The following is a 288,358-nucleotide window of genomic DNA, read 5'->3' as shown; positions in this document are numbered from 1 at the left end:
CAGATGCCAAAAAGTGGTGAGGATTTTTGAACAAAAAACCTAACCTAAAATGAATGTACCTATTCACTTAACCTGTACTTAAACATACGGTCACATTATCTCTCCATAATTTGTAAGATCGTGCCTCTCCATGGCGACTAGACCAATTAAAATAATATTACAAAAGCCCGTGAGTGCGCCCCTTTGTTCTGCAAACGCATTAAACCATTACTCACACATTCCAAAGTCAACTTTATCACTATGAGTTAAGGTGCACATGCCTGCATACCGTGCCCCATTCGTACCAGAATCGTCATGAATTTGTGGTTTTGCTAATGCGATGTTCAGAGAGATTCATTGGATCCTTGTTACCAACGTGAGCATGGTAATTATAATCAAGTTCGACTCAATTCGCATTAGTACACATGTAGCACATAAAGCTAAATACTGTGGCACCTTATCTTACTGAAATAAGTGTGATTTTGCAACAAATGTTTATACAGAGTGGAATTTTGTAATGCCACCTGGAGAGAAAGTACTCTTAATACTGTAGATAGAAAATTTTACTGAAAGAAAACATTCCTTTATTTTTGAAAAGAAAGAGAACTGCATACAAAGATTTTCGAAGATTTTTCGAAAATTCACTACCATACCATAAAATTTTCTGTACATAATTAAAATAAGATATAATGATTCAAGAACAAAGTTTATGATTATCATTTTATTATTACCACTAATATGTATTTTATAAAATACAATATCACACTTTATAATTAAAAGTACGAGTACTTTTATTACCAAATCCATTTTTTAAATCACAAAACACCTAAAACTTTGGTACCTTTATAGTACTATTTCTACAACTTGAAAATAAAAATCTCAATTAAAAAACGTAAGGCCTCAGCCTCGAACTTAGCGGGCAGCGGGGCGGGAGCGGCGGCGGCGCTGGAGCGGGGCGGGCAACGCAGACCCGTTTGGACCCGTTCTCGAAACAAGCGGGCAGCTCGCGCGGCGCTTTAGCGGCGAAGTGTTGTGTTCGGGGTTGTGTTGTCGAGATATTTGTTTTTATTCGCAAACGAAATGTCTGAACAACGGCGACAATTTTATTTCGATTCAAATTTATTCCTAACGCTCGATTTATTGTGGGCAAAAGATGGAGTGCGCTGCCCGCTCGTTGCCCGCTCCCTCGCCGCTGCCCGCTCGTTGCCCGCTCCGGCGCCGCTGCCGCGCCGCTGTTTTCGAGAACCGGTCTATTTGATTTTACGCATAAGATCCTGCCGCTCCCGCCCCGCCGCCGCTCCCGCGCCGCTGCCCGCTAAGTTCGAGGCTGAGGCCTAAGTGTATTTGTAAAATATTTTTTCCATTTAAAAACGTAAGTGTATTTGTATTTCTTAATTAAATGCTAACAAGCCATTTACAGCCAGCGAAGCAAAAGAATTACTTAGTTTTACGTTCAGACATTCTTAGTAATTTCCTCTCAAATTATTAAGGTGAATCTTTTAGAGCGTTTATTAGAAATAAAGTACAAAGTAAATTAGAGCTTTCACGATGAAGTTTTAATAATAAAGATCAAATTAGTGTAATATCTGTTGTTATATTGTCTAGGACGTGACCTCTTAATTTCTGAGGGGATAACGTTAAGGAGCTTACTCTCTGGTTTTAAAACGCAATTAGAAAAAAGGTATCAATATCGAGTGTTGTTGGTGTTTATTCTAATTCTATCATTAGATCATTTTTATGGGAATTGCACGTAAATAATAGTAAAATATTATCCAAATATTCAGCTATTATTTAACATAACAGTTTGATAAATTTCCAAGACTGCAACACCTGCAAAATTTAGTGCAGCAGACACTTTATTAATAAACGCTGTAAAATATGTTATCGTTAATTAAAATACTTTTACTTAAACTTTTTAGACTATAGAGTAACAAAGTAGAGGGAGACCTTATATTCAGCAGTGGATGCCTTTTGCTGAAATTATGATAATAATGAAACTAGCATATGCCCTCTAATAGATCAGACATTGCTGAGTCTTGTGTCCGAGTATTGTGTGAGTGAGTATTAACTGAGTAGTAATACTCACCCACTACACATTGCTAAAACAACCCATCAAACGTGTTTTGTGCTTCTCACAAGTTTTCAACAAGATTCAATTTCAAAATTCAAGATTTCAACAGGCAGCTCATTCGACTTTACGGTCCGTTCTTGAGATAAACTAAGCTACACCGATGTGAAATAAACCACAGATTTTACTCAAACTCCAGCGAGTGTTGGAAGAAATGTGAAATGCAAGAAACTGATGCGAGTACGATACGATATCGACGACATTCAAATGTTTGAGAGTACATCAGTGAAACGTATTTGGCATCTGAAATAACGAAACGAGAACGCAGCTATTTTGGTTTTATATTTGTGAAACTTTCAGGACTTGAGTACCTGATTCGATACTTGATAGGTATGTTTTATATTATGCTCATTTCCCAAATGTACCATTGATCAATTTCTTACTGACACCAGCACGGAAATATACAATTTCCTTGTTTTAATCTCACGACAAACGATGCTTGCTTCAGTAAAGCAGTAATTCGAACGTACAACGTTGAATAGAGATCTGTGATTGGTTCGTGTCACCCTGTGTGGCCACGCGCACTGTGAGACCTCATAGTAATGTTTGTGAATACGGGTGTTAGATAGTAAACCGCTAACAATGATCCTAAGTACGAGTAGGTACACTCCTTATGGTGAATTAACAATCATGCAATTACGCTTCTTTGATCCTCCTTGCTTATACCTACACAACTCTGCATATCTAGTTAGTTCCCTCTATAGAACAGCTAAGATAAAATTCAAAACGTACAGAGTTTTAACTTTAATACATTTTCGATATTTTTAGAAGTTAAGGCATTACTTGCCAAATGTTGGATTGAGTTCGAAAGTTCAGAGTGCAATGTAGACGTCTACCAATTTAGTAAAATAAGTTTTTTGCATCGAATATGTCGGACTCAAACTAAAAATCTTTAAGAAACTTATAGACAAACTTATTGAGAGTAAAACTTTATCTACTCGTAGATGTGCTCGTAGTATGAAATCGTGTGAGTTATGACAACTAAAGTCACCACAACCAGAATTTTAGATTTAATGAATCGCCATGGGTTTCTGAATTGGCTCAATCTGACGGATGACTGTCCTGAAATGAAAATATTTCTTTTCGGATAATCAGTTTGATTCAAGCCCGCAAAACACTCACCAAACTAAAAAAACCGGCCAAGTGCGAGTCGGACTCGCGCACCGAGGGTTCCGTACAAACCTGCAAGGTTTACAAAGTTCGTTCATTACGACAATCGAGTCATAACTATGTTTTTTTTTTTCACGGGTTAAAGGCAATTAGATCTAAGTATTTGATATGAATTTCAACTTGATAGCTCTACGCGTTCATGAGGAAAAAAGTAATAAGTTTATATTTATTAAAAAAAATATATTTTGTAATGTAACTAAAAATTTAAGGTTTTCGGAATTTTTCCTTTATGTGTGCTATAAAACGTTGCTTCATGCCAAATTTCAAGATTCTAGGTCGACTGGAAGTACCCTTTAGGTTTTGATTCCCTTGCGAGTACTTGCGAGTTTCAAAATATGCAGCTTAAATTGCTGTTTCTTTTGATTGCGTTGACATAGAAGTTTGATTTTGTTACAGCTTAAAGGTATTATAGACTTGAGTATTTGGTATGAATTTCAATTTACTACCTCTACGCGTTTATGAGGAAATGGGTAGTAAGTTGAAAATTATTTAAAAAATATATATTATGTGATGTAACTAAAAATTTATGGTTTTCGTAATTTTTCCTTTATCTATGCTATAAGACGTTGCTTCGTACCAAATTTCAAGATTCTGAGTTCACGGGAAGCACCCTGTAGGTTTTGATTCCCTTGCAAGTGTCGAAAATTTGCGGCATAAACGGCTATATCTTTTGATTGAGTTGGCTTAGAAGTTTGATTTTTTCACAGCTTCAAGGGACAGTAGACCTAGTCAGATTTCGGGAGCGGGGTGGAAGCTTTTTAAAAAGGATTATATTTAATTAAACTAAGTGATCACGTCCTCGCCGAGTTGGAGGCGATTTAATAATGATTTAATATTGTGGCCGATCGCAGTCGTCCAGTACGGTGTTTACAATTTAGTTCTGCTGACACATCTCTTATGTGAATAACAATTCTACGAATGCTTACACTGTAGAGCGGAAAGTGATGACTTATCTTGTTTAGTCTAGAGCAGAGGGAGCTGACGGATGCATAACTCCTCCCTCCCTAAGTGAGAAATTATCGGAAGTTTCATTTTTATGAGTATTCCGATAATTTCGTTTACATAAAATTTCTACATGTTTGCGGAAGGCAATTAACATAATTAACATAAAAAGAATCAAAACTAATACAAATGTAAAGTATGTAAAATAAGAAGTGTCTGTTTCATTTTCACTAGCACTGATTGCTGCACTGTGTTTCAGGGCGTACGACATGTATTTGATTTCATCCAAATTGATTCCATGCATATTGAGTGCGCGTGCACCGGATAGCGTTGCGTTTACAGGTAGCTCGGGTAGGTGAATCACCGGTACGTGTTCTACGGCGTCTGATGAAATGTAGAGTCGATGGTGGATCTGCAGGCCATGGATTTCCAGGTCACAGGGCTCATCGATGGTGATGATGTACGTGCCGAAGACTGACTGCTTACTGACTTCGCTGTCGCAATGTTTGGTCAGCGTGCCTTTCAGTCTGCTGTACAGAATCCAGTTGTTCGCGTTGAGCTGCTGGAGTTTTACTTCTTCCAGCTGGATCTGGTGCTGCTTGCAGGAGGTAAGGTCCTTACTGAACCTCATCAGCTGTTCCACGCAGGTAGGCTCGTTATGTAGAGCCTGGTTGTCCGTAGAGCACAGGAAGCGATCGCCGGCGGCAAGCGGGCGACACGGTGTTACGATCGGTAAGTATTTCAAACCCTTCGCCAAAAGGTAAGGAAATTTGGGGAAAATGGAAAGCGTAACGTTTTGGGATTCTTGGAATATAGGAAGTGAGTATATCTTATAATAATTGTAAGTATAATTATCTATCAATGGTATTTCTAAAATAAATGTTATCTGATCCTGTTTCATATAAGATTTTACACAAATAGTTTCTTCTAAATTTAACAAATTACTTTCCGTAGGCTGGTAAACTAAATTGGCAGAGTTTGAAATTAACTTTAAATGATACAATAATTCTGTAGAGTTTACAATTGCTTGGTGTAAAATGGATACTCTACTTAATGCTAATGCTGTTTCTATTTCACTTAATCATATAAATATTGTACGGAAACTACTTATGAATATGTTATACACTCCTAGTATGTATGTAGAAAAAGTCCAATCGTTTTGTGTGGACGTTATGTTTTGCAATAGGCTTTCAACTCGTTTCAAGCGTTCATCAATAATAATAGAGTTGTTATTTATTTGCTCTGAAATATTTATGAAACTGTCGAACATTTTTGAGACCAGGGTAATTTTCTTAGATATTATAACTTGATTATTACTCAATTGAGAAGTCAACTTATCATATTTAAGTGCATCATCGTGGTCAAGGTTTCCTGTAATTAACTTTATAAGAGATCCTAATGGATTAATAAGGCCTCGCTTATAGCGTTGCTGTGGTACTAATTGCCTGTATTTTTCTAATGTTATGTCGCGGATGAAATCAGTGTGATATTTATTATTGATAAATTCATGATAATATGGATTGTTATAATCGATTAAAGTGTCTAATTGCCTGTAACTATTGGTTAAACTAACAAGATCGGAGTAAATTCCTTTTAAGTTGATTACTTTAATAATTGTCCAAAAATCTGTTTGCAAAAATGCTTGTCCTTGTTTTACCGGTAGAATGCCTGGATTATCTTTAATCGGTTGCAGTTGAAGGGCCAGCGCCTGCGTCCCTATCATCAGCAGAAGGCACCACCTGCGGAGGGCGTTTTATGTTTTTAATAGGCACTTTGGTAGTCCTATCACCTACTTTAATTGGTAAGATGTTTCGCTTAGCTTTGCCTACAACCTTTGCTTTTACATAACGTGGTTTGTCTTTGCTTTTACGCTTATTTACGTCTTTTGCAAATATTATGTTTCCTTCGGAAAACTCTATATCTGTTTCACCACCTTTCCTTTCCCTAATGGTTTCCTTTTTGGCTGTCGTTTTCTGAGCTATGTGTTTATATAAGTGCTTTGTACGTTTCGCATGATCTTGAACTAATTGCTGATAATATTGCTTTTCGAAATTGATTCTAAATGGACTGTCTGAATCTGTATGACCAAAAACTGTGTTAACTCAGTTACAGAGTGGATGGTGTGATTATATGCCATTACTGAATATGTCATAACTGATGCGGCATCTGTACATCGTCTTTCGTATTTAGCCAATCTATAGATCTCTATAATTGTCGAGTGAAAGCGTTCGATAAGTCCCATAGAATTAGGGTTATTTGGGGTTCCGATGTGAAGTTCAACTTTATGTAAATTTAGAAATTCTTTCATGAGTTCGTTATTAAATTCGGTTCCTGGATCTGAGCTTATACGTTTTGGAATTCCGTAGAATGAGAAATATTTCATAAGTGCTCTAGTAACGTCTGATGTTGATTTGCTAGGTATCTCTATTGCTTGTCCTAATTTGCTGAAGGCGTCAATTAGGGTTAAATATGTGATTCCTTCAATACTGAAGAGATCAATGAAAATTTCCTGAAATGGGGAATCTTGAGTTTTAGTTAATTGTAAAAATGGTTTTATGGGTTTCCTATCGTATTTCATTTTACGGCAGGCTTCGCAAGCGTTAATGATTGCGGAAACTGTTTGTTGCATGTTAGGCCAAAAATGATTTCTACGAATTCTAATCAATGTTTCCTTAATACCACGGTGGCATGTTTTTCCTTCATGGTATTGGATAACTATTGCTTTTTGTTCACCCTCGTCTTCTATGTAATTTACCCGTTCTGTACACTCGTAAAACTGAACTACATCTTTCTTAAAAAGTTTAATAATTACGTCTGTGAAAATTCGTCTAAGTTGATCTGATTCAAAATAAATGAAATACTTTGTTTTAGGTTTGATATATTCTTTTAAAAACTGTTTTACTAATTCTGCATTATTATCAGGTAAATGTACTTCAAGAACCTTTTGTTTATCGCGCGAAAGGTTTTTGACTGAAAGTTCATTATCGAATCGTTCAAAGACTAATATTTGATTAGGTTTGTTATCGATTGCTTCGTTTAAGATTGGGATGCCTTGTGATTCGGTATCTTTTGCGGAATGAATAGTTTGTGAGTTATTTGATTGTTCATCGACACAGTCTGAATTATTTGACGACGGAATCGGATATTCTGAACCTAATTGTCTACTTCCTTCTGAGGATGTAGAGTCGGAAATTACTATTGTACTTCCTGATGATAATTTTTCTATTTTCTTTACAACTTTATCAACATGTTTTTGAATACGTTTTTCCTTTTTGCTAACATTTACTTTCATGGATTGGTTATCTGAATCGAGAGCATTTACTTTTATGCGGGATAACGCGTCTACGTTTGCGTTTTGTTTATTGATTGATTCATTACGGTAATTAGCGGTTGCACTAGGCATTCTAACGTTGTCTGTGAATTTTTGGTAATTTAAAATGATTGGAATACATGCAGTTTTAGTTCTGAGGACTCTATTTTTAATGTCGATTAATGCTTCCAATTGTTGTAATAAATCTTGTCCAATTACACCATCGTACCATTTGTGTACGTCATATAAATAAAATTTGTGATATTTTCTGCATTTAAAAGTTGGCAAAAGAGGGATTTCTATGGTTTTGTTGTGCGTACTTGACGCGTGTGTACTCACAACTTGGAATGGTTCATTTTTTATGAATTTACTGAAATACTGATAGCCAATACGCGGACTGAAGAACGAACGCATGCTGCCAGTGTCGATCATCATGCGAGCATCCAGTTCCGGTAGGTAAATATATGGTAATGTTAATTCCGGATCGCAATTAATGTTTATCTGTTCGGTTCTTTGATGGAGGCTGTTTCGTGAAAATCCTGTTGGAATTCAGTTTCCTGGGTTTCCTCGGGAGTTTCCTCGAAATCAGGGTAATACTGTTCGCTATACATGTTATTATATTCGTCTATAGGGTATTCACAATAATATTGATCGTAATACGACTGTTCTGCTTCGTCGTAGTTCAGATCATTTAAGTTTGTTTCATTTACGTTGTTTGGTTTTGTAGCCGTACGCATAGACACGTCGGTCAGCTGCATACGTGGCGGCTGGACTTGTTGGGCTTGCTGAGCACCGAACTGTGGCTTATAGCCGAATTGAGGCGGTTTGTAACCGAATTGCTGAGGAGGATGTCTATAGCCAAACTGCTGGGGCGGTCTATATCCGAACTGCTGTGGAGGCCTGTAGCCGAACTGCTGCGGCGGCCTGAAACCTGGTTGATGCGGAGGCTTGAAATAGCCGAATTGTTGTAAAGGTTTATTTCCATATTGCTGGAAGGGTTTGTAGCCTTGATTAGGCGGAAGGCCAAATTTAAATTGTGGAGGAATTATCGGTTTGAAAGCATTAGAGCTGACAAAATGAGGCTGATTGCCTGAAAATTTCTGTTGAGTTGGCGTAAACGAATTGTTAGGTTTGGGTTGCGAATGCATTTTGCTTCGCATGTTATATTGGTCCATAAAGTTTACTTCCTCGAGCACAATCGAGAGGGCGGCTTCCAAAGTGGACGGTGCCTTTAGTCTCACAATGCGCACAAGGTTTTCTGGTAAATTATAGAGAAACACGTTTAACGCGGTGTTGTTGTATATGGTGATTTTGGCGTGACGGATTGACTCGTCTGCTATGGTGTTTACTTTGGATATAAGCATTGACCTGGTTGATTGCACGCGGTTGCAAAAGTCTGTGTACGATTCATTCGATCTGATTTTTAATGATTCTAATTCAATATTAATGCATGCCTCACTACGCGGGTCTCCAAAATGTTGTGTCAGAATTTCCTTAAGTTCCGACCAGTTTGTTAAATTTTCTTGTTCTGATAACAGTGCTGCTGCATTTTCTGTAAGGCGGCTAGTGATAGCGTGGTACACGTATAAATCTTGCTCAACCCCACCTCTATATCTCGATATAACATACTCACATTTTTTAAGGAACAAATTAAGATGTTTTTTGTCACCATTAAAAAATGGAATTAATCTGAGCATCTCGTTGGGTATTGGCGTGATTTGTACGGATTCGATTTGTGGTGAAGCCATTTTAACTGAATTTAAATTTATTTAATTGATATGCGCCAGTCAGAATTTGTAACAGTACTTTACACAATATTCACAATTAAAATACACGTAGTGATTACCGTGTAAAACACACAATAAAATACACAATAAAAATACACAGTAAAAATAAGAGTGGTTCTTAATTTAATTGTTCAATTTCGAGAGACAATTAACTTAAAAACTTTAATAATTTTTACTTTACACAATAAACTTATTTAATTTAATTCAATATTCAATTTATTTACTTTATTTCACTTTATTTACTTTATTTCAATTTATTTACTTTATTTCAATTTATTTACTTTATTTCAATTTATTTTCTTTACTTTGTTTCAATATTTAATTCACTTAAATCTAAACGAAAAGTGTTAACGATAAAGTTTTATGACGAAAACACAAAATGCGATACCCTGGGAGAAGTTCTATCCCGGAGTAGCAATATTTCCCTACGATTTAAAAAGCATGAAAAATACACAGAGGATAAGGAGTGGAAGGATTGGCGAAAAGTTCTACTCACCAACCGACCGTTCTCTGCATACTCGTTCCACCCGTACTTCGATGACAAATTTATTTGGTTCGGCGGATTTATTAGTTTCCCGTAGTATCACGAATTTAAACGGCGGATTTTGACACCAATCGCGTAAACTTTAGGAAAACTTGCAGCAATAAATCCGAACGGCTGCGCCAGTCAGATTTCGGGAGCGGGGTGGAAGCTTTTTAAAAAGGATTATATTTAATTAAACTAAGTGATCACGTCCTCGCCGAGTTGGAGGCGATTTAATAATGATTTAATATTGTGGCCGATCGCAGTCGTCCAGTACGGTGTTTACAATTTAGTTCTGCTGACACATCTCTTATGTGAATAACAATTCTACGAATGCTTACACTGTAGAGCGGAAAGTGATGACTTATCTTGTTTAGTCTAGAGCAGAGGGAGCTGACGGATGCATAACTACCTGAGTAATTGATATAAATTTCAGCTTCATACCTCCACGCGTTCCTGAGAAAAAGGGTCTTGACAGACGGACGGACGGACGGACAGACGGACAACAAAGTGATCCTATAAGGGTTCCGTTTTTTCCTTTTGAGGTACGGAACCCTAAAAAGAGCTGTATACACAGTTACTAGGAGTGACATCCAGTACATGTGAGTCGAAAGTTTTTTATGCAGAACAAGGCAGATATTTGACCGCAATCGCAACTGATTTCAAGTGAGATGCAATCTAGGATGGTACATAATATCTACCCTGTAAGTAAGATATTTCTCTTACCAGTGAACTGGTATGAAATAACACGGCTATTATAGAAGGTCCCTAACGATAATCTGTGTACTTTAAGAAACGCGACTTTGTTCTTCCGAGCGGCATTATACGAGTACGAGTATGTGCGATATATTACTACTGCTCTTGAACCCGCCGTTATAGAACCAGACTCCTTTGTGTGGAACGCAATTACATCCATAATATAGGTTTAAAGCAGCAATTAGATTATGGGAACGGGGAAAATTGCGACACTTTGATTTATACAGACAATCTAACATTATGGTTTTAGTATTGAAACTTTTTAAAACTGTAAAGTTTTAAAAAGTTTAGTTTAAGACTGAACAAAGAATCTATGTTTTTTTTAGATATGCAGTTACAAGAAACGTCAAGAATGTTTTTTCGCTTAGTTGCACGGTTGCACCACCTTGTTTTAACCTTGACTTTATAGTCAAGGTTATAGTCAATGGTTATCCATTACCGGTGTTTTTGTTTGGAGTTTGACAGACTTTTGACGTTTGTTAAAGTTAAAGTAAGATGGTGCAACCCAGCCTTAATGTTTCAATAGTGTTCGTTAATATTTTCAATACTGTTATACAAACTTTCCAAATATACTTAGTTAAAAGTATTTTCAAGTATAATATAAATCAGCATTACGGTTTTTTGTCCTATAAAGGTATGCGCTGATATAAAAGCTATACGATGCTTTTATCTATTGGGATATATTTTCGCAAGGAAACCCAATTTAAATTCCTTTTTAACACGCCTTTGTTGACACGTCTGAGGTCATTCTACCCCAATGAATTATGCCAGTGGCTTGACCCATACATACACCACGTGCCTCACACCAGAAAGTTGATTACTCAAAATTGGAGATTTTTATTAATGTTGAAACGTAACATACCTTTAGGTTGCTGGTGTTTTTCAAATAGTCCTTAGTTTGTAACTATTTAATAGTCATTAGTTAATGAATCATCAAATATTATATTCAGTAAATTAAAACTCAAATAACTGTCAAACGTGGGAAGGAAATGTATCCACAGCAATCCGTTCAATCCATACATCTTGGCACTATGTTATACGCCTTAAGCCTATTAAATATGAAAAATAAGACTAGCCCTTTGGCTTTGACAACCCAAATTCAGTGCCACCATTGTTAAAACAATTATAATTTCTTGGGATCAATTGTTCCTGAGCGGACAAAAGGCCTTTTATTAAGCCATTCAATTCCAGTTGAATTGGGTGTCCATAATCATTACTTAACCCTTTCATCATAACACTGTCTGAACTGTCAACCGTTACTTGAATTTTAGTGAGGGATAATGGTTTATGGTGCTAAAGACGTCTTGTCACTGTAAATAAATCGATTTGACTGTAACTTCTAAACCAGCGGTTCCCAAACTTATTTTGTCTACTGCCCACTTTGAGAATAAATTCTTTTTTAGCGCCCCCATTTTTGTAGTCAAGAGTCGAGTGCTCAGTCGGTGTCTAAGAGTCCTCCTAGTAGATCGCCTCCCAAGCCTCTACACAATGCCCCGATTTTTTCCGGGGTCTCTTACCGCCCCCCTTCAAGCCCGCAGCGCCCACAAGGGGGCGTTATCGCCCACTTTGGGAAATACTGTTCTAAACTATCTAGTTTGGATTGTTATTTTATTTTTTGTGAGGTGATTATATGGAAAGGGCTAGGGTAAAGAAGAAGAAGAGGTGCCTGTACTCTACGTTTTTCAAATTTCAGTTGAAAACTGGAGCAACATGAGCATAAAGCTTGCGAAATCACTCCAACCATACTTCAAGATTTCAAATTCTAGCATCGTACTAGACATTTTATTTTGGTAATAATATTATTAAAGAATGGTTGATAGCCACTGCAATACAGGCAGTCCAGCAGCAGCTCGTAGAATCCAATAAACGGGTGCATGTGACAGCCGGGAAATACTGGACACTTGTGCAGCGCGAACCAGCACTGCGCACTTAAAACACAGTCCAGATAGAACGGCAAGACCATTTGAAACAATCGTGACGTTAAGATTTGGATGAAGACAGTGCCGCGTCGCGATTCTAGAGGCAAAGGTAAATTAGTTTTTACTATGTTGTAAATACTATGCACTAACAGTCAATGTACTATTTATTTATTTTATTTAAAGACTTTATTGCACACACAACAATGTTCCGTACAAAAAGGCGAGCTTAATGCCATAAGTCATTCTCTACCAGCTGACCTTGAGCAAAACAGAGATATTGAGTAGGCGGTGCTAAAAAGCTACTATCTAGTTCACGCACTTTTGTTTTATTAATGTTTCATTTGTAAATAGTTAATAGACGGGCCATATTTTATTTGTTTGGTGTTGTCGTGTGAACAAAGACCAATTTCGATAACATAAATCTTAAAGTAGATTTAAATTGAAAAAATACTTCTTAACCTTAAGTAGATTTTGTCAGTTACAGAAATATTTGAATTGTGCTTAGTTCATGAATAAGAAACGAACGAATGAACACTTTCATAACTACCATTTATTATCGTAGCGAGAGAGCTACGAGCTTTGTTTGCTACGGAAAACTGTAGCTACGAATTCTCGTAGTCGACGCGTTATACAGCGAGCATAATCGTCCTTCTCTGTAGTAATAATATTGAATGATATGTCTGCTTTCTTCAGGCTATGTTGACGTGCAATGTCTTGCGCTTGAGAACAACAAAACATTCGTGTTCGTTGAGCGAGAACACTCGAGGAGTGCAGACATATTGGCCGATGCCACATTGGATTTTAGTGGTGCGAGTGCAACCAAGGAACAAAGGAGGCCGGGTATTTGATTTAAAGCGTACTTTTTAAATGTCTAAAGTTTTATTTTTATGTTTTATAGATCAACAAAATACCTACATTATCAATTGTTTTCACACATTAAACTTCTCCTCCATGCTTCTTAGTTGAAATTTCTATGACACTTTTCTCCCACTGTTTACTCGTATATTGCATTGTGTGGTCGTTTATGATCTAAAAAAAACTTATTTTATCAAATTACCAGGAAGTTCAGAGACTGTCATTTGAAAATCGTAAATCTCAGTAGAAAACTTACCAAGAAATTTTTGCCGTGTAAATTCAATTTAGCTAAAAAGAAACTTATGCCTCAGGGGGCACATAATCAACTGTACGAGTATAAGACCAACTATGGATACAATGTCTGGTAATCCATTATCTCAAAGTTTGTTTTGACCAGATACAGATACTTATAGTGACTTGGTAAGTAATGAAAAGAAAACAAAGAAGGAACCCTTAAGGACTAAGGGGAACTATGCGCTCAAGTTTCAACTGGCAGGGGATTGATATTTAGTATCAAGGTAATAAAGTCTATTCTTCTTAGTTCAGCTTCTTAGTAATGAAACTCCGTAATGAAGAAGTATTTAATTATGGAGTGTGATTGAATGCATGATATTATATTACAAGGTGCATGGGATAAGTTAGAGTCAGTTAACTAAAATTGTAACTAACTGTTCTTTTGAATAAAATATCAGCAGAATTAGTTAAAACCCCTGTCACAACACAACACACTTTGTCATGAGACATACTCGTATCATTTAGTTATTAAAAATGAATTAAAAATGAGACTTTTCCCAAAAAAAGGAACGAAAGATTCTAGTTCACGACAGTAACCAGAGTTCACTGTTTGAAGTCAATAATATCACAGTATATATATGAGCTAAAGCAGTACGGAAACTTACCCCTATCGGCGAGTTAAATACCTACACTTCAACTGAGTGTTAGGGTTGGCACTCTTAATCTTTATAAAATTAATAAGGTTCTTACTTACTTATTTATTAAAACGTTTATTTAGGTTTTTTAATTATCAAATACTTAATGGAATAAATTAATTGACTAAGTAGTTAACAAAAAAATATAACGTTAATTAGGTTCTATAATGATCGAATACATAATCGAATAAATTGATTAAGTACTATTAAAGGCCGGTAGAAGATCTATTCTCATAAATAAAATACCGGATACTTACTTTCACATAACTATTGCCTCATTTTAAATACAGTTCATCACTTAGTACAAAAGCGCGCGGAGCAAATTACTCTATCAAATAGAACACAATAAATTGTTAAAAAGCGTAATTATGTAATTTAAAAAGAACTATTACAAAATCAAATGTAAGCACTTTATTAAAAAAGTAAATAGGTATTTAATCATTTTTACAATTCAGAATTATTACGAAGTTTAAAAAATGAAAGTTTTGGTTTTGAAGATGCCGAGTTCAAGCAGCCGTATACTACGCAATACACTCGACAGCGCATGCAATTAAATTATTATTAAAAACACAACGCGCGCGACACTCGCGACGGATGGACTGCGAGGTTCGCTTAGAGCTCGTGTAAAGCGTGCGTCTGTGTGCGTGAGTCTGATTTCGAGCGTTTGTATGAAGCTTCCGTACTGTTTGATTTATCTACTGTGATAATATACAATGTCATTCACCCTTTACAGGTGTAAATACCTATAATAGGTAGGTACCTATGAATGTATTTGTAGGCATAGGTACAATGAACAGAAACTTTAACCTCTTTTGAACCTAGTCATTTACAACAAATAATGTTATTTTGAGAGGTTTCAAAATTACCTATTGTAATAAATAAATTTGTTCCTTCATAGTATCTTTATTATCTTTTGTCGTGGGTGCGTAGACACATTTCTTTTCTTTCTTTTTTCAGCCAAATGACGTCCACTGCTGGACAAAGGCCTCCCCCAAGGTTTTCCACAATGAACGGTCCTGCGCTGCCCGCATCCAGGCTCTAACCGCGACCTTTACCAGATCGTCGGTCCACCTAGTAGGAGGCCTGCCCACGCTACGTCTTCCAGCGTGTAGATGTAGACACATACAAAGATTTATTTTAGATATTCCCATCAATATTTGAGTCTTTGATCTAAGCCCTTAGACAATATTATTATTCGCAAAGACAACATGATATGGGCTAGGAAAAGAAGCGCCAACTTATTTCTGAAGTAAGATATTTGTTCCGTCAGACTTGAAGTACCAAGACGTAATGCAATAAGTATGATGATTAGCAAGCTGAAGTGGCAACAGGCAGGGCACATAGTATACAGAAGTGACGGCCGATGGGGCAGCAAGGTTCTGGGGTGGAGGTCACGTACCGGAAAACGTAGCACGGGACGTTCACCCACAACGTGAACCAACCGCAATATGAAATCATTGGGGGAGGCCTATGTTCAGTAGTGGACGTCCGGTGACTGAAATGATGATGATATGACGTATAAGGCGTGTCATCAATGCAAACTAACATAACCCACAACACTTCTAGTTCCAAAAAAAATCTTAATTAGCATCTCATTATGTAGAGCATGGTGATCGTGGAGCAGCTGCAAAAATGTAATCGGCTAATGTCATGTAGCTAACTGCTAACTGCATTGTAGAAACCATTAGGCTGAGTTGCACCACCTAACTTTGACCGTAACTATAACGATAACCGAAGTTTTTGTATGGAGTTTGACAGATTATTGACGTTTGTCAAAGTTAAAGTAAGATGGTGGACCCAGCCTTAATGTGCCTTAGTTGTGGTAACTTTTAGTAGTAGTAAAAACAGTATATTACATAGAAATGCTCGAGAAAATGATCTAGTTTATATTAACCCTAAGGAGACCGGCAGTTTCAACTTTTGTATATTATTTAGGTACTAGCTTTGCGCCCGCGGCTTCGCCCGCGTGGAATTTTGTCTGTCACAGTAAAACTTTAACACGCGCGTTCCTATTTCAAAAACCGGGATAAAAACTATCCTATGTCCTTCCCCGGGACTCAAACTATCTTTATGCCAAATATCAAAATCGGTTCAGTGGTTTAGGCGTGAAAGAGAGACAGACAGACAGACAAAGTTACTTTCGCATTTATAATATTAGTAATAGATAGTGATGGTTGTTGCAATTCACGAAGGCGAGTGAGCTTTACATGCGTGGTGGTTCGCTACTGATCGGTTTTCAAGTTTTGACAGACATTACACTTTTCGTTGTGTGCATGTTCACGTACACACACGAGTAAAGCTCACTCGCCTTCGTGAGTTGCATGAACTATAGGTAAAAAAAATAGATGTTTGTATACAAACGGTTCTCCTACATCTTTCTAATTTGTGACATGAAAGTAAGTTCGAAGAGGTTACACACTCCAGAAAACAGATTCTGGGTAATTTCCCGAGTCCTCGGTGAGCACATATTGCAAAAGTTTACAAATGGTTGGCAGGTTATTGGCATTCATTTGACGATCATTCATCTTTTATATCACAATTTCATTGTTAATATAAAATCATCTTCAAAGGAATATACCGATTACTTCTAGACAGGTAAAGGTTAATAAACTGTAGGAAAAATACAATGATTCATGTACAAAATTCTCAAAAACTAAAATACGAGTGATAAAAACTGCTTTTGGCGTTGTTATGTTCAACAATATCGAGTAGGTATTATTCATCATCATCATCATCATTTCAGCCACAGGACGTCCACTGCTGAACATAGGCCTCCCCCAATGATTTCCACAATGGTCGGTTGGTGGCGGCCTGCATCCAACGCCTTCCCGCTACCTTTATGAGGTCGTCAGTCCATCTTGTGGGTGGACGTCCTACGCTACTTTATTCAGACAAAATTAATGAAAATCTATAAAACAGGCTTTACTCTCATTTAAACAACATAATATAAAGATTAAGAAAACACCTCCAGCCTTTCCTTAAACGCGTTAAAGTGTGATCCCCTTAATTAAACACCCTTCTCCTTAATGCCGTCAATTTATCGAAAGAAATCAAATTAAATCGTGCAGATACGAAAGGATCTGTCTTGTTAATATTTAATGGAGTGTCTTAGAAACGAAATTCGGGTTCAATTTGTTAGTCATGGACTACATAGTTTAGATCCAACTGTTATTTACTGCGAAATAAACGAATTTAATCAGTAACATTTTAAGTGGAATGCGACATGATTACTAATAAACTCTTTACTTCAATGTATTTTAAAGATATGAGTTTTCTTATGGAACTGGACAAGGACAAAGCTACTTATTTTCTCTGAACTTCTTTATTATTTACTGGTTATTAAAGTTACCTGTATTTTTCTCATCTTCACTTTGCATAGAGATTTCCAATAACATTAATTTTCATCATTCAGTTTATTTTCATTTTCTTTTAGCAGTGCCAGTGCTTAATTATCTGATAAAAAGTACCTTCTTCTTTTTATTCGTTACGCTCTTGGCAGAGCGGTCGTACTTACCTAGAATGATCTTTAATGCAAAAATCTGTAGTATTTTTAGGCGGTGTCACTGAAAAAACCACCACTTCTCTATTAACTGAACTGAATTTTGTTTAAAAGTCAAACTCCAGTCTTTTTAGACACGGTTTTGTGACGGATTAAACAGTGGCTTAACCAGTATTTTTTGATATACTATACCTATTAACACTAAACCCAGCTTGATTGGCAACAATAAATAACGCGGTGGTGTTTTGAAACTCAGTCACAGGCTGCGGACTGTACAATAAACTGGGGGCTTAGTGTGTTTACATCAAACGTCGTCGCTAGCGAGCGCGTCAAAATCTATTTTTTTTATTTAAAGACTTTATTGCACACACAACAATGTTCTGTACAAAAAGGCGAGCTTAATGCCATACGTCATTCTCTACCAGCTGACCTTGAGCAAAACAGAGATATTTAGTAGGCGGTGCTAAAAAGCTACAAAAATGTAGGTACACAATATAATAGGTACATAAAATATTATAATATATATTTATACAAAATATATACATAAATACATACATATAATTTATATAAAATGGATGACGAGAGGTAAGGGAGGATAGGAGAGGATAAGGGAGAAAAGGAGAGAATAAGGGAGATCAAGACGACATGATGCGTTCAAGAAAATGTTTGCGCACAGAGTGTTTGAAAACAAACTTACTAGGAGTCTGCCTGATGTTCTCGGGAAGAGCGTTCCAAAGGAACTATGAAGGTTTTAGTTCTTGAAAGTATCCACTAGGGACACTGTACATCTGTCATACATTTAATTTTAATGTCATTTTTTTACGCAGTCGCTAGCGAACACGTTTGATATAAACTTACACTAAGCCCCTTGTATTCAGTTTTGAGTCGCATAAAAATTCTAACACAGATATTTAGTATAGTGAGGGCGAAATAATTTTAGCCTGGCAAAGGGCACCATCAATCATAACTACATACGGTAGCCCTTTCCTACATCAATATTAGCCCACTTTTATTATGTAACGCGACATTTTCGAACCATATTTGTTTAGTGCTTTTAGGTGTTGTATGTGTAAATATTCCTTACAACTCCTCCTAGAGAGGAAGCGGTTAGTACTTTTGTCACTTTTGTGTCCTCTTTCTATTTTCTTCTATTGATTACTTTACTAGTTATCTGGCAGTTCAACTTTCGCTCGCAGATTTTAATAGCTGAAACTTAATTGGTACTATTTTAAGCTATTGAACCTGGCTAACTAAAAACAAAAAGTGAGGAAAGACCAAATATTATTATGTTCTGCGTCCGAAAAATTATTTCATGCAAATACCCACACAGAAATAATTTACGCCCGTATTCACAGACGATGCTTGCCTAAGTGAAGCTGAAAGTGAAAAGTAAAGCATAGGGCTCTGTGATTGGTTCGTGTGTCACCCTGTGCGTCCACGCGCACTGTGAGACATAGTAATGTTTGTGAATACGGGCGTTAGTATCTTTCACCTTGATCTCTAATCTATGGTCAGATTACAAACCCTGGTCTTTATTCGTAAATCTTTTTAAACCACCTCTCTCAAATTTTGAAGAAACAAAATAAAACAGGCTCATCATTTAGACCTTGTAACATTAGCTCACCTCCACATAATTTCCCTAATTTACAAGGAAAGAAATAATATAAACATTACGTAGGTTCATTAATATTAAGCAGGGTTCATTACTTCTTAATTAGACCTCTACTGCATACGGCATACATAATATTGAAGTATTTGAATAAATTTGCTGAAATCCCTTGGAATCTGGCTTTTTGCTTAGACCATTGATGCGGTTTTCATAAAGCACATTTTGTACGTTGTTTTTGGGAGAATAACGTTATTCACATCTGCATATACAGATGAACTCGGTGAGTATGTAAATAAAAAGGTTTTTAATTCATGGGCTATGTTTCTCCCTATAAATAAATTAAGTTTTTGGGAGCGTACATAGTTATGTATGTTCTACAAATAAGGCAGATTTTTGGCACCTACAGACTCATCAACTCGGAAAGGTATCAACACCGTATCACCTTTTGCGAGCTGTCATCGCCTTTCGAGCGCTGTCAACCGTCATACTAAGAATACTGACTGCCTCGAGTTGATACGGCTATGATCCCTTTCCGGGTTGATAAGTGTGTTACATCCTTTATTGCGTAATCACCTCATTTGGAGGAAAATTGTTAACATTACCTTTAAAACTACTTTACAACTTTTTTTTTATTAACATTAATTAATTACGTTACGTTTTAGGACGGCCTCAAAAATAAATTACACGCGTATGCAGATACAGAAACAGTTTTTAAATACAGACCTCTTTTCCATTTTGTGTTCTGCTCCAAAACTGTAAGGGTAATCATGCCAGCACAAAAACAGACTCGCACAAGCAAAAATAGGCTTTGATAAAATCTCTGCTGAATGACATAGGTATGACGATGGGCCCCATTCATCCTGGCGGAATCCAAAGCCTTGATTCGCTTGCAAGAAAGAATGTTGATTACAGTGAACCTATCTCGCTAGTCGACTGAAACAAAACTGGACTAGAATTGGAGAGGAATAAATCTTTTTGAAACATCCAGTTGTGTTGTGACGTAGCGTAGTTAACCTGAAAGTGGATCTTTGTTTGTAAATTATTTAAAAAAAGCGATAAGATTACTTAAATAAATAAATGAAAAATGTATTTATTGCTTTTGAAATTTATATTACTATAGACATAGGAAATAGAAGAAGCTTACAAAATACACCGAAGGCAATTGGACGTGGCTCAAGTATCTTTCCTTACAACACTGATTTTCAGTCATTTCAACCAATTCACTTAAAATGCTTAATATTATTAACTAAGATTAAATATTCCACTTTTTAACAATAACTAATATCTGCATAAGAAAGCATATTCCAAGAGAATTCATAAGCTATTTTTGTATTATGCAAATATTATGAAAGGGGTAGTGCAGGAGCTCAGATCGCATGAATATTCAGCGGGCATCATTACAAAAGTTATATTTTTATAGAGCGCACCTATTGTGTAACTTGTATTTATAGCAATTACTTTACATCTAAAGGTAGGTAGATAAATAACACCTTACAGGCACAAGACAAGTATTATGTAAGAATTATCATCATCAATAACTAAGTAGATCTCCAATGACTGATAAAACCATAATGCTATTATTGTTGGAACCTTGTATGTACCTTTTTCTTTGGTGTCCATTCTTTAGGATACTTTTAAATGACATTATACTACTTCCATATAAAGAGAGTTAATAAAATACAGTTGAACAACTACTAAAAAAATTAATGTTTGGAAAATCAACGCCTTCAATTTCTATCACAAACATAATCGCTATCATTTTCAAAGCGATTAGATAGATACAGAGATAGCCAGTGTGGATGACATCCCGGTCGGATCGAGTCCACGACAATAATTAGTGGTTGTTGCTTTAAAAAGTACTATTTTTGCTTTGTTAAAGAACTTTTTCAAAATTTCATAATGACGTTTAACTTACTCGTTGTAATGTAGATGCACTCAAAACAATACTTTTTTTTAATGTTTCCTAGTATTTGAGACTTCAGTGGTAATACCTATCGTATTATAGGTATTATTTATTTAAACTCTGAAATATAAACGGCGAAAATTTGTTTCATAGTAATGCTTTTCCACTCTCTAACTTCTATAATTTGATCCAAACTTGGAATATTGAATTTCAGCAAAATTGTAGTACATTATTTTGAAATAAAATGATATTACTTTCACAAGAATTTTTAAACTATAGTGACTGAGAATACTCGTGCGATAAGCACTACAGTTAGCACTTACATTTTTGATCCCAGTGGGTTTCGAACCCGCTACTGACATGCAGCCCGGTATGTGCACCTAGTCAACACTAGAAAGACCAAGGCAGTCAAATTGGCGGCAAAGCAATTTCATTGATAAATATTTCACAAACTATGTTTTTGTTTCTTTTCATATTTTATGACTTTTCCTAATTTGCTATTGTTAAGCTAAATCTATATGAAAAAGAAAATAACAATATGTTGTATATGAGTTTCGATGACAAATACCTACTAAGACCGCGCACCGTCAATGTGGCGGCATACATATAAAGGCGGCGATAAGATTAGTAAACAACGATTTCTTCAAACTAATGTGGGTACTTTTGTTTTTATTTATGTTGAATTGAATTCTGAGTAAGTTGTTACTGCCTAGCTTGTTTACATTTTACAGTAGACGTTGGTTTCGTTCGGTGAGCAGTCGTGGTTATGTGGTTTCGAAACTAGTACAACCCTATTTCCAAAAGGCCGAAACGTAACCACTGACAACTTTTTCACGTCTCTAAATTTGGCTAAAAATCTAATGGTCGAAAAGGCTAGCATTGTTGGAACAATGCGGCGTGCAAGAAGAGAAGTACCACCGATTTGTAGATGTATTCTTACTATAAGATATGAAACTTTCATAATGAAAACCGAGACCGATACAACCCTTACTACTTATCAAGAAAAACCAGTAAAAATTGTTATTATTTTGAGTATATTCTACACCCCAACGTAAGCATAGGTACTGATCAAAAAAAGCTGCCTGAAACAGTTGAATTTTATAATGCTACAAAATTTGGTGTAGACGTCATCGATCAAATGGCACGCAAATACACCGTAAGAGCTGGAAGTCGGAGATGGCCTGTTCACTTTTTTTTACAACATACTTGATTTAGCAGCTATAAACTCGTGGTTCTATATCAAAAAGTCACAGGAATAAAAATTTCTCGTCATGATTTTATCCTTTAACTAGTGAGCGAACTACGTGAAGAGTATGTGTGAAAAAAATCCACTTCAACTGCGACTCAGAGACAATAAACTAATTCTGAAACAAGTGAACCATGTACTACAAACAATAAGAGGCGGCAATGTCAAATCAATAGTAATTGTAAAAAAAATGAAACATGTGAAAACTGCACTATCTGTAAAAAAGCTGTTTGTGGAAAATGTACAAAAGAGTCTAAAAAAACCATTACTTGTTACAAATGTTACTAACTTTAATGCTAAATTGTTTACTACTATTAAAAAATAAATTTGTATTATTTTTATTTAATTTATTTATTAAAAATCGGCAATAATTTCATAAGTATTCTCACTTAATCTGTAGTACCGTCAAATTGACCGCTGCGGTCTTTGAAGGTATAGCATGCAGCCTGGCCCTTCTAGTGTTAAGTTGAGTTGCACCATCTTAGTTTAACTCAAACGTCAAATATCTGTCAAACTCCATACAAAAAACACCGTTTATTGTTAAAGTAAGTTGGTACAACCCAGCCTTAGCACAGGCCTTTGCGTAAATTTCGAAATGGTTGACCCAAATATCAGTCCAATTCTCAATATTCGATCAAGATCGAATCTAAACTTAAACGAAAATTTTCTAATCACATACCACGATCAGCGAAAAACTTTTACACTTTACGTTTGTTGCACTCTAAAAAGAAAAACTTAGAATGAAGTGCAAAATTCAATGGGCAAAGTTTCCAGTGAAAATGTATTTGCTGCGACGAAAAATGATATCTTGCCTTGACTGGGGGTCCAATTCTCGTGTCAAGTTTTATCAGATGATAAGTTATATGAGAAAGTTTTAATACAACTTTCTAGTTTGCGGAGGCATGTTTTTCAGAATCATAAAATTGTACATAATTTTGGCACCAACTTAGTAGGTATCATACTTTTTACAGCCAATTATCGTTAAAATAGTTTTTTTTTACTTCAATATTTTTAAATAGTTTTTTTTTCAGTGGCAACCAAACCTTTGATGCCAATGTCGATTTAAGAATTGATAAAGTTGTAACAATAGAACATGGGTATCATTTCTTCTACGAAAAATAGTGAGTGTTAATGAGATTCAAGAACAAATGTGAGTTTCGAGTGAGTTAGTGAACAGTGGTACTAATGTCGAAAGTAAAAAGACTTAGAGGGTAGACCGATCCGTTTGCCAATAAACGCCCTCCCGCATTTAGTCGGTCAAACTTCTGTTTATCTGTGATCATGTGAATGCAACTTTGTCGATATATCGGAGTGTCAACACAAAAAGGTAAGCAACAATATACTAACTCGTAAATGCATTGTGCAATCTTATGCCGTTGTAAATAGAGTGAATTTGCCACAAAAATGTAAATATTGTATTAAGTATGTGCTGTCGTGTGTTTATTTCAACTGGACTATTATGCATCTCCATTTAATGCTTTAGTAGGTACATACGGGAACTGCATTAAAGATTTGTCTCTCGTGCTTTCATTATTCATGCAAAAAGAATTAAAATAAACCATAGTATCTATTCCATCGCCCAAAGTTTTCCACGATCCGCACTCAATACTCTGAAAAAGTAAAAGGCAAAAAATTTATCGTACTTTTATTATACTTTAATGTTGGTAGGAGTAGGAGGCATGAGCTTATGTAAAGTCTACGGAACATCAAACTATTCATTTTCAAAATAGCCTGTTATACAGGGAGTAGTCGCACACATAGTTAGCTTACTGTGCTGTCATCCGTACGCTGCACAATATGTCATACATTTAGGCTGAGTTGTACCACCTAACTTTAACGGTAACTAAGTATCTATCACAATTTTTGTATGGAGTTTGACAGATTTTTGACGTTTTTCAAAGTTAAAGTAAGACGGTGCAACCCAGTCATTTTTTTACGCAGTTGCTAGCGAGCACACCTAACATAAACTCATGGTAGGCACTGTTCTGTTAACCACGACGTGTGTATCTGTCTCCAGCTAGACAATTAAAAGTTCTTTTGAAATTGTCTTCACAATTCGCGAACTATAAAGAAAACACTCCGGAGATTTCTCCAGCGCCAAAATTGAAGTCTTAATGTTTCCTGAACGATAGAACCTCTCTCGTTTTATTAGAATTGTTGTCACCCGGTGGAAATAGAAACCTTGTTACTACAAATTTCTAAGGAATTTTCATTACGTGTGTTGCTATTGGTGCCAGGTCGCAATAGTTACCTACACGTGTATCTTATATGTGGAGTAATGTTTTATGATATTTAACTTATTTCCTAAATAACTGCATTCCTGTGAACGTGTTTCGGATCTAAAAGTTTAAACTCTGCTACTTCTATATTTGCAATGGCTAGTAGACTGATTTTCAGACCTGAGTCCGTAACACTCTTTTTATGTGTATAAGTAGCACCGAATAGTGTACCTAACTGGTTTACATTTTTCAGTAAGGGATGACTAAGGCTGAGTTGCACCACCTAACTTTAACGGTAACTATGACGATAACCGGTGCTTTTTGTATGAAGTTTGACAGATTTTTGACGTTTGTCAAAGTTAAAAATAAGATAGTGCAACCCAGCCTAACTGTATTTTATGACTTCCAGCAGACCTAAGTCGAATCAAAGACAGGTACTCGCATCTCATTGTTTGATGACTTTAATGAAATATTTTACGGTACTCTTTATTTCCATGTCATCCTGCTTTGACGTTGAACACTGATTAAAGTGTTAATGCCCATAATAATATTCGTTTCCAAAAGTTGCTCCGAAAACACATTGGTAATGTTATTTCTTTGTCCATAATTTAGGAAAGATTTTTGTAGGCACTTTGTATCAAAAACTTAAACTGTTTTTCAAACATTTTCGTAATAGCATGATATCTTCTTTTGCCGGATAAATATCAAAGAGAGGTAGGTATATCGTCTTTGTGCTGGTTCTTTTTAATTTGAATTCAAAGCGTGGCCGCGGAAAAACGTTTATAGGAAAAATCTCAGGATATAATAAGCGAATGAAGATCTAAAGAAATATTATAAATGGTACAGTTGAAACGTCTCCTGCAGCTTTGTAAGAGGAACACACAGAAATACATTTTCTCAGTCTTCGCGTATAATGTCGAATTCTTTTAGAAAAAATTTAATGTAGTAAGATATTTTTATAGTGTGTTTAGGTACAATTCTAATTGGTAATTATTAAGCATTAGGCTTTAGCAATCATAGTTTTAAATGAAAAGCTGAAACAGTATTGAAGTGTGTTCAGAATAATATTTGGAACGTATTTTTTTTTACAAAAAAGGAAGTCTATTTTGTCTATTGAATCTAATCTTGAAAAAAACGAACTGCTTAAGGTGGGAATCGAACCCACGACCTTTCGCTTGCCGGGCGACTGCTCTTCCATCTGAGCTACTTAGATATTGGATCTATCTCTATTATTCTGGGCCCTTTTTCCTTATGTAAAGTAATTATTTAACTTTCAGAATGGCAATTCGAATTTTCTAAACCAAATTCCGCATATATCAGAAGCAACAAAACTTGCAAAACCAACCTTAATTTGAACCGAAAATATTTATCCATTCCAATTACCTGAACCGCTGGACCGAACGCTATTCCGTTGATAACCGAATTTAAAAAGTAGACGTTGTTTGAAATGTCCGCAAGTTGGATTAAGGCCCGCTTTCCAAGGCGGAGCGATGCGGAGACGAGAGAAGATGTGCGGCGAAGCTGGCAAGCTATTTCCACCGATGCCGCGATGTGGAGCGGAGAAGAGTGAAGTGGTTCAGAGACGAGAGTAGATGTGTGAGCTGTGCGTACTGTCAGCTGTCAGTCTATTGCTATATAAAGATGACCTAAAATGAACTGTCCCACCAAACTCATTGACAGGAGGGCGCCATCATCGTTCAACTGTATAGTTTCCAGCATGGCAAAAATCGGAACTAGCGATCTAGCTGGTATTAATTGACGGTCGCGCCGCACTGTCAATGTCACGGGTGGGACAGTTCAGTGTATTGGGTCTAACCGTGTGAAACTCCGCACCGCTCCCCAAATCTCCGCACTCCACTGTCAAATTCTATAGAAAAACAAGTGCGCCCGACACTTCTCCGCTCTTCTCCGCTCGATCCATTTCCGCCAAAGCGGAGCAGAGTGGACACGTGCAAATAATGGAATCTGATTTTTGTTTATATTTTTATTTTGTTTAGAGTTAAGTTTGCCTTAGTTTTAAAAAAAATTCTGTTTATCTACACTAATATTATAAAGAGGAAAACTTTGTTTGTTTGTTTGGTTGTAATGAATAGGCTCAAAAACTACTGGACAGTTTTTAAAAATTCTTTCACCATTCGAAAGCTACATTATCCACGAGTAACATAGGCTAAATTTTATTTTGAAAAAAAGTAGGGTTCCATAAAATATGTAGATAATATAGTCCACGCGCGCGAAGCCGCGGGCGGAAAGCTAGTTGTTAATAAGACGGTTATTTGAAAAACTCCGCTCCGTCTTAGTGGAAACCGGTCCTAAGGGCCCTCGCTCACGGCGACTATTTCACGTCGCGCGTTTCGACGAAACGCGCGACAGCATCGCTACTAACGCGCGTTAGTCACATTTGCAACGCACTACAGAAGTGATGCCAACGCGCTACTAACGCGCTACAGAAGCGCGATTGCATCGCTATAAAAAGTCGGCGTGGGTGAGGGCCCTAAAACACCACACTTCTCCGCACCGCTCCGCTCTTCCGCCGCCGCCGCTGTCAAATTCTATAGAAAAACAAGTGCACCCGAAACTTCTCCGCTCTTCTCCGCTCGATCCATTTCCGCCAAAGCGGAGCAGAGTGGAGATGTGCAAATAATGGAATCTGATTGGTTATTCAAAAAACTTCTCTGCTCCGCTCCGCACCGCTCCACCTTAGTGGTAACCGGGCCTAAGAAGCGCTCTACGAGCGGACTAGAGTATTTTTTAGTGCCGTAAGCCTCTCGTACTAAAATATGCTTGTGTCATGCTTGTGAGCTCACCACAATAGTCGAGCGGCGGCGGGAACCGAACCCGCGTGTGCAGATGTGCAAATAATGGAATCTGATTGGTTATTCAAAAAACTTCTATGCTCCGCTCCGCACTGCTCCGCCTTAGTGGCAACCGGGTCTAAGACGCGCTCTACACAGAGCGGACTAGAGTAATTGGTAAACCAGCCTCTCAAGCGAAGTGAATTGAGAGTTGAGATGCATTTCATTGTTGTTTCGAAATCGACAGGAGTTGGCAGTCTTTGTGAGTAGAAAGTAGGTGCCCTTTGCAAGTTTAGCTGGCGAGAGTTTGAAAGGAAAAGTGTACTTTAATACTGTTTGTGTAAGATTAGGCAAGCAACCTTTGAATAGTTAGGTGTTAGATACGTCAGCTTCGAAAACGCGTTAAGAGCTTGAGGCGTAACGTTATTATTAACTAGCTGTGCCCGCGACTTCGTAGTTCGTACGCGTGAAAATTGTTTGAATAATATTTCCAGTTTTTGCAACCTTTTCTTTACTGCTTCGGCTCTATTGGCTGTAGGGTAATGTTTTGAAGCCTAAAGCCTGCCTCGATAAATGGGCTATTTATCAAAAATATTCTTTCAAATCGGACCTTTAGTTTCTGAGATTACTGCATTCAAGCAAACTCTTCAGCTTTATAATGCTTCAAAACGTGCGTAAATTACCTTCCAATCAGTGCTGTCGTTCGTTTAACAAGGTTACAATCTGTAACACAAGTGTAACTGCAGCTCAACAGTACCCGTACAAGTGAATTAAGCTTAACAAGCTGGGTAATTAGTTAATTACGTGCAAACGGGACTACTGTTACTGCACCGACAATTTCTCGGGCTGTAGGGTAGTTAACTATACTCAAGACTACCACTAAGATGAAGGTAAGTGGGTAGGTACCTTCATTTCAAGTTAAGTAACCCATGTCCTGGCTTCTGTCACTCACTCAACAACAATTTCTTAACACTCGGGATTTCCTTAATCTAATAGATATTCCAAAATCTTCCAAACCTTAGGTAATATCTATACCTAGTCATAATGTGTAAGTAAAATGATGTAGCCAATAGTCATATGAATGGACACCACCAGTAAATAATTAGAAACTATATAATATTGTAAGATTCACACTACGTTCTATCAGTTTATCAAGTTCTACATATTTTAACATTCTAAAAAAAATTTAATAACAAGATACAACTTTGTAACTCAGTAAAAAAGTTCCATAGACATTATTTAAAGAAACTTTTGTGATACATTGCAAGCATTTCGACTTTGTCCTTTCAAGATATTTATAAATCTGATGCTATCACCATCAAATGTTTCATAATAAACTGGAACAATATTAAGCTTTACTTCCCAAATTCTATGAAACTTTCAAACAATAAGAAACATTATAAATACCAACAACGTCTTCAATGCTTCATTTTGATATCCATGAATTTGTTTGTAGGGTTGGCAATTGTAGGGATGACGGCAATTCACGGTAAACACTAGCACCTTGTGTAATTGCAATACGAGCGATTTTTCAATAAAAGTTAATCTGACGTGCTGTTGACTGTATACATAATATTGTTAAAGATTGTTGATGCACAGGGAAAGTTAGATCATTCCAATTAGTGGTCATTATGTTGTTTTTCACTGTTTGCAATATCAAATACGAAGTTGTTATATGTAAATGAACATACCTATTTAGGTACATAAATATTAAGGCTGGGTTGCACCATCTTACTTTAACTTTGTCAAACATCAAAAATCTGTTAAACTCGATACAAAAAGCACCGGTTAACGTTATTAGTTACCGTTTACGTTAGGTGGTGTAACTCAGCCTTAGTATGTAAACTGAGAGAAGTCCTTAAGGCCCTAAAGGTAACCTATCCTTTTATCTGGAAAATTAAATTATCTTTTCTTTTCGTTTAAATCTGGAAATCTGTCTCTAAATAGTCGTAATTGAACAAAATATTCTGTGCCTCTAAATTCTCATTTTCCTTTGCGGGAAAAATTCAGGTTTACTAGGATTTATAAGTAACTCTGCAAAGTTATAAAGGTTCTAAAAAGGTTACATTGTACTCCTTAATCCAGCGTAGTTTCTAATAGAAACAAAATAATATACCTACCCCCATGTTTGTCTTGTCAGAAGCACAATACGCCTGTCTATTTCACGCATGAACAAGATTCCAGAGTTCTTTCAGAAGTTTCGTCTTCTTACTAAACTGAGATAGTTGTAGGTCAGGGGTTCCCAACCTGTTCTACGGACCACCGGTGGTCCGCAGGAGTTAAAATATGGTCCGCCAACGATATTTAAACACGACAACATACAACAAATAGAACGCACAATGTTTAGAGCTCTGTGATTGGATCGTGTGTCACCTTGTGCGTCCACGCGCACTGTGAGACCTCATAGTAATGTTTGTGAATACGGCTGTTAATTTCATTTTCAATATCTTGAGAGGGTTATGTAATAAGTAATTGCCGAACTTATACAGAAGAATGCGCACTCAAAAATAAAATTAATTGTAGTCAATTGACTTGGTATCGTACCTACTTGATTTTCTAAATCAAGATGTCTGCCTTTTAAATAATTATGTATTTTAGATAGAGTTTTTGGTTTCAGTTTATTAACGATTTTTTGAATGGTTTCTGCGAATAATAAAGAAATAAAGTGGTGATTTCTTTATTGGTCCCTGGTCCAGAAAAGGTTGGAAACCCCAGTTTTAGGTAAAGTGTTTGTTCCTGACGTTCGTCTTGCCGAAAACTTTAGTCTGAATTAAGGTGGAAAGAAAGTTTGGGATAATAATAATATATTCCCTAATAGACTCGAATTGCTTTCTTTAACTTCATGTAATAGACAATATTAACTATTATAAAAGATTATAAGGGTTAAATCTAACACATTTCGCTAAACGTGTTTTAGCGACAAGTGGTGTTAGTGTTACTAAATGAAACTAGGTGACACTGTAAATATTGTTATTATTTATTATTATAAGTAAATAATCTTATTTAACCCTTAACTGGTATCGTAAATTGGACATACGTAACTGGAATCGTGGGGGCCGCGCGGCCCCCATACTATGTTCGCTTCTAGCAAGCATGTTTTACCTATATACTTGAATAAATGCTCATAAATGATATATATCAGGCTTTTTCTATTTAATCATTTAGATTTTATTGTATTGAATCTAATTACATTAATACTTCAAGACATTACATAATAGTAACAACTTTTTACGTAATATTTTTTTAACGTTACAAATATCTATGAAACCTACGTTTAGAAAGTTATAACCAAAAATATTATTATTTTAATTAATCCATAATAATGTGAACTTAATAATAAATAACGTTTTAATGTAATGTTACATAAAAATAATAAGCATTTTATAAAAATAAAAACATAAATATTATGTTGACAAACATTAGCAGGAACTGGTGGATTTTCAGACCACTTGTATTTATTTTTTCATAGTAGCTGGATTGACTAGGTCCTACAACATCTTCATTTTCACTCTCTGAAGAAAAAACTTGAAAATCAGAATCAATATCCTCATTATCGACCGAATATTGGTGATTGGGTCTTCACAATGACCTATAATTTTATTATCACTATATCCTTCTTCTGACATGCTACTAATCACTAATTTGGAATCAAAAACTTTGTTCTAGGTATATTCTATCGTTTTATCACTTATAAACCACCAATACTGCAAAAAAATAAAAATTGCCATGAAAAAAAAACTAACGTAACTGGTATCGTGGGGGCCGCGCGGACCCCAACACGTACATATCTTCGTCCTGGTGAATGATGCAGTGCTGAAACGCCTGCATCAGACGCGAGTAGCGCCGATATGAGAATACAAAAAATTTTGGCTGCCCACGATGCGTAGCTTCTTAGAAATCAAAGAAAACGTCATGCGTGGGGGCCGCGCGGCCCCCACGATACCAGTTAAGGGTTAAATTAATTGTCGGCCGTTTGGTGTAGTGGTTCAGAACGGACTACTATGCCGAGAGGTCCCGGGTTCGATTCCCGGCCGGGCAGAAATTGAAATGATGAATTTTAATTTCTGTGACGGGTCTGGGTGTGACTATGTATAATATTTATGTATTTAAAAAAAAAAGTATATAAGTAGTATATCCGTTAAGCTAGCACCCATAACACAAGCATTAAGTTGCTTACTTTGGGGCTAGCTGGCGCTGTGTGAAATTGTCCAAAGATTTATTTATTTATTTATTTATAATCTTAGTTTACAAAACATCGAATTTTCATCACAAAAAAATAATGTAATTTATAACGTTAATTTGTAAAAGTAAATACAAATAGCGGTTTCAGTGACTGAAATTGCCATCTGTTTATTTTAAAAATATTCCACATTTATAATTTAAAGTAAATAACTTAATTCAATTGAAAACATAAACATTCTGTGAAAATAAAACATCAATGATACTTTTAGGTGCAATATTTATTTAGTAACTAAAAATGTTACACTAAAGTTGCCAAAATCCACTTTGCATCGTTAGGGTAGTACAACAATATTTTTGCATGTTAATATTACTAAAACTTGCGGTCTACTTTTGTTATTTATTGTTTCATTAGTACATGCTTAGTAAATTACGAGCCCATTTTCTACCTTATAACTGTACCTAACGATAGCCTGGTGTACAACGCCAGTTTGGGACGAAAATTAGTGTTATAAGTGCTTCATAAAGTCTGGAGTGAAATTAGAAATTGTTCAATTTATCATGTGTAGTAGCTGTTGTATAGAAGTAAAAAGGTCATTTAAGTAAGCAGAAAATAAGTAGACATTCATCATCATCATCATCATTTCCTCAACTCCATCATTATTCATCAACATAGGCCTCCCCCAATGTTTTCCGTATTGGCCGGTTGGTAGCGGCCTGTATTCTATTCAATGCTGTCCTGCTACCTTTATGGGGTCGCCGGTCCACCTTAACCTTAATAAATGTAGCAACCGTATATATCGCACACCGCACACTTAAAAACTTTTCGGCAACTTTTGGGAAGCTGGATGCAGCAACAGCAGTCGCAAAGCGAGCGATTCCGATACTATATCCAAATGCATCGATAGGATAGGTACAGTCTCCAAATCGCTGATCGCATAATTTAAGTACCATATCTGCTGTGGCTCTTACAATTACAAAGTGGGGCAATTGATCTCAAGGTCTAGTCTCAAAGTTGTTCCAGATTAACGTTTTAGCGCGTTTAATAATCTTACACGCGCGCTACATTTGGCGCTTCAATAAGCGCGTTCCGGAGCGAGTTTTGTAAAACACGCTTTGCGCGTATTGGAGCTTATTAACGCGTATACGTGTATAACCGCGAAAAAACATTAACTTATTTTTAAAAACCATAACCGGGCCAGACACTGCCAGTAATAATGAAATCAATATTACAGTCATTGTTTCCATTGGTAATGAATGACATTCGAAATCTTCAACTTACAAATAATTAGACTGAGTTGCACCATCTAAATTTAACAGTAACAATAACGATAACCGGTGTTTTTTGTATGGAGATTGACAGATTTTTGACGTTTGTTAAAGTTAAAGTAAGATGGTGCAACTCAGCCTTAGCCATGTCACACTTTAACCATCATTCCTTCATTCCAACCTTTTTTTTTTTTTTTTGAAGGGACGCGCGCTGGTAGCTTGAGGAGCTTTTCCAGCTTCACCGGGCAGAGTGGCGAGTACAGAAGGTACTCTAGCCGTTTGGCGATCGTCGGTGCGCGTGCCGACGAGGCCGAGTGTGGGCTTCGCGTAGCGAAGCCCAGGCTCGTCCGCGTCGGTCGCAGACCGACGTTCGCGATCGGGCCGTATCGAGCGCATAAGGCGCCCGATCAGTGGCGAACCCAACTAGAGGGTTGCCCACCGCGGTGTTGGACCAAAGTCCAGCCTACGGCGGGCTCACTCTAGTGGGCCCGATCGAGGGGACTACGGACGCGGCCTGAGGGCGCCACGGTAGGCTCGGACCTCGGCTCAGGCCGTGTCCGGGGGACGGATAGGGGAGAACCGGCCCGGTACATGTCTGTACCGTCCGAAATGGAAAGCAGGGCCTCGTACTCGCCGGCGAGTACGGTGTAACGAGCTACTGTGTTGTGGAGTAGTTGGCGTGCTTAAGGCAGTGATGTCTGTGTTCAGAAATTCGGTAATAGGATCGTCCGGGTCGTCTAGGACATGCCTAGGTCGTCGGTATTGGGCAGCGACATCTTTTTGGGGTGTATACGTGGCGGCGCTAACGATAAGAGGGTTCTTGTGGTTGATCGCTTTATCAAAGTAGCGGCGAGAGGCTTCTTTCATAAAGTGATCAATCGATGGGATCTCGAAATCTCTATGGAGATTCGTATTACGCACGAACCACGGGGCATCCGCGGCTCGGCGTAAGAATTTGTTTTGGAGGGTCTGGAATTTCTTAAGGTCTGTGCAGGAAGTGTGAGCAAACACCGGACTGGCGTAAGTCAACACTGGACGGATGCAGGTTTTGTAAATTGTCAACTTATTTCTAAGTGACAATTTACTTTTCCTTCCAACTAGGTGGTAGAGTCGGTGGATGTAGTGGTTTGCACGGCTCAAGACGCGTCTGAGGTGCGGAGCGAACGTTAATCTCTGGTCGAGGGTGACACCTAAGTATTTGGCCTCACTTTTCCAAGGAATAGTTTGGTCAAATAAGGTGAGATGGGTAGGGACATTAGGACGAGTGCGAACCGGAGGACGTTTCGCAGACAAAGCCCTAGAAAAGTACACTGCTGCACTTTTTTCGGGATTTACCTCGATGCGCCACTTCCTGAACCATTCGCCTAATTGTGTGACTGCGCGTTGGAGCGCCAAGATGACGTAATTCCGATTACGTCCGGACTTGTAGAGTGCGGTGTCGTCCGCAAAGAGGGCTAAATCCGTATTCGGATATTTGGGGATGTCATTGACGTACAATGAAAAGAGGATGGGCGAGAGCACGGAGCCCTGGGGGACTCCGGCTCTTATGGGGCGGGGGGAGGAGAGGGAGCCATCTACTCGGTAACGAAAGGTGCGATTCGATAAAAAGTCACGTAAGATGTGCACGAGACTGTCCGGCACACCGAGTTCGTAAAGCTTGTAAATCAAGCCATTGTGCCAGACTTTATCGAATGCCTTCGCTACGTCGAAGAATAGCACTCCTGTCCCTACGGGTGGCTTAGCAGTGAGGCCGCTAAGTATGTGCTCCGTTAAGCGGTGCACCTGTTGTACGCAGGAATGTGAGGCGCGGAAGCCAAACTGTTCGTTTATTAAGAGATTATTAGAAAAAACATAATCTCTTAATCGAGAGACAATTATACGTTCGTATAACTTACCCATGGTCTTTAAGAGACTGATGGGTCTGTAGCTTGTGGGGTCAGCCAGTTTCTTACCGGGCTTCGGGATGCCAATGACTTCTGCCTCTTTCCACGCGTCGGGAAAGATGCAGTGAGACATGGCCGCGTTGAAAATGGCAACCAAGAGGTATACTAGGGGGGCGGGCAGGGCGCGTAAGACTCTATTAGAGATACGGTCCGGGCCGGGGGCTTTGTTGGGACGGAAACCTTTGATTATCGTTCGCACCTCGTCGACGTTGGTCGGGTCTAGGGTTGTGGTCGGATGGAGGGCGGCTCTACGTTCGACTTCGCTGTCCACCATGCGGAGGTGGGCAGAGTCTACTGGGAGGGTACTGGGGGAGCACTGTGCTTCTAGACTGTCGGCTAGACATTCGGCTTTGGCGTCGTCGTCAAACGCAAGCGTTTGATCGGGACGTAAAAGCGGTGGCGTGGACGCTACGGTGTCAGACTTAAAGGCTCTCGTCAACTTCCAATAGGCTTGGTGAGATGGCGAGATTTCTTTAAGTAGATCATCCCACTGATTGTTACGGAGTTCCGCGATACGAGCCTTGACAGCGCGCTGTAAGGAACGTAGGCGGACTCTGTTTTCCTCGGTTGGATAAGCGTCATAATCGCGAGTGGCTGCGTTCTTTGCCCTCAATAGTTCTCGCGCATCGTCCGGCAACCTGAGACGGTGGTTAGCCATCGCAGGCACTTGCCTAGACGAGTCGCCGATGGCGACCGAGATGTGACTAGTGAGGGCATCGATCGCGTGAATAGTTTCGTGAGGCGAAACTATATCGTCGGGGATTGAGGACAGTTGTGGGCTCTGACAGTTCCCAAGTTTTACCTTGAGTTTGTCCCAGTCCACAATTGTCTTCATAGTGGGTGTAGACTCAGGAGAGCCTAGTTGTAGTACGACCGGGCGATGGTCAGAAGTGAGAGCGTGCATGGTTTCTATAGAGTGTAGGCGGAGGCCTATATTCTTTAGAATTGCCATGTCCAGAATGTCGGGCCGATGCTCGACATTGTAAGGATAGTGAGTGGGCGTCATAGGGACTAAGATGTCAAAGATGAGTTCCTCAGAGAGTTCGCTTAACATGTTGCCATTGGCAGTGGATGTTACGCAACCCCAATGAGTGTGTTTGCTATTAAAGTCGCCGCCAAGAATGACTGCACTATTCATAGCAAAGAGGGCCTGAAAGTCGCTCCTTAAGGGAGTCTTGTTCGGGGAGAGGTAAACCGAGCCGATGAGGATGGGCTCGTGTCCAGTCATGGCTAGCCGACAGAGTGAGACTTCTAGGTTAGAGAGAGAAGGGGGATCGACTAAAGCACAGTGCAGAGAACGCTTATAATAAATAAGCGTGCCGCCGCCATGTGTGGGCCTATCGTGTCTAATGATATTGTAGTTCGCTATCCTAGGATTGCGAATAGAGGGTGTTAGGAGGGTCTCTTGAACCAGAAAGATGTCGACCTGGTGGTCGGTAAGGAACTGAGTAACCTCGTCCTTCTGCTGTCTAAGACCGTTAGCGTTGAAAAATGCTAAGGTGATTGACCGGGGTTTGATCCTAGCGGTGGGATTAGCCATTACGGAGCGTGGAAAGAGGAGATAGCGTAGCAAAAGTCTACGTGTTCGGCGAGGATAGATAACCTATCCATGATGTTGCCTTCGCCATTAGTCACGCGCAGTTTTGCGGCGATCACAAACATCTCGCTGACATTAATTTGGCCAAAGAAGTCTCTGACCAACTTAATGTCAGCCGCAGGTGAATGTGAAGGCTGGGGCATGGCCTGAGGGGCCGGGACTTTGTGGGCTGGTGCCTTAGGGGCAGGGGGACTTGGGTTAGGCGCCTGTTGGGTAGGTGCCTTTGGCGTAGCCTTAGGGGCTGGGTGGGGTTGAGGAGCCTGCTGGAGCGCGAGTGGGGCCACAGCTGTTTGGGTGGGTGTGGGAGTAAGGCTGGCAGCCTGGGTGTAGGCCAGAGGCCTAGCCCAAGCATTGGGCCTGTTGGGGCGGAGGCTAGGAGCCTCACTTGCTACCGCAAAGTTGCGAGTAGCATTGATCTGCCTGGGGGCAGAGGGGATGGGGGCACGCGGCTGAGTGCGTGGAGCCCGGGGACAACCGCGATAATTCGCAGGATGACCCTGGCTACCACACAGTATGCAGCTCGGTGGTTCGGTGGCTGTGGCCTTGTCACGGACACAGTCGGCTGTGCCGTGATCGCCTAGGCACTTGACGCACCTAGGACGGGCGTGACAATTACGGGCAGCGTGCCCGTAATGTTGACAGCGGTGGCACTGGCCGGGAGCGCCGCGCTTTCGGGGTGGCTCAACTTTGAGCCCGGAGATGAAGCAAACCGTTTTCAAATTGAAAATCGATTTCGCTTCGTTGGAATAGTCCAAGACTACTTGGACAAGGTCAAATGGTTCACGTGTACGAGTCCTGTACAGACGGTGAACCTGTTTGACGGAAAAGTTTTGTGCCTTGAGGTCGGCCAAGATGGAGGCGGAGTCTAGCTCCTTGGGAAGGCCACGGATAACAACCCGCAGCTCCCTTTCCTCCTCGCGGGGGAAGGTATGATAACCGATACGGTTTTCATCAAGGAAGCGAGTTAGGGCTCGGTGCTCGTCCGAGGTGGACAAGGACACCTTAATGCCTACATTGCACGACTTAGCGTGCGAGAAATTGATGTGGCGCTCCTTGAGCGCGCCGGAAATTTTGTTCCAGGACGCCTTGTCCTGGACAAAGACTGGGGGGACTCTGGCAGTCCGCCCGGTGCTCGACTGCGAGCCGGAGGGCTGGGAAGATTGCGAGGGCTGAGAGAGGCCCGAGTTGGCCTTCAGCGCCTTCGCAGGGGGGGAAGGAGGGGGAGAGGCCGCGGATTTGCGGGTCCTCTTCGGACGACTGACGGTGGTGAAGCCACCGTCATCGGCGTCTGAGACAGAGTCACATTCCATGTCCCTACTGGGGGCATGGGATTGGTGATCTATCACAATAGAGTGCTCGTTCGTGAGCGGGATTGGTAGAGGGGCCGAGTTCGGATCGCACATGGCGTCCTCGGGACATGAAGGGGAAGCAGGCTCCTCATACACAGAGCTTGCGAGGGTCTTTGCCCGTATGTGGGCTTTAAACCCGGAGAGAACCTCCGGGTGAGTGGCCCGGAGGAACTTTAAGAGTTCCTCCGTATCCATGGCATGGAGTTGAGTTTCGCGACGCGTGAATCTACGCCGGTTCGCAAGTCGCAACCACCGAGAAGAGCCGGCAAGAAACTCGGTGGTTATAGCGGTGTGTAAGTCCCGCACAGTCGGTGTAAACCGTGCGGGGTGAGTGGGAAAAGTGTGCCCTAACCAATGTAACTACGCCGCAACGTAGCAACGCCGCGACGTAGGGTGAGTACCTACTCCTAGCAGTCCTTCAGGAGGGCCCCGGTCGCAAAAACAACCAGGGATACGCTCCTTCAGGGATGGAAAGTAGGGAGGGGTAGGGGGGGTCACGCCCGGCAGTGAAAAGACTGTGAAACCGAGTGTCTCAAGGGCGAGGAGGAACGCCTCACCCTCTCAAACGTGCCTTCCAGGAGGCCAAGGTTCACAGCCTAATATACCGGCGGCGGCAGGAAATTTCAGCGCCTTGAAAAAGGCACTGTCGGTCGCTCCCAATCGAACCGAACCGCCTTTAGAAAGGCGTTTAACTACGCTTGTTCGTTATCACCGTTAGGTATCCCAAGCGCAGCCGCGGGCAAGCCACGTAATTGTGACAAAACACCACAGAAACAAGACTCGCAGAGCGAGGGCGATAAGCTCGAGGAACTCGGAGCGCAGCGCATGCGAGCGGGCGGGCGAGGCGGAGCGCACGTCCGTACCGTGCGAGCGATGCGAAGCGAATCATTCCAACCACCACACAATCGATTTAATAATATGTAATAGTTAGTGTTAGTAGTGACTGGTGCGCTTTAAATCCAACTTTTCATCGAGAGCCTGTTGTATCTCCATGCTTTGTATTAAGCTACCATTCCTATAATAATTTGTGTGTGGCAAGAATATTCTACGCTGATTCAATGAAGCGTGAATTGGATAAGGGTAAGAACTCACAATGTGGTTTTCACTGGCATGCAGCCATGGATTTCGATTTAAATATTTTAATCCTATGGGTTACTTATTGTCAATTTGAGTTCAAAACTTGATTTCTTAATCATAATTAATTACTTAGATTAGATCGACCTGCTTTTGGATCCATCTCTCTTGCTCATATTGGAGTTTTTGATGAGTTTTCAAAATATTTTTAAAGATAAGTAGTCCCATAATATGAAACCATTACTTATCTATCAACCACGTCCACTCTAACAAGAATGCCCGACTAAGAAGAAGAAGAAATTACCAACACCTAAAAGGTTTCTAGAAATCAATAGTAGTCACAATAAAAGCTACTGATTTCGTATTTTAAAATAACACATCAGTACCCACCCTTTATTGTAGCGTTGTTGTATCGTGCAATAAGAGTCCTCGTTGCCGATCCAATGAAGTGTGAACTGGATAGCGCTGCCTCCACCCGCTAACAATGGCAGCACACACGGTAAGGCTAGCGCACATAGACGGTAAAGATGGGAGTACATGATATGGCACGTCTCATTTCCATGGATAAAAGTTATAATTACACACAATATACAATAAAACGGGCATAGTACATAAGTGTATGCATGCGTTTTTGTAATCCAAGTTCCAACTATGGCAGATTTTGCGTAAGCTTAGCGAACAGCTAGGAACTGGAATTCGCTGCTCGCTGTTGTCTTTCCTGAACACTGTAATCCGGGCCCTTTCAAGGTGAGAGATATTAATAAAAAATAGTAAGTAGGGTATTAAGCAATTAATTTAAAAGACTAATTAAAGTTAAAATAGTAATAACCTCTATACCCTTTCATCACCACATTCTGGTTTAACATTTCTACAATAATACTAATAATACATTAAACAAACAAGGATCTTTATTACAGTACAGTTATTTCGAGACCATGAAAATTACAACATTCGCATCGGAATAGATGAGGTACAAACATTTATTACAAACTTAATCAATCTCAAATTTCAATGATTAATCAAACAACAAAATTACATTACAAATTGCCTATTGTTTAGTTAACTAATTCCACGCCAGTAGGTACATTATTCTAAAACTGAATTGCACAAATGAAGTATCATCACTTTCCAATCAGCACGGTCTAAAAGCAATTTGTTGTGAACAAACACCCCTAGATTAATACGGATTTTACCGACACTATACTAAATGGATGAATGCAGAATACATTTAGGCGAGGCGACCAGAGCACGCATTTGGCACTTTGGTTGTCAATAATTCATCCAATTTCTGTGACGAATATTCTAACAGTTATTTTTTTGTGGTCTCTGTACCATACCATGTAGAACAAAGGTTTCGAAAGGGCTATCAATGAAACTGCTTTCCTTATTTATATTTCAAAAGTTCTGCGGGCTGTGTATTTTTTCTATTTTAGCTAGAAGTACAACTTATTAGGAGAGGAATGATCTGGCAAAATTGTTGGTAACTATCTATCACAGTAGAATTATGTGCCCGATAACAGTTTAAATTCTTCAAACTTGCTTCATTAAATCATATTAACTAGGTAACATCTTTGAAAATAAATAAATAAATAATAAAAAAACTATATAAATTAAAACATCCAAAAACAATCAATAAATTATATCTAAAATCAAAATCGACATTATTTTATTTTATTTATTAAGGTATACCGAACAACATTACATACAAATCTATTATTTTAAATAATATAATTTTCTCCATATTAAACAAAGTAAAATTCAGCTCATCGAACCCAAAAATAATAAACTGTAACAAGCATTACACTTTTCAAAGCTGAATATTAACTTACTTACATACTTTGCTAACTCGTTTAACAAAATGAACGTTATTAAAGAAGGAATAACTTTTCGGGTCGCCGGCCGTCCGGTCTAACAGTTAACGCGTTTAACAGAACGTTAATGTAGATCCAATTTACGGGCCGTATAAAAGCTCGATTCGTTATGAAACAAATGAGTCTATTGACAAACTGATAGCTATCAGCTTTTATCCAAAATTGTTTGTTACAAACATGGACGTATAAAAAGAAGGAATGAAGTGGAAGGTGACGTTCAGACTGTGCCCAGCCTATAAATTAATAATGGCTGTAAAAACAGCCATTATTTATACAATGCATGATGATAAAACATGATTATTACTCAGAACAAGAATTAGAATAGGACTGGTTCTTCGACTCTTTTACTTCCTTTTCCTGGATGTGGTAATAGGCGACTAAGGGACATATTTATTTATACGAACAATAGCTTCCCTTTGCGTGGAAAGTAAGTATGCCAAATCTCTATTCAGCTCTATAGAGGGTATGCTCCTGCCGTGGAGAGACTTAATAACATGATGACTATGATGATGTTCGTTCGTTCGTTTCAGCCGAATGACATCCACTGCTGGACAAAGGCTTCCCCCAAGGATTTCCACAAAGATCGGTCCTGCGCCGACCTTCACCAGATCGTCGGTCCACCTAGTGGGAGGCCTGCCCACATTACGTCTTTCGGCTCGTAGTCTCCTCCACTCGAGAACTTGATGATGATGATATGTATTTACAAAGAAAGCGGCAAGCTTATTTCTTACTCCGTGGCTTGGAAGTCCTTCATTATTCATACGTCCATGTTAACAAAACACTGTCGTAGGTTAAAGCTTCAATCGATACTCTCAATAAAATTAATCTGACCTAAAACGCAGAACGTACTCAATAGAACTGAGGATTAGTAAAGTAATTATTCTAGACATTTTAATAATGGCTATCCATTTCACTCCAACAATATCGTAAATTAACAAGCAATGTCTAAACTAAAGTCGCGTTGAAGTAATAATAAATGTACAGCCATCAAAAATTTACGAGTAACAATTTCTTACATTTAAATCTGTTCTTTCAAGTTACCTAGTCTTAGTCAAGGTAAATTATAACGAAACTCGGTAGACTAATGCTCTTTAATATATCCTAATTTTATGTCTGAAAGTCTAGAAGGGCTTTTCTTCTAAGTAAACGTTATTTAGCTTGACAAGGTTAAACGTGCCCGAAGATAAACGACTGTTGTTGTACTGATATCAATTTAGCTAGAAAAAAATAGCTAGTAGAGACGGCAACTTGAATATGAAACCGGTTTTTTGTAAGGATCTTTCACCATTTTTGTGGAAGCTCACAGTTTGGTTAACATCGTACGTGCCAAATATGATGACTACAGTTATTGTACCTACGTATGCTTTTCTGATTGTCAATATGTAATGTACTATCGGCAACAGTGTTAACTGCCCATTGCCAGTCATGTCATCTCGTTCTATCGAAAAGAATCACCATTTGATTAAAGCGAGAGCAAAAATGGAAATAGATAGTTAACAGTGTGGCCGTGTGTACATTTGGCAAGCTAGAGTTATAAAATTGACACATTATTTTTAAGTAACTAACTGCACCGTTATTAATTGTGCAAGCTAAGTATAAAAAATAGAACATGAAACCACTTTAATTTTACTTTTTCACAGGCTCCATTTTACCATTGGCTTTTCAGATAAGCTCTCGAGTGGCGACTACGGGCTGGAAGACGCAGTATGGCAGGCCCCCCACTAGGTGGACCGACGATCTGGAGAAGGTCGCGGGATGCGGGCAGCGCAGGACCGGTCGTTATGGAAATCCCGTTTTCCTTCCAACATTAATATCTGTAACGGGAATTTTTTAATAATGCTAATCAGATTACTGATATTGGAGCAATATTTTTATGCCGGGGATTAGTATAATGGGCCGAACAAATCGTCTCAATTGCTGGATCATCCTCATTTACCTAATCTACAACAATGTTTTTGTAAACAACTTAAGACGTATTAACATAACTTTCATCTATAAGATATCATAAAGCAAAAAGGATATTATGAAACTTAAGTTACTCAAATAGGCATAAAATAAATTATAATATAGCTAAGTACCTACCTAGGTATTCAAAATAAGGCGTAGTAAGGCATAGGGCTTTCAGCGTAGGTAAAGGTCAAAATGATAATTTATTTATGTACTTAAAAAATCTAGTTAGGCTTCGTTGCTTTACAAAGAAACTTCAGAATAAACTCTTTTGAAAATACTGAGAAATATAATAAAATGGGGCTTAAATTGTGATGGAATCAAGTTTCTTTTGCGGTTAATAAAGCGAAAATTAAATCTCGTAACGATGTTTCATGCCAGCTACAATGCCCTACTAAAACTAAGAAACGCAATTTACTTTTCGTAAAAAGTTCCGACAATGATCTTAATTTTGTCTACGCTGGCAAAGAAAAAAAACGTAGAGACATGACTTTACGCTGAACTGTAGCTTCTTATGTGGTTGTAAATAGGGCTTACTTTGCGATAAAAATGTACCATCTTAATGCTGTCGGCTGTACAAAAACGTCTTAGAGTAAGGAAGCGATCGCCTAAAGTTTAGTTGCGAAGTTTCGTGGAGCCTCCATGGGCACGTACGGTTAGCAAACTTGAGTATGTTTGCCTACGACTTCGGCGTACTCAGTTGGTCTTGTTGACTTTACTACAGGCTTAAGCGGTGTGACTTTCTCACTGTAATGGTACGCTAAGACTTGCTGTTTTTGGTCAGTGATACCAAAGTGACTTCTATCTAATGATATTCAATTTCCAAAACTTTTTAAAGGTCAAATTTTAACCAACTTCATGTTAGCCAGTCTAATCCAAGTTAAGGTGATTCGAAATCTCAATTCAACTCAGTTTTCGTCCATTTTGCTTTGACAAAGTTTGGCAAAACCTAATAGAGTAGATGGGTCTGGAATTCATTTAGTTCCGACTATACTCTTCTCTTATTTACCAAAGAACCATATTAATATCATCATGAAACATTTTCAGTCACTGCTTTTATTGAATTATTGTGACATGTACCTATCTTTTATTTTTGTAACTTTATGTTCACGATTTCGTTCGACTGATCCATGTCAACCTTTACTTTGATGACCTCTGGAATGTCCTTTGATATATGAGTTTGTACAAAATAGACCCTTAATCCCAATGGCGATACACATTCAGGCCTCATTGTAAAAAACGGTTTGTCAGTGAATAAAAATTAACGATGTATCCAAAGTTCCAGGAAATCACCCTAATAAATATTTATTATTATTTGGGGCTTGTTTTCGTTATTTATGGAGAGTACTTCATTACGTAATATTGCTGCAATAAACGATAGAATTGAGGTGGTATCTGCGATGTTGTATTTTGTGCGTCAAATTAAGTAACTTTTGTAGGAATAATTTCACATTGATTTCTTCAAAATCGAGTTAAGTCTAGCCTATGAACTAATTTTAGTTATTACAGATTCAAGGCAAACACGATGCAGGAAAAAGGCAGAAAAATTTCAGTGATCAGAATCTTGAAATGAAATATTAAGCTGCGGTGGTTTCAGATAGACCGACGAATATAAAAGTCCACAAATAAAATAATTCAGCCACTGGAAATGCTAATGTGTTTGAATAAAATATCAACCATCCACTATTCTAGGTAAAGTCGTACTTGTCAGTTTTAATATAGTTGCGGTTCGAGTTCTGCGAAAGTATGTGGTATCTGACAACACGTTGGGTACCTACCTACATTGTGACAAGGTTAATTAATATCACTTTTAATTTAATAAATTATGCAAATGCGAGTTGTCGACACCTGTCTGCGTTTCCCAGAAGACTTTTCGTTGTGTTTAAAGCTAGTATAAAAGTTTAAAAATTTGATAGACCAAGTTTAGTGACCTCTAGAAATAACTTGTACCTACTTCTTATAGTCAATGTTTAGAGGCAGAGATACGACATCGCGAATCTCTGCATTACTCAATTGCGATAGGTTGAAGTTTTGTGGACTCATTTTTCTTTTGCAAATTAGCAGTAACACATTATGCGCTTTGACTGCTTGTTAGAGACAAAAAAATACTCAAAATATGATATCTGATAAGTCCCCTGCGCTGGACAAAAACCGGGATTTAAAAAATGCTGACACTTCCCTCGAAGGGGCAACCAAGGGATACAAGCCCGAAGGGAAAGAAACGTGCTCATGAATGCTATGATATATCTTTTGTCAGCGTTCGATTTTACAGAACATACATAAATAAACAAAGCAGAATCGATATAAATAAATACCTTCCACGGTAATTAATTGAGTGAACAATTAACTCCCAGCACGATCTACTGACTCTTAATCAAATCATATTTTTAAATCAAAACACCCTGACACGGTTATTATGAGCCTGCTTCAAATTAATCTATATTGATTGAGGATTTGATCATTTGATACATTTATAGGTTCTAGCATCTACCTAATTAATTTGGTATTCATTATACCTCAAGGAGTACTTTGCTTTCGAAAAGTTTAAACTAGGTACTAATTTTACTTAGGTATTTAGGTAGGTAATACCTACATATTTTTCGGTGACTTCACTATTTAAACAACATTTTTGGAATGAAAACGTTATAATTATATCCCAAGCGGAAATAACTTAGTGTCTACATAAATGCCTGGATAATTTAAAAAGTCCCAGAATAAGGCTATCAAAGCAATACATTTCGCAAGTGACACTTAATTTGGTTGCGGATTAAACGGGATATAAATACTTCCAAATGAATCCCCAATACGTAATTTCATGCGTCAACTTGCTAACTTTTTAGGGTTCCTTACCTCAAAAGAAAAAATAGAACCTTACCTCAAAAGAAAAATCTTGGTCACTTAGTTATCCGTCTATCAATTTGTTAACACACTTTTTCTCAGGAACGCGTGTAGGTGTGTAGTTAAAATAATAGCAATAAAATTACTCATGTCTGTGGTCACTTGAAGCTTTAATCAAGCTTTTTGTCAACCTGATTCAAAGATACGGCCATTTATATGACCAAGGGATACGAACCTATAGCATAGAGTTACTTGCCGTAAACTTAGAATCATAAAATTTGGCAAAAATGAGGGTTTTACAGCACAAATAAAGAAAAAAATCCGAAAATTGTTAACTTGTTGTTTTAGATTTATTTATTTATTAATTTAAAACAAGTTACATAGCATTTCCAAATATTAATGATAACTATTGACGATTAGATAAAAATGTTTTTCTTTGCAATCCAAAACTTTTTTCAATTACAAAGTATGTCAATGTAAGGAGACAATGTTTACTTACATACATGCATTACAGAACCCTTGGTGAGCAAATTCGTTTCGCATTAGACCGGATTTTTTATAATTTGCAAAGAAATTGAACGCTCGCGAAATGGGGAATAATTTTAATGCGGACGAAACGTTCGCGTTTAATGGCCTGTCAATCAAAGCGTCTAATTTCCGCTGAGAATTCGATACAGGACCAAGAACCAAGGATTTCTTTGAAGCTGACGGTAGAAATGAAACTACGAGATCTGTATTCTGAGAACAATAATGAAGCTGGTGCTATTTGGAATTCATATTATAAGCAAGTTGTACCTAATTTTTACGATCAACATGATGACTGAAGAAAAAGACACAATTTTCAATAGAAAATGCAAAAAATGTTTTTCCATCATAGGTAGGTTAGTTCTTCGTAGAACCAATACAAGAGATATAGAGTGTTTTCAAGCGTGTATGCGTAAACGAACTTCTAAGAATTATATTGAAAAAGAATTTAACAATAAAGTAGTCATGAACTTAAAAATATGTCTTCTTAAATTCATGGAAAAACTAGACTCCATTTATCATTTACACTTATATCAACAATATTAAGATTTCTGCTTAAAAACCAAACATTCGTAAGTTATTTTAATCCCACAAAGAGAAATATTTAAAGTAGGTAACTGCGATACAATAGAAGTATTCATTTCTAAAGAATACGGACGCGTATTACCTGTTTGCAAGAATAATTTCACAAAACGTGCAAATTCCAATTACCTACTTACTACGTTTATGCATGCAGAATAAGTACGATGACATTTTCATAAACTGCAAATATTAAAGGAAACCTGTACATCATCGGTAATGATATGGAGAATAGTTTACGGTCCTCAGATTTGAACGAACATTCCTAGTTTCAATTATTTAATGCTGCTACATTGTATTTTACAGTTGGGACACGTACACTCGCTTATCATAGATATTTTTTGTTTGAAACTAGACTTTATTTGTCAAGTGATAAGGCTGCCCTGATGGGAGTAGAAGGAGAATGCAATCCATTTTTGTCGACCCTGGAGGGCATGCGATATGCATACACGGGATGATGTACAGTCGAGGGAATTGTCGTTGGAAAATAGCATCTATTAGGCCTCAGCCTCGAACTTAGCGGGCAGCGGGGCGGCGGCGGCGGCGGCGCGGGAGCGGCAGGATCTTATGCGTAAAAAAATCAAATAGACCGGTTCTCGAAAACAGCGGCGCGGGAGCGGCGCCGGAGCGGGCAACGAGCGGGCAGCGGCGAGGGAGCAGGCAACGAGCGGGCAGCGCACTCCTTCTTTTGCCCACAATAAATCGAGCGTTAGGAATAAATTTGAATCGAAATAAAATTGTCGCCGTTGTTCAGACATTTCGTTTGCGAATAAAAACAAATATCTCGACAACATAACCCCGAACACAACATTTCGCCGCTAAAGCGCCGCGCGAGCTGCCCGCTTGTTTCGAGAACGGGTCTGCGTTGCCCGCCCCGCTCCCGCGCCGCCGCCGCTCCCGCCCCGCTGCCCGCTAAGTTCGAGGCTGAGGCCTTATATTTACGTTAGATGCTTCAGCGTCAAAATTGATGTGCTGTCAGTACGTATGTTTATTTGTTCTCAATTCTGCATGCAGTCCGCAAATACTGACTGTAAAGCCCGTGAATCGTTAGGCAATAAGCGATCGGAATCACCGAATCGAATGCATTGGGCATTGGCCAGTAAATGTTTGCTGGCATTCGTTTATTTGCTGTAAATCCGTTTTAGCAGGTTCCACTCTCGGTTTGTGTTGTACACGTTTTATGATGCCAATAACCGTACCTGCTACTTCGTATGCGTGTAAATCGTTGTTTAAAGAGGGAAAGTGTGACCACAAGAGATTTAGTTAAGCTAGTCGTTCTTAGGGTCTAATAACTTACTCGTATACCCAAATTGTAACTTTTTGAGTTTTAACAAAAATAATATACACAAAATATCACAATTTGAGACTTCACTGAAAACTTTGAATCAGAAATACTCGAGACTTGCATGTTACGAAGAATTAATGTTGGAGAGACTAATCGATAACACTCTGTTCGCTTATTAAAATGAGTCGAAGCGCATTTTTAATTGATATTAATCCTTAAAAAGAGAATCCCTCCTATAACGTCGCGTAACTGCGTAACTAAAACTAATTACAACTCTTAATTAAAACTTCATTTATTCCAAATATAGGTGCTTCATTTTACTGAATCGCCAACTTTAAATAATCCCTTTAAATCCCCCAAACTAATTAGCGAAAATTAAGCTGATGCATATTCTCCGAATTAAGATCTGTCTGACTTCAATTAACGGTGAACACGATTTATATTCATCCAGTGGATAATTCAAGTTGTCCTTGTATTTGCATATTTATCTGGGTAACTTTATTTCGCGTTGGTTCGCGGAATACACAAGAGCTTGGTGTCGGATTACGGCCCTCGTTAGCGGCGCTTCTGACGGGATGCTGCGTAAACAGACCCTAAAGATCTTGGCCAAGGACGCGCCAAGTCACCAAGAAAAACAGTCGGCTCTATGCAAGAAAGTTTGGGGCGCTCTCTCATTGAAACATTTTTGAGCCTTACAACTGTGAAATATATTGTGTTAATACGGATGACGACGAAACCCTACACTGCATGGCACGACACGCACTTAGCAAATTTTTGACCCTTACAACTGCGGCTCTATGAAAGGAATTCCAGATGGCTCTCTCATCGCTACATTTTTGAGCCTTACAACTGTTACGTCTTGCATGGTTAGGTACATATTAGCAATAAGAAAGACAATGCTGGCTCTATGCAAGAAACTTTAGTTCACTCTCTTATTCGAGCATTAGCGTTACAATTAGCGTTACTATTGTTTTGGATCCATAAATGTTGCGATAATCCATAAATGGACTACTTAGTTAAAAATATAATATCATTTCACACATTACGTTCTTACAATTACATAATTAGAGGTAGGTACTAGGTATTTCTAAGAGATACAGATTATTGTTGCTTACGATGCAATCTAGACCGAAAAAACATTTAAAAAAATGAGTAATATAAATAAGACTCTAGCAAACTGCGGTTTCGAGTACTAATCCCATTAGGGGCAAATGTAAATGTAGGGATTACAAGCACTTAAATAAGTAATATTGTGCTATTAACCTATTTAGATACATAAAATTTTTAGAATTACATTTTTGTAATTCTAAAAATTACACACTTTTTATTAAAAATATTTATTATCCAATCATTCGTATTTTAGTAAAGCTCCATGTTAGGTTTGCATTAATAACTTAATCTATGTTAATTAACTTGTAACATCAAAAATTACGCGAAACTGGGTGTTATCAAAAAGGCATAAATTATGAGAGCGTGTTTTACTAAGCATAATAGTTGTTAAAATCCCAGTCAAAGCTAATTTACGATTTAGCCGCGCATAATTTACCAGAGTACAGTCGAGCACACAAGTTTAACGAACTAAATATACGGTAAGTAGATTGAGTATACTCACTCCAATAAATGCTCACTCAATAGCTTATGCTCTCGCGTTCACTTGAGTTTTCTTCTATACCATTATGTAAGAAATAACTCATAGAGTCAAAGTCAAAGTTTTTTATTCAGTAGGTACTTAGGCCCTTCCCAGGGCGCTTATACACGTCTCAAATAGCTCACCCTACCTAAAAAAATTAGTTTTTATCGTAGAAGTTTTTAGTACTATTTTATACTAATACTACTAGCTGTATAAGATTTTAAACTTTCGAGTTCCATTTCAATTTAAATAGTAAGACACGGGTCTTAACGCGACGTTTATTAATGAGTTACATTTGTGTTAATAAACGTCGCGTTAAGACCCGTGTCTTACTATTTTAATACTAGCTGTGTCCGCGACTTCGTACGCGTGATAATTGTTTGAATAATACATATTTCACGTTTTTGCAATATTTTTTTCTACTGCTCCACCTCTATTGGCCGCTGCTCTACCTCTGCCCAAAGTTGGTAACAGTCTAAAGTAGGAAGTAAGCTTTTCAATCTTCCTCTATTATATTAGTCTTGTCTAGAAATACATAGACGAATGCGTGTCGGTAATAGCGTTTAGATATCCCTGGAGATGGCCGGTGAAACATTGTTATTGGGAAGCAAAGTTATGTACCAACTATTAATAGAGTAGATACTATAAACATTATAATTTTAATACTCAATTTTAACCATATTCCGAGAGGTCTAGGTAAACCGTAGAATCTCAGTGGATGGTACTCGATTAATTATTCTGCAGGAGCAAAAAATTACTAGCTCTAATTACCTACATGGCGGTAATTCAGGGTCATCTTGTAATAAGTAAGCCTCTAAATTTTCCTTTAGGACGACACTACTCCGGCCTGTATAATATTATTACGTCCCTGCATATTTTTAAGCTACCGCAACACCCAACTAAAATAATATGCAAATGAAGAAAAGTTGCTTTTGACCCCGACTGTCCGATGGCACCCGCAACATTTTGTACGAGTTCATAATCTGCCCCAGTCGGACGGAGGACGTTAATTCGTCCCATACATGCCTCATACATGTTTAAGCTGTCCTTCAGTGGACTTCATATATACCGCACTGCGGATTACATATATTATACATCTACACCTAGTATTGTCCCAGTTATGTCAATAAAGGCACTCAATTATTCACCACACCGAACGAAACGGTGTGAACGCGATGTGGGTTAGATATAACGTGTAATTTCACACGATTATAACACGGTTAACAGGGAATTAAATATAATTACAGGATAGAATAGATACGTTTAATAGTCGAGGTTAATAATAGCTGAGAAAGATGAAAAGTATACCAATATTTCAATTTCAAAATATAACTAATGCGTAGTGGTGACTGAATTACGGTGACAAAGCAATTTAAGTATCTTCTCTCCTTTAATCATCAGTTCATTTTGTCTTTGCTGCAGGAGGACAATAATCCTCTCCAATTAACAGACAAATTAAATAGTTTATTTTATCACGTTTTAATGTCAACACCTCGGTTCAAAACAGTTTGTCATGCCTAAATCGACTATAGTTTGTCTTCCTTTTTACGAGCAATTTTGTCCAATCATGAAAAAGATTTTATTTTTCAGTAATAACAATTTTTCGTCTATCTCTTTAAATTATTCATATCGTTTGCAAATCTTTGACAGGGTCTCCCTTGAGGACCCTTCGAAATGTGGAAGGACGTTGACAGCCAGGAATAAATGATAAACGTGGCCCGATACGTAATACCTATCGAATAAGCGGTTTTCAAACGAATGGTATTCAAATTATAGGTAAGTCGAACAAAACGTACTCGAGTAGGGTATTCAATAGTACACGTGACATCAATAATTAAACCTCTAGTAAATGGTACTTAGATCAATATCTCACAGTAAAACCCTTTGGTACCTATCTACCGAGAGTGCGCACATTACACCATTTGGTGTCGGATGATTCTTCACGCAAATTAGAATTGGGGCCAACTATCGGCCAACTAAAAGTCTGTGGTCTGCGCCTAGGCAACTCTTTAGTATCTAGTCATATCTGATCTATTCTAATTGGAATACTCAATTCCAAAATTACTTCAATCGTATTTTTTATACTTACAATCCCCATGGTTTCGCATTCGTTTAGGGAGTTTCAATCAAAGCCGCCGTCCAATCAGCTTTTATTGTGACGTCCAACAAACGTTTGGAGCCGGAGCTAATAAAACTGCATCTATTGTTCGGTAGCTTTGAAAATACTGCACTCTTTGTCAAACTGTGTAATCGCATGTGCATTGATAGACGAATAACAAAACGCTCCATTGTTGCTCAGCAGTCGTTATTTTTCAGCAACCTTAAAAGAACATAAATATACGTTTGTCTTTGTATTTCTAAAATTGTAAAAAATCATTAGGTTATTTGCAAGTATAAGATTTTAAACTTTCGCGTTATTCAACCAAAATAAATCTGCTTTTGACCATGGCTGCAGCATAGCACTCAGCCAAAACGTTGTGGTCGCGTTGAGGCCGTGTTTCCATTTTTTCAGTTTCAATTTGCATGTATTTTTGAGGAAAAATACCTTACGGCGTTGGATGCTTAGGTAAGTACTATAATTTAGTTTTTAGGTAGGCTATAATTAGATACTTGCTAATGTTTTATTGCGTTTACATCATCTGATTAAGTATTATGCTTTTATTTTCTTTTCCAAATCAAAGAGACTGACCCCTGACATATTCATTTGCGATTTCGTTTCCGACTAGGGTTGTCAGGACATGTTTGACTTTTTGGGGACGTCTCCGCTGATATTAATTCGTCTGGCTTGTCCGTCTTTATTTTACGCTTTTTGATGTGGCTGCCTCATCAGTTGAAAGTTCTTGATTTTACACCAATAAAACCACAACGTTACTGCCCCATTCATTATTAACAGTTTAAAAAAACTATGATTAGCTTTTAAAAAGGTATGTGGCACTTTTAGGGCAAAATGTCCGGCCAAATGAAGCACCAAGCCCGGCTTTTGTGTTTTTGGAACCTGTCAACCCTATTCCCGACCCATATTCCTTCATGACCTGTTCAAACAAATTCATAATTAGCCATCTACAATATTCGCTAACTTTAAAAAAAGTCCTATAAGAACAAACTCGATTTTAATATTTCTTTAAATCTACTCATTTGTAGAATCATCTAATTTTAGAAAATGTATGCTGTATGTACCTATAGCTAGAATCTAATAGAATCGGATTTAATTTATGAATCGATCTTAGTTCTAAGAATAACCATCGAATCTATTATGAAGTTCCAATTAATTCCGAATTTCGTCAAGTTCAAGCTTTTAGCACTCAAAACTTTAAAATATTCATGTTAAAATTTAAATCCATCAGCGTAAGCCGCATTTCGTAAATATTTTTATTTATTAAAACTTCACCCGAAAACTATACTTATTATGCTTGCATAAGTACAGCATTGAATAGAGCACAGCGTTGAATAGAGCTCTGTGATTGATTCGTGTGTCCCCCTGTGCGTCCACGCGCAATGTGAGACGTAGGTATCACAATAAATCTTATTTTGTAACAAAAATCCCATTAATAAAATTATATGTAAAACGGATACAACGAGCGCCAGACGAATTTAATTGGAATAAACTAAATTGTGTTTAACTTAGTTTAATAAACCGGTTCTTTGACAAAGTTAACTTTGGAAATGTGAAACGAGCTTGGTCTTAATTAACTTCGAAAGGCTTTATCAGTTTAGTCTAAGCGAAATGGGTTACGTGAGCTATTTTTATACAATTTAGCGTATGTTTTGCTACAAATTGCTTTTGTTAGTCAAGATTACCTACTCTTACTTACTCGTACTTTAAATATAAGATGGAGGTAACAATAAGTTAAAATTAAATGCTAGGTATAACATCGCTAGTTAAAAATAGTTCGATTTTGCTACAAAATTGTATGTTAATAAGAAGTATAGAAATAGTCTCACGTACATTGGACAAAATCGTACTATTCATTCAAACAGTTACAACAAAAGTTGTTACCCATCTCCATTAATGAAATCTAGTTAAAAATATACATTTCTGTCTATTTTCAGACAAAAGACTTATATTGAGACTCATAGGTAACAGAATATTATACACTTATGGGTGTAATATGACTCCTGAAAACTTTAAAGAGGGTAGCATGCATTGTGAAGAGGAAAAAGCATCGTTCAATTAACAGCCCGACTCAATCAAGGCTGCTAGGTGGGTAGGTCAATAACGCTGACCAACACGAAGACGTTAATTTTGTGGTCCAAGTGACAAGAAATACTACGTTTATTATCCTTTTCGCAATAAGGAGATTCTACATGACACCAATCAGATTTTTCAAAATCAGATTGTAGATGAATAAGTTACAAGGATTCAACTTAGCACACTCCTATCAACACTATCCCCCTTACGCCTCTAGAAGACAGAAGAAAATGAGGTAGAGGTACAACTTCTTCTGTCTTTCCGCCACATTGGACTAACCAGCAACAATGTTTTACTGGGTACCTGAGTCCGCCAGTAGACAGAATTTTAGGCTGATGATAATGATTTGAGCACTTAGTTCTATGGCAATCTAGGGCTAGAGCAATCTAGGGGACTATGGCTGTTTCCAACGTAATATGATCTGAAATCATCTCGCCAACGCTTTTCAGGTTTCTAGTCATATTCTTATAGATTTTATTTTGTCATTTGCTTCTCACCGTTTTGCCACTCCTTCTAAATTCAAATTTATTCCTTTTTTCAACCAGTTCATCTTTTATTTTTTTTTTTTATTTTTTTTTTTATGCTAGACAAGGCAGGTATTTGACCGCAATCGCACCTGGTGTTAAGTGAGATGCAGTCTAGGATGGTACATATCTGCCCTGTAAGTGCCTATTCACTCTCGCCTTGAAAACGCCCGGATTATAGTGTTCAGGAAATACAGCAGCAGGCAGCGAATTCCAGTCCCTAGCTTATCCTTTTCCCTAGCTTATCCTAGCTTTTATGCCTTGTACCACACGCCACTACCACTGTATCGCCCCCAGCGCTACAGTGAGTACGTGACCTCCTCTGCGTTCCCGTCGGGCACGTATCAGGTCTTCGCGGGTTTTTGTACCACACCGGTAATAAACGAGTCTTCAAGATATCGACCTATACGAGCTGAATCGCATACTCGTATCTGCAAGATTTTCAAAGAAAACACGATTTGCTTTGAGTATCCGTTCGCTTAAGTGGACTTTTTTTTCAAAGGAGTTATTATGAGTATCCGTTCCCTGGTGGTATGAGCTGATAGTACTTGTTACTGCTCTACATTTAGAAACATTTACTCTTGTGGCGGAGTTTTGGGCTGCCACTGTGTAGGTTTGTTTTCGACACGACAAAAAGAAGAATTTAGAGACATCAGTGAAATTTTCTACTTGATAATTCAGGCGATAATAAACATAAAAATTCTCATTCTGCATAGTTTTATAGACGATAGTAGGTAAAATACAGGAGAGCTAGCAGGTATTTAGTGAAACAATATTTAACCCTTCGGTACTCATTCTAAGTGCTGGACAATACACCACAGGCAAATACAATATAATCGATTCAAAGTCACTGCAACTCAAAGCTACTGTTTCTACATTTCAAGCTCGATCTGCATTAGAGAATCGAATCACCAAAAACACAAAGGTCTGGTAGCCAGAGCCACTCAATCAGTCCAAGTTCACGCGTCACATCCACGTCGAATCGCGCAATTAATTTAGAAGGCCGCCCGTCTATGTTTGCTTTGACAACCTCGGTAATCGAGTTTGGAGCGGGAACAGTGCTGTAAATCATTAAATTTAATTCCGGAACGTTTGCTCGGCCGGCCTTAGTTTGTAGTAGACCGCAGTGAGAATTGGCGATGGCGAATGTGATTTTAGAAGCCGTTAGGGTTTAGAAACGTAGGTTAGACTTTTTTTGATTTGTTGCAAAGGTACTGAGAGCTTTGTGACAAGTTTTAAGGTTATTTCAAGTTTTGTGTAAAGTTTTTAAGTTTGCAAATTGGTTTGGAATAGTCTCTGGAACTATTAAACCGAATTTGCTGAACTAGTAGTTTCCTGAGTGACATGGGCTAATTATCTTTCTGTGTCAGACTTAAATTCACGTGGATGAAACTGAGGTCATATGTCAGTATACTTATTAACGTACTTGTGTGATAGTGGTGGATTTATGACATCTAATAAGCAGTAGAATTCTACAAACTACACCGGTTCACGCATTACATCCACGTCGAATCGCGCAATTAATTTAGAAGGCTGCCCGTCTATGTTTGCTTTGACAACCTCGGTAATCGAGTTTGGAGCGGGAACAGTGCTGTAAATCATTAAATTTAATTCCGGAACGTTTGCTCGGCCGGCCTTAGTTTGTAGTAGACCGCAGTGAGAATTGGCGATGGCGAATGTGATTTTAGAAGCCGTTAGGGTTTAGAAACGTAGGTTAGACTTTTTTTGATTTGTTGCAAAGGTACTGAGAGCTTTGTGACAAGTTTTAAGGTTATTTCAAGTTTTGTGTAAAGTTTTTAAGTTTGCAAATTGGTTTGGAATAGTCTCTGGAACTCTTAAACCGAATTTGCTGAACCAGTAGTTTCCTGAGTGACATGGGCTAATTATCTTTCTGTGTCAGACTAAAATTCACGCGGATGAAACTGAGGTCAAATTAATGTCAGTATACTTATTAACCTACTTGTGTGATAATGGTGGATTTATGACATCTAAACCAATAGAATTCTGCGATTCACACCAGTTCACGCATCACATCCACGTCGAATCGCGCAATTAATTTAGAAGGCCGCCCGTCTAGGTTTGCTTTGACAACCTCGGTAATCGAGTTTGGAGCGGGAACAGTGCTGTAAATGATTAAATTTAATTCCTGAACGTTTACTCGGCCGGCCTTAGTTTGTAGTAGACCGCAGTGAGAATTGGCGATGGCGAATGTGATTCTAAATGCCGTTAGGGTTTAGGAACGTAGGTTTAGACCTTTTTTGCTTGTGTTGCAAAGGTATAGAAGAGCCTTATGAGGTTGATTTCATTTTATCTACGAGTATATCTATAGTTGAATGAGTCTGAAACGTCAAGTGGCAAAAATGAAACTAGCAACCCAGTATTGATAGTACTTAGCGCCCTCAAATGTAAAGGTCATAATTTTATGATTGTCCAACGTGGCAAAAATCGAAACTAATAATAATCCAGTATTAATGGTAGCGCCCTCGATTCCTGTTGGACATCGAAAGAGGTTTTGTAAGTTTGTTTGGAGTAATCCCTGGAACCATTAAACCGATTTTGTAAATTCTTTCAAAAAAGATACAATATTCCTGAGTGTTATACGAAGCGAAAGCTTTATTGATACGCTCTCAGAATCAAAAAATATCTTGCGTCATCACTAATGTGTCAGCACCATAAGTTTTTGAAAATCTTCAAAGCAGGATAACGGCAATATTACAAAATATCTTATTGATATTATGAAATATCTTATTATTATTTGTAAAATGATTCGATAATATGTTGCTAAGAGCAAAACTCGTAAACATTTTTTTTATTCGCTGAAGTCTGAGAAAGTTCTCATAAAGAAAAATTGGAACGGCTTCCCGGAAACGTTTCAAAACCAGGGAAAACTGAACCTCCCTTTTTCTTTGGGATATTATTATGGGTTTCTATGGAGAAGATATCCTCAATATTGGGACAGAAATATCACCAAATGTAGGTAGTTGGGTCATACAGTATTAAATTAATTTAAAACCAGTCAGTCTTTGAAAATCCAATCCAATCAAGATAAATTGTCATTGAAAGAGCATTGCGCATACTTGCTACCCCTTTAGGGTTCTTTGCCGTTTATTTATTTCAAACAGAGTTAAAATTACATTACGTTATTTGACGCTGACTGTACAGAAAAAAATATTACCAGATTTCTAACCAAAAATCTCTCCAACAGGCAATTTCGAGAACTATTACATACTACCCATCGACCCATCCGTAGGCGTCGAAATCACGACCAGCTAGGAGCCAGAAAACTACATCGTGGAGGAATACCAGCACTTAGTTCTTGAGGAACAACCTCGAAAGCGAACCAAGGAGATTCCGAAATCTAGTAAGAAGAAGGAGAAACGATTCTCCGTTGTCCGAGAGCAAGTAAAACAAGTAAAACATCAGGTGCGATTGTGGTCAAATAACTGCCTTGGTATGCATAAAAAAAAACTTTACCGTGTTTTGTAGGATTTGTTTTTTGCAGGATCCTGTTTAGTAGTAGTTAGTATACATGTTTTAACATTAACATTCACATGAACATTCCGTTTGCAGCTTCCCACAAAAAACCGATCCAGTGGAATTCAATTGGGAATCCGAATTTCAAACACTCTTGTCATGGTAATACCATACTAATTACCGTGCTCTTGTGTTTTCACACGAAAGTTCAGTTTTCCGTAATCCTGCATTACGGCATCCCGCAAAACTGGACTGCCATGGGAAAGGGCCCATAAACAAACATACCGGCAGTAATTGCAATGTGAATTGCATAGACATATATCTGTCTGGTAAATTGCTATGGTAGTTTATGTGGTCGTGCGCAAGTATGTCCTACCTAGTACAGATAACGGCACGTCAAGCTTCACCCTGTGGCTTCTTATGTAGGTTGTAATAAGGGTGAGTTTACCTCAAAAATATATAGTCTGACACGCTGTCGTCTGTCCGCAAACATAAGTGCCAGAACATACACCGTTCATCATGATGAAATATTGCTTTGCGATAACAATACCTGCTAACCCAAACCCGATCAGTCACGATGGTCTATACTAGACTAATATACTATCTTCTATAGCGCATTAAACTAAGCACTGTCATATCTTTATGTAATTTGTTACAGGTGTGCCGTCGACTGTGAACATTTGGCTAAAATAAAGGATTGATTTAGGATTTGAAGGTCCGAAAATGAAGCTTTCAGTTTTTTTACTGTTACCTGGGCAAAGGTAAGGATGAGAAAGGAGATATAAGAAGAATACTTCCTCAAGGATTTCAACAACGATCGGTCAAAAGTAATAAGTGAAGTTTCAAAATTTAAACTGTTTTAAAAACTTTTAATATGTCACTTTAGGTACTATTTTTTTTAAATGGATCCCCTGATTGGTTAGACTGACTGGATTTTCACGTGTGCCCAACTACTAATGTTCTTATTAAACAACCATTAATTTCTTTGCAATGATTTGCGAAGCCCTAAAGTTGTAAATAAAGTAGATACGTTCCATCGTTAAAGTTGTATCATTGTTTAGTAACATCAACTAACTTAAATATTACAAACACCATTGAATTACTACAAACTTTGTTGCACAATAACAATCTACAAGTCTTTGACCTCAAATTGTAGTGTGGAACTGTACAGTACAATAGTTTTATACAGAGTTGGACAACAGCTAGTTTTAAAATACAATAAAACATTTCAGTTGAAACAAACAAATTACCATATAAACTGTGTAGTATCTAGGTACCTACTTATATACCTTTAAATATGTTAGAAAAACTACTAAATTGAGAAAGATAATAATTTTCTCAATTCATGCAAATATTTTAAAATACAAGATCCAAATGTCATAAGTAGAGACACTAATCTACACTATTTAATACGAGTATTTTGAGGCTATCAGCGCAAAAGTGGTGTAACCCACAGTTTTTTTTAGTACGGTTTTGGTGTAAAGTACATTCGTTACAACATAATCTTTCAATGCAATAGTGACGTAAGCCACCTTTAAAAACTGTGGGTTACACCACTTTTGCGCTGATAGCCTCTTATGAAAGATTTGATAGTTTGTTTGTATTTAATAGGCTCCGAAAAACTATGGGACGATTTGAAGAATAATTATTCTACCATTACAATCCTACGTTATTTCTGTTGAACATAGGCTGTACGAAGTTCACTGGGCCGGCTAGTGATTTGATATGTTCGTTTTCAGTAATGAATTATGTATTAGGGTGTCATTTATTTTTACTTAGGACACGTTAGGCACTATTGAGCTGTAATATGAGCTTTTTATGTCGTAGAGACTTTAGGTCTACTCAGTTTCACAAAGAAAACATTTTTGCCAATAATCGCATTTAACAGAGACGAAGCGATAGCGAAGAGTCCTTCGCCCACGGCTTGGCGCTCATATGCCAAGGCCAGTGGGAGGCCCACTTGAGCTGTCCGAAAACTAATCCCTTTGAAATTACGTCACTGAACAAATGAACAGTTAAAACACTTTAAGGAACAATATGAGTCATCTTTGAGTTGTATTTTAGAGTGATTAATATCGAAAAATCTAATTAACAATGTAGTTTACAGAAAAAAAATACATTATTCTAACCTACTTGGTTCATCTTAGACTCTTTCTAGCAAAAAATATCAATGGCTTTGCGAATGATCTTACAACTTTTTTGCAAGCAAGTCACAATATTTAGTGACTTAACTTTATTGGAAGCAGTCACAGGAGTACATAACTAAACATGTCAGCGTGTGTTTGATTAAGTACAGCGCCATCTATTATAAGTACTTTTGACTTACAAAGCATTTGAAGATAACCAATACAACTCTACGATCATGTTGCTTCAGTACAAAGGTAATATTGTGTGCTCATTAACCGTGTAAAAGACTCAAAACATGTTGTTTCACGTCTCCAGAAGCTGCGAGCGTCCAGGCATGAAATTAAACAGCTTGCACTAACTTGTTAATCGCCTGGACTTTTGCCAGCGCCCAATTTGTAGGAATCGCTGACGACTCCGCGAACTTTCCGTCGGATCCACTAATTGAATTGCCTTTACAACTACAAAGATTTTTTTTAGAGAAGAGACAATAATATCCTATTTTTTGCATAACGACACTTTTGATTAAAGTTACAAAGGTTCGGTTTCTTTGAGACGTTTATTTAATTTCGTTAAGTTTATTTTATGATACAAAACATTAATAAACACGAAGGCTGAATTGCACCACCAAGCTTTGACCGTAACTATAACGATAACCGGTGGTTTTTGTACGGAGTTTGGCAGATTTTTGACGTTTGTTATACAGTCAAAGTAAGATGGTGTAACCCAGCCTAACCTGGTTAAATGCCTTTCTATGATAAATGGAAAAGCAAACTACTTAACTCGATCTTTCCAAAAGAGTTTTCACGAAGAAAAATATTCATTTTAAAAATGAAAATCCGATAGAACTAGTAAGTTTCCGAAATTAACTCGAACCAAACTGAAATTAACAGAACATAAACTTATGGTTCAACGCGCTTGGAAACTTTCATTCATATTAATATGTTTCAAAAAGTCACACGTTTCGGGGTTTACGTATCGTATAATTTTCATGAATTTAACTTTCTACAAAAGCCTACTAACTATAATCGGGACCTATATCACAAAGAGCGTCAGACGTGGCATAAAAATATTTCATCCGGCTAGCTCCTTTATTTTGTATACGTGATATTTATCATAAAAAAAACTGGCCAAGTGCTAGTCGGACTCGCGCACCGAGGGTTCCGTACAAACCTGTAAGTTTTATTTTGCTACAGCTTAAAGGTATTATAGACCTGAGTATTTGATATGAATTTCAATTTAATACCACTACTTACGTGTCCATGAGGAAAGGAGTAGGTAGTAAAAAAAAATCAACTTACTAGATCTTGATTAAACCAATTTTCAATTGAAGTTTGCATGGTAATGTACTTACTTACATCATATATTTTTTTTAGTTTTATAAGTAATTCCCTTATTTTAGAAGTTAGAGGGACACAAATTTTAGCACATACAGACGAACAGACAGACCTATAAGGGTTCCGTTTTTTGCCATTTGGCTACGGGACCCTAAAATTACGCCAGTTCTCACTACACGGGTGAATTCGAAAGGGTTGGGCTACGGAGGTATACCGTTATGTAAATTCTTTAGGGTTTGACGTGATATCCACTCGAGAGTCGAGTGGAAATAAACGAATTGAGTTTTCCGGGCCTGGTTTTTTAACATAAATTGATTTACAGCCGGGAAATTGAGTATTTATGATACAGGTACCTGTACCCAGGTAAAGTTGACCACAAAGGGCTGAGTTGCAAAATCACACTTAATACGGTCATGTAAGGTGCCGCATTGTTCAGCTCTTATTGCCGTCATCCGTACGTTTTTACACGTGTTGATAATTTGTTTTTGTATCTTTTTCTCATCTTTAAAACTGAGTGTCGACCCACATGCCACTTCTAAGTAATTTCAATACGAGCAGGTCATAACATTCTTCTATTTATTTTTAGAGATGAATGTTATCTGAAAAATTAACACCTAGGTAGGTACTTGTAAGAAATCGTTTTCTTGCTAAATATCAGCTTATTTATTTAACAATCTTCCATTATCATCTTACCGACCAAGGCAGTTCTTGTTTCACCACGGCACAATAAACCACAAAATTAATTTAATTAAAGCTTCAAATTAACGAAACAATAACAAAATAATTGGTTCAGTCTGTTTATAATTACCTACACGTGCCTTCAAATGAGATTAGAAGGAATTCGAGTAACTTATCTATTATAAATTTTTACCATATTTTGCTGGTTGGAGTGAAAATGTAAACTTTCCTTAGATATCGACTTTTAAGGTAAATCTAAATATTATAAAGCTGAAGAGTTTGTTTGTCTAATCTCAGGAACTACTCGTCCGATTTTAAAAATCTTTTTGTGTTCGATAGCCCATTTATTAAGGAAGGTTTTAGGCTATTAACGTCACCCTGCAGCCAATAGAGGCGGAGAAGTAAAGAAAAAGGTTGCAAAAACGGGAAATATTATTCAAACTATTTTCACGCGTACGAAGTCGCGGGCACAGCTAGTATTAGTATAAGCCAAGACTTTTGGTCAACCGAACATTGTGATTTTTCTACGCTTTTCTTATATGATAAAAGGAAAATTCTTCGCCAGTATTCAGGTCATGTATGATATTGAATAAGTAATATAATATTGACGTGAATGATATTCTCAGTTGGATTTAGGTACGATGGTTGACCCACCAAGGGACCTGGATCTTATTTTTATTCCAGCGAAGAAAGGTAGCATTGTGAAGTGTCCGAATATCTTCGGGATAAGGTTATGAAGTCCTAGAAAAATATTACAATGAAGATTCATATTAGGGTACTTCTCATTTACACTAAAATTTGATGGTCACACAATAATAGTTCATAAACGGTATAAGTTAGAACAATAACTTTGAAATCAGATGATAAAATATCTATTTAGCTACATACAAAATAAATTTTATCGTAATAGAAGCAAAAATAATACGAAAAAATCACATGAAACGATAAAAAACGGGGTCATTTTTCGCGTTCTCATCGTGTCACACCTTCGGTTGCAATGAAACATTTGGTTACTACTGCATTCACAATTTTCATTCAATTTGTGTGTAGCATATACTAAAATCATCGTAATTAAATATACTTTCCACACAATAATCAAAAAAATATCTTCTTATAATTATTTTGAATTGAGAAAGCGAAATACGTTGGTCACACGATTTTAGGTACCTAAAATTTTGAGTAATAATACAAGATTGCTGTTAAACCGAACACCAGCAACCAATCACAGCGTTCTATTCCGTTAACGTCAGTCGCGCTTCGACCATTGGGGAGGTGAGATAGGTCGATCGTCGCTTCGCGAAAAAAGTACGTAACTTTTTGTGATTATCTATAGACATACCGTCGCTTGCTTGAACAATATTTTCTACCTCTAAAATTTAAACAATTTAATTGAAACTTTGCCATTGAAAACTTAACATGTTAGACTTATTTGTGTAGTATTCGACTTGAACCGTTAAATTCAAATTTAAGGATAATTCATAAAAAACTAAAATTTTCGTCACCTTCGTGGCATCACCTTCGTGGTATTTTATACACGAAGGTGATTTTAGGCCACGAAAGTGATTTCTTGCTTTGGTTTATTTTAAAATATAGAGACTGGTGTTTATGTTTTTACAATATTTTAATAACTAATAAATTATACGTGGTAAGTAGAGTTTAGTACATCAATATTTTTCCCAATATTAATAGGCCTCTTATTTTTGTTGTCTGTCTGTATATGTGACTGTGTATCTGTTTGTAAGATAAATTTAATCTGAAGTTAGAGTTAAAAATTGTAAACAAAAATACGAGGCCCTCTGGCCTAAATAAAAAAATATTTTTGTTGAGAATCCGTTTTTTACTTCGTTAGCATTTCAGAATGCCACCAATGTCATCCTTAAAACCAATTGCGTAGAATCTTGTAACTTAGTAGGTGACGTAATCGGTAAAATTTTATCTTGTAATTAAGTAGGTAGGTACCTATTTATATTATGTTATTGCTATTTATCTATGAAAATAAGACAAAATATATGTTTTATAAATACTTAAGAGTCATTTACAGTAGTAAAGTTTGAAAAAATTATTGCTGTGAAGTACAGAATCACTTTCGTGGCATCAAAAAATTCAAAACGTTAAAGCTTCCAAACGAGACACACTATTTGACTGATTTACTGAGAATACAATCTTCACATCAAGCGCTACAATTTTTGTTTAAAAAAAGTTGAAATAAGTTAGAAATGAAATTCGCCACGAAGGTGACGATGAGAACCGTGGCGATGAGAAATACCCATTAGCTGGTCTTTTTAGCGAACTAACTTGACTATGGGAAAAATAAGTACATTCAATACATTACAACAACTTTTCGAAGCAATCAAACGATTTAGGAAACAGGCAATACACAGTTGACAATTCAACATGGCCACGTTGTTAACGGTTAATTGGAAGTGAAAGGCATTTGATCGGATTACACCCGGACAGTTCTCTTTTGATTGACATTCATCTGCCGCTGTGCAATTTGGCACATGCAAGTTGAGGTTGCCCAATTAGCAGGATGCAATAATCTAGGGATTAGATTATTAGTAGGTACCGTAGCAGCACATTAGACTATACATTCTCGTTGTATTATAGCCTGTATTACAACGAGATAAGGTCACTGGTTCAGCTTGTTGTGCTGTCGTCCGTACAAACAGCAGCATCAATAGCCAAAAAGTAGAGAGGATACATCTCTACGCAGCGCCAAGGGGTCAAGCCGATCCGAAATGTCCTGGCAGTCAACCATTCGAGCTGTTCTCCGTTCAGTGCAATCCAGAGGGAGAAGCTGGTACTGGGGCGCACCTGCCCAAAGATGAGAACAGTATTCCATATGAGGCCGAACCTGTGCCGGACGATGGGCCGGGGTGAAATACCGTCTCGATCTATTGAGCACACCAAGCTTCTTCGAGGCTAATTTAGCCTTACCCTCTAAGTGACCACGGAACTGGACTTCGCTCGATATGTCGACACCAAGGATTCCGATATTGGCTGAGGCAGTTAGGGGAGTGTGACTGTACATACATACTCGTAGTTATCTACATATTTGCGTTCACTTTGACCTGTCTACAGACCCCATCCAGTGTGGCAAATCCTTAAAACTAAATACCTATCTACCTACTTGATGCTTCTGTAATGTGCAGTTATTCGTAAAATAAAGTGTATTTACCCTCTTAACTTATCTTATTATAGAGAAAAATGTAAAACGTTATTGTAATTAAAATGCCTTAAACTTTATCTAGGTACTGACTTTTGAGCGACTCCCTTCTTTGTTTTCATTATTAAGACGTAACCTATTAATATAAAAAAAACTAAAAGTTACTTTCAGTTGAATAAAGTGGGAAAGTAACAATGTAATTCCATTATCCAAGTTCCGGGAAATACATTATTCAGATAAGAAAACTCCAGAAACTATTCCCAGTACTAGCACTTTGTTTTTAAGAAACCACTATTTTGCCTTAATTAATTTGAAAACTTTTAGCCAAATTAAATTGAAAGGTTTTGTGAACGGTAATTATAATAAAAGTAACCATATTTAACATTTAGAAAATTTTTACCATTTAACAGTTTACCTCCTAAAATATTTTCAGATTTCAGTACGAATTTGAGCTACTAAAACAATCCATAGTCTTAAGTGATTATTACTGATTGTCTAAATAAAACAACACTTCTAGATAATGACTATCGCCCGTATTCACAAACATTAGGTACTATGAGTCTAGCTTAGTGCAGAGACCGCCAGAATAAATTGTACATGTGACATCTTTGAGAAATAAATACTTTTTTACTTTTTACTTTACTTACTTTAGGTATCACAGTGCCCACAGGGTGTCACACGAACCATCAACCAATCACAGAGCTCTATTAAATGCTGTGCGGTCGATTTGCTGCTTCACTTAAGCAAGCATCGCGGCATCGTTTGTGAATACGGGTGTAAAACTCTTGTTGCTTACAGACTTCAGTAGGTACTTATTTCAGATACTAAAACAATACATAGTCATGTGATTGTTATTGATTACCTATCTAAAAGAAACAACACTTCTAGTTTAAGACTAATTTTATTAGATTTATTGTGGCCCAATTCTTCTATCCATTTCTTCGCATGATGTAGAGAAGAAATGGATACATTGTAGAGAATGTCTTTACTTACGAGAATGAAGACCGTATGCGTAACTTATTAAGATCTTAAATTGATACTCGCATAATTTGTCTAAAGAACTCCTCGTGGAGCTGAGCACAAAGGTGGAACTTCCCAGCACTTGTTACAGACGGATCCAAAAGTTAGGGCGAGCATCTGCAATTGTTTTAACCGTACGTGTTGTGAGTTCTAAACGACAACTCGCTCTTTACTAATTTAGCTAAAATAACTAGCGACAATTTTGAGCTGGGTTTTGACTAATCGTGACGTACCTACTATATTAAGTAGAGGCTTTTAAGATAAATGGTTGTTCTTGACGGTTTATAGTTGTAATAGTTTCTAAAGGCAAGAAAAACCATGTAAGAACAAAAACATGTAAACTCTACATTATAAATGCACAATAATTTTTAAAATTCAGTTATTATAATTCACACATTACTTTTGTGCTCTCTTATATTTGCAATTAGGTTAGTATTTCGAACGTAAGTTGATTGATTTAGGACGCATTTTTCAGTTAAGTACTTACTCGTAGTTTTGAGAATAAACATTGTGAAGCTTGAGCTGAAAACAAAACTAGAAATCTAAATATTCAGTTATAATCAGACATGCATTTGTCCTGAGCACATGTCATAAAGATGGGAAGCTCATTTTAATATGGAAAATATATTTTTAAAGTACATCCATAATACATACTCAAAACGTTTTAATCGTATTAAAATGCTTACAATGAAAGAACATACCGCTTTCATTTCGTTACAATGCAGTTTTGTCGTTAACGGCAGTAATGCACTTATCTAGATGAGCACTATCATGGGCCTTAAATAAAATGTAAAAGCAGTAGCAGTAATAAAAAAGTAATTCAGTTCTGCATGTGTTTCATAACTGCAATTTTATTGTTTTAATCCATACTTACGTTAAGTAGGTACTAGATACTACACACTTTACTTACACACTTGCCTAATTGCCTATAACAAAATATCAACTAACCACATCATCAACATCAATCATCAATGACCTCATAAAGTTAGCAGGAAGGTGCTGGATGCAGGCCGCTACCAACCGGGCGATGTGGAAATCATTGGGGGAGGCCTATGCTATGTTCAGTAGTGGACGTCCTGTAGCTGAAATGATGATGAACTAGGCTCAAGGTAAAATAACAAGTTAATAAGACAAACTTTGGGTGATCTTATCACTAAAAGCTGGAAAAAATCTTCCAGGGCAATCCATGCAGTAGATAAACAGTTGTTTATAACAAAAATTAATGCCAGGGACTTTTGAAAAATATGAAATGCAGAATAAAGGCCGATTCACACATATCAGTGAAGTCACACTTGAGGCTCAGTACCGGCACAGTGCGAAATATTCTTTCATACATTTTCTATGAACGCACCCCCACTTGTCAGTGTCAGTGACGACACAGTGCTCTCAGTGTCAGTGCCGACACCGGCAATCACGTACGTATTCGTTGACGACCACATTCGTGCGAAGGAAAATTGTGCGAAACTACTACTAACCCGATATTTTTGTAAATAAAAACAAAATAACTTACTTCATAGTTTCTGAACAAGAATATTGAAACAGCTCCCTGACATTTTATAATATTCAACATATTTCACTGACGCAACACTATAGCACTGATACTGAACTGAGCGGACACTGTAACGGAACTGTGGCTTCACTGATACGTGTGAATCGAGCTTAAGTCTTATGTCCATTAAGTGCTATTAGCATCAATTATTGTGGCACATTTATTGTAAAAGCGCTAGTACTAGTTGTTAATAACCTTTTATTTTGTAAAATAATACATTTTTTGCATTTAAAGGGTAAAATACCCAGTAATCAGCCTTTTAGTGAGAACTCACATTTGAATAAACTCTAAAAACAATAAATATTCTCATATAGATTTTTCATAAAAATAAAATCCCGCAGGTGCAGTTATAACAACTCAGAAGAAAAAATACTAATTTCTAGTTCACAACATCGTAAAGTAAAAACCTTTCGTTTTCTTTAAAACTCAAATACATCCTAGAATAGCAATTCCATGCAACCTTTTCCCAACTCTGCGCAAAGAAAGAATAATTACAACGGACGATACCATTTATTTAATCCGGGCGAGCTTTTAAAGAAACACTCGATGCAGAATTAGACACGCCTTCTGCATTAAGTGCTATCAGGCTCGGTTATTGTGGCAACACTGGCAACATAAAACGAACTCTATAGCCTGGCTAATTGCGAAGGCGACGTGCTAAGAATAACGTATTCTTCTAGAGAAATTGCTTCCGTTGTTTCTTAGGATGAAGCGTGTTTGATATTTCAACGCTGCGATTTTAGTGGGGAGTAACGGTATTATACCGTTATTAGTATGCGATCGGCGTGCGACGGCGATTCATTAAGCATTTTGCAGGGTTTTCGGATATCGGGTAATGTATCCAGATTGTAGATCGGAGGACGTTTTGAGGAGTAGTAATGATTCTTACCTATCCTGTCGATTAGCGGCTATTGAAAATAAATTTGAACCTATAAGTCACGCATAAAGTCACGTTATGGTATAGGTACCTACTAATGCACGTTGTCGTTGTTACTTAAGTATTATAAAGTAAGTTAAATTCCAAACTTTAATAAAATTTAAGCATTCGAACCTAAGATTAATTGAATTGCAATATTTAAACCAATCATTATGTAGGTAATCCTTCGAAAATGGATGGGTATACACCGTGGTACACAGAGAGTATTTTTTTAGAGAGAATTAGAGGGAAGCCAGTTTAACAAAATGTAGCCTAAATTATGTTCTAAATCAGCCTTTATTTTATACTTTTGGACTTGGCAACCACCCGTTAACCAACTTTGATAAAAACACCCTATGAATACAACTACAGGGCAAAATTTCCAAGTCACTGATTTCATTTCAGTCTAGATAAACCACAAATTCTTTGATGTTGAACCTGAAAAAATATCCAGGTTAAAAAACAGTTTTCTTCTCAAGAACAAAGCCTTTTCCCCTAAGATTGTGTTGTCTTAAACCTCGGGTCTTATTCTGCAGAATAAACACGATTCTTTACGGCGGATAACTAGGTAAATACAAATAATGCGCCGCTGAGGATTCTCGATACGAAAACTGCTTTGCTATCCAAGTTGCTGAACTTCTTACCTAAAATACTTATTTCATAAACAGGTGACATTTATGTTTAAGAAAATAGGACGATCTTCATAGTCGTGTCTTAAAATTACAAAGGAGAGGTAAGTGTCATGGTTTTAAGACGGACCAAATGCATAGTGGAATAAAACACCAAATACATAAAGTATCATTGCATTCACATTAAGTAGTCACATTAAGTAAGTCAACTCTTAGGCCTGTATTGAGAAAAGACTCGGTTTCCTATTTAGGCAATCATAAGTAAAATTTTACAGAGGTTCTTATCTAAAATGTAAAATATTTGTGATATTTAAGTTCATTTTGTCACGCTTGCTTATTTCGATTTACAGAGAACCATAAAGCCATTCTGAAATTAAATGTTACGGAATTTATAAAGCTGTTACAAATTATACAAGTATTCAGTTATGCATACGATGTACCCAATTAAGCCCATTTAATTATCAAAAGCGCGATATAAGTGCTATAAACGTTATTTACCAAGTGTCACATGTGGGACGGGAGGTCGCGATACAACGGAGTTAAGGGACGCAACTTATTACTTTACCCTAATTAAAATGTGATTTTTGCATGTTTTTGAGAATTATGTTACGTTTTGTTAAAGTTGTTAATTTTTTTTTTAGGGAAAATTACAATGATGCGAAAACCAGTTACCTAACAAAGATCATAAGAGTTATTAATGGATAGGAAAGTGCTACCTACTACAGTATTACACGTAGCTAGGATACAGAAAATGATGATGACAATCTAGTTAAATCACTTTAATCACTGATTTAGAAAGTTGCTGGCAAAGTGCACATTCTCTCTAACTAAGTAATCCGTGAAGCCATTACCTACTCGTACCTACCTAACGCTAGATTTTCCATTCTCCGTACTATCGAGTATTCTTGTCGATGCCACTCCAGGCACCAGCCAACATTTTGCTGTGAACTTGTGAGTGAAAGGATGAATAGACACAGAGTGACCCTACTATGGTCAGTATCACACAAATTTTGTTCCCTAGAGAATACCTACAGTGCTTAATTTAAAACATCAACATTCTAAAAGGTATGGCTCTCTTCTCTAGCAAGGGTATTCCCTAGTATTGTTTTTCCTGTGAAAATAAATAGAATTTTCGAATTTTATCGTGATAATACCGATTATTTGCTGGTAGGTAGCTTGTCTCTAGAGATTACTTACATTCTAGAAAAATCCCTTACTTTAGCTACTAACTAACCAGCTAACAAACTTAACCTTTGCTGAACTGAAGGCTATGAACTTCGGAAATTTATACTCTTTCAGAACTTTGCGCAAGTAACACAGATGTGCGGTAGGTCATTCTCTTATGAAATGAAACGCCAAGACCTGCACGTAAAAATAAAATAAATTTCAGAACGAGTAGAAATTCCATTTCTAATATAAAACTCCTCTAGTGAGAAAAATTGAATCATTGTTTTTTTACTTAAAATATGGCGGTCAGTAGAAATCAGTGGAATATTGTTTTTGACTAGGCTATTCCTTTTATTTAAATCCGAAAAGTAAGACCATTGAAATTATTTTTGTTTATTTTTGTGTGACAGTTAAATGTTCAGTTTTATTGGCAATAACTTTTTCCCGCGGCATCGATCGTTCTATCACTCAAGGTAACATTAATTTTCATACTTCTAGAAGCGCAACAGACGCACGTCTTTTCCACGATGTCACTTTAGTGGGCGCTGCAGCTGCGCTTCTAGAAAATACAAGACAGTGCTCTGAGTGCTCCCTTACGCCTCCAATCTGTAGTCGCCCTAAAGCACGCATGTGCCTTTTACATCTATAATATGTAACTTACATATTTTGCACACTTATGCTTTGGACCGAGGACCTCATAAAGGTAGCGGAAAGGCGCTAGATGCAGGCCGCCACCAACATGCCATAGTGGAAATCATTCGGGGAGGCCTATGTTCAGCAGTGGACGTCCTATGGCTGAAATGATGATGATGATGACTATGATGATGCTTTGGAAAAGTAAGCATCTAGAATTCTAGATCTGCTGCACCTCTCTGCATTGTACAACTTATTTGCCACTAACAACCAACTCCTAAGTTAAATCACCAACATTAATGCCACCGATGAATATGCATGCCACAAGAAAAGAGTTGCACAACTTTGTAAGTTCAAGTAATGATGCTCCAGTCTTTGTCTACGTTATGACTGGTCTACATAGCTAGTTAAACCATGGTCTAGTTTAAATCCTAGATGGGACTAGAAAATTGTGGTCTAGTGATAAGAGTTTGCAAGCCTCTTTCTACGGGTTGTTGGGACTTTTTCAGGCTTGAATCAATCTGTATTTCTATTCTATGTGTATTAAAATTTATGTTCCGAAGAGAATAATATTATGTTAAGTGACGGATAGGAATAAGTCAGGCCTAGGTATCTGTGTCACTGTGCTCATCGTCATACTCAAAATTTATTATTGCAACATTTGTTACAGAAAGCAGCTCAAAGGCAGACATTTCAAGTTTTATTATTTTAACAACTTACGTTTATTTTATACCTTCTTATCATAATTATTTCGTTTACCTGAGAAAACATTATATTTTTGCAAGAAAATCTTTGAGCAATGAAAAACATGACAGTGAATGATAGGTACCTGCGTACTTGGAAGTCGGTGGTATTATTTACGTTCCAAGTTAGGGAAGAACTTTTAATGTAACACCAAAATTCTGAACGAAGAAAACTCGACAGTGATTTTATTTGCCTAGGCACACCGGCGGCATTTCAAGGTAACACTGTATTACCAAAGTTACTCTTATTGCTCTGAAAATAAGGGATATTCTTACGTTGTTCGTCGAGAACGAAGCAATTTTCAATACCACATAGAGAAGTGAATTCATGCAGTAATTTTGACAGCGCACTTGCAAATAGCTACGCAAGAAAGGAAAATTTTCAAGCAAAATGAATAGAACAATCTTGTTTTCAAGTAGAAACTAAAAAGCACTCAACATAGAGAAATAGTTAACTAGAGTTTCCAAGTCTGAAAGGTTTTTCTCTTTACCTACTAGGGAACGCAAATCCCGATTCCTGACACTAAATCGGTAGCAGTAAAAATTTTATAAAATATTTTTCGCTGTTCGAAAGATCACAATGAAATATCCGTGAAAACACATTGAAAAGGATTTTATTTTGCTTTTATTTACCATGGATCATGTTTGTGTTCTGCATTGGAGTTGCACTGAAAGAAAGGTCAGCTTTTAAAAAAGTTTAAAATAAAATAGGTGTAAAAGAATAATACCGAAGTCCCGGGAATTAGGGGACTAATCCCAAGGTGTTGAGAAGGCATACAGATGAAATTCATAATATTGGAGTTTAGGGATGTTTTTTCTGTGAAAGTTACCGGGATATTCAATGCGAGTCAGGTTGAGGCAATCAGCTTTGCGCTCAGTAGGTGAACTTAGTCTTCCGCTACGATGAACTTAAGCTGAAAGCTGATTTGAGACAAAGTTTGCATTCCGAGAAGAACGCTCTACACAAATAATACATAATGTAATATCGTATGAAAAATACTGTGTGTATTATTTCTGTTGTTTATTAATACAGTAATAATTAGATACTACACTCGACATCAAATAAATCGCACCTCCCGCGACAAGCATTTTCAAACGTATGCTTCCCCACTTCCCACCAATATTGGCACCATTTGAAAGCCTAGTTCTAACCTTCATTTCATTAAAGGAAAGGTTTTTACCCCAAAAATGTATCTTTAGAAGGATCCAGAGTCACTTCTTAAAAAAATAGGTAGTTACGCTAGAGCCAACTTTTATGGCTATAAAACTGTTAAGTTGGGATTAATCGCTATCCATCTGTTAAAGAGGACACGTGAGATCATTATTTGGTTTTATAACCATAAAAATTGGTCTAATTGATCCCATAGGTGGGCCCAAAGTGAGGTATTTTTTCAAGTCACATTTATGGTATATGTTAATCATTTATTAAGAAATTAAATGTGTTTTTCTTTAAGGATATTTATTGGGCTTTCAAATAACACCAATATTGTTGGGGCACCATGATTGTGTCAGAAGAAAATCGTTAAAGTTCGCGTCGCGGAAGGTGCGGTTTATTTGATGTTGAGTATATTTAGTTTAGCTCCGTACCCCTCTCGCTCATACCTAGGTATTATTTATTCCAACCTTCATAAATGCTTCAACGGCGTAAGTAAATTATATTTCATGTATTTTTTAGCAAGAATAAAAATGATCTATCCTCTTCGATTGTCATATTTATCTAACGCAGACATTTGTCTGTTACCCCTTACCTCTATCAAAAAGAATTCAAAAGCTCTATTCAGATGCTTCAATAAAATCGACTTAGGTACCGCGATTAAACATGAATGAGCGTCTTACTTTTTCAAGAATGGATTGAATTAAATCATTTTAAACGGCTAAGAAAGTTAACTGCAGAACAGGCGCGGGCCATGCAAGTTGCAGTACTTAATGGTTCGCTATCTGTCTTTTTAAACGGCATTACGGCACTCGAGCGCTGTCAAGTTGTTAGCATTAAATACGACGAATTCATTTTAAGTGCGCTATTTATTATGCATGGAGGAAAATTTCCTTGACGGATAAAGAGAAACTTGCTAGCAAATAAATATACTTGAAGCGTTGCTCTCAAACGATTTAGTTACATATTTTTTTGAAAGGTAGGTATATTCGTTACGAGTCGTAGACTGACTCGTAGTGCACTAGCAATTTCGCAGAACAATTAAATAATAGTGTCTTGGACTTTGTTTCGAGAATCAATTATAAATATAAATTCGAGTATAAATAAAACAGCAAAAAAAATCATGAATACTTGTATAAGAAAGTTATTAATTTTTTTTAGTTTAAAATAACGGTATTATTTAGTAACGTTATTTTATATTGTTTGAACATTTCTGAACGAAAACGTCACGAACGTCAGTGTCAACCGCGACATTGTCTGTCATTGTCAATGTTGTCAAAATTATCGCAACTTTACTCGTGTTGTGAAACAAATTTCACAATTTTAACACACTTATTCGCAATATTGATGATTCAAAATTTGAGGAGAGTGTCTCGTAATCGTGTTTAACAATTGGCAGTGACTTGTATTAAAATTTTCCAACATGCGGCTGGTAGATTCATCAAAACTTTTGGAACTGCAAAACAAGCAGTCTAATATTCGAAATATTTGCATTGTGGCCCACGTGGACCATGGCAAAACAACATTGGCGGATTCCTTGATATCTAGTAATGGTATCATATCGCAGAGGATGTCGGGAAAGCTGCGTTATATGGACAGCAGACCTGATGAACAGGAGAGAGGTATCACCATGAAAAGTAGCAGTATTGCGCTCTACCACGCTGTGAACCAGGAAGAATACCTGGTGAACCTCATAGATTCACCTGGGCATATTGATTTCTCAAGTGAGGTGTCCACGGCCGTGAGATTGTGCGATGGAGCTATTGTGGTGGTAAGTTGTTTTTGTTTTATACTTCAGACACAAGGTTCTAATAAGAACAAGTCATATGATTTTAATTAGCACCTAGAAGCATGTATTTATGGCATAAATAGATTCTAGTAAAAGTGACCAGTAAGATTACCTATAATGCAAATATTATTATGTTGACTATTATTGTGCAACATGCTGAGCAAGTTTAAATAAGATATAAGTTAAAGTAAGTAATAATAACTTTGTCAACTAACATCCTTACAGTCTGCTCTGATCCTTCTTAGTAAAAAAAAGTCTTTTTTAATACATCAGAGAAACTATGTTATTAAAAGTTGCGTTAAATATCTGTAAAAATGCTTAAGATACTAATGTGAGCTAAATTATTTTCCAGGTGGACGTAGTAGAAGGAGTTTGCCCTCAAACAAGGCTAGCTCTCAAGCAAGCGTACGCTGAAAACATCCGTGCTGTACTCGTCCTGAACAAGATTGATCGGCTCATCCTGGAAATGCAGTTTACACCTCTCGACGCATACATACATCTGACCCAAGTTCTGGAGCAAGTCAACGCTGTGATGGGGGAATTGTTTGCCACCGAAGTGTTTGAAAACGAAGAGAATACTATTGACAAACAGGTAAAGTGTGATTTTGCCTTTTGAGCTCTACTCTTGTACAATATTGTCTTAAAGCAACACATTCATAGTATTACAACTGTATCACTTTTCTTTATAAAGCCTGGTCCGTGAGCACGTAGAATCCCGTCCAATGACCCCAAGCTGCCCATCCTTGTCGCTCGCACGTAATTATGTTGCTGTCGCGCTCGCACACTCACTGCGGGCGCGCGTCGCACAGTCGCGACAGCAATATAATTACGCGCGAGCGATAAGGATGGGTAGCTTGGGGTCATTAGACGGGATTCTACGTGCTCACGGACCAGGCTTTAGTTAATATTACAACATACACTAACATTATATCTTTGTTACAAATCTCAATTATTACAACTATACAAGACACCACCTTATTTAACTACATGTGCTGTAGTCTAAAATATAATTTACTAAGCTAATTTTTTTACCTTTTTTATTCTGCTACTTGTTGCGGTAATCTGTTTTCATGAGAAAATAATCCAATCATCTGTCTGATTCCAATCCGGTTCTTCAGGCGTTCTTCTTTTACTGCGTATCTTTTCGCTAGGTTATGGTAATTATTAAATGAAATCCTATTATTTACTATTGCGATTATTCATAATTTTCACATTTGTCGCTTTGACCGTAACATATATATCCTGCCACTAGCGCTCACACACACACACGCACACACACACACACGCGCACACACACACACACACACACACGCACACACACACACACACAACACATCACACATACAAAGTTATTTAATTTTCTAACGATAAGAGTCGCATCTCAAACTTATTTGAAAATTATAAATATTTGTGGGTTCAATTCCTGCCTTAGGCAGTTCGATTTTTTTTTTCAAGTTAGTTAAAATTTTCAAAATATATACAAAGTCATGCACGCACTTTATCTCGAAACTTCAACGGGAAGACTGGTCTCCACGACACAGGGAATCCTAGTGTGGAGTCCAGTGATGCTGTTAGTACATACTTACTGTATAAATTGTAATCCGTTTTTATTCTGAATGTAACAGTAACCAGATCATGTACTGTAATATTTTTGGACTAAATAAATATCATTTTCATTTTCATTTTCATTTTTTTACAGCAACAAAAGCAGCAACCGAAAGAGGACAACAACTTTTACGACTGGACTTCTGCTCTAGAAGATGCCGACGATTCTCATCTTTACTTCTCACCTGAACAAGGGAATGTGGTGTTCGCTAGTGCTATTGATGGATGGGGTTTCACTACTCATACTTTCGCCAAATTATTCTCTGATAAACTTGGTAAGTTATTACTTTAATATTAATAATATCAGTCATTGTTTGTAGGAAATTAGATCGAAAGAGATATAGTGCCTCTCAGTTCTAGTGAAATATAGATGGTAGCGCCATGTCTAGATGGTCTGTGTTCTGTTTCACATACTCAAAAATTTGCTTCTTCAATCATATTATGAGTTTTTCTTTTCTACAAATATTGATAGCAATATAAATTAATTTTCAGGTGTCAAGGATGAGATACTGAAAAAAGTGTTATGGGGTGACTTCTATCTAAACACCAAGACCAAACGCTTCATGAAAGGAGCACAAGAGAAAGCAAAGAAGCCCTTATTCGTGCAAGTCATCCTAGACAATCTGTGGAACATCTACGAAACGATTGTCCTTAGAAATGAGAAGGAGAAAGTCCCTGTCATATGTGAGAAACTTGGAATAAAACTGACTACACGAGACCTTAGGCATACCGACACCAGAATTCAACTTCAATCTCTAATGATGCAATGGCTTCCATTATCCCAGACAGTCCTCAACATGGTCTGCTCAAAACTACCTTCCCCTAAAGAGATCTTACCCGAAAAGGTAGAAAAACTAATGTGTTCAAGAATCAGAGACTTCGATTCATACAATGCGGAGACGCAGAAACTTAAAAATGACTTCTTAGCCTGTGATAGTAGTGGTGATAAGCCTATAATTATATTTATATCGAAGATGTTCGGGGTGGATAAGAGTATACTTCCAGAGAATAAGCCTAAAGCGTTGACACCCGAAGAAATGGCGCGTAGGAGAGAGTTGGCGCGAAAAATGCGGGAGGAGATGAAACAAAACGCTGCGGAACCAGTTCCAGAAATAAAGGCTGAATCGGAAAGTTCAGAAAAAAGCGAAGAAAATGAGAAAGAAACTAAAGAAGAAGAAAAAGAGGAGACAGCATTTATAGCATTTGCTAGAGTATTTAGCGGTAAAGTTAAGAAAGGTGATAAAGTATATGTTTTAGGTCCTAAACATGACCCGTCCAAGATACTTAGTCTTAAAGACTTCAAGATAGATCCTAATAAGAAATTGAAGGATTTGCATAGTGATGAACATATCACTTGTACAGAGTAAGTATCTATTTTGTAGTGATTAAATCTCTATTATTACTGAATCTTGTCTAACGATTATTTTTGTTTCAGAATTAAGTCGTTATACATTCTAATGGGAAGAGAATTGGAAGAAATTGAAGAGGCTGTTGCAGGAAATATAATCGGTAATTGAAATCTCTATACAATCGAAATCAAATTAAAAATTGTCTTACCCATACCTAAGACTGATTCAGTCAAGCACCATACCTTTAAGTAACACATTTTTAATCATAACTCAATTCAATGTTCAAAAGTAATTGTTACCTGACTGCGCAACGCAAACGTCTGTTAATGTGTTTAAAAACACATAAAACCTAAATATTATCTTCCATATTTCAGGTATCGGCGGCCTAGAAGACTACGTTCTAAAGACTGCTACTCTTAGCAGTACTGTCGCCTGTCCAGCGTTCAGCGAGATACAGTACGCTGCTGTGCCCATTCTAAGGGTCGCTTTGGAGCCTACGTATCCTTCTCAACTGCCGCAGTTGGTGAAAGGTAAGTCTTGGAGCGTTATTAGATAGATAGATACTAAATATTATCCTGATTGCATAGAACTGATAATACCGCCTAAATGTGCTGTGTTTATTTTTCATCTAATTTTTTTGTATTTTTTTTTATTTTTCTGTTTGTATGGTGTGCAATGAAGAGTATCTAATCATGCCTTGGTCAGTCGCCGGCACATTGTTGCAAACTCCCCTATTTAAATTAATAAGATGTAAAAAATGTAATAAGATGTCCAACTTGGTGCCAAACTTAAATAGACACGTACCTACTTGATGCAGTAGAAAATAAAATTGATATGGCCATAAGTGGTGCGAATAGAAATAACTTCCTTTGTATTCTTTAAGCCAGTCTTTCCCAAAGTGGGCGATAACGCCCCCTTGTGGGCGCTGCAGGATTAAAGGGGGGCGGTAAGAGACCCAGAAAAAATATCGATACGTTGAGTAGAGGCTTGGGAGGCGTCATTTACTAGGAGGACTCTTAGACACCGACTGAGCACTCGACACTCGACTACAAATGGGGGCGCTAAAAAGAATTTATTCTCAAAGTGGGCAGTAGACAAAATAAGTTTGGGAACCGCTGCTTTAAGCCATGTTTAACGGTGTTACTTATTGGTACTGTATAAACAGTTGTATAATTTTACAAAATCATACACCCATCAAACCCTAAGCGGTCGAATGAGACCGTGGTAACAAGAAGGGATTGAGTAAAAAGTTATCTTAGATTTAATTTTAAACTATTATTTTTAATTTCCAGGTCTCAAACTTCTGAACCAATCGGATTCCTGCGTGCAAGTGCTGTTGCAAGAAACGGGCGAACACGTCATAGTGACCGCTGGAGAGGTGCACTTGGAAAGGTGTTTGGAAGACTTGCAGTAAGTTAATTAGAACCTCCAATATAGTGATAAGTTAACGATAGAAACAGTTCTATAAAACTATCAGATACCTCACAGAATTTTGAACTTTATGTCCTTAGAGTAAGGTGCAAAATCAATTGAATCATTCTAAGCTAGCGCATGTAGGAGAGACCGAGGAGAGTTGTGACAGAGGAGAGGGAAGCAATTAATAAAAACACTAATACCTACAGATAAATTAAATAACCTCATAATAAAGTATACTATAAATGTATAAGTGCTAGTTCTGATTGTGAAAATAAAAATTGTCCTTACTAGTATTAGAACTCGCAACAGCAACCAAAGATTTCCGGTGCTTAATTGCTATTCGAAATGATAAAATATTTATTCAGAAATGTTTATACTTTTCATAAATCATCTTCCCATATTTTCCAGAAACCACTACGCAAAAATACCGATCACGGTATCAGAGCCGATAGTTCCATTCAGAGAAACAATCGTCGAACCTCCCAAAATCGATATGGCCAACGAAGAAATCGACGCCCAAAATATCGATAAAGGGAACGATAAAGAAGAAGACCCCGTAATAACGATATACACTAACAACAAGCAAAGCAGAATCAAAATCAGAGCTAGACCTGTTCCAACAGAAATAACTAATTTACTAGATAGATCTAGTGACTTACTAAAAGTAATTTCCCAGCATATAAAAACATTACAAGGCTTAGCTAAAAACGACAATTTAGAACAAAAATTAGACGAGTTATACATCAACGGCACAAAGCACAAGCTATCAGACAGAATGTTGAAATTGGTACAAAATTTCAAAGATGAACTGCAAAATATCTGCTCAAAATTGGGACCGGAATGGAAGGACGTTGTCAATCAAATTTGGTCTGTAGGGCCCAGGAATTGCGGTCCGAATTTGCTGTTGAATCACACGAAGGATTATGTTACTAAATATTTGCATCATGATAAGGATATTAAAGAGGATCCGAGGTTTGAGTATGAGAGCAGTTTTGTGAATGGATTCCAATTGGCCACTTTGGCTGGGCCTTTGTGTGAGGAACCGATGATGGGTGTGGCATTTTGTGTAGAGGAATGGACGCTGGAAAAGAACGAGACAGACGATGGAAGTCACACTTTTGGACCACACTCAGGTATACATTGCATCATTTTATTTTGACAAGATTAGATTCATAGTCCTTAATTCTGATCCATATAATGATGATTTCTAAAGCAGTATATTTATTGCGATATGGTTGGAAAAATTAGTACCATTAGAAACCGTTAGCGCCACTGGCCAGTAACAAAAGACGTTACAATACATCGTCCTTTTTTGATGACCTTATAAGATGAAGGGCTTTTTCAATACTTGCTCGTACAGCCTGTTAGGAAATAGGATCTTATCTGTTATAAACGTCGAACGCTTTTAGGTCACATATCTGAAACTTTCACAGTAAAACAAACCCTAAAAATTATTCCAGTAATCAGTATCATTTTTAACATTATTCACAATAACATAAGATTCATTGTTCTTCAGGTCAAATCGTGTCCGCGGTGAAAGATGGTTGCAGAAGGGCCTTCCAAATCCAACCGCAGCGGTTGATGGCAGCCATGTACTCCTGTGACATAATCGTCGACCAGAAAGTATTAGGTAAGTCTTTTTTATTACTGATTTCTTTTCACCTGAAGGAGCCTTATTTATGGAGCTTTGAAATTCAAATTCGCACACTACTGTGCTCAATTGTGTAGGAATTTGTGTATGATTTTCCCGACTTTGGTATGCAAATAAACTTCTACAGATTAGCAAATGACATAATACATTTGCGCGTACGCAAGCAATAATGTGTAGGGATGGAACACGCATATAAAAAGTTGTTGAAACTTTGTTGTGTCTATGGATGTATAAAGTGATGGGTAAGTCGAAATAAACAAATGAAACAATACATAAATATTCCGTTAGCTTTAATTTTTCGTAATTACAAATATTGTAATTAACACTACTATTTACATCGTAATCGTCTAAGTATAAATATGGTTTACTTAAATAAATACTGTATCAACTATAAATTAATTCTTAAATAGCTATAAATGCATCGAAAAATTACACAAATTCCACTGAATCACTTATCACATTGTCTCGTGTACATTCTTACATTATTAATAATAGTTCATTCAAGACCTTGTTACGGTCATTTTTGTAGAGTCAACGATGGCACTTATGACAAACTGCAATAGTGTTAAGACATTTAATTGTGAATAGCAAAAAAAAAACGAAAAAAAGTGTCGCGTGTTATCAAATATTAAAAGATGGTTCAATTTGAACTAAATCGTTATCTGGCAAAATGAAGGAAGAGCGAGCCACTGTCATGTTTAGGAAACAAAATATTTGCCAATACATAGTCATATTGCTGTCAATATTTACAGTGTAAGTACATGTGTAAATGTCAAAAGTCCCACCGTAGATCGACTCTACATTCAATATCGTTGAAATAAAAACAATCATCATGCCTTGGTGGGGACACATTTGTTCGATTTTTGTTCGCGTAATGTTTTCGAATCAAACCTTAATACTATAGTCATGGTTACGTCTAAATGTCTGGCAAATAATATTCCTAAAATAGAAGTTAATTGATATGTGAGTATAAATATGAAGGTCTATACTGCAAAACGGTTTAATTATGTTTTATACGTCTCACACGCTCGTTTTAGCCTCTATGGTGCGCAGTGGTATGAAATTTAACTCACGTTCTGGGTTCGATTCCCGGTTGTAGGCTGCACTATGTGTGTAAAAAATAACTTTTTTTACAAGTTGGTTAGAAGATTTTACAGGATGGTGTTCAGTTGTTACGACCCACAAGATAAAAGAAGAAAAATCTAGACTCATACCAGCATTCCCAAATGAGTGAGCGAGACAGAGTCGAATATCGAAACCGGTTTGCAGTGTAGACAATGACAACAATGATTAAGGTACTAAATTCGAATCTCGAGTTCTATTCGTGACATAGCACTTCCCGGCGTCTCGATTTTGAAAATACACGGGTATGAATAAACTTTGAACCTATCTGAATATTCACAACACCTCACTCGTTCATGTACATTTACGCTTTCACTCTTCAAATACAGATTGACCTCAAATAACAATCGTATTAAGTTTTATATGAATGATTATATCTATAAATGCAGCTGTAATGAGTATTCCATAGGCGTAAAAGAACTTTCGACATTCTAAACCTATGTTTAGAATGGGAAGATTTAATAAGGAAGCATTCGATTTTATCTTATCTAGTTACGGATACGTAAAGCGAAAGCGTTTCGATATGTTAGTTCAAGTTTGCGTTGAATTCAGAGAGGCATATTATATCCCTGTTCAATTCAGTTCCGTTTCAGAACCAGATTATTCGATTCGGAACTGAAGCTGGTGCGAAAGAAGCGATCACTGCAGTCTGGCCTTTTTGAACCCAACATACTTTTCTAATGCTACATCAGGTTTTGTTCTAGTCGATCCAATGTAATGACCGAGCTAATTCTTTTACTTTGTACCATGGGAAAGGGGGGTATTCTGACGTCGCTCGTCTCGAACGCGAGAGTCTGCTTCGCCTGTTGTAGTACGACGGCTCCGAGTAGCTATGGGAATGGTAGCGGTTGTAGACTGGCTTCTCCGGGAACGGGTGCGGTTGAGAATAGTCCACTTTGTAAGTACTCGTAGTACTTTGTACGCCCCCATTTGAAAATCTGTTCGTGTTGTACCCTGAAAAAATAACTTGATTTTACTTATAAGAATACGTTAATCTTATAAAGACGGATACTATTTCGTGATCATAAATAGCGTGTTGAGTTAATGTACGTTTTTCTAATGAAACTAATTTCCAATTAAGAAATAATTCTATTAGACCGCGTTTTTAACGATCATTAGCTTTGTTTGAGTGATGGCTCTTTTAGTCAGCCTCGTCATTATCTGATGGGGTTGGTAAAAACAATTAATCAAGCAGTTTGCGTTAGCTTTTCTATTGTATATGTTATAGTCAAACCTCGAAGCTCAGGCGCTCCTAGGTTTGACTAGTCAATCCTCAGGTCTGACTAGAAGTCTTAGTCAAAGTCCAAACATTTCGGCCTTTGACTAAAGAATGTTAGTCAAACCTAGGAGAGACTAATTTGGTCAGTCAAACGTCGAAACTGAATTTAATGATATCGGGGTTTGACTAGTCAAACCTCAATTAAGACTTTTAACTAAACTACACTTCATTTTGATATTGAACTTATTACATAAACTTTACGGTCGGTTATCTCTTTAGGTGAAGGTATGAGTACGAGTAACTAAACTTGTTTACTGCGGTTGTTTATCAGTTTTTCTAAACCGATCTTGTAATTACTATTTTTAGGGTTCTGTACCTTAAAGGGTTAAGGGTAAAAACGGTACCCTATTACTATGACTTCGCTGTTTGTATGTCACCTGCCTTTCCCAAAATATTTATTTTTATAGTCACTTTAAAAATCATCTCCATACGCCAATAAAAGAGTCGTACGGAACCCTTCGTACGTGAATCCGATTCGAACTTGGTCGGTTTTCTATAATTGCTGGCTTCTGTAACGCTGCGTCTAATTTTGACTGAGTCCGTCAGTCGCTTCTAGGATTGACTAGGCAAAGCCCGAACCAAATTATTTTAATTTCGACGTTTGACTGAACAGTTAGGAACTCTTAGGTTTGACTTAGTCAAAGGCCGAAATTGGAATTTATTTCGGGGTTGGCCCGAAAGCCTTGGTCAAACCTAGGATAGACCAGTCATTCCGCGAAGAGACTGCATATCGACCTTTGACTATGACATATACAAATAAATCACTTTGGTATTCGATGTTTTCCTCCGCTGAACACGGAGTCTGTTTAAAGAGGTTACGTAGCGGCGGAAAAACTGTTAGCTTTAACGCATTCGTTTTTTTCTTCTTCATGATGTATGAATATTTATTTAGATATTTCTTATGATAATTCTCTGTCTAAATAGTGAAACATTCGTTAGCGACTATGTTTAATTTTATGGATGTGATGATATATTACATTTCAATTGTCTGGACAAGTGAAAATTTCGTCCCTCCAAAATATTGTTATTCAATCTTCATCAACCTTACTGAGGTGCTATTAGCACAATTAGGCCTGGTTTCCACCAAAGCTGAGAGGAGTAAAGAAGTGTGTTAAATAACCAATCAGATTTCATTATTTACACTTCTCGCCTCCGCTCCGCACAGAGCTCGACACTTCTCAGCTCCGCTCCGCTTTGGTGGAAACCAAGCCTTGTTCTCACAGAGATAACATTTAAAAATCAAACAGGAATAGGGGTTTCCTAGGTACAAAAGCAAGAGTTTGAATAATAATTAGTCCGTCGTTCAATTTATCAAAAAAATACTCGACACGTATTTTTCACTTTTTTTTATGAAAATTGAAAGAGGTAAAGCGCGCCGAAGTTCAAAACGAAGAGGCCCGTGACGTCAAGGCGTGAATAAAAGTGTAGCACTTTGTAACCTCACGCGGAACTTCAACGCATCATAACTTCGTAATTACTTGAATGATTGACAAATAAAAATATACGTGTTCAATATTTTTTGATAATGTAATTAACGGACCAAAAGTTATTTTTAGGAAACTAGCCTAATAAGATAGAATTCGACCTTAACTTACCTGAATGGTAATTGGGACTGGGTCGCACGCACATCATTCCATACACTCTGATGCCGGGCACTGATGCGTACGTCGGCTGGTCGTGTGACATTGGGCCTTCTGGAAAACGAAATAACAAAACATATTTTAATTTAAGAGTATTTTGAACTATTTATCCCATTACAAAGTTAGATTTGCCGTTGGAAAGTACAGGGGAACATGTGTTTCAACTGCAAAGTTAAGTTTGAATCATAGATCCTTATTCTTCCGAAATAGCGAAGACAGAGATCAAAGGAGAGGAAGGACGGCGAACCTTTCATTTGATTATAGCATTTCGGTACAAAGTTATGAAGATAAAACATTAAAACATTTGTGTGCATTGAAAAAACAATGGTCAGACATAAAAACATAAGTAACATAATCGAAATAACCGTATTATTCTTAAAACATGTGTGAAACGTAATAGAACTAGGTACCGTAAAGTTATTTGACTGTAAAAATGAATAATTTTACAAAACATTGTGTAACTGTTTATTGTATAAATTACTTTAGTTAACGTATTGTTGTAAGATATTATGAGAACTGCGTGCAATGGGAACATAAATTAATTAAATGTGCGTTAGTGTCATTTAACTGAAGCAAAATAGTGTTATATCATGAAGGCAATGACTTTTACTAGATGATGCTACTACAGTTTTATTTTTAACTAGCTTTCCGCCCGCGGCTTCGCCCGCGTGGAATTTTGTCTGTCACAGAAAAACTTTATCGCGCGCGTCCCTGTTTCAAAAACCGGGTTAAAAACTATCCTATGTTCTTTCCCGGGACTCAAACTATCTCTATGCCAAATTTCATCAAATTCGGTTGCGAGGTTTAAGCGGGAAAGCGTAACAGACAGACAGACAGACAGAGTTACTTTCGCATTTATAATATTAGTTGGGATTGGCTATTACGGAAAGTGACTGATCTCGTTCGAACCAGTAATTTTTTCATGTCGCCTATCCATTTTCTAGTACACTTTAGATATAATAACATACTTATACTTAGGCTATAAATTATAAAGAAGATAAAATATAGTTTGTTGTTTTTAAGAGAATGAATTTTGGCATTTCCGTCGCAATAAAACTTGATAGATGTTTGTAGCTCTAAACATTTTCTCTTGTTAGGTAGAGAAAAGTGTTTTTATGTTACGCACATGGCAGGTATTTGGTCGCAATCGCGCCTGGTATTAAGTGAGATGCAGTTTAGGATGGTAGATATCTGCCCTGTAAGTGCCTATTCACTCTCGCCTTGAAAGGGCCGGATTAAAGTAGGTATTCAGAAAAGGAAAGACAGCAGCAGGCAGCGAATTCCAGTCCCTAGCTGTTCGCATTATAAAAGAGTTATCGAAAGTCATCTGGCGATTATTTATTAACCCTACCATTGCAGGATTAATGTTGACAAAGTTAAGGATTATTAAAAGTGCTCTATAAGTAGTTGCTATACTCAGCTATGAATGACTAGTGTCTGCGGCATGGTGGGGTGATATGTGCAGTAACAGAGTTGTCACGGAACCACATCTGCCAGGTAGGCTAGGATGCACATCACTATAAACGGTTATCAAGCCATTTTATCGATTTTGCCCATACATTTTGACGTCGATAAGTGTATATCACGGCGCGCTTCTTAGCCCGGCAGGCTAGGCTAGGATGCGCGCCATGATATAATCTTATCGATGATTTGAAAATATCGCCCGTATTCACAAATGATACTTGCTTAAGTGAAGCTGCAAATCGAACGCACAGCGTTAAATATAGCTCTAAAATTATCACTTCACGGGATTTATTGCATTAATAAAATAGATATTACCTAGTATGTGGTTCTCTGGACACCGGCATATGACCAGGTAGTGCGACTTGCCGGTCCTGATGTTTTGCAGCGCTAGCAGCGACCAGTCTCGGGGTGCTCTACACTCTCATATCTCCGACACTGCTTCGCATGTCTGTCTTCTGTTACTATCTATTTTGTGCTCTTAGAATAAATGAAGGTTTATTACCTAGTATGTGGTTCTCTGGACACCGGCATATGACCAGGTTGTGCGACTTGCCGGTCCTGATGTTTTGCAGCGCGAGCAGTGACCAGTCTCTGGGTGCTCTGCACTCTCGCATCTCTGACACTGCTTCGCATGTCTGTCTTCTGTTACTATCTATTTTATGCTCTTAGAATAAATGAAGGTTTATTACCTAGTATGTGGTTCTCTGGACACCGGCATATGACCAGGTAGTGCGACTTGCCGGTCCTGATGTTTTGCAGCGCGAGCAGCGACCAGTCTCGGGGTGATCTACACTCGCGCATCTTCGACACTGCTTCGCATGTCTGTCTTCTGTTACTATCTATTTTGTGCTCTTAGAATAATTGAAGGTTTATTACCTAGTATGTGGTTCTCTGGACACCGGCATATGACCAGGTAGTGCGACTTGCCGGTCCTGATGTTTTGCAGCGCGAGTAGTGACCAGTCTCTGGGTGCTCTGCACTCGCGCATCTTCGACACTGCTTCGCATGTCTGTCTTCTGTTACTATCTATTTTATGCTCTTAGAATAAATGAAGGTTTATTACCTAGTATGTGGTTCTCTGGACACCGGCATATGACCAGGTAGTGCGACTTGCCGGTCCTGATGTTTTGCAGCGCGAGTATTGACCAGTCTCTGGGTGCTCTGCACTCTCGCATCTCTGACACTGCTTCGCATGTCTGTCTTCTGTTACTATCTATTTTATGCTCTTATAATAAATGGAGTTTATTACCTAGTATGTGGTTCTCTGGACACCGGCATATGACCAGGTAGTGCGACTTGCCGGTCCTGATGTTTTGCAGCGCGAGCAGCGACCAGTCTCAGGGTGCTCTACACTCGCGCATCTTCGACACTGTTTCGCAGGTCTGTCTTTTGTTACTATCTATTTTGTGCTCTTAGAATAAATGAAGGTTTATTACCTAGTATGTGGTTCTCTGGACACCGGCATATGACCAGGTAGTGCGACTTGCCGGTCCTGATGTTTTGCAGCGCTAGCAGCGACCAGTCTCTGGGTGCTCTGCACTCTCGCATCTCTGACACTGCTTCGCATGTCTTCACCAGTGTGACTGCTTTGTACGCGTACTGGAAATTGTGGAGAGAAAAATAATTACAGTTTTGTCGCAGGAAGAGGAAAGCTTGAGATTTTACTGCAAAATAATGTAGAGTCCACTGTGTGTTATTATTAGATCTAAGGAATATAACTAAATACGGATTAATCTAAAATCTAATCTAAATTATTAAATATATAACCTCTCAGACCGTTATCTATGTACTTTTCAAATTCAAGTAAGTAATTAATTAGTGACAGTTAAATAAATTTAAAATACTAAAAGTAAATCATGCTTATTGAATTGCCCTCAAAACTTCAAATATTAGACCATTATTTAAAACATTTTTTTATCCACAACGAGGAAGCTCTTGGCCTGTATCTCACCTGATGGGTAAGTGATGATTAGGCCGAAGGTAGAAGCGAGCTTCACCCGGAATCCTCAACTACGGAGGTTACATTAAGCTTTTTACAAACTAAATTTTTTAAAACAAGCTTGTAGCAAAAGTCAATTAACTCAGTGCTAAAAACACTCAAGTTGTCCACACCAATGGTTGATGTAAACTATTAGAAACCGCATCAAAACATGCCCTTGTCGCTAATTAATTCCCCCACAACACTTATTAAAAGCAGTTAAGCCATTCCAGGTAAACAGCACTTTCATGGCATCCGCTGTGAGTGCAAAAATGCCAGTTGAAATGAGACTAACAACTTTCGTTATCTACTAGTAAGCGCGTTCCGCCCAAATAAAGACACATTTTATGGTTTTAAAAGTGAATCGATACTGATTTACTCGTAGTAATGGATGAAATAACAAACTAGAATGGCGTCGGTGTAAAACGGTTTACGGGAAAATGCTGCCGCGAAATTTTACCGCAGAAAATACAATTAGTTTGACAAAACCGCGTTTTTTGCCATTTGACAAGTTTATTAATCTCTGAAGTCGACTGTTTTATAAGCCACCAAATAGTTTTTCTATTGTCCGTTTTTGCGGCACGTGAGAGGTTAAAGAATGAGAAATTTCTGAAACTGCGAATTCCCAATAAAATACCTTGAAAAGCTTAATTGCCGGGCTGCGGTGTAAGGAAATCTCAATGGGCATTCTAGCATTATTCTATGGGCAACCACATATGGGGCGCAAGTGGTTTTATATTGTTCTGTCATGGCGAAAGAATGCCAGTTGGCAACAATGGTGGATGTTGACCATTAATGCGCTTGAATGTAAATCGCGCCCTGGATTGTTCTGTCTTGGCTTCTGGTGTTGTATAAGTTAGTGAGCCGTCATTTAAGCATAGCGTTAAATGGTTATTAAGGATTTGATTTATCTTTTCTATATTTTAACTTTCCATTGCTTATTCCTTAAGATGCATAAATAATAGCTTGAAAATGAAATAAGTTTTGTTTGATGACTTCATACAAACTAGCGTATTGTTATAATGAATACTTCAGAAGTAACATTAATGACGGTTTTAATTCCGCAATGACTTTTCTCCGTGATTTCGAAATTAAAACGGCTTTTTATTTTGTAGTAAAAGCCATAAATGATAAAATGGTCCTTCGAGCCGGATTTTAATAAAAAATATAAATACCACTACCTTCTTTTTGGAATCCGTGGTGAGACGCGTAGTATGCAGGTCGTCGGCGTTCAAGCTAGCAGAACACGGGTCCCGGTACCTTGCCGGGCACGCACACAGAGGCTGCGTGTAGTTGAGTCGCACATACACTGCGTTACACACCTGCAAACACAGTATTTAAATCATTCATTCATGGAACAATAAAAGAAAGGATGGACAGCGACTTTAGTAACTAGAATATAGGGCGAATACTGAATCGTTCAAAAGTTAGTTACATTTCACTTGTCATTTGTTTTTGCTCTGTTACTTAACACAATAACATCTTCCAATCGAAATAATTTTACCTCGATGATAATCGTTACGACAAAACGTAAGCTAAAAATGTTATTCGCTAAGTTATTTAGCTTTAACGACAAAATGATCACTGATACCTACATTTAATTTCCTGTTTCGCACACGCGTTAAGACCTGCAGCAGTTTTATAATATGCAGAATATATTTCCTTAGCTAAATCATCGTTTTGACGGAATCTTAACCAAGGAGATGTAATATGTAGTTAAAAAAAGTTAATCATGATTTCCTATCAAAGGATTACCTAGTAAAATTATTTGTAGGAGTTGAGTGAGACCCATTTTTATAAAATTATATTCAGGATAAGTACTAAACTTTTAGCTGCTGTTACTTATTGGTATTCCAAAACTTTCTACACAACTAATAGCTTTACTTTTGTCTGTGTAGTTGGTTTGCCAAAAATGAACTCGTAAATTGAACACTAGTATTTAGGACTTACTAATTTTTGGCAAAGCATTTACTGGGTGAGCTTAGCAATTCAGACATTAACGAAACGAAGTCAATCGTGAATTTCACATTGTCTCAACTAACTGCGCTGCAACAAAGCCTTTTTATATTTTATGAATTATAAACATTATCTAACTGTAAAATAGAGTGGTTTAGTATTGGTCCAAAACGTCGGACCTACCTGAATTTGTTACAGTAATCGACGGTCATTGTGGTGACGACAGTCATGTTCACGATCGACACATTTTTAGAATAACAATCTCAGTATCGGAAGCAAAAGATTTACCTCCAAAAAAATTCTATTAAATTATCTAGAAATTGTCTCTAGTTTCGCTGATGCAGTTATGCTTCATCTGCCGTAATAATAAATTTTTCAAGAATGTCTGTTGTCATGTTAAAATTTATTATTTGTTCGTAACTTATGTTTTTCCTTATTATTTTATGAGATCAATGTTCTTGTAAAAAAGGTGACTTATATTCCATGGACTCTAAACGTTTTTGTTTGTGATTCGCTTCGTTGAACTGACGCCATAGTCTGGATTTACCACTACATTTTACTAATAAGTACTTTTTACTTAGTGCTTTTACGTGAGCAGGAAAGGCTTCTAGTACATATTTTGCACTTTTGACACCTAATATGTTTTTGAGTTGAACTTTCGGAAAAGTTCGTGGTTCAAAAAGCATTTAGTCATATTTGTTTCTGAACGTGAAATTAACAATAATAATACAAAGCTTACATGCTATAGATGACCCACGCTGAACTGTCCCACCAAACTTAATGACAGGGGGGCGCTATTATCGTTCAACTATATGGTTTCCAACATGGCAAAAATCGGAACCAGCGATCCGGTATTGACGGTGGCGCCCTACTGTCAATGTCATGCATAGGACAGTTCAGTATTTTGGAACTATATGTATTTTTGACCCCCTTAGACTAGATGTTGACGAGGGTCATAAAGGTGTCAAGTAGTTGGGATGTGGCCACGATTTCTTGTATTTTAGAAGGGTCAATCCGTAAGGTATTTAAGTAGTATTTTACCTGTTGTATTGCGCATTCTGGCAATAAATAGATGTGTTGATTGTGTGGGTAATAGTGATATTTGGTCGGCTTGGCCAGTACTGACGTCGACCCAGCTGGTAGCGGCACAGTCTGAAATAAACAGAAAAATACATGTTAATACAATATGCGTGTATACAAAGTAATTATGCTTGCAATAAATATTGCTCGCTTCCACCTTCGGCCAGATCGTCACTTACCATCAGGTGAGATACAGGCCAAGAGCTTCCTCGTTGTGGATATAAAAAAAAAAAAAAAAAAAAATACTTTCGATGCGCTCTATTTATTGTAATATCAGACGTAAAGTATATAAATATTGAAAAACGTATGCTTAATGAAGCATAAAAGTGAAAATTGCGAGTTATCAAAGATACCACGGATCTATTACTCTTGTAAAACAGAATCATTTATTTCTCTTAACACTTGCCTAGCGAATAATTTCTTGTAGGCTCTAGCATCTGTTGGTTTTCATGCAATTAACATGAATAATTTGAATGATAGTGTATGTATAAGTAGTAAGTAAGTAGTAACAGTTCATGGCGATGAAAGCGTCAATTATCCAACTCGTCATTAGTAATTGTCACAATGATGGGAAATGTCACGAAGTCGGCCCCGACCCGCAATGCTACAATCTTATTCATTCGCGCTCACACTTTTCTGAAAGTTTCTATGTCAACTGCCTGTACGTGTGCGCTTATTGAATTTTTATTTGAAACAACCGCAGACTCTCTTGATGATAGCCTTTTGATTATTGCAAATGGAAGTTCTTAGGCATTTATCGAGATACCGGCTGTTTTCATCTTATTTTTTGCGGGGTCCGGACATGATACTGTTTTGGCGTCCGCTGACATATCCGTAGAGTCATTCGTGCGCGATGATTCCTTACTCGACGAAATAATTCTTCACGGTCATGCACCTGACGATTTTATACGATTACGTCGTCACGTTGCCAGTTCAGGTTAATAAACTGGTTAACGACGATTATCTGTTGCATTTTTTAAATTTCATTCGTATTTTATTCTTTGCTCGTTTACAAATTCAATTTTGAGGTTTAAAAAAACTTTATAACAAGTGAGAATATTGGTGATGCTGTGATTTTTTGCCGTCATTCCACAGCTAGAATAATTATTGTAGCGTGGCGTTGTTATTTGTAATCAACTTACAGTTGGAAGCAAATACGCAGCGTAACTTTTTCGTTGCGAGTAATAGAAACAATTTCAATTAGTATAAAGTTTTCTCATCTCGCGCAACACTTTTATTGCTGCTTATCACGAAAGTGGAAATGCTAGTGTTGGGAGGCCGTTATTCTTCAATAGGTTTTACTTCGTCAACAATTACAATGTTCGCCCGCTGTGAAGTTTAATTTTGATAAATATCAGTCTTTCGCCGATCTTCCCTCTCATCTGATCTAGTAACCCATATTGGTATCAGATAAATGAATCATGATCATAACAACAGGCTTTACGATTTCGTCGCCATTGCCTTTAGGGTTCTGTACTAGTATCGCCCTGTAAAGACTTCAAGAGAATTCAAGCCTACCTTAAAGATAGTAAAAAAATTAAATATAACAGAGTAAAGATAACAGTAAAGTAACTTTTTCTATCGCAAACTTATGTTTATACCACCTATACTATGATAGTCAACTGCCAATTTAAGTATATTTTTAAACCATATAATTTTGTCGATTGGTGAATGTCCAATAGACTCCGAAATGGAAGATGATGCGATGTTTTCTAAACAACGTAGACGAGGAAGAGTAACTGGTAAGAGACATAAATAGATAAGCATTCATCTCGAACGAGGTTACGGAACCCTAGTACGCGAATCCAAGTCACACTTTGCCGTTTTGTTATTTATTTTACTATTACTCTTAGTGAAGATTTGATCAGTTTGTTTGCCATCATAATATCCGTGCTCATATTTCTAACCGCAAATAACATATTTTATGTTAACGACCCATAAATTATAAGTACCTACTTAAATAGTTAATTGTTAAGTAGCCGTGTATATTAACGCTTAATGAAACTACCATAGAACTGGCAGATAAATTCCATTATATCCTATTTTCTCTCGAAAGTGTCTGCCATAACTTGTCTGTAACTATCTAGACTCCTTAATAAGCCGTACGCGTTACGTGCAGAATTGCCTTTTACTGACTGGTGCCGTGATTTGTATGATATTTTTCGCACGTGCTCAAGGCGCCCTCTTAACCTCCACAACTATGAGTGTATTTATTTTTTCCACTGCACCTGAAACCAGATACTTTTCTTTATTATTTATTGCTGTCACTTTCACTGTTTTCTATGAAACCACTGACGCTCTTATTAACACTTTTTCGTTTTAATTCGATTGTTTCTCATGAAGAAATTAATTGTTCGCTTTGGTAGGATCACGGCTCTGCTCCGTTGATTGCTTTCACCTTGTCTCTCGTTGGTACTTATCTTCATCATTAGCAATGGATTAGACTTTAATTGGACTTGAGTTATATGAAATGGTAATATTATAAAATAGTTATGATGAACTTGAGTTTATGGTAAGAATTTACGGTTCTTTCGAGCGGTACCGTACTGATTCTGGCGTTGATAAGACTTTACGTCTGTAGAGACAAGTCAGGAGAAGGCACGGCATTCAGAATAGGTCCTCGACTAAATGTTTTTGTAAAAAGAACTAGCCGGACGTCACGTGCCAGTGAAATTGTGGAATTATAGCGGCAGCGGTTTTGGTTGACGCCTTGTCGCTATTATCATACGTTTGATTGCGGCCGGTTCCTTTTTCCACGCGTAATTGTTATTATCACTTGCTTTTTCTGTTAATGCTATTCTTAATTGCTACATTACCTACTTTTTCTTGTAGTAATTACTCTATAAATTCATTTCTTTAGATAGTTTATTTGTAATTACAGTGATTTAAGTTTCGTTTGTTATAACCTAAAATGTAAGACGAATTTACGAATTTGTTCTGCTGTCAAACAAAAAAGACCAATTACTTTTAAAAATCAGGTTCTTGCGAATTCAACGAGCATACTTTTATACAAAGGTGTTTAGTCAAAATAAAAATCTGTATCATATAGAGAAATTTAATGGTATCAATCACTATGATGGATGCTATCACCATCGAATCTCACTCGAAGCGTGAACACCAACCAATTAGAAATTAAAGATCGCGGTCGCTAGAGCGCTGAAGTGTTTACATTCCGAACAAGGAAAATGCCGATGGTGTTAGATAGATTATCATCATATTCTATCATGCGTGACGTCGTCCACGCAGATTAATAGGTGTACATACTGTGTAACAACACACACGGTATTCATTGTTAATCGCTTTTAAACGACTTGATTCGTCTCCTTTAGCGAAGTGAAAGTGTAGGTGTTAAAGTAAATGTTAAATACATTTCAGATGATAATGTGGCTTAACATCTAGAGATTACTATACAAAATACTTTTGTATCAGGGCTTTAGGTAAAACAAATGACACATTTACAGTATTTGAATTTGAAAAACAAACAGAAAGCGTTTAAACGAATAGCGGTACGAATCCAACGATCCGAAATATGGTATCTCCGTGTTAACCAGGCCAAAGTTAAGGCAGTTCACACGACGTTTTCCCTAACAACGGATCTGCGGATCGCGATCAAGTCTGAGGCCAAACATCGTGACATAACCCGAGATTCAGATAAGTAGGGATCGGTGAATAATGGACTGACTGTCACGTCGTGTTACCTGTCCGTTTGTAAAAAAATAGAGGTAAAATATGTTTGTTTACGAAATCTCCTTAGTCTGAAGCACGAATAGAATGATTTACGGTATCCAGAGCTAGCCTTTGCCCGCTGTTCTGCCCACGGGTTTTATGGCTTGGTATGGACAGATTAGCGCATAGTTAAATACTAGTATAATACGAGGATACGACTCTTGAGGACTTGGCATTGTTAGAAATATCCATGTCAGTACAAAAGATAAGATTTAGCATATCGTGAGCTACACAATAGTCTTCAGAGTTTGTTATTTCCTACAATTTAATGAGCTGAGTACGTTGATCTGCAAAAAGTGTATAAGTATCTGCAGTTTTCTTTTTTGTCATTTCCTTCTGCATGTTTACCTGAACGTATGCTTACAGTCATCAATGTGTGTATCTTGAATCGGAGCAAATTAGCAAGCGTTTGAGTTCTGCAATTGTAACTATGGGAAAACTTTTTCATAATTTTTACCATCGTAATGCAATTAGCATGTTATGTAGATACTTATATGCCGTACTTTTGATACGTCTAGTGCAGTTTCAATTATTCTCGCAGTGTAATGAGTAAACGCTAACGAGTTTGTCGCGCTATAGATGCTTGAGTGTACAGCGATCGGCGCGTCTTGATACTTGAAGCGTTTGTGCAAGCTTTTCTTTTACAAATAAGTCGCAGTGTCTAGTTAAATCAAATCATACGATGTTTTAAATTATCACATTTAGAAGGTTAATTTGAGATCAAGATAATTTCGGGTAAGTAATAGTAGAAGACTATAAATAGTAGGTACCTATTATTTATAGTCTTCTTGCATCTCTTTGCCCATTTTTACATTCGCTAATCTAATGAAAATGTTTTCTATCTCTCTATCTATAATTTATTGAATGCAAACTTATTCATCAGTCCTCGCTATGCATTTGTTGTCAATCATCAATCTGGTTGTGACTAGATCAAATGGCAATTGTCAACCGAGTATCCGTCTCCCGATAGCTTCCGGCGCAAGTCAATTTATAGCGGTTGATGTTCGCAACAGCTTACATTGTCTGCCTTATGAATAAATTATTAATAAAATGAAGCAGCTGATACAAATTCAGCAAGTATCAATGCCGATAATTCCGCATCGCAATAGCAACGTGGTTTGCGTTCGTTGGCCGCGACCGTAGCCAGAATAGATGAAACAACCCACTTTGTTATTTGAACTTCTGAACTCCCCTGTTAGAATAATGGGTAGATAGTAAACATAAAAAAAATTAGTTATAGTAATAAATGACGTTTTTTTTAATGCCAATGCATTCCTTTGTATTTTTCTGCTTATAATAATATGAGAAAAGTTTCATTATAACTAATTAAATTAACATTTTTTTACCAATTTTAAATTATTAATCAAAGATATAATATAATTACATTAGACAGATTCTTAATTGCTACCGCTTCCTAATCACCACGTGTCATGCCCTAGTTTAGTATAGTTGGTAAAATTATTGTAATAAAAAATTTATTATATTGTTAAGTAATAAAGCGTTTATTTCCACCCGGTTAAATTACTAATGACAAGCATAATTTAATTAAAACCGTCTGTTCATAATTTCCAGCTTTCTACTCACCTAGTCATGCCATATCAATAAAGGATAGTTGATAAAAATATTATAATAAGTAATCATTAATTAAAAAAATATCAGAATCAGAGATCAGAGCAGTCGCCCGACTAGAAGAATTGTGGCTTCGGTTCCCGCTTTAGCGACCTATACGATCATAGATTTTTTAAGTTATTTAGTTAAGATAAAAAAGTTCGTGTGTGAGTTTTCATCTCCCGAGATTGTCTGCTCTCATTTATCTGTGGACCAAGCAACCCCACACAAGTTCAGGGTTGTCAATCGAGTAACTGTTCCACTTCCGACACGACCCGATTTATTCGATTACGAGATGCGCACGCGTCGCTTGTCGAGATCTCGTTAATTAATACGACTTGGAAGGAACTGATTGCATTTATATGCGTTTTCCTGAAGCAGTAATATTAAAAAATAATTTGTCTCTATATTTCTCTTAAGATTTAAATATTTTATAATTCAAATTAGGGCGATGACGGTACAACAAGCTAAAACGCTGTTTGTTGCGTGCTACGTCATCAACGCAGGGTTTTCGTAATTGAAAACTTCTCTTGGAATCTTTTTTTATCAAAATTAATCTAACTAACCTAATTAATCGTTTCCAGCTGAATTTGTTCCTTTTTACAGACATGAAAATATGTAAGTACTTATGTATGTAATCAACTTTTTTTAAACTTCAGTGCCAAGCAATTAACATTAGGTACACATTAATGCTTAAAGTAATGAGCAAAAATATATTGTACAGTTTTTTCATTAAACTGAAACTAACCTGCCTTACATAATAGTTTATGTGGGTGCATTTTTGTGCTCATGATTGTAAATGATCTCATGAAAGTGCATTTGCAAGTTAGTGTTCCTCTCATTAAACCATGGCGCCTCCAATCAAAGTTGTGTTGAAGAAAAACAAGTGCCTACACGTACCGTGAACGGCACATAAGGTTATTAATTTTTGTGAAAAAATAGCCTCTATTTCAAGTGCATAAGAAGCCACAGTGTTTAGCTTGTCGTTCTATCGTCTCTACCCATCTCAAATTCGCGATTAAAAGAATACATAACTGATATAGCGTATACACATCACACCCCATAAGTTACAGTGCAACTTAATACATTTATGCATTTATTTATTTATTCTCCTCCCAACACTTTTTTACACTTATTGAAGACTATCTTCTGGATTTACATTTTTAATTAATATTGTAAATGTTAGTAACTCTTGTTTTATAATTTTTTACGCCTAGCCCCTCGAACAATGTTGTTATGTGTCGATTTCAAAATTAAGAAATCTTTAAAGAGGTAAATGTATGAGATGATGAGTTGTAGGTTTTACATAGTGCAACCAAGCATTTCTTAGTAACGGACCTAAATGAACGATTTCTATATTAATTATTCTTCTCACTTTATTTCAAGTCTACCACAGATTTTACTCAGTCGTATAGAGAAAAATAAAATTTCGATGAAAGAAAAAAATAAGCAACTCGAAATAATTACTGTACACAGACAATGCCGCGGGCACAGCTAGTGCTATAAATCAATTCGATAAGCATTACCTCGAGTCGATAACGTATACAAGAAAACGCTTTACGTATAGATCCTGCAAAATAACCAGTAAGTAGATGGACGAGATAATTATTTCGCTAATGACACACGCTTACATAATACGCGGGTAGTATAAAGTATAAACAGCTGCGAGTATGTCGTGTGTTAGAATAAAACTTCTCGTGCATATGTTTATGGTAATAAGGATCAGAATGAACTTGAACTGCCTGAACGTTCTAGCAATTAGTTAAGGTCGGCTAAACGGTTGGTATTGCGGTTAACTCCCCAAGAATCCAGGATTCGCGCGTACCGTTCAATCAATACTGTGCTCACAATTTGTTGTGCATTGATTCCAGTAGCTATTGGAGGCATTTTAATCGGCTTGTTTGCTAATTGGGCTGAGGTGGTGCAAAAAGTATGAAGGCACAGACAGGCAACTCGTATAAGACTCTCGGTCAATGGCTGGCGGCCGGGCTAGATACAAAGTCTGACAGACGCGAAAGGTGATGTAGTTATGTCAATTTGTTTCATATTTACGAATGCGGATGCGGTCTTTAACTAACAACTAAGCACATTTCCATATAGTTAATTGGTAATTGGTCTTTCCTGTGAGAAGATTCTTCTTTAACAATTCTAGAGCATAACAATCATGAGTGTGAACTCTGCAAAAACTTTTGCTTGTTATGAGTATAAACGCATTCAAACACAATTTACGGCACACTGAAATTAACGATTGATAGTCCTACAATATGCAGTCAGTCATGCTGTTTTTATATCTTCTTGTTACTTGTTATTTATTGGGCCTTCATTCATAAACTAGGCATAAGTTCATTTATCTATAGGTGGTAGATATGCCAGTCTCGTAGACGTACTACTATCTGCTTACACTATGGCTATTGTCGGTAGGATCTTGCTAGATGGCTTGTTTTTGCAACCATTACGATTTACGACGTCTTGTGTATTTAACAGTATTTGTAAAATTACGCATAAAAGAAGTTGCTAATAGTATGGCAGTTCATTTAAATGAGTAAAACACCTTTCGGATAATTACAAAATTGTCCCAATGTATCACAATTTACATGCAATGGCACCTAAATAATACCCTTGTTGAAGCCGTATGTCAATGTGTGTAATTATAAGTACTGTCGTTTTATGAATCGTCCCGTATTATCCTGTTAACACTACAGAAATAATAAAAAACAGTTAAATGCAAGTGTTGCTCGAGGGTTTTATGGAAGGGTTCCGTGCGAGTGTATTCTGTTATAGATCGATATATTAGGTATATTTACTAAAGTACCAACTGTGTCCCATTGACAGACAGGCAGAGGAGACATAATCAGGGTCCCATTGACACCCTTGGGCACAGAATCCTAAGTAGCAATTTTTTTAGCAGCAAAGATATCGTGTAACTGTGTTTTACGATTAAGTATTCTCACAAAATACATAACTAGATATTGTCTCTAGAGCTACTAGACTGATCTGGAATTCAGATATTTTGCTCCTTTCGTGTTATAACAAACATTCTACTTACTTTCGTTATTCGCGAAGATTAGTTCATTGATATCAAACAAATATTTCCATGTGCAATGCTTACTCGTGCCGTGAGTCATTGCCCACTCATTCCACTACAATAACTAAGATCTATTGTGATCTTATTCTTCACATTTTCTTTGTAAACAACCATCCATTGTTAATGCCACGAAAAAGATTAAAAAAACCGATATATCTAGACTCGACTTTGCAAAATAGAGAAATCGAGCGTCGTGAGTCTGTTTTAAAACCTCAATAGAAAGCGTCTGGAATCTAAAGTTCTAAACTATACGTTTCATTATGAAAACGATTATAAAATCGGTACAGAGTAACCTGAACGTAAACTTGAAAGTGAAACCGCTAATGCATTTGGAAACTGTACCGTATTTGCAAGAATATTTATTAATTCACATACATAAATGATTAGTTCTGCTTTTATGCGGCTCGTGCTAAACGTGGTCGTGACGTTTACATTTGTTCATTCAACTGTTTGTATTATTGTTGTTTACTAGCACTCCATTCATGCGTCCGTTGTAAAGTGCGTTGAGATGCTGGTATAAATCATCATAAGTAACAATGACATCTACAACATCATCATGATAAATTTATCATCGTCATCGCTATTGTAAACCGTTTTTTTTCTAATCGAGTCAGGTGTGTATTACAGAACGATCTAATTAGCAACAAGAATAGATTAAGGCTTTTAATTAGTAATTTCACAGGACAAAATCTTTGGCTGAAATTGACTCGAGTTTTGAGCTAGGTTTTTGTAATATGGACATACAACTGTTGGTCTTCGTTTCTTCATGTAAATCAATAAATTGCGAAAAGGGATTTGTAGAGTTTTAATGCGTTTAGAATCTGAATTACGCCCTTCCTGGTATTTAGTTACGACTCTCTGATTTAACAACACAACGTATAAACCAATCCACATCCTGGGACTATTTCTCACAAACATTTCTATACTTAACCCATAAATTTAATGACTGCCGTTAAAACTTAGTTATTTGCAGTCCTAGAGGACAATAATTATACTGTCTCCAGACTTACAAGTAAATTAATCCACAGCCTAGAGATGAGTTTGTCGTCATTAATGACTCTACTTCGTTTTCCTTAATAGTTTTAACTACTTATAGTAATTTAACAGACGTTTGCTTCTGCGGAGTACTTTATCTATGAACGTTTATGCTTATAAATAGGTACTATATGAGTAAGTATGTGGGCTTTAAATGCACATACGGCATTTTCCAGCATAAGTAGGATCTTTATCAACTCACGACTGCCTTCCAAGCAAAATGTCCCATTAATTTAGAAAGTTCCAGAGAATATTTGATATAAAATTCAGCTTTACGTTTCTAATGCCCGGCCGATTACATGCCGCAAGATTTGTTTGTTTGTTTATTGAATTGAAAAGTATACAATTTCTCTTCGGATGTCAGTCAATATGTTTTGACTGAAGAATTTAATTAAAACCTACAGCCCGACTAAGTCTTAGTTAAAATGTATAGTTAGGAAAATCAGCGTAATTTACGCCCGTAGGTATTCAGAAACATTACTATGAGGTCTCACAGTACGCGTGGACGCACAGGGTCACATACGAATCAATCACAGAGCTCTATTCAACGCTGTGCGTTCGATTTGCTGCTTCACTTAAGCAAGCATCGTTTGTGAATACGGGCGTAAGATAGTGTGCTTGAAGGGACCTTTCTACATAACTGAAGTTCTAAGCTCCAGCAGTTTATAAATCTCACTGATTACCGCATTCAATGTCCACTCCAGATGTCAGTTGAGTAATTTAATGAATGACCACTCGTATCTGTTTCCTAGTCAAAGAAAAACCAAGTTAATGAGAGGAAATACGGTATCGATGAGAAGATTACACGTAACAGTATCTGAGACCAATTTGTTGATCTGAGTAATTTGATTGAATCTAGATTTGATGCTAATATTCTGCGATGGCCTAGTAATGTATGTTATAAGCTGACCTTGAAATAAAGCACAAACGTGAAACATATTGGCCGTATGATAGAGTCAAACGTAGACTAACGCCCGTATTTACAAACATTACTATGAGGTCTCACAGTGAGTATGAACGCACAGGGTGACATAAAAACCAATCACAGAGCTCTATTCAAGGCTGTGCGTTCGATTTGCTGCTTCACTTAAGCAAGAATCGTTTGTGAATACGGGTGTAAGTATATTTATCGAAATTATATCGATCTATTATTTAAATCTTAAACTAAAGACAAAACATTGATGAAATGTAAACTGTCGAATACATTTTGTGTTACATTGATCTTCCCAAACCCAAATAATACAAAACGATTAAAGTTACTTATAAAACTAATAGACCGGTCAATGCATAATATTCATAATGCTAGGCTTCTGTAATACAAGAAAATCTTTAATTATATGAACAGTTGCAGCCGTCCCTTCATTTCAAATTTTTGCCGCTTGATTGCACTGTATCGAATCATCGTAGAATTAACAGCAGTAATGATGATTATGTTTAATTATTGTCTTTATTGTCCCTTCATAAAGCAACCTACGGTGAAAAGATCTTCTGATCCGTATTATTACTATTCAGGTAACGGTCAATACTAATAATAAACTAATGGTCTTACAAGTGCATTGTTCTAAAATACTGTGAAGATATCAAAAGAGATTTCATTTGATTTACTCATGCAAAAAATGGCCAAGAAAAAAGTAACGCAAACAACTATTTTGCGTAATTTAAGCGAAGTCGAACCGTGAAAATTGATAATCCTAAGCAAAGAAATTCTGCTACCGTCTTCAGGCACTTAGGAAGCGCCTTTTTATCGAGATTCGCATAAAGATAAATCTTGTATAATTTTGCCAAACAAAATCGTTAATAACCATAACATTTGTAACTACTTACAAGGACCTCTAAGTCTGAGTTGCACCAGTTTATTTTAACCGTAACTATAACAATGACCGGCATTTTTGTATGGAATTTGACAGATTTTTGCCGTTTGTTAAAGTAAAGGTAAGATGGTGCAACTCAGCCTAAATGTTGTAGTCTCACAATAGGAAAATCTAGACTTCATTCTATTCAGTATTGCTTGTCATATGAACATTAGTTACCGTGTAGATATTTCCATTAGAGAAATAGTTGTTTTGAAATAAATGAGAATGATGTTAATTGACAGTTAATAACGGCATGACATATCACATTTATTTCAGTGTTTGAATTAACCGATTAAGTCTAAAATTTACCAGTCAGTGATTATAAGTGACGATAAAGCCTAAAATGAAACGAAGCGCTGAATCAAAACTAATAAAGAGGTCTATTCCGAGAATAAAGATACAAAATACGAATTGTCTCGGACACTCGAAATATTGTTGAAATAACAAACAAAAGCCTTAAAGGATGACTGTGGCGAAAAGCTAAGCTATTAAATTTAGCGGTGTCCCCAATAAAAACGTTCCGCAGTGACGCTCACGCACGCTTATCTACGACCCACAGATCGGGTTTCAGATTGTCGTGTACTTGTCACACGGGATTTGCTGCGACCGCCACTTCAGATGGCTTTAACAAGCTCCTACTTGGATGGGTTAAGTGACAAGACTCGATTGTGGTCACTGAAGGAATCATTGACTACAGGAGCTACCGGTATTGAGAAAATATAAAAAAAATACCTTATGACCGGTAAAAAGAGTAAAAGTTTTTTTTACGAAATACCTACCTAAATGGTTGAAGAAAATTTATGACTCATGAATCTAAAATTCAAATTCTCTATTGCGAACTAATTGACTTGTTACGATTATCATGAAGGGATGTGGTTTAAAAAATAAAGCTACTAACTTTGCTGTTGCTCTTTGAGATAACTAGATAGCTAATCTTATTCTACACCATACAAAATAAGCAATTACATTAAACAGTTTAATTTTATCAATAGTGATACACCGTAAGGGCCGATTTTTCAATCGTCAGATAACTTTTAACTGAAGAATAAACTTGTCATTTTGACATATTTTCTATACTGAAACTGTCAATGTGCCAAACTTATTCTGCAGTTAAAAGTATATCCGACAATTGAAAAATCAGCCCTAAATTTAATTCTAATTCGTACTTTATTGCTCGTAATGCCTAGACCGCGATCGCGAACAGAATAATCTTAGTCTAGCAAATTATATTTCTTGCACAATATTACAGTTAAAGTGTAATCCTAAAAATTGTACCGCTTGGTTATGTATAAGTTAAGTTTGTCACGATTTGTCAGAACACAAAAAGTAGCTTGAAATTTTCAAAAAAAGCTCAGTCTAAAAGTAGCGAAGACCCACCAAAATACTGTTATGTGGTTACATTTTTTAAATACACAAATAGAATGTAAATTAGTTCATTGAATTCCGTGATAAAATAAATATTTTATTTTTAGTTCAAATTTTGCCCAGTTAGCTGTTTGTATAACGCTTCTATTACCGTTGTACTTGCTTCATACATACACCAATTTAAATACCAAACTAATCGGGTTGCATACAATGCCACCGATTCTGACCACAACCAACAAATCTAACTGTGGGACCTGAATTAGACTATTAAAAGAGAAAATTAAATCCATTCAGATAAAATCGCCAGCACGTAAGCAATAGACATTGGTAATTGGATGTATGTTGAAACACCGATTGCGCGGCCAACTAGTGAGGAACTGTTACCGTGCGACAGTTCCGTTGATGGTGCATCTAGTGGTTTTGTTGCGATCACCGTCTAATGACATTTAAAGCTGCACTTCAAAATACCGCTTCTTAACGGGGACCAAATGAATTTAGATTAAAGCCTTTCAACCATCAGACTCTCCTCTTTGCATCTAAATGCAAACTATTTGCTCCTAATTTATCCTCAATGTAACGCGTAGGACGCCAGATAAGTATATCTATACGATTTCTCGATAACTTACGGGAACAACCCCTCTGCCCACACCGGCCGGCGACAACGCGCCGCGAACTCTGATAACCAACCTCTTAAAAGATATATTGAATTTATCGCGTATTAAATCTACTAGTACTTCACGGTCGGTGCGTGGTCCACTCTTATTATACTCTTGAAATACGATCGCTGTAAATGAAAATACACGTTCCATCGTTAAATTATCCATATGAGAACCCCTATGGAAAATATTACAGATACAAAATAAATTTATGTTGGAAATAATCATCGTCTTCCTTATAGAACTTTCTCGAAAGTAGACGTCGAAATTCGCTGGAATTGTGACGTTAAATAGAACAATGCGAAGCTTTGAAAACGAGTGGGTAAAGATTTACATCTGATCGAGAGGCAGTGATCTTTATTGTGTACGCCTGGCAAGAGGCTCCTAGGTCGGGGAACACAATATTCTATTCGGTATCGACTATCGGCGGGGTTTCATCTATGTATGCGGAGGCACGTGCGGTGTACCGAGTCGATATCCCGATAAGGTGGGTCTGATCGTACGTTACTCTTATCCAGGCCTGGGAGCGTCTGTCGTCCCAACATTTACTCGGCAACCCCGTGTAATGAATACCCTGCCGACGCGTAATTGGCTAGCGCGACGATGGCGAATGCCGGTAATCGCCTCTATTTGCCTATGCGGTAATTCTGCTGCTAGTGCTGCCACTATTGTGTCTATAACAGCACTTAACACAATGGTCATGTCTGAAATACTTTAAGGCAATTCAAAGTGGAAGTATACGTACGAGGAAGTGGATTAGAAGTTATTAACGATCAATGAAGCAGCATGCCCGGTGGTATTTCAAAGTATCCGATATGGAGGTGCATTTTCACATAAAACAATATTGAGTTTAGCAAGAAATTCATTCGTGGAATAAGGTATGCTCGGCACAATCTCCGTTTTTGCAAAGTTAAGCTGTCCATCCCATGTTGCAAGTAGGGAAGTGGTCACAGAGCGGTCCCGTTCGATGTTGCGGTAATCCGATAGTGGTAATGATGCAAGATTAGTCTTTTTCACCGTGTGCTATTGTCTTCCCCGTTCAACGATTCTTCGACGAGACGATTCGTTTTAACGGTGAACGTTATGCAACTCGTGTGACAGCATCCAAACAAGTTTTTGCAGCGCGATCGATCAATCATAATTGCATTTTCGTGTTGGATCTGCACCGTCGTTTGTTTTGTTTAAAGCGTAACGGACAAAGAATTTTATCATCAACGATTTGTTGCACTTTTTTACAAGCTCCCCCTTATTGCTCGCGCGCTTATTTATTATTAATACCATCAAACCATTATAAAAGATATAAATAGATAGAAATTATAATCTTTATAGACGCTGAATAAGGTTGTGTATAATTGGTCCGTTAATTATAAAGGGACATTCGAGTTGAGTGCGATTCCAGTTTCCAGGTTGCAGGTTATCTAGTTAAACGCCCACGTTCAAGTGGTCCGATTCTGACGTGTTCTAATGTCATGACGTTACTGAATATATCCTACGACAATGTTGTACTGTGAAGCAGGAACCGCTACATTATCGGAAATTAATGGTACACAATTTAATTGTCAGTCGCATGATGAGGTTTTTTTAATAAAACGCTCGTTTATTTAAAAAGTAATGCAAGGATGAATTATAAATATACTTTTGGAAGTACATTTATATTTACACAATACTGAAATAAACGAACTTTTCGCTTACAGCAAACATACCATCAGGTGAGATACAGGCCAAAAGCTTCCTCGTGGTGGATAAAAAAAAATGTTTTGCATTGTTATTGGCTGAAACGAACGAATGAACGATACTATAGAACAGTAGGTTAGGGTTATTATACGTCTTAAATGACTAGTGCTGTTTTTGTTGGGTTTAGCGAAACCGTCGTCACGACCATCAATAACTTAGCTAGAACTTAATATACGACCGCGGCCCGTACATTGTTGAGCGCGCAATCTTCCCTCGTAACTTTACGGAAGAATCGCCGCTGTCAGATGTTCCCATCTCCGAACAACAGTCATTAGCCGCCCCTAAGCGCGTATGTGCGAGGCACGCTCTAAGTCCTGTGCGTATAGCGCTGCCAGACGTCCGGATAAAGCCGGACATGGGCTTTTATGTGTCCGGGAAAAATGTATATAAAAATATAATTTCCTGTCTTGGATTTATGCATTTTACCAGTCACATTCTTATAAATAAAAAGTAAAGTTTTCGTCTTAGGTTACGCTACTAAATAAAAAGAACTGGCTTACAAAAAACATAATCACAAATTTAATTAAAGGTATATAGTTAAAGGGTGGGTCCACAAGGTGTACCAACGACCTCGTAAAGGTAGCAGAAAGGCGCTGGATGCAGGCATGCACTATCAGCCGGTGATTAGAAATCATTAGGCGATGCCTACGAGTATGTTCAGGAGCAGGCCTATAACCAGCCTATGCCTATGGCTGAAATGATGATGATAACTTAAAGGGTGTCCGAAATTTTCACGTTAGTATCCGGCTAAGCTAGCCGATCTGTCCGGCTTCCTGGTGTGAGAACTTGGCAGCACTATGTAAGTGCGTAATGGCCAATCGTGCGCATCAAAGCACCTAGGGGTGTGCTGTACTGTTCGGACAAAACGACTGTACTTCACTGCTTCAAAATGATTGTATTTTAAGTCCTATAAAAGGCGCTTAGGATCTCCCAAACGTCTAATCTTCGAAAGGCAATTGCTAATAATGCTTGATAGATAATATTGAAATTTACACACTTGCAATTTACGAGTATTAGCGAAACCACACACGTAAGAAAATTAGAATTTTGAAAAATTTACCTAACTGAGAAATACATTGTCTTGCACGTAAGTTGGAAATACAGACGAATATTTTTGTTGCAATATCGCCCTTATTACAACTACAGACCCCACAGTGCTTAGCTTAATGTATGTACTTACTGTCGTCAGTACTTACAAAAGTTACAACCTATTTTGTTACGGGACAACTGAGCTTTGTTTTCCCGCTACCATGTTGCTTTTAAACGAGAGATTTTATAACCCATGTTTTAGATATTTCAATGCTGTTGCCTCATTACAAAGAATTATGTGCCAGTCGTTAACCTTACGTTAGCAAATCTTTGTGTACTTATATTCTTGCAAGTTTGTAAGTCCGTTAAATGCCCGCAATTGGTGCCGGGAAGGAACCCTACCGTTTCAAGCCACTTAAATCATACACTGATAGTTTGAACTCACATAGCTGTATGTTCCTGCTTCTAAGAGTAACAATGAAATTTCATGCTTGGCTGACCTTTGCAAATACGTTAAGCAAATTTATTAGCTTTAAGACATTACCTTTCGTAATTCGCATGCAGGGGTCACTGAATTTGCTTTATGCATCAATCTTGACCCTGAGATGCATCTAGCTTATTATCTGTAATGTTCTGAACGAATATCTTTGGTTGTTTTCTTCTAGTCATTAGTTCTAGTGAGTTATGGTAATAGTTTCGTGAGCTTAGTATTAATATCTCAAAATAATGAAGACTATTTAGATAAATTCACTTTCACTTCCTTTTTCTTCAGAAGCAATATTTATTAAATTAAAAAGGGAATCGTATATTTATTATAAGAAATATGATTTTTCCAAGTCGTTTTCGTTTTAAATTTGGGTCATCCTAATTACGCACAAGTTTCTTAGGACATTATGTAAGGATTTTTCTAGAAGTGTATTTTCCATTTATGTGTTTAGTGGCAAGCGCTACAGGTGGGTAATTATGGAGTACCTTTACAGCATCATCATCAGGAAATTTAGTCTCCACTGCAGTTGCATAAACTTCTCTAATTGTGCCATTAATGGAAACTACCAGATGTATTTGCTTTCCTCTGGCTACCTCTAAACCAAATGCCGGTCACTGATTTTCAGACAATCTGCTATTGTTCTCTAATATAGGGTGGGAACGAGACCCATCTTAACAGAGGTCAGTGCTTGGTCAATAGATCCGACTGCAGCCAACAGCCCTCTATACATCAAATTGAAGTGTTCACGGATCACGACTGGACCGAGGCCCTTTCGTGCAACGCCGAGGTACGATTTCCGTCGTGACGCCCACACCATTGTATTGTTATTAATTGATCACATCGGTCTGTTAGAATAAATACTCGTATATTTAACTGAATCACTTAACGGATACCAATAAGCTTCAAGCAGTAGTATTTCAAGTTCATGGATCAGCTACTTAATTGCTTGCCAACACAATGGTTCTAGCTTGAATTAGTGGTCTAGGTCATGAAATAAGTTTTTAGTTGGTTTATGTATAGAGCGATAGAGCCGTATTGTCTATGACGGATCTTAAAGTGTGACATAAAGTAGTAGTAAGATTAGCATGATGATTTTCATCAATCAAGCGAGATAAGATTATGGTAATAACAGAAGTGGATACAAATGAGATTAGAATGTATTCTCATTCTTACTTCACAACCTCTTTAACATCTATTTGTTAACTTTCCTTGCAATTTAAACTAAGCAACTAGTAAACCAGCAATTTGAGTAAATAACCATATCTCTTTCAACAAACTGTATTGAGCTTAAACTAACCGCTAATGTTCACTCTCATTTCGCAAAACGCCTCACGATCTGCATTATTCAAGCATTATAGAAGCAACTCATCTGCACAATGTAATGCTTTCTATGTATCTCTTGCCTGAAGTCAAATCGTGGCTTTAATGTTAACATCAAGTAGCAAAGGATTACTGCTTAGTATATTAATATCAGCACTGTTTTGCATGCCATCGGTTGATCAGGAAACAGAATTCCACGTTTATGCATTATTAAATTGATATTACTGTATTCCATTTCATCCAATATTGAAATACCGCTCCATATATCTAGCATTTCGATTCGTTTAACATTAAATGGATTTAGATATCGAAAAACAAAAAAAAATTCGCTAACACGTTTTGTTTTCACGTCAATTTGTTCAAACACGATGTCAATAAAAGTGACAGTGAATATGTTTTTCTAAACTATTATCATGTAACAATCATTGAGTTGATTTTTCAATTCAATTAAACGCCCCGAGCAGCCGACAGACAATTAAATATAGTCTTTTACAATTCTGATCATAAAATTTTCTAGCAATTGACTCCTATAAAGCAGAATAAACTCGAGTTATCTACTTGGGAAATTTACTATTACTTAGAATTACACTGTAGCGCGCTACCAATTGTATTTTACGATCGTGGAAAGAGAGAAATTCATGTACGTAGGTACGTAATTGGTTTCTTTGATTATTATTTTTAGTTTGTTTGGCGTTTCTCTTTCAATGTTTGGATAGTGTATAGATTGTTTTTGATCAACTGTATTTTCTTACGCTTCTTAGTTCTTACACAACTATTAAGTTCAAGTTAATATTTATGAATGCGCGGATTAAGTACTTATAATATCGTTTGAATACTTAATCGTTATTATAATGTGCGTACTTAAGTAAGAGACGCCATATAATCAGTGATTGCTCTCATAAAGACAGGATCTGAGAATTTTTTTAACCATAGTAATAGGGAAATTAAATGGCGCATGATTTTACTTATTGATGCTAAATAGTGAGCGGAAAAATCATACTCGTAAAATTGAGTCCTCGTTTTTTTTTTCGTTCATGAAACATCTAGGCGCAGACCACCGATTTTTGTCGGCCAATAGTTTAGTCAGGCAGTTAATCAGTATGGGCATGTATGGAAGTGCGCACATTACACCGATTGATTCTTCTCGTTTCAGCCAAATGACGTCCACTGCTGGACAAAGGCCTCCCCCAAGGTTTTCCACAATGAACGGTCCTGCGCTGCCCGCTTCTTCATGCAAATTAAAATCGGGCCCAACTATCGGCCAACTAAAAATCGGTGGTCTGCGGCTAGGCTTACACCGATACTCAACATCTATCTAAATCTAAATAACTCAAAGGTGACTGACTGACATACTGACATAGAAGAAGGGATTTTACGAAACTCCACCCCTAAGTAATACGGGATCCACGCGTACGAAGTCGCGGGCGGCCGCTAGTCTATCTATATAACATGTTGAGTATCTATCGCTGATAGCCTTTCGAGTTATACCTTGCCCTTAGGGCTTTGTAGTACAGGAACACAGTTAACGCTATCGTCAGAAATATTAATGGTTATGATGCTTTCAAGTTTACGAGGAATATTTCAAAGGATTTGATTTTATTTCGCCTGCCTCAAATATGATTCCTGCTTTGTCTGAGATTGTTTCGTTTCTTGTATCATACTCCAAGTAGGTAATGTATTTTATACTGACGTATGATGAGATAATGGAAATTAGACATAATAACGTCTAAGATGCGTTTAACAATGACGAGATTACAATGAATGAAAAGAGTATAAATTGGTTGTCATTCTGGTACAGTCAGCGTCAAATAGTTCATGTCATGACACCCAAAGTGACCATAAGCTAATATTGACACGACCTTATTCAAACTGCAACAAAGACGTGTTGCGAACTTTTTGGCTACTTCGGGTGTCACGAACTAATTGACGCTGACTGTCTTCATCTTGACAGTATGTTTTCTAAATCGCATTTTTTTACTAAACCAATAAATTACTGTTGAGACCCGTGAAATAATCACATCAAAAGACGTCCGCCGTCTGCCAGCGCCAGCGCACGAATGACAAATGAGCTGGTCACAATACAGAAGTGCTACTTCATTAATCAAACTTGACTTCAGTACCCCAAGCATGAATAACTCGTTATCGTACAGCAATCGTAACTGTAATTGTCATGACAACGGATTATGACGAACCACTAGCTCAGCTACAAACTTGTCCAATTATTAATTAATTTAATTTATCGTCTATTTAAGCGAATTATTTTATTTTGTGTCAGCACTATATCTCCACGTTTGCTACCCTATGAGGAGAGTTGTTCGTGCTTGGGGTACGGGCCAGTTCTTTTTGTATGCGAAGCGCGAATCGGTGTGTCCATTTGAAACACATTAAGAGTAGCATGATTTGGTAAAATAAAGTTGTTAATTTCTTTTTTGAAGACTCATGAATAGCTGGTGACGGCTACTTTCATATTTGTTGTCATCTATTAGTACATGTTTGTGTTTATAATATGATGGATCTAGCCGATTTCGAATTGTTGCGTTATTAGAATTAGAAACATCTATTAAGAAGTTTAAACTTTTTCTTGTTAGGAATATTGCAAATGCATGAGCTATGTTTATGTTTAATTTATTTTTTATATTTGCATTTTCAGTATTGAACTGGATAAAGCAAAGCTTCTGTATAAAAAGACAGATGAAAATCGCGCACTGGCTCATTGCGTTCTACGATAGAAGAATACGCGTCTTTTGTGCCTACCCCTCATTGCTGTACCATGAAATTTGCTTGTAAATCAATCCTCCCACGTTTCGAGCTGGTACCTTGGACGCACAATAAATTCCGACGCATGGCTATCATTACGTTGATTTATTTCGTCGTTCCTTCCGACCGCGGCTCGGAACCTCTGCTTGAGATCACAGAGCGTAGCAGGGATGGCGAACCATTGGCACGGCCAGTGATGGCACGCGACAAGATATTTTGGGCACGGCACCAATCACAAAATTCACTGTAAAATAAAATAGTTAAATACGTATTTTGAATAAGGGCTATCGTATTTGCCCTCATCAGTTACTGCTACTGTAGAGTCACTCCTGTCACTCGCCAGTGGTGCCACTTGTAGCCCCTCATTGGGTGTTATTTCATGGCACGTCTATGACTACTTTAATCATTTTGTATGTTCATACATAAAAGGTTCACCATCCCTGGTCTATAGCTTTACTAAACAACGGGCAAGAACGGTATGCTCGTTGCAAATAAATTAGCAACGTTCTTAGTTAGATGGTAGTTTAGAGCTAAGATATGTCGATGCTTTAATGTGCTTATAACTTTGACCTTTGATGCGAGTTGAACTTAGTGGCCTGTGACTGTTGACAGTGAGAATAGGTTTTGATTTTATAAAATCTCTTATAATTTATAATCTACTATTCGTCTCGTATTCATTAAAGGACCTAGCAAAGACCTTTAAATAGAAAATCTAAAGTGTGAAACGTGACATTGTCTGTAGACACTGGTCTTCACTCCATGAATGACAATCTGGATTAATATGAACTCTTACAATTTTTTGTTTACTTTTGCCATCTTTAAAATTCGGTTCTGGAAAATTAAGTTCAAGAACTGTAGTACTAAAACAACCAACAACTTCAATAACCACATGCCATATGGCACATAACGTTAGAATCATCATCAACGTCATCATTTCAGCCATAGGACGTCCACTGCTGAGCATGGCCTCCCCCAATGACTTCCACATCGCACGGTTGGTAGCGGCCTGCATCCAGCGCCTTCCTGCTACCTTACGTTAACGTGAGAATATAAATTTTTAATTATAATCAATAGTCAAATCTTTTATTACAAAAAAATAAAAAAACTTATAAAATATCTATTTTTGCGTGTTTACGTTCGTTGCTGTAGCTATTATTATTTAATAATAGCCGAAGCCATTTACGAAACTCAAATGAAATCTATTTCATCGAAAATACTATCTATTACGCTTTTATTAACTTGAAAATTGTTTGATATAATATAAATTTTGATTAAAATTAATTGTGTTTTGTTTTGACATTATTTTATATTATATCGTAGTTGTGCGACTTGTACCGGGTATAAATATTGCAGTATAAAAACAACTATTTTATAAGAACATGTCCATATTTGCACGCTGGTTAGACAGAGAGTTTAGCGATCTATAAATTAAATAAGGTTTCAAACCAAATTTTTACCACTACAGAGAAGCTGTTAGTTTGTATCCACCTGATGAAAAGTGTAGTCCCGAACTAGTGGTGGGGCAAACTACATTATATTGTGTAGGTTCTTATACAAATGTGCCTTAAGAAGGGCCTATATTACTGACTAGCAACCGCCCGCGATTTCGTACGCGTGGATCCCGTTTTACCCCCTTAGGAGTTGATTTTTACAAAATCCCGTCTTAGTGAGTACCTACGTTCTAAAAGGAATCCCCATGCAAAATTTGGGACTCCTAGCATTTGTAGTTTCTGAGATTTCGTGATGAGTCAGTGACCTTTCGCTTTTGTAGATATAGATAGATGATAAAGCTTGAATTAGATACAAACTCGAAAGGCTTTATTCGTCTATCAGACGTTATGTTAGGTTCAACAAAGCATCAGGAGCAAGCCGATCTCCCCGGCCTACGCTTACTTAGAAATTGCCCTTTCCCTGCAATGATTGCACCAGCTAATGCAACGCCCGCCGCAATAACACGGCAGAGCTTCCGCGTGGCTAAGGATATATTTATTTTGAGCAAATTGATAGTTTTAAACCATTCCCACAGCCGTCATTAACGAGCTACGGGGTTTCCACTAACATTGTCTGAGCCACCGCACCGCTCGGATGTCGTGAGCTAGCGTTGTTTGCAGACCAAAATTACTTACGGTAGGGCTTCGCAAACTTTATTTGTGTGACGCCCTTAGAAATTTGCCTTTTTCTTGCGACGCCCAAGAATATTTAAAAGATATTATTTTATGATGTTGAAACGCTACTAATGCGAAGACTAATGTTGATCGAATGTATGAGGATCTATTCAGTGTAGTGAGTGATGAGTTCAAAACCACATTCCCACAGAAAAAGATCCGAATAAATTCGATAAAATGTAAATTTGACGACTGGGCTACAACCGGCATTCACAAGAGTAGAAATAAAATGTATGAATTATATAGACTTAAAGCTGATACGCAAGATCCGAATGTTATAGAATACGTTAAAAATTACTCGAAAATATTTAAAAAGGTTTGTGTGGCTGCTAAATCGAATCATCTTCGAGACATGATTTTAAATTCTAATAATAAAGCTAAGGCTACGTGGAACATAATAAATAAACAAACATGTAAAAATAAATCGAAGGATAACACCTTCTCACTGAAAGTCGGGAATGAAGTTATAAATTCAGATACAGATGTTGCAACCACATTTGAGACATTCTTCTCAAACATTGCGTCCGAAACAACTAAAGCATTAAATTCATCGCCAATTCTTGCAGAGTCTCTCTTAAAATCTAATGTCACCGAGTGCCAGAGTCTACTCCAGTTCAGGCATATAGATTGTAATACAGTAATTAAAACCTTCAGAGAATTGAATATGAAAAAAACCGAGGACCTTTGGGGAATCTCTGTCAGTATTATTGGGACAATTATTGACACCATAGCTCCTCACCTTGCATTCATTTTTAACACATGCATTGATCAAGGTTGCTTTCCTAGTTTAATGAAATTAAGTAAAATAATCCCATTGTTTAAGGCTGGTGATAAATGTGACCCCTCTAATTTTCGGCCGATTTCTATTTTACCAGTACTTAGCAAAATTTTTGAGAAAATTATATTTCATCAACTTCTTTCTCATTTTATTTTCAACAAATTACTTCACAATAAACAATTTGGTTTTACCAAAGGTAGAAGTACTACTGACGCTGGAGTAGCACTACTGAAACACGTCTTTGATGCTTGGGAGAGTAAAAAAGACGCTGTTGGTATTTTTTGTGACCTTTCAAAAGCGTTTGATTGTGTAGACCACCAAACCTTACTAAAAAAATTGCGACATTATGGTGTTTCGGATGAGGCACTTGATCTGTTGAACTCGTATCTCACAGGCAGAAAGCAAAAAGTTTGTATTAATGGAACTGAGTCTTCTGGAGCACCTCTTACCATGGGTGTGCCGCAGGGATCGATATTGGGACCTTTGCTATTTCTTATTTATATTAATGACCTTCCCTACTTTGTAAAAGATCTATGTGATATTGTGTTATTTGCTGATGACACATCTCTCATTTTCAAAGTTGATAGAAGTAAAGTAAACCTTGATGATATAAATGACACACTCTCACAGGTTTTGCATTGGTTTACTGTTAACAACTTATTGTTAAATACAAACAAAACTAAGTGCATTAAATTTACCTTACCTAATGTGAGGCAGGTTCCCACACAATTGATGGTGAAGAATGAACCATTAAATAGCATAAGTTCCACAACATTCTTGGGAATCACTTTAGACTCTAAACTTCAGTGGGGTCCTCATATTGAAACCTTGTCAGCAAGGCTCAGTTCAGCTGCTTTTGCAGTGAGAAAGATAAGGCAATTAACTGACATTGAAACGGCAAGGCTAGTTTATTTTAGCTATTTTCATAGTATAATGTCATACGGCATATTGTTGTGGGGCTCAGCTGCGGACATTGAAACTGTGTTCGTTCTGCAGAAGAGAGCAGTGCGGGCCATTTATAACCTTGGACCCCGATTTTCCTTGAGAGAATTCTTTGAGGAGATTAATATACTGACAGTAGCTTCACAGTTCATTTATGAAAACCTTTTATATGTTCGCAAAAATATAGAGCAATTTACTAGAAAGAGTGATTTACACAAGTTCAATACAAGAAACAAAAATAAACTTGCCGTTCCAAATTTCAGACTGCACAAGATTGGTAATTCATTTATGGGGAAATGTATTAAACTTTTCAATAAATTACCACAAACTGTTGTAGAATTGCCCATTCATAAATTTAAAGCACATATCAAAAGCACCTTAATGAAAAAGGGCTACTATAAAGTTGATGATTATATAAAGGATAAAAATGTTTGGAATGTTTAACTGCCTAGCTCGCATTAATACTTATGACTATAATTTGTATATTTTAAAGACTGTAAAACCTTGAAAAGGAGGCTGACAATAGTGACTGAGTTTCTTGCGCTGCTTCTTCTCAGCACTGGCCCATTTATTGTCCCGAAGCAGTGGTAGGGTTAATATTGGGACGTGTAAAAGCGCTTTTTTAAAGCCTATTTGCAAAAATAAATGAATTTTATGAATTTTTAATTTTTTTACTGTGCTTGCTCTTCTGAGCATAGCTTCTCAAAACAGGGCTATAGTTTGGAAATTGCCATTCTCATCTCTTTCTCTACATTTCTTTTCGATCGCCTCACTGTGCCCTTAGGATTTTGTCGAACAGTTTGGGCAGCCCTGGTCTACGCTATTCCGTATAATGTTTTATTTAGCTATTTACCCGACGTTGGTAAATCTTTTTTAATAATTTTTAAAAGTGCCCTAAAATCGACTAGGGGTTACCTAAGCCTACAGCTTAATAAATTACTCTACTATGTAGGTGTGTCTTGACAGACTAATAAATTACTCTGTTAGTCTAACATCTATTTACATCTATATTTATAATAGCTTTCCGCCCGCGGCTTCGCCCGCGTGGAATTTTGTCTGTCACAGAAAAACTTTATCGCGCGCGTCCCTGTTTCAAAAACCGGGATAAAAACTATCCTATGTTCTTTCCCGGGACTCAAACTATCTCTATGCCAAATTTCATCAAAATCGGTTGCGAGGTTTAAGCGGGAAAGCGTAACAGACAGACAGACAGACAGAGTTACTTTCGCATTTATAATATTAGTTGGGATAGTTGGGATAATATAATACAATACTCTAAGGAACCCTAACATCGTCTAGACGATACAGAAGTTTGTTGCTCGCGTGTTCGCGTGCGTTCAGATCGGGACCCGACGATAATATAAACAATTCTATGCTCTATTCAGCGTCTAATTATACGTTTTTGCATTTTATAACGCTTCTCGTATAATTGTTAACACGCCCTAGTTTTAATTGAGATTTTGTAACATGTACCAGCCTACTTCAGCTTAACAGGGCTGTCCATTTTAACAGGCCTAGCCAATTATGACTCTTCAAGTACGCTTCGGATAAGATTAAATAATTAAGTTTGATGTAATCCTTACGATTGAAGCCTGAAGTAGACAAGAGGTACCTGTATCTATGTTAGTAAGTTCTTTTATATTATTTTTTACCCTTATTCAAAATATGTATTTCTTGTTTCAGCGTTCAGTCGTAACAAATAAACCGAGTTACATTAGCATTTGTAATGTTAGTATTATTATCTACTAGCGGCCGCCCGCGACTTCGTATGCGTGGATCCCGTTTTACCCCCTTCATCTATCTTACGCGGTTTAGATTTGTTCATACAAATGTTTTTTCTCGCTAACTCCCGTTCCCGTGGAAATTTTGCAATATCCTGTTGTAACTAAGCTTTAAGTTTACTAAGGTACCTACATGCCAAATTTCAAGCGTCTAACTTAAGCGGTTTAGATTTTTCATACAAAAGGATTTTCCCGCTAATTCCAGTTCCCGTGGGAGGAATTTCGGGAATTCCTTGTTATCTATAGATATGAAAATGTAAGCTTGAACAAAAGCCATTATTATAACTTTTTGCTGAACTTTGTGCACCCACCTAGTAATTGAAACTACCTCCAAAAGGGTCTGTTTACTTTCCCTTCTAGAGAAACTCACGTACACTGGACGCATTCGGGTCCATCAGATTCAGTCACAAACTCAGTGGCTGTTAACCCACTTTCCTTAGTCGCCGTGATGCATCGGAATTCGTACTAGATTTGAATAATCGGCCTTCGGAGCCTCCTTGGCAAGAAGCCGTAGAAAAACTAACAATTCAGACAAAAGCGGTGACAAAAATGGAAGCGCTTTCGGTCAACGTGTACCGTGTTGTGGTCATTCGTACATTTGTAATTAAATAATTTTAAATGTATGCTTCAGTGTTTTAATACAAGGATAGGAAAATGTAGAAGGATGCTTACAGTTTGATCATAACATTATAAATGAACAATGTTGGTCAGATTTTTTTACTTTTGTTTCGACTGCCACACCAATTACCAAAACCTATGTAAATGCAGTAAATCAAGTACTCGTAGAAGTAAGGACATGCTTCACAATAATAGTACTGATAAAAAGTCCTATAATAGGTAGGATTATACATAACATTTGATTTATAATTGAAAATCAAACTTCTGTAGAGTTCAGTAGGTTAATAAAATATACGTAAACTAAACGGTGTGGCATCTTATGAAGTAAAAGGTAATAAGTCCGATTTTGCAATAAAATTATAAAGTCAAAAGTGCTGTCGACTGAATTATAAAAGTTCGTTAGTGATTTTAAATACCCCCATTAACAATTACTATTGCCTCCAGCGGGATACGAAGCCGCAACCGCATCTGGCATTAGTCCGGTAAACGAACCATTTAACCATTAAATAACGTAAATAATAATAAATTGCTTTACAAATGTTCAAAGCTACTCCGATAATTAGTTTATGTTTTAACTGATTTTTTATTTAAATTGCCCTTCAAATAACACATATCGCCTGAGGTATATTTGTTAATTTAATAGTTGTTAACATCACAAACATGGTAAATATTTATATTATTAACTTGATGATTTATTAGCGCAATAAAAATGTAGATTAAAAAAAAGTAAATATGAGACTGCTAGCATTAATGATTCATGAAGAATAAAGGTTTGGATATAGGATTTTAGATGTTATTTTACAGTTATAAAGTTATAACGAACCTAAGTAGGTAAGTAAAAGGAGCTTTCATTTTGTATTCAAATGCGCATAAATAATACATGGAACCTGTACTTAATGTCTCAGTATGCTATAAGTACTATACCCTGATATACAATTGAACAGTCGACCGCAAATCAGAGTTAATTCTGTTGTAATTCCGTCTCTATTAAAACTGTATAAGGTGCCAAAGTGAACACCTTGATGTGCCATAGTCTGTACAGTCAGCGTCAAATAGTTCGTGACTCAAAGTAGCCAAAAGTTCGCAACACGTCTTTGTTACAATTGGAATAAGGTTGTGTTGTCATCTATTTGGCCACTTTAGGTGTCACGAACGTATGTATTTGCCACTGACTGTACATAGAATTCTACAAGTACTTATCACAAGCTACTCTTTCTTAACCTCTTGTCTTCGAAAGTCCATCGGGTAGATAGCCTTCCCTATTGTCTTTCTTTCTATTGTTTCTTCGAAGCATTTTTATTGGTTTATCTGAAAAATTTCGTTTACTAATGAGAATTTTATACAAGCCTGTTAACAAGCTCTACACTGTAGAGCACTGTGTAGTTTTGTAATAACTGTAGAGTCTAGAGTTGATTGAAACATAAAGATGAAAAAAGCTATTTTTATTTTAAATGAGTCTTTTATGTAGGAATACAAAAAAATAAAGCCAGTGCAATTAATGACACGTCTGACTGATGTATTCGTAAAGGTATTCATACGTAAGAAACGTTTTTAATATCTTAATAAAGCTAGTGTATTACTTATTCTGTAAAATATGCATTTTTATCACTAAAGGATAACGCTAAAGACCTTTTCCGTACGCAGCTAATCGTTTCTTTTTTCTAATTGCCCGCAACCTAAGAGGCAAAAAGAGTTAACATTGCTCTGAAAATAAAAATAAAAGTTAATTACCATGTTAGTAATCCTTCAAATGTGCTATATTTACATGGACTGCGTGACAACAAAGCCAAGCCAGTGTGCCGACATCGAAAGTGAAAGAACTAGATCACGTGCTTCTATCTTACGATCTGTCACTTGCTCAAAACATAAAACAAGAAGTCGGCGAGTTTCATGAGAATAAAAAAGTAAATAAACGATGATGCGATTGGTTAAACGATGCTATCATTGGTTTTGTGTTCCGCGGAGCGAGCTTCAAGTCTGTTGAATAGAAATGGCAATTACTGGAGTCATTTAATGTGAAAAAGTGTTAGCAATAATTTAATATGTTCGATATTGATTACAATAACATTTTGCTACTGAGAGCAACAAAACAAGAGCAAAAGCACGACCTTGCCTAATCCAATGGAGGGTTTGGTGTACAAATGCTAGTACCTAAGTACCATGCTAGCTAGACAGAGCAAGTACTTAATGAAAGATAGCTGAATATGTTTAAAAACTCGGTTGCGAACTCCAAACTTGCTAGGGGCAAATGTTAATTTGACTGTGATACATTACTTACCCGAGTCATAAAAATCTAATATGTATGATGTATCCTTCGATCCATGCGATATAAAAATGATAAATATTAAGTGGTGACGAACACTTGGAACTTCATAATTTTACGGAATATATACGATAAAAAAAACGCCTTTGATCTTCAATGGTGATAATAATACAAATTAATATTCAACGCGGTTGGAACAGTTTTCTTCCGCAAGTTACCTGTTCCAGTGTACACAGGTGTAGTGGCATTTTAGCTCCTCTCTGTACCCTGCAGCTGTAATTATTTATGATGTTAATTGAGATCGTATCCTTTCTATTGCACCATTTGAATTTATGCTTTGCAATTCTCCGCCCTATGGCTGTCTTACTCTTCATTCTCCCCGCTTCAGCTTTTAATAAGGACTGTATTTTTAACATCCTTCATACGAAACCAATAGTGGGATATAATAAAACACAGAAAATAGATAAACATCACATTTTAACTACTAATTGAATCTGAATGCCAATTAAACTGATAAGACACGCTATAAACATCGTATCATATAAAATATAAAACCGCAATAGCACGTAGTAGTTTTGCAATTAAATAATAATTCGTTCGGGTTATAAACATCAATGGAATGTTCAATAAACTTTTATCTCACACCAAATTACGCACCAGAACAAATAGTAAAAGTTACATCGGATTTTGGTCAAGAAATATCAAAAGAAAACACAATTAATACGAAAATAAACGACCTTGGTGCCAATGAAAACGCAAAACAAGAATAGAAAGCCCACAGAGAAAGGGCCTTTGTACATCTTTTTGTAACACTACAATACATTACAGACGCGTACGCATCGCCATTTATACGATTTCACCTATAATTTAAGCACAAATTATAGGGTTTCAATCGATCATAGTAATAAGCCCGATGTAAAACCACATAGAGCCACTAATGCAGTAACATTGTACAATGCATGTCAAGTAGATGCGCAATCATTACACGGTACCGGCAACAGATGAAAATATAAATATCATTGTAATTTCGTTATAGATTCGTATGGTAGTCGTGAGAAAATTATTCACTTTCATTTCTACTGCAATTTTGTATTGGTCGATTTAGGGTTAAGTATTGGCCTCCATATTCTAGCATTAAGTACTTTGTAGGCAATTTCCACAATCCTTTCGAAGTATTTCTACAGTTAGATGGTCAGACGGTTAGACTCTCTCAGCTCAAAGATTTGATGTTTGCCCCCAGATCTTACATAGTGTATTTATTGTAGTGTATTTAGTGCACCCTACACATTGTAGAATTCAATCAAATGAATTGTATAAATAGCAAAATGATTCTATTTCACTTATTGAACTATGGACAGAAGCGGCTTATAAAATTTGACACCCGTGACCTCGGTTACAAGTCACTCTACTCAAAAATATGGTAAGAATTTTTTGAAAATTATATGAATAAAAAGTTCGTCTCAAATCTCTTTTTTCATATCACCTTATCAACAAACAACCAGTGTTAAAGTTTTACAATAATAACGGTCTTTGTTTCGTCGTGAGCGAAGCCTTTGAAGTCTGACTCCTCGAGTTATTTCAATTTCACACACAATTCATTAATCAAAAGTGGTGATTGTCCGCCCGCTCTTTTTGTACCCTGCGCACGCGACGGACTTTCTTCCAAGCGCACTCAAAAAGCTGACAAATCGCTTTATAATGATCCCTAATTGATCGTTTGCTTTGATCCAAGTTTGAACTACTATTTCACGGTTCGTAATATAATGTTTATGATTCACATGATATATTTAACGGATATGTTTTGACAGCAGATAGCGTACATTAAACGCGGAGCCAGTTTCGCCATGATAGGGCAATTTAAAAGTTTCTTCTTGTATTAATTTTCCTAATGCATAAATATCGAAACTTTCATAGTAAATGGGTCATTTAGCCAGTTCTTCTATAACATACATAATGCCTCCAGAATGATTAATATTGGGAGTATTCTCTGTGAATTCTCCATGAATATTTATGCGGATTTATCTTTTTGCAATGATTAAATTTAATATTACTTGTAAACTGGCTTGTCTACTTATTGGGAGCGATTTTTTTACGCCAAGATTGATGTTTAGATTAGATTGTTACAGCGACGCGTGTGGTTAAACAAAAAAGTGTGAAAATGAATTACGTGTAAATTTATGTCCAGTAATTGGTAATTGGTTCTTGCTAAGGGAAACCGCAAAGTCTTGTAGAAGAGTTTTTGTATGTGTAAAACCAAAAAACTCACCATATGGTGCGTTAAAAAATGATAAGTTAGAAAGCGACGTCTTCAGTCAGAGATTGCGTGTAGATAATCCATGGTACGTGTCATTCAAATGATTCTGATGCTTCCGGGGCTAAATCAAATACGTTAAAAGCCAACATGTACTCAAAATAATCGATACTAATAACATTTATTACCTCCAGCATCGGTTCCATTCTATCAATTAGATCTAGTTATGCGAAATTGAAATTATACCTTATAAACACTTAGCACTGCCACACTGTGATTGTATTTGTCATGTCGTGTTACATTGCGTATCAAATTACGTCAATCAGTTTTAATGGCGAAAAGTATCGGCGGAGTGGTAGAAAGTGTACTTGTAAACTCTTGCTCCTTCGTGACATTTTCGGTAGTTTTCTAGCATTACGCTAAATAACTTCTTAACAGTACCGCTATGTAAACGGTCAAATTGATTTGGCTTTCGATTTCGGTTCTGAGTGAAATTTCATAGTCATAATGACGGTTAAAATGTGTTAGGAAAAAAATGAGATTGAACAGTCGTGTAAACTGAATGCTCACACTGATCATAGCCTCCAGTCAGATTTCTCAGGTCATTAGTATTTACATACATGCATACCTCGGTAGTGATTGCTCATTGTGAGGGTTATTACCAACACAGGAGTTCGTGGGAACCCTCGGGAAGGTATCCGTCTCGAACAGTGAACCTTTGCACCCGTTTTTCCCCATCACCGCCTCGCATGACTGCTTTTTGCCAGCACATATTAATTTTACTTTGACAGTGTTCTCTCGCAGAACACAAATTACTGAGAACAGTTCAGGAACGCCCTTTGATTTGTTCCTTATTATTATAATCTTCCCGTTCATATTTAGTGTTTGTTGTTGCTTATTTTTCACCGTTATATTTACCAGTACTTAATGATCTAACTTTACGTTTCCCGTGTTAAAGTTAATGGGGTTTACATTAATGGTTGATTGTGGGTTTTGTTTGTATGTTAATAAACGATTAATATTCTATAAAACACTGAATACTGTGTAATCGTTAAAGAGATAACTGTACTTGTTTATAAAGTCTGTATATCTGTATCCCTGATCTTGTTACAGATATGCATCTGCCTAACAATTGAACTTGTTGATCATTGACCTGCCATAACCGTAACCCTCATGCGATCGGAAGCAAAACAGAATATCAGTATCTTCATATTTCAAAGATAAAATCAAAGTGAAAGGAGTCAAGAGCTAACCTTAGGGTCTTAGAGCGCTTGTACCTAATCTGAATACGAGCTTGAAAACTACTAGTCATATTGAAATTTTAAGTTTCACAGCCTTTAAGTAGGTCTTCGCCCTTGTCATGCCACCACTTCGGGGCAACATCTTGGCTAAGCACTGAGAAAATTGACGAAGTAATTAAGTTACATTAACTTTCAGTTTATTATAGGGATATACCTAACAAGTTATGTAATTAATGCGAACTAGATAAAGTCTTGTAATAAAGTAACTTTGTATGATTTGAGGCAGAGTATTTTTATATGAATCTTCAATAACTTGAACTCTAAGAACTTGTGTATAACTTAGCTGTTATTTTTGCATGACATTGCGACTTCGCATAAATTCCGTTCCTGATTTCAAGAACAAGATTATGCTTCAAAGAATTTACTTCTAATGACGCTAACAGTTATTTTTCCTAGAAGCTGAGTATTTACCAGTAACTTAGTATCTCTGTTTTCGTTCGCCTTGATTTATAGTGTCCAGTTACACTATCTCAAGGGATTATTCTGAACTGGATCCATTTATTTTCCCAGTGAAAATCTGTGAACAACTTTATTTATCAAACCTTCATCTTAGATAAGATATTGATATTGAAATTAATTCCTTCTGTTTTTTGCTTTCTAGTTTACTTGAATATTGAATTAAAGTTTTATAGTCCCTGAAATCATAAAAACATTTAAATATTTGCTTTTAAAAACACTTTTAAACATTCTGCTACAATTAACGTCGCCGCTGCTTTGGGACATAATATGGGTCAGTATTAAAAAATAGAATTTCATTAGCATTAATTTTGTCGGGATATTTATATATATCTGACCAATTATTGAGTGTCGGATATTATCTACACTTACCGATATCACCGATTATGATATAAGTGCCGATATAATTAATTTTATGATAATATTAAATTGATGCCATTAGAAATAAAGGAAGTGAATCATTCTGCGGTAAAAGCATTATACGAGTAAGTTCACATTTTATGATTTGAAGTTTTAAAGTATTTACAATTCAAATTGTTTCAATGTGGTCCATGTACATAATTTCTATGGCATTTTCAAATGCTTTACCATTAAACTGTTTATCCTCGTAGATAATTATCTGGCTGTCTTCAACGTCTCCGGGCTTGACAGGTGCTTATCAGACAGGGTCGGCAAATAACCATTGATTGGCCTTATCGATTTAGTTTTGCACAAACAATGAACTCGCTGTCGGGGCATCACGATCCGTAATCGATGTCCGTTACTATTGGGACCGTTGCATTTATTATGCTTATATCTGGATTGTTATTTATTTGAAAAACCCATTGCCTCTGCTGGGAGTCGAACTCATGACCTTTCACTTGCCCGGTGATCCGGATAACCTCTAAATTAACTGTTTTCAGAGATTCGATTGTTTAATTTTGTTGCAAATATTTGTATGAGTAGAAGAACCACACACTGGAAATGGTATCGACGCGTTGTATCGACTGTTTGTGTTATGGTGGTTTCAACAGTTGCTAATACCAGTAATGTATGTGGATCGATATTCTGAACAACTCCCAATTAATTCTGATGAATTGTTTTTCTTCTATTTTCATTATTCTGTATCTTTTTTCTATGTTGTTCAGTAATCGTACACACAATTTAGCATCAAACATAGATCGTTGATCATGCACTCGCATATTTCCTAAATTTACATTTACACTGGTTGGGTTTGTAAAATCTTCTTCAAATCGTCAATTATTGTAATCATTGGTTGATTAAAAAATTTGTGTTTCCGTTCTCCAGACGACGTTTACAAGCTCTTCTTAGATTGTAACTGTATAATTGGTGTGATTGATTAAAGAATTTATTGATTAATTATTATATTGTTGCAGGCATTGCTCCGACTTTAATTGGCGGAAAATATTGTCTTCTGTATTTTGATTTTACGAAAATATGACGTTCTGTGGATTATAAGTTTCTAAATATTATCAACAGATCACAAAAAGAAATTCAGTTATGTTTCAATTTGTCGATTAATTTAGTTTCAAAATTAATCTGCTGGTAATACGAAGTTAATTAAATGAGACCAGCTCTACACACTCATTGTGCTGGCTCCATTCATGTGTTGAGCAGCTGGTGGGAAAGTAACTAAACTAATTCGTGGTCGTTACACTCCACCGCGTCATTGCTTGTACACGCCAAGAGATCCAAAACTGCGTGATTTTATTGCCATTTTTTATCATCCAGCTTCATTGGTATAAGTTTTATTTAACGCCTTTTTGTTCGCGTATTATCGTAATAGTTAAGTACATAGTTTTTGTTCCAAGCCAAAGTTTTGGAAGCTTAATTGAATCAACCTGAATGTCGGAAAATGAATATGATTTTGTACTTAGGAGGGCAAGCTCTTAGTTCAGATGAGATGCTAGATTTCGCTTCAACCGATATTACGTTGAATTTATTATTTATTTATTACTAGCTGACCCGGCGAACTTTGTTCCGCCTTAGTGGCAATAAATAAGCAGACTTTTTTTTTTAATTTCGAACGGGATAAAAAGTATCCTATGTCCTTCTCCTGGCTCTAAACTACCTCCCTGACAATTTTCAGCTAAATCGGTTCAGCCGTTCTTGAGTTATAAGTGGAGTAACTAACACGACTTTCTTTTATATATATAGATTTACACTTTTGCACATACAATTGTACAGTGGCGGACTTAATGCCAGGTGCCAAACTTAATACATTTATTCGTTAAGAAGTAATTATAATTACTTGATTTTGCAGATTCTTTGAAAAAATATTTAAACTTTCTTGATTTTGATGACGCTGCGATGGTTCAGAGATACTTCTAACAACCAACCTCATTACGAGTAAATGTATCTTTTACATGATACAACACTACATTGGCACAAATACGAAATTTTCTATTGAATTTGTCCAGTTAGTTCAGTCATCGTTTTAAATCTTTGCGTCTCATATCCGGCGAAAAAAACTTCATACAGAATCAGCACTCTTACCAATTTGCCGGTGCATTAGCGTCGGTTACCAGCTATCTGGTGATTACCATTGAGTTACCGTTCCTTTGGTACGATTTCAATCGGCCATCACTTTTACCTTTTGATTGTATAAAGTAATTGGTAGGCAATTGACCACTCAGCATTCAAAAGAAATCGACCTACCATTTTCAGGTCTTCCTATCCAGTGACACTATTCTGTCAAGTTTCTTATATTTTAAAGTCAAAGTCAAAGTCAAAATTTCTTTATTTGTTTAGACTAATAAATAGTTCTTACAAATCGTCATATGCTCTTAAGGAGCCTCTACATGTCTCATAATCTTTTTACCCTACCAGCGCTTCGAGACCAACATTTGGCAAGTGCTGAGAAGAAGCGCCGCAACAAACTCACTCTCTCAAACTCAAGTTTACTTTAAGTTTCTTATCTATACAAAACCAATCATTTCAATTCTTACTTACACTACATTCATAACTATTGTACAGATTGTTAAATTCTTAAGCAGAGTGAGCGTAAAAGTTAATCTATACCTAAAGCAGTTAAGTTAACCTAAGACGATGCAATAAACCATCATCATAAATCATTTCTCTGGCATTAACAGCAAAATTACCCCACATTCTGCCAATATATTCTGTTCTGTTTCTTGTAAATTCAATATTAAACCAGTAGTCGTTCAAATAAAGCAACACACACTCATCAGGGTAACTGTTAGGTAACATAATGATACGTGCATGATATAAAATGTATACTTTTTGATGCTTTACTCAATTTTATCGATATAATGACCACAATCTCCACCGTGTATTGTGTTCATTTAAAAGCTTTCATTGCAAAATCAATCATTAAAGTAGGTAATGCCTTTTAACTCAAAATCTTCAAAGATTTCTTTTTGTTTGGTTTGATTAATAGCAATTACTGTCTATTTAACTTTCATTAAACTATGAAAATGTTTTATTTATTCAATACAACTAATTAGGTATACTTTATTGCAGTAAAACTCAGGATAATTGATTGATCTCGCAAGATTTTTCCAATTCATGTTACAGACAAAGTTTCTATCATATTATTTAGGTATCATGAATTCTTTGCCTTATTGTGTCCTGCTATAGACAATGCGGCTTTGCGGCGACAAACACCTTTTTGCAAACTTTCTTTATTTATTTATCGTTGAGCATCGAGTTTCTTTTGTCGATTGCCCTATTTACATAGATAAATGCTTAATACTTCACCGACCACCAAAAGAAATTTGCAAAAAACTCCATAATGCATTTTAACCACTGAGTTTTGTTTATAAGCTGTGCTTGCATTAGATTTTTGGAGTCACGTTTTGCAAAGCGAAAGCTTATAGGCTCCTGGGCAACTATTATTTTTTTATGATTGTTCACTGATAACTTTTTCTCTGCTGGGAGTCGAATCTGTTTTACGATAAAACATGGCTTGTCATCAAATCGCCAAGAATCTTCTTGTTAACAATTTGCTACGTGCCTCTCCGTAATGTTCTCGGGTTAATCGTGGGTTTCTGACATTATTATGTAGGTGGTTGTTGTTACAGTAGGTCATTGGAACGCAATGCAGCGCGGGCTTCGCTTTCCTAGGCTTAGGCAGATGAGTATAATAACCTAATAGCCTCAACAGGTTAATAAGTTTTGATGCCACGTTGTTTGCAAGAAATATCTTAATCTTCTAACTGCGCATTTGATGACATAAGCTGATTGAAATGTTAGATTTAATCATCATTTTCCAAGTGAATAAGTACTTTGTAGATTCGTTCGTTACAATTTTAAGCGCAAATATGACACGCTTCCATTTCCTAGAAATAATCAAGTTGTGTTTCGCTTCTTACTTCTTGACGCAAATGGGTGCAATTATAAGACGAGAACTCGGCTGTGAGAACAATAATTCCTGCCGGTGAATCCGCTTCGAAGATTTCTATCTCTTTATTAGACTCAATGAACTTTAGTAATAATGTTGATTCGTATCTAAACACTTAGGGAGGAAATCCTTGGAGAAATTAGTAATTGATACCTAAGAAGATATCGGAGATTTAGTTGAGAAACCTTCGGTGGTGGTCTATAAATTCGAGTTAATGATTAGAAAATTCGTTTCTAAGATAAAGTGAAATTAATTTAGATTTTTCCTATTACGTTATTCTCGCTCTTAGTAGTAAAACAAAGAACTAAGCTCCCATCTCCGCAAGATATCTTATGTAGAAGCGGTCTGAACAAAAGAGAAATAAATTGAATCAAACTAATTGAAAGAAATGGTTTGATCAAATCCAATTAAGAATCTCCGTTTCCCAGACATGTCTAGATCAATTGAATAAAAGGAGCGCTTGTAATTGTCAAATTTTATTGCCCATTCTTCTGTTCTGCAAATCTGAAACATGGTCCGCATCAGATCGTATATCAGAGGTGAATCGCAGTTGGCCCACTTAGCCCCTTGGTGGCCCCGTGTCAGGTATTAAACACGATTTAGATACGTTTGCACGTCTCCGATAAATATCTACCGAGCATTGTTTTCTCATCGTTTACGAATAAACTTTTGACTCAATTGCTTTCGCGATACAATTGGCGATCGTGCGATAACTGTTTACTTTCTTTCCCATTTTGTGTTTCGCTTTGCAACAAGATCTGCTGGGTATAATCATCGATTTGATGTATTGCATCGTTTGAATGTGAATCTTATGAATCAAATACACTGCAAGATATAGGGCAGAACAACGGCACGATAATGAGACCGAATGGGTATTATTGTAAAAAGTTACACGGTTCACTAATTCCACTTCCAACATCGATGGCACCTGTTAACGCATCTGGGTTAGTTTTTGTAACGTTTTCACTGTCCAAACAAACGTAAAGACTGCTTACCGAGGCATTACACTCAAATGTGTCTTATTGTCTCTAATTGTGTGAGAAAGCGAAATATAATAAAGTCACAACAATAACACCGAAACAATTGAATTTCCCAAGAATTTTGACACTTCTCTTAATCGTCTACTTTATAGCGTTAATGATGTAAAAAGAAAGTGTTTATTTGTTTTATTTGTAGCGTAGCTTTATTGTAATGACTATTGTCTGCAGCATGTCTCCGATCAGAGATCATTAAGAGAAGTATAAGTAAAGGAATATGTGGCAATCCGCAACAAATTTCACACATAATATTGCCATTCCTCTTATATTTGCAATGTTGCGTGACTTAGTTGGGCGTGACGCACCGTTTTGTCGGCTACTCTTGCCGATGCGGTCTACATGCGCCGGAGTATCCGTCAACTAACCCCTGGTTTCGGCTTCCCGTTTTCTTCTGTAAGGGAAAGTATTCAGTTTCCTTTCGGTATTAGATATCCTTTGATATCTTTTGTCATATCGTTACTTATAAGTTCTCGTCTTATGGTTCCTTCCAACAAAATGAAATTTTAATTCAAAGTTACTGCTGATTGAGATCTTACATAATCGAAACCTGTTTTTACTATCACATGCTTCTTGTAAATTTGCATGTCTAACCGATTTCCTCTCATAATTGCTCATGTTCTTCTCGCAAGATGATTCCCATTATACATAATCCCGTTTTCAAATTATAAACAAAGTTGTTATTACAATTATGCAACATCTATTGTTAACAAAGTTTAAAATCGCGGCAGATGCTATTTTTCAATTATTTTCCCACGCATTATTGATTATTCAGTCAATATGCAATCTAAACAGTGCTCTAGCATAATAATTATTCAAATTGTACCCGTAATGCCGCTTCATGGCGAGTAACCTTTCTTTTTGTTCTGACCAATGCAGCTTTATCAAGATTATGTACTGAGGTAATTCCTTGTGATATTTCATAATACTTTGAATTCTATTATCACGGAATTACGATCTCTTCTCCATTGCTATTTTATTCTACAATTTTACTAGCCCTTATTGTGATTTTAATGTTTGTTAAGACTTTCTTGTCAATGAAGCAAAACGACGTAAGATTCTTTCTGTCGATTCTGTTCATTAGGAAATATTGAGGATAAATAGTGAGCTTTGTGCAAAATTAGAATTTCGTGAATATAGTTATGTCAAACGAAGCGGTACTCAAAACGGTATTACAGAAGGCGATGCAATTGTAGCATTGATCAAAGTGGGACTTTCGGGCACGACCACAGCCCAGTTCCGAGGTGAAACCAAGGTCGGGAACCGGCGAACCGCTCGCTTATTGTGCTTATAAACTTTTTGTCATGCGTCTCACCGTCTTATTGTTGCAGGCAACTGAACTACTCCATTGAGACAGATACGCCGTGCGATACTCAACTCGGAAACGAGTTTTTTCCAACCTTCCGTGATCGTTGACGATCGAGAGCCCCACTTACTCTGACGCAAATATGCGATTAGATCTGTATGCATCTGCATCCATCTTCAATTACGCTTCCGATGCAAATTGTTCGGCCATAACATGAAATTGTTCAATCATTTATCTTTCAATATCTTCAGTTCCAATTAATTTCTTCATTGCTCAGCTGATAGCTCTAACGTGTATAGGATCGCGTTTGCTTCCTATCTTCCTAGATTTTTTTTGTATAGAAATACACTGAAACTACTTAAATACATGTGAAGTACTAACTTCATTATTATTATTAATTAGTATGTTAAATACTATAATGTTTTAATTTTACACAATTAAATCTCTAATTATAATAACACAATAACTGTTTATTTACAACCTCGATAAGGTTACTAATTTCAATTAAGTCCAATTTGTTCATTTTAAACGTTTGAATTACGGCCATAATTAAATTTACGAAAACATATTTTTACGTAAAAAGTACTTCTGCGGAAATAAAAGGTAATTTAAGTGAAGTTAAGTAATTATAAAATATTGAATTACATTTCCCTGAGGCATTCCTGCCGGTGCGGTGAGATCCTGTCGCGCAAAGTGGCTGCGGTCGGCTTCAAATCCGAAGTGGAAATGAGATGGCGTTAGCGTTTGTGCTCCACTCACGGCCCCAACCACAAATCGAGGGGAAGAATCTCTTTATAGTCCCCGTAATAGCTTCAATCCTGCCACGGATGGTTGATGTCACCTGTCGGTTGCCGTTACAACTTCACGAACAAGTTTATCGCGCGGCATTACTGGAATCAAATACATATTTATACGGAAATGCAAGTGCGTTATAAATAGCCGGTCGTGTTGCGGTAATATTGTGTAATACTCAATGATACGCATATCCTCGGCCTCTTCATCATTCAGAATTCTCAGCTCGGGTAACGGTTAACAGTTACTGGCGTAATACGTTGGCGGGTAACATTCTTCAAGGATATCAGCAGCAAATGTAGAAGTAGCACTATCATAAGATTGACCGTAATTGCCAATAGATCAATCAAATTGGCAATATATGTATAGGCATCGGTAAATTTCAGTACTGTCCAGTACTAATTCACTTCTCTCGATTCACTTTTTTATTGTTGTCATTTATGAGGCGCTCGCATTAGCTAGCAATTAGTTGTTTACCTCGGCAAAGAAATCTTTGCTAAATAATAAATTTATTATTTATATTATTTTTTAATCAAATCAAGTCTTTATTTGTCTCGTAAACAAGGTAATGTTTGTTGAACAAATTAGTGCACGAGAGAAAACAGTCTATTAGTGTCCGCAGGAAGATTTAGAGCAGCAATTAAAATATCAAACTGTGTAATTATTATTAGAAAGGCTTTTACTATTTCATTAAACTAACAGGATGTTATATCATTAAGTCTGTGAGTGCAATATTTTCAACTAGCGGCCGCCCGCGACTTCGTACGCGTGGATCCCGTTTTACCCCCTTCATCTATCTTACGCGGTTTAGATTCTTTCATACAAATGTTTTTCCCGCTAACTCCCGTTCCCGTGAGAATTTTGCAATATCCTGTTGTAACTAAGCTTTAAGTTTACTAAGGTACCTGCATGCCAAATTTCAAGCGTTTATGGCCCGGTCCGTGAGCACGTGGAATTTTGTCCAATGACCCCTAGCTACCCATCCTTATCGCTCGCGCGTAATTATATTGCTGTCGCGACTGTGCGACAGGCACCCGCAGTGAGTGTGCGAGCGCGATAGCAACATAATTACGCGCGAGCAACAAGGATGGGTAGCTTGGGGTCATTGGACAAAATTCTACGTGCTCACGGACCAGACTTTAACTTAAGCGGTTTAGATTTTTCATACAAAAGGATTTTCCCGCTAATTCCTGTTCCTGTGGGAATTTCGGGAATTCCTTTCTTAGTGCACCTCTACGGTACCTAAGCTACGTCCCTTCCAAATTTCAAGTGCCTGGCCTACGTTTAGCCGTTTAGGCTGTGCGTTGATATGTCACTAAGTCAGTCAGTTTCTCCTTTTATATACATATATTTAGAAGATGTATCATTATTAATTCTGGAGATAGACCATTTCCCGCTCCTATACATCCGAGCGACGTATGCGCATCATTACCACATACGACGTTGAAGCCGCCACCCCGCGTCGTGCGCACGAGTGCCCCGCCTTGCAGTGCCGCATATCGCGCATGCCATATAAGGACAGGGATGTCATTCCGCTTATTATCATGTTAGGACTCATGAATGTTGTATTAGTATTTATTTAACGAAGAAAGCATATTTCATAGTACGTTGAGCAAAAACGGTTAGTGTAAGTGAAAAATAAGAATTAAATATGCCTCAGTCTAGTTCTGTAACAGACTGGAATCCAGAAACTAGTAAGTAGGTAAGACATAACAGTTTGGAAATAAACATACTTACTGTTTCATATAACAGGAATTAGTTAAATGAATTTGTCACCTTTATGCTACGGGATTTTATGTGTCTGGTAATGATAGTTACCTACTATGTACCGGGGTAATTTCATTTTATGTACAAGTTCACAAATACTCGAGGAAAGTATTTTCAAGCTTATTATAGGTATATGGTACCTACATACATTACGAGGGAAATCTTCAGTCCTACAAAATTTTACGACGTACCAATCGGCCAATAAAACTTTATATACCATAGCATAAATAAATTTTCATATCTCTATCATCGGTGTTATCGAGGAAGCTGCGTACGGAATTTCTAGGCACTAAGCAATATGGGACCCCTCCAACATCTTAGAGATTAGATTTCTAGATATTTATTCCGGTCTTGCGTATCCTAGATCAGTATGCTCCCTGGGTGCCTTCGGGTTTCATCTAACTAATGGCCAATACCTTTGACGTGGATTAGTCGCTTATGTCGTGCTGTTTATCTTGTGTGTACAGACAGACATAAAAATCAGACTGGACGTTGAAGCCTATGTAGGGTGTTTCGTAGATTTATTTGCAAGATAATTTGGTGTGAACAAATTTCGTAGTAATTCCAGAGACTATTTTGTTTTTTCTGTCCTTGACCGTGACGCAAATATTTTAAATACCTTAGGGTCAGACCGCGTAACCAGCTCCAAATAAAGAAAAACAGATGTTGTTTTTTAAAAACAAATATCTAATGAAGCACCTAAATTGCCGTTATGTATTTTATAGCCGTTGACAAATATTAATACACCCCGCAGAGTTTTCGTCGGCCGTTAGTTGGGTCGGCTTCCAATTTTTATGAGGAATCGGCCGATACCAAATCGGTGTAATGTAACAGCCCGACCAAACTGTACTTAAGATACTGCACTTAAATGCCTAATAAGTATAATTATGACGTATAAAATTATATGTTGTTGATTCCGACTCTACCTTGGGCGGCTGACATAGACGTATGAGTTCCATCTGATTGAAAATTCGCTCCGCTCCATCGTGAATACATCCAACGTTGATGTTTCTGTTAGCGGCATGTGGACCAGATTGTGATTTATGTTGTTTAACTTGCGGGAAACGCATTCTTCACGGAGAAAATATGAAGGAAATAATTTACCTTCGTTGGGTTCGATAGACTGCATTTATTTTTTATAAATAGCAAAACGTGTTTACATCATTGCCGCCTTCAATTACTGTATCATAAATTGCTTCTTTTTATAAAAAGCCCTGTTTCACTGATTCTATTATGGTATAATGAATGTAATATTAAAATATTTTAGAAAGTTATAGATATTTTCGTTTGAATAGTGATAGCGAATCAAGAAGCGTTTCTAAGATTGATATTCACTAACATGTATAGCTTTTATTGAATCACTGCTTTCAAGCTGACCTTAAATCTGTTTTTCTGAAGAAGTAATCCATAATGAATGTTCTGACATTTCCCCGGGGTCGTGAAAAGTCACTAGTCTTGGTGATTGGTTCTTACGTTTCACGGTCTCGAATGAACTCGGGCCATAACGGCGTGTCTCTATTACTATAACCCAGTGACACACTTGCGGCTCCTGGTCAAATTGATTCTGACCTGCCCTTAGGTGACGCACCTTGACCTAGGTTAGGTATCCCTGCGTACTTTGGAGTCACGCGAGCGTGTGCACCCCACTCATGTTCGGTCTACCTTTCTTGGAAACAATGCTCTGGGAAGCAACCACTTACACGGCTATTATATGCCTCTGTTCTTAGCTGTTTTCTTAAATAACTTAATTTTGTAAAGTTCTCGTATACTGCCCTTCGTTTTGAAATTACATGAAGGTGTATGTCGGTGATTAATTTTAATGTCAGTGCTATTAGAGCGAGCTTTTCTTTAAGACACAATTGATACAATCATGCATGAACTCCGACTTAATCACTATTTGGTGACCTAATTCTGATAGTTTTCTAATATCCCTAAAGGCGCGTGTTGCATTTGGGCAAAATTTAACTGGAAAAGTTTTAAAATTGCTAACACCAGCAACAAATAAAACAAATACCTGTAACTGCATCAAAGCAACATCACTTATTATCGTTGCTATGATAAACAACTTCAATTGTGTCATCGACGAAGTAACGTTCCACCGGGTATTGACATCAGTGTGATTATCACCGCGGATGCATACCTAACTGTCGGTATTATTTACTCGCGACAGTTTCTCGTGTGCTAATGCTCATGCTTCGTGGGTAAAACATTAGAGCATGCTGACCTGGCAGACTTCTCACACAAATAGGATCGTTCGGCGATATTGGGAACGCATAGGCGAGGTGTTTTGGCCATTTATTAGATGGACGCACGTTATCGTATTTGGGTCATAATGACAGAATTTGGCTGTGTAAACTAAAAAGGTTTTTGTTCTCAAACTCACGTGCCGTTTGATATCTTAGCCAAACATCATGTTTATTGACTAGCGACAATATCTTGTGGCTAATGCCCGAGCTTCGTGGGTGCAGCATTAGAACAGTGCTGACCCGGGGAGCTTCTCACGCGATTGGCACGGATACCTCGTTGGCCGATATTGGAAACGCATGGGCGAGATCTTTTGTCCATTTTTTTGATGGACGCATATGGGTCTATAATGGCGGAATGTAGTTGTGTGGGCTAAAGAGTTTCCGCTCTCGTAATGATCAAAGATTCAGAAGATAAAAATGGGAAACACGACACGTGGTGTGTGATCTCTGGAAGTATAGAAAAGCTGCATCTACTCAACGACAAATTAACAATAACAACAAAATATTTCTCACACCACCAAGTACAGTTTTTATCAATAAATCAGTTACATTTTATCGTCTTTGTATCTAATATTACTAAACTGAAACAATTCCTTACAATCTACGAGAGTACCGGTTTAATTTGTCACGGCTGCTTCTGTTCTTATATTAATAAGTTACGGTGTACATTCTCACGCTATTACCTCCGGAACAACGTCAGGCATAAAATAAACCAGAATACGAGTACATCCATTATTCATGTAAATGTTACAATATCTATCCATTACGGTGACGTTTTCTATAATGTAACAATTTCGATTAGATTGCTTTCCCGCACGATTCCAGGATGCTCTTATACGTGATTGGTTCCCTTTTTACGTGGTGGACGAAGTCAATTCAATTCTGATAGATTGGTATTCAAATTTATTAACTATTGTGGTACCCCCCTCCCGTAACAAAAGTATAATTTTAGCACGAGAGGTTAACGGGACTATTAGTAATTTGGGCAATAGTATGAAAATCGTACTGACTTATTTATTTTAACTCAAAATTATCAAAAAACTGAGTCTCTGCGAACATTTCTACCCATTTTAGGGCCAGGGTCTGCTTCACTCTCGCGTGGGTTTGTAATGGTCACTATCTCTACAGTGGTCAATTCAATCTCCTCATGTACTGTTACAATTCTCACGCAATTCAACTTTTCCGCATATTCAATTGAAATAGTGCACTTAACAACTTGATCATTATTTAGAATCTCAATCATTACTTTTTATATTGAAAGTCATTGTTGCAAAAATGATACTAAGCTTTATTTTATACCGTTATGTTGGTGTCAAAAAAAACTACTGTCTCTTATGATCATGGTACCATTTCCTGATGAAAATATCTAATTTTTAATTTTCACATCATTTTCATATTTCACTCGTGGGAACTTCCGCGTTAATTAAAATAATTTCTCTGAACGTTGCATTAATTTAGTGATACTGAAAGATCTATTAGTGTTGTACGAGTATAGTACCGAAAGATTTGAATCGATGATTGAGTGATGTCGTTAATGTATCCGGCATTAATAATATTCAGTACCAACAGATGCAATATCACTGTGAAAAGCTGTGAACTGATTGATTATCATTGGATCTCATAGAGTTTTGCTCAGTATTCATACCTGAAGGGAACGGAACTGAGACTCCTGATTACAGTAAATGATTGAAAACCGACCCTGCCTAAAGCCTTAATATTAGACGATTTAGAGATATTGGCTATTTCTGTCACTCTAATTCACTCTTGTCAGGTTAAAATGAGAACTCAGTACGGTCAAATAGCTCGTGACATTTGAAGTCGCAACACGTTTTTGTTACAATTGAAATAAGGTTGTCAAATTTTTGACCACATTGGGTGTCACGAACTTTGACGCTGACTGTACCTAAAACCATTTTGCAAAGTTAACCTACTTACTCTTGCTTGAACTTGAATTGAATTTTGAGCCTACTAAACGGAGCTAAGTATCGATATAACTGCGCCAATTCAGCAATGCTATTATGTTCTATCGTTTTAACGCTTCATCTGTTTTGCTTCCGCCATTAAACATAATGCAGACCCGTTGCACGGTGTCCATACGAAGGTAGGGTTGCCAGGTCCAAAATCACAGGTCAAAAGCCGGACTCGGTGCTTAACCGGACACTTAATCCTAAAAGCCGAACATATCTTTTTGTATCTGTGCAATTAGTATCATACTTCATGACTACAACTATCATCTTCGTATCGGTAGCCCAACATCAAATGCCCATGTGTGATCGATATTATTCTGTGGCTCGACTTTCGACTGGCGCGTAAATAGCCTAACAAAAGCCAGACAGGCCGGACAAGAGAATAATAATATTTGACCGGACAAGCCCGTAAAAAGCCAAATATGTCCGGCTATAGCCGGACACCTGGCAACCCTATACGGGGGCCATAAATATCGCGATGCATCGCTCGGTTTCGCTAGCGGTCTTCAGACAAAGAGCCTCTGTAGAAAGCCGGCCGGTGGTTTGATGAAGGTCATGGTGATATACAGGTTGAGGATTGAACGTGGAAGAATTGATAGAATTAAAATTACAAGCCTGATAGTGGTTACTTTAAGCATACCTCAGGAATTGTTTATTCTAGCTGCTTATTTATTTTCATTTGACCTCCGTGTCTGTTTGTAGAACATCAAGCCTAATTTTCGAATAAATTTTATTATAATATAACTAAGTACCTACTCGTATACTACTTGTAGTTGTGTAAAAATCACACTATTAACTAACGAAAGAGACAATGAATAAAAATATACCAGAAAAAAAAATATCTCAAGGTTTCTAAAAACCATTCCTACAATACACAGTCCCTTTCTGAAGCTTCCTTTTTCTGTTGATCAGACACCCTGTATATTTATTACATGCGGTCGCTTGTCGCATGAGGATTACAAACGGGACAGTGCGGCACGTGCGCGGGCGCACATTAAAGTGATAACGTCACGCGCTTGACCGCAGCGTTCGAGAATGGACAATCAAGTATAGACGGCACATCAGCCTATATTTTTAGTTGCAAATTCGCCCCTATTGCAACTAAAATAAGAAGTCACAGAGCTTAGCTTGTCTGCCGTTGTTTTTACCAAATGCAGTGCGTATTCTCAGCAGAACGTTAAGCTAAACACGGATGTATTTTACGTAGTCGTAATAGAAGCGATTTTGCGATAAAAATGTATATTCTGATGTGAACCAAAAGCAGCGCTAGTTCTCCGGTCACGAGTAGAAAACGACATGTGGCCTAAGTACATTTCAATCGATGAATGCGTTAAACGACAATTTAGGGTAAATACTCGTTTTTGTATTAAGATCTACTTTTTTCCTGTCACCAACGCATTAGTGACCAACTTTGGGTTTGCAAACAGTAAAAGGTACTATTTTGTATTTAAATATAGCGAATTTGCTCAATTCTTCAATCTTAACTTTCAATAAGAGGCACTTTTCTTAAGGAATATTTAGAAAACATTTAACTTTCTTGGTAAGCATAGAGATGTTCCTGCTATAGAAATGGGATGCATTTACATTAGAAGATTTCTTCACTGTTTTAGAAAATACCAAAAAATCCTGTAAATTGCGAAGTCGTGGCTCGCCAAGACCATAAAAGCTTCCTAATTTGCGATTATTGCGTCCTAGCACAACATCCCCTTTCAATTCGTAATCAAGTAGGTAAATTGTTCTAGTACTCAGGCAGAGGACAAAGGGTCTTAAATTGGCCTAGCCATCCATGGTAATTCAAGGTATAATAGCCCTAACGGTAGTGTTGATTGTGGCGGTAATTTTCATTGTTGTCATAAAATTTCATTCAATCCTCATTTCGACGTTTAATTACTCCTTAATACGTCGGTTAATGCGCTACGATAAAATAACCGTTAATACATTATGTATTGGGTTTTGTGTTAAAAGTCGTTAATTTGTTAGAATACAGTTTGTAGCCATGTTGATGAGGCTTTGACTATAACTAAAACTGAATGGTCTTGCCATTGAATGCTTATTTAGGCAATTAATCAATGATTAAATCTAGCATCAACCGTTTTAGCATTAACAAAACCATTGTAAAACTAGATATTTATCAAAAATTTACACTGTGTACAAAACTTTATTATAATCATTTCAAATTCATCACCGCCATTTTTAATTGTTGCTTTAATAATTATCGTTCATTGAACTCGTGTGAGCTCATTTTGATTATAATCTCAAACGTTTCACACAAATAGTGTCATACCCGTTACATTAACCAGACTTTACCGAAAACGGTAATAGCTGACAATAGTGATGTGTACAGGAATTATTATCACCAAACCGGTAATAGACTAAGAGCTAGTGAACACCAGACTTGCGTTATTTTATAAAAAAAACTGTCTGGCTGTTGGGGAAAATACTTCTAATTATTGCCCAAATATTATACATAAAAATCTGATTTTATGGTATAACGTAAGTCTAACTTTTACGGCGGCTTTTTCTGTATATTCAATAGACTGTAATTCTACTAACGTTATACCATAAAATCTGATTTTTATGTACATTTGGGCAATAATTAGAAGTATTTACCCCAACAGCCAGACAGTTTTGACAGATCCAACTCCTTGCCAGACAGTTTTTTTAGGGTAGCTCCCAAAGCCACGATGACCCAAACTTCATAATTCTGGCGTTCACTAGCTCTTCGTCTATAACGGTACGCTCAGATTCCCGCGTACTTCACGGATGGCGCTCGATTAATTCATCTGTCTTTGCGTTTTTTCCTTCATTTTCAATTAAAGTGGCGACCACTTTCCGGTCGGTTGGCTATGTTATCGTGCCTTTCCACGGCGAGGCCCTTCGGCAACACAATATGGGCCTAAATTACCCATCGATGGAATCGCTCAACGGCTCCATTGTGCTACGGAATTTGAGGTAACGGGGTAACGGGAGATTCGTGCACTTGACGGTTTGGGAAATGCGTGGAGTGCAACTTGCTGACAGACAAAATGTAGAATATGAAAACAGAAGAGCGTCAAAGCACTCGTTTCTGATATGATAGCTTTCGTGATTATTATTTTTGCCATGACGCGTCGCTACCACTTCACTAGTCGTCTCAAAATTATTGCGCTCGAAGATATGAACTGGCATTCTGCGTGTATATGACAATTATTAATTAATAATGCAAATTGAAATCGATAAACACCTGTCAAAGTTCTTTAGAAAGTGCTAAAAGTTAAAACGTAAAAGCGTTGAAAGAAAAATGCCAGTGTAGAAATAATAATGAAGAGTCATTTTTAACTCGCTATAAATAAATTAGAAGTATGCTGCTTCATGTAAGCTCATGTCATCTATTAATTTGTCACGTTATTAAATAAGCATTACATATGCAACATGGTGCTTATGCAAATGTACCAGTCATGTATTCAACACAAGTTTTCATTTTATGCATTATTACACTAAACGGCTCAATTGGATGTGCATTCATTTATTTCTATGTTTATGTTGTAATAACACACGCTATTTGCTGATTTTATGGGCTTCACTTATTTTATGGTTTTTGCCGTTAGGTAAATAACATAAAAATATATCATGATCACCATGAAATTGGATATTTTAACCACAATAAGTTTTTTTAATTTGACATTGACTTTGACACTATTTTTTTATTCCGTGACTTGACAGCTTATGCTAAAAACAAGGCTAAGTATGCAATTCTGCGTCTATACTTTGCACCGGTGGTTCATAGAGGAACATTATTTCATTAACCACCGTTTTAACTTAAAAACCCATGATTATTTTATCACCGACAAGCCAAAGTATTTTGTTATTCAAGCGGCTACCTAGCGATGGATATTTTCGAGAAATGGTACATGGTGTTATGTTTATATTAATAAATTATCGTTTACAGGATTTCCTGGTCGAACGCGTATGTAATTGGCATAAACGCGGTACGCGCACTAGGAACTTGTATTTAAGTCAGTGCCCATAGATAGACTGTAGCAAGTTTTGTACGTCCTGATAAAATGAGACCCAGAGCCTGAACTGTGTCAGTGATCTTATAATTGTTTATTGTTGAAAACTTTATTGCACATAATTAAGAAGTACGAGGATGGAAAACGTCCAAGGAAAAGTCGAAGGAACCCAAGCGCGTGACAGGTCACTTATGCGCTGGACCGACCTAGTGAAATCGGCAGTGGGAGACGTCAAAATAGACAAAAATAATGGGCCATATTGGTAGGGAATATCTCTAAATTAGAGGCGAAAGCTATAATTATAGAGTGGATGATACATAAATACATGGTCACTATTCTCCCTTAGTACAGTAGTATAGTGCCCTAGGTGAAGGGTTTGTAGGTCAGGCAGGTAAATTGTGCGAACGTGACTCCACACTTCGGTCATACAAAGTCACAACGTTATGCTACTGCGCACGTCTGTACGCCCGTTAATTCGACCGAACAATAAAATCTGTGAGAATTCGATCATTCTATCCAATTTAGATATCACAAAGTCCCATTAATCGTCAACGATGAATTAATAACAGCTCGAGCACGGTTATTGACAGCTGAAAGGTATAAAGGCCGCGAGAAAGCTTTTGTGGGCGACCACATCGAGTTGTACAATGCTACCGATGCCTAATAACCCATCTGCGACTCAGTTTTACAACTGGCAACTCATTTAGGAAAATGAAACGCCAGCGTTTGAATGCAGCATCTTTATTGTACGCTGCTGCCACCGACAATAGAAGCTAAGGTTATCAGACCGGATGATGATGCTTCAGAATCAATTCTGTCGCTTTCACCCATTACCCTGCCTTTTGTGTCTTTGTCAATCGTTATATAATGATAACACTAATTGAAATAAAATGGTATCCTTACTCGTAATAGGGTCAGTGCGAGGCGTACACTTTCTCTATAAGGCACATATAATTACGCCGCTTGAACCTAGGGCTATTATAGCGCTATAATAATATCCTAATAACTGATCATTTTTCCTGAAATAGAACCTTTATGACTTAGTTGTTACAACTGCTGAATAAAACGCGGTAATTACAACTTTTATAGGCCAGCGGAAACATTTATAGCTTGTTATTAAAGTTAATATATTGACAATATTTCTCTAATTATATTCGCGACGATTTTTTATCGTAGTTAAAACTAAATGATTTTCAGCTGCAATAAATTATTATATATTTATTCAGGAAATCAACCGATACATTGTAAAAACACCAAATGAAAATGTATTTAAAGTTAAGGCTATATTGATTTCCAAAGTAACACGAATTTATTCTTTGACACTTGTGGTGTACGCAGTTCTTCTCAATTGTATGAGACCGTGTTCAAGCGTGGGCCTAATCGCAACTGTCCATTCATACACCTTTATACATATTTATGTGTACAGCATTAATTTTTATCCAATCATTTACATCTAAATGGTCCAAATGAAACATGTTGTTCAAACTGGTTCGTATCTATTGATCCAGGAAAAGCTGTAATTAAGGAAAAATAAAATTTTTGCTAGATTCATGAAGTGTAGGTCCCGTACATGTTATGATATTACCAGGAAAGCATATACTTCTCTGTATGATTGCTACGCATGTCTAGATTTAATCGCTTACGCCCTTGCAATCAGGATAACTGTAGTCATACGGTGCTTACACAGGGTGTGTCCATCAAATTGTTGTTATCAAAAACACATTTTCTTGATATTTTTATACGACACATTTTTCCGACTTGTTATACTTAGTAGTTATATAACTATCGCAAGCAACCGACTGTAAAAAAATCAAATAATTCCAGGTAACCTTATTACGTTTTAACTTAAGCACAAAACAATACTTTCAATATTGTCTCCCAAATCCCAAAATTGTCTAACATTGAAATCTCTATCATATCCCGTTGATATTGTTACTTTTCATACTTTAGGTGGCTTATCAAAAAACATTTAAAACATCAATTTTTTCATCTTTCTCCAAGGTGTCGCACGATTCTGCTTTCGAGACACCCTGCATATACTTTAACGTCAGGTAGTGTACATTCAAATCTCACGATCATTACCGTTTCACTGGTGGGCAGTGCCGCGGCCCCATTCCTGTTCTCCCAATAAGGGCTCCATTATTCACATCTAAGGAGGGCAGATTGTAATTGTCTCTGCATTACTGTCCCAGTCTATCTTGAACTTAACCAGAGACTACCTCGATTATACAGAAGTTCGTGACCTCTTCTTTGAATAGAATCGGCAATGTACTCGTATTTCTGATTATCTGAATATCCAGGATTACTCACACTAAAATCCCACATATCTATATAAAATTTTCCAGGCGCTTATGAACCTTTTAATTTAAAATAACTACTTATTTATGCTGAATGTCATAAGGTTTCACCGTGAACATCTCTGAACATGATTCCATGAAATCTTCTTTTCCGTATAACTTTACTAAATTGAATCCATAGAAGAACAACGGTAAGTAACGTAGCTCAATCGATTAGCAATAGCTTACTTGAGTGGCAATAGGCACGGCACGTAGCGCGATATATCGCAGGCCTGTGGGGTAGGAATATTGTTGAGTAAAATTGAGCGTTGGCGTAATGGATGACCAGATAAAGGTTACTGGAAACCTGGGTGTAGGTAGGTAGCCTATAGGGTTTTGTTACAAATTAATAAGAAAGGTCTATGTTCAACAATAGAATAGATGTCTACTGCAAAGTTGAGATGAAATTCATAAGCTTCAATTTCAACGACATTGTCACGAGATTTACCTTATAGACTAAGAGCTAGTGAACGCCAGACCTACGTTATTTTATAAAGGCTGAAAGTTTGTCAGCGCATGCTCCCAACATAGCTAAGAACCATGGCCAAACATGAAGTTTGGGTCATGGTGGCTTTGGCAGACAGACGGTACTAAAGGTGTGTAAAATACCAACTTAATTACGTCAAAGTATAAAGGCTGATTTTTTGATATTTCCTTCAAAATGCTATTAGAAATGACGTCATTAATTGACAGACACCTACCATGGTGGCCGCCCTTAGCCAGACACCTTAAAGTTCATGAAAATGTAGTCCTACTTACGTCATACTATAAAAGCTGATATTTACATAAAATATTTGAACTATCATTTGATGAAGTTTCCTCATCAGCCAGACACTTCTGATGGTTCCTTCGCCTTGCCAGACAGCTTTTAGGGTGGCTGAAAGTGCGAACGCGAGGCACTATAAATATTGTTTTTTGTACTTTTTCTTAAGTTACTCAAGTATTTGAGTCTGTAAATCATCATCTCATGTTGATGAGCTGATGATGGAAGGTAAGTACAACTCCTTAAGGCTTAGGAGTTGGAGGACAATTCTTTAACAAGTATATATAAGTATAGTTTCTGAAGTTATTTGGGTGTTTGCATCAGCTAGTCATCATCCCATGTTGATGGAAGGTACAACTCCTTAACGCGGAGTTGTAGGATAATTCACGTCATGCTCCCCGGCGGAACTAAATCTTTGAAATGTCTATAAAATTCTAGTCCTATTTTAAAAAAAACTATGTCACAGGTTTCGCCGTATTTTGTTATTGAAAGTGGTTGCGCTGCAAAGTATCCTTCCAGCGAAACCATCACGATATATCTATTACTAGTATGCATAGTATAATCAAATTTATAGTATCCAATAATACTATAACAATTCTATATTGAATTAGGACGCCCAAATCCTCACTAGAATTTATATACACGGGAAATGTGGTGCCACAAATGTTATCTTCAAAATAGTTGCTAAACGCCTAGAGTAAAGTTCTTAGCAACATTAGCATAAACATAGGTAATGCTAATGTTGCTAAGAACTTTACTCTAGGCAACTTTCAGAGGTAATCACTTTAAAATTAGGGATTACCTAAGCCTTAAGGAGTTGTACTTACCTTCCATCATCAGCTCATCAACATGAGATGATGATTTACAGACTCAAATACTTGAGTAACTTAAGAAAAAGTACAAAAAACAATATTTATAGTGCCTCGCGTTCGCACTTTCAGCCACCCTAAAAGCTGTCTGGCAAGGCGAAGGAACCATCAGAAGTGTCTGGCTGATGAGGAAACTTCATCAAATGATAGTTCAAATATTTTATGTAAATATCAGCTTTTATAGTATGACGTAAGTAGGACTACATTTTCATGAACTTTAAGGTGTCTGGCTAAGGGCTGCCACCATGGTAGGTGTCTGTCAATTAATGACGTCATTTCTAATAACATTTTGAAGGAAATATCAAAAAATCAGCCTTTATACTTTGACGTCATTAAGTTGGTTTTTACACACCTTTAGTACCGTCTGTCTGCCAAAGCCACCATGACCCAAACTTCATGTTTGGCCATGGTTCTTAGCTATGTTGGGAGCATGCGCTGACAAACTTTCAGCCTTTATAAAATAACGTAGGTCTGGCGTTCACTAGCTCTTAGTCTATTAGCCTAGGCGCAGATCACCGATTTTTAGTTGGCCGTTAGTTGGGCCCGAATGTGTTTGTATGAAGAATCGGCCAATACCAAATCGGTGTAATCTGCGATCTTTCATACGTCTCCAATGTACTGATTAACAGCCCGACCCAACTATATGGCCAACTAAAAGTCGGTGGTCAACGCCTAGGCTTAACGTTCTGAAGAGCCGACAGACTCATTACTTCAACAGACATATTTATTTGTATTGCTCACCATTAGTTACGTCTTACCGCACTTGGAAATGCTTAACTGGCCGCTCGCATTCTGTCACACGTGTTATGAAATACGTATTTAAGGCGGGAAGCAATTGAAAACAGCCGATTATCATATGCAAAACTTCGCAAATCATTTCACAAGCCGATTATCCGCACGCAAATATAAATCACTAGGCGATTTCGGATAATGAGCAGCGCGTGAGCGACGAGAGTTAGATGGGATAGAAAGATTTGCGATGATTAGATTAATCCGAGGCGTGAATTTCTGCATGCGTGAGCGGTGTGTGCAAAGAAAAAGGTTTTCCATGAACCCCGATTTGTTAGCAGACAGATAGGAGTGTCACGATATAAACAAGACGGTCGTGAGTGCCGCGAGTTTCCTGATCTCCGTTGTGATACGGGCAGTGTTATCTGCCACATTCGCGGCGTGATGTTACGCGGCACCGAGTTAGACAGTCGACATACCTTACATTGTTACTCAGATTATTTGTGACAAGTTACGTTTACCGTATTCAATTTCTGTCTCTATTGCTCACAGTCTTGTCCTAGGATTTCCATGAATTAACAATCACATCCGTCCGGACAAAACGTTTTCTCGTATCATTTACATAAGTGATTCCACACAATCCTCGGATTAAGAGTCCAGCAGACTCGCCGGCACGAGCCAATCGGCACGCGAATTTCGCTCTGCGCGTGCGCCGAATACGCATCGATTACGCTCACACGTGCACCAGCTCGATTCGCGGACAACCTTTGCATTCATTCCGCAATGCAGCACGGTGACATAAATAAAATTTGACCCACGTCAGTAGGGAAATTGTCAGCGATATATACGTGCCAGATCCTAATGTAGGTTGACTTTCGTCCGCTTATAGCCGCTTCAACCGCAATGCAAACAAGAACAGTGGTCACGTTCTCCAGATTGCCACCGGAATTTCTATTCGGATCATTGGCAGCGCCCACACAATTTATTTTAATTTTCGGACACACAATGCAATATTGCTCGGTCGATTCCCCGACTCTGAATATACAACTCTCCAATACAAACTTCCCACGTTCGCATGCTCCAAATACTGTTAATGACGTTTCTTGCAGTATACGCTACCTTTATCACCTTCTGCGCCCAACTTTATTTAATCACTCTTTCTCGGAAACTAATGTACCCATTATTTCTTTAATATACATGTTAAGTGCGAAGAAAATTACTCCAGTAACAGTTTAAGACTGCAGTGAGAGTTATGCGTTGCGAAGTACCCGTACCGTGCATTTAAGTATAGCATGCTGACTGTCCACTTTTTACGATTGCAAAGTCATTAATTTGAGGTACTAAAGAAGCTGTAGATTGAAAAGTGAGTTTGGTCATTATTTAATCTTTTTAGCTATATGTAACTTTAATCTCCAACTCTTGCTTTCTATTGTTACGTATTCTGTAATTTGTTGGCGATGTAGGTACTGAAATTGTTTTTGTGTGTGATGTTTTTTCGAATATCGAATGGAGTGAGTTGACAAAAGAAAAACGAATCACGTTTATTAAGCGCGATTAAGCCTAGCTTATCGAATCGCAGCTCGGCGGAGCACGGTGGATTGGACGAGGCAAGGGAAAAAAGCGCATACCGCTAGCTGACACAGTGCTTTATTGAACACAATTCCGTTGGAGGCGCAACGGTAGGCGAGATACACTCATCTGGAGTACCACTGCTGCTCCTAATAGATACGTTGCTAATTTAACTGATTTGCTATCGATACTCTCTATAGATTGCTTATCTGTAATTTACTCGTGCGTCCGCTGACTGTCTAAAACAAAATAAAAACCGTAGCAAAATTTACGGTACGTTCTATCTTTTTGGTTATTCAATGAACAAAAGATCAGTCTCTTTTGTTTTGCTTTTACTATTTTTATCGATTTCATCATCGTGATTCTCTAAATTCCAGTGTTCACGTTCATTGACATATTGTTAGTCTACCGGTCTCTAACTCCCATTGTATTTATCGTACGAAGCTTTACAATACAACTGTGTGCAAATTGTCTGTTCAAGTCCTTTAGTCACACTCGTCTGTACCTTCAAGTGTGTGCTCATCATCGGCCTTTACAACAACAGGGTGTCCACATTCTGGAAAGTCAGGGAAAGTCAGGGAAAAGTCAGGGAAGCTCATAGCAGTCAGGGAAAGTCAGTGAAATAGAGGGGTCACCTGGAAAGTCAGGGAAACATTGAGATTTTGTCTACCAAAACACTGTTTGTCTCCCGTAATTTCCCAGTGATTGTAAAATGAGGGATTAATTTATGCTCTAGAAAGACCCTTGATCTTGACTATCGAAGCATTTTTTTTCAGGTTTGGAGTGATCTACATTATGACTTTGTTTTTAGTCATAATTATATTACTCCTTTTTAGTTTTTTATCTAATGAAGTAGATTGATCTAAATTATGACACAATTTTGTTCATAATTAGATTACTTTCATATAGTTTTTTTTTTCAGGATTAGAGTGATAGATCACTCTGTTATGATTTTTTTTTGTCATAACTAGATTACTCCTTTTTGTTTTAATAGTTGTACTTTTTTGTTTCAGTAAAATGATATATTTTCTATTGTCGATGTGAAAGTGCAACTTATAACTTATGTTTATTTATATTTTTTTTTATAATTATTTATTGATTTGATTATTGAGTGCAGACTAGTGAGCAGTTCACTGTGAGTGCTATTAATACAGGGTGGAAACGATAAGTGATCTCATTCGATTATTTCTAAACTACACAAGATATCGAAAAACTGCTTACTGATCTTGAAAGTGCTTCACGAGCTCTTTCAAACGATATCAGTAATAGGTTACAGAATTAACTGGATCTATCCGAAAAGTCAACGTGTCCCAAAATTCAAGGATAAGCCGGCGCTGCAGGATGGACATAGTCATGACTACTTTAGGAAAAATAAGGAAAAAAATCTATCTCAATTATTTTTTAAGTTACACAATAAATTACGAAATTCTTCGAATATTGACACCCCTTATGATATTTTACATTACCACGACCACCATTTTTCAAATATTTCTGTTTTTTTGTTTGTATCGGCAACTTAAGTAGCGTTGCTGTCCACCCCAACTCTTAAAACCCCCAGAATCCTTGCAGTTTTTACACAAAAGTTAATCAAAATATTTTATATCCTTAAAATTTTGAACGATTTTTACTTTCACTCCACTTTTACTCATCGTTTTGTAAAAAAAAGTATGAACACTACTGCGGCAAGTTTTTTATAAAGTTGACGCAACTATCCAAGATTCCAAAATGGTATAATACTCTAAGAAGTCTAGTCGCAAAAAAGATATGCGTACCATTTTTACAAGCACTTCGCTTGTTAGTTAGTATGGGATAAATCTTGCAACTGAATTTAAAACCAGTTCTCCTCAACCGAATGAGCTGAAATTTGGTATACTTATGTAAGTACGATGAAAATGCAATATTATGGTACCATTGAGCTGAAACTGGAGGTGGCCACAGGAACTTCTAAACGAAATGGCGGAATTGCATCTAGTTTGGGTTCGTTGGATTTGTCTTTTAGAGCACTTTAGTGCTAGATAATGTCCAGGGTCCTGATGATGAAGTCAATTATAATTTTCAAACGAAGTCAAGCTTGTTTTTAAAAAAGTTTTTTTTTTTATTACAACTTTATTTTAAACTATTTAGTTGTTTCTCCATCTCATGGCCTAAGTGCTCGGGAAGACAAATCCAACGAACCCAAACTCGATAAGCTTCCGCCGTTTCGTTTAGGACTTCCTATGGCCAGCTCCTGCCACCTCTTGACTTCATCATCAGGACCCTGGACATCATCTAGCACTAAAGTGCTCGAAAAGACAAGCCCAACGAACCCAAACTAGATGCAATTCCGCCGTTTCGTTAAGAGTTCCTATCTCAATGTCTCTCTGACTCTGACTCCATCCAGCTCAATGGTATAATATTGCATTGTCATCGTACTTACACAAGTATACCAAATTTCAGCTCAATTGATTAAGGAGAACTAACTGGTTTTAAATTCAGTTGTAAGATTTATCCCATACTAACTAACAAGCGAAGTGCTTGTAAAAATGGTACGCATATCTTTTTTGCGACTAGGTTTCTTAGAGTACCATTTTGGAATCTTGGATAGTTGCGTCAACTTTAAAAAAACTTGCCGCAGTAGTGTTCATCCTTTTTTTTACAAAACGATGAGTCAAAGTGGTGTGAAAGTAAAAATCGTTCAAAATTTTAAGGAAATAAAATATTTTGATTAACTTTTGTGTAAAAACTGCAAGGATTCTGGGGGTTTTAAGAGTTGGGGTGAACAGCAGCACTACTTAAGTTGCCGATATAAACAAAAAAACCAGGAATAATTGAAAAATTGTGGTCGTGGTAATGTAAAATATCATAAGGGGTGTCAATTTTCGTTGAATTTCATTATTTATTGTGTAAGTTAAAAAATAATTGAGATAGATTTTTTTCCTTATTTTTCCTAAAGTAATCATGACTATGTCCAACCTGTGGCGTCGGCTTATCCTTGAATTTTGGGACACGTTGTATACATAGTTGGTCAGGGAATTTTGAGAAAATTGTCAGGGAAAGTCAGGGAAAAGTCAGGGAATTTTTTCGAACATTTGCAGTGGACACCCTGAACAACTATTTGTTTGACAAGCGTTTGCGCTTCGCCTACAAACTGTTAGCATGTTTGCTGTCATACTTAGTCACGGTTTACTATGTCAAGTTGTTCACACGTATCGCTTCTGCAAGCTTGTTGGTGTTTGCACTTGTCTGAAGTGTAGTATAAATTGCATGAACAACTTTACAAACGTCGACCTGGGGTATACAAATATACAGAACTTCTCACACCAAAGTAATAACGTTCAAAATGTTTCAATTTGGACCATGTCAACTAACTCAAATTGAGATGGCAAAGAATTTCTCATTTGCTTAACATTGTAACATTCAAGGAAGAGGCAGTGTTAGAAATTGCGTGCATCATCTTATACTCTCTCATGGCTACATCCAGTATGAAATAGCGTGTACAATAATTATAGATTTGAATTCCTGCGCCAGTATAATGTATTAAACGTGCATTTAGTTAACTAAACAGTGGTGATAAAAACTTTGAACAGTTAACTTTCTAGTGAGATCGTTACAGCGATAATGTTGATAGTCGTTGTTTCCATCACCGCACATTTTATGATATGATGCGTGCTGTTAGCATCAAGCAGTACTGTAATGATGTTCAGATACAGTCCAGCTGTAATTGTCTTAACGGTCACTGATAAGACTAAGGAAACGCGCAAATATTCGTAAATTTCACTGAGAAACTGGGGTAGAATGATTCGCAAATTTAAAACAAGATACGCTATCGTTGTTGACTATCCTAACTACCCAAGATTTTTATCTTATAATTTCTGCAGCACTTTTTTAGCTTTATGTTAGCGACGAAGAAAAGATGTGATGAGACTGGACACGCTTCATTTTATGCCTATTAATTCACACTTGCAGTAGTTCGACTAGTGGATTACTTGCCGCATCCATTTATGTATGCAAGAGCTAAACACGTTTTATATTATTTATAGTGACGCATAACTAGTTAGCTGGATCTATCTCCTATTCTCATCTATTTGATAATCTTTAGCGCTGCGCTTTATTGACTCCATTCGAGTGTTATTTTTTCGATGCCGCATCTACAAATTTTTGTTTCTTTTCTTTATGAATCACGTCTAACCATCTTGGTCATTGCAGTTTCTAATTTTTTCGCTCCATCGATATGAAAAGTTTCGAATTGTTACTCACTTAAATCATAATAGAACCATTACAGATTGTTACAAGGGAAATTTATCCCTGAAATGGGCATTTATACAACAACCATTCTTTCATTACTCCCAGAGGTATTTTAGATTATAACCCAGCAATTTGCGAAAGCTGTTACTTTTGATAGGTTCTCTTACTGTAATTTCGCACTTCGCTAGGTCATTCGCAAGTCGAAGCAGAAAAGACGGCCCATTTAACAGACACTTGTTATCTATACATCCCGTAAACTGATCTTATGTCAACAGTAATAATAACAAATGTCATCTTCTTTTTGTATAAATGTAGAGAAAGAAGTGTACCATACTACCTTTTTTTGCAAATCTAATAAGAGATTTTAATTAGGATAACCTCCCTTCAATCTATTAGATATCAATTCTAACAGAAAAGGCTGTTAATAGCAATTAAATTACTCCTAAACGATTGCGTAACACTAAAATAATCGAGTGTCCGTTTCATAGCAGCTTCAATTAGCCTCTAATAGTACAACTAACACGTGTCAATGAAATCGCCGCTGTCAAAACAATATCGATGCCGAATTAATTTTACTTTCGATTATCTTATAATGAATTGAGAGGTCAGTTATTCCGGTAACTTTCGCCCGAGGCTTCTAAACAAATACGTACGGTATTATGCGTACGAGTTGCAATCGGAACTGTTACGAAATAACGTTTAGAATCTGTGCTCTACTGTTTCAGGTAAGCATCGATACGTCATCGTCTATACGAGTGAGTGACGTAATTTGACTGACACTTTTAAGGTAAGTAATTGATGTAGAGCCCTTTGTTGAACTTTCTCTGCTATACAAGTTGACTGAATGAAACAATGCATGACATTTGGTACAAAAATCTTATGTAACATGAGTAATATTTTCTGCATTGATTGAGTCTTGTGAGGAGCGATCTTTCTTTAGACAAGCATTGAATAGTTAAATTAGATTGGCAGTAGGGTCAGAGGCGAAGAATTCTGAATCGGCATTTTGACCTAATAGCGAATCGTTTTGCACTTTCACTTCCAATTAATGGAGATTAATAAAAGACAATGATTTAGCAACGAGCTCAGTTTGCTTGTTACGCTTGGCAAAGCTTGGCAAATATTTGATTTATTGACAATACAGTTAGTGTTACAATTTTCTCGCCGCTCTGAATACATTAGTATTTCTTCGCGATACACTGAGAGTGAAAATGTTTTCTACTAACAATTACTCTCTAATTACCATACCTTTGACTTTCTAAATGAAAATGATGCCAATTTAAATAACGATTCTGTTGACTTCGATTTTACTTCGTCCTTAATGTAAAAGCATAACGTTGTAAACGATATTTATCTCAACTTCCACCTTTGGCTGCGCAAATATTGCTAACTGGTCTTTAGTTTAATAAATGATTTGGCCTTAATAGCCTGCCAGTAAGATGGATGATGTGTTAATATACACTCCTCACATAAGATTAAAAATAGCTTAATCACATCGCCCAATAATTTAAAGCATGCCAACCTATTCTGAAATTGACATGTTTTTCGATTAGAAACCTTAAATACCGTATCAAACTAAGAAGTGTAATTGTATGTTGCCGTTTTAATACCAGCAGTGAATCAAACCTTTGAACAATCGCAGTACATTAAAACGCGATTGCTATTGCCATTACTGTTTACTTGACACATAGATATATAAAAAAATCAATTACGCACACTTTCTACGATTATGACTTGTTAGATTCGCTTTCGTACTGTTTGTTTGTTGTGTCTTTTGATGACGAAGCATGTTGTATTGCCGCTTGATATTTAATTGAATTGGTCAAGACTATTACTCAATCTATCAATCTGGTATTGAATGAGGAATTCCAAGATCTCATTCGCGTTGTTTTGATGTTATTGAAGAAAAGGTTTAATGGTGAAAAGTAACATGTCTCTGTACGTTAAAGGCGTCTTCGCACATAGGGCATAGACGTAAACGATTTCATAATTAACTGTCTATTGTTTTCAATCCATCCATCCTATAATAATAATTATTAATGCGAAAGTAAGTCTGTCTGTTAGGTAACAAATAGACTTTACACTTTGACCGCTGAACCGATATTGTATTTCGAAAAATAGCCTCCATAACAGATTGTATATCTTTTGTTCTTGTAACAGTCAAGGAAGGTGAAGAGAGACTGAGACCCAGAATCAGGATAGTTTGATCCTTTTCTTTAAAAGATAAAGACGCGCGCGATAAAAAGCATATCCAAAATTCACGCAGACGAAACTGCGGGCAAAAGCTAGTTCAATAAAAAACCGTAATTTATATCATCCTGTTTCGCGTGTGGCATTCGCGTGTTAAGTGTAGCGGATAAACACATTTTACGGTACACGTCGTGACGACAACCCTAATTGGCTTTGACTAATCGGTTATGTCATTGGACGCAGGTTCACGCAACTCGGTATAGTCTTTGAGATAGGCTGAGATGAAGATAGGAGAGGCAACAGAATTTAGTACATAAATAGACGGCTAGTTACTATTTACAACGCTTCATCTGACCATGTTTTCCTTTTCTTCTCGTGCGCTTAAGAGCATAATATCCACCTCGCAACTCCGGTTAACTACAGCATATCTTTGAAATAAACAACAAATGGTCTTCTGCCGATTCGTTTAAATAACAGCACTTCTGAGAGCTCATTACTGTAATAACGTTCTAAGCCAGGAAGTGCTAGTATTGGCTACCGCTGCAGATTCATATGTAGACTGGTCTTACCGGACCGGATTATTAAAACACACACTTTATACGTAACGCAACTGTAAACGCAATAGATATCAATTGATGCAAAAATGTTCACGTGTAAGCATTCGGAACCTGTTAAATGAAGCATTTATGCAACAATTGATGGCCTTGAACGGTTCCGAGTCAATGTCGGTCGTCGCATGCATTCGAGTTCGTTTCATTATGACACAGCACGGAACTGGATTCGGGCTAGCTCGAGCAATATGATTCGTTATATCATTCGAACTGCATCCGACAGCTTTGATTTATCTGTGAAAACTGCTGCATTTACTTCGATGAGTTGAAAGACTAGTAGTTTAAAATTTACTTGAAGCTTTAACTCATTCAAAGTTCTCTCTGACATGTCAGGAATAGAAAATGCTTTATTCATGAGCGCTCTAACGAGACGTTTTTTAGTTGTGGTTGACAACCTAACGTTTACCGCAATAGTGATGCACCTTTCACCATGACACTTGACATTCGCTGCATATCATGTACTTACTTGCTACTTCGTTAGTTTTGCATGATTCCCATCCGCCACCCTTCGGCGACGCCTCATTCCATGCAAGTGGTACATTATGTGTCATTAGACCTTATAATTGTCATCTTTGCATTGCACTACATTCTATGGATGGTCATTAAGTAGTTGACCCGTTTCATTAATATTCATATACAATATTGAGTGCCAACTGTACCTACTACTTGCCAGTCACTATAATTTCCTCAATCAAAAACTAAGTCGATCGCGAGTCTCGATCAAGAGGGTTTTATTCCATGTTTAGTATATCAAAACTGTCGCACACACATTATGTATATCTACTTAAAGAAGTAAGTCACAGAATTACATATCATGAAACTAAATTGCTCTCCAGCTATTAAATGCATGATGCTCATAATCAAATGGATGATTGGGGATCATTTCTATCAATCATTTTCCGTAGTCTTTAAGTTGATCCAGTTTCGTGACACTACATTCTGTGCGCGCATATATTGGTGCCACAATTTTCACGCGGCACTGGGTCATTGTCACCATATGGTGATTTACGTGTACACTAATTTGGTATAAGCGAAAGTTTAAACTACTTACTTTTTCTCAGCGTTGTTGACAATTTGTTTCAAGTCAGTAACCGTGTGCAGCAATGCACGGCAAGCATTCTAAAGTATTTTTTTCGTATGATTTTCGTCATCTGTTTTCCATGGGAAGCATAGTGTTTGTTGCTTATTACAAAAAGGTTGAGAAAATTTAGCGTCGATCAAAGGTATATCTTTTTACAGAAAAGTATACCTGTTGTATTTATTTTCATTAAACCTAAAGCCCACTTCTTTTCTTCACTGCGAGTTTTTGTTAATCTCTTTAGCGGACTTAATTTAACCAACGAAACCATGAGGTGAAACCATGGCATTTGGGTCACCAGCTTCGAAGTAATCCAAGAGTGGTACCGTAAGACTAAATCTAAGAATATTAAATTTTTATACGTTCCTTTTTAACTGCTTCTGATATTACCCCAAACACGTCTTAATTATAAAGCGTTTGTATGAAATCATCATAAAGACATTATGATTTAGATAAAACGTACATAATACTATTTTAGTTGAGTGAGATTAATAGTATGTAACAATGAATCACGAATGAGACCACGAGGCCAGTCCATTCATAATACGACTCTGCGATAATTCAATTTTACACTTGAGATAACACCGTAACTGCCATTTACAAAAAACTTATGCAATATATTATTTAACACCGACAAAAAAATAAAAGGAATCCAGTATGACGTACGCTTTTTAGTAATTGATTTTAATGAAAATGTCACGAAGAATGACTTTGATTTGATACACGTTGAAATGAAAGTTATGCAATAGGAAAATATTTCGTTTAAACTGCAAACTGTGTGTGAATCGTAACAACCTGCTGATATCGGCACACCTATAGTGTGATCTTGTCGATTTAATTAACACTTTATTTTATTCTTAGATGGTAGATAAGTGCAACTTGTGGACAATCTCTGTGCTGATCTGAAGGATGCATTGAGATGAGAACATTTTTATTCCCATAGAGTCGATTCTTGACACTTATTTATCCCTGCATTTCTTATCGCGAGCTATGTTTAGAGGACTATTTCTGTCGTGAAACACTTTCAACCGAAGTACATTTGATTACTACGTACCAACCTAGTTCTTAGGTTACGTTCCTAAGGTTCGCCCCTTTCTCTTCGGGCCATCGAACAGATCCGACTATCTATCCACTTTCTAACCGTAATGCGTACTGATTAATTAGGCGCGAAGTATCAATGCAAACCTTGAGTATTTGCCACAACTCGCGAAAGTGAAATTTGTTACGATTTGATTAAAATTAACAAGGTGATTTAATTTCTAAAATTTTTGTTCTCACAAATTTAAGTAACTGCATGACAACTGATTCCAGACATTCGACCTTTTTTCTAATAGCAACGAATTCCAAGATTTCAAAAAGCGATTCTATTAAAAAGCCAGGAACTTCTAACGGTATTAGCAACGCATATCAAACTGCCTTTGCTGTACACACGTCCTGCGAATGAACTACGCGAAGTAATTGCAATATCACTGAATTAACGAGAACATCGATAAACTGGAATAATTGGCTCGCGTGATGTAATGATGTAATAAAATCATAAATCGATGCAGTATGACATTGTTAATGCAAATGATCCAGACCGCTAAAATACGGTAGCGTGTAGCCAACCGGCGCCGAGTTCCCAGCATCTTATTGGATTAGACATAAAGGGTAGAGTTGTGCAAAAACGTGTAACATGCAGTCCGGTTGGCCATACTAGCCGCAAGTCCGTTAGTTAGATATTACAAAAATAGAAGACAGAAGGCCCAGACCATGCTTTTCAGTGCACACGCAACGCGTGCAACTTACATCAGAAACCAGAAAGGTTCGACGGTTAAGTGGGGCCAGATTGCCACTGCATTGCAATTTCTTATAATGGTAATTGTTAGTATAAAGCAAGCCTTCTGCCTTTTCCTTGTTACTGCCCGTTACTTGAAGCCGGCGCCTGCGCACAGACAAATTTATGGTTCAACTGCCGAAGATCGCCTCTTACAGACTTCATGGGAACGACGGCCATTACTTTAACTGAATATCCATCTATAGTTTTAACTCACCGAGTCACCGATACATCTGTGCAAAATAATAATTTATATCTCTATCAGATTTCCTATGGAGAATAAACATTTAATTTTATAAATAACGGTAGTGATTATAGTTATTTAATACCGTCTAGTATCCAGTTATATTTAGAACCGACCGTGATATTATAACGGCTATAAAATTTATCACACTTATTTATGTAACTAAATAAACAACGCGTAAATAATGATCGCAATGATTATAACTTGCTTTTAATCATTAAAATCTTTGTACGGTTCTTCTTAAAGTAGTAAATAATTACTAACTTACGTCACAAAAATGTCTCTAGCAGCCGAAACGATAACTGGCTGAGAAATTTCAGTCATTTCAAAGACAAATACAGATAGTAATTAGCGACAAAGCTAATGCCCTCAACAAAAGATCGGTCGGCTTTAGAAAATGTCTGACCATCCGTTACCTATGATAGATTGACTGTATAAGAGTGAAAGTTTTCTTAGTGAATAGCGTCTACTAAACTAAGCTAAATTTGTTTCTGTCCAAAAATTTTGCGGACTTCCGCCACTGTGGTTGAGACCACAAACTCACTAATGACAGGAAAGTAACGCATTTTAGATGATCTAGTGCTTTTTGCTTTGCCCTCGGAAGAGTAAGCTGAGAAAATAGAAATTGAACAACTAATGCAGTCAACCAGGTAATGATACCTCTCGAGATATCCGCTGATCCATTTTTGAAGAAATAAATCATCATTATTGTACTGCGATCAGTTTATAATGCTAAAGCGCGATTAGATGTTGAATTTGTTAACGATCTTGTTAATTTGTACTGGCAATTAACAAAACAAAAAACACGTAAGGTGTGAAAACTACATCGCATGTAACATCCCTGGTTTCCCTTTACGCAACTAATACATATTTCATTTTGTTTCTCACTTTTTGTTTTGTGTCCGGTGCTTAAGACTGAAAATGGGTAATAGTGCCTGATAATTGCTCCGCTTTTTGTAATACTCATAAAAGTAATGGATTGTATTGTTGCATGTTTTTTGTGCGATTTTAAAGTAATGGGATTATGCAAAGCACTATTTTCATGTTTGCAGTATGTGTGAATAGGTTCCTCGGGAGATTTAGAAGAGTTTTGATGGTGTCATACAAATATTACTTCCGTCTTGTACGGAATTGTATGGAAATTTCGAAAATTTCTTTCATATAAAAAGGATTTGAATAATTTTATGACCTGTTTGATGTCTAATTTTTAAATAATAGTTACATTGAGTTCCTACTTTACATAATTAACTACTTAAATTCTAGCCAAACGTGTTATCTTTTGCTATTAAGAGAAAGATGCAATTGCTTAAATTTGGGATTGCTGAACATAGCACTCGATGACATAATGCATAAAACATAAATAAACATGTGCTCACTAATTGTGTGTACATACTTATAAAATTAACCACTGCGACCACGGGGCGTGAAATACTGTCGTGTTTTTACGCAGAACTTTTTCACAGTTCTTGAACATTTAATATCGCTGCTAATAAAAGCTTGCAAGAAGCAAATAATTTACATCGATCTACACGCGTAATGTGGGAATGCAATCGAAGTGATGAATACACTTTAACCTTTCTTAAGTCTAATTAGTAGAAAATTATGTACCTACACCCCTCAACTCAACGCACCGACGTTTGCTATGGAAAATTGCTTTTTACCATCGGACGACTTATTATTTATGTGTGGCGAATGCGTTTGCGTCGATCGAAAGAAATTTACGAGCGCTCTGAGAAAATACAGTAACAGGAGCTAAGAAAGTCGCGGCTATTAGACTGTAACCGTTTAAGAAAAACAACGCTGGGGGATAGTATTTGTATGAAACCACTGACCTCTTTCTTTGTTTGATCGTTGATTTTGACGTGTGTCTGCTGAGGTTTGTCACGTAGCGGAAGATAGCCCTCGCGGCTGTCAGCGGCGTCCGTGGTCTCAGTCGGGGTGGTCGACTCCACGGTGGCCGTGCTCAGGGTCCCCGCGTCCGTTGACCGCTGATCTTCAGCAGTACTCAACGTCGGCACTGTCTCTTTCGCATCCTCCACCGTTGTACCAGCGGTGTCAAACTCCGAAACGGTCTCCGTACTATCGCTACTCGTCGTCTCAGTATCTTGAACGGTCGGCGTCTCCGTCCTCAACACCGGCCGGATAGAGTAATGCTTCGTGGGATGATACGCCGACGAAACAGTTGTAACCCTCACCGTCGGGGGTGGAGTTTCAATTCTGGTTGTTAGAGTTGTTTTGGCCTCAATGGTAGTCTCGACTGGGATGGGTTTGCGAGAGGGTTTTTTAGTTTTCGGCGGGGAAGTCGCGGTCACGGGGAGGGTGGATTTTGTTTTGGTGGAGACTTTTCTAGAATACGTTGTTGACCGTTCTTCGATGGTGGTAGGTGCGGGTGTGTTATCGAGGGTCGTTTCGGGGACGGTGGGTGGTGGTTTCCGGTCAGCGGGCGGTTCCAGACTGGATTGTTTTGGGGTGCGCGACGGGGGGAAGAAGTAGTCCATGATGGATGGCGATCTGTTCCTGTTGCTGGGGAGCCATGCGAAGGGGTTGAAGTCTAAGAGGCGGGGGCGCGGGGGCTCTGCGGCGACGAGGGCCGCGAGGGCGGCGAGCGCGAGGAGCGTGGCGAGCGGGCGGTTCATCGCAGCGAACGTGCGGCCGCGGCGACGATGCGAGCGGGACTGCGCGAGCGCCGCAGCCCGCAGCCGCCGCACGGCGCGCGGCCGACGCTCACCTACTTCAGCCCGCCCTACGCTGCATCCGATTCTGCACCGGCTGCATCTATAGCCAACTGTCTTAGGAAATTGCTACGATACTTAAAGCCATTAGCCAGTCGTAACGTGTGATAGCTGGCACTCTCGGAATTATTACCTGTTACAAACATCCAACTTACAGTTTACTTTGATGGTTACATTGATTTTGCAATTTTGCATCGATTTAGAGGCGAATTAATTTTATGATTTCCTTGCCTGTCCCTCGTTATTGCATCGTAAGTTCGTAACGGTAATGACATACGGAAGCCTAAAGGATGCTTTTATTGGCTGAGAATTCATATTCTAATAAAGTTAATTAGTTGCAGCTAACGAGGCTTACAGTGTTTGATTATCCAGCATGCTGTCCCGTTACCTGGCGCGTATCTAAGTGCGTTTATTTAAATTTCTATGCAATTTTTCCGATTCATATTCGCCCTGTGGTTGCGCCGAGTACCGCTATTCAATCTTGGGCTCGGATAGGCCATTACGCACGTCTGTCGTCTGAAATTTGTGAGTATCAAAAACGACCGCAGAGCGTGTAATGTTCTATCTGAGGCAGTTTCACACCTAATTTGGTGGTTCGGGCCTACTTGCGCCTGAACTATACAGGAGTTCTGAATGAGCATAATCAAAGCTATTTGTAGCCATTACGGTTGCTGTAGCCGTTTGCGCAGCGAAATGGTTGCATTTCATTTATCGGTTAGTATTTGCTGATCGTGCTAACGTTTCATGTTACAGTTTTCCCCATATTTCATTATTTTATGCAGTTCATACTTAATGACATTTATCGCTTTTCTTCCTTTTGGCCAAGATCAAAGTGAAACTTAATGACATTTTCGCGAACTGACTCTCATATGCAGTCAAATCCAATTCACTTTACATTATTAATAAATCAAAAAATTAATCAACTCACTGTCTTGTCAGACGCCAACGTATAATTGTAACAGAATTAATTAAAACAAATGCAAGGGCATGTCTAATGTGTACAATATGAAAGAGAAAGTTGAAAACAAAATCAAAATTACTTATGCAAACTTTTCGGAGCATGTTCGTCGCATCATGCCGGGATACCGGTAAAGTAACCGGTACCACAATGACGTGGTCTCTATTTGTTAAGGCTAAGAGATCAATTCTGCTCGCTCCATTTACTAGAGTTTGCTTTACAATATTTACAAAAATACGCTCCGCGGTGCGTTAAACATGGTTACGCACTTCGGTATTAAATATTTCTGTATTTACTTCGAAATCTTTAATTTACTCTAGACTATATAGAAAAGATGTTTACTACTAACAGTAATAGAGATATTTACTTTGCAAATACTGCTCATCTATCAACACCTTATTACGCTGTCAGCTAATATTTATATCAATTAATAAATAGGTGCTGGCGGTATAAAAAAAAATATCGCTAATTAATTTATCAAGCTCATTATTGATTTCTCAACAAGTAGCTGTTTATTGCGGATATTTTTACATTTGCGTAAAACTGTCACGATTTCTATTGTAATGGATAACTGTCCATAAAACTATAAAACCGTAACGTTATATTTACGGTCTCAAAATGCTTTATATTTTCTTAGTGGGCACCTAAAATTCATTGCCGCAGCCTTTTAGCTGGTGATAAGAACAAGGTGTTCGAAGAAGGGTGTCTGAATTTACTGGACTTTTTGGGATAGTTCCATTCCAAACTCCAAAATTTTCATAAACTAACTTCGACACAATTTGACTTTTTATAACTCGCACCTTCGGTAGAACAAGGGCACAATTGTCAAAAATTGCAAAAATGAGTTAAGTATGCAGAAATACTTTAAAAATGTGTAGCTAATAATTAATAGCTCTCCTGTAAAATTGCAAAAAGTGCAATTGTGCCCTTGTTCTACCAAAGTCTTTGGTGGAAACATTACTCGTATTTACAATCTTTAAGAATAATTTTAGGCTAACAAAATAGTGAGTATTAAAATACTGACATACGGTGCCTAATTTAAATGTTACTTTGTCAAAAAATATGATTGTCATCCAAGTCATTGCGTTTTCTTTTTAAAACACAATGTATTATTTATGTTTGTTTGAATAATGTAAATAATTATTCAAGAGAAAAGTCTTCAATGAATGTGCGTTGCAAGTAATGTCATATTTTGGAATTTACATGCTGGTACGTATGGGTCTCATGAAAACCCAATGGCTCAGCATTCAATTAACTTTCTAGTATTTATTTCTGAGACTGAATCAGAAATTATATCCTTAAAAGAATAAAGGTGTCTATGTCTTACTTAGCCTAGAGTATTAGCAAGTAAAAGTAGCATTAGACTGGTCTGTAAAGATCCGACGACTGTCGATGGAGATGAACCTGATTATCCATTAAGGATACACTTTAAACGGACAACTTAAAATGTTTTTATTCAAATATTTTTTTTTTCAAACGCTTACATGAGTTGTATTAGAATACACATGATTCGTTATAAAATATAATCATGTTACTGAATCAGACAAAAAAATAGCAAAACATCAATAAATATCTAAGCGTTTTAAGTTTAAGAAAACAATTGAAGTCAGCCGTGGCCTACTAGATTTCTTCGACGTCAATCCTTTTGCGGCTTCCGATCTGTCAAACGTCGCCTTTCCAAACAGTACCAAAGCAGTCCGTATTCCCTTAAAACCATCAAAAGCTAATACATGAGTTGTTATAGAATACACATGAGTCGTTATAAAATATCATCATGCTACTAAATCAGACAAAATAATAGCAGAACATCAATAAATATCCAAGCGTGTGATCATGTGTGTTAAGAAAACAATTGAAGTCAGCCGTGGCCTACTAGATTTCTTCGACGTCATCCTTTTACGGCTTCCGATCTGTCAAACGTCGCCTTTCCGAACAGTACCAAAGCAGTCCATATTCCCTTAAAACCATCAAAAATGGCCAGCCTACTTTCCTCGCTGTTCAGCCGGCAACAGAGAAAATATGTGCAGTGCAACAGAACCGGTGATTTGCTGCATTGTCTAATGGGAGTTACAAGATTAGCCCCGTGAGAATTGTTTTTGCCAGCGACAAAGTATTCCACACGTCTGTGCGCATGCGCCACTTCTATAGCACGAACAAGCGAACTGGTGTAAGATAAACTGCCTGTGACATATTAATCAATATGTTGTTTGTGTTAGTAACTATGATTGTTCCCGATTTGGAACGACATTGTTGATTTACTATTTTTAAACTTTCATATTGCATTTTTACTAAATTCTCACTACTATGACTCGTGCAACCGAGTCGAAGCATAGCAAGGTTGCTGTCAAATCCCGCGTAAGATAAACTGCCAGTGACATATTAATCAATATGTTGTTTGTGTTAGTAACTATGATTGTTCCCGATTTGGAACGACATTGTTGATTTATTATATTTTAAACTTTCATGTTGCATTTTTCCTAAATTTTCACTACTATGACTCGTGCAACCGAGTCGAAGCATAGCAAGGTTGCTGTCAAATCCCGCGTAAGATAAACTGCCAGTGACATATTAATCAATATTATGTTGTTTGTGTTAGTAATGATTGTTCCCGATTTGGAACGACATTGTTGATTTATTATTTTAAACTTTAATGTTGCATTTTTACTGAATTCTCACTACTATGACTCGTGCAACCGAGTCGAAGCATAGCAAGGTTGCTGTCAAATCCCGCGTAAGATAAACTGCCAGTGACATATTAATCAATATGTGGTTTGTGTTAGTAACTATGATTGTTCCCGATTTGGAACGACATTGTTGATTTACTATTTTTAAACTTTCATATTGCATTTTTACTAAATTCTCACTACTATGACTCGTGCAACCGAGTCGAAGCATAGCAAGGTTGCTGTCAAATCCCGCGTAAGATAAACTGCCAGTGACATATTAATCAATATTATGTTGTTTGTGTTAGTAATGATTGTTCCCGATTTGGAACGACATTGTTGATTTATTATATTTTAAACTTTCATGTTGCATTTTTCCTAAATTTTCACTACTACGACTCATGTTACCGACTCGAAACATCATTAAGGTTGTTTCCAAATCCCGCAGTAGTGAGAATTTGATGATTTTAAAATAAAATTAGAGATGAGCGTGATGTGGTCCAACAACGCCTCTAATTGGACCTAAGTAGTAACCCACACTAAAGTGAAACTATTTAATTTAAAGAAAAATATTTAAAAATTGTATTTAGAAAATTATAAGCAAAGTTATCGCTAAAAGCTTCGCTATATTTCTTAGCACCAAAGCAACTTAACGATGCAATGTACAGAAATAGTGAAACTGACTGCAAAAGTGTATCTTAAAATAACGCTTATTTTCAGCTTAAACACTCAGCACTACATTTACGAATAATTTACAAGCACAAAACCTTAATTGCCATGGAAAGTGATATTGACAGTATCGATATCGCAAGTAGAAAACTAAAGTAAGATATGTTGTTGGTACAGCATCATTTAATTGCGAAACGGAATCCCGAAATTCCGTTAAAGCGACATTCTGAAAGCATATTTGGCACACACCACTCACATTCACTCTGTATAGGGTTGTCAACTTTTTATGTTCGAAGAAAAGAAAAAAAAATACAGTTCTGACAATCAAGAATATTCTAGAAAAAGGATACAGTTTTTTTGCTATGAACACACAGCTTTCTAGTTTGAGTGACGTAATACATAAAGCATACACTGTATTCAGACAGTTTTTATTTGCTTTATACATATTTTTAAATTGTAATAAGTGGGATAGCTTTTAAAAACCATGCTCTACCTATCCCTCTCAGTCATAAACTTGCGTGAATATACTTTAATAACCCACTCTTAATAATTGTTCAAATGTGGCACACGGTCCATTCGCTGAAGTATTAAAATAATAAACAAGTTTAATAATTGAAATGTCAAAATAAACTAGGGCATGTGAGATACCCTCTCGTATCCGTCAGAGAAGAAAAATTACATGTGATGTCAATATGTAGGTATGTTGAAGACATAATTGGCTGTCACCTGTATGGATACTTCTTGTTCGATGATAGATGTTCGATTCCCGCCAGGGATAAATGCTAGTGTAATGATTTTAAACCCAGATTACAAGCGTGGGCAGTGTAGGTACGTCAAATCATATATCATTCATTCAATCATATTTCCATAATGATCACATAACATGTTCATTTAATCCTACATTTGTTTTCTGTGTAAATGTCTCCAGTACAGAGTGGAGACTGTGAGCACGATCCTATTTGATGATGATCTATGTAATAATGCTTGTATTTAGCACAGTAACGACCGTATTCACAAACATTACTATGAGGTCTCACAGTGCGCGTGGACGCAGTGTGTGACACACGAACCAATCACAGAGTTCTATTCAACACTGTGCGTTCGATTTTCAGCAAGTATGGTTTGTGAATACGGGCGTTAGTCAGCACAGTAATACCTCTTAATAAAACTAAGGCCGCTATAGTTTTTTTGTATTATTTATCATAGCAAACTATCGACGCGTGTAGACGTGCTAAGTATAACATTATCATGAAAATATTTTTATTATTCGCCTGACTTTGCTTTTTTGCTGTTAAAACATACCTAGTATAGTAATTAATCTCATTTGTATTAATCAAGGATCCATGTACCTAATCTACTTTACATAAACACACTTTACTTTTATTAATGCTCAATTAGGTATTATTTTTGTTATGTCCAGTATATTAAAGACCATGTTTATAAAAAAAACTACGCGAGTAGAGCTGACTCTAAACAATACAATCCATAACTAATGTTTTTATTAATATTAACACCAGATGCGATTGCGGTCAAATACTTGCCTTGTCTTGCATAAAAAAAACTCTGGACCCATGATTCATATTGGTAGAGATGGGATCTAGGAGGAGCTAGCTAATTTATAGCGTTTATGTAAATAAGGAAAATTACTTAATTGTACACACAAAAAAGCGGCACAAAAAGGCGAACTTAATGCCATATGGCATTCTCTACCAGCTAACTTTAGGCAAAACATAGACTTGAAAAAGAAACGAGTTGTCCTTGTCTCTCAATCTCGTTGTGACTTATTCGCGAAACGACGCGCTACTTTACCTACTGCTTTAACGGAGTTAGTCGTTTTCTCCGGACACTGTTTGACTCAACGTCCATTGCCTTTGGATGCTAGGGTTGGCAAACTATTGATAACACGTCAGATTATACATTTCCGTTCCAAAATAACTCATTTTACCATAGAATAGGTTTCATTTTACAATAACAGTATGCATCAGTAACTTCAGTTAACTTGGCGCAATACGTCAGTAATATGGGTAAATGATACTTACTATGATTGTATGTAATAAAAACCCCCGATTAATATACACAGTATGTTTGGGTATACTTACACCATGTTTATATGGGGCTTGAACCGCAATGCTAGACGGCTGTGGAAAAACAGGATCTTTCTATAACAATAGACATAGGTTCTAAGTATTCAACGTCTAAAATAAGGAATGTAAAAAAAAAACAATATTCCCAGATATCATTTCAATCTTTTCTTTTACATCACCCTAGTGACTATACACCATACGGCATTTTCAAAGCGTAATAAACCTTTTTTAAAGATTTATGAAAGGGGCATCTCGTTAATAACCCAAACCGTGAGTTCTCATACAGTTTGTTCTTTCTTTCTTTCTCTATTAAATTTCTTTCTCATGAAACCTTCGGAAAAATATAAATAAACTTCACTTTTTGCATTTACAGTGGGAAAAACTAAAGCATTCAACTCACAATACTTAATTATGTAGTTTTTATTAATTAATATACATAATAGAAACAAAAACAACATCAATATATTTTACAACCAAAGCAAAATTTATTAGGACTAATTTAATCGCGGGCACTTATAATATAATCAAATACTTTATTTTATAGTTTACCGCCTTTTAACTGCCTCCGCGGAATTTCAGAATCGTAAAAATCAGACATTGACCTACCTATTGACGATTGATTTAATGCGAAATAAACAGTTTCATAGTTCTATTCATGGACCTATAAAAAAAGGCGGACGGAACTCGCGCTACAACAAAACTGTGACGCAAAATTTTGACGTCTATCTATTGTGTGAGTGAATTTAGGGATGCCATGTTAGCCAAAACATTTTACCCATTTACTTTAAGAAAAACATAGATCGGCAGATGTTACTTGGAAATTCAGACAGAATTATTCCGTGCCATTTGAAAAGAATGAAAGGTGAATGCGTTGAGGTAGGCGCGAAATTTTCAATGTTCAAATTTTCTAACATTGTTTGCAAGTCAGTGTCAGGGTTTGTACATAATGTTGATCAAAAATGATTCACGCAGTTACAAATTACGAATCTTGTGTACATTATAATCATAATCTTATGCATCATCAATATATTATTATTATCTCTGATAGATTTTAACATACAACCTGACACTGACTTGCAATCAATGTAAGAAAATTTGAATTTCGCAGTTCCACATTTTTGGGAAGGATCAAATCTGCCTATGAAAATATATCCCATTAAAACACAATTATTATGATAAATTATTTTATTTCTATAGTATGCGTAATAAACAACTAAAAAGTCCTAAAATTATTATTAATTTCCCATATTTCGGGTAATTTTCCCACGTAAATAACTGAGAACACTAGTCTTTGACGTATTATTTTTTCGAGTGAATGACGTTTGATTTCAATTAATTTCAATATTTTAATGTCGGGAAATAAGTGATTGGATTATTATTTTACCTGTGAAATGTGATTCCTTAATTTTTGTTTGTTCGAACAGAACGGTTTTTACACAATTTCATCACACAAGAAATGTCGTATTCGTGTTGTTTTTTCGCCGCCTAAATGTGTCAACTGTGTGAAGTCCATGGTTCTATTATCACGTTTAAGCTTAGATTAGTTTGTCCTTTTTTGCTTTATTATATGCATTTATCGCAAGATTGAATTTAAAATAATTAAAAAAATGTACTACCACTGAATAAGGGGTAAAATGAACTTTGGTATGATGAAACCATGATCAATATTTAATTTTGGAATCTAAATATTCATATACCATTTTGTCGTGATCACAGACGCGTGATAGAGGCTTTGACATACCTACCGAAATATAAAGTCAAAATCGTAAGTAATTCAATTTTGAGCAAATTGTATGGCTTTTCTCTTTCAACAACAGTTAAGTGCTTATCAAGTTTCTTTTGACAGTTTATTGTTTCTCATTAAGATATTCCGATTTTGTTGCGCATTTTAAGTTGTAGGTACTTACTTATCGTGGATTACCTAAATATTGTATGAGTCACCCTATACTTCAATGAACATAGAGTACGCTCACTTCTAAAATACAATATTATGTAATACTAGCTGTGCCCCGCGGTGTTACTCGCGGTAAAAAGTAGCCTATGTGTTAATCCAAGGTGTCAGCTAACTCCATACCAAATGTTATTAAAATCGTTCCAGCCGTTTAGACGTAAAGAAGTAACAAACATACACACTCACAAACTTTCGCCTTTATACTATTTTAACCCTGAACTGAACTCTTCGTGTATAATGTGGGTGCAACTAAATGCAGCGATTGCCTTTGCGGCGAATTTATATTGAAATAATACAGGGTTGTTAGTATCTCCATTTATGGTCTTCATAGAGAGGATACCATACAAATTAAAGGCCCGGGCAAGCGCATTGAACGTGGGGAAACGATCGCAATGCTTCAATCACTACACTTATCTAGTTGTAGGAAAACCCTTTGCTATGTTAGGTTAAAACCGGTGGTTTGCTTAATATCTAGTTTGATCAACGTTTGAATGCATGTGCGTTAAGTTTGCATATTGTAATATTATTTAACAGGTAACTTAATCAATTTCATTCAACACTGAAACTCTTAAAAGATGTCATTAAAATAGTGAATACACAATTTTTAGTTCTAAAAGAATATTGCATATTACTATGAGACATGCTTATGAGCTTTTGTCTACAATTTGTAAGTTGTTAAAATTTTGGCCACTAACTGGTTTTCGACAATGTTTACTTACTAACCGGCTATAGACAATTATCGAAAAAGTTGTCGCAGGTTTGGTATTTTTTAATATTTTAATTGACTCAATTACCAAAAGATTTATGAGTATTTTAGTACAGTTAGATGCGACGTCTTTTATATTCCAAGATTTTTCAACTTTTTCTATCCTAAGTGATAGTAGAATATGGTTAGCTAGATAACCGTAGAAAGTGCGCATTCTAAAAATGTTGTTTTAATTGTATAATATTCGTATAGTAAATTGGTTGCAGCCAGTGACAAGTGCTCACAATTTCCTATTATGTTATACAAATAGTAATAAAATATTGCTATGTTTAAATAGCATCTCATCTTTCATTGCATTTTTTTCGTTTTAAACTACCTAAAGTTAAATTTAAAAAAATGTAGGTAAATGCAGCAGAATTTGATTCTTTCGAATTGATGAATCGACCTTTGCAGTTATGAAAAATAAATCTGGAGTGAAAGTACTGAATTTTTTCAAGTAATAATGAATCGACAACCCTGCCCCAGAAAGGTACTTATCGCATGCAGCGGAACGCGAATTCGTTCTGTATCCGCAACAAGATTTGCGATACGAAACCAAAAGTGCGTGAAATATTTGCATAAACAAACAAGACCGACCTATTTTAGGATAATTTAGGTTAATTTGGTACATTGAATGCAAATGGAATATCTGTACTGCAATAAATAATCTGCGATAGTACAATATTCTGGTCTAGTTAAGGTGAATTTGTAATTTATATTAATATGAAAATTACTCTTTTCAGATATTTTCAGCTCTATGAGAGTTAATATTTAAAAAAAAGGCAATCGAAAAAGCTGACCTAAGAAATTCCTAAGGCACATGACAATTTATTAACACTTTCAGACAAAATTGTACTTAATTTTACTTAACCCCAGGCATTAGCTGTTAAATATGGAAAGTAGAATGTTAAACGCGTGATTCATTTAAAAATTAGTCATAAAAAGTTATTTAAGCACTACTTTTCACTTAGAGTACAGATTCTGAGAAAGACGTAGAAAACATTTACCTGCTTTTCTGTAATGAATTTTGCAATAGTACTCAATTGTCATCTATCAATGTAATGCCGTATTAATGTACCATCAGTATACTGCCGCATTCTTCACGAGTATAAATTCGATTGAGGCATAAAATGGAAAATGAGGAAGTGATTTGTAGACAATCGCATCGAAAGCTGGGTCAGTGGTCGTTCTGGACGTTGCGGATTGCTCTTTGTCCGGTAATTATCACTGTTCAATCGGTATAATTTGGGTTAGTAGGTATAAAACGTAATGCGTTTCGCACTTCTGCGTAATTCCTTTAGCTAAGTATTCTGTGAAAATTTAAATGACGATTTGAGACATGAATTTAATGGCTTAGTCTCAAAACATAGTTAAGAAATGAAAAGAAAACTTTTCACGAAATCCTTATAATAAACTTTATTTATGACCTCTTTTCTATTAAGCAAATTCCATGTTTCTTTTAATTATTTAATCCGCAGCGAGAAATCTCTTAGCCTTCATCTCTTTTAATGAAATTCAGGAACCCACTCTAAAGAAGAAATGGTTCAATGTTTAATTAACTACTGTATTTAAGAGCCTTACACACCCGAGGTGTGACTAAAGAGATGTTACTAATAAGAAATATACAGTGCGTATATTACTCTAGTGTCTCATCAACTAGAGTTCCAGACCACCAAGTACGCGTCCATTAAACACATTCCTCCTACAAAGTATGTAGTACCTACATACTTAACCTACCAGAGGTCCCCAAACTTTGTACCTCAATGGACCACTACTTGTCTAGCCTAGAAATTTGATATAGTATTTGCTTGATTCTTCTGAAAGCATCACATGCCCATTCTGCGGTGATTCTCTATAAAATATAGCACAAAACACTAAAGTAGTAAGCGATCCAGTAGCAGATCTGTGGGAAGCTGTACCAAGTGTGGTGTATTTTGCGCATTAGCTTGTATGTGCATTAACGTAAAAAAAATCAGCGCTATCGTAGACCCCATAGTCCAGTAGAATTAGCTTTTAAATCGGAAATAATTCCTACAAAAGATTTTATTGTTTTAATGGCTTCTTTGGTTGCCCATTAAGACTCTCCTAAGTTTTCGACTTCGACGGAGTTGTGCTTAAGTTGTGGGGGCCCCCGAAAGAGGCATTTTTTCGGTTTTCCGGTTATACCGCGTAAAGGACTTACCCTATCAAAAACTGGTCTTCATGACGGTTGAAGGGCACTTAATCCTGCATTGAATAAGACCAAATTCATATGTTTTGGACAAACCGTTCTCGCGCTAAAGTTCGGCAAAGTAGAAAATATACGTATAATTAATGACCCTCTCCACGTCCAATGGTTTGTTACCCACAGGCTTCCAAGTCTTGAAAAGGGCCACCTCAATCAGTGTAACCCTATCAAGGCTTACGAGCTTGATGCGCCTATCCTTGTTCGTCCCAGACGTTCCTTAACTGCGGTTGCTGCACCTCTTCCTGGCACTCACCTGAACGACTCTGTGTTACCTACTGTGGCTGCCCCTCTTCCTTGTATCCTCCTGCATGACTACGTTGCCTAGCCGTATGCCTGGTCTAAGGTTCGACGCCAAAAATCAACAACAAGTTCATATTAAAACGCTGAAGAGTTTTTTGTTTGTTTGTTTGAACGCGCTAATCTTAAGAATTACTAGTTTGATTGAAATCATTATTTTTGTGTTGAATAGCTCATACATTGAGGAAGGCTATAGGATATATACAATCACTCTACAACTAATAGAGGCGATAGTATTTAAACTATTTTCACTCGTACGAAGTTGATTTTGTGGCGTCGAACCTTAAACCAGGCATATGGCTAAGCAATTAAATCGTACAGGAGGGTACAAGGAAGAGGGGCAGCCACATTAGGTAACACAGAGTCGTTCAGGAGAGTGCCAGGAAGAGGTGCAGCAACCGCAGTTAAGGAACGGCTGGGACGAACAAGGATAAGCGAATCAAACTCGTGAGCCTTGTTAAGGTTACACTGGTTAAGGCGACCCTTTACAAGGCTTGGAAGCATGTGGGTAACAAGCCATTGGACGTGGAGAGGGTCATTAATTATACGTATATTTTCTACTTTGCCGAACTTTAGCGCGAGAACGGTTTGTCCAAAACATATGAATTTGGTCTTATTCAATGCAGGATTAAGTGCCCTTTAACCGTCATGAAGACCACTTTTCGATAGGGTAAGTCCTTTACGCGGTATAACCGGAAAACCGAAAAAACGCCCCTTTCGGGGGCCCCCACCACTTAAGCACAACTCCGTCGAAGTCGAAAACTTAGGAGAGTCTTAATGGGCAACCAGTGAAGCCATTAAAGCAAAAAAATCTTTTGTAGGAATTATTTCCGATTTAATCAATTTTTGTGTTTAATTCTACTGGCCTACCAATTTGAATTGCCATTTTTGCATCTAGTCCAATAGGCCTTTTGCTGGTTGAAATTAGGTAAATTAAAATTCTTCATTAGCGTATAGGCATTTTTCAGGGAATTTATTTTATACCCTAAAAGACAACGTAATATCAGCTAGTGCTTAAAAGAAGTTAGAAATTCACTCAGCCTTGAAGGCAAAAGTTGACCTACAGAATTAACTTCTGGGGGTCCATATTTACGAGTTTGGGTATCACTGACCTAACGAATGGCGCGCACGGCGATTTATCCGCCATTGAGTGTTGAGTGATTTACATGCTATGCGTAGTACAGACTAGTTAGTGTATACGAACTACTTATACCTAAGTAATTTCCACTTTCGAATCCTTGACTACATCTGACTTGATGAGGCTAAAGTACGAATGTCGAATGAACGAAATCTATAATCGATTTGTACCGTGAAGGAAACCACTTATACCTCTAAATAGATTACTGCGACAAATTACCTTATACAGGGTGGAATTTTGTAATGCCACCTGCAGGAAAAGTATTCTTAATACTGTGGGTAGAAAATTTTACTGAAAGAATACATTCCATCATTTTTTTAAAGAAATAAATCTGCATTCAAAGATTTCCAAAAAGCATGCCAAATCCGAGAATCGAACCAACTAAAATCTAATAAAAATTACACCTTGTATATTTATTGCATCGATCGTTAGGGTTTAGTATTAAATATGGATGAAATCTCTCTAACAAACTTGATAAATCAAATAAATGGAAAACCATGAAAATCTTAAATTGTTTACAGAAAATTGTATGGCAATGGTGAATTTTCGAAAAAAATTCGGAAATCTTTGAATGCAGTTCTCTTTCTTCCCAAAAATAAATTTTCATCTACAGTATTAAGAGTACTTTCCCTCCAGGTGGCATTACAAAATTCCACCCTGTATATGGATAAATTACCATGTATCAAGAAAATTAACTCTTAAAATTGAAATTGAATGAAATATTGTTCTCATTGATTTATATTTAAGTAGTAAAAGTATTTCTTAATAAACTGACTTGCTGTCCAATATACAGCACTACATTTAATTCACCGGAGAAAAAACGTTATACATAATTATAAATATTTATTTAATTAACAACAATCGTATCTCTAACATTACAGGTAATTTATAAAAAAAAAAAATTTCAATCATCTTAATCTACGAACTAGAAAGCTCGTTATTTCTAAAGTCAGTTAAAAAATAGCCTCGTCAGCAACTACTCATATGGATTCGTGAAAATGCGTAGTACTTACTCTATGGTACTGGCACATAATATTTTCTATACCTAGTAAAACATAACTAGGGGAGATCGAGGAGAGTTGTGACACTGACGATTTTTTTAACTTATTAACTACTAGCGAGCTCGTAACAATGCGCGTTTTTAGTTTAAGTCTCGAGCTAAAAAATACACGCTGTTGTGAGGTCACTGATTTAATAGGTTGCCGAAAAATAGACAGTGTCACAACTCTCCTCGGTCTCCCCTATTGCGTGTAGGCTGAGATTAAGGTAAAGTATTGTCCGAGTCACGAGTACCGCTTGCAATCTAAGTTATGTCAGCCTTAAAGTGCCCGTGTTCCTTATATTTTAGCATTTGTCAATGTTATTCCAGCGATTAAACTGCTTTCATAGAAAGCCTGCTAGTGCCCACACGTTGACGTTAAGCTTTATATTTCCTAAATCCAAAGATTATACAGGTTGACGTTGCAATCAGTATCCAAATTTTTTAATAAGCTTTATAGAACAATTTAACAATACAACTTTATCTTAATTAATTATTTTTAATTGTGGTATTTTAGGCTTTGCAGTTAACTGTGTGTATGTATTTTTTTTTCTATGAACGAAGCAAATTATCCACGTGTGCCAATTTCGAAACCGCGTGCTGCGGATAAAAATAATTAAATATAAAAAAAAATGATTTCTTTATGTAAATCGTTGAGTCGCTCCTAAAAATTTGGACACTGATAAGAAAATCGCCCTGTATAAAAACGAGCTTTATATTAATATCAATAATCAAATGGAATCTAAATTAAGTAATCGCCTGTTTATAACATATTAAATTACTAAATGTAAGTGCATTTTTCGTTAAATTATAACCGACTGCAAAAAATTCAAAGCTTAATACTTATAGATAACGATAGACACCTTTAGTTGTTACTACTCGTATTATAATAGGTTTACCTCCTTATTATCCTAACAAGCTAGATTATTAATTAAGATTCGCAATTAAGATATTACTTCTATACTAAAATTCGCTGTAAGCAGGCTCTGCATAGTTACGATTTCGTTTTCACACTTGCACGTTTCTTGAAAGTAACTAGTGAGTTTTTATTTCATTATTAATAGAAATATTGTGTAAATCATGTTAATAATTCTATTATTGTCCATTTCTCGAGTATAATTCCATTAATGAACAGTACGTTAACGTTTATAATGCAACGTGCATAATACATGTTATTCATCTTTGTTTTATCCGACTTATTAGATGTATTTATCTTTATTTTATCTTACTTGTTAGATATATTTATTGTAGTCATTATGGTGTAAAAAATGTGAATAGACGACGTGTTAATATTTTATATCTCACACTAGCTGTCTTAATAACATTGTCACATTGTTAGAAATTGGCAATAAATCAATATTTGCTTTACGCGCACTAGGTTATACATACAGGGTGATTTTTTGAATTTGCATTCTGGATGCGGGCAACGCAGGACCATTCATTATGGAAAACCTTGGGGGAGGCCTTTGTCCAGCAGTGGACGTCATTTGGCTGAAACGACGACAACGAATTTGCAATTAGTGTCAAAATTTTTAGGAGCGACTTAGAATTAGTAACTTAGTTGATTTACGTACAAAAACACTATTCTTTTTTTCATATTTAATTATTTTTATCCGCTGCATGCGTTTTCAAAATTGGCACACGTGGATAAGTGGATAGTTTACATTAATAGAAAAATACGTACACACAAGTAACTGCAAAGCTTAATAGACATAATGGTGCACGAAAATAAGCCTTAACATTTTAAACTTAAGATATGGGCATCCGCGAATTAGATTTACAATTTTTTTTTTTGCGAAAAATACTAAGATTAAAAATATATGTACATAGAAGTACTTAGTATTATGAAATTGTTCTATAGAGCTTATTACAAAAATTTGGATACTGTTTACCAAATCACCCTGTACATTGATGCAATTTTTTATACAAAGCTTAAAAGAAACAATACAGTTGTTTTCAGATCGTTAGATCATTAAAATTCCCTGTCTGTTTTACACGTTCTTCTTATAACTTAAACATCACACCTCAGTACAATTTATTATTTATTTAATCTATTTTAACGAAAGTCTGTATTAAATCAATTTCTTCCTTCACCAAGAGCAATATTTTTTGCCTAGTTTTATTTAAATCAATAAGCTGCATCAATTGCAACCAGTTCAATTTTAAAGATTGCTATTATTTTGGTAAAAATATGAGTAAAATTGATATTGAGAGAACAATGACTTCCATAATGCTTTTTAAAGCAGTTATTAAAGTTTTCATACCATTGATATCATCAACAACACTTCTATTCAATGTACCACTGCGTAGATACTACTTTATTAAGTCTCCGAGCTACTCAGGTGCATTTATAAAGTTGCAGTCAAGATATTTCTAGTTATCCTTCGTAAATACTCGTAGAAATGTATAAAAGTTATGACTCATAACTTCATTCATAAATTCTAATGTTTCTGCTTCATTGAGTGATTAGTTACTAGAGTGTACAGTTTGAGTGTACGCAGCGTGGGACGTCCACCTACAAGGTGGACTGACGACATCGTAAAGGTAGCAGGGAAGCGCTGGATGCAGGCTGCTACCAATCGATCGACGTGGAAAGCATTAGGGGAGGCCTATGTTCAGCAGTGGACGTCCTATGGCTGAAATGATGATGATGATGATGACAGTTTTTGTTAGATATACCACATGCACCTGCTTTTTATACTGCTGGTATTTTCCGTAGCTGCTTTAAAAGCTACAAGTCATTATAAAGTCTCAGCTGACCTGCTAATAAATAAGAAAGTGTATCTTATCGTCATAACGTAATCAGAATTTTATTCTCGCTCCGAATAACTATTTACCTACGCTTCTAATCGGACCACTGTAATTGAAAGTAATATTTTCTAAATTAATTTATTACTTACAACATTGAATTATACGTCTACAACATTCTATTTGGCTAAATCAACTCATATTAGAACTATACTTTTTCTAAATTAATACACTATTTACTAAACTTTTACCAATAAACATTGTTCAAACAAAACATTGTAAATGACGGACTCAATTTTATAAAAGAATTAAAGATACCACAATATTTATATTTTTATTAACTCGTAAGTTATTCTTGACTTGTACGAGACAAAGGAATGGTCGTAGATGGCAGATCACACTAAACAAGTGCTATTTTGCAGCAAAAATATTGGTGCTATCGCCTGTACAGTGGGTACAGTCAGCGTCAAATAGTTCGTGACACCCAAAGTAGCCAAAAAGTTCGCAACACTTGGAAAAAGTTTTTGTCAACTTTTTGACCACTTTGGGTGTCAGTCACGAACTATTTGACGCTGACTGTACGTATAAACATTCAATATACACTCAACATCAAATAAACCGCACCTTCCGCGACGCGAACTTTAAAGATTTTCTTCTGACACAATTATGGTACCCCAACAATATTGGTGTTATTTGAAAGCCCAATAAATATCCTTAAAGAAAAACACATTTAATTTCTTAATAAATGATTAACATATACCATAAATGTGACTTGAAAAAAGACCTCACTTTGGGCTCACCTCTGGGATCAATTAGACCAAATTTTATGGTTATAAAACCAAATAATGATCACACGTGTCCTCTTTAACAGATGGATAGCGATTAATCCCAACTTAACAGTTTTATAGTCATAAAAAATGGCTATAGCGTAACTACCTATTTTGTGAAGAAGTGACTCTGGATCCTTGTAAAGACACATTTTTGGGGTAAAAACCTTTCCTTTAATGAAATGAAGTTTAGAACTAGGCTTTCAAATGGTACCAATGTTGGTGGGAAGTGGGGATGCATACGTTTGATAAGTGCTTGTCGCGGGAGGTGCGATTTATTTGATGCCGAGTGTAGTTATGTAAAACGCACACAAATATAACATCGTGACGCCTCAGGGGTCTAAACTATTACCCGTTTCCCTTTGATATGCGTTTCGAAATAAGGAAACGTGCAATTATTGTGTAAAGAAGTTCATTCAGAAACGAGTCTAGTTATACGTTTCTTCGTTTATGAATGAATTGAATAGACATCTAAATAAGTACAAACATTTTTTTTAATAAGAATGAAACCTTGGGTTGGTACAGTAAATAAAACGTAATTTTATAAATCGGTTCTACGTTATAAATCGGTTTAAACATGCTAGATCGATTATGCTGTTAAATTATGCACCATTATGATAAGAAATTAAGTTAAATACCTAACCTTTATGGCCTTCATAGGTTATAATAAGCGTGAAAAAATTGCAATTAGGTATTTTTATTTTCTTAATAACACTTTTTGAGCATTATGCATATAGCACCGGCTCATTGGCCAAAGTAAACTACTCTACTATAAAAATGTTTGAGTATACAGAAAATGCAAATATGCAACTTTCTTGTACTTAGATCTGACATTTACTTCTTCGTAGCTACTTATCTACATAAAAAGCGAGTTGGGGAAATTATGGGTGAAAACCCTTTATGTATAGTAACTAGACATGTTCCCACGGTCAGGATAGTGGATAAATGACAGGCTGGCGCTAAAATTTACATTGCCACCAATAGTGCCCCTTTAGAAAACTATTTAAAGTTTAATGAAGTCGTGTAAGGTTTGTATTACAGCTGTAGTGAAGGTTTTAGCCGGCATCCCAGTTCACTTAAGACGAATGACTGAGCACTGGGGTCTTTTAGGGGATATGTTTTGTCTTTCGGACTTACTGAGCCCCACACCTATCCTGTCACTCTAGGATAGGCTCAAAACTCAAATCTGTCTTAGTCATAGATGCGTACTGTGATTGATCTAATTATTGATATAATCTGATGTTAAATATTTAAAAAAAGTATTGATTTTCGTTCTGTAATACATCACCAAGTATTATTGTAAAATATTGATGGTTACATGTAAATGGCATTCTGGCGTTTTTTAAGAGCAATTGTGTTACAACTTATTTTATAGTACCTACCTACCTAGATGGAAAATTGCTGCAGATTGATCATTGCTAATTAATTTATTGGATGTCGGACAGCAATTTCATGTCTATGATAAATCAATGAGGACACAACAAATTACACAATTTAAATAAATCTCACTAGGATATCAAGATACGTGTAAAAATACATGAATGCTAATTAACATGCCAATCACATAATGAGTGCGATAAAATCATGGAAACTAGGGGACGTGGTACAGTCGACATCAGACTATAATTTTACCAGCAAACTCGACTTTATTATGATAGGTAAAAGATCTTACAGTGTTAAACTTGACGTGCCATCCGTAGTATCAGAGATCGCACTTAGGATGCGCTTGGGTCCATTCTCATAATAATCAATGTGGTGATCGCGCGGAGTAAGTATACCTAACTGAACATAATGACCCACCCGTGGCACATAATGGTGTGAACACAGCAAACACTTTTACTCGTCATTTCATTCCATATGTCATTATAAAGCGGTGATTGCTTAATGATTTTATATAGGCGGCCGAGGTGACAATACGCGCGCCATGATTGGATAATAATAACTCTGGGCAGTTCTTATATTGCCAGCAATTTGGGCACACTTTCGATTCGCTACCGCATTGTTGGGACAACCTTTGAAAATAGTATCTTAAGTGTTTTTTCCAGCGTTTTCACTGAGTTTGTTCGTCGCTAATTTTGTGGTTGAACAGTGAAAGTTCACGGACTGTCGCAATTATAGAACAACTCAATTAATTTAATTAATTACGCTTTAACGTCGTTGTAATTGTAATAAGTTGTCAGACTGAAGTAGCGAGTTGTGCATTAGAGCATTAATAATGTAGCCACGGCCTAAGCACACCTAGTAATTGTATATTGACAGATAATAGATAATAACACCGCAAGAGTAATAACTATAATAAATATGTGCCAAGCTGCCCTTTAAATCGTTATGTTTACCAGACATGATTTCTGTCGGGTTGGGGGCGTATCAAAACATTAAAGCCTTTATAAATAATAAATTGGCCTGTATAGAAATCGAATCTAAGGCCTGGCTTCCAGCAAAACGAAGCGGAGTGGAAAAAAGAGGATATGTGTCGGGCGGACTAATTTACTATAGAATTTGACAGCGGCGCGGCGCGTCGCAAAGTGGAACTGTACGGAGCGAAGATATGTGGAAATAATTAAATCTTATTGGTTATTGAAAACACTTCTCCGCTCCGCTCTGCCTGGTGGAAACCGGACTTATGGCTTCAATTGGGCTGGTTGACCGCACCAAACTGTCAAAATATTAAACTGACAAATCATTCTGTTCCATCCTTGGAACTAAGAAAAACTTTAATGTTAGTTTTTAGTTAGTTCCCTGCACCACTCATCTTACATAGGATTCCACGTTATCTTCAACGACTTCTGGTTCAATTTCCACATTATTGGTTTGATATTATGCTGCAATTAAAACGGTAGAGCATGGGAGCCATGATCGCACGCGCAGTGTGTCTAGACCACAAAGGGCAACTACCTTTCATTCATCAATATCGTCTACTAGTTGTTCGCGCGACTTCGTACGCGTGAAAATAGTTTAAATAATATTTCCCGTTTTTGCAACATTTTTCTTTACTGCTCCGCCCCTTTGGCTGTAGGGTAGGGAAGCTTCCAGTGAAGATCAACTTTCTTACAGCTTCACGGTTGTTTTTACTCTAAGTTGATCTTCATTGGAAGCTTCTCTAGCGTAAGTAGGTAAGTAAAAACAAACTGCAAGTGCTCGCCAAAGTGAGAAAAAAATTAAAAACCAAACATAGGTGAAAGTTAAGGAAAAAAACACAAAATTAACTAAGCAAACAACTGTCTCCTAAACTAAGCAAAATCACCTTGATACCTTAATTTTTATTTTAGTTTTAAACTTCAACTCTTTGGCCACCCTGTATTTTCTCATTTTAAACCGGTTATGATTAATTTTAGCATATACAATAAATTAATACATTGGTCATTAGAAACTGTCATTAATATGTTTACTGATTATGCTGCAATGATAAAGAGGGGCCTATTTTCCACTGTCTGTTCTCGGTCCATCTAAAGAGACGGATATGCCGGTAGCAGTACAATAATTAAGTGAACATTTAATTTTTGCCGGATTATAATGATGCTTTTAATGAGGATCATTTCGATTTTTAGCTGTGAATGCAGATTTATAGGGCTAAGAAATCCTTAATACACAGTGCAAAAATTTTTGTTCTACGACAAAAATTGACGAAGTTATGGCCAAATTACTAAAAAAGTTCACTGACCGCCCGGCGCGGGGACGATGACGTCATTATATCCGATCCGAACGCTGCCGACGTACTGCGTGGATAGAAAATATTTTTTTCTAGCCAAATTATCAGTTTTAGAGAAAAACTTGTAATGACATTTATTCATCAGAATAAAGTAAGCTATCGATAGGTAATTTTTAAAAATAGAAATTGTGAAAAATAACGCAAAAAATCCATACGCTCATACGATTCAATGGCACGCAGAGACGCGATTGGGGTCTCCGCGGTGGTATATTTGGCGATTTATTCAAATAAAGTGTTCATAAGTGTTGTTAGAGTCATATCTTCTTCCAAGTAAAATATAAAAATGTATAAGTATTAATTTATTTACTTCTAACAATAAGGTATAGCTGAGGCAGATACACTCTGCCTAGGCTACAAGACATTGCTATGAAAATCATTTCGATGTACACGCAATACCTACCTGTTATTTAGTTTTTCTGAGTTAAACCTACGCACCTACCTATCTATTCGCCGTTCCCATGGGCGGGCCAGCTGCTGCAGGAAAGGACAGCCGCTCCGTGCTGGAAATCTATTTAATCTTAGCCCAGAAGTTGGGTATGATTACCCCCCCCCCCCCCCCCCCCCCGGCCCGAAACTGGGTATGACTTGACCCCTCCCCCTCCCCCCAGGCCAGAAGCTAGGTAAGGCTTGCCCCTACCCCCAGGCCATAAGCATAAGCTGGATATGACTCCCCTTCGGCCAGAAGCTGGGTATGACACCCCCCCCATGCCAGAAACTGGGTATGACTTGACCCCCCCCCCCCCTCCCCCAGGCCATAAGCTGGGTAAGGCTAGCCCCTCCCCCCAGCCTATAGAAACTGGTTATGACTTGACCCCTCCCCCCCCCCCTCCCCAAGCCAGAAGCTGGGTAAGGCTAGCCCCTTCCCCCAGTCCATAAGCATAAGCTAGGTATGACTCCCCCTCGGCCGGAAGCTGGGTATTACTTACCCCCTGAAGCTGGGTAAGGCTTGCCCCTCCCCCCAGGCTATAAGCTGGGTATGACTTATCCCCCCCCCCCAGGCCAGAAACTGGGTATTAGCATCATATTATGTATTATTATGTTCAATACAAACAATCATTAAGTTACACTCACCCCAACCGCGTCTCCGCATTGCATCGAATCCTATGAAAATGTGGTTTTTGGACATAGCAATACTTATTTTTCACAATTTTTATTTTTAAAAATTACTGGTCGATAGGTTACTTTATTTTGAAGAATAAATGTTATTAAAAGTTTTTTTCTAAAACTGATAGTTTAGCCGAAAAAAAATATTTTCCATCCCAATAGTACGCCGGCTGCGCTCGATTCGGATATAATGACGTCACGCGGCCTTGCGTACGTTGACTTTTAGCGGCAAAAACGGCCTATGTTTATTACTTAATATCTTCGTAAGTAATGGTCCGATTTGGATAATTCAAAAAGATATATCTTTCTTATGTCTTAAAGATTAACGTAGATACTAGTTTTATTGAATTTTCTACAACAGTACTGATCCTCATTGGACGCGGATGGAGCGATGAATCGCCTTGCGGGGTTCCGGGATCGATTCCCGGCCTAAAATAGGTTTTGTAAATAGCTTAGGTCCGGGTTAAGAACGCCTATAGCTACATTTATAAAGTTATTGTTACAGGAGGATGTTAATATCTTACTCGAAGATCTCACAAAATTGGATTGTTTTATTTGGTACATTATCCCATATTTATAAGTAAATAGCATGAATTTATTAAATTCTCTATTTATGTAGAAACTTTGCATTTTGTATTGTTAGCTTCTTTTTCAATAAGTTAATTTATGGTTTAAGACATTTATTTCTCTAAAAGAATTACATTCACTTACAAGAGAAATACAAATTAACCTTAAAACTATAGATTATTTAAAGTTTATACAATTTTAATTGTTTACATTTTAATATTTTTTGCACGATGCAGACGCGTACAATAGCAGTCACTCGAATATTAATATTTCATAAACTTCAATCTAAACATTTTTAATTGGTACTTAGTTCACATGGTCTTCTCTTTCACTTCATACTCTATTTTATTGTTATACTAATATTATGTTCTTTAATCGTGAAAATTATAATAGCTCTATTGACACACTTGAATTCCCGCTAAACTGAAAAGAAACACTAACGACCAAAGAAAGCTGTAAGTTTCTTCTTTAATGCCATTATTGGCATATCACAACAAAATTAATAGGCACATTATTTGCAGTCTCGCTGCATCATTTTACTTTAATAACGTCAAATATTTGTCAAACTCCACATAAAACCACCGGTTACAGTTACAGTTACGGTTAAAGTAAGATGGTGCAAACTCAGCCTAAGAGCCGTGGGACCGCGCACCATGGGGCCGTTCTTGACTCAGATTACGTAGAAACCTAGATCCTAGAATTGGGGTCAATCCTCGACACCACGGGGTTATGACCTCTGGTGACCATTGTAACTAGGTCTACACGAACCAGGAAACTTAACGAAGAAGAAACTTATTTTTGGACCCGTAATTTGTACTTAGTCCAATAAATAAACATTTTCATTTCATTTAGATATTTACTCTACTTAGTGTTATTTGATTACAGAATGATAAATTCGACATAATTTTAATTGGGATTCCTCATGCGAAGTATCATTCATCATGAGGTCATGTAGTCTCCACCACAGAAGTAAGACAGACAAAATCTGGGCAAACGGGGGATTTCAACCACATGCTAGCCAAATAACAAGTCAAGTAATATCCCTTAAGTTTCAGCCAAACCAACGCGTGCAGATCGCGTAGGCGACGGCGATGGCGATCACTGCGCGTGCATAGATTGCCGCAACCAATGACAGGACGCGTTGATGTGAACTCATCGCTACAAATTCATACACGACGTCTGATCGCCATCGCCATCTCGATGGCTCCTACGTATACTGGCGTAAGTGAAAAAAGTAAATTTTACAGGAGAGCCATTTTAGTGGCCAGAACCATATTTTTGGGTCATATCTTCTGACCTACTAAAACGAATTTAATGAAATTTCACATTTAGCCTTAACATGTAATGCTTTTGCTACTGCTGTTATCAATTTTTATATTTTTCTTATATATTTTGAGATTTTACGCATTGCCCTTTTACGTCGGCATATTTCTATAATTTCATGTATATTGTTCAACGTAAAGAGACTTAAATGACAACGTAAATATAATATTTTAAGCGATTACTCTCTTTATTTATGCATGTAATTATTTTAATTGTTATCATGTGCTATATCAATAATAAATCAGTTAGAAAAAGTCGTTTAATGTACCGTTTTACGTTTTAACGCAAATACGCCCATATACTGTGCTCGAGATTTAGTTAGGTCTTTTAACATAATGTGTCATATTTTTAAAAAATATAAATAACTTGAAAAAATCGAATTGCCTAAGGCGGGAATTGAACCCACGATGCCTTAGGCAGTTCGATTTTTTCAAGTTATTTATAATTTTCAAATTAGTTTAAGATGCGACTCTTAACGCTAAAAATTAAATAACTATACAGGGTGTTGATTTCAATACCCGCCATATTTAGGGAGTAGATTAAGTAGCTTATTCTGATCACGAATCAGCAAAAAAACTGACTTCCAAATTTTTTATTATTATTTTTTAAATATCTACGATTTCCATAATCGACCACTACAGTGCAGAATAGTCCCCCAACGCAAACGGCGCGCGGCGCTCACCCGGTGACCCGGGCAAGCGCTGCGCCCCCCGTCCCACGCCCCACTACCCGCGCTCGCCCATGAGTCAGTCAACTATCAGCCACAATCAGCTGTGAGTTCAAAGACGACTACTGGACAGAGCTTAATCCAAATCTACCCTAAAAATGTAATGAGTAAATTAGTTACTTACACCTTATCATGTTACGAGTTTATTTGTTGTTCTAAAAACTAATTAATTAAGTACTCTTTAATTAATAAAAAAAACCTTTTACACGAATTTGCTTCCGCAAAATATTTTTTTTTACAGAACCTACATTATTATTATTTTTTAATTAAACCATGCTTTTATGTGTGTGATAAGCTTGTACCTACTTATTATCATTCAAAAGTACTGTAAACAGATGACCATAATGCTCTTTCATACAGGTTCGTTATTCCTTACATTTCCAGCTCTCTACCTTAATAACTTTTACGTCTTATAGTAATTATTAAAATAAAACTTAACTTACTTAATACCGCAAACTGAACACCTAGAAATAACACACTGGCAAACTCTTGTTCCTTCACTTTCGATAGGAGATAAGACAAGATTTTGTTTTTAAACTCGATTGATTTCAGTACCTAAACAAAATTTCATATCTTAAAAGAAAATTTCATATCTTTCATTTGGAGCGGTGACTTGTAATTGAATACAATAATACCACCGCCTTGCGCGCGGCACGGCGGACATCGGGCTCGCACGGAATAGGTACTTCCCCATCTTCGTGTTTCGGGCGTCATCGGGCGGCCGGCGCTCAATCGTGGATCATCGATTTTCTCTGTTCATCAGTCCGATTTTGCTATCCACGCAGAGAGGCCGCGCGCACGCTCCGCGAAATCTAGCTCGTATTTAGAATACCTAGTACTCAATCGCTATTTTCTTATTTCTTGCCTTGTAACTTCAACTTTTCTCTTCCTCTCTGCTTGATAACTGTTTTCTAGTACTTATTACTTCCTACTACCGTAATAACGTAATTTCATTTCTATCGGCGTTTAATTTAAATACCCTGAACGAATGTTACTTAGGTTCAGGTTAGACTTCCATTCTTCATAACTTACATAAAATAATTCATCATCATGTTCGGGATTATTTTAAATGAATGTAATTTCATTACACGAAATAACTACCAAAATTTATTGATATTCTTATCGTTTTAATAATAACGATTAGTAATTAAAGATCTACAAATCATTTGCATTTGAGTGTTTTGAAAGCTTGCTTTAAGAGCATTAATGATAGGACGAATCTTTAGTTCACAAAGATTAAACAAAGTATTTTTCCCGCCGCTTTTACATTCTCATTCGTTGATAGACTTCCTGTACTAAACTGACGAAATTAAACTTTTCTGATGTTAAAAATTACGTAAAGTAGTTGAAAATGAAGAATAACGATAACTACCGATTCACGACGACATTCGATGGACGTATTTCATCGAATGCACTTTTCTAATTGCAAATTTGCGATTTTTGATTGTTTTGTCGTGCGGTTTTGAGTATTTAGTGTGTGAAAGTGTGATAGTGAGTGTAATAATAGTGAGTGAGTGTTAGGAAGATGCCAAACCATACGTACAGTGCTCGTGAGTACGTAAACATGGTTTACTGTTACGGGAGGGCACGTGGAAACGCATCTGAAGTCGCATCGGTGAGTAGGTACCTAGTTCTAAACTTAAAGGAATGTGTTTTTTTTAATGTAGGGAGTAAATAATCTGGTAATTTTGTGTACAAAATACTCCCGCGATTGCGGTAGGTAGTGGCGGAAAGCGCGTAGGTACGCTCCAATACACACACACACACACACACATAGGAAACAGCAAACTAATTTAAAACGAACTTTAACTTTAGTTAGTCAAACAAAAATACCTATTTACACTACCTATTTTACGTGGCTTCCTTCAGTAGACTATCAGACATGATAAGCGAGCGATCCGCGTAGCTCGATGGGTGCCGCAGTTGAAACGTATTGCAGTATTACGAGCCACAGTACAGTTGATGTCGCACGGAAAATATTCGCTAAAAATTCTACTTTAGTTTGTAATTTTTTTTTTGGTGGATAATGCGTTTATATAAGTCATAATAGATCACCTAAATAAATATGGCGAGGATTGAAATCAACACCCTGTATAATGTGTCATAATTTATAAATAAAACAATTTGCTAAATATTTTCATGGCTTTATTTAAGATTTGGATTATAAAAAATATATGTTTATGTAAGCAACTACTCGTATAAATTGACGAATCGTATGATTGGGCTTTATACGTGGCGTAGTTTTGCACATACGCCTATTTGCCTAAAATTTTATTTTGTATCTAATGGAAAAAAAAATTTTTTTTCTTACTGATGTTATAGATTAGAGCAAAGTGAAATCATTGCTTAAATAATTGGAAAAAGGCGTAAGCGGCAGTTTCGCCCTTATACGTAGGAGCCATCGATCTAGCCTAGTCGCCTTTTACGATACCTATCCACGGAAAGAGTGGGAGACGGCAGTGGTCCTTTTCTCCTCTGTCGGAATCCGAATCACACGTCTAGTTTTCTATTACGAAACAAAAAAGAAGTTTGTAAAAATAAAAGTGCCTAAAATCTATTTCTCCCATCACATAACGCTTTCTTATAAAAGCTGGCATAACAAAGAGTTGTTCGTGCAGTCTACGGGACGCTAATCGTCGTTTAACTTTGACTAATTAACTCAAACGTCCCGTTAAATATCGGCAATAAGAAGACAATAGAGATAATGATGAATTTTAGAAAATTTTATGGTAAAGTTGCGCCATTGATAGAGTTGTACCGCTGATTTTGTTACATGAATTTGTTACATGTTTGAATGGTAAGTTAGAAAAATACACCTTGTTGAACTTGTACGGTCAGCGTCAAATAGTTAGTGACACTCAATGTGGTCAAAAATTTTAACCGCCTTTGTGGTCTAGTGGTAAGACCACCTGCTTCAGACGCAGAGGTCCTGGGTTCGAATCCCAGTGGGGGCAGATTTTTCTGTTCGGTTTGGTTGCTGGGCTTGTTATAAGTCCGCCTGGCTAGCTACCACCATCTTACCTAAGTCTGTCGCCATAGCAACAATGTTAACACCATTATTGTGTTCCGGCTGTTAGAGGTAAGATAGCCAGTTTCTCTGTGGTTGAGGATTCCGGGTGAAGCTCGCTTCCACCTTCGGCCTGATCATCACTTACCATCAGGTGAGATACAGGCCAAGAGCTTCCTCGTTGTGGATAAAAAAAAAAGTTGACAACACAACCTTATTCCAATTACAAACAAACACGTGTTGCGAACTTATTGGCTACTTTGTGTGTCACGAACTATTTGACGCTGACTGTAGCATAGTTGAAAATCGTACTAAAAAAAATGCTGCTTACAATTTCAGGAAACACGAGTAGGTACATACAATTATTTTGTTGTTACGCACGTAATATGTTAGACACATAAAAATTACTAAAATTGAAAATGTAAAGAAAAGCAATTACACCTAATAGGCTAAAATGTTAAAGGACTTATTAAATATTATCTATTACACATAATATAAAGTAAAATACATAAAAAATATTTTTATTTAGAGCCTCATTTAAATTAAATACTTACTTACGTATGTAATAACTTGGAAATTTAACATTTATGATGCTCATGTTGAATCGTAAGCAGCATAAACTAAGCAGTTAGGAAGTATTTATCAAACGGTGTTTTAATAAAAAATCGTTTATGTATTGCATTAAATAGATAGAAAAATACTCTTAATGTATGCGACAAATAAACAAGAAAGTTGTAGCCAAAAATTTTAACAGTATTAATGCTAGGAAATGATTTTAATAAACAACGCATGAGAATTGTAACCCAGATACGATACTATATGAACAAATAAAAAGTTACGACCTTCTAAAAAATACTACTACTGTTTCGCCGTTACATTACTCTTATACTGAATTTTGACTGTAACTTATACAAGCAATCAATGCTAAGATTGTCCTGTCCTTCCGCGAATCGTAATATAATTTAATCCTGCCTCTGTCATTGCCGCTGTCATTATTGAATTTCTCATTAAGCCTGCAAAACACAATCATCATCAGGACTCCTATAAAGGACGACTAAATAGATTTGCGGGTGGTCGGTTAACTATTCCTGACCGCAGTAGTACATTAGTGATGTCAGGTGTGATGACGTATCGGGACAGGGGTCTACCCGGCTATGTAATTTTGATTTACCAACTCTAGCCCTCGCTTTTTCTTAGCTAACTTTCGAGTGAGGGCGAGATATGAGTAGAGTACAATAATGAATCGAATCTGTTAGGCGTTATAGCACCCACAATTCGATAACTAATCGAGTGAGATGACTATGTCATTCTCATACTTAGAGTAGGCGCACACCGTTGATTTTTCGTCGGCCGATAGTTTAGTCGGACAGTTGATCAGTATGGCCATGTATGGGAGTGCGCACACTACGCCGATTCGATTTGGCCGATTCTTCATACAAATTAAAATCGGGCACAACTATCGGCCAACTAAAAATCAACGGTGTGCGCCTACTCTTATACTTTTTAGCAAATCGTACGGCCACTGAGTATTAAGATACTCGGTAGAGTGTTAATATCAATGTATAAAAGTTATCTTAATATCTTATCAGAAACTTTACGTGTTAAATCGATACGAAATCATCTTGCTTACCTACCATACGGACGACATACTCGTAGATGAATATTTGAATTAATAATATTAACCGTGTCTAAATTATATAGTACAGCCGCTGCTACAATAAAATTACTGGTTTTAAAGATCTAGGAAGAAACTTTACTCATTAGTCCAACCGCCAAGATTAAAGATGATCTTATCACATTATTTATAAAGTATGTTTTACATTTATTAATGTTTTTAACATAATATGCCTGCAATTTGTAAGTTACTTTAGTTAAGTTTTGTAACAGCCGGCAGATGAAAACTCAATCTTTCATAAAGATTTGAAAAGCAAATGCTTTCTAAATACTGCAGCAGACGTCTCGCGCGATCATATTTACCTAAGTACTCACAAAAATTGGGGACGTCCCGCAAAACCCGCTATACCTGGCAACATTGAATGCGTACCCGGACTACCCAGTCACGAATGCATTCCGCTATGCACCATTGAATTACCGCTACTAATAAGTCACGGTCAAATATAATCCTCGTGAAATTAACTTGTACAAAGCACGATGGATACAACGACCGACGTGGAGACCCCGCGGGCTGATTAGGAAAGCCAATTGTTTGTGGATGGGTTCTTTCAACTCTTCCGTATGTTAGGATTAGCATCATACAAAATATACGAGCATATTTATCCACTACTAGCGGCCGTCCGCGACTTCGTACGCGTGGATCTCGTTTTAGCCCCTTAGGGGTTACTTAAATTTTGAGAGCACCCAAGAGACTCGTAGCACTTGTAGTTTCTGAGATTTCGTGATGAGTGAGTGAGTCAGTCGTGACCTTTCGCTTGGACAGTCTTTCATAAAATGCGACAAACAAGAAATATGTGATCATTAGATCTCCCCAACCCGTCTGGCCTGTGTGGGGAGTGTTTTTTTTTATGGTACAGGAAGCAAACCTGGTAAGTGATTACCGCTGCCCATAGACTGACACGGAGCCCATAGATTGCTAGCCTTAGATAGATGTAGGAATCCTGTCTTTTCATCATCATCATTTCAGCCATAGGACGTCCATTGCTGAACATAGGCCTCCCCAATGACTTCCACATCGCACGGTTGGTAGCGGCCTGCATCCAACGCCTTCCTGCTATCCTGTCTTTTGCCTCTGGTAAATTAGAGAGGTTCGTGCTCCTGCAGTGGCGACTTATTGACCTCATGATGATGATAAGAGACTTTTATCTACCATACCCTAATCTTGTCTGGTCTTGCAAATGGATGATTCTAGAACATTCGCACTACCAACAGGAAAATTAACGACTTATAATGCCAATTAACACTTCGTTTATTCTGTGAAATCTCTACCTAGCGGTAATTAGAGTTAAGATAAAGCGTCCGTATCAAAAATATCAGTTATTCGACATAATTTGCAAAAGCAGGCCTCTAGCGACTTGCCCGACTTCCAAGAAGTTGGTTAAGTGAAGTCTTAGGCTGGGTTGCACCATCTTACTTTAACTTTGACAAACGTCTGTCAAACTCCATACAAAAACCACCGGTTATCGTTAGTTATGGTCAAATTTGTGATGGTGCAACTCGGCCTTAAAATAATAATTTATTTGAATCTGTAATCGGCCGCGAGCGGGACGTAAACTTCCTTAGTTCATTGTTTATTTACTGAAGGATAACTTTGAATAGGCCCGTTTTAAAAGCTTTGCAAATTGCTTATTTTCTCTTTTTTTTTACTTGTTTGCTCTAATTTCGCGCTATCGTCTCGGCTCACGGGTTCGTCCGCGATAATAGGGTTTGTTTTGTGTCAAAATTATTTTTTTGTCAGGAGACGACCCGATACAAAAACATTTTGTTTACCTATTACTAAAAGAAAAAAAGTTATTGTCATAATGGTAAAATGAAAAATAATGGATTCTTTTATTTAAATACGTAATAAAAGAATCCATTATTTTTCATTTTTTTTATTTAAATAAAAGAATACTCAGGTATTGAAGTTAATTATAGTTATTTCCACGCACTTTTCATTAGTAGAGCAATCCGACGTCTTCATAAACAGCTATCTCCTCAATGACCTCTTGACGAAAAACAAAAACCTCACGGACTTAAATTGTGTTTTGAGAAAATACAATCATCATCTCCAGATACCATCATAGATAAATTACTACGCTAAAAAAGCTGCCGAAATGAAATGACAACGCGGCGCGCTAGTCTTTTGTTATTGCGTTACACGCACCAATGCGCATTTACTTCTTTTACTCCGAAACTGGGGTAATTGTTTTGATAATGTCATTTGAATATGGGCGCAGGGTTCGCATCACGTAGGTTTTTGAGGAAAGTTTATATTTCGTGTCGTGATATTTTGTTAAGTTTATGCCGCGTTAGAGATTGTCACGCAGTGCATAGGGCGGGCAAAAATAACGAAATACCTTAGTTCATTTAAAGGTTTATTTTTGCATAAAATGCCCAGACGGCTATCAAAAACATAAACTTTAAACTAAAAAACAAAAGTATCCAAAAGTATAAAAACATAGATAAATATCAATCGGATCGGTACCAAGGTTGGTCCACCTATCGGTTCCCAAAACTACCTTTTAATATGCTTAATTTTGAGCATCTTTTGTGAATATACTTAGGAGCCATAATTATTCATACATTTGCCACATGATTTTGTTCACATTTCGTTAATTTTTAAATTGTTAATAAATTGGATCAACACGCTAGTCACGAATATTTTGACATTCACATATTGCGAATACGTAAACGCCAATGTAACATACTTTCATGCAACTTCCTTTTTAACTTACGTGAGCACCCCCAAATATTTCTATCGGGAAGCAATTCCAAGCATCATTGTGCACAGTAAAATTTCTTCCTACATACGAATACCAAATTAAGATATAATTACACGAATCACTTTTTTACCTTCAAGATTTTCGTAAAGATAGTGATGTATCATCGTCTACAATTACTCATGAGTAGGCGTTAATGATGCTAATTAAGTCATCTTAATTTATCATTAAAGTTAAATCTGTTAAGTGTAAATCAGTTAGCCGTAAACCTACTTCGGGTGATGGCGTGTTTAGTATATTTGTTTCTTGAGTGATGTTGCTTAATTAGTGAACACAAGACATTTAAGTTATTGTGGAGAGAATGCTTCGGTTCGGTTAGAAAATAGCGGTGAAAACGATTGATGATGCAATTAAGGATTTAATATAGACCACTTACAAAATCGCCATGATGTTAGTACTGGTCTATTTCTTATAAGTATTTGTAATTCTGTTCATTACCGATCAATAAAGTGTTTTGTTGCTCACATCGGAGTTACTTTATCACAATATAAAGAAAACAATTTCAGATTTATTGTTTTTGTTCAGGTTATTTGGTTCATGTATTTTATTTATGTTATGTTTACCTAAAAACCTAAAAAACGTGCTTTTGTTCTATCGAAGTGCGTTTTTCTCTAAGAAGTTGCTTGACAAACGAAGGTCTCATCAAGTTCCATTTCAGGCAGTTTCCAAGTTTGATACACTAGGTACTTTTATTTATATTTGACTAACTTACACGGAATGTCCAGTGAAGTTAGGTGAAATAGAAATCTTGTATTCGATTTGTTCCCTAAATTGAATGTTAAATTTTTATCAAAATAAACATACCATAGAGCTTATAAGATTGAACTGTTGTATAACTGGTGATGTCCAGTTACTCCTATTTGAATGTGATCGATCATACCACAGAAGTATCCAATCATTCTGGCCATATACTTATGCGTTTTCTTGCATGATAATACAACTAGCGGTGTTTTCATTCTATTCTTGATGGACTACTGTGCAGCCACATTGTTCAGTGCTGAATTTCTCACTTTGAAAAAGGTCTTACATTACCCTCTTGGACAAGCTATAGTGATATCTATGACATAGAACACAAAATCGAAATGGAACTATACTTTTAACTTTTTCAAAGTAGAGACAAGCAATCACGAATTATTGAGTTAGTGTGCGATTTGTTAATTCACCAGAATCGTGATATTCGTGGTGCACTAACTGTATCGATTGCTGAGGTAAATCGATTAGTATCATATTTCTGAAGTAAGATAGATGTAACTTAGAAACAGCTATTTGCTTTTCCTGTAAACTGTAAGGAATCATCTCAACTTGATTTGTGACTTCGAATTATGGTAAGTATTTTTCTGGTGAATTTCTTTGCTGTTCAAAAAGCAGACCTCTTATCGAATAGATAAGGTCTTATTCTAAGACTAGACTATTTCACGTAGGTATACAAATTCCTCTAATAATTTGTAGGCATTCGTATACGAAATGGAATTTAAATGCTCCAAAAATACAATACAAAAGAATACAAGGCCAAACATTTTTGCGAATAGTAACGCTTGATTTCTCGAAAACGGTTCGAGGAAGGGACGCGTGAGTGATGAGAAACTTTGCATAATTTCATGAATTTTCAGTTAATATGGAGTGTTTTACGGGACAATAGCGTGCTTTTCGTGTATTTTTTTCACAAAGAGGTATCTTTTTGGTCGTCTAATATTCTCAGACAACAGGCTCTACTTGGGTTGCTCGTAGGTTGATAAATCTTTTTTTACAGCTCTAATAAATTGTCCACTTATTATTAGAGAAATAGTCTAAGATTAAAATCAATTTTCTCGCGTAGGTTTCACCCAAGGTTATAATAAAAACTCCATAATGTTTAATTTAAATGCAGATTAATTTTCAACAAACTCACCATAATAATTATATAGGATAATGACTAGTAACCAGGAATGTTTAGAGACGTGATGATTCTTATCAACACTTACAATTTTTATTTAGCAATATTGAAATAATGATTTTTCTGCCTCATTATTAACATGCGTCCATAATAGGGCATCTAATGAGAAAAAATCCTCTATTTATAAAAATCCTACCAACTTTCTTTATACCACTTACTGCTGTTTATTCGTTTGTCTTAGCCAAATGTTGTCCACTGCTGGAGAAAGGCTTCCCCCAAGGAGGCTTATAAATATAACTTTTTCTTGCACTTCATTTTTATTCAATGTGATTTTTTTGCATTAAATCTGACCTAAATCCATTTCCTTACGTGTGAGGACAAACGGTGCTTCTTTCGCATTTATACAAGTATAGCAATGGAATTTCCTACCTTTTCTTTTCTATAATATGCATATTTTATGCCTATAAACCTTCTTTTTGAATCACTCTGTCTATTAAAAAACCGCATCAAAATTCGTTGCGTAGTTCTAAAGATTTAAGCATACATAGGGACAGACAGCGGAAAGCAACTTTGTTTTATACTATGTAGTGATAGTAATGTACCTACTACTTATTACATTTTCTACTTTTCTGCAGCCTTACGCGTGGCGTTTGGCAAGATCCTACGAATGTATACTTTATTATTATTTTCCCCATAACTTCAGTTACGAGTTCATAAGCAATATCCAGATTCCATTCCCTGCAAGGGCCGCAAGGCTGACCATAAATTCTTCGGTCTTGGGCCTTTCTCTTTACTTTCACTCGCTAAACTACGGGCCCACTTCGCTATTCCTAATCAAATATTTCTTAGGGATACATTATTCCGCCAGGTAATGGTTTTCCATTTGTTTGATGACCTTTGTTTATGTGATAGTTACATTTCACTCATTAACGTTAACAAACATGCGATCCATATGCCTAGATGATTGGGCAACCAAGGCTCAATTTTCTAAAATAACTACTAAAAACCAATTTGTTTTCAATCAACTGTAAAAATATTTTTGAATTTACTTTGAAATCAATAATAGTCATTTGTGCTGGTCAAATAGTAACGTCATAGATTGAATTGGATAGTATGGAAACCACACAATTGGGATAAAACCTGTATACTGCACGGCAGTGTAAATACAGTGTTATTTCATCAATAAATATTTCTAATTGCAAGTCTTTACGTGACTTTACATTGCCTCCGTTAACCTGAAGTGTGAACTAGACGCATAGCGTCACATGAGAGTCCCACTTTACATAGATTTCAACATTAGACATGGAAACCACACAATAAAAACCTACGCACTGCAAGGCAGTGCAAATACAGCGTAATTACATAATTAAATATTTCTAACTGTAAGCCTTACGTGACTTTACATTGCCTCCGTGAACCTGAAGTGTGAACTAGGCGCATAGCGTCACATGGGAGTCCCACTTTAAATCGTTTTCGTAATTAAAGGAAACATTATCAGCTGATCAGCTTACATCGCTGGCTTCGTGGCATGGTTCATCCCGTTACCAGCTATCGGTACGCGAATCTTCAGTACAGCCTGCACCTATAGATACTCGCAACTTTCCTAACAAACAAATCCTAAAAACCTTGACACTGAATTGTTTTAGAGATTTGAGTAAAATCTTTGATTGCAAAGCAAAGAATAAACTGCCTCTATGGTCTAGTAGTAAGGCCACCTATCACAGACCCAGATGTCCCGGGTTCGAATCTAGCTGCCGGGCTAGCTGCAACCATCTGACCATATACCTACTGCCAACATAACAACAATGTTATGGCTATGTTAAAGCTCGCTTTACAGCGACCTGATCATCACCTGCCATCTAATGAGATGTATTCCAAAAGAGATTCTCCTTTGAAAGGTAAAACCGCCTACTAAATATCTCTGTTTTGCTCAAGGTCAGCTGGTAGAGAATGACGTATGGCATTAAGCTCGCCTTTTTGTACAGAACATTGTTGTGTGTGCAATAAAGTCTTTAAATAAATAAATAAAAATAAGACACCCCTTAGACTACAGACTACTACTATCCCTTAGATTACATACTTTTTGTAGGCCGATAGTTTAGTTGGGCTGCTAATCAGTATTAACATCAATTCGGTATCGGCCGATTCCTCGTACAAATTAGAAGCCGATCATCTATCGGCTGACTAAAAGCCTATACTCTGCGGGATGTCTTAAGTCAACATCTGTCATAATCTATATTTATAAAATTGCCAGTTTCTATTGGCTCGAGCATAGCCTATTGTACTTTTTGCAATCACCTAACGCGGCTGAGATTACCCAAGAGCTTACAATCGATTATCGCACTGTTGCCGTGGGCGACTTTGCAAATATTTATTCCCGTTAGTATTTAGAAAGAGTTTGAATTTTTATTTAGAGTATTTTATAGAATATAATAATAGAAGCACTTAATAGACACTTTCAGTTACATATAAAAAAAAACAACACAACAAGAATATTATTTTCACAATTACTTACCATACCATAGGCACTGCGCCAAAAGGCTGACTAAGGTGACTGAGTTTCTTCCGCCACTTCTTCTCAACACCAGCTCATATGTTGTCCCGAAGTGGTACTTAGTATGGGGCAAGCTATATTTGGGACGTATATAAGTGTCCTGGAAAGGGCCTATTTAAACTGAATAAACTATTTGAATCTAAATAGAAGGCTCAGCATTTATCTTGACATTAGTTTGATGCTAAACTCAAGCTTTGCAAGCTAGTATTCGTATTTCTTTATAGGAACAATAAATTTATTTTTAAATTACTTTATCTCTTTAAAATGTGACTTATCTGTAAGTAAGACATTTCATTTACCTACTTATGTTATATACGTCAAAACCATTTCATTTGCGAATTTCAAATCATATATTATTCGAATTATTTGAGCGACTTACTTAAAAATACTACATGCATCATATTTTTATCACTTCAAATTGTTAATTAAAATATGAAATTACAATATATCAAATCGAATCCTACATGTCATTTAATATCGTGAAATAATATAGGATTACTTCGTTTTTCCTGTAAATTTGACAGTAAAATGTTTAATTTGAAAAAGTGTGATAGGTACGTTAAAAATAATATAATTTAAGTTGATATCAAAAAAATGTAGCTACAACACTGACAAAAATAATAAATTACCAGTTCTAATTTCGATATAGTCCATCAAGCTAAACCCTGTGACATCGTATGTCTTTGTAATACGACAGGTGTTCAGAAAGCAATGAGAATGGGATATTTCTAGCCATCACAAAATCTGAAAAAAATTGAGCAGGTACCTTAATTCTTCACTAGAAACTACTAAAAAATACATTTAAGTTCACCATTGCGTTTAGGAATTACATTCACCTATCCTATTCCTACTTTATAGTAAAAATTTTCAGTCTGTTTTTTGGCTGTGCATTTCTGTTGAAAAACAAACATTAAGTTAAAGGAGAAACAAAATGCTCAAGCAATGCAACACTACTTCAAATTCTGTCAAGAAGTCCGCGTGAGGTCTCTAAACGGCACTATTCCCACCTCTCTTTCCCAACACTGCAACTCCTGTGTAGACAGGATCAGCAGTTTGACCGCCAATAAAAACCCAACCAATGAAGGTCAAGTTTGTCCCGGGGGAAAGTTAAACTGTCATTGGACCCGCAACGAAATTAATCAGAAGAACATAAGAGGAGTTCGAAATTAAGGTTTGACTTCTCTCCGTTGCAAAGCGGATATGACAGGTGACAAACAAAGGTTTAGTAACCTTTATGAAAGAGTGAGGTCTCTAAAGTGAAAAGCTTTACTGGAACTCAAAGAAAACGGGAGATTATCATAATCATTTATTAATATCATTGTTTGAATTTAGTAAATACTTGAAGTAAGTATCTTACTTCACACTGTGCAAACTGTCAAAGAAATAATGACAGCACATTATAGACTCTATATTCATACTATAAATAGCACCTACGAGTACCTTTCAATCACAACTACCTATCTAAGATGCTACAGTTCTTGCGTTTACCTTAATGATTTAGCACTTACAGTACGGTCTTTGTAACCCCCACTGCCTGATGAAACCACACCCCTTAACCATCTTTGCCTTCATTTATTTTCTGAGACAACTGTATAATTGATTGCCCACCAATCCAGCTTTTCATTGACAGTCTGTGTATCGCCAATAGTTTGACACCCGGCCAGTTTCACTTTCTACCGTTGAAAATCGTGACCACTAATAAAATAAATCTTATTGTATGGGTGAGAAACTCGATTAGTGTTCGCGGAAATGTTCATAATTTTTTTTGTTTTTGTAACGGTTTGTTTTGCAGCTGGAATGTGCTGTATTTAACTAACATTTATGTACATACATGCAATTGGCTAGGCTAGTTTCCTAAAAAAATGCTTTAGTCCGTCAATTATTATCAAAAAAAATTGAACACATGTTTTTATCTGTCAATCAAACACGAAGTTATGATGCGTTGAAGTTCCGCGTGAGGTCACAAAGTGCTACATTTTAATGACTCTTTTTTTTTTCAATTTTCATTACTACAACAAACATTCCTACAACAAACATTCCTCTGACTGCATTTGTGAACACTTTGTCTTGTTTCTATCTTTTCAATTGTTTTTTTTTTATCTTTACATCCCTACTTATTTCGTATTAAGTAGGTACTGTTAATTGTGAAAAATATAAAACGTTAAAATAGCGGTATCGTTATAGCCAATGAGATGCTGTCATAGTGACATTGACAATACGTCAATGTCACACGAGAATCAAACGTCAGAATAGAGGGACGCGCGGAGACGACTCCGCGCGCTTTTGTGCTAAGTGATGAATTGTATCTAAAATAAGGCAATATAATGTGAAAGATGAGTATCCAGTGTTTTATTTATGAGAATAGATCGACCGGCCTCTAATAGTTCAGAAGTGAGATCTGAAACCTATGATAGTAACGTGATTTCAAAGTGTTCCAGGTGACCAATGTTTCGTGTGATTTGTCACGAATATTAACACAAAACGCCCACGATTCTATGGTTATAATTGAATATGATGGAGAGAGAATGTCAAGGAAACCACACTGACAAAGGTGTGAGATGCAGAAAAGTATTTAAGTACGAGAAATGATGGACGCAAATTATGAAGATACTCCCTCCGTAACTTGGCTTGTGGTCACGTAAGTGGTGAACAATTTGACTAACGATGGCCCCAGAGCAGGTACGATTCATTATTGCTATCGAATATTCTAACAGCAACAATATTAACACATTTCCTTTTGAGCAAAATAATGCATGGAAGTGAATGATGCAACAAATGTTATAAGTATTGTCAGTCTTTACTGATAATGCCAGGAATGTGTGTGAAAGCTATGGTATGTGCTCACTTTAATTTCAATGCCAAATAAGTTATTTTAGTAAAGCAAATTAAATTGCACGGTGTTCATTTGTTCATGTTAACATTCTGCGAAGAATAACCTGTTGAGATTCAAAATCTATAAAGAATAGATAGAATATGGTCAGATAAATTAAATAAGTTTGGTGATCATGCCCGAGTAACCTCTTGCCATTATTTTGGAGAACAATTAATAATTAGTTTTATTCAAGTAAATTGAAGCTAAAGTCTGTGTTCTGTAAACCAGTTTTAGTATCATGATGTTTCTTTCTTGATGTTGAGTAAATACTACAAGATGAAATAACTTAAAACATTTAGCTAATTGAGATTAAGTAAAGCAGCCAGTTATATCATTGAACATGGGGATTTTTGGTATTTGGTATGGTATTGATACTTCAATCAATTGTTAAACATAATTATTGTGTGCTCCTGGTTACTGTAGATGTAAGACACATTATATTACACCATAATGCTATATTTGAGTAACAATAATGTTAATAAGATAAGTTATTAAGTTTCTCCAACTTATCAATTAATTTCTACTGCCAGCAGTCATATAGATTGTATTACTAACATTGAAAATAAGTGTGGGTGACCAAAATTTATCCTATTTTGATATTACATAAAAGATTTAGAATGTGGTACATTAAAGGTCTTCTTGTGTACCAGCCATTATTGTTAATAATTCTCACATGGTGAAATGATTTTAATCTTGAGGTTATTTATTAGCTGTTTAATGAAAAGGTTACTGGTTGTAGCATGTTGTGTGTGCATATTTTTAGATTTGACTTGAGTTTTAGATGTGGTGACTTATCTGTCTGCGGGTTGGCCCTGTGGTGAGCAAATTAGTCAAGCACAATAACAGAGTGAAGCTGAACACTTAGCAAGGGTACTCCACATAAGTAATTTGGAGTTGGACAGAAGGTAATGCAATACAAAAGGCATCAGCTGTGATATTTGGTGAGTGAAAATGCAATACAAAAGGAATCAGCTGTGATATTTGGTGAGTTGAATTAATGTTTTATTGCAAGGGTTGGGCTGAGACTAGCAGTGCCACTGCGGCTTGGTTGTTTAACTGTGCTTATTCTTGTCATTGGCATGAAATTGCATACAATTAACTTGAGTGTGAACAGATTGTAATAATGAATTGGCTACAGTCTACTGCTAGACTTTAGAACTTCCCAACTGCCGCTAACAGTCTTAAGCAAAAAGTTATTATTAATAATGGTGAATAAGAGTGATGTGTTTGAATAGAAATAAATGCTTATCATTGGTCATTAGCATTGGCCTATTGTGTGGTATACTGCTGTACTGTGCGAAAGTTAGCTATTTACCCGACTGCTCCAGAAGGAGGGTTATGTTTTTTTTAATAATGGTATCAATGGAGCAAAGTACTAGCAGTGATCAAATAAAGTTTATATTGGTGATGATTGTGTTGTGTGCTTCCCTGTAATGACTGGGTTAACAACAGATACTTGAATATGAAGTCAGTTGCATTGTGGGTGAATTTTGGCCAAGCATGAGAAGAGAAGTATGGTACTTGTTAAATTAAAGTTCTTGGATATTTCCATGAATGCTTGTTCCTATTTGAGGATGGTAAGTTCATGGAAGTATGTGCAGTTTCCAAAGATAATAGTTGGAAGTGTATTGCTGTCAACACAACAATAACAGTAAGTTTATTATGATAAAGTTGCATTTGTGTGTGAAGCAAATTTGTGTTCACTAAGACACAATGTTAAGCATAAATTGTTTCACTGTTTATTACTGGCATTATTATTGATGATGATTTATGTAGTTGTGTTATTCATCTTAATATTTTAGAGTTTACATTGAAATATTTTATTATTTAAATAAAGATAATGTTGTGATTATGGGAATGGTTTGAAAATAATAATAATAATAATAATAGAGGTATGATGTACTATGTGAGGATCATACACCAGTGGGCATTGTCATGAAACTGGGTGGACTTTGTCATTTTGTGTGAGATGGATGTCCTGATAGCTGTGTGAGGAGGACATGTGGCATTGTCTTGAAACTGTGTGGACATTGTCATTCTGAGTGGGATGTCTGTGTTACATCAGGAATTGTGAAGATGTCGTGTCTTGTGTGGGAGACATCATGAACTATGATGTTTTGGCTTGTGTAGCGACATCATAGGGCTGTGTGGCGAGGCGCAAACTGTGTGGAATGGCCTAATCTGTGTGGGTTTAAAGAGAAAATGTTAAAAGAACCATAACCAATCCCATAAATCATTTAGGTCCAATAGTATTTATTTTAATTGTATTGCATTGTATAACTTCATTAAAATTACGTCATTAGGAGTTCACAATGTTCTAAATTAATTCTGAATAATACCGAAGAGAAGAGGCAGTATCATGAGCAAATGGAGAACCTACTGAGAAAGGCATACGCCGGGCGCTGTAGTGGTGACTTCGTGGAAAGCTTCAACGACATCGAGCAAGCAAAGAAGTGATTTTTCAAGTGGACGAAGACCACAGGAAGGCGGTCTTCCATGTCCGGAACTGGAACAGCAACAACGACAGACTGCTAGCAGTCGCCCCGAGCAGCAGGCGCGCCGCGAAGAAAGGAGCGACTCCCCTAGAAGCTCCTGAAAAGCAGTGGCGCCTCAAGACCGGATGGGACGAGCCCGTGCTGGAAGACGTCGCAGCATACTTCGAGAAATGGCTGTCAGACCTGCAGATTATGAAGAGACTGCGTATTCATCGATACTACTACGGGGGGGAGATAAATGAAACTCCGAGAGCTGCACATCTTCTGCAATGCAGGCGAGGAAGCCTACGCCGCCGTTGCGTATTGGCACCTCGCTTACAACGACAGGAAGGACGCGGAAGTTGTGCTGGTAGCTGCGCGTGTCAAAGTGGCTCCAGTGAAGACACAAACGATATCGAGGTTGGAGCTACGAGCAGCATGAACGGAAGTGCATCGGCTGCCTGTAGAAGACACTATCTACTGGAGTGACTCCTAAACTGTGCTGTATTGGCTGCGGAACGGAAGCCGCCGCTATACACCCTACGGAGCGCATCGACTTGAAGAGATCACCGAGGAGACAAGGCTGTCGGAGTAGCGTTTGAGTACCCACTCACTTGAACGTAGCCGACGTGGCGTCGAGAGCGGGATACGTGCCTACATCGGAAGAGGATGAGTTGTTCCAAGGGCCGTCGTTCCTTAGAAGACCGAAGTCTGGATGGCCACGGCAAGAAGGCAAGGACGATGACGTGACAATCGAGCAGCACTGCATCTCGTCACTGGGAAAATCGAGGAAAACGAGATGGTCACATCGGACCTCTCGCTTTGAATATTCCAGAACATGAGAGACAGAGTTGGCAATATCGCGAGAGAAAGGGAAGAGTATAAGATAAGGAGCAGGGCATTCCAGCTGACTAGTTTAATTCAGATAAGAAGCGAGTTAAGAAATCAAAGTGGTCGAAAAGAAAAAGTGAAGAACTCAGAAATAAAGCTGTTTACAACAAATACTCTGCCTTCAAGATTTATGCCGGTTCCTAGCCCACGAACATGCAGTCCACTGCTCATCAACAGTGAGGGTTCTTTCCATTCTTGGAAGTAGAATGGGTTACAGTTCTATGATTTGGAGTTTATCGGAACCAATAAGTTGTATTTTTGTGGTGGTTGAACAAACCTGATAGAAACCTTGGATAAAGGCCTAATTGGGCATCAAAGGATGAGTTTCTTCGGTGGTAACATTTTGGGCATATGAGCTATGGTGCCTAGATTAAGATGGCATGTGTGTGATCGACATTATTGTCATTATTGAAGCAGCTGATTCTAAAATATTGAACGAAAAGATAATTGTGGTAGCGTCTGTATGACCATTGGCGTTGCGCTACTGATTGAGGAGCACGCTGAGCTTCTAGATGATATGGATGTGCTGTGTAATGATGACATAGATGTACTGTGTGATGATGATATAGATGTACTGTGTGATGATAAAGATGTACCGTGTGACGATGATATAGATGTATTGTGTGATGATTTCTCGTTTCAGCAGAACCAAAGGTGGTCAGCGTGTGGTGCGAATGGTGATGGAGATGGCAGAGTGGATCTAGCCAGGTGCTCAGCTGGATCCCAATACGAGGCGTCAAGTGTGCCATGAGCAGACCTTCGAGGGCGAAGGAATTGCAGGAAGGCCGAACTGTTAATTGTGAAAAATATAAAACGTTAAAATAGCGGTATCGTTATAGCCAATGAGATGCTGTCATAGTGACATTGACAATACGTCAATGTCACACGAGAATCAAACGTCAGAATAGAGGGACGCGCGGAGACGACTCCGCGCGCTTTTGTGCTAAGTGATGAATTGTATCTAAAATAAGGCAATATAATGTGAAAGATGAGTATCCAGTGTTTTATTTATGAGAATAGATCGACCGGCCTCTAATAGTACCAAGACTGCATTCACAAGAGAGAATTAATTATAACGTAGTCTATAATAATTAACCGAAATTGGTTCAGAACTGGAACATACTAACATAAATTGTAAAATCTGTTATTTGGACTTAAAAATTGGAATATTAATTGAACAGAATAATATTTTCTAGAATTTTTAGTATAGATGTCACTGTCACAGAAGCCATTTCGACAGCTGTGTTGTAAGGTACTTTCTACTGTTAATTGTTTAATAATAATTTCGTTTATGTTTACGCTGTATAATTAATGAATTTCAATCGAACGTCATCGTTTGGTAAACATTAAAAAATAACTTTTACTTTTAAAATAGCTGTATTTTACTATTAACCTAAATGTAAAACGCATACGAACATGGCACGCATACCTAAAGCTATAAGAAAACAAAAAAAAAACAAACAAGCAAAATCAATAAACAATTAAAAAATTACGTAGTTATTAATGTAGCGTAAATTTTTGATTGTTATGATTGTAAATACAGCTGTATATTGAATGATCCAAAATAAACACGATAAATACTTAGGTACATATTATATTTCAGTAATAATTACTTCTAAAATATGATTACTTAACTTCGAAGATTGAATAAGAAAAATAGTCATCCGCGTAAATGACGTAAGTTATTACTAATCGTAAAATATTGATCAATATTTCTGACCAATTTATTACAGACTGAAAATGACTCTGACAAATAAATAACAAGCATTTAGAACATGACATGATCTAAAAAAAATTCAACATCTAATTAGCTGACAACTGCTGAAAAAAAAATTACCTTGATTTGGCAGTAGAAATGATGTAATTTTTAGTGGTAAACTAATGTAACTGGCCAATTGTAATTATTGTGACGCCATATTACATATTCTCAAACATTAATTAACTTAATTAGATTTGAATTCGTTTTGTTTAGTCATTTCTTTACTTGTCGAGAGTAATTTACTTGTACTTACTTGCAAATTGACAAAAAATAACGAAAAATGTGTAACACAACTGCATTTTGTCTTACCAGTTCCATTGTAGAATCTTGGTGAATATCTGGGGATACCTAGGACGTCTCGACCGTACCGTAGTGGTTAATTAATGTAAGTAAACTATCAGCAACTTAAAATATTACATAATTTATACACCATAATTATTTATACCTATGGGCGGAAGCTGACTGACGCATTTACACTGTCGCCCGTATTCACAAACGATGCTTGCTTAAGTGAAACAGCAAATCGAACGCACAGCGTTGAATAGAGCTCTGTGATTGGTTCGTGTGTTATCCTGTGCGTCCACGCGCACTGTGAGACCTCATAGTAATGTTTGTGAATACGGGCGTTAATCTCGAAACTGTACTCGATCCAAAACGTGGGAATGAACCGCTACGGTTCCGACAAAGTTGCAAGTTGCGTTCCCGCCTTTTTCCACCAAGAAAAAGTATTATAAGTTGTAACCCATCAACTGTCGGCAGGTGAAAAAAATCTATACGCCATCGTCCGCAGTGCAATCGTAAAAACTGAATGACGTCTCAAATGAACGGATCGCCAAGTTTTTCTAGTTCGTTCGTTACGTTATTATATCGTAATCTCTGATTTGATACACACGCAGCGGGCCTGCTCTCGATAGACTGAGAGCTAGTCTAAATGACGATTCTGTGAAGAGATTATAATGATACATTTATAGAAAACTATAATAATATAAATGCTTTTTTACTTAAACAATGCGCTGATGATATCGATCGACGATACAAGACATTACATACAATTTATAGGACAATTGGAGCAAGTCGTTCGAAGATGCTTACGATTTATTTTATTTATTATTTAAACTTTAATGCCAAAATAAATTTGTACATAAGGCGAACTTAATGCACTAATGACCAAAGCATTCTCGACCAGTTTACCTTTGGGTTGAGCAGAAAAGAAATTTATCAACTTCTCGAAACACTTTGATATGCACGAATCGATAAACCCTTTGCATTGATTGCATAAAAATATAAATATAGCCTGTAAAATTTAAATAATGTAATGATGATATTACCTAAATTACTTCTCGTAAATAATTAACCAAAATAAAAACAAACCGTACATATTTTGTAAGCGTATCTTAATACCGGTCCCCTAGTCTATAACAAGATTCGCGCTAATTCCACTGTATTGTGTTTGTCACTGCGCCCCCGTACTATAATTAACACTGATGAATTTAATCAGCACGGTTTTGGATTTTATTGCTCCAATTTGAACCGTGAAATTGCTATTCAGGAATATTCCGTCTCTTTCAATGACATTTGACAGCTTTTTCTAATTGGATGGATCTACGCATTTTAGATATCATATTTAAGAATCTTGTCCTGAAAATCTAGGTCAATCAATCTATTTAGGTTCAAAATTACCTTGACTGCTTGAGGAATATGTAAGTAAGTAAGTAAGTAAGTAAGTAAGCATTTATTTGCTGCACACAAAGTCACATACATAGTTCAACAAAATAACATAATACAATATTTAACATGCACATTCAAAAAAATAAAATAAATAACAATGAGAAATGTTATGAAATGTGAGCAGAGTTGCGGCAGCAAAAGGTCTCCGTCTCAGCATGTGTCACAAGCTAATGCCTGGACGCTGATTTTCAGACGGCGGCCGACGAAAGTGGAGAGCGGCGGTAATCGCCGCAGCAATTCGCAAGGGCATTAAAACACAAATGATAAATGATAAAGAAAAATTAAATAAATAAAAAGTGAAAATTAGTTTAATGTCAAAATGATATATTAAATTATGTAAATTAGATATCAGGAATAGGATTAGCAGGTCAGTATTATAAATAATGTCAAATTAGAGGGGTCGACTATACCTGGCCATTAGAGATTTTTTGGAATGCCAGTATGTGCTTTTTAAGTTTACTTTTAAAAGTAAACTTGGTTATAGCTTGCCTAATGGGTGGTGGAAGGTTATTCCAGCACTTCGTAGCCAGGTACCTAAAACTTCCTCTAAAAGCAGCAGTTTTGTGCTGTGGTATGGAGAGCCTCCAAGATCTACCACGAGTGTTATAAACTGAGTCCGAGTGTTTCCAATTAAGCTTCCCAAAAAGATATTCAGGAGCCCCGCTGTTCACAACTCCAAAAAGCAAACAGGCAAAGTGCAGGTCGCGTCGGGATTTCATATTGAGCAAGTTGGCTTGGTTGATGAACGGTGTAACATGCGTCCTAGGCGGGACATGCATGGAAAACCTTATGCATGCGTTTTGGACACGCTGCAAAACTCGATTAGAGCGCTCCAACAAACATGGCCCAAAGACTGGAAGGCAATAGTTCAACTTGGAGAGAACAAGCGTTTCGGTGAGTTTTAATCTAAGATCCTGACTGAGCTCATCACGAATCCTGTACAGAGTCTTCAGCTTATATAAGCAATTCCTAGCCAATGCATTGACATGATCCTCAAAGCGAAGACCAGCGTCAAAAGTAACACCCAGGTTTCTTGCTGTCCAGACCCTCTCAATCGGCTGCGCGTTGATTTTTAAAAGGGGGTTAAGTTCCAATTCGGCTAATCATGAAAATAATAATGTATGAGCATTATTATTTTCATGATTAGCCGAATTGGAATTGCGATTTCTGTTCTTTCTAATTGGTATTTTCCTTAATGGAGCACTCTGATAATATACTCTCGTTTTGAAGCATCTGTATGTCATACAATGTAACAGTCAATTATACAATATGTAATTATGTACCATAAAATTAGGTGTATAGATTCCCGAAATATGCAATTTAGAATATCTACCTACTGAAAATGTATCTTGGATCAATACGACATACATTGAGGTTTTTACAAAACCCGTCGCATGAAATGCCCTATGTTGATTTCTGAGTTTCTCTTTAATATTATTCTGTCAGACAGGAATAAAAAAAGCCTTAATTACAGTGATAATGTGTGAAAGATAGTGTGGTGTTAATAAAATATTTCTAAACTTTCATCTTTGTTTCCCGCCGATATTAATACCAGCACAAAAACTTTTAAAGCCCTCGAAACCAGTAATGTTATTTTCTACTTATAAGCAATAAAGGTATAGAACATTACATTACATGTTGTTACATGGACATCATTATAGTACTTATCCTTCATACCGTAAAATGCATCTGTTTTTGTAATGACTTTCTTGTACACTTTGAATTTTATTATAACATGATTTAACATTATTGAAGTAAAACGGTGTATGTGTTAAACACGCAGTTAAGATTTCCCACATTCCCACATTCTAGAATGCTAAGGCAAGCCCCAATTTTAACGCGAGCTTATTAAGCTCAGCCCCGCCCTAGCAGGTTTCAAGATCTGTCTTGTTTTATGAGGTCCAGAAATGAAGTACTTAGGTATATTAACTTGCTCAGTCTCTGATCCTGCCTATCCTCGACTATGGTGATGTATGCTGTACGGACATCTCACAGGAACTTTTAAACAAGCTGGACCGCCTCTTGAACAACTGCATCAGATTTATCTTCGGTCTCCGCAAGTTTGACCACATCTCACCTTTTCGCTCGCAGCTTGGTTGGCTTCCCATCAGACAGCGTAGATATCTTCGTTCACTTTGTATGCTTCATTCAATTCTCTTTAATCATGACTCTCCATCTTATTTAAAAGATAAATTTCAGTACCTCCACTCCACTCACACACAATAGAAATCTTCGCTCTAGTCAGTCTCTTCAGCTTGCCACCCCTCATCATAGCACTGGCTTCATGTCCAACTCTTTCTTAGTCTCCGCTGTACGGCTCTGGAACGGCCTTCCGGCAGGCCTGGCTCACTCCGCGCGGTACATCCGATAATTACCTACAGCGAACAGTGTTGCCAACTTAGTGGATTTTCCACTAAATCTGGTGGTTTTGACTTACCTACTAGCGGACAAATATGGGTTTTAGTGGCTAGTGGATTTATCTAGTGGAATTTAAGAATTAAGGATTTTTTTTCTTAAACATTGGAACAACGATTATATGGTCCACTCGTATCGTTTTTGGAGTTTAATTTCATCGTGCAGGCAACACTGTTCGAGCTAGCGAGTAAAGAGACCTAAGAAAAATGACAATAAATTATTATCGGGGATTCCCTGAGTTCCCTTTCCTAAAGTCGCAATTTTCGTTCGCGCTCATTGTGTTGGTGGCTTAGATTAATAAAACCTACATGGATAGTCTTCATACAAACGCTTCGTCAAGAGTGAGGCAAAAATCTTATGTCATTAGTGTCAATTTTGTTGGGGAGTGTAGACAGTGAAGGCGATTTTCCCGAAAGTAGGGAAATTTTTAATACGTTTTTAATTATTTTATAATGCCAGACAAAAAAATAGTGGAAAATTTAGCGATTTTTACGATGGTGCGATTTTTATTAGTGGATTTCTGGTGATTTTAGAGGTCAATTCTGGTGGGGAGCTTGATACTTCGTTGGCAACACTGACAGCGAAGCGCCCCGCCGCCGGCGGGTATTATATCAGTCGAGTGTCACGCGCGCGCCCGTCAGGACGTTGGCGTGCGTTGTAGTATGATTATAATTCTATGATCGAAGTATTATTTAAAAATGGACATAAAGAGAAAGAAATATTGTGCGGCGTTCGGGTGTTTAAATTCGAAAAGAAATCTACCGGATTTATCTTTTTTTTTCGCTTCACAAAGATGCTGAAAGGTATGTTGGCCATGTAGGTAATCAATAATTCTTAGGATAGTATAGGAACCTAATCTACTATTACTACTGCTCAGAATGCGTTCGTTCGTTTCAGCCAAATGACGTCCACTGCTGGACAAAGGCCTCTCCCAAGGTTTTCCATAATGAATGCATACTTACCTACATACGTACTTCATTACAAATAAGTAGATTAATTATTTTTTCACTAGACAGCAACCCTAACAGCGTAAGAAGAGTTCAGAGGCACGCGATAGAAAGAGACAAAACTTGTAGGTGAATAAAATTGTAGGTACGTAGTGCTGTGCGAGCTGAATTCCACTGTATCGCGTCGTAGCAAGACTCGCATTTATTTAAATCGTCTTGCGGAGTAATCCTTCTGTACCTGTACTATTACTTATTCTGTGCTTCCGGCCAAATTACGCAAACCTTCTTCCAAATTTACTTTCAAAAAGGCTCTGTGCAAACATTTCAAGGAATGACCTTTTTTTCTCCATTTTCTCGCTATCTCAGACATGAGTGATGTGTACATCTATAATATTATTATGTTTATGTATTTATGTGTATGTCTATTGTATTTATTTGTATTATGTTATTTATTCTATGTAATCTTATGTAAGTAGGTTTATTATCAAAAATGAAAATTTTTTGCACCGCCTTACTCTTTCTGCATGACCCGTGGTTGACTGGCAGAGAATGCCATCCGGCATTAAGTCCGCCACAGTGCATTTGTTACTTTGTGTGCTGAAGTATAAATAAATAAAAAATAAATAAATATTAATATACTTCATTGAGGTTAACCTCATGAGCTTTGCATGTATGCATGCATGAGTAAAACTGGTGTAGATCGTTTGTGTCTTGTCTTGACTGTCACTCCTGTAAGTTTCATAAGTGCCACTTGTGGTCTAAATTGAATAAATATTTTAGATTTTGATTTTTGTAAACGTCGGTCTCGGAAGTAGCTGACTGACTTGGAATCGGCATTTAATCAGAAGAATATAGAAGGTGTCAGTTTTCAAGTGCATGGACTCTCATTAGGCTCAACTATTCACTAAATGTCTGATAAACGGTCTTAAAAGAGTAAACTTTGGTGACTGTTAACTTTCCCCCGGGACAAACTTGACCTTCATTGGTTGGTTTTTTATTGGCGGTCTACAGCTTGATCTTGGCTACACAGGAGTTGCAGCGGTGGGAACGAGAGGTGGGAATAGTCATATTTGGTCATCTCTATTTTGAGAGATCATCAGACCTAAAGCACAAAATTATAATAGAACTTGAGCTATAAAAACCCAAATCACTAACTGAAAAAAGTCTCTGCATTGGGACTTACAATTGTATTGTACCTTGTTTATTGTTTAACTATGAATAAAATACGGGTATGATATCGAAACATTTATTCATTCTTCTTTTTAATAATTTAACTTAAAATAGCTTTACATAAAACAAATAAGGAAGACATACCCCATAATGGGTATTATAATAAAAATCAACATGCTTTCTTATCTATTTACATAGTTACACTGTCATTATCATAAAAACTCCCTTCGTTTATAAAACCTTTTGTAATCCAATATTTTAGAATTACTACAGACCACTACAATGTGGCGTATCTCAATATAACAACATTTGATGTATGACTATTATTATGAAATATTTTTCTCATATGAGACCTAAGACAGTCAAGTAATAAAATTAAGCTTGTCAAGTCAATACTAATTGTGAAAAAGTTTTGATATATTGAGGTAGGCCATTTCTGCTATAATTCAATACAGTGACTATCAATAAATTCAATAATCCTTGCAGGTAAGCCTATGAGGTGAAAAACTACAATTACCTATCATTTTAATTAAATAGCCATTGAAAACGTTTGTACATAATGTTAATTATTAAAATATTAATTCTCCGTCCAGTTTTAATAAAATAACATTTATTTAATATCTTAATAACCTATGACATCCAATAAAAGAGGAAGAACGATGTCAAATATTTAAAAAACTATCCTAACAATCGTTTACATTGCGTTTACATCTTACCACGTCTAAGTTTAACAAATATTATTATACAAATTGTTAACATAAACAAAACAATGAACAAAAAATGTCTCCGTGACTGCATTGGAAGACTCGGAACAAACGCAACAAACTACGTAATTATGGCAAGTAAATAATTAAAATATGAAAAAATAATTTAATCTAAAACGTTTGGAATGATCGCTTAACTAATAATATTTACAGTGCAACAGAAATAACGCAATACCGTTATTTTTAGGGTATTTACAGCGTGGATTTTGTAAAGCTAGAGACAATTGTTGGTAATTGTAAGGAATCTGTGTTTACTATGACACCACTCAATAATCAGCACTTCAGGAACTGTCACTTAAGCATTGCTGTCACGGTAAACTCAAACTGATCTGTCTCTAGCCTTTTAAATATACATAGGATTGTACTACGAAACGACACTCACACTTGAATAGAGATAAAGCCTATGATTTGTTGAATTTCAGTATGTACCTATTTATTTTTTATTTTTTATTTAGAACAATCGTGAAGAATGTAGTCTTGAGTTTATATTCAAACATGAGTGTCGTTCCAATAGAGCTCTAACTAAATTAGTTCAATCTTTGATCGCTCGGAACTCATGTTAACAAATTAATTTTACATACCTAACAATCTTTAACGTGCTGATTTGTTTTTGTACTAAACAGGTAATGAGCAAAATAAATCGATATTGCTATCAAAGCCTTTGAGTAGCGCAGACAAGGTCTAACTACTACGTATTTTCACATTCAAAAATCACCGGCAACTTCATAATTTAAATTTAAAAAAATGCATCTCGTCTAAAGTTTGTTCTCACTGATTGAAATGTCCTGATGAAACTAAGCGAACTCAGTCCTTATCGCCAACGAATCTGTATACGTCTGGGGGCGGTTCTGGCATGCAGTAACCGTGGTACGTGCGGATGTCCTCGGCGGCGTACGTGACCCCAGCTAAGACCCCGACCTCGGTGTGGTGCTTGGGGCATATGTGGTCCCTGGGGCATTGGCAGATGGTGTTGGCATTCACCTCGTCTATTTGCTCGTGGCGCCTCCTAGCGCTGAAGAGCTTGCACGGTTCTTTGCGGGAGCAGCGTAATCTCTGTGGAGGAATAATGTTCTCATTAATAATATTGCTAGCGAATTCACTAATTGAACCAAAAAAATTTATTGAATGAAAAAAGAACGACATTAATTACTCTCATAAATTTCCGTTTAAGAGCCATTTCACAAAAATATTCCGCGCGAATTTAGGTACGAACTGTCAACGCAACGTAAAAAGAGTAAAAAGAACGCCGAAATGGACAAAAAAATCTTGAGCCGTGACCGTATTAAGACTTAATAAGTTATTAATTTTAAGGTAGAATAAGGTATTAAAACTTGATAAATTAATTTAAAATTTTAATAGTTAAAGTTTATTTAGTCCTTTAAAGATTTTTATATTTCGATTAATATTGAAACACGAATAGGTATATTAAGTAAAATATATATTAAGTACAAAATAAAGACAGTCACATAGTGGAAAAAAAATTGCCCCCTTACAGCTCCATCATCGGACCCTGGATATCATTTAGGGTTAAAGTATTCGTCAAGGCGAATCACACAAGCCCAATCACCATAGGGTTCTATTGTTTTGTTACGGAGTTGCAATGGAGTTCCAATTGCAATTGTATATTCTCCAGATCCATTATCAGACAGAGCTAAGAAATAAATAAATAAATAATAATATTATTATTCAACAAATAACTAAAATAATTCATCTTACTAGTCTTACTAATATTATAAATACGAAAGTTTGTGTGGATGTCTGGATGTTTGTTACTCTTTCACGCAAAAACTGCTGAAGAGAGTTTGATGAAACTTTACAGTACAGTACAGCAGTATTAGGCAGTCTGTGTTCAACTATCACTCGGGTCGGACGTTCCTATTCAAAACCGTTGGTTCACTCAGTTCCGATACGACTCTAGTGCTGTGTGTAATTATTCACGTGAATACACTGAGTTTCTTATTTCTACGAGTGGATTTCATTTTGCCTGAGACCTACGCCATGAACCTTGAATCAAAGACCCTGTCGCCAGCGACAGCGACGCTTATCCATCCCTATCCTCTGGAGCATGCTACATACAAGTGGCCATCGGAGAAGCATAGATTTCCCTTAAGTCTACTCCTGCTACCATAAGGCACTCCGCTAAAGTCGTGAGGGCGCCAACACTTGCTTTTGTATCGAAAATTAGTAGAGCAGCACACGTTGCCCGTTGTAGGCTCTATGCAACCACGTTATTTTAAACCGTGGCCCCTGAGCATGAGATGGGAAACTGCACTCTCTTGAATTCTCTTGAATTTGATGGTTTTAGGGGAATCCTAGGAATGAATACAGACTTTTCAATAGAATCTCCTCATCAATATTGAGACATTGCGAGTTGAAAGAAAGAAAGAAAGAAAGAAAAAATGTTTATTCAGTATCATCGACAATACAATGCAATGTTACGTTTTCACTTGTTATTTTATTGCAATCTGATCTTGATTTTTCAAACACGTGTCAAAATAAAAAAAATATTTAAATCAAAAGCACTAAGGAATATTTAATTGATATCAACTTCGAAGCAAGCACAGATCACAGAAACTAAAGGGAGATGCCCAAAAACAGAAAATATCATATCAATGAATGTATGAAACATGAACATAGAGATGGTTTAATTTGTTGCTAAATATATTTTTTTCTTTCTTTCTTTTATTCTTTCTAATTATTAAAACATACCAAACATCCATTTAAGATTCATTCTCACAAGAGAAAATTTAAAATAGAGTCCAAATATTTATTAAAAATGAAAAGTTCTAATTTCCTGTAATGTTCCATAGAAGATTTTTCTCATAAAAATCTAACCCTATCATGCTTTCAGTTTACTGGCCTTGGTAACGTCGTCTCTCAAATCCCACTATATTTTGATGAAAGCGTACCCCTTGTTCTTGCGAATAAGCCCCCATAATTATCTATAAATATATCCCAATGAGAATGTGACGTGTATCTTTAAAGATATTCTATTATGAAGATGGAAAATTCAAATCGCTATAACTCTTTAAAAAGCAAATATTTTCGATTTGTAATCGCACTTTTTATATAAATTTGCTTATATGTATAAACAGAATATATTAAGTAAAATCCATGCGCAAAAAAAAATTTTTTTTTTGTTGACCGGTGTTATGCAATTTTTTTTTGTTGACCGGTGTTATGCATAAAAATATATAAACACTTTAGTTAAATCATAGAATTTCTGAAAAACTAGTAATTAAATCGTACTGGAAACAAAAAAAATATGAATATGTTATCTAATTTATTTATTAAACGTCCAATTTATCGAAGATTTTGGACTAAAGTTTTTGAAAATATTTTATATCCTACATAGAAAAAATTTAGGATTCTAATCGCGAAAGAATTTTTTTTCGGAGCCTATTTCCTCCAAACAAACAAATAATGAAATCTTTCCTCTTTTATTAGTATAGATTTAACAACATGTACCATATTTTATGCAAATAATTGTTAATCTATTCTAAACAAAACTTTCCTCTCGAAACAAAACGCTTCTTTTTCTTCTTCACGAAACAAAACTCAAAGCGGATAAATAAATAAACAAATCTTTGGACAATTTCACAACGACATCTAGTCCCAAAGTAAGCATCTAATGTGCTTGTGTTAAGGGTGCTAACTTAATGGATATACCACTTACATACTTTTATATAATTTATTAATTAAATTAAATACATACATAATGATGACCCGTCAAATAAATTAAAATTCATCATTTCAATTTCTGCTCGGCCGGGAATCGAACCCGGGACCTCTCGGCATATTAGTCCGTTACAAACCACTACACCAAACGGCCGACTGGAAACAGGGACCTCTAGGCATAGTATCAAATGTATTTGGTTGCCGTATAAATCACCGCTTCACGACACGAACGCACGTAAACGTCATGGCGGGAAAAATGACACAGGTCCTGCCTTGACGGGCGCTCGCGCCATACTAATCGATGTCGGCTTGCGCATTGTAATTTATACTGATATTCACATCAATATTTTGACAAAGTGGTTAATAATATTTAAACAATAACTGTAGAAATCAATTCTACAATGAATATTCTTTATTTTGGGATACTTTTTTTGCAGTTATTGATGTGTTTTTAAACCAAAAACTACGATCAAAATGTGACGTTAATCTTCAAATTTGCCAAATTATTTTTAGACTTTACTCAATAATGGTAATGAAATTCAAGAATCTATTTCATTAATGTACTACAAGAATATATGTCCGATGAATACTATATATTTTTAAGCTTGTTATATGAGCATAAATAATAGATACAGGACTTTGAAATAGAGTCTGCGGCAATTTTTCCGTAAAATGGTTGTGGGAGATGGGGCACTGAGAATTAAGCAAAAGAGTTTTAGTAAATCCGTTTCATTAATGGTCAACACCAAAGATTGACCTATCTTTCGCAGTTATTAAATAAACTCTGGGTGTTGCTTAAGATAGTAATTCATGCTTTCAAAATCTTAGAAATTCGCACGAAAATGTAAAATGGCTCTTAAATTGTTTCAAGCAATACTTTCATTTCAATTCAGTGTGTCAATTTTACAAAGTATTCGTCTAGCTCAGAAAAAAAACCTTGAATAGACTTTGATTTGTTATGAGAAAATTTTACCATATTGTGAAGTGTACCAAAATTCCAATTTTACTTCGCTTCGCTACTCAATACAAAATTTAAATGCCATTGCAAAAGCTATGTAATGGATCAAGACCAAACTAAAAATTCAACCTACAAAAGCCTTAACTAAGCGCCACCAAGCGGCGCAAGACCGAACTACAACACTTACGCTTTGCGGCGAACACGCGAACTGGTACTGGTTCCCTTGCTCGCCGGTAGGTGTCGTGTACGGAAGCTTCTTCAGCAAATACGTCACGGAGTTTCTGGGGCAGTGACAGTTGACGATCTGCTGGGTGGCGTTGCTATCAGGGAAAGAGAAGATGGTCCACGCAGCCTCCTTGAAGTAGCGGCATTTGGGCAGACGTTTCACGGGCTCGCACGTTTTGTATAATGTTGTCTTGTCTGCTAATGTGTGATTGTCGTCGGCGGTGAGCTCGCTGGAATGACAAAAATATTGGTTATTTCGATGGATTTCTTTAATTTATATAAAAATAGGTATAAAATGCGGTTACAAACTAAAAATCTATTTAAAGAGGATTTTGGTAGAGATGTAGAGTTTCTACTGCAAGGTCAAGTATTAATTTTTAACTGGTTAACATGTCATGCCCAATGAATCACATACAAGTTTCTGTTTCGAGGGCAATATGTAGAACATACTCGTATATTTGCTCCAGAAGTATATCAGACTCCTAAATCGCTAGTTTTAGTAAAATATGTCCTTCTTTAATATAAGTAATGCAAAGTAATCTTTAAAAAACTTTTGAAAGTGTGATTCTAATTCTTAAGTAGCAAAACGAAAAAATGGAGTCAGGGTTTTAGGGTAGGTACCTAAGAGATAAAACTAGATATTGTGATAAGTATTATTAAGTTGGCGTAGAAAGTATTTTCAATTAAAAGCTTACCTAGAACAAGGTCTATGCCCCAAACAGCGGCATTTCCTCTCGATCCAGGGCTGCCTCGCGTCGTACAAGTCCACCTTACTGCAGACCTGTCTCGCCCTGCAATCAGGGAGATCCTCCTCGGACACCTGGAATAGGAGAAACCACAAGGTTATTGATATGGTTTTAAAAATAAAACGTTCGAAATTTGAAAATGTACGTAGTCTTTTGTTTCAATCGAACAAAGTTAGGAAAAGCAAAATGTTAATAAAGTAGTTTTAAAAATAAAACGTTCGAATTTTAAAAAGTTACGTAGGTTTTTGTTTCCATCAAAGTTAGCGGCAGAAAACAGTGTTTAATTTTATGATGGTAAGAATAATAATTCCATTCAGGCCTTTCCTCCGATTTCTGCCATAAACCAAGCTACTCCTTTTATAAAAATACGTCTTTTTCTATTGGATTAGGCAACTTTATCCTGCTACCACAAAAATTATGCTATCTTGCAAAGCAATAGAATCTTCTGCTCCAAATCTTATCCCTACCGTTGTGTTGTGTTGTGGCTAAACGCCAACCGCGAAAGCCAAAAAAAAATATTTCATTAAATTTTCATCTGACATTCCCATCGGAAGATGGAATTATTTAAAGGCATTAAAATAATGTCACACATAACGATATCCGTCATAGATATTTGTTCTGACTAGTAAAGTTTGCGATTATATCCCAAGTACCTATCATAAAATAATTACGAATATCCTATGTGAAGCAACAACATTAATTGCGGAACTTTTATATCGCTGTAATTTCCTTCGGTCGTACCTACAACTCGTACCTATTACTTGTGTATCAAGTCACTATTTTAGGAAGTTGAATTAAACGGCTGGTACACAGTAAGTTTTCCATACAATTCCGTTACAGCTGCTGATTGTTTTTTCATAGAGCGACTGATTACTTTATAGTTATAACTGAGGCACTTTGCAAAAAGTTGCTGTAGGCAATACATTAAGTATCCGATGACGTAATTTAAATGAATACTTTTGCAATATCTTTGACGTAACGAAGTTATAAGTACTTGTAATGTAATACTTTGTAAAAAAAAAAAGTGCTGTTGATCTTGCCATAGAAGACTGGCTCTTTCAAGCACAAGCAAAATCTGTTGCCTAATGGGAAGCTTCATCTACTTGATACCTACTGTAATACAGCCCACTGATATTTAAATAAACATATGTATTTGTATATTTGAAAAGGAATAAGTAAATTCTGACTGATGTAAAGCTTCAACGACCTGTATCTCAACAACAACAATCATGTAGAGTCAATGTACAGGAAATGTTAAAATTAGAAAGCACGTGGTGCATGCTAATGTGTTTTTTGTCCATCGTCTAGGAATGCAATAAACAGTCTTCAAATTCGCGCACATCCATCACATTTTACGTGTTTACGTATTCAAGTCGCGTCCGCTATCGAATATGACACTGAATTCGCTTAGGCTGGGTTGCACCACCTAACTTTGACCGTAACTATTAAGATAACCGGTGCTTTTTGTATGGAGTTTGACAGATTTTTGACGTTTGTCAAAGTTTAAGTAAGATGGTGCAACCCACCCTTAGAAGTGAAGTTAACATGATACAAATAATTTGTAGGAGAATGTGGTATCTACATTCTTGCTATAGTAAAAAAAACTCTGCACCCCTTAAAAAAGACGAGCTTTTTCGTAAAATAAATAACCCTAATTGAGAAAAATTGAAGAAAACGACATGAAACAGTCAAGAATAGTTAAAAATCTACTCATTTACTAATAAACTATCAGAATAAAAAAAATCATTATGTCAACCCAAACCTTACCAACCGATACATTTTCTGTAAATTGTCATGACGCTACTACTAAAACAATATAAAATATCCTAACTCACAAGCAATAGTGATCGTTGCTTTAATTTACAAGTAGGCAGTATTCACACATTTCAAACCACTGATTCCAAATGAAACATTTGCCAGATCCTAATAACAGGCCTAATTGCCATATGCTCTAAACCCATTGTGGATACCTCGACCTTACCTCGTGAGAAAATATACAAGGTGTTCGAAACCAGATCGCACCTGCTGCTGCAAGAAAGTGATCACCATGACGAATGGCGTCCGAACACTGGCCATAATGGCACAATGAAGGCACATGTGTCCCATTTTTTGCGCCAGATTTTTTCTTGACTTCCGACCGGAAGACCGTAGCAACCTGTTTGCTGTGAGAACTTTTTTTACGTTCAGGGCTGGTAATGTCATGAACACGGTAATTTGTTTCATTTAAATACGTTTATTGCGTGATTACTACCTGAATAAGTTGGCGTTATGCGTGGTAGACTTTAAGGATTATGCGTAAATTAAATTAATTTACAAATTATACAGAACTTTATGGCAGTTTTAAGCTATTCTACACGTATGTTATCGACCATATTGTATAATAATTTAGGCACACAAGTATTTTACTTTTGTTTTAACGTTTTAATAATAATGTAGATAACATTTTTATTACAATAGTATGGCAGCTCTTTCAAAATAGTTCAGCGTTACTTTTCACCAGTGCTACAACCCTAGCGATGACATACTATTAAAAAAAGCTTTTTTTCCGTTGTTCCGGCCACACTTCCCGTTTCTTGTGCATTGCGATAGATTTCGCGGAAACGGCCCGGTCCGATCTTTGTACGACCGGATATAGCCCTTTTGTGTCGCCCACAAAAAGCTGGCAACACAATGAGCCGGTTGTTGACTTGTTCCTTAAGCGGGTCGAGCTTAATCGGTGTGTCTCCGGCCTAAGTTAACGAAATTCCGTGTCTTCTGATTTCAATTTTTTTTAGGGAGTTCCATCATTTTTTGTGGAATAATATCAGATTTTATCTTTATTGCAAACGACAAAAAACTGTCAAGTTGGAATGACACAATTAAAGCGGTCTTATCGCTAAGAAGTAATCTCTTTCAGACTACACGAGTGGACGTTTGTTGGAAACAAAAAGAGGAAAGCGTCAAAGAAAAAGTACCTAATATGAATAAAAGATTAATTTAAGCTATTTTATACAGAATGTTTTTTTTTTTAAATTGAACACCGAAATAGTCATACAAATTCGTAAAGTAGAACGAAATTATTTGTAGTTATTTTTTGCCGACACTCTTTAACGGGTCGCACGTCGCCTCTTGAATATCAATTTCGCATACAACAGAATGTATTGTGTTGACAACTGTGAATACATAATCGGTCGGACATAAAACGACATAGTAAAATGTATTTCGATTCGATATTGACACTTCGACTCGTCAATCGCCTCGTTTGAACTCGAATAATTTTGATAACGATGTACGACGTTTGTCGTTATTTTGATTAAGCTATAAAATAGGAGTAATAAAATTATATCCGTTTGACAACGTTTTTTCCTGCAAATGTCATATGCTAATGTTCCCAAAGTTTGAATTTTATTTTATTTGTTCAAGGTACAAAACAGACAACAATTATGACTTTAGAATTTGTTTAATAGGGCTTATCATGGACAAAAAATAACAACATATTGGTTTAATTCTACTTAATTCTACTGCTTATCACAAAATTAAATTTACATAACGATACATAAAATAAATGTTATCAAGTTAAGCCCCTTTAAGTTATGCATTCATGTTATTAAAAAACAATGCCAATTAGCTGAACCAAAACCATCATAACACTTTTCTGCACGTACGACCATTCATCAACGGCAAACCCAAGTTCATAATGTTATCCAATTAATTTTTTACCGCCCATAATATATTGACCGTGAAAGGCATTAGCATAACCTTACGTGTTACTAATTTGGGCACAACCGACCACATGTCTCTCCGACCAGTGATGCTACAGGGCCCATCGGATGTTCATTCGAGATTTTTTGGAACGATATTCGAGACCGACGGTCAACCTCGGGCGACACAGCTAAAACCCTTTTTAGTCTTTTTCTAAAAGTCCGAATTAGCAAATCTTAAGGCATTAAAAAGTAAACTGTAACAGTCGAAGCAGAAGGCGTGATTTGCGATGGCGGTTTCTTAGCACGAAATGTAGCAGCATAATGAAAGGGGCACACTATACCAATTATCCAAATCCGTTTCAAGGTTTGCGAAATAGAAGATGATGTTATGAGTTTCAACGCAACTTGTATAGACAGTAATATTTGAATTTAAATCACCTAAAGAAAACACTCAAATCCTATACGAATGGGATAATATTCGTTTCTAAAGCAATCCTAAGCAACATGCACAGCTATAGATGTCAAAATCTGATTTCTTCGTCATTAGAAATCAGCGAATTTATCACCAGATCTGTTATGTCAAAGATTAAACTGAAAGCATGTAGACCAAGTCTTAGGGCCTTGCGGGGAGGGGCGCGGAGGGCATCCGGTCCGGTGGACAAGCGCGCGCGCACCGCACCCACTCCAAGGAACAATTTGTTGTCGCCGACCTAACACAACCTTAGTGTAGCGATTTTTAGGACCATTAAACAAGTATAGACTGTGATTGGTGGAGGTATTGAAAATCGACCAATCACAGGCTGGAACCTACCTACTTAAGTTTGAATAGAGTTTTGAGATTCGTGTCATAAAGATTAATAAATGGAAGCTATACAGTGTGAGTCACGTTAAAGTGTACATATGAAAATAGGTGAAACTAGACCTATTTTTATCGACAAAAAATAGGTCAAAATTTTTTTGAGATTTTTTTTTAATTTATTATAGAATTTTTTTTCTTCCAATTACTTATTTTAAAGAAATCGTAATAACTTTTAAACTAAGAGGTATATCCTGATAAAATAAAAACAGTAATAATGCTAAATAACAGACGATACTAAATAAATACATAAAATACTCAGAAAATGCCAACAAATAATAAAAAATGATACTTTTTGAAAAAAATCTGCTTAAAAATTCGTGTTTTTTTGGTTATTTGATAAATTTCTCCAAAAAATGCCCCTATAACAGGTGGTTTTTATTGTTTTGTATTATTTTCTACCGTATTGCCTTTGTAAAACCAAAAATCGCATGTCTCTATCCCTATCACAACATTTGCTATGATAGTTTGAACAAAGGCCTGCCACCACATTATTCTCCGCTACAGGTAGGGACAATTTTAATTTTAACTAAAATGCTTATTTTACTTCGAAATCTTTTGTTTTTATTTGAAATCTGACTTGTCTTTATCAAATTGACAAATGTAGAGCCACTTTCAGTTTCGTTGTTAACGAAGCGTTGAATGGCGCGCCCGGAGAGGCTTAGTTCGAACGATCATAGCAAATGTTGTGATAGGGATAGAGACATGCGATTTTTGGTTTTACAAAGGTAATACGATAAAAAATAATTGAAAGTCATAAAAACCACCTGTTATAGGGGCATTTTTTGGAGAAATTTATCAAATAACCAAAAAAACACGAATTTTTAAGCAGTTTTTTTTCAAAAAGTATCATTTTTTATTATTTGTTGGCATTTTCTGAGTATTTTATGTATTTATTTAGTATCGTCTGTTATTTAGCATTATTACTGTTTTTATTTTATCAGGATATACCTCTTAGTTTAAAAGTTATTACGTTTTCTTTAAAATAAGTAATTGGAAGGAAAAAAATTCTATAATAAATTAAAAAAAAATCTCAAAAAAATTTTGATCACTTTTTTGTCGATAAAAATAGGTCTACCTAGTTTTATCTATTTTCATATGTACACTTTAACGTGACTCACACTGTATTAAGATTAGACATAGACGGACAAAACTTTTCAACATTCTCATGAAAAATATTATTTTATGATCCTGCATATTTTGCAATTAATACATTGTAATTTTCCAGATAGAGTACAAAATCTGTCCTTAGTTTGTTTATATTTCAATATCTACAATTTGAATTGGCTCGTCTCCAGAAAACAGCGAATCCCTTAACCTTTATAAACAGGCAATCTAAATGCTTAACACTGCAGTTACGTCTAGACATTAATACTAAAAAGCTTCCAGCATAATATCCAAGAAATAATAGAATACCTATTCGCTAGGTGCGAAGTACTAGGTGGGGGTAACATAATCTATTGCAGCGCTCATGGTGGTCAAAAGTAGAAATAATGTAAGCTCTGTCATCAGATGTATCTGTCAATGGCAAAGCGATTCTACATAATACATTTTAATATCATTAATTAATCACATGAAAAGGGTCCTACAGGGAACTTAAATAAAAGAGTGGACTGTATTTCGATAGGGCTGGTTTAATAGCCGTTTACAATTTGGAAATAACTAGACTATACAACGTGGTAGTACAAAAATGAGTCACAGTAGTTGTTGTGCACAGATGTTTGCCTTATGATGAGAGCGTGAATTATTGAACTCTGCCCTTGTTTTGTTCTTAATTCTTCTACATCTCGGACTTGGTCCAGCCAATACCAACAACTTTCCTTTAAATACGGTCTGTGGTTGGAATTTGATATTGTAACATTTGTAACACTCACAAACCCGGTCTTCAAAACAATACTCATTTCGATCTGAAAATGATATTTAATTTATTACTAGCGATACAGGAACATTTAAATATATTTACTGTTATATAATGAAACCGTTAAAGTAGCTTTTTCTTTTTGTTTTACTGTAAAACTACAACTATAAATGAAGTAAACAAACCCTGACTCAATCAAAATTAAACACACTTTTTGGACTTACCTCATTTGATTTGAATGATCACAATGATTTCAAAACCTTTTTTCCACCCAAATCGTGGTATCACAACAATTTATTAGTCGAAAATATTTGTTATTTTTTCATTTCGATATTTTTTCACAAATAACGTCCTAAATGTCAATGTGACAGAGCCCACAAAGTTGTGGACGCTAGTTGGCGCTGTAATCGTGCACAGAGCCAATATCTCTAAAGGCACTACCACAGCAAGATTATTTCGATCCAAAACTTAACAAACACGTAACATTCGGTTTCTAAGTATTTTTTATTATTAAATACAAGCTTAGTGCTCTCAGTTGAATTCTTCCTATCAATATAAATAAATTACAAGAAAATCTAAATGCTTAACACTGCAGTTACGTCTAGACATTAATACTAAAAAGCTTCCAGCATAAAATCCAACAAATAATAGAATACCTATATCTCTAAAGGCACTACCACAGCAAGATTATTTCGATACAAAACTTGACACGTAACATTCTGTTTCTAAGGCTGAGTTACGCCACCTAACTTTGACCGTAACTATAATGATAACCGATGTGTTTTGTATGGAGTTTGACAGATTTTTGACGTTTGTCAAAGTTCAAGAAAGATGGTGCAACCTACCCTTTGTAAAATCACCTTCTCGACTTAAAAATATTATTATAAAATACAAGCTCAGTTCTCTCAGTTGAATTCTTCCTATCAATATAAATAAATTACAAGAAAATTTGATTACAAATCGAAGTAATTTGTTTAAAAATAATTATTAATAAAAGTTGTAGCCCCAAGGGGCGGACGTCGCGACGGATGCTGCGCCCGCGCTTCCAGGGAACACAGGTAGCCAACAAATTACAAATCAGACTAAAATAATTACACCCGCTTCAGGGCTGTCACCTTTGAGAAAACTAATTACAATAAATTAAACTTGCGATGAAAATAATTTAAACTTTTGTTACGGTGTCGTCGTGACATAGGTGGTCGGACAAAAAAAGGAACGTAATTCGTTGCTCATGATAAATCTGAAAAATCAGTTTCAGTATCAAGATGATATTAGGAAATATTGTTCAGTTAAGAGGATGCAGAATACGAAAGGTTGAAGTAGATTTGTTTTTTTTTTCTCACAATAATACCCAAAAAGAAAAACTTTGAAGGTGAGAATAAAATCAGTCCCCTGTCAACGGAAAAACTCAACATAATCGCAGTTACTTTTGGAATTCATTCAGGTAGACATTATTTTAGCCACCATTGCACCATTAAAACTACGTTTCCAAGCGAAGGATGCTACTGTAACCAACTTAACAAGTAACAGAGGAACAACCGATTCACTTGTGCCAGATGCAACATGGTTGCAACAACTCAGGCTGAAAGTTTTTAAAAAAGTAACTATCAACCGACCTTATCTTAAATCCTAGTATAAATTATTTTTCTTGTAGCAATAGGAAGATGAAATCGTTCTTACTGGAGATTTATCATCAACATCATTATCGTTTCAGCCATAGGACGTTGAACATAACCCTTTCCCAAAAATTTCCAGAAAATTATAGGCAGCCTGTCAAAACCATTTAAAGGAAAAGCCTATCTTTACTATTGGTTTAACTAATTAAAGCCTATCATCATCAAGGAACGGGTATTATAGATACTTTGATGCCTAAATGTAGGTAGAATGAGTGATGAGTAGTAAGTGCTACGCAACACACCGCGCGTAGCTACAAAAGCTCTATGAAAAGACTTCAACGGTCACTATCGACTGAGCGACATGCGCACGCGACGTTCATTTGTCTCACATTGTATTTTAGTTTTAATAACACGGTTTGTTATTTTATCAATGCGTATGAACTAAAGTTAAAATAATGATAAATGATTCATAGATAATTTTTTTTTTTTTCATTATAAACATAAGCATACAAACTGATCAATCGATGTAAAAAATACTTTAATTTTACTTTATTAGAATACGAAATTCTGAAACATAAACAAAAAAAATTCCTGAAATTAAAATCTCTATTTTTATCTCATTTGAAACAAACAGGCTGGCATCTTTTACCTACTTCACAACATAGATTTAGATTTTATAAATGCCGTTAAGTCAACTGTTTTTAACTGTTACAATTAATCTCACTAAAATCACATTGCATAACAGCAAAGCTAAGTAAACTAGGTTTTTATCGTTATCTCGGCTATAACCTAGGCAATTGAATTAGCATAAGAATCGGCCATTGACTTCACAGCTCTTCACCATTGTGTTACAAAAACTCAACATTAACATGTTAGCTCAATCAGTTTTATTCGCATCTAAATTCTAATAAAAGTGGACACGGGTCATTTAAAACTGTTCAATAATAGTAAATTACTAAGTTAATAAGCTTTTCAACAAATAAAAAGCTTCTATCTGTGCTTAAAGTGTTTCAAGCTTCAGTATGTGTAGCTAAAACTAATACGTTCATACTTACCAAAATTAAAAATATGGAACATACTTTACGTCCAGATAGATCTCAAAAAGAAAAATATACATTTTAGCATATGAACGTCACTCTATTTCCCTTCTTTAATACGAAATCATGTGCTCATCGATTCGAATGTATCGCCTATTATCTTATCTTACTAATATTATAAATGCGAAAGTTTGAAAGAAAGAAAGAAAGAAAAAACATTTATTTGGTACTAAAAAATTAAAAAGTTTGTATGGATGTCTGGATGTTTGTGAAAACAACTGAACGGATTTTGATGAAACTTTACAGTATTATTTTTTATAACGCAGAATAACATATAGGCTATAATTTATGACGATCTGTGACAAACTAAATTTCACGCGGGTGAAGCCGCGGGCAAAAGCTAGTTAGCGATATTTCAAAACGCCAAAGGACGCTAACGATAAAATCAAAAGTAATGAGATAATTTACGCTTCGCCACGGTGCAGCCCACAAAAACCGTGACACGCGTCAACAATAGAGAGTGAAGGAAGTCCAGGGCTCGGAGCATTCTCGATCAAGGTTCGCTTCTAATGAGAGACAATTATTTGAATCAAGTCGTAAATAGACTTGTGCGAATGACCACGAAGTGACTGATTTTATCAATGGTTTTGCACTTTATTTCAAAGATGTAAAGTTTCTTTAATCATGTTCATCTTTTGCGGTTTTACTTGCTGTTGTGGTTGACTGTGCCCTGTCTATGAAAAAGATACATAAAACGTTTTTACATTCTTACATAACTATTTCTTTTTGGTAATTTATTTCTTCAACTCGTACTTTTTACAGTAATAAGCTCCTTCGTCGATTTGAAAACTACGGTCATCTTACTTTTAAGATACGGAACCTTAAAATCAAACCGTTTGCGGTGCACGGAGATCTTAAAAAATAAGATAAAAAACGTCTCCCAAACAGGACTCGAGCCGACACCTGCGTTACGCGACAAAAAACCTAAATCTTTTTACTCTTTTGCTGTTCAAAAAATAAACACCCGTCGACTGTGTCAAACGGGAGTGTTTTTTCTTTTTCTTTTGCCGAATCAAAATAATAGATACGTAACCAAAACTTCGGGTCTTGGGCGTTTTGCACCACGAGTGTTTCGAACCGCGGTGCTATACGTTCAAGAACTGAATGGAGCTTTTCGCATTATAGACTCTGAAGCGGCGACGAAAAGCTAAAGTAAACTTTATGGAATAGGTATTTTCATTTTCATAATAATCTCTTCGAATCAACCCGTAAAAAATATACTGTTTTGTTGCCTATCACTCCGAATCGACCCGATACAAAAAGTTCTTGGGAGATTCACACCGCGGTATGAAAAGTACGAACCACTCGTGGCGCGAAACGCCTCAAGACCTTTTAGTTGCATTGTGGTTTGACCTACAACAAAGCCCTTACAAAATTACTTAATCCTTGTCTCGTGAGTTACGTAATTGTGCCGAGAGTAACCGAACAAAACGCCGATTTGAATAGCCAAGTACAAGTACCAAGTTCTCAATGAGACTTGGCACTCGAGATTACGGCCGGGAGTCGAACTGTGGACTGGCATCCGTCTCAAAGGGATAGCCACGTGCGTCTTCAATGGAACACTCCGGATGCTCTGAGCAACAATGGGAATACCTATGTGCGCTTAGATAATTGTGTACCCCGGGACAAAATAAATAGGCGCGAAAGCTCTCGTCTGAAATTGGGGCAACTAAGTAAATAATAACAAATATAAATAAATATACATATTTCTATGTGTGTATTATTTTATTTATCTTTTAAACTACATAGATAGGTAATAAATTTGAGTCCGAAATGTCGAAAATCCTAAAATGATGGCTTACACCGTTAATTACTACTTTGCGTTGTTCACCTTCGTAAAATATATCTTCAGCTGAAGAATGACTTGACTACTACAAGTAATTTGAAATATGAGATTTAATAAAAACCTTTTTTAACCGACTTATCTCTGCCACGTTACGATCCTAAATTGAAGACTGCAACAATGACACGATTAAGTTCAGATTAAACTCCGTGATCACCTCTTTACTGCTGTTAGTTCCACAAACGCTGTTTTACAAACGCAAATCACGCTGTCAAAAGATGCGCAACTGAAAATTGATATTGTGTACGGTGCAGTTGTTTCGGCCGGCAGTGTAAGCGTGGTAACATTAGCTACCATAAACATAGCGATGCATAAGCCACTCTTCCGCCCGTATGGTATCGTGACACTGTCTCTATGTGCATTTTATGCATTCACTTACCTATTTTAAGGTGGCATTACATACTAATTTTCCATTGTTATTCGAATACTCTGTTAGTGATATTCGCGGTAATATTTTGCTTATGTTTGTAGGAATTTAAGCGCACTAGGTTTAAGGCTGAACGTGTTTGGATTCAGAATAAATATAAGAATATGAATGTTTAACATGAATCAAGCTAGAAGATGAAACTCTGTATGATAGTTTAGTGATCAAATGAATCAATCACGTCATATTTTTCTTTTTGGCGAGCTAATCTAATCGTAATTGGCGTACCTAAGTAGTCAGGGTCTTACAGATAATTAAATTTGTTGATACACCGATACAGATCAGCATCCGCAAAGGACTGCAAAGCTAAGTTTCGTCTTACTTTCATGAACCTATTGGCAATTTAGAACATTGTAAACGTGAAGAATTTTTCTCATCGCTTAAATGGTCGCCTGTGCTTAATTCGCACTTGTTTCATTCATAATTAATTTGTAGCATTTTCCTCAACATTATAGTTTATTGCACAAAATATACCCACACATACACGCTGCAAAATATTTCAAGCAAATGTACGACAGTTGTGATTGATCACCAAACACTATGTGAGCTAGTAATATCCGGAGTGTACCAATTCGCGTCTTAATGTGTTATGCTGTGGTTATAGATCATAGAGGCTTTTAGCGGATTATAATCCTTCGGTGAAAAAAAAGTTGTTTACCAAAATTACTTTTGCTGATCACCACTTAAGAAATGGTTGTCTCTTTAGAACCAGCAATAAGGAGGCAAAAATGAGTAACCAAAATTTTAAAAATATTTATTAGTAATACCTACCTACTACCTTAGTAGGCCTTTTTCAGGGCATTTCACAGCCCCTATACTTAAACCCTACCACTTTGAAAAACAAACTTATCGGCTGCTGCAAAAAAAAAATGTGGAGAAACTCATATTTTAAAAGCTACCTACATATGTATATGTACTAAGGTGTACCATATTGAAAGTACAGTACCCGGTTATCTTTCTGAAAAATGTAAACTGTAATGGGAGCTATAATGTATCTCTGGTTACATCTCAATGAAGTAATCCAGTTTAATTGATTCCCCTAAGAATAGTGCGTGTTACAACAAATTCAGGTCAATAAACAATAATGACTCATTTGCCACCAATTGGTGTCCACACGCGAACTAATGAAAAAAGGTTTGTTTATTTATTGAATTAATAAAGCATGAAATAATTAAGATACCTAAGACTTAAGGAGTCTTCCAGCGACTTGGCACTTGGCTGGAAGACTCATCTTAGGTAGGTATATACTAATGAATGGCATTTCTTTTAAGAGTAGACGCACACCGTTGATTTTTAGTTGGCCGATAGTTTTGCCCGATTTTAAATTGTATGAAGAATCGGCCAAATCGAATCGGCGTAGTGTGCGCACTCCCATACATGCCCATACTGATCAACTGCCCGACTAAACTATCGGCCGACGAAAAATCAACGGTGTGCGCCTACTCTAAAAGCCTGAACGGCAAGATTCAGAAATGTATATTCATGTTCATTAGTGATAAAGTATCGTCTTGAAGATTAATAATTCATAGAAAAGCTTTCATCTAGCCAACATCGTTAGTCGTCATTGAAAAGTCCTGCGAATATTTAGGGACGTCTGGAGGTCGATCTTTGCAACCCTCAGAATAAATATGGTTCGATATTATTAATTCTATCTACGAAACAGGTAATTTAATTAGGGCAATCGGTAGAGAATAAAATATGTGTAATTTTTCAGCAAATATGTCCCTATAAAGTGACTTATGCCTGTTTTCACCATCAATCCCTAATTTTTAAGTAACCCGTATGGTAACACATAACAGGAATTTTGTTTTCATAGGGGTCACTTAAAAATCAGGGATTGATGGTGAAATAGGCATAAGTATCCGAAAAATCACGTATGCAAATACTTTGATGCATTTTAATACTAGCTTTTTCCCGTGGCTTTTTTCGCCTGTATTTTAACGCGTCTTTTCATCCTGTTTCCTAAAACCGAAGTCAAAGTCAAAGTCAAAGTCAAAATTTCTTTATTTGTTTAGACTAATAAATAGTTCTTACAAATCGTCATTTTGCTCTTAAGGAGCCTCTACATGTCTCATAATCTTTTTACCCTACCAGCGCTTCGAGACCAACATTTGGCAAGTGCTGAGAAGAAGCGCCGCAACAAACTCAGTCACCACTGTCTGCCGGTTAATATAAATAAATATAAATAGTAGTAGTAGGTACATTCGATTCAGGAGCAGTTCACTGAATTTACCATGCATTCTTGTATGGTGTATCTTATAAGAATGGGTATACAAGATTGCGTGGTATATTAAACAAGGTAGTGACGTGCTAATATCTAGACTTACATATTAAGATACTAGTAGAAATGACTCGCATACATAAATTTGAATAACTTGGATTGACCAGTCCCCGAAAGCAGCGCCTGTTCACAGACATGACGAGTGAACCAGCCATCGCTTCACTCGACCATATTGGAGGGAATGTAACGACCCGCCTCACTACGCCACCACCCCAGAGACATTTTGGTGAGAATGACAATTCCAAGTTATCTCTTTAAAAAAAAACTAATAATAAAGCTAAGTAACAGTCCAGATTGAGAAGCATGACACTATAACATTTGAGAAATTATTATTAGTTTATACATTACTTTCCATTTTAATTATTTTTAGTGCGAGCATGAGAGGACCATAATCCTACTCCCAGGATGACTTATCATTAAGAAAATCTCGAGTTGTATAATAGGCTTTTTTAAGCATGTGATCTTTAACTATACCTTTAAATTTATTATACGGTAGCTCTTTATATTTATCAGGGACTTTGTTATAAAAATGGATACCTTGTCCCATAAAAGTGGCAAACACTTTATTAAGTCTAAAAGCGGGTATAGCCAATTTATTTTTATTTCTAGTGTTAATTTGGTGAATATCACTTTTCTTTTTGAATTCATTAATATTTTGTTGAATAAATAGAATACAGTTTAAGATGTATTGTGAAGCGGCCGTGAGAATGCCAATTTCTTTAAACAATTTTCTAAGGGACGCTCTTGCTTTCATTTTATACAAGTATCTTATTGCACGTTTTTGCAAAATAAATATTGTTTCAAAATCTGCAGCTTTGCCCCATAGCATGATTCCATATGACATTAGGCTATGAAAGTAGCTAAAGTAAACTAAGCGAGCTGTTGAAACATCGGTTAATGACCGTATCCTTTTTATTGCAAAAGCCGCTGAGCTGAGCTTTCCCGCCAGAGTTTCTATATGGGGGCCCCACTGGAGTTTTGAATCCAGGGTAATTCCCAGAAAAACAGTAGAGTCTACCAGATCGATGGCATTATTATTAAGTTCTATTTGGGTACTAACTGTTTTTACGTTAGGCAAAGAGAATTTTATACATTTTGTTTTCTTTGCATTAAGTTGTAAATTATTTGTAGTGAACCAACTTAAAACTCTTGTTAGTGCATTATTTACATCGTCAAAGTTATTTTTACTTCTATCAATATTAAAAATCAAAGATGTGTCATCAGCAAATAACACGATTTCGCAAGAGTCCTTAACAAAATATGGTAGATCATTAATGTATATAAGAAACAAGAATGGACCCAGAATTGACCCCTGCGGAACTCCCATTTTCACAGGTGACCCAGAAGACAAAACACCATTTATGTCAACTTTTTGAACTCTAAAGTTTAAATAGGATTGTATTAAATCCAAAGCCGAGTCCTTCACCCCATAAAAGTGCAGTTTGCGAATTAGCGTTTGATGTTCTACGCAGTCAAAAGCTTTTGAGAGATCACAGAAGACCCCTAGTGCATTTTGAGAATTCTCCCAAGCCTCGAAGATATGTTTAAGTAGTGCAACCCCGGCATCGGTGGTGGAACGACCCTTGGTAAAACCATATTGTTCACTATGAAATAGTTTATTAGAGCCAAAGTGAATCATAAGTTGCTCCTGTATGATTTTTTCAAAAATCTTGCTCAGAGCGGGCAAGATAGAAATGGGTCTATAATTGCCAGGGTCGGTTTTACTACCAGACTTAAATAATGGCATTAGTCTACTATGTTTCATGAGGTCGGGGAAGATTCCCTTCTCTATGCAATTATTGAATATTATCGCTAACTGTGGGGAAATTATATCAATAATGTGTTTGACTATCTTGACAGAGATGCCCCAGATATCAGTTGTACTCTTTACATTTAAAAGATTAAAAGTTTTAGTGATATCTAAAGGAGTAATATGTTTAAAAGAGAAGTGCGAGTCACAGGGTGTCACGTGGGTTTTCAATATTTCTTCAGCCTCGGAGGGAGATGACTTTAAGTTGGCAGTTGTTGCTGAAGCTATATTACCAAAAAATTTATCAAAAGCTTCCGCTACATCTTTATCTGCAGATAGCAAATTATCGTGAACTTTGAGAGAAAAGTCATTATCTCTTGGTTTTAGTTTACCAGTCTCTCGGTTGATAACATTCCAAGTTTCTTTTATTTTATTACTGGCGTTCCCTATCTTGTCCCGAATATAAAAAGACTTAGCCATGAAGCAAACTTTCTTAAAAAAATTTGAATACTTTTTTACATGCTCAAGAAAAGATATACTATTATTATACTTTTTCATGCCATAAAGTTCATATAACGTATTTCGACTTTTGTATATTCCTTTAGTAGCCCAGTCACTAAACTTAGATTTGGTATTTGGTTTTAATGGCTTTACCGTAAAAACTTTGTCATGTTCGGTTTTAATACATTCGAAAAGGTTATTGTAAAGAGCATCTGGGTCTCCCTGCACATACGGGACTAAATGCAATTTATTTTCAAGATTATTTTTAAAACGTTCTAGACGACTAATGGTTACAGGTCTACATACGGCATTTTTATTACTTTTATTATTCAAATTATTACAAATAAATTCTACTTTAATACCACAGTGATCTGACGTAAGATTGTGTATGACAGCTTTATTGTCAGGGACACAGCTAGAGAAAATATTATCTAGACAAGTAGCTGTGGTTTCCGTAATTCTAGTTGGTTCCTTAAATTGACTAAACAAATTAAATGACTTAAAAAGGGAAAGTAGTCTTACAGAATATGATGATGAGCTATCTAGTAAATTGACGTTAAAATCTCCACAAACTAAGACCTTTTTGTTGCTGTTACAAGTTTTATTAAGAGCATCCTCAATAGCCGCTTCAAAAATACCAAAGTCCCCAGAAGGGGGTCTATACACACATACAATGATGACGCGCTACTTAACTGATAATTATCTATATGGAAGGAGCTTTCATATTTCTTTAGCCAGTGTTCAGTAATACACATTACATTAATATCAAAACTTTTTAAGAATAGCTCTATTTCTAAGACTTTGCTGGCCAAGCCTTGAATATTTTGATGAACAATCTTGAATGTTCCGGGCTTGGCCTTTGTCGAGTGCCTCAGTTTAAACAACTAGTAGTAGGTACAGTCATAATATTGTTACTATTTACATACTGAGATATCAAATTATTAGTACCCTGACTATGATCAGTTTTATGAATATAATTACATTTAATATTGTATGCAATCAATGAGGCTAATTTATTCTTCAATTTTTTCGAGAGATACATTGTATCTACAGTCAACTTAAAGCTAGAAATAAATTTATTTACGTCAAAAAGTAAAAGTGCGTCGCTATGACGATAAGTCAAGTTATACATAAGTATATTTAAATCAAATATGTTCTTGTTTATCTTATTTAGATTATACCCTGAATTTACATAGGGTAAAGTGCACAAAATTATCTTAAATTTTAACCTATTTTGCAAATTCAATAATTGGTCAATATTTTGAATTATACTCTTTTTATCTACAGAGTAACTATTACCATACATTATAATAACATTGGAGTTCTCATCTAATTCTTGGTTTTGACCAATTTCGTAAATTATCTCTGTCAGAAACCTGCCTGGATAGCAAAAATTTAAGACTTGTGTATTCAAGTGCTCCCTGAGCATAGAACCTAACCCCTGACCAAGCTGATCAGAATAAATAAAGGTTTTTCTTCCATTACCGGTATCACTAAGTTTTTCAGATAAGATTCTTTGGGATTCAGTGAATAATATGTCCTGCGCCGGCTCAGTTTGAATAGACTTTGGTATTATAGTGGGCTGAAGGCCATTAATACAGTTACAAGACTGTTTTTTTGATAAGGACTCAAAACGCTCAGTGTTGTAATTACATAGGTCAACAAGTTTGGAAGTGGCCAGTACATGTTCATTGATTTGTTTCTGTGCCATTTCATATCGAGATTTAAACTGTTTAAGATAAAGTTCCAAGTCATCTATTTTCTCATGTAAGATCAAAGTATTATCATCATACAACTTTTTGTTTTGTTCTATTTTTAAGTTGTATGATTTAAGCTTTTCTTTTAAAAGATTTTTTTCTTTCATTAGAATTGACTGTTTAGGTAAACTACGTTGAAATTTAATTAATTTTTTGCATTTCTTGATAAATTTCTTGATTTTAATATATTTTTTAAGTTTATTATTACTATTAAATTGATATTTTACTGCTGGACCGGAACAGGACACATCACAGGTCAAGTCTATTATAGGTATAATTGGATTCTTCGATTCATGATCATTGTTCATCAATTCATTATACAAGCTCACGGTTGAGTTGAATTCTTGAGCCTGTTTTTCTTCCTCCATTGATTTTATGGTTTTATGTGACTCACATAGGCTCTTTTCGAGGTCATGGATGCGATCCAAAGCCTGCTCATGAGTGTTGTTGCATTCACTGAAGGAATTCACCGTTTGTTGCAATTTCAAACATTGTTCCGCGAGGTCCAGATATTTGCCATGAAGCTCGGCAAGCTCATTCTTCAGTTGTGAGTTCCTGTTTACAACTTTTTGAATCTCCTGTTCACTGTCTTCTCTTTCCCGGAGAAGCTGGTCGCTGACCTCTCGTGAAGCTTTGAGGTCCAGGAGAGCCTGCCTCAACTTAACTTCCATGTCCTTCATGGTGGCCTTACGGGTCAACATCCTTGAAGCTTGTTGCAGTGAAGTTTACCAATGGAAATAGGATTTTGTATAGCGATCCCGATCGAAGAACCGAGAAAAAAAAATACAAAAAAGGGTTTTAGTGATCTTGGCAATAACAGTAGGTTATAGACTATTAGGGATCTGTATTTTAATACTACCTTATTATCATTTAAAAGTCTTATTACAGAAAATAACCAATTTATAAAGTAAAGCTAAGTTGTGTGGGTAGGATTTTTTGTTAAGGTTAAATAATTCTTCTACTTATTTCCACTAAAATAAAAGATGTTTTACACGAATTGTGTTATTTTACAGACTAAAGTTTAAAACTCAGTAATTAAAAGGCAAAATATGAATATTTACATGAAAATATAACCTCAACGTTGGGAATTGTAATGTTTTATTTTCAGTGTATAATGCAAAATACATGTAATTTACCTATAGATATTAATTAATTAATGAATAAAAACAATACTCCCCTGTTAATTTGTTCCGTAAATTTGAATTTATGAAGATTTTTCGTTGACAGCTGACGAAATTTTGTCTTCACTTTTTTGTCTTAAATATTATATATTTTCGTCGGATAACGCTCGTATACATTATTTATAAGATAAACAATTGATTTTAGTATATTTTATCACAATATTACACTAAATTTTAGTAAAATAACATTAAAAATTTGACCCGTTAAAATTACGCGTCTGACAGCTGGGGATGCCAGCAGTAAAAAAAAAAAAAGAAAAAAAAAAAGAATAACTGTCCTATATTTCTTCCTGGGTCTCAAAATATCTTTATACCAAACTTCAGTTCAGTGGTTTAGGCGTTCAAGGATAGCTAACATCCATACTTCTTTACAAAAGCCATTAATTTGTAATATGTACTAGTATAGTTAGTTGGATTTGTAATGTTTGTAGTTTCTATATCGTTCGTTTCAGCCAAATGACGTCCATTGCTGGACAAAAGCCTCCCCCAAGGTTTTCCACAATGAACGGTGCTGCGCTGCCCGCATCCAGGCTCCTCCCGCGACCTTTACCAGTCGATCCACCTAGTAGGAGGCCTGCCCACGCTTCGTCTTCCAGCAGCCCGTGGTCGCCACTCGAGAACTTTTCTGCCCCAACGGCCATCGTCTCTACGAGCTATGTAGAGGATTTATAATACACTCGACATCAAATAAATCGCACCTCCCGCGACAAGCATTTTCAAACGTATGCATCCCCACTTCCCACCAATATTGGCACCATTTAAAAGCCTAGTTCTAACCTTCATTTCATTAAAGGAAAGGTTTTTACCCCAAAAATGTGTCTAGGGAAGGATCCAGAGTCACTTCTTCAAAAAATAGGTAGTTACGCTAAAGCCAACTTTTATGGCTATAAAACTGTTAAGTTGGGATTAATCGCTATCCATCTGTTAAAGAGGACACGTGAGATCATTATTTGGTTTTATAACCATAAAAATTGGTCTAATTGATCCCATAGGTGGGCCCAAAGTGAGGTATTTTTTTAAGTCACATTTATGGTATATGTTAATCATTTATTAAGAAATTAAATGTGTTTTTCTTTAAGGATATTTATTGGGCTTTCAAATAACACCAATATTGTTGGGGCACCATGATTGTGTCAGAAGAAAATCGTTTAAGTTCCCGTCGCGGAAGGTGCGGTTTATTTGATGTTGAGTATATTAGTAGTATATAGCGACTAGTAAACAATAACCCCTGCAAGTGTTCAAAGGGGTTCATAAATTGCCGCCAATTTAACACCAATCAGCCACAGGAAAGCGCACCTCCACATGTGTTGGTCTCTGATTGAGTCGAGTGCTTCAATCACACTCGTTTAATCTGGATAACTGCAGTTCAATCAATATATTTATACCAATGTTTGTCCTCCACCGTTTTTCATCGCACAGTCAAAACGCCTGATACTTAAAAGTTAAAAGGCAAGCAGGTTTATTTTGCCATTTACGTGCATAAAATAATAACAATTTCTAAATGGTATTTTCTCTTATTATTAAGGAGTAAAAAGCCACGTTAAGCTTTGGACTCTAATTATCCTGAAACTTTGCTTAGAACTTCAAACACAAGTCAAATCTATGACTGATTTACTAATGTAGAAATGTTCATAGAATCTATTCCCCATTTCAGAAAGCATTTCGTACTGGCTTGACAACAATATCTAGTTTTGACCTCTTATAAAATGAAATACAAAACCTAAGACAATTGTCCCAAATTGCAATCCCATTATTCTATTCAGGATCAATCAAATCATGATGAATGCTCAGAAAGAATTGACAAAATCGCTTCTACAACTATAAAAAGTGCAAAAATACTTCTTCTAGTTTATTTTTTATTGACTCATCTGAGAATCGAACCCAGAACCTATGAGTCTAAAGAGTCGTAATCACTGGACCAAAGGCGTAATAATAATTACAGATTCAGGTATTTTGGCATGGCGAAGTTTGTAAAAAAGTTTTCAATTACATTTACATTCCTTGAAAGCTCCCTTTGTCGCAGTACCGCCAAAGCGAAAGCGCCGCTGAAAACGTAATTTTGGTTTCAAGCGCAAAGAATTTACATACCCCTCAATGAAGAGCTCATAGAATATACGCGGTGTCTTTCATCAATGGAGACGCCAGATGCGGAGGTGTGTCTCGGCGGCGACATCTAAAAGGTCTGTGTCTCTGTCTCCAGAACAGCTCCCGCTGCGTTCTAAACGCTTAATTATCCAAAAAGGCCGCTTGTTTAGCCACCTGCCATTGTCAACGCTCCTTTCATAACCTCTTTCAACGCCTACCTTCATTTATAACTCCCCAAAACCACAGATTTAATATTAAAAATTTTAGTACGCCGTATATCTGTCAAGATTTAACCGCTCGCATAAACCTTAATACGAATTAAAAAACGACAAGATAATACCAAATTCCTTACCTTAAAGAGATCGGAAAGGTTACCGTTACGAATGGGCTTAGGCGACATAAAATTGTTTTTTTTTAAGCAAATAGCACACACGTCCCGGTACCGAGCCTCGGCCGTAAGTCATCGGAGCTGTCAAGATAAGAATGACTGAATGAACACCTGCCGCCATCGCGCTACTGGTGTTACGCGAGCGCCTACGCACCGGATTTTATAATTCCATTTTTAAAAAACAACATCCTCCACTCACTTTCAACCTTAAGCTTTAAACTTAAAGTCGAAAACGGAACACTGGCTCGATATTTTTTTCTTAAACTTATATTATTGAACGGACGCAATTACGGGCCTAGGCTAAAGCGATTATCGTCTTGAATCGACATCGAAATTAGATATAATAATGATTATCATTGTTTTTGAAATACGACAGACAAGATTTGACATCCGGAACTTTTTTATTTATAGCTGTTATTGATTAGAAAATGTGGTTATTATGATTTATGTGTTGGTTGGTTTTGGATTCGGATATTGTGTGGTTTGGTTTTTAGTAGGATTAGTCATCGGGTACTTCAAGCGGAGGCATGTGAGGTTGGGGTTAATTGCTGGGCGGGACTTCTTGGAAGCCATCAAGCGATGTACTCCGTGGGATCTCATGATGCGTCACATTTCTATGGTAAAATTGATCGCTTGCAGGAATAAATGCCGTTGGGAAACGGGAAAAGATTTTGTTTAAGAACATTCCGCAAGTAACTTAGATATATGTATACTTTTACTAGCTTTTGCCCGCGTGAAATTTATTTTGTAAAAGATCGTCAGAAATTATAGCCTATATGTTACTCTGGGTTATAAAGAATAATACTGTAAAGTTTCATCAAAATCCGTTCAGTAGTTTTGCGTGTGAGAGTAACAAACGTCCATCCAGACATCCAAACTTTCGCATTTATAATATTAGTAGGATTATGACTCAAAATTCGGAGGACATATTGTTGTTATGGTTTAGATTGCAATGTTTATAGTCCATATTAGAAGTAAGTATCTAAAATCATCTGTCAACGCCAATTTACCTTACCATTGTTGCTAAACAAGGGAACAATTTATCACTCAACTCTCTAGCCGATAAATTCACAGCGTTATTGCATTGGAGCCTTATTACTTATTAATAAATTACTGAATTAGCAACAGTCGTTGTTACTCCGAAAACCAATTAATATTCGTAGCAATCGTCACGACTTTGAATCGTAAGCTTGTACAGTCCGATGCATAAATATGAACTAGTTTTAATTGCCCTTTGAATGCGTATCTGGTTTGAAACATAAGTGTAATAACTTGTCTAAACTTGCACAAAAATCATTCAAATAAATAGGTAACAGCTTAAGAAGGTACTTTAATACATAGGTACACAAATTATGTACTTAAATAGGTAGGTACTGATATCAGATGATCATGCCTAATCTTTGTGTTTTTACAAGTAACATCCAGATATTTTTTTAGATTGGTCCAACAGGACAGTTTTTGTTACTTTTGACTGTACGACGAGGGCATGTCAAGCAAATCATTATTGTCTTAAGGTGTCATTTTGTCAAAATATACTCTGACATGCTGGCGACTGTACATTGATAAATAATTATAAGTAAAGGCTCCGATTTATTTGCAAATATCGTGACTCCCCGTGATAAAATTAACGAATAATGCACACGGGTGAGTAGATAGACTGGTTTAATTATTTGGCGCCAACTAGGTATTATTAGAAAACAAGAAACAAAACGATATTGAATTCCTACGATACTCGTATTATAATGAAATTCTTCGAAACATATCACATTTGCGTCTTGTTACAGGCATTCGTCCTGGGTTTATACAACTTTGGTTAAGACTTGAAACATCTAGAAAATTCCCTAAATTGCAGCAACCACATCAATATCGGTTCAGTATTTAGTTGAAATCTACACATTAAAAACTATTTTAGTTTAGTATTATTTACTAACCATAAATATTTCTATTTTATGTTTGTTACATAGAATAAGAGCCTTAAAATAATAATGCAGATGAATAAACACATGTGACAATAACAAGATAAATGCGCATCTGTCATAATCAATATTCATGAATTCCCACTCAACAATATTAAATTACTACATATTATAGTAGTGATCCGTTATCACGTACGATTCTCTCAAACGAAATTTGTCTTGTTTACACACGAGTGATTTCATCTTAAGATAGAACTCAATTGTTATGTATCTACGCAGGATTAAAACACACTGACCAAAAACACATAAAACACTTTTTAAAACTAGCAGTAAATAGACCCTAAATAACTTTGATATGTAACTGTAGCATTTAAATGAATACCCCTTAATACCCTCCACGTACAAACCCGTTTAATGCGAAACTCACCCCAGTCTGATACAAGATCTTGAGTCCGCCTTTTGGCGGCAACGTGGTCCTCCGGTGAGGCAACAGCGGCAGCTTGTCCGGCCTTCGGACGTGGATCTCTCCGGACGGCCTGAACGCTTCTAGGGGCGTCCGGATCACCGCCCGGACACCGGTGATGAGCCACGCTAGTAAAATTGGCGCTAGCACTTGCATTGTCACTCGCGTTGTAAAGTTAGTTACGATTTGGGGTTTCGTCGAACTTGTTCGGACGATCTTAGTGCGTGTCGCGCCCGCCGATCGACAGAGTCTGACTGGCAGCGTTCGCGCCGGCCAGGTACGGCTTGGCCTACGCGCCTCTATAAGCACTTTGTACGGCGACAGAAACGCCTTGGTACTTGACTTTCTGAGCTTTGCGACCTTCCCGACCAGTTTCTTATCATGGTTATAAATGTTGACAGAAATATGCTTATCTCCAACGTGAATTAGATAGATTGTTAATGATAATTGAGATCATATTAATAAGTAATCGTTTTAATATGAACTAGCATACGCCTACAAATATTTCAGTTACTCACTCAAATAGTCCATTCAAAATATTTTTTGGATATTGTCAAAAATACAATATCTCTTGTAATACTTATAAGAAATATTTCTTAAAATCTGAATTATTAATTTTGTAATGGTTAATTTACGTTAATTTATCTCATTTGTCTTACAAATATCTCGTAAATATGACTCAACATGAAAATATTAAAGTACTTTTATGAACAGTATAAATAAACAAATAAATATTTGTTATTTTCCCTCCATCTTAGACGGATCAAGACGATCCGCTCGCGCTCGGGTTGACTTCCTACCGACAGTGTTTTTTTACACAATCTTGTTGCTTTGATATAAAGCTGCGTCCACAACCGTTCAAGTTCGATCTAAGTTAGCATTAAGTTACACGTTCATTTGTTTTTTTTATTCAGTTCTAAATTAAATTTATTTTGAGGGTCTTGAATATTTGTATGATTACAAAGGAAATTCCTCAGTAACGTGCGACTTACTTTTGTTAGTCATATTTTTTCTTAGTCATTTAGTTTTCTTCCAAGATATTATTACGGTAAACTTTTTTGAAAAACGAAGCAATGTAAGTGCTATTTTACATCCGGAGGAACGTGCCAAAAAAAGTAAAGTACCCTACAAGAAAAATTCCATCTAATCCGCGCCTAATCCACTTGTGGGGGGATGCCAGAATAATCGCCCCCAACAACACCCACTTCAAACAATCCGGCCACCACTCGATTGTCTTACCACAAAACAATGCGACACATTTCGAAGAACAGGATTTCAACTCATTCATGGGAAATTGAAAGAGACGGCATTGTAACGCGACCTTACGGATGCTCCGTCTCGCTCGCGCCCATTCACCGCCGCGGCCGCATCAATGAACCGTTCTTATGAATGGACTGGCTTACTATACATACTTGCGAGTATACCTGTGTTGTTTGTATCGAGTTATATGGCCATCGGGAAATGTATACGTTATTTATATAGCATTGGAGGCCATGGCACGTGTTTAGTCTTTTATTTTGTTTATAAGCCAACGAACGGCTCCGAGATGCTATTTACTCCAACCGCGGGGTATGAAATAAATGCTTGACGACATAGAAATAATACTCAATATACTATCAATAATGTTCGATGCTTGGATAAAAATAGCACTATAAATACTTCCTTTGCCCTCTTACACGTGATCTTATCGGCCTTACAGTATTTATGGTGCCTTATTTTAGACGTTAACAATTTCTAACTAATATCGTGACTATCAGGAAAATGCTATATTTTCTATTAATTTTCTTGACGAGTGGGTGTGTTCCTTGTTGTTCTCTTAATTAGAGGGGTAAAGCCTAATATTGTTACTCATGGGACTTGCCGTCATCATTATCTGAGATGGAATTGTGTAAAGCAATCGTTATCATTTGACAGTTCATGACGTACGATTATTCTGTCAAACGCTTTGTTTAACTGACTTTATTGTACGTTATGAACTGTCAAATTATTACGATTGCTTTACACAATTGCACCTCTGTTCTCATTAAAGGGTCTAAAAATCGAATCCATTCAGTTTCTTCACAGCAGGTCTGTGAAGAAACTGAATGGATTCGATTCAGAAATCTATTTCTTTTAATTGCTTGATGAATGAAGTCAAAGATCCTGCTTTGTGACTTTCTATAGTCTGAAATCGTGACTGCATAGATGACAGCAACACTGAAAATATAGTCAAGAATTTCGTATCAGGCGTAAGGGGTAAATTTATGAATGACGGGATAAATTTATTCCACAAGACTTTGCTAAAAAGAAATTATTTCATAATAATTCACAGGCGTTCTTTGTACACTTCCGGTCTGAAGTCCGTGTTTTATTGCAGTGTTTTCATATTCATTACCGCATTAACATAATTGCATTTTTAAACATTATGATTGCTGTCATTTTACGTTTACAGGAAACCGAACATCGTTTTTTATTTCTATTTAATTTGATTACTATTCATATAGATTTTTATAGATATAAAAATATACTTACCTATTGTCAGTAATTTTGTGATGCAATTATAGTATGCGTAACCTTTTAGAATATCTGAACAATGGGTCATCAGTAACTAAGAAGCACCTAAAATTAATACTGAATTTTAGGTGCTGATGATGAAGTAGGTACCTACAGATAAACTGATAACAGTAAATAAAAAGTATTATGTAGAAAACAAAGAACACATATTTATTTCTAACAAAAACACGAGATTGAAACTAACGTTATAATAACATTCTGAAATTATGGAGGACTAATGTTGGAATCCATGAATATTTTATTGAAAACTTATAGTGATGTGCATCAATCTATCGATAAAACTTAACTTGAACTAACTGTACTTCGTATTTCAGTTAACTGAAATTACTTGAACTTGTATTCGCATATAAAGTTAAGAAACTTGCATTGCCAGTATGCATAATTGAATACCTTGTATGAAAAAACGAAACAATTTCTACAACTACCTTGAAATCTTGTTTTCTTCACTCGACTAAATTGCATGCTTTTGTAACCGTTATTTTTAAAATAGTAAATTTTTCCGATTCTCTTTATTTAGTGATCTATATTGACCACAAATTAAAATGTCTTTTGAGATGCCACTGTTAGGTGAAACCTAGGACCATTTTACGTTAAGACTTATAATATGACGGCTACTCAAGTGAAAATATTAAATCTTAGTAATGCTTAAAAATATTCATGTAAAACCTACTACTATAGAATATTGAAAACTTGTACCACTAAGATGAGAGCTTTTTCAGTAGGTACCTACTTTGTTTTGCCATTAAGTGCATTTGATAAGTCACATTTCTAAGAAGTCTATATTATATTTATTTTTATCGATGCACTAAAACTACTTGGTATCCCATCACTAAAATTCAATATGCACAATGCACATACAGATTTAGGCAAAAAAGGCCACTCACGAATATGCCTTTTAACTCATCGTTTATTGCGTTAAATCACCTATATTATTTGTTTGATACGACAAAACGTATCCGTTAAAGACATGTGAGGTTATAAACTCTATGGATAATGGCATATCAAGCTGATCTTATGTAGTTGGAATAGGTGTTATTTTTCAACAAAAGTTAAAAGCCCTTTTTGGTACTACCAAAACGGGGTTTTGGACTACAAACAAAATAATGGTTTCGGCATGGTATACAGGATGTTAGGTACCTAAATGGGGTTATAAGCTGACACTAGCCCATGTTAACATGTGCATATAAATGGCATGGTGAAGTCAGAAAATTGATACCATCATTTTAAATATTTTAATTTTCAAACAATCTGATTTTAATTTGATTTTGTATTTCTTCCGATTTATTTCGTTGCGGGTCCAATGACAGTTTAACTTTCCCCGCGAAAAACTTGACCTTCACTGTTGGGTTTTTATTGGCGATCAAGCTGTAGATCCTGGCTACACAGGGGTTGCAGCGGTGGGAACGAGATGTGGGAATAGTCCCGTGGCCAGAGAGTTTGAATCAAATAAATAAAATGTCTCAGGCTCATCGAACATATTCAAAAGAACAAGATCACGTATAAATACAGTTTACCCTTACATCAACAAAGCTACCCGCTTCGTTATCAGCACAGTTAATGTGGTCGCGTGTTGCCCATAGCAATTCCACAACTTGGAATATTCCAGCAATTGTTCCAACAATTGGAAAGTATGAAGGTCTGTTCTAAATTCCACGATGCAAAAGCAAAAAGTGCGGCCACATATTTTCATACTTTCAACGTTATGTAAGTCACTAATATACTTTTTGCTTTAAATTGATGACGGTGTATTAGAAATAAGTAACGTAACCAAGTTGGAAGATCACATCAGGAAATGTAATCAAAGGCAGGCATAGTTTTACTTTTTATTTTTTTATAATTAAGTGTCTTAACTTATAAACTAATACATAATCTAGACTGCATCCATGATTAAAATGATACATTAACTCAGTATAAACTTTCAGTACCTCCCCTATCTTAAATGTTTACAAAAATAATTAAAAAAATATGTTTAAGTCAGTTTTTTAAATTTCAAATTAAAGAAAAAACGCAAAATCTCTCAAAAAATAGAACGCAACACTCAACATTTTTTCATTCACTAATCTTACCATGAATGGGTATTTCCCTATCTCTTACTCACGTAACTTTATGGCTCGTATAATTCAGTGATAAAGGCTATTATTGCCAAAGCAGGTAACTTTTAGTGCCCTCGAGGATGCAAAAGGCAAGAAACAAGAAATGTGCATCGCTTAAGCCCAAGCAATAGACAATGCCCTCTCGAAACTCGAGTGGTCAGCGTTTTTTTCGCACCCTTACTGAGAGTCAGGGATAGAAGATAAATAGGGTTGCCTATTGAGATATGAGTGTCAAAGAAATATTTTTGTTAGTTAGAAATGATTAAAAAAGTAACTTTTGACCGCCTGTTTGGTTTTTGTTTGCACACCTAAACTGGTGCTGGGCCAAGCTAGTTTCTTTAATACGATTTTTTTAGTGCAGTACTCCAAAAGTAAAAATTTGTAATGAAGAAGCACATCCACCATTTGATATTTCAAATTGTATCCAGCCAGGGGTGAAGATATGTGTATCTGCATTTGTGCAAAACGAAGTCTCCTTAATAAATCTCATTTACAGTACTGTCTTATAGTCATTAGTTCATTACTGCTACAACAATTTTACTTACAAGCATTTATACCTAAACGACGTAAGTAAATCTGTCCTTTAATAGCTTACAATATTTAAGAACTTAATCGTACTTCAGTTCGTAGTATTTAGGTTTTTCCATTCACACAACAGCACTCCATCTTACAACTCGTTCCATTCATAACAAAAGAACGTGTCCTCCATTCATTGAACGCCCAAATATTTGTTCTTCAAGTTTCATTCTCGTGGCACCCCTAATTGGCACGCGTCCACGTCCTCTAAAACCTTTGTAGTACCTTTTTATAAGGCAACATTGTTCTTTACTTGGAAGTGACAGATCCGGTTAGGCCCTTAAGTGTTTTTTTCTCAGTTATCCACGTCCGTTACCGCTCTCTTAATAGATAACAATGCCTTCGGTCATTATGACCACTTTGCATATCTTTTATTGCACCAAATTATAGGGTTCCGTGGACACTCAGTTTTGGAGATTTACATATTTTTAAAGGTTTTCCTTAAATGTAAGTTTTGGGGTACGATATTGGACTTTTTTGACACTAACGCTGGGTTGCACCATCTTACAAAAAGCACCGGTTATCGTTATAGTTACGGTCAAAGTTAGGTGGTGCAACTCAGCCTTAAAGCTGTAAATAGGTATATCCCAAAAATAATGAAAAAAAATTTTTTTTTATTTTTACTGGTTGTTATGTTATAAAATTTGTTTTGTTACTACCCTCGATAAAGCGATTAGGACTATTTCCACCAACATTCGTGTCAAAGGCTTCATTTACGGTTGTTTTTGTTTACGCCCACTCAACTTCAGGTTCCGTGCAATTACGCCTATCACCTGTCATCGCCATCTTGATAAACAGTCAGAAAAACACGAAAATGATAGTTTGGCTTTAATTACGCGGTGGATATCAAAACTTGGAGCTTTGGGGTGGGGCCTCACTGCTAGCGGTAAGCTGGTTACTTTCGTTTTTTATCGCTGATAGAACAAAAATGTGATGAGACTTGTAAAGGTTTTTAAGAGGACTTTTCCTTTTTGATTTATTGTGGCATTTTATGTATGGGCTAATAATACTACCCACACCTAAATGTTATTTAAAAAGGTATTGGAATATAAAAAAGTATCTATTCTACGTGCATATTGTTTTTTGTTAATACAAGCCTCAATTTTTCAGTTAATATTATTATAGAAAATATCAGAATAATTATGGAAACTAAGTATTTCAATCAAATTATGACCTTTTCGCCAAATTAACAGTTTTTATTTCATTGTAAAGCCTCTCGTTACGTGAGAATTTGTAGGCGCTTCACATAATTGTATTTTATCACATTAATCGCTATCACTGGCGCCGCGCCCTTTGAAATGTTAGCCCCCCAACTCGTAGCAGAAGTTTAGTAAAAAGTTATAATAGTGAAAAACACGCGATGCTAGTAAATATCACCTCTTCCTTGTCACGCTTCCGAAAGTGCTTAAAAACAGTAATTTATTGTTTATTTACGTCTAGATAAACTCAAAATTCATTTGCGCGGCCTTCATTATGAAATATTAATTGAGATAAACAATAACGTGTTAAAATTACTTAAATATTTTTTATGCTTTTGACCTTGGATAACGCCTAATTAGTTTAAAAGTATTCACCTTTACGAAAAAAGAAAATTAATTAACCCATATTTTATATTATGATTCTGTTCAACCGATAAGTATAAGAAATTGCTGTAAACAGCCTAGGTTTTCGAACACAAAGTTATTTCATGTGGAGGTAATTCTATCAATGATATATTTCAAGTAATCTATAACTTTATAGAGATTATAGTGCTGTTTAGTAGGCACATTTCATTCGTTTAGTTTTTATACCCATTTCCATTTAGTGCGTTTCGTTAATTCTGTTCTTACATTATGCTCGACTTGGTGGGGGCACTGCCGTGCCCCCAGATATGTACTTTTGGCAACCCTGATATGGATGCGCTTTTCAATTACCACCTTAACGTACGCGGTCGCCGTGACACGACGCCTTATGTAACTCAGCCCACGCGGGGGAGTGGGATCGGGTCGGCCCACTCTCTGGCCCACTGTTTCCTCTCGTATATGGACGCGTAATCGAACAGGTACCTATTTAATGTGGTTTCTTTCATAAAGTCGAGCTAACAAGGTACAATCGCCGATAAAACCAAAGTTCCCATAACAAATGCTTCATTGATGGAACTGTTTGGATATTGAAGGTTTCCTTGAAGTGACTGTACCTGGAGCTTGACCTGCCCCATTGTTTTAGTAGAACTAGCTGTTTTGCATTAAAATCTATAATGTACCTACTGGTTAGGTGTTTTTCATCACACATAGAGGATGGTCTTACATCCGTATTCACAAACGATGCTTGCTTAAGGGAAGCAGCAAATCGAACTCACAGCGTTGAATAGAGCTCTGTGATTCGTTCATGTGTGACCCTGTGCGTCCACTCGCGCATTGTGAGACCTCATAGTAATGTTTGTGAATACGGGCGTTAATCAAACTTCAAATACATTAGACAGAAATCACAAATACCGGTACAGCTTGCTTTTATAGCTTTCCTAGATATAACATGCAATTTTTCTATAAAATTACTTATGCAATTCCGTGCAGTAGTTTCTTAATGAATTAAAGCCAACTTTGCTTAACCCTCAACAGATACTCCTTATTCACCATTTGGCCAATCAAGTCATATTTATTTAGGTGACAATTACCTACTTACAAAAAGGCTGTAGGTAATAGAGTATCATTAAATTCCTTATCTAAGATCTCCAGCTATAAAAGTATCCATACTAATAAAATAAATGTGAAAGAAAATCGATATGCCAACCTTTTTATGCCTAAACTAATAATACAAATAAATAAATGAATAAAATAACTTTAATTTTACTAAGAGACCCTTAATCTCGAAAATAATACTTGAAGGGGGAAAAATAGGCCATGACTGTCCTCCATAGATCCCTAATAGCTTGTCACGTAAGCGCACGTATAAAATGCATAAAAAATACGTTTGTTATGAAATATTTTAAATAGGCCAAATCCATTTTTGCCTCTGGTGAATTGTAAGACGTACTTCTGCTGAGAGTGGAGACCAAGTGATCTGATGATGATGAGAAACAAATTTATTTTGATCGGGAACTCGCGTTTTGATGACTTCCTGTGACCGATTCCTACAGGTAAAGTCGCAGGCTAAAACCAGTGTTAATGTATGAAATATAGATGTTTATCAGTGCCTGTACAAGGCGCTACGCCCACGCCCGGCACTGCTCCGTTTACTATATTAAGCACTGGATATAATTATTTAATAATCACGCCATTTCGTATTACTTACGTATATCAATGACTATAACGTTTAATATTTTATTAACATATCCTTCGAACGGCATGCGACTGACATTCGTAATGTAATGTGGAATTTTCCTCTAGTGATTACCTACATGATTGTAGATAAGATGGTTATGTAAGTGCGAGTTAGGTTCTTCTTATGCACATTTGCAGGGAATCTTAAACTAGTTGTTCCATTTAGATTTCGTATGCATCAATAATCATGTCCTTTCTGCATATGAAGATCTGGTGAAGGTCGCGGGAGGTGCCTGGATGCGAGCGGCGCAGGACCGGCCTTTGTGGAAATCCTTGGGGGAGGCCTTTGTCCAGCAGTGGACGTCTTTCGGCTGAAACGAACGATATGGCAATCCGCTTTTGGTGGGACCTCCCACCAAAAGCGCCACAAAGTATTCTCCCGCATACTTCATCCAGCTGTCTTCAGCGCTTGAGGTCGTCGGTCCATGGACATCTGCATACTGGTTCAGATTGTTTCATTTAAAACCTTACTATATTTTTTATTGAAACGATATTGATAGTAAACAGTAAACCTACTTACCTACCTATTTTATGGAGGCTAGGTAGATTATTTCAAACATTATGTTTTGAAATGGAAATTAAAACATTATTTACCTACTTTGTGGGTAATTTGAGTATTCTTGCCGTAATTATATCAAACCGCGTGACATAAAAGTTCACCTCGTTTTAGAGCTTACTTGGAGCTTATAAAATATTCAATAAAATAGTAATAATGGACGTCTATAATTAAACTAAAACAACGGCGATTTAGGTTAGTAGCATAGCATAGCTGGTCGGTCGCGAGCTATTAAGCTATTAGTACCGGCGGCGGCCGACAGGTGGCGCGCAGGAAGCGGCGGCGCTGAGGCATGCGGCCGCATCCCGCCTGGACCAGAGCCTGCCATGCTTTGTAGACGACAGCAGATCAGGCTTGACATTTTTGTCGCTGAGTTCAAAACTCAGTGTCGTATTAGAATTGACACAAAGTATGTAATCAAATTATGCAGAGAGGTCCCGGGTTCGATTCCCGGCCGGGGAGAAATTGAAATGCTGAATTTTAATTTCTGTAACGGGTCTGGGTGTTTTCTATGTATAATATGTATGTATTTACAAAAAAAAAATTTAAGTATGTTTATATCCGTTGTCAAGTACCCATAATACAAGCTTTGCTTAGTTTGGGACTAGCGGCGCAGTGTAAAATGTCCAAGGATATTTATATTATTTACATATTTATATTATATGTGACAAAATATTCAGTAGGGGGCATTACCAAATCTTTACCAATCTTACCAAATAAGGGAGAGTCCGCTAATTTGGACCAGTTTTTTTCAATCCCATTTCACTCATAGTTTTCTTTTGTTTTTGCTAATGTCCATGGTATATAATAAAAGATACATTATTCAACTTACTATTTCATAAGTATTAATTAACATGATTGTTGTATATTTAGCACAAATCAACAAAGTACGAGTTCAGAGCTTCGGTCCAATTTAGCCAACCGGTTCGATAATTTGTACCACAGGGTTACTAAATTGGATTTCAATAAATTTCAAGCCAATAAAAAAACTATTGCAAAATAATATACGATACATTCTTAACAAATTAGGAAACGAAAAGGAACAGTAGTTAATAACATAGACAATCGATATTGTTTTACACGTTATCACGATTTTAAGTACAAGTTTTGTAATTCCAATTATCGTAACGCACACTTGTACCTAATCTACTTTGCCAGTCTTTTGCTTTCATTTATTGTTAGTCAAACATAACTACGCTATTATAACTTCAAAATATGATTTACTAAAAAAAATTTCAAAATCCTATGGAACTTTATCCATACAACTTGATGTGGTACAATTTAGCCGACTAGGTGATAGTGCTTTTAAAAAATCGGTAAAAAATATAGCTTATAAATACCGAAAAATGTTTCAAATAATTGTAATCCACACTAATTTACGCTTCTAAATAATATATTAGAAACACCCTGTGATTAAATTTAACAAAATTACAAACTAAACATGTATTGTCAAAAGTTACTTGAAAACAATGAAAAAATACTTTTCAAAATAAAACACACGTTTTTGTTGTCACGGCAAAAACCACATGGCCGATATTAATTGATTTTAGTTGTGTATCGCTGAGTGTTGCAATTACAGACATTCAATAAATACTTTACGAAATATGAGGGTGGTACAATTTACCCGGCGGTACAATATACCGAACTCTCCCCTATGTGCTCATTACCCACTGCGGTATCGATATACTCAACGTTCAAATAATCTTTAGTACTGCGCAAGCAATGTTAAACTGTTTACATTATGACGTCTGCAGCAATGTGTTCTGTTTTTGGGCATATTTCTGCGACACCGGCCCCGCCTCCTTGACGCATCTCCCTTTAGTTTCTGTGATCTATGGTTGCTACAGTGTTAGTCTATAATGCTTGGTACCTACATATTGGCCTAAATGTAAAGACCCCAACATTTTGACCCAAATCAATAGTTATTTCTATGCACAAATTACATAAACATAGCATTGTAAACCCCTTCAGCTAACTAAATATAATTGTATGCTTGCGACAGGGCTGGAAGTACCGACTCTCGAATTGGTTGAATCGAATCGAATTATGACGCCCGCATTCACAAACATTACTATGAGGTCTCACAGTGCGCGTGGATGCACAGCGTGACACACGAACCAATCACAGAGCTCTTTTCAACGCTGAGCGTCCAATTTGCTGCTAAACTTAAGCAAGCATCGTTTGTGAATACAGACGTGGTCGCCTCAATAAAGTCGTTTGATAAAGATGGACGAGTATGACTTTTGAATCCATATACCTTCGTAGCGAAACGATTACGAAATCTAACAGTCTTTAAACCGATCGCAATCTCCAAAGTCATTACTTCATTAGACTTCACATACTTTGGTAAAAACTCAATAAAATACCCATGGAATCGGAAACTGGCCACCATAATTTGTCACCGGGTAAAAAGCGTTGACTATTACCGACCGTCGCCGACCTAACGTTTTACTGCCTTCCTGCGTAAGCGCAGCTTCCCGTCACGACAGTATACGGAGCAGTTGATCGGATGTCGAACGCTTGGTTAATAACACCCAGTCAAGAAAGTAAGAGTTTTGGTACAATTTCGAGTGACGAAGTCTAGTGATTAAAGAATTAAACTCGAGCTTTTAGTTTCTGGCCTTTGTCCGGAATTCTAGAGAGGAATACAAAAGTTGGAGAATACGCATAAAATGAAGAAAGAAAACTTGTTTATTTAGTTCATAAAAGAGATTAAGATTGTTTCTTCATTTTGTTGATAAACACGTAACCGTGACGTAACCAACAACTCAATGTCAAAATCAGCTGATATAAGCCTTAAATCAAAAAATAGTTAATTACACTCATCCGGTATACGGATACCAATATCACATTACTGCCTTGGCAGCACTTGTTTTGAGTATGTAAAGTAAGCATGTAATTAAACAATCTTATTTAAAAAACAATTAACTATTTACTACGTATTTTATTACTAGCTCTAGCTGAAAGAAAGCGAAATAGAAATTCTGCAGATTTGAGCCTCGAACATAAATTTTCAGAAAAATAAGACTACGACCAGAAAAGTATCAAGCTTTGTCTCTGGATTTACATTATTGATCAAAATAGGCTTACTAGTTAGCTTATATGCAGGACATGAATGTTACGCAGTTAGCGTTATCAATCATCATCCGGATGCATGATAATGCTGATTGTTTTCATGATCATATTCACGTATTTAAAGCAAACCCAACTCTTATTCCTTTCCAAGTTAACTAAAGAAAATTTTGTAACTCTATTTAGTCAATTGTCACTATTAACCTTTTGGCATTTCATACAAATATCTCGATAAAAACTTGAATGCAAATTAAGCAGGCGCGAAAAGGCGCGAAGTCAACATGACCGACCAGAAGTGGGTCTAGGTCATCTTGAAATCGCGCCACATATCTTCCTCCCACGTAGTTTTATCATTCGAAACTGTATGTAAAATGTAAAACAACATTAAGTACTTTTGGATAATTAGTTGTTCCAGTTTGAATTATTACATGCAGGTATTATTTTTTACCAGTAAAAAAATCTTTAGCTTCAGTTATTTTAAATCCATGTCTATTTATTTATTTTGACATAAGTAAACTAATAGCAGCGTTTTACCTGAAATAAAACGTATATTAAAATACTTACCTAATTCGAGGCTTATAAATTGAGATAGGCATATCCGTTTCCCGTAGTCTTTACCAATTTTAGTACTCTTTTTACACTACAGAGGGCGTGTTTCCGGTCTCACTAGGCAGTGGCGCCACCTATCTAAAGTTTCGTTAGTTTTAACCGCGCCATTTTTACTCATTGGCTTCGAATAAATGCACCAGGCAGAGTTAAAAACTAAGCCTCGAATTAGGTAAGTATTTTAATATACGTTTTATTTCAGGTAAAACGCTGCTATTAAAAGTACTTGACCGTAATTCGAGGCTTATAAATTGAGAAGTGTCTGTTATCGCCTGGTGAGACATGGAAACACCTGAATTATACGCCAATGTGACCTAAGATTTTATAATAAAACAATTAATATTCTGTTTACATTTATTTATTAACATAATGTATAATTTATACAAACATAATATAAGATTCTAATCCGAGTGTAAATCATGTTAGCAATTGCACTTTAATTATTAATTATTATTATATAATTGTATATCGATCATGTTCTAATTTAATCAATAGGATGAAATAAACGAGATACTTGTGTATTTGTTGGGTTCCTATTAGGAATAACTTCGCGCCTATAATACTTTTGAAAGGTATTAGCGGACCTCCAATTCCCGCGCGCTAAAATTTCATCTAGAGGATAACTTAACAAATTTTTTGAGGCCACCGCTGACCGCACACTACCAGGGGAAAACTGAATATTTGCTTCTTTAAATAAATGTTTTATCCAACCTGCTATAACAGTTCGAGATGCTGGTTTAGCAGGACCCCTAACAGTCATAAACAAATTAAATTTCTTAGCTGTATCCCGTCTAGGTTGCAACAGTGATATAGTGTGCTCAATCCAGAAAACTGGGTTAAGATTAACGTTGTCATTATTTGTCATTAATTTCCAACCGGATTGCCTATAGTCCATATTATCCGTTTTGGATCCAAATTCTGGCCGAAATATAACATAATTATCTGATTTTATAAAATGATCAGAATCAACTCTAAGCAACGTTAAGTCATGAATCCGCCGCCCTGAACATAATAGCAAGAGAATAGCTGTGTGTCGTGAAGTCTGGTAAGCGTTGTTTTTGTCTATCGAACAATTGGACAAGTATTGAGCTAAAATATCAACATCCCAAATATTTGATTTTACTACTTTTGGATTCTTTAGAGATATTGATTTAAGAATATGCTTGACCAGGACGTGGGAACTTAACTGACTGGACATATCCGCGTTACACAAGGTGGATACCACCGATTTATGCAGCAGTATGGTATTATATGACAAGCCATGAATTAAATGAAGATCAGCTAAAAACTGTGCAAGTTGAGAGCCTGTGGGTTTTTTAGGGTTTACCTTATTCGATCTTGCCCATCCTAACCAGCGCTCCCATGCTACTTTATATGTTTTGAGAGTAGATTGTCTCCAAGAATGTTTTAGTAGGGATACCTGACTATCATTCCAGTCCGTTATTTCGTCGGTCCACCCCCACATTTCCAGACTTCGAGTGTCAGGTCCTCTATATTCGGAGGAGGAAGGCCTGTTGATGTGTCCACTAGGTTCATTGACAGGTTCTTCAGAACAACCGGAGCTGCAAGGGCTCTTGCTTTGAGGTCTGCCCTCCAAAATACCTTCTGCCACCGAGGCACAACTATTAGGAACACACCTGTCGATTGGTTCAGATGTGCCAGAACTTTGGGCACTAGGAATGGCGGAGGGAATATCCACGCTAGAGGATAATTCCACAACATGCTGAACGCGTCGTAGCACAGTGCTTTGGGGTCTGTCTGGTCTAGTGATACATAATTGCATACTACGTGAGCTCTCTCCGACGCAAACAGGTCTATCACAGGGGTCCCCATTTTTGTGAATATTCTTTCTAGACATTTTGGCAACAGGTGCCATTCTGGTGGACGTCGGTGTCTCGATAGGTGATCGGCATGGTTGTTGTATCGCCCGGGAATGTAGTGGATAGTAAAAAATATTTGGTGTTGGTCCAGTAATGTCAATAACTCTTGAGTTAAGTCCATCAGTGGTAACGATTTCGTCCCCCCCTCTTTTCGAAGGTGAGCTACTACCGTTCTGTTGTCGCATTGTATTAAGAGAGAACTGTGACTCAACTTGTGCGCATATAGCCGAATGACGTGTAATATAGCCAACATCTCTTTCATGTTGCAATGGAGATTTTGTTCCTCGGGTAACCAAGAGCCTGTCAGGGGTACATTGTCCAGTTGTGCACCCCACGCGAGATCCGACGCGTCCGTCGTGAGGAAATGCGACGGGGGAGGGAAATGTAGTAATGATGAGTTGTGGCAATTTTGAATCCACCACTTTAACTCGGTTTGGACTTCTAGGGGTAATGCAAATCTGACCTTTGGTTGTTTTATTAAGGCATTCATGAATCTCAGGAGATGACGATGATGAAGTCGGCCTCGTGGCACTGCAAAGCTGGCAAAGTTTAAAAGTCCTACGAGACTTTGTATTTCGCTCAGTACTACATGTCCCTGATTTAGAATTTGACGAACCTTTTCTATGATTGTGATGATCTTTTCTATTGGCAACGACTTGAGGTTGTCCCAAGTTCTCCACAATACGCCTAGGTAAGTTATGCTCTTTTGAGGAGTTGTTATTGACTTCTCGAAGTTGACACACCAACCGAGAGTCTTTAGAAGTGCTAGGGTTATTTTTACATGTTTCTGAAGCATAACAGGACTTTGATGAGCGATAAGGAAGTCGTCTAGATAGACTAATATTCGTACTCCCTTTTGACGCAACGTCTGGGCTATCCAGTTGGTGAGTATGGAGAAGGTCTTTGGAGCCGTACTCAAGCCGAACGGTAGGCAGGTCATTTCTAGTAGTTGACCGTTGTAAATTAGCCTCAGAAAGCGCCGATGCGTTTCCGTGACCTTCAGGTGAAAATATGCTTGGCTCAGGTCTATTTTGCAAAGCCAGTCGCTTGGCTGGAGGAACTCTGGAATCCGGTACATGTTTATGAGTCGAAATGGCTCTGCTTTTACATATTCGTTGAGTTTCTTTAAATTGAAAATCGGACGATGCGATCCGTCTGGTTTGGGTATTAGAAACAGGTGTGATACGAAACTGGGTGTCACAACATGTACTGGATTTAGAATGCCTTGAGCTTTCATTTTTTCGACAATTATTGTCATTTCTTCCGATACTTGAGTGTGAAACAAGTTGTTTGCATTTGGCATGGACAGAGGAGGCTTCGAAATGAACGGTATGCGATAACCTTGTATTAATTTTATTATTATTTCGGAAGCGCCCATTTCCATCCATTTTTTGTAAAAGTGGACTAATTGCCCGGCTTGGAATGACCTCGAGTCATTGATCATTACGTTTGAATTGACCTCTAGAGGCATGAGAAGATGCTCGTCCTCTTCCTCCTCTTTGTGAACCACGAGACCTCGAGCCTCGGTATTGAAATGAACCCCTTACATTTTCGTAAGCCATGGTGTTGTGGCAGTTGTGTTGATTCATATTGTTGTACGCAACCCTCGAGGTTGGTACTGTATTGTGTGATTGACAAGAGGTGCCAGAAACACAACAAGGAATTTGAGGACCACTCGATGGTCCCGTAAATTTCTTGACGCCTGTTCCCCTCGAGGGATGGCGTTGATTTTTATTAATTCCCCTTTGTGAGGAATCAGATTTAAGTGGCCAAAAGGCCTTACGTACCCCCCCGGCTTTTTCTAATGCGGACGCAAAGGCATCAGCCTCAAAAATGTGTGTATTCGAAGGAGGGATCTTATTGAGAGATACTTTAACTACAGGATCCTTAACATGTTTTAGAATCGCATCTCTTTTAATTTCTATAGTCTCAGATCTATGGCCGCATACTAATTGTATCAGGTCGCTTGAGATTTTATGAAAATCCCCTTTTAGAAATAAATCTTCGATTTTGGCATTTAGGTTATTTAAATTACCTGAATCGGATTTAGCCCAAGTTAGTAAGCTCCGAATATTCTCTTGTAAATATTCTTTTTGTTTGAGGGCACAAAAAGTTATTGCGGCATAAGCCTTATCGGCTTTGGACAAATGAGTAAGGGAATCGTAAGATCGTATTTCACCATTAGTTTCGAGTTCCACGAAACCCGGGGTATGGTTGTAAAGTTTTTGTGTGTCCGCATACCTAACTTCAGACCAAGTTGAATTACCGAAGCGTTGAACATCGGCTAACATTTTAACATAATTATCGGGGGCCTTGGGAACAGAAGGTTCCTTTAGTTTAGTTTCTAAATCGAAAATAAAGTGTGGTTCCGGACCATCAACAATCGTATTAAGTTCATTACTGCCCACTTCATCCTCATAGAGATCCCCGCTGACCCGCGAATAAATTGACACTTGATCATCTAAATCACAATTATGTTGAGTAGGAGGCTTTGAAATCAAATTGCGCAACTCACTAATATCTTTTGTTATCTGACGCCATTTCGAATGACGGGTTTTATTTTTCTTATGGCGGTGTCGCCGAGATCGCTTACGTTTTCCCGATGAGGAAGAACTCGAGCTGGAGCTACTGGAGGTGCTGGTAGTATCGGTGCTACTGCTGCGAGCCCGCTTCCGACGCACACCACTTGGCCCAGGCCTCGGTTCCTCTTCAACCAGTGGAGACTTTGCATCACTCATTCTGAAATTTGCTTTATGTTACAAACCATCCAAGGAATTCAGGCAGAAAAATTGCTATAAGGTTGTATTTTGAAAAAGTCGAACGGAAAATCCGTTAAAATAATTTGTTAATAATTATTTCGTTCATTTAACGTAAAATTTTAAACACTATTTTGTAATTAGATAAGAATAATTTACGTAAGAAAATTATTTCACTTTGAGGGTAGTAAATTATTTTATAAGAAAAAGGTTAACTTCTTAAGAAATAACACACTAAATATTCACTTCTAAATACACAATTTATAATTCACTATGAGGGTGAATATTCGTACGTAGTAATTTGAAATATATACCAATAAACATTCAAAATGAATAATCCTTGCAAAAATGTTACTTTGTAGGTACTTACATTTTTTCCTGTTAGATGTTCCAACACTTATAATTTTAACACTTTATTTTTCCGTAGGTAATGCACTAGGTAACTCACAATTTTTTAGAAACGTTTGTACGCTTTTTAGCGAACAACTTTCTGCTACGGGAACAAGAACGCCAATGAGTAAAAATGGCGCGGTTAAAACTAACGAAACTTTAGATAGGTGGCGCCACTGCCTAGTGAGACCGGAAACACGCCCTCTGTAGTGTAAAAAGAGTACTAAAATTGGTAAAGACTACGGGAAACGGATATGCCTATCTCAATTTATAAGCCTCGAATTACGGTCAAGTACTTTTAATAATTGATTTGAAACAATACAAATAATAAAATCATTTATTTAAATTCACTTCTTATGTCTTTAAAATAAATATTATAGCATACTCCTTGACAAAAAACTACAAACAACAAAAAACACGGTGAATTATCATTATTCTTCTTAGATAGAAATCTTAACGTTCTTCCTTATCGAAAGAGACTGTAAATGACGATTGGTGACAAGATCAGATAAACAGTAAACACACAAATATTCTATCCTATGTATATTTAAATTACATATTATTTACTATGTTCTTTGACAAGCAATCACAACTTTTCCGAAATTTAACAGACCATACACAAACCTTTCGTAATTCACTGTACATATTTGTCATCCCTCGGCAACCGGACATGCCCACATTGGCGGCCATTTTGGATAGTACAAAAACACTTTCCCGGCGAGGCGATATTGTAAATAAGCACTCCAATAAATAGTGGCAGTTTCCGTGGCCGGCGATAAGGTGGCATCTTGCCGCATCCGCCCTGACTCTTAGAAAAACCAATGATAAGTACGTGCACCACACGGTATGATTGGTCGAGGACTTAGAGAGACTTTCCTGAGTTGTTATGGAGCACTTATGCCTCCACCATAATTATGGAATAATGTTGAGAAATATTAGTAGAAGTTCGATACAAAATTCTTAGTGGGACTTTCCTGAGTTGTTATGGAGCACTATTGCCTCCACCATAATATTATGGGATAATGTTGAAATCGATAAGTAGGAATACGATACAAAATTTGCTACATATACCTACTACTGTTATTTCGCTATATTTCTAGTTATTATTAGAAATTGTCTTTTGAGTTAAACTTTTGATCCTGATTGATTTTGCATTTCTAAAGCTTTAGCTAACATTTCGTCATTTTCCTTCCAGGACTTCGGCGTCGCGAGTCGCGACACCGTGTGTGTTAAAATATTACTGTGTCAGGGAAAAATTGAAAAAAGTTGCCACAGGCCAAAAAGTGTCACTTTCTTTGTACAATGAAACTATCATAATATCATGTCCTAAGTGCCCGAGCAACTGCACGCAGGATTTAAAGAATGCTGCTAACAACGCCACTCTTGTAGCGGAGTTTTGGGCTTTACACTGTGTAAGTTTGTTGTGGACACGATAAAAAGAAGAAGAAAACAAAGAAGTCAAAGATTTTTTTCTTTGAATTGGATAGATGTCCCTTAATAGTCCTGTAAAGACGACACCCTAATAATAAACCACACGGCGGATCCCTGCTGACGTTTATCGTAACGGAACCCACGCACGTAACAGTTGAATCCGACCACATCGGTGAACTTGGCAGTAGAAATCAATTGGCAAAAAATCAATTAAATGTTTTTTTTTTATTTTGTATGGTTTGTCACTTGACAGTCATTGCAAGACGAGACGTTGCTGAAAATCACAGCAAGCATCAGTCCTTCTGAATTCTCTAAACTCATAATTTGTCACATAGAACCCTTTTGCAAAACATCATCCAGATGTTCTTAAAAACAACGAACAGATTACTATTAATAACTTCACTGAAATTCAATGTAAAATATAAGCTATTTTGCGCTATTACGTGACTATTATAATACAGTGCTGACTGTTCATTACAAAATTAACTATCATTAACTAACCTATAATTCATTCTATTCTATGAATGGTATGGATTGTGAATGAAACCATTTGGTATTTAGATGTTAATGAATAGAATAGATTAAAATCAATAGCTCTCCAAGATTGTAGACAGATTATTATTTCCAACGGGATTACATTAAGTCTAGTATAATTATTCATCAAAGCGGCAAGAGAATTAAAGTGCGCAAGCTATCGGCATATTCAATAAAGATTATTAAACTGATTTATAGTTAGATCGCTAGATGATGTAAACGTCGCCACTCATTCATCATCCATCAGGCATCCCCAAGAAATCTCATCATTTCAGCCACAGGACGTCCACTGCTGAACATAGGCCTCCCCCAATGACTTCCACATCGCAAGGTTTGTAACGGCCTGCATCCAGCGCCTTCCTGCTACCTTTATGATGTCGTCGGTCCACCTTGTAGAACTCTCTCATTGTGTATTAAAAAAAAACAATCATATACCTAACAGGTGTAATTCTAATTGGTCCTTTCACCCACTAAGTTTGGCTACTGGTGTTCTGGTATAAATTCACGGACGGTGAAGGGGTCGGACAGGCCGACTCGTGATCCGAAGAACGCGGGTTCGAATCCCGCCGGCGCCGCTCGACTATTGTAGTGAACATACTCTTAATCGTAACACAAGGATATTTAGCTTACCACGAGGGGTTGGGTTAGCGGGACTATTAGTGATTTGTATTTGCAAATTGCTAATATTCTTTTGAAAAAAATTACGAATATGAATATTAATACAGCGACATAGGTGATTAATAAGACCTATCAGGCGGACGTCCTCCGAAGCCTAGAGGAGTCCGTTAGTAGCGGATGGGGATATGGGACGCATGCGCAACGGGACCGCGCTGTTATCACGACATAGGTATGCCTCAGGGTCTACACCGCAAAACTGTTTTTTCTTCTCCCTCGCTGGTATCAAAATCAAAAGATGAATGAAAGAGATAGGTCAGTTGGAAATGGTCTTGTGATTGTCTAATAAGAATAGCATGAAGTTCCTGAAAATTTTATAAAGGCTTGTGTTGGAGGCTATGGTATTGTTAGGAGTGCATCATCATCATCATTATGATCATCTTTATATTTATTTATTTTACTAAAACTGTCATGATGTCTTGCAAAGTCACGTGCTGACCTTACATGCGGATGAAAATTCATAATAACTACATAATGTATTATTATTTTATCGGGAATGTAGTACCTGTTATAACCCGCATACCACTTAATTTTATTGCAAATAGTCTTCAAGACGCAACACCTTCTTAGGCAAGGTTCTATCCTCAACCAACGCCGAACCATTCTCACAATTACAGAAATAGGAAGCAGCACGGCCGTTACTATTAACGCTAACACCTACCAAATATTTGTGGCGTGCGTCATCCGAATTGGACGCGCAACTTGTTTCCCAAAACAATAGCCCAATACTCAATAGCAATCGATCCACGACACACACAGCAATAAAAATAGCTTTCTCAAGCTAGGTACTATCACGGTGTGGCGTGTATAATTATTATTTACCGATCGCAGGAAATACGGTTCGAATTCGACAGTATGTCATGCTTACGTCAAGAAGATGCATTGAGGAAATGTTCGTTTTTGTGAATGTAACGTAGGCAATTTTGCACACTGGCCACCGAACTGTTATGGTTTCACATTTGATTATGAAGAAGCCCAGCGCCAATGGCCATGTAACGACAAACATCTTTCAAATTCAAGGTTAGTTATAGTTAGGCTCAGAATAAAATACTGTTAGGGAAAAACTTTTACAGCATTTTTCAGGGATCCTATGCTAAAATAGCTGTCCACAGCAGACTGCATCCAAAGTCCTGACTCCTCATCAGGTTATTGAGTCTTCTGCAGGAGCACGACCCTATCTTATTTACTGGAGGTAAATGGAGAATTTGGCCTACACTCCCCACACTGGGTTAGGGAAGGCTTGATAGATACTATACTTATTGTAGTTGTTGCAATTCACGAAGGCGAGTGAGCTTTGCATGTGTGGTGGCTCGCTACTGTTAATTGTTCAAAAGTTTTGATAGACATTTTACTGTCGTTATGTGCATTTACACGTACACACACAAGTAGGTAAAGCTCACTCGCCTTCGTGAGTTGCAAGAACTATACTCCCTTGGTTGCCTATTACGTCATCCACAGAAAGAGTAGGGGTGGGTCCCCTGAAGCCAGTCGTCGCTTGCTCAAACAGAGCGAGCCACAGTCTGGGGCGGAGCCGCGAAATAATGTCTAGGCCGTCCAGCTCGGATAATAACTCGCAGTTTCGTCCCAAAGACTTTGGGAGGACACCGTCAGGTTTTAGTGAGTAGGCCCTGCCCATCTAGCAGGGAGAGCCTCACATAACCGACTGGTCCCCCCGGGCCAGTGGGCATGCAATTTTATGCATTTCCTGACGAAAAAAAAAGGGGTGGCCCTATTTCAAAACCCTTTTTCAAAAACTACACATGAAATATTGATTGACCTACGCTGTCGTTTTCTCTTGTTAAAACTTAATAAAAGCTTACTAAAACCATTGGTGTATACTAGTCCTAAGGCTCCATTCACCAAGTCGAATTGTTTTGTCCAACCTACGGCCGAATCTCAAACGACCTTTGAGGCAATTGCTCGGAGGTGCTTCCCGTTACTCAATGATATTTGTAGTTAACATTCTTGTGGCGATGAAAGTGTACATTATTCGGTTGAACCACACATTCGAAATAACAAGCGTGTCCAACAACGCTAAGGAATTTACTAGTTTAGGTGGTAGTTACTGAAGTGGTATTCTTAAAGCTTTCGCGTACCTATTCACACTGCTCCTATAAGAATTTGTATTACGATTTAGAATCTTTACTTGGTAGTAAGAAAAAATATACATACTTACATCATCAGATCTGAGATCATATCCGTACCGCGCGGGAATAACTTGACATCTCGACCTGCACTTTTTTTTTTTTATTAGCTTAAACGTTTCCTCTACCTTATACCCTTCTGGTATAAAAAACTCAACTCGAAATACCCAAAAATACTTGAAATACAGCTCTTGTTCATAAGTAAATATCTCTAATTTAGGCAATAAATATTTGACATAACGATATATCCAATTAATATTATTCGTACAAACATTTATATTTCGATTTATCAATGTATGTCAGAACATGTATTTGTTAATATCTCGACTTATACATTTATGGATTTTCGTTTTTAATTTGACAAAAACAGTTATCAAGTTATGATCCCCTCTGAGTACTGAACATATCCATGATATGTGCAGTTGTCTAGTTATGCACACTGTCAAGAGTTTGGATACTTGGAGTTATCCAGCTATTACATTCGTATAATCATATTTTTATATGTGTCATTAGCAGTTTTGAAAATATAACATTGTCAGGATTTCGAGTGTCTTTAAATATTTTTTACTTAGCAACCCCTGAAAATGTATTTTTAATATATTTAAGCGTTAATTATTACTTTTATTACTATTTTCAATAGTTTAAAACTAAATTAACGTTTAAATAGCAAGTTGAAAGTAGAAAGATAAGTTTAGTCAATAGGTAGGTACTATCTACTAATGTTTTTTTTTCATAACAGACTAAGATTTCGTTTGACAACCGAATATAAGTAAAAAATCTAATAATAAACTTTTAGGTCAACTTTAAGTTCCGGATATTTTTTATAGTCTATTGACATCAATGACATTAATTAGGAATAATGATGAGGTAAGTAGGGTCGATACGCCAGATTTCGTCCATTTAGTGAGTTGGTAGATTTGAGGAATAAAAATAATATACAATTTTTCGTAATCATTTTGAACGAAAAATTGTTGTCATTATGCTCCCTTTAGTCTTTATAAGTATAGCATTAAACTTGCTCTAAACCATTAGAAGTTTTAATATCTTTGTAATATTAATATAATATAGAAAAAATGCATTCAAAATCACTAATAAATAATAACAGCATGGAAATAAAAAAATATAGATAAAATCTTACTAATTGGTATTCAAAATATTTAGGTATCACACTTAATAATTATAAACATACATTTATATTTTAGTTGATTTCATTTTTTAAAATTTCAATATTATGGCTCAATTTGCAATATGGTCTCCTCTCTAGGCGCAGTTTGCTTTTTAATATTATTTACAACGTCTGTATTTAAAAAATTGTCGTGATAATGTGGACGCAAATTGGCTATCACAAAGGGTAAGCTACGTTTGGAGCGTGTATTAGCGTCCAGGAAAAGGCCTAAGTACTGAAAAAAAACTTTGTGTTCGATACGTCATGTAAATAACGTTTTAAATAATATAAAACATGCATTGTTTTGTATATTTTAATATCTTAGACCCAGTTAGACCAGACCGCGATCACTTCTGACGCAAAGTGGAAATTTCACTGTAGTACATTCGCATCCATCTTATTTTAAGTGTCATTTAATAAAGTACAATCACCGATATCATTATCCGTATTGTATGGTTCATGGTTAAGGCTTAGAGACTGTGGTGAATCCCAAACTAGACCTAAATATATTAAAAACTTACCTTGAAACGCGCACCTGCTCACGTGGGATTTATTTTTGGCAAAAACGGTAGCATGCTATAAGATTTTTTTAATGTGGGTTTACCTGTCATACATTCAGGGAATCCTAGCAATAGCTTACGTTCTAGAGTGATCCATCATTTGGACGTGAACTGGACGGTGGACGCGAAAGGGCGTGTCGACCTTACGCAAAAATATATCTAGTTAATTTTAATTATTTTAAGCTTAATGGTAAGCCTAAAATAATTAAAATTAATTGTGCTTGTTATGAAGCATGGCTTTTGTTCTTTTATATCATTTTTTTTAATTTTAAGTAAACGTACAATTATCTGATCAAAAGCAATCATAATCTGCGATTATATTTGATTTTTCTAATAAATTTGTTACTATTTCATTGCAAAAGTGATAAAAATATGTTCTATTTTTATGTTTTGTTTTTTTACTTAAACTTCATTCAAAATAATTAACTTAAATCTAATTTTTACACCTTAAAAGTTTGTTTTTCTTTGGTGAATAACTTGACAAGTCGTCGGTACACAACTTGACAAGTCTTTTTTTTAATAGATTAAGAAGATAATTTAATCAAATTCTTACGCCAATCGAAAGATACGCATCAAATTAGCTTATTTCAATCATAAAAATATCAATTATCATTAATTCCGATTTACCAGAGAACTCTAAACTTTAAAATCGCTCCCCTGAAAAGTACGCAAAAATGACATGTCAAGTTATTCCCGCGCGGTACGGATATATAGTCTCCACTCCACTGCAGGAACACGACCCTCTAATTTACAAGAGCCAAATGGAAGATTTGCCCTATATTCCTCTACTGGCCAAACGGGGTATGGAGGTTTTTAACATTAAAGATAAACTTTATCCTTAGCCCCCAATAATTTCAAAAATCGTAAGCACAGTAGAAAATTAAAGCCTTGTAGCTCGCGCGGTCATCACAAATACTAAGGGGCAACAAGTTACCTCTCCTTGCCCAAGAATTAACATGTTTACCGATTTTGCCTTTTGTCGGGCAGCCGGACCGGATACGCGTCCGTGACCGGAAGCCCCCCTTTCATCTCAAAATGGCCGCGACTAATGACTGGAGGAATTTTTCTACGCCACTGACCACTGGATATTTGTCAAGCGACCCCACCGACATGATAGCACGAAGCGAACTTTTTCAGTGCACGAAGTTTTTTGGCTTCCGATCCTGATCACGAGTTGCGGATGACGAATAGTTTTTTTAATTTGAGAAAAAAATGCCGCGGAATATTTTACGTTGCTGGTAAACAGCTTCGGATTAGTTTTTGGATGGTTAGAATCAGAAGCCATCGTATTTGACAATAGCTGACCCGGCGAACTATGTTCCGCTTTAAAGGCAATAAATAAGCCATCGCAATTTTTCCTTATTTGCTCACCGTTTAGACCTACCCTGGACTACGACAAACATTTTAAAAATCAGCTCGATCGGCCCAGCCGTTCTCGAGTTTTTATCAGACTAACAAACAGCAATTCATTTTTATTTATATAGATTTATCCTATAGGAAATAAATAAATACATTAATAATTATTTTTTGACTTTTCTTGTTGTAGTTGTGGTCCAGTTTCTTCACTGTTTACTTTTATGTATGACTTCTCAGTAATTCTTTTAATGGAAGTAATATAAACGCATTAAAACAAATTGCATAGTGATTTTCTCACATCTTCAGCCCCATCCTTAAAAACTCTAAACTAAAACATAGTTTGAATCTCCTGATAACACGTTAAACAACACTTTGTACGGTGTGTTATGAGGTCGGAGGAGGTCGTCGTACCTACTGAAAAACTATTTTTTATGAAATTTAAAATAAACAACTTGAAAAAATCGAAAGCAAACGGTAAGCGAAAGGTTGTGGGTTCAATTCCCGCCTTAGGCAGTTCGATTCTTTGAAGTTGTTTATTTAAAATTTAGTTTCGAGTAGCGACTATAATGAGGGTTTTCGCGTATGAAAGATCCGCTAGTCTAGAATGTCATGTCAAAAATAACCAATCATGCAGCATTTAGACCTCGCGTCTACGTATTGCCATCTGGCGGATTTTACCTTCTTTTTAATTTGGTTTTTTACAATTTCATTTATAGTCCAGTCAATGAATGCCTTAACGACGGTGTAGAGAGAAATCCGTGGAACACAATTTCTGACCTCGGGACTTTATTTAGCCTAGTTAGGTGGTAAACATAGCAAAAGTCCCCGCCCTTAGTCCTTGAGCCGGCGGGGAGAGGGGGGTTTAAAGGTGCCACTTTTCGGTTTTTCGCTTAATCCTCGGAAACTATGCGTCCTAGTGACATGACTACTATGAACCAAAAAAAGCTTATTCAATTTGCTACAGGCGAGACCGTCAAGTTTTTCTATATCTTGTATAGTTTTTGCGGCATCTGCTCTAGAAGGTCTGTAAAATTGGAAATTTAATTTTTGTCTTACATGTTCCTATCAGGAGAAAATCGACTAAATCAACATTGAGCAAACACTATAGACATGCGGGAGCATGTTGAGCCTAGTTCCAGGGAGGGGACTGCATCGTGCGTATATTTATACGAACCAATTGGAGCCACTTTTGACTCCTCATCATTCAAAAACTACTGTGCATTAACTCTTCAAATTTGGCTCATGTATTGAGACTTGCAAGATATACATCAGCTTTAAATTTCATAAATATACCTCAAACGGTTGTATAGGTATTGACGTTCAAAAATCGACATTTAGAACACTAAAATCTATCTATCACCTGTGAAATGTTAAAATTTACTGGTTTTTTATTTGTTCCTTTGTATTTACATAACTACCTTTCTGGATGCCAAATTTGAACCTTCGAGATCATCTGGAAGTGGTTAGAATTTGGTATATAGGTCAGACATGTAGATTTTTGGACGTCAATACCTAAAAATCCGTTTGAGGCATATTTATGAAATTTGAAGCTGATGTATATCTTGCAAGTCTCAACACATGAGCCAAATTTGAAGTGTTAATGCACAGTAGTTTTTGAGTGATAAGGAGTCAATTGTGGCTCAAAGTGGTTCGTCTAAATATACGCACGGCGCAGTCCCCTCCCTGGAACTAGGCTTAACATGCTCCCGCATGTCTAGAATGATTGCTCAATGTTGATTTAGTCGATTTTCTCCTGATGGGAACATGTAAGACAAAAATAAAATTTCCAATATTACAGACCTTCTAGTGCAGATGCCGCGAAAACTATACAATTTATCAAAAAAGTTGATTATCTCACTTGTAGCAAATTGAATATGCTTTTTTTGGTTCATAGTAGTCATGTCACTAGGACGCATAGTTTCCGAGGATTAAGCGAAAAACCGAAAAGTGGCACCTTTAAACCCCCCTCTCCCCGCTGGCTTAAGGGCTAAGGACGGGGACTTTTGCTATGTTCACCTCCTAACTAGTCTAAATAAAGTCCTGAAGTCGAAAATTGTGTTCTATAGTTTTCCATCTATAATGCTTTATTGACTGGACTATTACAAAAAGATGACGGATGTTTTAACGAAATTGTTTATTTATGAAAAAAACTATCAAATGCATAATAATAATCAGGTTTATTCTCAATCTTTCCAGGCAAGCTATACGCGTCGCTCGGCAAGCGCGGCGGCCGCGTGGTGGGCAGCGACCTGCAAAGCGGGTCCGCTTCGTTCCGGGTGCGGGCGCTGCTGCCGGTGGCTGAGAGCTTCAAGTTCGCGCTGGAACTGAGGACTCACACGTCAGGGCTGGCCGCGCCGCAGCTGCTGTTCAGCCATTGGGAGGTAAACTTGGATTGTTTCATAAAAAAAATAGGTTGTTGGTTGGTTAAATGACTTACGCCCGTATTCCCAAACGATGCTTGCTTAAGTGAAGCAGCAAATCGAAAGCACAGCGTTGAATAGAGCTCTTTGATTGGTTTGTGTGTCACCCTGTGCGTCCACACGCACTGTGAGACCTCATAGTAATAAAATTTGTGAATACGGACTAAGTCTTCTCCTTCGCTCTTGCCCATTCGCGGAGTCTGCTTTCCTTACCATTTGGCGCCATGAAAAATAACATAATAAGTAAACATAAAGTCGAGTCAATATTTTGAAATTATTGAGATTAAAAATTACAATCTGTTTCATCTTTTCATTACGACAAGCATTGAACAAAACAAAGCATTGAGTAAAAAAGTCTTTTCCTTTTTGTAATCGGTTTCACCGTAATCGACTAAGCGCAATCTTATTCGATTTCGATCGTCTAATAATCGTAATTATTGTTTGAATGCAACATTACTACAGTAACAAAAAACTACAAAATTAATGATTTTGTCACTTGTTGCTGTTTCATTGAAAGTTGGTTAAATGCCCTTGTTGGTTAAATTTTAACTTGATTACATCAAGGCATACTGTTGTTTCATAAATCGCTAAAAATTCTTCTAATAAGATTTGTTTGAATTTGTATGCAAATTAGAATTCTTAGGCTGAGTTGCACCAATTTTCTTTAGACGTAACTTTAACAATAATAACCGGTGCTTTTTGTATGGAGTAAAGGTCAACCATCAGTCAAACTCCAGAACACCGGTTAATGATATAGTTACAGTTAAAGTTTGGTGGTGCAACTCAGCCTTAAATGTTTCAATTCAAAAAACGCTTCCTGGTCCTGAAACGGCTTAAAACGGCTAAACTATAAACGGCTGTGCTACAAATAGCTTTATGTCTACACTAGCTTTTGCCCGAAATTTAGTGTCTCAGATCGGCATAAATTATAGCCTATATGTTAATCTGGGTTACAAACAATAATACTGTAAAGTTTCAACAAAATCCGTTCAGTAGTTTTTGCGTGAAAGAGTAACAAACATCCAGACATCTAGACATCCAGACCAGACATCCAAACTTTCGCATTTATAATATTAGTAGGATTAAAATTAACTGTAATTATTCAACCTTCTTTAATAGTAAAGATTAGAACTAAATAATTAATTAAATAACATTATTTCCAGGTAATAGACATCGACCCGTTCTGGCGCCCGCGCACCGAAGAGGAATACCTTCACTGGGGCGAGAAATGGGACGGAGTGAACCGAGCAAAGGCTTACATGGACTCAGTCCGAGCGAGGAAAGGCCTGGCCACTGACAAGCAGCTGGTGCAGCATGCTGAGAAGCAGAGAACGCTGTCGAAGAATAAATAGAAGTATTTTTAAAAAGTATACTTAGAGTAGGCGCACACCGTTGATTTTTAGTTGGCCGATAGTTGTGCCCGATTTCAAATTGTATGAAGAATCGGCCAAATCGAATCGGCGTGGTGTGCGCACTCCCATACATGCCCATACTGATCAACAGCCCGACTAAACTATCGGCCGACGAAAAATCAACGGTGTGCGCCTACTCTTAAGGAGCCACGATAGTCGAACGGTGAAGGGGTCGGACTGGTCGACTCGACATGCAAGGAAGGGTTCGAACCCCGCTGCCGCTCGACTAATGTGTGGTGAGCCCACTCGTAACACAAGCATTTTTGCTTACCACGAGGAGCTGAAGAGTTAGGCATTCAATCAACGATACTTGTTTTGTTAGTGATTTGTATTAAGTTATTGTTAAATTTGAATTAAGACGTATACAATGAAGGCCCTATGAACACTACGACTTTTTACAGTGATAAAAAATACTAATTAAATAATCTTGCACTGAGCTCCATCCAGTCTCAAACTAGGCAAAACTTGCCCCGTATCAGATTGTGTTGCATTATTTTTTGTAATAAGTCCTACATTTATTATTCATAGAAAATAAGATAAGTTCATACAAACAAATGTTTATATTGTGTGGGGATTGAACCCGCGACCTCTGTCATTATAATCCAGTACGGGAACCATTGGACAAGGTGGCGACCGTCAATGTAGACAAAAGCTTCTGTACCTACTTATCGCCTCAAAAAGTCGTAGTATTAGGGTCAAGTTATCTTAATAAATTGTAACATGCCAAGTTAAGTTTTTCAAATGTATTTGGAAAGAAAATTGAAGCTAGAAATCGAACCCAGATTCAAAAAATAAGCCGTTTAGAATGTACCTATTAATTATCTATTATGTACAAAATACAAACAGTATAATGCTAGTTCTGTAAAAGCTTTGTAATTTCCGAGTCTGATACCGAAGGCCAACAAAGTTACATGTAATCAACTGTTAATTCATTAATGTAATTTGTTTTATTAATTATACATCAAATGTATGTGTTATGTACGTTTATACTATGTGTATATTTCAGTGAAGTAAAACTTATTAAGCTAATAATGTATTATTGTTAAATTATTGTGTACTTAGTAAGGATTTCATACTCAAGTAGCAATAGCTTGTATAGTATATTTTTAATACATTGAATTATAACAATAACTCTTGTTTTATTTCATTCTGCCAACACTGTCCTACATGCTTTGTGGATCTAAGCTTTGTGGCTAATGCCTGTTTTCACCATCAATCCCTAATTTTTAAGTGACCCCTTTGAAAATTAATTTCCTGGTGTTAGCATTAGGGGTCACTTAAAAATTAGGGATTGAGTATTATGCCCGTTTTCACCATCAATCCCTAATTTTTAAGTGACCCCTATGAAACAAAATTCCTGTTAAGTGTCATCATAGGGGTCACTTAAAAATTAGAGATTGATGGTGAAAACGGGTATTAGTCTACTAGAACCGGGTGCGTAAATATTTTTCTTAAAAACGCTCGTATCTCGAAAACGGTGCGTTCTAGCGCAAAAATAAGGTCAGATTGCCCCCCCGTAGACCTCCATTCCATCCAAAATTCTATCAAATGAGAGAAATAAAACAGTCATTTAACGCATTTTTTGGATTTTCCCATGTCTCAAAAAAGCAGTTGTAGAGTGCGTGAGCTGGTATCTAAATAATTTCTTCAGAAATTGTTTCAGGATGCTTAGAAAATAAACATAGGTACTAAAAGTTCCCTCCTCTAGGAGGGGCGTCGGAGTGGGGGAGGGGGTTAAAATTCTCATTTGAGTTTTTAACTAATATGTTAATACCTACCAATAATAATGTAATTTGTTTTATACATCAAATAAATAATGTATGTGTTATGTACGTTTATACGTATGTGTATATTTCAGTGAAGTTTTACGCTAATAATGTATTATTGTGTACTTAGTAAAGTTTTCATACTCATTTTCATATTGCCAACATTGCCGTGGCAGCGGCCGCCGAGCGCTAAATCTAAAATCGGGTACGCATTTTCTTAAAATCGCTCGTATCTCGAAAACGGTGCGTTCTAGCGCAAAAATAAGGTCAGTTTGCCCCCCCGTAGACCCCTATTCCATCCAAAATTCTATCAAATGAGAGAAAAAAAAACAGTCATTTTTCGCATTTTTTGGATTTTCCCATATTGTCTCAAAAATGCAGTTGTAGATTGCGTGAGCTGGTAGGTTACCTAAGCAATTTCTTCAGAAATTGGTACAGGATGCTTAGAGACATACCTACTCAAAGTCCCTCTAGGGGGGGCGCCAGAGTGGGGGGAAGGGGGTTAAAGTTCCTACTTTTGAGTTTAGTTTTTCGCTATCTTTTAATTGGTGCTTCATACAGAAAAAAATATCTATGACGCTATGAAAGCTAATAAAATTTTCTAGATCTTTTTTCTGAAATACTTCAAATTCCTACCCTTTTTAGAACTACACACTATCCGGGAAAGTGAAAATTTTCAAAACAAACTCCAGCTGTTCCCTGCTACTTCGCTCTAGCTAACTTAACGAAAAAGTGCACAACTCACATTTTTACAAAAATCAAGCTCCATTACATTTTCAGGTTTAAGATCATAAATTTTTTAATTTCTTCTTAGTATCGTAACGCATGGAATCTTGAGTTTTACAAAATGTTAGATGTACATTTTCATAGTCTTGCAGAATTACTAATGTACGTTTTTTCTGCAATAGGTTAAAAATTAATAGGATTATTGAAACCAGTTTTTTCAGTTAACTCATCTATCTATATTTACATTAAACAACAAACAAATCATAACTCCGAACAAATATACAAAACACCATCAACCAAATCGGTTAACAATTCCTACGCGGTAGAAATAAATTAACATTTTCATTTAAAAAAAACTGCCTATCCATCACTGAATAATACATTGCACTCATATTTGTGAGCTGATACAAAACAAGCAGATAATTTCTCTATTACAAATCATTAAAATTTAAATAACACAACGATATTGTAGTAATTTAAAATAAATAACGGTTACAGGGACAGTCAGAAATTATCATTGGCTAAATATGAAACTACGAAACGAATACGAACTAAGAAAGTTGTAAAAGTTCTTCCCGCGATAAGTTGTTCGAAGTTTAAATGCATGTTGTTCAAAAGATTCATTATAAATTCAGAACCTAATTGTAAAAATAAATACAAAACATTTACAATTTCTGACTGTCCCAATAGGTTAACAAAAATATAGCAAATTTACGCCCGCGGCTTCGCCCGCGTGGAATTTTGTCTGTCACAGAAAAACTTTATCGCGCGCGTCCCTGTTTCAAAAACCGGGATAAAAACTATCCTATGTTCTTTCCCGGGACTCAAACTATCTCTATGCCAAATTTCATCAAAATCGGTTGCGAGGTTTAAGCGGGAAAGCGTAACAGACAGACAGACAGACAGAGTTACTTTCACATTTATAATATTAGTTGGGATTACATATTGGATTTATCCATCACTGGTCGACCAACAACAGATTTATAGCAACATAATAATCAAACATAACTATAACATCATTATATTCAGAGGTAAATTATAATAACCGCACGGGCATGCCTAAAACTAACTATTGTACAAACCTCCTATAATTCTATCTACGTTTGATATTTCAACTAGTCTAGTGTTGTCTTTGGCAATATTTTTATTTTATAATAGCTATTCCTGAAATCGTGACTTGCATGTTGCTATTATTTTTATGTCAGCACCGATCCTTCAAATGTCACCTATAAGGTCGCACGTTGCATTGAACTTGTTTCTACAATAACTATTGTGGTACAGGCGACATATAAAATGTCTTAAAATTAAGTGACCTTCAGTTTTTTTACATAGATGTTGCTACCCTCGAGAATTAAGAATATGCTGGAAGTTCAACAACGCACGGCCTAAACATCAGAAATATAAGTCTAAACCCTATTTCTTTAGAAGTAGGGAGATATTTCTTACTGATATGAGCTGAGTATATTTCTATGTATCAGTAGGTCCTATCCCGAAATAAATACTCTAAAGAATGAGATAAACTTATATATTTATAAAGCTAAATGGCAGGTAAATGAGCTTAAAAGGTTATTATAAACTTTGCAGCTATAATTTTCTACTTATTAATAATATGAATGGAGTATACTACAAAATATAAATAAGTAGTAGGAATAAATGAATGAAGCGAGGTGACATTGAAGAATCGACCTTATGTAGCTGTAACACGATTGTGATCCGGTTGGAGGCCTAACTTGTCGTGACAAAAAACAAAGTTGAACAACCCACTTTGGCACTGATGGTAACCTAGGACGAAATTAGGCCTTTACGAATAAATAACAGCCAATATTCTAACGGATACGAGGTAAAACATAACTATCAATTTATTTTGTAGATGTGCCCCGGACAAATCAGAAATAAGAAAAAATAACGCCTAAAGAGTCTTCTTTCGAGATTGTATACGTTTTTTGGGAAATTTAATGTAAAAAATCTTTCCTCGAAGCTGCTTCGCTTTCAGAAATCACTGGGACTAATTTAAAAGTTAACACCATCTATTGTCAGAAGTTTAGAACTTAATTAACACTTAATCATTGTGATTTTTGTAGTCACGCAAATAATCACATTGCTATTAATTAGGTACTTAAATATTTGAGCACAAATTTTTCGTTATTTATTTTATAACAATATCGACGGCACATCTACAAATAATGACAATAATTAACAAGAGTACGTAAGTCAAGTTACAAAAGTTCAAGAAAGCTCTTGGATACATACATGAAAATAAATTATCACTAGCATTTTTAAATCACATCTATTTTACTTTACGATTTCAAATTAAAAACATTCAAAGTTTCTAGCATGTGTTATGAACTAATATTTACTAAGAGGCATTCAATACTTTTAAAGAATATGTAGATAGCGCCATCTGTCTTCTCTTGTTGCAACTAAATTGTAATTACAGATCTTTATCGATCTATGCTTGCTGGGGTATTAACCCAAGTTTATACCGATTATTGCACACAATTTCTTTCTTGTAGCATTATAATTGGGTCATTTAATTTATTTGAAAGAAAAGAAAATTAGCTATTATCCTTTAGAAGTACTGAATCATGAAACTAGGTAACAGTTATCTTAGTTTAGATATTTTGAACATAGCAAGAGCTTGTGTAACGACTGCCCAACACCGCTTATTTACAAAGCGGATTGAAAACAAGTAAATAGATTAAAGATTTACGTATTTTCTGGACAGACGTTATCCCAATAATAAAACTTATTTGCTAGGAAATCGACACCAATCGAGTCAAAACAGTCTGCTTAAATCACTCACAAATGATTCTCTAACACTGTTTTAAAACGTCCTTGAAATATCACTAACTGCATGAAATGAAATGCACCTTTCAAACACCACGGAATGCATAAAGAAATGTCAATTGTCAAGCTATTTTTAGACGCTTAACAATAAAATATCGACCACCATTTATATTTGTGTGCCAACATAACATTTCGGACGACCGACATACATAATCGGATAAAATATAAGTACAAATCTAACTCATATTTGAATTCCTTGAGCTTTACCGAAGACTAGAATAATAAATTAAGTTATATTACACAAAATTTACATGATAACTACATACATAAACGCCTAAAATATTCAAAATTTCACGCACCAGACATACTGTAGGATACAAGTAGGTACGTGTACATTACAGTTACTATTCGGTTAGTATTAATACATATTTGATTGCGAACGCTTTGGCTTACTGTTGGCCATTATTTTAGCTCTTATATTCCGATAGTGATTTGTTGACTCAAAATTTATACTTTTTGAGTTATACACTTGTTGCGTATGGGGAACTAGATCGTCGAATCCACAGCATTATAAAATGTATAACTACCCACAGACCGCTTAAAGTAACAAAGAGTCCATATAACGCACTAAGCAGTAAGCAAAAACCTTATACATTGGCAAGATACATTACAAATATTTGGCAAACCATCACGGACAAGCTAACATTGGGCCCAACATTTGATTCGCACTCCAAACCCGCGTTCTTCCTGACTTAGGAATGTTCGTACGATCCTTACCTTATTACTAGCACCGCTGCCTTCGAACTTGGCCATAATAACATTCGTGTAAGTATAGTTTAAAATCCAACGGGAAGATTTAGAAATATTATTATAATAATTATATTTCTTTAATTATTAAAACTATTGTGGAGACGTCATTTTGGGGTAAAAAGAAGAATTATTTCCTTTAAAGTATTTATTGATTTTTATGATTGTTTGACAATTTACACGAATGTTTTTATGACTGCTTTACGATGCTTACTCATGGCCAAAAAGAAGACGAAAAGTAAATTTATTTTAGACTCTGTTGTACTTTGGATAGACACTCAAATGTGAACTTACTTGAGCATAGAATCAAGCCAGTTATTGGTTCAAATTTGAATCTCAGACTTGAATCTAAATTGAGTTAGAATTGAGTTTTGAGTGACGTTTCAGAGTACGAACCTAAGTAACTCTCCGTCTATGTTGTTAGCATTTATTTGTCGACTGTAGAAATGTCTGTCTCACGATGAATTTCCACTTGAGCTATCAAAGATTAATTCGTTACAACATTTTTACAATTTTTCTACACATTTACCCGACGAATCTACGCGTTTTTGGCCTTAGCTCACACCCTTAGTATAATGTGTTTGACACAATAATATGACGTACACAGTGCCTTAAAGGCACACATCGACTCAGATTACACTATATACATTTCACATTTACTTACACCAATGAGGAGCAAACCATGGAAAAAGCAATTTAAATACGTTGAAATAAACTTCATTTTAAATATTGCATATCTTTTTTACAACACATAAGGTAAGTGCCCCCTACTTCGGTATATTAAGGCTCTTACGACTTTAACATTTTATTTAAAAATAACCAAGCATGATATCAGTATGAAAGCTTTTGTATGCTAAACTTTGGTCTTTTGACAGTAAGTTAATACATAATTTATAGTTATATAGTTTGAACTTTTTTTTATATTAATTGTTCTGCGGACCTCTTGTTTGGATCCTGTTTCGTGACAAAATTTTGCTCTGTTTCTAAGTTCGTGAACTCATGTCCCCTATTTCGGGATAAGGTTTTATGCATCCAGTTAGGATATTTTAATAATGATTAAGGGTTTAATAAATTTAAAAAGGATAATAAAAATTTAGAATAAAATAATTATGTGAAATTGACGATATTACTTACCTACATAATTAATATTACATAAGAAATATTGTGTCTAGTATAATATTTTGATTTGTTAATTCTAACAATATGTGAAAATATTTATATAACCATTAGAAATGTAGGGGGGGGGACTTAAACCCCCCCCCCCTTCGTACCCTTAAAATTTTGATTTGTTATTTCTAGCGACATGTGAAAATATTTATTTAACCATTAGAAAAGTGGGGGGACTTACCCCCCCCCCCCCTTCGTAGCCATAAAATTTTGATTTGTTATTTGTACCCCCCCCCCCCCCCTTTCTCCCCATAATCCCACCCCTGGAGCTGTTTCAAGTGACGGTAGCCCCCCCCCCCCCCCCTGAAAATAACCCCAGATACGCCAATGACTCACAATAAAAAGTAAGTAATGAATTAATTTCTTAGTTAGGTAAGTATTAAAAACTAAAAAATATGTCGATTTCTTTAATGGTATGTGTCATAAAAGTACCTAACACCATACAATTATATGTCACGAACTTGGAAAAAAGTAACAATAATACGGTTCCTTGTTTCGTGATACTGATTATTCCAAATTCCCCAAGTAAAATTCATGGATTATTGTCAAAATGTGTCAATTAACTATTATCTATCCCATATAAAATACAAATAAACAAAGATAAATAAAACAAATCGAAATAAACCCAAAACTATGCTGGTACTACTTATGCTAATTTATCTTAAAATTGGTCATATATGTGAACTTCAAACTGGTGTCATATAAATTCTAGTGAACGAAACATATACCGAATTTAGGTCATGAGAAACTTAAATAAATGCATTATTTGTTTCATAACTTACATTTAAATTATCATAAATAATCATTTAAAAACCAAGCATCAAAATGTTATCCATAATATCCTTGAATCGGTAGTGTCACGAAATAGGGGACACCCGAAAAATAATATGTACGCTATTTCGTGAGTCAATTAATCGCAATTTTAAAGGAATTCTACGTTTTCATATAACTTTTTTCTAAGCCAAATCCATTGTCAACGAACACATGAAACCACTGTTACAAGTTTTATTTAAATGGACGTTCCTTCGCCTTTTTATAAGCTTAAGAAGTTGGAGCGCTAACCTTACGGTGAGAACAACCTTTGCAAGCCGCACGGCTGTTTTTGGCTCTCTGAGAGTTTGAAGCTTTGTATTGCTCTCATTTTTGGCGCCACAATGTTGGTACTTGGTTTTTTAGATAGCTTAAATAATAGAGTTTTTGTAGTAATGAAGAATTTTTATAAATAATATTCCAATTGCTTATTATTTGAGCTAGAAAAAAAACTTACGAACTTACGTACTATCACGAACTAGTAGCCGTTTACCTTAACGGAACTAAATTCATGATCATAAAAACAAACAGTTCATTTTTACGTATCATACATTGTCATATTAATGTTGAGCGCACACTCATACACATTCATGCACAATGTCTGTATGAATTTAGATTTTAAGAGCAATTAAATCCAGTTTACGAAATGCCATTTTTGCTATCCAGTTCTTAACAAACATACATTTACAATTTTTAGTTTGATGCTACAAAACCAAGTTGGAATTCTTGCATGCCTCTTCGTCACACTAACTTTAAGGACAATGGACGTATACAAATCTTTGCATATTATTATACATCAATAAATGAATATTTTATGCTTATGTTTATTGTTTATACGAACCATGAATGTACTGCGTTATACAACAAGTGGATTGATGATTGAAAAATAAGATTAAAGTATTTATTTTTACTATTTAGCATCACGTTTTTTTTAAGTGCTTATGGCATACCACTAATAAAATGACCCGCATTTTGACCTTTATCACTGTTCAGTATAAAATTGCTTGCTTTTTGTTTAACCATTAGGTTTGAGAGGTTCTTCCAGCATTTTTTCTGCAATATTTAAGCTTATCTGGCTACCCTAGCTTGCTAGTCCTAGCTCGCTTGGTAACTCTAGCTTGTAAAACTATCCTAGCTCAAACGGTTACCCTAGCTTGCTGGATTATCCTTACTTGGCTCCTAGCTTATTTGGGAACCCTAATTCAGACAATCTCCACTCACTTGGCTAACCTAGCTCGCTTGGCTATCCTAGCTTGGTTATACTATCCCGTTGAACTACCCTAGCTTTGCTTATCCTTAGTTACTACATTTGCATCTGTTTGGTTTATCATTCTCGCATGATAGGATAACTATTTCTTGAGTAGCCTAGTGAATACTGTAGTTTGACATATTTTTATCACTCCAGAGGCTTATTGCTCGCTCATGTGGCCTATTAGCTCGTTCATATGGTTTATTAGCTCGTTCATGTGGCCTATTAGCTCGCTCATGTGACCTTTTAGCTCGCTCATATGGTTTATTAGCTCGTTCATGTGGCCTATTAGCTCGCTCATATGGTTTATTAGCTCGTTCATGTGGCCTATTAGCTCGCTCATATGGTTTATTAGCTCGCTCATGTGGTTTATTACGCTTACATTAATCCAGGGTCGGTTGCGGGCGCTAACTGAAGACGGTTTCGTTGGGCACGTCAGTATGGTGACCGGGTTGAGCCATGTCCGTCAGTATGACACCCGATAGTGCTTCGAGCGATTGTCGGACCTGTGGATAGAAGTAAAGGAGGCTTTAACTTGATGTTTTAGTTAAACTGCAAGTAGTTTTACTGACGTATTATGTAGAATTAAAGCAGCCAAAGGTGTTACTTAATCTTTTAAGAGTACAATAATTGCTCAATTATTTACTCTTTCATTTTCTAGTAACCCGTTTCTTGTAGAAAATAACATGGCATTTTAGGGCTTGTTCTTTTTCAAGGCAAGAAGCCGTAGTTAGTCAACTAGACCTCGCACGATTCTCTTATGTACCTACTCATAAAACCTAGCTCGCCTCGCTACTCTAGCTTCTCGAGATAGTTCAAAATTCGTGAAAATTTCGAGGAAACGCCAAAGAATATGTAAAGCTTATGTATATTGACATAAGGTTCACATTACCTTGGTAAGCAACAGCAGGTTGGTGGTGAGGAACACGTGCAACTCGCGCGACATCTAACTAAAGTCCGGTCGCCGACTATGCGACGAGCAGCCGCAGTGAGTGTGCGAGCGCGACAGCAATATAATTACACGTTAATTAAGGATGGGTAGCTTGGGGTCATTGAACGAAATTCTATCTGCTCGGCGACCGGACTTTAGTTCTGAATATAGCTCCTTGCGTGATACACATAAGGTCCACATTACCTTGGTGAGCAAACAGCAGGTTAGTGGTGAAGAATCTCTCTCCTGACTAGTTCTGAATATAGCTCCTCGCCTGATACACATAAGGTCCACATTACCTTGGTGAGCAAACAGCAGGTTGGTGGTGAGGAATCTCTCTCCTGACTATAGCCTGGTCCGGGAGCACGTAGAATTTTGTCCAATGACCCCAAGCTACCCATCCTTATCGCTCGCGCGTAATTATATTGCTGTTGCGCTCGTACACTCACTGCGGGCGCCCGTCGCACAGTCGCGACAGCAATATAATCACGCGCGAGCGATAAGGATGGGTAGCTTGGGGTCATTGGACGAAATTCTACGTGCTCCCGGACCAGACTTTAGTTCTGAATATAGCTCCTCGCGTGATACACATAAGGTCCACATTACCTTGGTGAGCAACAGCAGGTTGGTGGTGAGGAACGCGTGTAGCTCGCTCGCCATCTGACTAGCTCCAAATATAGCTTCCCGCCTGATACACATAACGTCCACATTACCTTGGTGAGCAACAGCAGGTTGGTAGTAAGGAACGCGTGCAGCTCGCGCGCCATCTAAAGTCCGGTCGCCGAGTAGACAGAATTTCGTCCAATGACCCCAAGCTACCCATTCTGGTCGCTCGCGTGTTATTATATTGCCGTCGCACTCGCACACTCACTGCGGCCGCTCGTCGCAGTCGCACAGTCGCGACAGCAATATAATGGGTAGCTTGGGGTCATTGGACGAAATTCTATCTGCTCGGCGACCGGACTTTAGTTCTGAATATAGCTCTTCGCCTGATACACATAAGGTCCACATTACCTTGGTAAGCAACAGCAGGTTGGTGGTAAGGAACGCGTGCAGCTCGCGCGCCATCTAACTAAAGTCCGGTCGCCGAGTAGACAGAATTTCGTCCAATGACCCCAAGCTACCCATTCTGGTCGCTCGCGTGTTATTATATTGCCGTCGCACTCGCACACTCACTGCGGCCGCTCGTCTCGTCGCACAGTCTCGACAGCAATATAATTACGCGCGAGCGATAAGGATGGGTAGCTTGGGGTCATTGGACAAAATTCTACGTGCTCCCGGACCAGACTATAGTTCTGAATATAGCTCCTCGCGTGATACACATAAGGTCCACATTATCTTAGTAAGCAATAGCAGGTTGGTAATAAGGAACGTGTGTAGCTCGCTCGCCATCTGACTAACTCTGAATATAGCTCCTCGCCTGATACACATAAGGTCCACATTACCTTAGTGAGCAGACAGCAGGTTGGTGGTGAGGAATCTTTCTCCTGACTAGTTCCAAATATAGCTCCTCGCCTGATACACATAAGGTCCGCATTACCTTGGTGAGCAACAGCAGGTTGAAGAACGCGTGCAACTCGCGCGCCATCTTACTAAAGTCCGGTCACCAACTGTGCGACAAGCGGCCGCAGTGTGTGCGAGCGCGACAGCAATATAATTACGCGCGAGCGATAAGGATGGGTAGCTTGGAGTCATTGGACGAAATCCTACCTGCTCGGCGACCGGACTTTGTCTCCGAATATAGCTCCTCGCCTGATACACATAAGGTCCACATTACCTTGGTGAGCAACAGCAGGTTGGTGGTGAGGAATCGCTCTCCTGACTAGTTCTGAATATAGCTCCTCGCCTGATACACATAAGGTCCACATTACCTTGGTGAGCAACAGCAGATTGGTGGTGAGGAATCTCTCTCCTGACTAGTTCTGAATATAGCTCCTCGCCTGATACACATAAGGTCCACATTACCTTGGTGAGCAACAGCAGGTTGGTGGTGAGGAATCTCTCTCCTGACTAGTTCTGAATATAGCTCCTCGCCTGATACACATAAGGTCCACATTACCTTGGTGAGCAACAGCAGGTTGGTGGTGAGGAATCTCTCTCCTGACTATAGTCTGGTCCGGGAGCACGTAGAATTTTGTCCAATGACCCCAAGCTACCCATCCTTATCGCTCGCGCGTAATTATATTACTGTCGCGACTGTGCGACGGGCGCCCGCAGTGAGTGTGCGAGCGAACTATACCAGACTAGACCAGACTATAGTTCTGAATATAGCTCCTCGCGTAATACACATAAGGTCCACATTACCTTGGTGAGCAACAGCAATTTGGTTGTAAGAAATGCGCGTAGCTCGCCCGCCGCGCGCCCGTTGAGTCAAAATTCTACGTGCTCCCGGACCAGACTATAGTTCCGAATATAGCTCTTCGCCTTATACACATAAGGTCCACGTTACCTTGGTGAGCAACAGCAGGTTGGTGGTGAGGAACGCGTGTAGCTCGCCCGCCGCTCGGCCGTGGAGCCGCGCCCGCCATCTGACTAGTTCTGAATATAGCTCTTCGCCTGATAGCTTGCTTAGCTCCTCCTGGAACGAATATTTAATATACATTTAATACGCGTGATTACTGAACACAAATAACCGGTGTTTATTGATCAGAAAGGCTGATTGTAACAGTCTGGTTTTTAGATTTATTGAGATAAATATAAAAATAAGTTTGCTGAATGAAATATTTTTATGTGCCCTATTTAGAAAACTACCAGACACTAGCGCCACTGACGGTTTCCGTTTTTTTGTCATTGGCGAATATTTCGATCCGAAACAATGGTAGAATTAGCTCCGCTAGTTCAAGACCTTCTCCCAAAATAGTATCATCATAGGAGTAAGGCTGAGTCTGCACTACGTTTTTTCCCGCAAGTAAACCACCAAACGGCGAGACCGCCCGAAATGTACGCGAGAAAAAGTCGCAGTGCGGACGCTTGCATTAGTTTCTTCTTCTTCTTTATTGATGATGTTGGCAATACACGTCGAGGTCGACTTGATTTGTGCCATTTTCAAGTATATAAGTGATACGAGTTACAAAATGAGATCAAGTAATGATATAATGAAGGATGATAGATGATACCCCTTCCCACCCTTTGAGTCTCAGTAAAGTTGTGGTGCTTTACTGAGACCTCCTATGGACAACTTGAGAGAACCAGAAGAATCACGATGCACTGTTCTGCTTCACTTGCCCACACTCATGCACGTTCACGAACACTCAATGGTTAATAATCCACCATTATTACACATTAATAGTCGCCCACACACGAATTTGAGGAAATAAAACAAAACCGCTAACATGACGCTTCAGATTCCCGCCAAGAAGTCCTGCATTAGTTTCACTTGGTTATAAAATCACGCGGTTAAAAACCGCGGCGGTGTAGCCGTAGTGCAGACTCGGCCTAAGTAGGTACTTAAATATTTTAAAATGTTCGCCGCTCACCTGCGAATGCGCGCGCGCCACATATAGCTTGTACGACAGCACTATGGCGGAGAGCGCGAGCATTACGAACGCGCACACGAGTAATGTTCGCCCCCAGCGTACCGGCGGCTTGCGAGGCGCGGCCGAGCCGGTTAGCAATGCCGGCTGAATTACTGCTGCTCCTGGAAAGATTAATAAATAGATAAAAAATATATCCTTAGACAATTTATTTTCCCTGCAGTAATAAAATTAGTCTTCAGTGATTGAGTTTTTATTGGCAGTCAAGATTTAGACTAGACTTCTAGTCGCCCGATAGTTGGGTCGGTTTCCAATTTGTAAGAGAAATCGGATTCGAAACAGCCTTACCAAACTATTGGCCGACAAAAAGACTGTAGTGTGTAGTGGGGTGTCTGATCCTGTGGGCTTATAGTCCTTTTCACCTAAGATGATTCGTATGACGTTTCGAGTTTGAAAGTTATAGAGATGTCACATAACTAAACCATAGCGATTTATCTATCGATTTTTTTCTAAGAGTTAGTAAAACCTACTTTTAGAGAAATATTTTGTACAGGTGTTATTTAACAAAAAACATGTTTTTTTTAACTACAAATATTATTGTAACAAATTTTTATTGATAATATTCAAATTCCATGGACTTCGTGTTCAAAAAAACGATTCCTAAAAAGTACTGGTTCTGTTTCTTTAAATTAAAAACTATTAATTTATTTTCAATGCGTTTATTAAAGTCAACAATCGAAAAATATAGTTGATTTTTGTGATATTTTTAAAACTAAGTATTCACTGCAATCGATTAATGAACCGCGGAAATAATCGATTTTGTTATACAACAAATACCCCAGCACTAAATCTATTCCGCTTCACACATTGCGTACATTAAATAAAAAATATTTTTACATCGTATTTAATTAAAATATAATCAATAAACTCAGATTTTACTATATTATTTCAAGACAAGTAGTTCACTTTTTTTTATTATATTGCTAATAAAATACAAATATTTTTTCAAAAATATTCTGCATATGTAGTATGCGTAATATGGATAACCTTGAAGTGTCATACGGATCATCTTACGTGAAAAAGACTATAGTGTGAGTTTACATCAAACGTCTTCACTAGTGACTGCGTAAAAAATGTCATAAAATGTATGACGGATTGTACAGCGACCCTAGCGGATAGTTTCAAGAACTAAAATCTTCATAGATTTTTTAAATGCGCTCACAAGTTGCACTTACACGTTTGATGTAAACTCACACTAAGCCCTTCACTTCACGAAAATTGCAGTAGTCTGAAACTGGTACTTGCGGATACACGGCCCTATTCTGCTTTGTAGAAAGTAAAGGCTTTTAACAATCGAAAGACACAACAACTTTTTGCTACCCATAAACAAGCATAAGAAAATATTATCATCGCCCTACTGCTGTCGCCCTCTAGCGAATGATGATGATCTTGATGACGATGGCTGATGTTTGTATGGTATTTACCAGCAGTGATGATGGCCTCAGATTCTCTTCGCACGGGTGGCGAAGGTGTATCTGGCTGGTCTCCGCCAGCGGAACTGCTGTCATCCTCTGGCGAATACTCTGAAGGGTCCAGCTCAACTTCTGACGACCTGAGATCCTGCAATTAATAAAGAGAAACATTACTTCAAAATTGGAATACCATCTTGCAACGATACAAACACGAACAAAGAACAGGCAAAGTACAAAACTGAAATAGCTGAAGAAAAGAAGCAGTGCGAGAGGGGTGATATTTTTAGCATAACGGCATAGTAACGGCATGTAACGTATTCTAAAACAATTTAATATTCTCCCGCACCATCACCAAGAAATTTTGGCGTAACTAGCTGTAGTCCAGTACATTTTCTTTAAGCGTAACCTATTCCTTAAGTCGCTAATATAATAATAGGTTACTCTGTAGAAGAATCTAAAGATACCTGAATATATGCGCTACCTGGATTTTTTTAGGATTATTCTACACCTCACTTCCTGTAATGTGGTCTAATTCGAGAATTGTGAACTTCCCAAGTGTGATCTTAGCACTTTCTAGATGCAGCACTTTCTCAGACCTATGGATATGAGGCTATCCTCGCACTACGCAACCTCAGACAGAATAAGCTAGAAGATCTATGGTTAGATGGATCAAAACGCGTCCTATAGGCCTAAGATGCGCGCCGTGATAACTTTTATCGACGGCAAAATGTAACGGCGTGATAACCGCTTATCACGGCGCGCATCTTAGGTCTACTACTAATCTTTGGGTTTTTTCACGCTTCGCTTGCTGGAGTGTAGCCTCCATTGGAGAACCTCTCTGTGAACTGTCCAAGGGTGATCTTACTTGTGGCTTGGGCACCGCCAGCTCCGGCACTCATACTCCCACCGCTTTAGGGACTATCTAGATTCTAGAAGAACCATAGAAGGTTCTGGATTCTACAACCTTCTGTGGAGCATCCAAAGAAGAGTCTTCTCACCTGAGGCTTGGGCACCGCCAGCTCTGGCACCCTCGCAGTCTTCCACACGTGCATCATCAGCTTGTAGGTGGAGTCTTGCGACAGCAGCGAGCCGAACACGTGACGTTCATCGCGCGTGCATACACCCACCGCTTTAGGGATCATCTAGAACCTTCTGTGGAGCATCCAAAGAAGAGTCTTCTCACCTGTGGCTTGGGCATAGGCAGCTCCGGCACTCATACTTCCACCGCTTTAGGAACTATCTAGATTCTAGAAGAACCATAGAAGGTTCTAAATTCTAGAACCTTCTGTGGAGCATCCAAAGAAGAGTCTTCTTACATGTGGCTTGGGCACCCTCGCAGCCTTCCACACGTGCATCATCAGCTTGTACGTGGAGTCACACGCCCACCGCGTTCGGGATTATCTAGAACCTTCTGTGAACTTCCCAAGAGTCTTCTTACCTGTGGTTTGGGCATAGCCAGCTCCGGCACTCATAGTCCCACCGCTTTAGGGACTATCTAGATTCTAGAAGAACCATAGAAGGTTCTAGATTCTAGAACCTTCTGTGGAGCATCCAAAGAAGAGTCTTCTTACCTGTGGCTTGGGCACCGCCAGCTCCGGC

At 36.7% G+C, this 288,358-nt stretch overlaps 4 protein-coding genes and 1 non-coding gene across 5 annotated transcripts; 2 read left to right on the top strand and 3 right to left on the bottom strand.

Annotated features, from left to right (window-relative positions):
- Positions 1–74,236: 74,236 nt before the first annotated feature.
- LOC135079345 (elongation factor-like GTPase 1) lies at positions 74,237–272,702 on the top strand. The gene is made up of 11 exons (XM_063973980.1): positions 74,237–74,725; positions 75,096–75,335; positions 76,443–76,623; positions 76,841–77,711; positions 77,784–77,857; positions 78,072–78,227; positions 78,990–79,107; positions 79,522–80,246; positions 80,630–80,743; positions 269,936–270,120; positions 271,323–272,702. The coding sequence occupies exons 1-11, from the start codon at positions 74,378–74,380 to the stop codon at positions 271,509–271,511; spliced, it is 3,201 nt and encodes a 1,066-aa protein (XP_063830050.1). The 5' UTR covers positions 74,237–74,377; the 3' UTR covers positions 271,512–272,702.
- On the bottom strand, positions 81,038–161,034 carry LOC135079351 (uncharacterized). Its single transcript, XM_063973992.1, has 6 exons — positions 160,222–161,034; positions 91,245–91,355; positions 89,429–89,569; positions 87,706–87,868; positions 84,761–84,859; positions 81,038–82,840 (listed from the first exon to the last, which is right to left on the bottom strand). The coding sequence occupies exons 1-6, from the start codon at positions 161,023–161,025 to the stop codon at positions 82,587–82,589; spliced, it is 1,572 nt and encodes a 523-aa protein (XP_063830062.1). The 5' UTR covers positions 161,026–161,034; the 3' UTR covers positions 81,038–82,586.
- Trnal-cag (transfer RNA leucine (anticodon CAG)) lies at positions 188,780–188,851 on the top strand. Its single transcript has one exon. It is a non-coding gene; the product is annotated as a tRNA-Leu (tRNA).
- On the bottom strand, positions 212,110–242,326 carry LOC135079349 (protein giant-lens). The gene is made up of 4 exons (XM_063973989.1): positions 242,058–242,326; positions 218,344–218,468; positions 217,611–217,878; positions 212,110–213,840 (listed from the first exon to the last, which is right to left on the bottom strand). The coding sequence occupies exons 1-4, from the start codon at positions 242,247–242,249 to the stop codon at positions 213,592–213,594; spliced, it is 834 nt and encodes a 277-aa protein (XP_063830059.1). The 5' UTR covers positions 242,250–242,326; the 3' UTR covers positions 212,110–213,591.
- A 7,433-nt stretch (positions 272,703–280,135) lies between the features above and the next one.
- On the bottom strand, positions 280,136–287,901 carry LOC135079536 (uncharacterized). Its single transcript, XM_063974188.1, has 5 exons — positions 287,758–287,901; positions 286,772–286,907; positions 285,291–285,451; positions 284,264–284,392; positions 280,136–281,389 (listed from the first exon to the last, which is right to left on the bottom strand). Exons 1-5 carry the CDS (start codon positions 287,899–287,901, stop codon positions 281,291–281,293), a joined length of 669 nt encoding a protein of 222 aa, XP_063830258.1. The 3' UTR covers positions 280,136–281,290.
- Positions 287,902–288,358: the final 457 nt, after the last annotated feature.

Source organism: Ostrinia nubilalis, chromosome 16 (assembly GCF_963855985.1).
Source record: "Ostrinia nubilalis chromosome 16, ilOstNubi1.1, whole genome shotgun sequence".
NCBI lineage: Eukaryota > Metazoa > Arthropoda > Insecta > Lepidoptera > Crambidae > Ostrinia > Ostrinia nubilalis.
The sequence above is the reverse complement of the archived record's forward strand: the minus strand, read 5'-3'. Positions and strand labels throughout refer to the sequence as shown.

Coding starts and splice junctions, on each gene's coding strand:
- LOC135079351 (XM_063973992.1), bottom strand. CDS start 161,025: ATGAACCGCCCGCTCGCCACGCTCCTCGCGCTCGCCGCCCTCGCGGCC. Junction 89,570..91,244: donor CAGAATGCGCAATACAACAG/GTAAAATACTAC, acceptor CTGTGTTTGCAG/GTGTGTAACGCAGTGTATGT. Junction 87,869..89,428: donor CCACGGATTCCAAAAAGAAG/GTAGTGGTATTT, acceptor CACAATTTCCAG/TACGCGTACAAAGCAGTCAC.
- LOC135079345 (XM_063973980.1), top strand. CDS start 74,378: ATGCGGCTGGTAGATTCATCAAAACTTTTGGAACTGCAAAACAAGCAG. Junction 75,336..76,442: donor AGAATACTATTGACAAACAG/GTAAAGTGTGAT, acceptor ATTTTTTTACAG/CAACAAAAGCAGCAACCGAA. Junction 77,712..77,783: donor GAACATATCACTTGTACAGA/GTAAGTATCTAT, acceptor TTTTTGTTTCAG/AATTAAGTCGTTATACATTC.
- LOC135079349 (XM_063973989.1), bottom strand. CDS start 242,249: ATGCAAGTGCTAGCGCCAATTTTACTAGCGTGGCTCATCACCGGTGTC. Junction 217,879..218,343: donor GGGCATAGACCTTGTTCTAG/GTAAGCTTTTAA, acceptor TTGTCATTCCAG/CGAGCTCACCGCCGACGACA. Junction 213,841..217,610: donor TCGCGTGTTCGCCGCAAAGC/GTAAGTGTTGTA, acceptor ATTCCTCCACAG/AGATTACGCTGCTCCCGCAA.
- LOC135079536 (XM_063974188.1), bottom strand. CDS start 287,901: ATGATCCCTAAAGCGGTGGGTGTATGCACGCGCGATGAACGTCACGTG. Junction 284,393..285,290: donor TGGCGCGCGCGCATTCGCAG/GTGAGCGGCGAA, acceptor TATTCGTTCCAG/GAGGAGCTAAGCAAGCTATC. Junction 281,390..284,263: donor ACCTGCTGTTGCTCACCAAG/GTAACGTGGACC, acceptor TTCTATCCACAG/GTCCGACAATCGCTCGAAGC.